The sequence below is a fragment of the Dryobates pubescens genome, chromosome 14 (genome assembly GCF_014839835.1).
Source record: "Dryobates pubescens isolate bDryPub1 chromosome 14, bDryPub1.pri, whole genome shotgun sequence".
Classification (NCBI taxonomy): domain Eukaryota; kingdom Metazoa; phylum Chordata; class Aves; order Piciformes; family Picidae; genus Dryobates; species Dryobates pubescens.
The window spans coordinates 16,618,370-16,906,727 of NC_071625.1; the positions used below are offsets into that span (position 1 = coordinate 16,618,370).

General features: G+C 39.9%; 3 protein-coding genes across 13 annotated transcripts; 2 read left to right on the forward strand and 1 right to left on the reverse strand.

The window, feature by feature from the left end:
- Positions 1–29,809: 29,809 nt before the first annotated feature.
- Positions 29,810–224,824, forward strand: PTK2 (protein tyrosine kinase 2). Of its 11 annotated transcripts, XM_054167180.1 has the most exons (36): positions 29,810–30,017; positions 44,269–44,325; positions 69,303–69,329; positions 108,940–109,166; positions 119,957–120,123; positions 127,748–127,835; positions 143,256–143,335; positions 144,832–144,894; positions 149,366–149,420; positions 152,277–152,417; positions 153,118–153,195; positions 154,178–154,285; positions 155,523–155,640; positions 162,241–162,271; positions 164,688–164,740; positions 173,497–173,580; positions 174,769–174,786; positions 178,574–178,630; positions 180,054–180,074; positions 181,127–181,224; positions 184,003–184,087; positions 186,424–186,524; positions 187,829–187,944; positions 189,858–189,958; positions 191,152–191,241; positions 192,568–192,772; positions 199,333–199,444; positions 201,357–201,443; positions 202,562–202,699; positions 204,282–204,413; positions 212,225–212,287; positions 217,250–217,289; positions 218,036–218,142; positions 221,917–222,072; positions 222,396–222,476; positions 223,376–224,824. In XM_054167180.1, the coding sequence occupies exons 4-36, from the start codon at positions 108,972–108,974 to the stop codon at positions 223,586–223,588; spliced, it is 3,282 nt and encodes a 1,093-aa protein (XP_054023155.1). In that variant the 5' UTR covers positions 29,810–30,017; positions 44,269–44,325; positions 69,303–69,329; positions 108,940–108,971; the 3' UTR covers positions 223,589–224,824. The 11 variants fall into 11 exon arrangements, with proteins under 11 accessions (XP_054023155.1, XP_054023156.1, XP_054023157.1 ...); XM_054167181.1 differs by lacking the exon at positions 69,303–69,329; XM_054167182.1 differs by lacking the exon at positions 44,269–44,325.
- A 978-nt stretch (positions 224,825–225,802) lies between these two features.
- On the reverse strand, positions 225,803–227,231 carry RPLP1 (ribosomal protein lateral stalk subunit P1). The gene is made up of 4 exons (XM_009901271.2): positions 227,055–227,231; positions 226,855–226,929; positions 226,399–226,516; positions 225,803–225,923 (listed from the first exon to the last, which is right to left on the reverse strand). Exons 1-4 carry the CDS (start codon positions 227,124–227,126, stop codon positions 225,844–225,846), a joined length of 345 nt encoding a protein of 114 aa, XP_009899573.2. The 5' UTR covers positions 227,127–227,231; the 3' UTR covers positions 225,803–225,843.
- Positions 227,232–252,161: 24,930 nt separating this feature from the next.
- AGO2 (argonaute RISC catalytic component 2) lies at positions 252,162–278,772 on the forward strand. The gene is made up of 18 exons (XM_054167372.1): positions 252,162–252,352; positions 255,417–255,537; positions 258,362–258,543; positions 259,680–259,816; positions 259,952–260,086; positions 261,750–261,837; positions 262,590–262,737; positions 262,933–263,052; positions 263,553–263,675; positions 265,334–265,467; positions 268,152–268,336; positions 270,630–270,789; positions 272,915–273,005; positions 274,239–274,433; positions 275,521–275,655; positions 276,950–277,051; positions 277,755–277,954; positions 278,310–278,772. Exons 1-18 carry the CDS (start codon positions 252,276–252,278, stop codon positions 278,416–278,418), a joined length of 2,442 nt encoding a protein of 813 aa, XP_054023347.1. The 5' UTR covers positions 252,162–252,275; the 3' UTR covers positions 278,419–278,772.
- The last annotated feature ends 9,586 nt before the right edge of the window (positions 278,773–288,358 follow it).

The following is a 288,358-nucleotide window of genomic DNA, read 5'->3' on the forward strand; positions in this document are numbered from 1 at the left end:
AGCAGCATGGCTGCTCTTGTGTCCAACTTTGCATCTGTCTGCTTTGAGGTAGATTTTATTTGTCCCAGTCAGTTTATTAGGTCATTTATGTCATCCTCTGTGATATTCTCCCTTTGTAGTGGGATGGGTTTTTAATCAAAATTGCCCTCTCACATCACTGTGAAATCCAGCTGGTTGGTCAGCTTGTAAAATCCTCTTATGGAAAGCCTAACTTTCATTCTTTCATATTCTGCTTCAGTACTGAGGAATTGTCCCTTCTGAACTACTCAATATATTCATTACTGTGTCAGTCCATCCCCTGCCCCTATTGAAACGAAGTCCCAGCCATATGCTCCTAAGATACTGTCAGCTTCCAACACACAGACCAATCTGTCAGAATGAAATCTGAAATACTGTTATCTCATGTTGGGTGTAATATCTTCTGGGCTAGAAAATGATCACACATCATTTGAGAACCTTCAAAGAGATTTATTTCTGGTTATATGAGACTTCCAGCATATATCTTTATGATTGAAATCTCTCATTACCCAGTATTTCTTTCCATTTATTACAGATAAAAGCTTCAGGAGCAGCTCACCTCTTAATGTGAACCCATGGTCTGTAATCCCCTTTACAGGCACACACACTCACCCCTCACTACACCCCCTAACTTTGTTAGAGATGTAATACCTGCATTTAAGAGCTAAATGGGTCATATTCTTTTCTGCACTCTGTCTTTTCTCTTGTGCACACACTACTGTCCATATACAGATCATAGTCAACAGCTGTAATGCTCCAGGCATGTATCAGCCTCCTCTTCATCCTGGCAACTACTTAGAATTTCTTTTAAATATCAGGCATTTGCAGTTCCTGTCATTGCCCACCTTCAGAAACATGAAGAATGAGGGAGGAAGGTGTTCATACAGCCAGCCACTTTCAAGCCCTGATAATAGAAATGAGACAATTTAGAATCATGGAATCATCTTGATTGGAAAAGATCTTCAGGATCACCAAGTCCAACCGTTGTGTAACTATCAAGTCTGGTGCTAAACCATGGGTCCTGGTGACTGAGGGCTGTGTGATGTCTATGTCCATCCCACTATTGCATGTGGGCTTGCTGCTTGGGCATGTGATCTGCCTTGATGGATAAACCAAATCTGCCAGTCACATTTAGGGAAATAACTGCCCCTGCCTGTCATCTGGGGGAAAAAAATACAATTCATAGAAGAAATAGGATAAAAGTAGAGAGCTGCAGGGGACTCTGTAGTATGTGCAGAAGACATTCAAAGTTAACCTTTCAGCATCCTGCTCGGAGGAAGGCCTTTGTTTGGACCTTTGCAGGAAAGGATGTTTATAGGTCATGTATTTGAAGTACACCATGACTGAGTCAGAGCATGTGTTTACATTTGGGTGTTGGGTAGTTTTAATATCAGCACAAAGTCCACAGAATAAATTACTCTAGCAGAAAATAAGATAATAGCACTTTTTACTGATGTGACAAATTTTAGTGCTACAAAGCTAATGAGTAACAGGGTAAGTCTATGTTGATATACATGGTGCAGTGGTATTTGCTCATAAAGCTGAGCAATGGCAAGTGCACAGGATTTACAGAGGAAAAGATACATGTGATAGTACAAAACACCACCTTACCAAGATCAGCTTTTTGGTCCAGGCATAAGTAAACAGGCCAGGGAGGAGATGTAGCAATAATTACTCCATGAGTAGGAGGCAACTGTTCCTGATATAATCAACACTTCCTCAAAGTCTCCAAAAACACTCTTCATAATCAGAGCAAGAAGAAAAAAAGACCAATTCAAACCAGCACTGCACACTGTGTACTGGGATTCCTGTCCCTGGTAGAGAGTGATTCTGCTTTGGCAGAGCAAAACTTCTTCAAGACGTTCAACCAGCCAGGAATAGTTAAAATCTAACTGCAGTTCATAGAATCGTCAAATGGCTTGGGTTGGATGGGACCTTTAAGGGTGATCTAGTGCAACCACCCTGCAGTGAGCAGGGACACAGAACACTCTACAACCATCACAACATGGTGTAATTCTAGAGTATGTTGTTCCAGGACCTTTTCAACTGTGGATTATCTCCCTAAAGTGAACTTCAACTCAAACAGCATGAATATCTCCATTTTCCCCAACCAGCTAAGAACCTGGGCCCAGGAAATTTAAAAAAAATGAATTAAAGAATAAAGATTGAGGGGCTTGGAACACAAGCCCTATGAGGAGAGGCTGAGGGAGCTGGGGTTGCTTAGCCTGGAGGAGACTCAGGGGTGACCTTATTGCTCTCTACAACTACCTGACAGGAGGTTGTGGACAGGCGGAGGTTGGTCTCTTCTCCCAGGCAACCAGCACCAGAACAAGAGGACACAGTCTCAAGCTGCACCAGAGGAGGTTTAGGCTGGAGGTTAGGAAGAAATTCTACACAGAGAGAGTGATTGCCCATTGGAATGCACTGCCCAGGGAGGTGGTGGAGTCACCATCATTGGAGGTGTTTAGGAGGAGGCTTGATGGGGTGCTTGGTTGCATGGTTTAGTTGATTAGGTGGTGTTGGATAATAGGTTGGACACAATGATCTTGAAGGTCTCTTCCAACCTGGTCTATTCTATTCTATTCTATTCTATTCTATTCTATTCTATTCTATTCTATTCTATTCTATTCTATTCTAAATTGATCTCAGCTTAGCAGAGAGGCTTGCAAATGTGTGAAACCTGAATTAATGGGCAGCAGAAACAGGTAAGAGGATTGGAGGTGAGATATTTAAACAAGCAGTCCCAGTGTGTTCATTGGGAGGGGATAGTGTTCTGTTCAAAATTATTTCCTTCTGTTACATTTGGTTTATTCTGTGTTTTTATACATTGCTGATACGGTGGAGTCCTGCCAAAACTGGACGTTAAAATGCCAAAAGGAAGAGAGGCTCTGTCAAAGCTTTTTTTGAGTCAGTAGGAGCCAGGAAGCAGGGAAGCCACAGGCACTTCTCCTGCACAAGTTCCAACCCCAAACTGTTGGCTCTGGAAGCTGGTTTTTAGCTAATCATTTGAATTAAACCCATAATGGTCCATCACAACTTGTAAGCAGGTGCACTTTTACCAGGGGCACTAATTGCTCTGGAAAGAACGCTGAGAGTGCCGCAGAACTTTTGTTCTGCCTGAGAGAGTCCAAATCCCTACGCAAGGCACTAACACTCAGTATTAATTTCACACAGAAGTCCTTTTTTTGTTTGTTTTTAACATGAATACTGTCTTTGGCATCCTATAAGACATGCTACATTCCTGTGGGGATAAATGGTGGTTTGTTGGAGCTTTGACTAGTCTCTTGTCAGACACACAACATCTAATTCACTATGGTATTTCTGCTCGTCCCACTCTGGCTGGACATATATACTCCCACCATTACACTACTGCTTTTAGCAAGGAGGCCTTCTGTCTTCACTGATTGCTTTATCTCCTGTAAAACAAAGGGAAAAGGAATGGTTTTGGAGATCTGTGTGTGGCTCAGCCCCAAGGTAGAGGCAACATATCTCAAGGGAGGTTTCGATTTCTACAGAACTATATAATGAGGTTTGCACACAAGTACCACCCAGTCTCTCTCTTCCTGCATGCTCCTCTCATCTCAACCTGCAATGGCCACATTCAACTCACCTTTAAGTGTCCACATTTGAATTTGTTTTATGATTTGCTCTTTCAGTCAGTGAAGAGAAGCAGTTTCACAAAGGATACAGTTCATCTCATCTGAAATTTGATGTCTGGACCAGCTCAGGTGAGCTGCCCCAGGATAGCTCTTTGCCTTCATCAGTGAAAAGGGGAGTCTGAATGCTCAGATGGGGCAGTTCTCATTGTAGGGGCTCACTTTTAGGTTAGGTCTGATGACAAATGTACAGACCTTCTGCCCTTCAATCATCCTTGCTGAGCTGCAAATGAATGAATCTCAGACAGAAACTATAAAACCTTTCCCTTCCCACAGCCTTCTCCTCTCTTGCCATTGAAAAGATGACATTTATATTCACACAGCATTTAGCATCGGGCCCTCCACTCTCATTTCATCCTTGGGTGCTGCTGTAGTAAAAGTAATAAACAGTTGAATGTGGAGAGGAGAGGGTTGGGAATGATGCCAGCTAGCATTTAAAGGACAGGTTCAGATATTTCTTGATGAATAACAGCATTTACAGAAGGCCTTTCATCCCAAGGTGCTTCACAAATGATAAACATCCATCACCACATCACAAAGCAGGCCAAACAGTCAACTTCAAAGTTTTGGCTGGGACAATCCTGCATGCAGCCCATTGCAGGGAGAGATTCGCCTGCCAGAAACCAAAAGGCAAGGCAGTTCTACACACACAGGAGGCTTTGCTATTATACTGAAGGCATATCCAAGCTGCAAAGCAGATCACAGGGTCATCTTTCTCCTCTCTGGAAATTATTTGGATGGTCTTTGAGTGTCTGAGTGTCTGCATTTACTCATTCACTGCCAACAGTTGAAACCATCCATGTTTTACTGTGTTTCAACATATTTGCAAGGTCCATGTGATTGTTTGCCTTTACTTCCTCTCCAAACAAGTGCTCCTCCCCACTTCCTCCCCACTTCCTTCACATGCACTGGTGCCAGCCGCCCCTTCCTCACAACCAGCTGTCCTACAACACCACACCAGTGCAAAGACCCAAAGGAGAAACTAAAAAGATGCCCTTCTGTATAAAAATGACAGCTGAAGAAGTCTTTAAAAAGATTATTCAGGATTTTTAGCTGACAGTGCTGAAAATGCAGCTGCTGGGGTTTGCTTTTACACCTTCTAAAGGCTTGGAGAGCCTGAAACTAAAGATGGAGGTGAGGAATGTGTTCTGAAGGTGGGTCTGGAAGGACTTCAAGTCACATGCCCTGAGTGTGGAGCAACCTTCCTTCTTAACAGCAGACGTGGGACCAAAACAAGACCATGCCATACACAAGCTGCATCGCAGACATTTTCCAGCACCACCGACCACCACGTTTTTTCCCCATCATTCTTCCAAGAGCATAGATAGGAATCAGCAAATCAAACCTCATGCTCCATTTAAGTGACACTTTTACAGAGTAACCACAGGGAACAAAGTACACCAAGTGTGTGAAAAGCCAGTGGTCCAGAGACAAGCCTCAACATCTATCTGACATCTTTTAATTTACACTCACCAGTCTACATTGGGACTTTCTGTTTTCTGCAGTGCTCCCTAACTGTCTCAGAGAAGTTCAAGAGTGTTTGGGTGTTTAAGACCAGGCTGGATGAGGCTCTGGCCAGCCTGATCTAGTGTGAGGTGACCCTGCCCATGGCAGGGGGGTTGGAACTAGATGATCCTTGTGGTCCTTTCCAACCCTGACTGATACTATGATATTAAGAGGCTTTGGTGCTTGTGGTAAGTGCAGGATTTTTGTCCTGTGATAGGTAGCATAATGCAGAGCCATTCGTCCTCAGCTGGAGCAGACTGAATCAACAGAAAAGACAGGACAGTAGAAGGACACCATTACAATCAGAAGTGAGTGCATGCAATTGTCCAAAGGAAAATGCAGATTGTGCAAAACCAAAAACTTCTCAACAGTGCAATGTATGAGACTACAAAATAATCATACAAGCAACATATAGGAAACCTCAAATTAGAGCATCTAGAAACCATATGAATACTTTCTTCCTTTCCCTAATTTCCCCAGTGCTCTGATTGCAGTTAGTTCTGCAAGGCCAGGTTTGTTTTCAGAGTGATTAACGATTAGCAGCAGCAAAATTTTTTTTCGATCTCTTCTGCAGATCGAGGGAGGAAAAAATGCAACTCAGACAGAATTTCTGCCTCATGCTTCCTGCTCTCCGCAGGGCCAAACTCTCCAAACAGCCAAGGCAGCTACAGGTGGTCCAGAAAGTATTACCACTATCTCACAGCTGACCCACCTACTCATACTTTCAGAGCTGGTGTTCCTTTTCTTTTATTTATATTAACAAACTCCACCCCAAATAGTTTTCTGCCTGATAAGAACTCAGATAATCTATTAACCATTTCGGGTGGCTGCCCCTGTTGAAATAAGATTTGCATGTGGTCAAGCACGCATTCCTGCAATACAGAGCCCCATCTAATTGCATTCTCGTGCATATTAGCATGAATTAAAGCCTGGTTGCAGCAATCTTGCCTTCTTACTTTGTTTCTGTAACGGTTTTTATCCTGGCTGTTGCTACTGAATAATCCCCACTTTGGCAATCAAACCGAACCTGAAAGTGTTATTGGACTTCACAACAAGCGAGTCCATTTTAGGCAGCAGATAAAGTTTCCAGTGGAATAGCATTGTCCTTGATGAGTTAACCTCCCTCTGCTCCAGTGTTTCCTGTTTTCTCATTGTCCTTTAAGTTTTATATTTAAGTGATTTATAGGCATTTATTTGGAATCTATGTACACTAAGAAACACTGAAATTAAAACTAATTTCATCCTAATAAACACACAGAAATAAATACATATGGAATACTGAAAAGGTATAATTAGAATTTGTCCTTTTTTAATAGACAGTATAGAAGACATAATTATGCATTCTTATGCCAAGAAGTGAGACCATGTCATGCCTAGACATTATCTCATTAACATCCTGTTCATTTACAAATCTAAATCCAGATTACAATAGTTTAATATTGTGTATATATAAAAATCTGTGGCTTGTCTACCTTTTGAAAAAGTCAAGACATCTGTGGCTACTGCAAATCCATGAATTCCCATTCCCACAGAAGACTAGCATATTCTTCAGGTCTCTTCTCAGAGTTCAAAAGGGTGTCTTTGAATTACCCCCTTTGCATCCACAGAAATGGCTACATTTGTACTGACTGCTAAAGATACGTACCATGGCCTAAACCCTGTTCCATTCATCTCTAGCAGGGCAAATACAGTAGGAGTATATCACATAAGATGCTGCTGTAGCTGGAAAAAAGGAAGACAGTTTGTTCAGCCTCATTTCCTGATAAAAATTACACCAAACACTCTGGAAGAAGAGGATAAGCCCCTGCCTCAAAGTTTCAGTCTGCCTGTGCTGCCCTCCAAGTGCTTGAGAAACCAAAGAGGTGCTGCAATTTGTTGGCAACCAAACAGAAGGCTGAGGTTACCTCCAACACACCGGACATTTTTAAAAGCACCTACAGCTTACAAATCCTTTATGGAATTATAAACAAGAGAGTGTCTGGTTACAAAGGGGTAGCATTAGTCCTGGGAAAGCAGACTTTCCTCCAGGACATCACTCAGTGGATTGTATAGCCAGCTTCCAAAGAGAGAGCCTGAAACATCACTACTGTCTGCAGCAGCTTTTCATCTTGCCAAGATGGCAAACAGCATTTGCACAGTGCCATACTGGTGTGCCCACCTTGCTACTGGTACCCAAACAAGGCACTTAACTCTGATATGGTTCTTCCTGCACTCCACTGCTGTGTCATGGGGCAGGTATCTGCCATGACCTCATTTATTAATGCAGCTCGGGGAAGTTTGCATTAGATTGCATGTTTGGCTGATTGAGGGAATTAGTGTTAAGCTTCTGTAAGAAATGTGCCTTGTTGAAGTACAGCAGGCTGATGAAGTAACTAAAACAATACAAACCCACTGTAAACCACATTAAATGGATTAAGAATTGGCTAACTTCAGGTCTTAAATATAATTATAAGCAAAGAAATTTTCTTTGAGTGGGTGTGTGTTTGGAGAGATCCCATAGGGACTGGTTCTTGGCTTTGTGCTATTGTATTTTATCAACAACTTAGGGGGAAAAAAAAAACCACCAAATAACTTTAAATCATTATCAACAATCTTTTCAGATGAAAAAGCTGGGAAAATGGCAAAAAGAAGAAACACAGGTCACTGATCCAAAGGGGTAGTTGGTAATCTGAAGTTAAGGAAGTACAACCAAGTTAACTCACAAGATCGAAGACAGAAGGTACTTCCCTGGTGGGGGCTGCAGCACTTCTACACTGGAAAGTCATGACCAAAAAAGGGGCTGCAAGTTATAGTGAGTAATCAACTGTCCACAAACTGACCCAATCTGTATATATATATAAGAACAGAAAATCCAGGGAGAAGAGGATTATGTTGTCTGAATATTCCTCTTCTTCCAAAACTGCTGCCAACGCATTGTGCCCTGCTTGTGTCCACAAAACAAGCAGGAGGTTGAAAAGCTGGAGACAATTCAAGAAAGAGACACAAGAATGCACACAAGTCTGAGAAAAATGACTCGCAGGGAGAGATTTAAGCGGCTTAGTCCATTTAGCTAGTCAAAAGAAAGCTAGGGAGTGCCTGGACACTTATCCAAGAACCTCCAGGGAGAAATCCAATATCAGAAGTTCTCTTCAGTCTAGCCAACAGAAATGTCCCATTCCAACAGACTTGGTCTAAGGTCCCATACCAGGTATATGTCTTGGCCATGTCCTGCCACCATGGGTGCAGAACATACTGACCTTTCTCTCAAACTGAAATCCAGGTGCCTGATTCAACCAAGAGCTGCAGCACACTTGGACGAGTCCTCCTATCTAGTGAAGTCAGGGGCTGGGAGCCTGTTGTGCACCAGATTTTGAGTGTGAATGTGAGTCCAGGATCCCCCAGCTCTGTTTTCATTCTGTGGTTTTTGTCTATGTTCTGATCCTGGTGCCAAAGAAATGTTTCATTGTTTGAGAGATTTGCATCTGGTAGCACAGCCTAGTCTCAGAACAAGCACTTTCAAAGCTCTCATCTAACCTCTCAAGAGAGAAGCTAAACCAGAGACAAAGATAGCTGGTCCAAGCAATAAAACTGCTGTGCTTTTCCCCACCAAGTGAAAGAAGGATTATGCATTGGCCAGTCTGAGCAAGAGAAAAATGGAAGGGCTGGAGAGCAGCAGCACTTTGGAATGCTGTACATGAGAAAAACATTAAATATAACAGTTACTTGCTGGGCCTGTATCTCAGCAGCACTTACTTCCATCGTCCTACCTGCCCTTTTTGGAGAGCTCTTATCCCATCATTTCAAAGGCCAGTAACCAAATGTGACAGTAGAACAAAGGTCAGAAAGAGAAGGCTGACATCAGACTGTCTCCATTTGGCTGCAGATACTGCCCTCAGTGAGTCCCTCCCTTTTCATGTGTGTGGGTTTTCTTCTTCAGCTCTACTGGGAGATGGCTGGAAGCATAAAGAGGGGAAAAATAACCGGTGAATATGTAACAGGAACAATTTGTTCTTGGATTTAGAGCTGTGTATGGATAATACACAAGCCAGTGTTTTGAGTGAAATACTTGACTAATGATCCCTTCAAGGAGTATGGAATAATTAATGCCTGGAAGCGAAATACAGGGATATGGAAAAGTTGGAAGTAGGTGTAACAGAATGGGATCACAGCAGTATTTGGGAAAAGCCCACACCATCAGAGGTAACTTTTCACAGGAGGACAAGCTGTGAAGAAAGCACTTGATAAAGAAAAAGCTGGATGCTTTAGCACACTTTTAAAGTGTCTTTAACACATTATAAGAATGTGTTAAAAGCCAAAATTCCTGTATTTTGCAAGCACTCACAATGCTAGCTGCATATTTTTAATTGCAGCGAATTACTGACTTTCACAAGCTTTGCAAAACATTGATGAAACTCAGGCCATTATACTTAAGAATAATTGCATGAACTACTTAAATATTCTAACACTGCTGAATAAACAAGTATTGTTCTCTATTAAGTTCAACAAATTGTTGCTGCTTCTGGTTGAACCTCGTGTTCACTGTAAAGACTACTTTCTTATGGCACTTCTAAAAGCTTCTGTGCAAGTGCAAGTGCAACATATAATTTGAGTTCCTTTCAGTTAATTGCCCACACAGCTGAATTCCACATAACTGCTAAATCCCAAAAAGGCAAAATCTGAGCTGTTTGTTTATTTTCTGTTCAGTGGGAACTCATCTTTCTACTAATCAGTGACTGCAGCTGAAATGAATTCATCATCACAATAGTAAAACAAGAAGTGCATTCATTTAACAGCACGTTAAACTGTGCATGCATTTTAGCCCCTTTGCAATGTGGTTGCTATGGCATTTGTGGGTGGTGGTGAAGACGACAGGAGATTCTCAACATAAATGCCAAACCACGCTCTAATATATGTCATACTGACCTGCTATTAATTCAGAGGATGCTCTTTTATCATAAGAAAGAAAGAAAGAAAGAAAGAAAGAAAGAAAGAAAGAAAGAAAGAAAGAAAGAAAGAAAGAAAGAAAGAAAGAGAGAAATAAAGAAAGAAAAAGAAAAAAAGGAAGAAAGGAAAAAAAAAGAAAGGAAGAAAGGAAGAAAGAAAGGAAGGAAGAAAGAAAGAAAGAAAGAAAGAGAAAGAAAGAAAGAAAAAGAAAGAAAGGAAAGAAAGAAAGAAAAAGAAAAAGAGAGCATCTCAACTTTCACTTTGAGAATGGATGTGAAATTCAAAACAGCAGTGGCTTCAAGAGTGTAAATCACATGACAGAAACTTTAAACGTTGGGGGTTGTGTTGCTGAGGCTTTCTGAAGCCATAGAAGGCTTATAAGAAAGTGGGAATAAGCTGACACTAAAAAGTTGATCTCTGCACCTGCCCATGCTCTAAAAGTTTTGTCTTGCCATAAAATGTAATGACAGTTTGGAACATGTATTAACTTAAATGTAAGGTTTTCATTTTCTGTGAGGTTTTGCTAGGTTGATTTGAACCCTCGAGAGCTGGGTATTTCTTTGGTCTTGTCCCCAGATTTCCAAAGAATTTGCAAGTTGGCTTTCTTCATCCTGGAAAGAATCAATGAAAAATCTCTTTTCATATTTCTTTTCTTTGGGTCAGTGCTTCTCATCTTTGTGCCAGGGTCTGGGGCTTCTTTTTCAGCTGTATGGAAGCCATTTTCCAACGATACGTTCTGCGCATGCCTTTGGGCAGGGACAGACACAGTTGTGTGTAACTGTCACTATTGTCTCAATTATCTGTGTCTTTAATGAAGATTACTGCCTGCTTACAGTTATATTAACTCTAACATGGCTCTAAGACATTCTCCTGAAATAAAACGTAATTATGTAGGAAGCAGAAGGTATGGGTTTGTGTTTTCTATTTGATTATCAATCCCATGAGCATCCTGTCTGGACCATACCAGTGGCTGGTGGCTTCTTGCTCATAGGAAGGTGACACCCTTCCTGCAGGCACACATTTCTGAAACTGCTCTGAAGGCTGAATATCAATAGGCAATTGGAGTATGCTGGCACTGGACTCTTCCCAGAAGAGCAGCCTGCCTTAAACCCAGGCTTCTCTGATGCTTGTGACAGGCTGCTGGACGATGAGAAAGGGTGTGATTATGACATTGCCTCCTGCTTGCTTTGACAAGTAAAATACTGCCAGAAATAAGTTCATCAGAGTATGTGAAAGCAGTTTGCAGGTGCCAAGGCTTGTTCTCTTGTCTTTCCCTGCATTGTTTTCTTCCCTGCAAAGCCTGACCAAGGTCACAGCCAGCGATGTGCCTATTTCCGTCAGCCCCCAAGCAGAGAGCAAGGACTGTTCATGAGAGCATGCAGGCTCTCTGCACAGAGAGAGACAGAGGTTCTCTGATTCTGTATGACCGTTTCAGCTCATCTGGCATTTTCATTCAGGAGCATTAACCTACAGCCCAATATAATTATGTACTATATGCTCTTAAATTTTTAATTAGTTACATGCACTGGAGAGCAAATGGTCTCTTTTGTCCCCTGACATTCACATATAACTCCTCTCAGCATTAATGGGATTTACATGGGTTTATCAAGTGATAGTAAAAGCCTAAACGTCAGCTTCTGCTAACATTTACTGTGTAATTTCCTGCTCTCTCAACACACAGGGAGTATAACTATGCACTATTAAGTGCAACTCAACAAGGAGAAAAAGCATTTAAGGTTAATGCTTGGCTTTACCCGTATCATTGTTGGAAATCTCTTCCATACGTGGTTCTTTCTGAGGTGTTATGACAAATCACACAGAACAAAGCAAATCAAAGGAAAAAGTATTTAAAAGTTACAGATGGGTCTTTTCTCCCCTGCAAAAGGGCATGTCTGTACTTTGAATAGCTGATGGAGCAGAAGTCTTTGTAGGAGTCTGCATGTTGGAGGTTGCAGCAGCAACAAAACAGAAGGGTCCATGCAGCACCTTGCTCGTGCTCTGAGAGTAATAGTTGAAGAAGATAACACCAGCTGGGCTGATTTAATCTACTCTTACGTGCCTCCGGTCTCCCGCTGGGCAGGCATGAAACAACAAGTCCTTCAGTGCTGCCTTGGCATTCCTTGGGGATGGAAACAAGGTTTAGTCCCAGAGGGTGGGACTCATCTCCCAACTTCAGCTGTCTGCAGCATACATGCCTCCCATAGCCGCCTTGAGTGTCAAGTCCCTACATCTTTCCCCCAAATAATAAGGAATAAAACTAGCATAGCTGAAGTTCAGTGATAGCAAGTCTACCTGAACTTTGTATGACTGGCTGGGACTTCTCCAAGATTTCTGGCTACAAAGTTGTGGCCTCTTAATTCACCTGGAAGTGCCATTGTCTTTAATGGTGAGAAGAAACTGCTATGGACAGGTATGCACTAGGCTTGTCTCACACCTGCTCCATCACAGCAACTTTAGGGTATCATTATAAACTGGACTATTGAGCCATTTAAAAATCCTTTTGTAATGCCAGTATTTTTTAATGCTTTAAGGGCTGACTTTTGTATTAAGAACTTCCATTCAATGAAGTCTTCTCAAGCAACATGCAGGAACACACAGCCTCAATACATTTTACGTGCAGTTTCAGTGTAGAGTCTCAGTATTATTCTTCCAGCTGTTTCTGAAAGAGTGGTAAGGCATTGGGATAGGTTGCCCAGGGAGGCAGTGGAGTCACCATCCCTGCAGGTGTTCAAGGCATGTGTAGACACGGCACTGCGGGACACTGTTTAATGGCCACGGTGGTGGTAGGGTGACAGTTGGGCTCAATGAGCTCAGAGGACTTTTCCAACCAAAAAAATTTCTATGATTCTCTGACTCTTACATGCCCTTGCAGAGGTGACTTGTGAAGAGGAATCTGAATGGGAAGGGTGTTCACAAACACAAGCAATTTTAGTGACCACTAATACAAATTCTAACCACATGGTTAACCACCTCCCAGAGAAAATCAGATTTGTGTTAGCAGTAACACCCTGCACATCTGTTGATTGGAAAATTTTGAAAGGAAAGCCTCTGCTGAGGATGACTGCCCCAGGCTGAACTTCTGCTGGACAGACACCGAAAACTGATCTTCCCTAGCACCCTATAGCCAGGACGAGTGACAGGCGTTTATTGTCCCGCTGTAACGCAGCCAGGTGATTTGTTGCCTTGTATCTGACAACTGATGTAAAATAGGAGAGGACTGTTTTTTCTAAAGTTTCATACTGGAAAACATATCTGCTGTAAGGAGAATGTTGTGCAGGCTCAGCTGCAGGCAAATAGCACCAGAGGCATCCCACACACATACCAACACATACATAGAGAGCCATACACAATATGCAAGCACCCTGAAATCCCAAATAAATATCTTGAAAATCAGTCATGCTGCAGGGGAAACAAGGAGCCTGCCCACACACAGAAGTAAGAAGTTAATTAGTGTTTCAGTATTTCCTTGTCAGCTTTGGCACTATTACTGCTTCAGTGAGTAGAAAACTAGCAAGAACAATATGGGAGAAGAATGAGTCTGGTTTTCAGTATGCCTAGATAAACAATAAGCAAAAATCATGCAGGTAAACTGTGCATGTTTTTTCATTACAGCTGTACTATGGCATGATTGGGAACTGAGGAGAATGCTTTTTTAAAAAAGCATATTCATCTTGATCTAGCAGTGACCTTTTAATCTCTTTAACTCCCTGCAGGGGAGATGAAGCTACTCATGGCCTCTGTAAGAAAGGATGGAGAAAAAAGGCACTTCAGGATCATGTAAAATCAAGGATCAGCCACAGGGAAACACATTTTTCAGCTTCCAAAGTATTTCACCAGACTTGATGATCTATTCATTTTGATACATTCCCCTGTATGACCTGAAGGTGGGATGAGTTTTGTTGGATCTGCCCAGGAGACTCATCTGTCACATACAGTTAGAGAAGAATGGGGTACCTCTACTATAGCTGGCATTGCACAGATGAAACACTGCTTACCCATTTCTGCAGTCATTTTTATATTTACACATCTGGGATGGAGGCTGTGATTTTGTTTTGCTACTAGCAGTGTTGGTGTTACCAGCAGATAATACAGTGCTGGGGGAATCAAAGACATCTAAGGTACCTTGGTGAAGTTTTTACTTTCCCTTTACTGTTGCAGTGCAACCATGGAAAAGAGTACAGATTTATACTTTCCACACTCTGGACTTTTGGATTTTCCTTTTTTAAGACTAGACTAGACTATTTTATTTGGATGGGACATCTAGTCCAACTGCCTTACCACTTCAGCACTGTCCAAAAGTTAAAGTATATATTAAGGGCATTGTCTGAAGTTTTTTAACTCATTGTTTTTTAATTTACCTATAGACCAAGTTTGCATTTTGCCTCTAATGGCACTGCAATTTCACTGCAGGCATTGAAGCTATACAGTTCTCCCTCCACATCACCACTTTAGTGCTTACTAATTGCTGCCTGCATTACAGTTGTGACAGCCTAACATTTTACAGTTCACCTGAGAGCTGATAAATTGTTTACTTTTTGATCTGATTCTTTGTCTAGAGAAAGAAACTTGTATCAACAAGATCAATGTTCCCTGAGCACAGCTGCAGCAAGGCAGCTGGCTGCTATAAGTATGTATTAAACTTACCTCTCTAAGTTCTCATTTTTCTGACCTTGAGCAGGATGTTTTAGCAGTTGAGGGACCACCTGGCATACCTGCAGATGGGAGTCCTTCTTACCTTTGAGAGACCTCTATCAGTTTAGCTAAACCTGTACCTGTAACATGCTTTGAGCTCTTTAGATGAAACATCACAAAAGTGCAGGTATTATTGAAACCCATAGGTAGAAGCTGTGGATGAAACTGTCTGGAAATGGATCTCATAATTTCAGTTGCCTGCATGGAGTATTTGTCCCAGGCGCATTCTAGACATGAAGATCTGAATGTGTTTTTAAACATGAAGAGGTAGATCAGCAATGAGAATAGTCTATATTATTCTAAAATTCTGCAGAACAAGAGGAAGAAGGATGAATAATTGCAAAGCTGGAAATATTTGGCCAGTTTAGCAGTAATAAAAGTCATTCTCCTATAGCAGTCTCTTCCACTGTGTGCTCACTTTGGTTTATTTTAGCTCGTGAATGAATGTATCAAGTATGTCTCTTGAAATTCAAGACAAATACTTTACTTTAGAGTAAAAAAGCAAAATTGTTCCAGGATTGTTAATGAAGGGATTCTACAGGTCCCTTCCAACCCCTACCACACTGTAATTCTGTGATTGTTGATCTCTGTAAGTAAAAATAAACATCACCAAGCCCGTATTTAAGGACACCAACTATTCCACAGGTGACTTTCCAGTAATTGTAATACTTTGCACTACAGCTGCAGTGTAAGAAAGACAACAGAAGCCTAATGGACTCTAAACCAGTCCTCATTCATTGTGCTCAATAGTCCAGTATTTGTATTATTTTTACTGAAGGGACATTGTTCAGCACAGTAGTTTTAAAACAACACTACTACAGCTGTTGAATTTGTTCTTTTCAATTTTTGCTTCCTGTGGAATACTTCTCAGGCTGACTGAAGCGGTGCAGTGGCTGGATCCATCCTCATAAAAACTAGAGCTGAGAACTTCCTCATAAGTTCTGTTAGATGTAAATAAAACTGCTCCAACACTTCCCCAGTCCTAGAGAAAGGCTGTTTGCTCCTCTGCAGGGAAATTACAGATGAACTTGAAATTCCAGAAGCTCTATTGCCAAGCTCTATGTAATATTTGATCTAAACTTAACATTTCCATTCTTTCCACATGCACAGAGACACTGCTTTCAAACAGCTCATCAGTGTTAAATCTCTCTGGTACCACATTAAAGCAAGCCTCCTAAGACAGTAACTCTGCACACAAAACACCAGAAGTTAGCTTTTTGTAATAGAGTAGATTTTGAAAAATTTAAACATTGTTTTCAAACTCTTCAACTCACAAAGAGAAAGGGCAACAAAGCTGTTGGAATGTCTAGAGAACAAGTCTTAAGAGGAATGGCTGAGGGAACTGAGGTAGTTTAGTCTGAAGAGGAGGCTGAGGGGAGACCTCATTGTTCTCTAGGACCCCCTGAGAGGAGATTGTAGTGAGGTGGGGATCTGTCTCTTCTCTCCAGTATCAGGTGATAGAATGAGACAAAGTGGTCTGAAATCATGTTAGGAGAGATTTAGATTGGATATTAGAAAAAAAAGTCTTTCCTGAAAGAGTGGTCAGGCATTGAAACAGGCTGCCCAGGGAGGTGGTAGAGTCACTGGCCCTGGAGGTGTTTGAGAAATGTGTGCACATGACACTTTGGGACATGTTTTAATGGACATGGTGGTGTTGACAGTTGGACCCAATGATCTTAGAGGTCTTTTTCAACTGAAACAGTTCTATGATTCTATGATTAATAACTAATCTTATTACAATTTGGTAAAAGCAGAGTACTAACTCATATCATGGTCCAGTTGTACTTGAGAAACTAGCATGTTGCACTGCATGATGATTAAAGGGAAAAAAAAAAGTTAAATTAGCTGCAATTTGTCTTCAAAAAACCCAAAAGCTTCAGAATTACTTTTAAAAATCTGTAAAGGCAGTCACAGCTTTTTAACATGGCTAAGTGAAGCTGTGCATGGCTGGGAAAACTGAAAATGGAACCAGAAGCCAGGTTTTCTGAAGGGATCTTCAGCTAGTAATTTTTCTTCTCCTATGTATAAATTTTGAAAGTCTTTCAAAATCTATTTAGTATATAACTAGTAATTCTAAAACATGCTAAATTCAGAATGTCTTTAAAACAGAGAGTTGTTTGCATTCATGCCTAGTAACACCACAATGAAATGCTACTTTCTGCACTACTTACAAATACTCTTTACATTCACTGTATGCATTTTTCCACTCTCTGGTGGCACACTAGAATCATGTCCAAATGCATGTAAGAACATGATTGCAAGGTGCAAATTCTATGTGTGCACAAACCAGACACCAAGCTGGGGGCAGGAGTTGATCTGCTGGAGGGTAGAGAGGCTCTGCAGAGGGACCTCGACAGGCTGGACAGATGGGCAGAGTCCAACAGCATGAAATTTAACACATCCAAGTACCGGGTTCTGCACATTGGCCACAACAACCCCATGCAGAGCTACAGGCTGGGGTCAGAGTGGCTGGAGAGTGGCCAAGCAGAGAGGGACCTGGGGGTGCTGGTCGATGGTAGGCTGAACATGAGCCTGCAGTGTGCCCAGGCAGCCAAGAGGGCCAATGGCATCCTGGCCTGCATCAGGAACAGTGTGGAGCAGAGAGGTCATTCTGCCCCTGTACACTGCACTGGTTAGGCCGCACCTCGAGTACTGTGTCCAGTTCTGGGCCCCTCAGTTTAGGAAAGATGTTGAGTTTCAGGAAAGTGTCCAGAGAAGGGCAAGGAAGTTGGTGAGGGGTTTGGAACACAAGCCCTACGAGAAGAGACTGAGGGAGCTGGGGTTGCTTAGCCTGGAGAAGAGGAGACTCAGGGGTGACCTTATTGCTCTCTACAACTACCTGAAGGGGGGTTGTAGTGAGGCGGAGGTTGGTCTCTTCTCCCAGGCAGCCAGTACCAGAACAAGAGGACACAGTCTCAGGCCGTGCCAGGGGAGGTTTAGGTTGCATGTTAGGAAGAAGTTCTATACAGAGTGATTGACCATTGGAATGGGCTGCCTGGGGAGGTGGTGGAGTCACCATCATTGGAGGTGTTCAGGAAGAGACTTGATGGGGTGCTTGGTGCCATGGTTTAGTTGTTTAGGTGGGTTGGATTGGTTGATGGGTTGGACGCGATGATCTTGAAGGTCTCTTCCAACCTGGTCTATTCTATTCTATTCTATTCTATTCTATTCTATTCTATTCTATTCTATTCTATATTAGGGCAGTTGGTATAATCTGGTCCTTAACAAAAACAATTTGCTTCTAATTATTCTCAAATTCTTACTTTTGAAAACTTACAAAGAGACTGACACACTTGAACATATACAGACAACCATGTAAAATCAAACTAAAGCCTGCAAATGGTCTCTTGCTATAGGAAGGGTAGGACAGGTTACATGTGCCAAGTAGCCCAGATGCTCATACCTTAAAGAAACACTGCAAACACCGTTTGCTCTTTGTTTACCTACCCAGGTATTTCAACTGCTGGTTCTGCAGCTGCTTCTGAGTTTTTGAGTTAGTCACTGGAATACCCTAATCCTCCAGGAGGTTTGTTTTCCTTACTAAATCATGATAAAATATAGAAATATTCCCCAAGTATCATATGTTTCCCAGAATACTGACATATGATTTCAATGTGAACTTAAGAAAAACAATATTCTCTGCAGGTATTAAGATTTTTCTGGGCATCTGGTTAGAAGTGATGGACTTTATTTCTATTCTTGACATCGACATCTGAGTTTCTGTTTTCAGACAATTTTCAAGGCTCCTTTCCTTACAGCACAGGGAACCGATGTGCACTGCTACAGACAGGAATTTGCATTTTAAGTATGAAATCTCTCAAATGTCCTAAGGGTCTTTTTTATTACATATTTATCACATATTATGTTGCATATTTATTACTTACTTTTATTGCACTTAGGTTGCATTGGTCTGATTTACATGATAGTGCAAGGCAGCATTGCGATAACTACCGGGAACTTGAAAAATCTCTACACTTGTTGCACCTGCTTGGTAAATAAACAAAGCAGCTTAGACTGTAACTAGCTTAAAATAAACAGAGTCTGGCAGGAGCTGATCTAGCAACACCAAAACAAAACAGTAAGGAAATCTTTGCTTCTCTGTTACACATAACTCCAGTCCTTCACTGGAACTGTAGGACTTTTTTTCCCCCAAGATACAGGTAAGAGGGTTGAGAACACAATAACTATATGAAAAAAGAGAAAAGAGCCCTCTGGTTTATGTACTTTGTCTTCAATACTTGGGCAGCTTCAACCTCTTTTCTGAACCTCTCCTAACTGTAACTCCCAGTATCTTCCCATAGCTATCAAATTACTATGCCTGTTTCACAGACTAGAATTGGAGGAATCAAAACACTAAGTGACATTAAACCCCACATGAAGTTCATGGCACAATAAAAGACCTGACACTTCACTGCTGCTTCTAACTTGTGAACTCTTTGGCAGTTAAATACCGTGTGTTATACCTATCACGCCAATAGGTAATATTCTTTAAAAGTTAATATTATGCTGTGTAAAAAAATAATTCACACCTGATTTAGAAGGCTCTTTCCCATCCTGCATTCCAAAGCAGGCAGATAACTTTCTAGAGAGGCAGAAATCCCTAAGAAAGAAATGTTTGAGTCTTTCTAAAAGAGAGATCCATAATTTGATACACTACTCCCTGGCTGTTTCCGAAGCAGCCTTTATTCAATGCAATAATTCCATTACAAAGCTAAACAGTCATAGTTTAAAAACCAGTTCACTAAAAATTAAAACTATAACAGCTTTTTATTTTGGGGGGCAGCAACATTTTCAAGAGCAAATTTGATTACAAACTGTGTCATAGATGATTCAGCTGCTGTCAATTCAGTTTTCTATAGCTCATAGTGGGTTTGATGCAAAGAATTTTGGATTGCCACAAAGAACAGAAGTCTTTGTGTGCACTGAAATGCATCTGGCCGCAATCTTTCTGTTCTAGCAATTGTCTTCAAAATAAAGGAACTCCACAGAAATGTTTGGTCTGAGTGCTTGCTATATCAAACTAAAATGGCAGGCAACATGAAGATACATAAGAATACAATTGTTCAGAAATGTGGTCTATTCTTCAGAGGTTATTGTGAAGTATGAACTTGCTCATACATGTACTGCGGTCAACTCATTTAGTCCTCCAAAGCAAAACACACCGATTTAAGTCACAGGTCTTCTCTCTTACCTTTGTGTGTGTGTGTGTGCAATATTATGCCTACAAAGTACATAAACTCAAGCATGGCATTGAGGTAGATACAAAGGCATAGGCACATCACAGAATGCCTCTGAAAGATGCAAATTTGTTGTGGCTGTACTGTGAAAACCAGTAGGCAGAACTGTGTGTATAATGTAGAGAAGACAATACAGAACATCTTTTTCTATATGCAAATGCAACCACAGTGATGTCAGCCAGTGTACTGAAGGGATAAAGAGGAGGATATTCATGAGTTTGACAGTCCTGCATAGACAGTATTTTCCAGTGCATCACTGTCTTCTAAACACATCTGCTATGATAATTGGCTCCATATTTTATCTATTGCAGAGGCTGTCCTCAAAAACTTTGTGTAAGAGAATATCCTTTCTCTGCAGACTTCTAAATGCGAATAAATGATGAATTTTTAATTAGGCAACTGAAGACCAAGGACCTGAAATCAAGAAAATGACAATCCTCTTTTATTCCATTTTCATTCCAGTTTTCAAAGCAGCACAGGATCAAGAAATTAGAGGAATGACAGAAGCCTACCTCCTGGCTGACTTAAATTTATGAGGTCACTCGTTTAGTGGTGCCCAAATAATGACTTAATGTAGTCAGCAAGGAACTCTCTATGCAGCCATCATAAACTGAATTCATACAGGTCAGCAGTATCTTGCCTATAACTTTATGGAACTTTTTAACAAAAGGAAAATGCACTGAAAGGGATTGTCTCTAAACCAGGATACAGGATAGGAGGATTCACCCCACTACAGAAGTTAAGGGCTAGAACATATCCTCTTCACCATGTCCAACAGTGCAACACAGCTACCAAAGCAAATGACACCTGATCCAATGGAGCTGCTCTGTCCCACTCTTTTGTTAGAGAGGAGACAAAGAGTACATTCCCAGGGTCACAACTTTAGGGAAGATGAGAAGAACCCTACAATTCAGAGGAAAGGCATATGGAACAGGTACTGGTCCGGTATCCAAATCAAAACAGTATCAAAGTCCTGATGATTCTGGGACAGATTCCAAGATGACTGGTCACATTGTGTGGTTGAACTCTTTCTATTTAGAAGTAAAAATTAGGTTGGTAACAAATTTGTAGATACTACAGTTGAATAACTAGGCACTGGAAAATAAAGAGGGGAGGAGGTGTTGCTCCCTATGTCAGTGACCAGCTGGAATCAGGGGAGCTCCACCTGGGGCGGGACGATGAACTGCTTGAGAGCATATGGGTGAAGATGGGAAGGAGATGTTATTGTAGAGGTCTGCTATAGGCCACCTGACCAGCAGAACCTAGCAGATGAGGCACTCCACAGGCAAATAGAAGTGGCTTCATGTTCACAAGTCCTGGTCCTCATGGGGGATTTCAACCACCCTGACATCTGCTGGAGGGACAACACAGCTAGGTACCATAGATGACAACTTCCTCCTCCAAACAGTAGAGGAATCATTGGGAAAAGGTGCTATGCTGGACCTTGTTCTCACCAACAGGGAAGGGCTGATGACAAATGTGAGGCTCAGGCATAATATTAGCTGCAGGGACCATGAAGCAATAGAATTTAAGATCCTCAGGGCAACTAGGAGGACATATCCCAAGCTCGCAACCCTGAACTTCAGGCACACAGACTTTGATCACTTCAGGTATCTGCTGGCCAAAGTATTGTGGGACAAACCCCTAGAGGGAAGAGGGGCCCAGGACAGCTGATCAGTGCTCAAGGATCACCTTCTCTGTGCCCAGGAGCAAAGTATATCCACAAAGAAGAAAGCAGGAAAGAATGTGAGGATACCTGCCTGGATGAGCAAGGAGCTCCTGGAACTCTGTCACACAAACAGAAACTCTACAAGGAGTGGAAGAAAGGGCAGCTGGAATGGGAAGAATATAAAGAAGCTGCCTGAGCAGCAAGAGACCTGGTTAGAAAAGCTAAAGCTCAGTTAGAATTAAATCTAGCCAGGAAACAGGTGAACTGGTGACAAGTGACATGGAGAAGGCTGAGGCTCTCAATGACTTCTTTACCTCAGTCTTCACTGGCAAGGGCTCCAGCTGCACTCCCAGAATAATGGAAGATAATGGCAGGGACTGGAAGAAGGAACTGCCCATTCTGAGTGAGGATCAGGTTTGTGACCATCTGGGACCTGATAGGATACACCCACGGCTGCTGAGGGAACTGGGGATGAGGTTGCTAAACTGCTCTCTATCATATTCCAAAAGCCATGGCAGTCCAGGGAGGTCCCCACTGACTGGAAAAGGGGAAACATAATCCCCATTTTCAAGAAGGGAAAGAAGGATGACCAGGGAACTATAGGCCAGTCAGTCTGACCTCTGTGCCCAGTCAGATCATGGAGCAGATCCTCCTGAAGGAACTGCTGAGGCAGAAGGATAATGAAGAGGTGATTGGGTACAATCAGCGCAGCTTCACCAAGGGCAAATCCTGCCTGACAAACCTGGTGGCCTTCTGTGACAAGGTCACAACATTAATAGATGAAGGCCAAGCAACTGACATCATTTACCTGGACCTGAGCAAAGCCTTTGACACTGTCCCACATGACATCCTGGTCTCCGAGCTGGTGCAGTATGGGTTTGATGGATGGACCACTCAGTGGATAAAGAACTGGCTTGATGGCTGCGCCCAAAGGGTGGCTGTCAATGGGTCCATGCCCAAGTGGAGGACAGTGACAAGTGGAGTCCCTCAGGGATCAGTCCTGGGACCAGTCTTGTTCAACATCTTTGTCAGTGACATGGACAGTGGCATTGAGTGCACCCTCAGCAAGTTTGCTGATGACACCAAGCTGTGTGGTGCAGCAGATATGCTGGAGGGAAGGGATGCCATCCAGAGGGACCTTGACAGGCTGAAGAGGTGGCCCCATGACAACCTCATGAGGTTCAACATGACCAAGTGCAAGGTCCTGCATCTGGGTCAGGGCAATCCGAAGCACTGATACGGGCTGGGCACCAACTGGCTTGAGAGCAGCCCTGAAGAAAAGGATGAGAAGATGGTGGATGAGAAGCTCAACATGAGCCACCAGTGTGCACTTGCAGCCCAGAAAGCCAATCACATCCATGGTTGCATCAAGAGAAGCACAGCCAGCAGGTCAAGGGAGGTAATTCTCCCCCTCTACTCCACTCTGATGAGACCCCACCTGGAGTACTGTGTCCAGTTCTGGAACCACTATTATAGGAAGGAGCTGGACATGCTGGAACATATCCAGAGAAGGGCCACAATGATGATCAGAGGGCTGGAGCAGCTCTCCTATGAGGACAGACTGAAAGAGTTGGGGCTATTCAGTCCGGAAAAGAGAAGGCTCTGAGGACCTTATTGTGGCCTTCCAGTATCTTAAGGGGGCTACAAGAAAGCTGGTGAGGGACTTTTTAGGGTGTCAGGTAATGATAGGACTAGGGCGAATGGAACAAAAATAGAAATGGGTAGATTCCAATTGGATGTTAGGGAGAAGTTTTTCACCATGAGGGTGGTGAGATGCTGGAACAGGTTGCCCAAGGAGGTGGTAGAAGCCTCATCCCTGGAGGGTTTTAAGGCCAGGCTGGATGTGGATCTGAGCAACCTGATATAGTGTGAGGTGTCCCTGCCCATGGCAGGGGGGTTGGAACTAGATGATCCTTGAGGTCCCTTCCAACTCTAACAATTCTAGGATTCTATAATAAAACATTAGAAGAATCAATATTCACATACATTTGAAATCATTCACTGAGTATGAGACTGGTCAGCAATGACTATTAATGTCCACAGAAAATAGTCTCCCTTCTTAATATGTTTGGTTCTTTGTTTGAAAGTAAATCTACAGAAAGTTGTCCTGGGATGTCTAAAATGTCATTTACAGTGGTTGAAAGGATTGCAGAAAGGAGATTGTTTTGTTTCTGTTTGATCAGATGTTGAAAAAAAAGTGAAAGGAAGTAAGTTTTTCCCCAATGTGGTCAGGCATTCAGAACATTAGCTAATCTTACAATAATGGCTAAAGCTTAACACAGTCTTAAAAGAAAGAAGTTTAAATATTCCTCACCAATCATCCCTGCCCTTCTTGCTAGTTGGACTGATGTCCCATGGGCCCAGTGGAGATCAGGAGGATTAGATCTATACATCCACACCAGACTGCTATAAGTGTGTTGAAATTTGCATTAAGTACAAGAACTCCTTTGATCAAAACATGGCATACATTTTACACATCAGGGGACTCCACAGAGAACTGTAAGCTTACCAAAGCAGCTGAAGGGATACGGGGAGGCATTTGACAGGGAACAGAATGACGATGCTACTGTCACAGTTCCTGCAAGAAGCTGACTTGATCTGATTAAGAACCAGAACTGCCTAAGGACACCATTCTTTAAAAGAGGTTTTTTGGTACCAGTTTGACTAAATCAAAATGTAAGAATTGTGGCTTGGCTCAGAACTGGAAGAGACAAAAGGCTACATCTATACTGGGATACATGTGCACCCCTGGAACATAAAGGGAAAGGAGGCTGAAGGGAGACCTTATTGCTCTCTCTGACTGCCTGAAAGGAGGTTGTAGAGAGGTGGGTGTTGGTCTCTTCTAACAGGTCACAATAGATATAGGACAAGGGGAAACAGCCTCAAGTTCAACCAGGGGACGTTTAGGTTCGACATTAGGAAAAACTTGTATACTACAATGGGCTGCCCAGGGAAGTGGTTTTATTGCCATCCCTGGATGGCTGTCCAGATATGGTGCTCAGTGATATGGTGTAGTAATGGCCCTGGTAGAGTTAGATAATGATTAGACTTGATAACCTTAAAGGTCTTTTCCAAGCATGGTGATTCCAGGATTCTGTAAGCACTGCAGCTGCAACCCTGGCTGTGACACAGGCTAGCCCCACTGACAGTGTGCACTCCTGAACACCCTCCTTCTCTCCTGAGCCTTTCTGAGAAAAGTGTCTGACACAATTCAGGTCATCACAATGGTAGAAAACTGCAGAAGAGAAGTCAAAGAAGTGTTTGCAGATGCTCATAAGAATTCCATCCCTTTATGCTGCTTGGTCTCAACAGAATGCAATTTTAAAATATATCATTTGATTGGGTCAGATATAAGTTTGCCTGAGGTTTGGTTGGGAAAAAAAAAGGTTTGATTTTTATCATGAAAACCAAAATAAAATGAGAAGAAAATAATCTGTCATGGGAAGTACAGCTATTTAGGACAGACCATGAATTTTACTTTCCATGCCAACACACTGGGCTCTTTGAGAGCCTCCTCTCCTGTGCTTTTGTAGTGACAAGACAGAGAATTTAATCTCCACTTCTTGCTTGGAACCAGCCCAATTAAAGCTTCCAATCAGAACAGAGATTTTTCCAGATAAGTAAACTTCTGGATCCCGTAAGTCCAGCTAGTCACAAAAGGCCAGGTAAGGTCACCTACATTACCATTAGAGGAGCAACACTGGAAACACACGTCAGAAAATGAAGCAGCAGTGTTGGGAGGGTTCCTTTGCTGCCATGTTTGGTTTTAGCTGGTTATAAAAGAAAAAAAAAAAACACTCTTGTTTTTGTTTTGTTTCCCACTGGGAAATCTAGGAGTTTATTACCCTGCTTCTAATTAACACATTAACATTTGCTTTGGAGGTCTTAGTTAATAGCAGCAACTCATCAGGTGGGTCCTCCAGCTGCTAATTAGCTTTTTCCACACCAAATTTTCTATCTGAATTTTCCTTCCCAATCCTGTGTACTTCTGCTGATTTGTCTTGGATCTTTTCTTAGGAATTTCTTTGTGTTTTGTTTTGGGGTTTAAAAACCAAACTAGATAAACTTATGCAGGTGATTTTCTATTCAGCTTCTATTCTAGAAGCTGCTCAGAAATGCTAATGTAATGTTTTGCCTTTCTTTTGAAAGCCAGACAGAAGCAGAGATGTACATATTATCATTATTTACATTTTGGTGCATGTAATTGCTCAAGTTTGCACCTTCTAACCATGAGGCTGCACACAGCAGCATGCCTCCAACACTCATCCATTCTCTGTGTGGCATTATTCACTGTTACAGGCAAGAGCTGGTCCCACAGGCTGATCCATGCCACTGACCCTACTGATTAAACACGAAACTCTCACACCAGGCAAACTTGCAACATCAGGTTTGCTGCAGATTGTAATGCTGAGAGGATGGGCATTGTCATTTTATTTCTATCTACTTCTACACCAGGTATTTACTAACTGTTTTTTCCCTTCTCCACTGTCACAGTACTATGCAGACTCCTTACGCATGCAATTGAAGACTACTTCATCTCAGGCTGATTCAGATGGTTCTAAAATAATTTATTTCCTTTTATAATGAAGAATTTTACTGTGTATTTTGTAAAAATATTTAACATTCTGCCATTTTCTCCCCTTTTCCCAAATCCCCCTGCATTTCATTGTCACAGCCTAAACTAGCCCAGCATTTCAGTGCTACCTGTCTCTCAGAAGCCTGATTGCTCCGGCTGCTGTAATGAATATTTAGCATCCTGCAGGAAAAAATGGAGATGCCTGACTGCAGCTGTGCTCTAGAACACCAGGAAGAAATAGTTCTCTTTAGAGCCATTACCCTCAGCTCCATCACTTAATATATGGAAGGACAATACATGCTAGACTATAATGAAGTTTCCTACCATTTTGTTTACACCAGTGCAGCACATGTTTAATAATGACTGTAAAGTAAATGAGATAATGACATGGACTGGACAAATAATACCATTAGTATTATGCTTACCTCAATATTAATCATTAGACAATAAATTACAAGGGATAGTATTTTTTCCCACCACCAACGGGCAAGAAAATGATCTACTTTTCTGTGCAAGTTCTTGAGAATCAGAAGACAATAATAATCTTAGAAGACAAAGGTACAAGTCACAACTTGTAAAAGTTTACGTATGTAAAGATTTAGGCTGATGACCTAGGCTTTCCCTAGTCAATTGAGAAAAATAGGAGTAATCAGACAGCAATTAATTGTATTCTAAATAGGTAGGGTGGATGAGCTTCTGAAAGTGTGTTTCTCATAGGCAATTGATCTGGATGAGACCCTGAAGTTGGAGGAGAAAAAAACAAAAGGGCAGAGTTTTGAATATGGATGCCCTCTAGAAGCCATGATTGTCATCCTCCTTGTGTCTCGTGAGCTTCTGCTGAAACTATCATTTGTGAGCACCATGGAACTTTTCATTGGATATTAGTTCAGCTCCACTCTCCCAGCTGAGAACTGGAATTACCAGCTTTCATGAAACTTTACATTTGACTAAAATGTATTTTGTGTAGTGTGAGAAAGATTTTCCAGCAAGTGTTCTATCAGAATCAGGATGTTGCTGCAAGCATTTTCCTGCTGAAAGCAAGCAAGAAGAAAACAACAAAAAAATTCTCAACAGGACTGGAAACAGAGACTTTTCTACAGAGAAATTGCTACAAACCATGATTTTTATATAATATTTTGGGCTTGTCTTTATCCCTTTAAACCAATGGGAAAGCTCCCCAGGACTTCAGACAGTATGCCTCTTCTCCCTATGAAAAAGTGCAACTATTAAAAGACTGAGTAAAAATATACAGATCAGACTCACAGTTCCACCATTGCTCCAGCTTTACTCAGCCTCCCCCATACATCACTCATGTCTCTCTCAATGGCTTTTCCACCAGGAAATGCAGAGAATTGGTACATTAATGTTGCCCAGAGTGCCTGCAGAGGATCAAGCTATAAAAACACAGGAATAACAATTATGCATTAAAGCAAGGGCATTTGAAAAGATATCTAAATAAAGAATGTTTATGAAAACCTGTATATAAAATCAATAGGATATACTGTGCATGACAGAAAGTAGCTATTGCTACTATCTTCTGTGCATAGGATATAGCCCTGGAGAAGAACTATTTGCTTTCAGGCCTGTTCATCCAGTGAATAATGTGTGAATTTGGCAACTCAAATACTGCCTCAGCTTTCCAGTGTAAAAAACAGGGATAACTATCTTTTTCAGAAGTTTGCTCAGAGGCTAGAGCACTTTGACATCTTTGGATGAAGGCTGAGGCAAATGAGAAATAATTCATATTTGGGAATCAAATGCTTGGAAGGGTCATTTAGTGCAACTCTGTTATTGCTAACAGCCACATCATAACCATTTCTGAAGCTCCATTTTCATTTTCTCTTTCCAGTATTTATAATACACCTTATTCTGATACCAATCAGAAAACACACTCTGTTTTAGTTATGCATTTCCTTCCTTTTGCACTATCCCAGTCCTAAAGAGCATTAATTTTATCCTGTGTGCTGCTGTGAACATCCTCTTCATTGATGTCTCCCAACTTTCTGTCATCAGTAATCTTAATTAGCGTATTTCTACCTTTTTCTGGCATAAGCATCAATAGTGATCCCAAGACCAATCATTTTAAAATAACTGAAATCATTCTTCCTTCCTTCCTTCATTTCTGTATAGTACTCTGGCTTCAGTAGAAAGGGCAGAGTGCATTTACTATCCTGTCTAGCCTAGAGCGGGCTGATCAAAGGACTCCCCTCTAATGGCCAAGCATTTCTGCAAAAGACAGATAGGAATACTGTACTGCTGTCCAAAAGGAAGTTTCTAGGGCTTACTTTTATGTGGTGTTCAATGCATTTGTGTTATGTTTGGAGCTTACCTGATGGATTGCTCCCCCTATAGGGGCTTGGGGCATTTTTAGGTAAGAGTCACCTAAAAACTATTTACAATCTAGGTGCCTACTTGTTCCGCATGTCTCCCTTGAGTTTCACTACAGAGCCTGGAAAATTAAAGCTAACAAACATAGGGAAGTGGGACTTGTCTTAGTCTAAAGTAAACTACCCACGTTTGATCAGATGAATCACCCCCCAAATGCCATTGACTAATGACTGGTACTCCATCAACTATAAAGACAGCCCCTCCAGTCAGCTCAGCTGCAGATACACTTAAACCAAAGTGACATGCATGCATCCTACCTACCTCCAGTTTCCAGGCACACTGGCAACTTCCAGAGGTGGGGAGGTTTTGGATCTGCTTTACACTTTGACTCAGTGATCTTTGAGGTCTCGTGTGACCTAAACTATGATTTTCTGCTCAAGCTCAGGCTGCCTGGGGCATGCAGAAGAGCAAAAGCTGAGTTCAACTGCCACTGGAGGCAAGTGATGGATTAATAGGGACTTTAAAACTGACTGTTTCAACCTTAGGTTATGAAATAGATGCAACGACTGTCAAGCATGCAAACTATGATCATGTATAAGTAAATATGCAAGGATTTCCTTGAAAAGAGAATATCCCAGCTTGAAACAAGAGAACAATTGTGCCAGCCGGTGCCACCGTGGAAACGAAGCAAGGCCAGAGGTCCCAGAAAAGGCCACAGAGCCAGTTTGTTCCCGGGCAGCTGGGACGGCAGCTCAGAGATGAACACAGAGATACCGAGGACAAGGGATTAAACTCTTCCCGAACTACCCCATCCTTTCCACTGGCCCTTCAGGATCTGCGTTGCCTAGGGAAAGGAATGGAGGGAAAAGGGAGGAACGGAAGGGAAAAGGAGGAATGGAAAAGCCCCTGAGCCCAGCAAAGGGCCGGGATGGGCTCAGCCGCCATCGCCTCGGCCACCGCTGACGAGATTCGAGGAGGCAGCGGCGGCTACGAACAGCTCCGTCACCTGAACCTCGCCAGCCGCGCCTGCGCAGGCGGGGCGGGGCGGCTCCCGCCTCTCCTCTCCTCGGTTGGAGGGGCGGCTGCCTGACCCCCCCGTTCCATCCCCCGCAGCCATGTTAGTGTGGGAGCGAGCCGGGCGGGGAGGGAGGGAGAGAGGGCAGTCGCACATCCCATGGTGCAGCGCGCCGGGAGGGCGGGGGGGGCGGCCTGGAGTGGCCGGGGCGGGCAGGGAGGCAGGCGGCAGCTGCCCGCACCGACACAGCGAGAGTGGGGCGGCAGCCGGGCGGCCGCGGAAACCAGCGCTGGCGGGACAACTCCGCTGCTCCTTCTTCTCTTCTTCTCGCCCTAGCTCGCCACGATCCCTCCGCTCGTCGGGGGTCAGCCAGCCGGAGGCGGCTGCCCGCAGCGCGGTGAGTGCTGGCGGCAGGGGCTTTGCAGAGGAGGGAACGTAAAGGGGCGAGGGGCACAGACGGAGTGAGGCGCATCGGCCCCAATGGCCCGAACTTACATAACGGGGGGTGGAGAAGGGTGGGGGACAGCGGCGTCTCCTTCCGTGTCTCCCCTTGGTTCGGAGTGCGACGGCGGCCCCGTCTCCAGGGGAAGAGCTGCCCATTTCTTCTGTATCCTTCGGGAGGGGCTGCCTTGGGAGCCCCTGTATCCCTGGGGAGGGGGCACAGGAGGCACGCACACGGGGTACGGTTCTGTGCACACCCGTCCGTACACACACTAACCGCACGCCGTGGGTGCCCGCGGTGGGGAAACCTTCCGCAGCAGAGGGCACCCTGCGGCCGGGGTGCGAGCGAACGGATCCGGATAGACGACGGAGAAGGCGACTACGGGGTGACGGGAGGTGGACTGGGGGTCTGAGCAGAGCCGCTTTCCTCCCCAGCGCCGCCTACGAGGGACCGTTGTTGGGCGGTGTTGAGAAGACGGGCGGGATGAGAAGGGAATGGGAAAAGAGGAGGCTGCGGGGAGAGGTCATCTGGTGCACCGCTTGTCCCTTCCTCCCCGGGGCGAAGCCGGCTGTTCTCTCCGCCCGGGAGGCACAGCCCGTGGCCGGCCCTCCCTGTTCCCTCCGGGGCGGCCGCGCCGGTCGGTCCCACCGGATGTGGCGGGAGGCGGCGAGGTGCTGACGGCTCGGCGAGGCGGAGCGGAGCGGGACGGTCCGTAAAGTAAACAAAGGGAAAGGGAAGGGAGGAGGAGATGTCCCCTCGCTGCCGGAGTCCGGCTGCCTGGTTTTGCCCCTTTCCTTCTCCAGACGTGCTGGTAAATCCGTAGCTGCCTCTTAGAGCCCGGGCGGGAGCTCAGGGGAAGTGGTTGAGGTGGTTTCTTCTTGTGCGTGTTGGGGGTTTTGGGGTTTGTGTGGGTTCTTGTTTGGGTTTCTGGGTTTTCTTCTTTTGATTCTATTACTGCACTAGCTGGAGCGTGGGATTGTGTGATCCGGAGTATCAAGGGCAGCCCTTCCCACACAGGCTTTAACCCGGGGATAGCCTCCGAAATCTGCAGCGGGGCAGGGGGAGCAAGTGTTCTTCAGCGTGGCTTTGGACTGATTCGGCTGGTGCCACCAAGTTGGATTAGATAGCGGAGCCTTTGCACTTCGTGAAGAAACGTGATACTTGCTTTTTTTCTTTTCGGTTTTAAACCTGATTTTGGAGTGTAGTGAGACTTGCACTTCTGCAGCTGTAACAGACTTTCTCAAATCCCTGGGATGAATTTTGAAGCACGTGCTGTATATTGCCAATTTTCATATCCATTATTTTTCCAAACCTCCTTTTCTTGGATGATGCTTTTTTGGAACAAGGGCTAGTATTTCTTTTCGGTTTCACAATTTTTAATTTTTTTTTTTTTTAAATAGCACCCCCACCCTGTTCTCGTCTAGCTGAAAGACTGTTCACTGTATTGTTTCTGTGTTAGCTGACTTGCACTCAGTCTTACTGGAGTGCTCTGAAAGCAGAGTGTATCCTGTAGGCCCTAACACTCCAGCAGCGTCAGCCTGCGGCTCAGATTTTGGCAGTTTGACTGGGGTCATAGCAGCACTGTAGTAAATGTGCTGAACAGAAAGTTCACTTGAAAGGAGAAACACTTGAGGATTCATATTGAAGTATTTAATGGAAATGTTAGTTGAAAAGTGAAATGGTATTGCAGTATCCCTTTGTTGTTCAATAGTTTGTTTTTTCTCTCCTGTGGTAATTGGAAAAGTACCACATTCCTTAAAGGTAATCTGCCTTTATGATCTCCAATTCTATTAGACCTGGGTAAGGTCAAGAGCATAACTGGATTTGGGCCAGAAAATATGAAATGTTACGTAGTTATTTGGAACAGCTTGTTGTCTTACTGGTGTTGTCCATGTGTAAAATTCCACCACTTCCTTTCTCCACCCGGCTCCTTGTTTGTTACCTCTGAAATGGAGATATTATCCTACCCTCTATCTTTGTTGGAACACCTTTGGCCCTTATGGTGTAATTTCTGGATTGGGGGGGAGGGATGTGTGTCACAGCCTTAGAATTTCTTAGAGCAAGGTTTATGGCTGAGGCTCTGTAAAGAATGTGAATGTGTACCTTTGTGATTGGAGCCCATGTAGTAAATTTCGTGGCCCTATGGTATGGGGTTCTCTTAACAAGAAAACCCCAAAACCCAAAGGAAGGAGCAGACACTAGTTGATGAGAAACATTTTCTCTCACAGGACTGGAAAATCTACAGACTATTCAACAAGAGAAAAACAGTTCTGAAATCAATTTCTTTTTTGTGCTGTTATGTCTCAAATCCAGTTTTTGTAGACCATGGTTTGGATTGATGTTGGAGTTGGTTGACCTTTTATTTTGCAGGAAGGTTAAGATGTACATGTTAAAGGAAGATGGCATGGTACTTCTCTGTCAAAAGCTCTAAGCTTTATTCAGCCTCAGGTATTACTAAAAGTACTAAGCATGTGTAGTTGACATAACAATCGACTAGCAGTGCACTGGTATACTTAATCCAGAAATGAATATTCTTAGAATAGCACTCTGGTGTCTTGAATATGTAATTTGCTGAAATAGCTTTAAAAATGGTTTCAACTTCTAGATAGCATGTGATGTAACTTTGCTTCTAAGTATATTACATGTTGAAAGGACTTCTTTTTGAAGAAATAAAATGGTTTACCACATGATGACTAACAGCTGAATGGGGGAATCTGTGCTTTTTAAGTTTCACCAAACTAAAAGATATCTGGGGAGATGACAGGAGGAGAGAAAAGCAGGAGCACTTTTTGGAGATTAAGTAGTAAACCAGGTGGCTTTAATGGTTATGGGGATTGTTTTCCATTTTTTAATGGATCTATAAATGTGGTGGGATTGTGTTCAGTAAGAGGGTAACCTGAGAAACAAGAAGTCATTTCTTGCCATTTGTATTAAAGATGTTTTTTTCTTCCCCGCTCGTGGGCATTGCTGTGCGTAGCAGTATGGTCTTCCATAGGATGGAACATTCATAGTGAAAATACAGGCTATTCCCAGTTCTTTTATATCTCTTAGCATGTGAAAAAGCCTTTTTCACTGGGGCAGAGAGGTTTGTGGTCTCATGGTACAGTTTTTAAGTACACGGTGTTGCTGGTTGTTCTTAAATGCATGTAGATTTATTCACCCACAGGTTTTTCATGGCTGCCTGTACTGGTGTTTAGACAATAATCACGTTTTGCAGAATATTGGTAACTATAAGTAGGTTGTGATTTTTCTGTAAAATCTGTGTGCTCAAATCTTGTATGTGTTTGTAGTCTTAAATGAACATTCGTAGCTTGGTATCTAATCTGGATTATTGCATGAAGTGTCTCTGTATTCTCAGGTTCTGGACAAATTTGAGTAACTTAGTAGAAGGTACTTAAAAAACACATTCTTGTGTAGAATTCATATTCCAGCTCTTTAGTTTTGTGTTACAACCACCACTCTGGGATGCTAGCAGTGAAAACATGGTAGTTTATTTACTTCTTACCACTAATCTTTTGAGTTGTCCTTCCAGACAGCTGTCAGAGAAAACTCAAGCGTGCAGGTATTTGGTATTTACCTCTATCAGCTGTGATTTTCAGACTAAATCTGTTTTTCCTCTCATCTTGTGTTAGTGTAATTCTAAACTTTCAGGTACCATTGAGTAACATGAAAGCATGGACATACTGACTTGATTCCTTGAAAAGGTTTTAATTAGAGGTCAGGATTTTAAAAGCTGCAACAAACAAATCCTTACTGTGTCACTTGAAGTTCTTGTATGGAATCGTAGCAGAAATTATTTAGGAACACTCCGAAACACTAATTTTGGTAGTACTTGTTTAACACCTGAACTACAATTACTAATTGTCTCTGAGTGGTAACTTGTACATTATAGTTAATTTGTACTAAAAGCTGCTTTTAAAACTGAAGTCTTTGGAAAAAAAAAAAAAGATAACTTAATGCAGATTAATGCAAGTGTAGAGTTTGTAAATTACTAGCAGTTTCAAATGAGTCTCTTGGTTTTTATGACTGCCACTTAGGAACATCAGAAGTCCAGTATGTTCTAACACAGTATTCAATGAATGTGATTTATTTGTGTTTTAGAAAGACATTAAGTTAAAAGAGTGGGAAATTAAATGGAAAATGTGAAAACCAGATAGATAACTGGTTTTAAATAGTCTTTTTAGTGTAGGAGAGGAAGAACTTCTGTGAACATCAAGTAAAGCTTTCTAAAAGCTTTGATTGTTGGTTTTTTCTTTCTTATTTTTGTGTGTGTGACCTGCTGTCTGTATTCAGGCAGTGGTTGATGGCCAATCAGATAAACAGTTGAAGAAAGTGGCTCTTTAGGGACTAAACAGCTTAAAAACCTGTAGGTTTTGTGTTGTAAACTTATTTTTTTGTTTGTTTTCCTTATCCCACTTCTTTGTAACTAGATGGGGTTTTTCCTACCATGCAAGCTTCCTAAGGTGGAAGTTTGTTGCTTGCTCTGTGTTTGATGTTCTTGACTCTAGGATGCAAGTCTTGCAGCTGGGGGGACTTCTGAGTTCTGGCTTTATGAGCAGAAAGATTTCTGAAAGTCCACTCCCAAAGTGTGCACATGCTCACACACAAAAAAAAGTCCAAAACACCAGGAACTTCAGATGGTGTGGTCTGGTTTTTCTCTATTTGTATTAAAAGAGATACAGGAGAGACAGCGATGACCTGGGTTTGTTGTGCTGAAAGATGTATGAACTACTACAATTTGTAAGGGGATGTTTTGAGAGCTGTGTTGGAGGGATGTGTTGTTGGAGGGGGCTGATGCAGAGCATCATGTATCTGGAAGAAGTATTTTGATAGATGGTAGGAGAACTACAGAAACTCTTCTCTGGTTCTGACAACACTTGAAATCTGGAGGTGCAGATTGCTGGTAGTATCAGTGGTTTGTAGGTTAAGAGGAAATTGGAGAACAGTTTCTGAAATAACTGTTTACAGGGTTTAAATGTAATTTCTGTCAAGTCAAAATCAGAAGAGGCAGATAACCAAAGTTTGAAGGGAGCAGGCTTTATTAGCAAACATCTGATGATCCACTTGCATCTGTGTTAATTGTGTGTACATCTGAGTTTTCTTTGGACCTGCAGCAGTCCACAGCTGAACTGATGAATCTTCTGTATTGCATTTCCATTGACCCCTATAATGTCATGACTTTTTTTCCACCTTCTAATTCTCTGCATTTTTCCTGTCTTTTTTTATTCAACTGAAGAAAGGGCACATTAAAAAAAGGTCTTAGGAGTTTCATTTTGCTTCAGGGTTCCAACTTTGTAGAGTGTACTACAGGTCAGTTTTGAGCTTAATCCTTATGATTAATGTTGACCCTTTCTCTGTCCACGGAACTGTAATTTAATGCATTTTAAGACACTGGGCTAATTCCCTTCCTTTTGACTATAAGCAAAATGTTTCCATCAGTTGTCCTGGAGACAGCAATGGAAGACTCCATATTCTTTGTCACTGCTGTCATTCTAGGTATGTTGCTGAACAATAAATTTAGAAACATTTAGACAGTGTCTACATCGAGAGTCCTCAAATGAAGCACTTACCTTTGCTTTTGCAGAGATTTCAATGATGGAGCTGAAGCTGTTCCTGCTCTTCAGATAGAAAGAAAGAGGTCAGAGGGCTCTAGCAACTGCTGACTATTCCTGCTTCCTACTGCCATGCTTGGGGGGTTTTCATTGTTTACCCACACATGAAAATGTGTAATTCCTGCTTTTGTTTTACTTAGCTCAGGGGGAGGGGAGAGTGAACAGACGATCTGAGGCGATGAAGTATCTTTAGAAGGCAGAGGTTTTTCCTTTAGTCCCACTGAATTTCCTGGGCAGGATTTGAATCAGCAGCAGATTTATTTATTTATTTTCTAATATGTGAAGGAGGAGCTGCTGCTATTCTTTCCTGTTTCCTTTCTGTCGGGCTAGCAAATGATTTGGTTGCAAGGGGGTGGCAGAAGTCTAATTTTGCAGAAACTCAAAATTAGCTGAACGGTGTATTTTGTAGATTTGAACATACCTCTTTAACCAGGTACCTTGCTTTTTTGCAAAGCCTTAACGCTGCAAGGAGTGCTTACTGATAGGATCCATGGGGTGTACAATAGCCAGTAAGATATCCGGTCCATCAGCATTTGATACTTCCTTTCCAGCATTGCCTTCAAGATTACTGCTGCTGAAGGTGCTAGTAAGAGATTTATAAATCACCACTGGGTATAACTCCAGACGTTGGTATTTATATCAGTCAATACCTGTTTCATCATGTCTCTTGCAGGCTTTATGTTCAGTGTGAATGAGAGAGAATGTCTGAATCTCCGTATTACTGAGGACAAACTTATATGATCTTTAAAGAGAATATCCTCTTACTGAGTTTAGGTGATCTTTTAAATTATCTTTTCACGGAAACCGGTGTGAAAGCATGAAATCTACTGCCATCCTGCATTCCTGATTGGTGTCTTGTGAGGGGAAAAATGTTCTATGTTCTGATTTAATATAGTGGAATTTTTACTGCCCACACCTTTCAAGTAAAGGTTAGTACAGAACAGAGAAAAATAAAGTTAGTGTTGAAGAGTACAGTTCCTTTTTATTTTTGGTTAATTAACCAAGCTGTTTACTATTTTTTTTTACCCCTGTTAACGCACTTCGAGCAGAAGTGTCGAGCTGGTGTCTGAACACTTTTATGATTCTTTTCTTTGCTTATAACTCAGTTTTTAGCAAGTCTCCTTCATCCCCTTTGCTTCTCTGCTGATGCTCTTCTGTAGTGGAAGCTATTTAAAGGCAGAGCAACTGCCTAATAGATATTAAGTGTAGGCAGTAACATAGACAAGTAACGTGTAACAGGTACCTTCACACTTCTTCAGCTCCTTTACTTCTCCCTTCCCCCAGCAAGTTCCAGAAGGCAAAGGAAGTGTTCTTGTATTTTTGCTGATATGTATGACCTCTCATGCCACTACTCTTGTTAACCCATCTCTTTTGTTAAAGGGATAAGGAACACTGTTGTAAGTCAAGAGGCAAGAATTTTCCTTCTGATTCTTCTGTGGCTTGCTTATTTTCCTTTTGGTTATGGCTGTTCCTTATTCCCCTTTAAAATAAGAACAGTGCTTTGCACAGGGTTTGTCCACTGGCCCATAAAGACATGGCAAGTCTTATGTGCCTTCTGTAGAGGAGTTTGAAGTACCCATCAAAGAAAAGCTAGAAACCGTGATGTTGGATCAAAACTGTCTATTTAAGGTGCAGTCTTACATCTGGGAATGAACCTTGGTGTGACCATCACAGTTAATTTGCATTTGTCAGTGTTTGTGCTAACCTTTCATGATGCCTGACTCAGAACTGCTTGTATTTACTATGTAAAATGCACTTACCTTTTATGAGTGTGTGTGTGTGGGGGGAAGGCCACAGGTTGTATTGAAGACTGTTTAATTCTGTTACATTTTAAATAGTTTTCCATTGCCAGCTGGCACTCAATAAACCTTTGCACCCTGCTGCCGTGTAAGGGTCTCTTGCTTCCAGTGAAGCTCTGCAAATGTTACAAATTACAGATTCTGTGTTCTCTTAACACAGTTACTCTTGTGTTAACAGCACCATTATGGGAATGCTGTTAATTAAGGGCTGAAGAAGTAATTCTGAATTTTTATCAGCTCTCATTTTCTATTTGAGGCTTAAGCACTATATCCTAGAGGCTTTTAGATTCCAGTTGGTTTATTAATTATCTTGTCATTTTCACTTCAGTGTGTATAAATCACAATGCTGGCTGTTTTCTTTACTTGTTCTGGTGCCTGTCAACTCTGCGGCCCCTCTTCCTACTCTGTGTTTAGTGCATTTTGAATTTTGTTGTTCAAATGTCTGCTCAAAATGGAATTTTCAGGTTTTGAAAGTGCTGAGTAAAATGGGATGTGTAGGTTATTGATTAAGTGGCGCTCATTTTGATTAATCTTGTTCTTGTGGTGCAGAAAAAGAAATGAATTACTGTGGTGTAGGAAGGGGATAAATACTTGGAGTAATTGTTCTTCTGAATTCAGTACTCGTAGGATTTAATTAGTATCTGGAGTTCAGTTGTGAGCACTGTCCACCAAGAAAGGATTTTCCTCTCCTTTTGGCTACTTTCAGTATCAGAAGATACATGAAGACTATGACAAAGGAATTGAACAAATAAAGACATTAACAACTTCTTGTAGTCTTAAGTTATTCACATGCATTAGGCTACAGCAAGGATGAAGAAGATAAAAGTTTCTGGTGGCTAAAACATATAGTTGACTTTAATGATAAGGCTGAAGACTTGAATTACTTAGGGAGGAAGACTTCTCATTCAAAGGATAGCAATTGGAATAGATTTGAGAGAGGACTCTTGTCAGTCTTAAGTTACAGATTATATGAGGTTGGAAGGGACCATCAAAGATCATCTTGTCCAACCCCCCTGCAGTGAGCAGGGACGCTTCCAACTAGATCAGGCTGCCCATCAAGTCTGATCCTGAATGTTTCTAGGGACAGGGCCTCAACCACATCCCTGAGCAACATTTTCAAGTATTTTACCACTCTCTTTGTAAAGAAATTCTTCCTTATGTCCAACCTAAATCTACTCTGCTCCAGTTTAAAACCATTGCCTCTTGTCCTATTGCTACATGCCCTTCTAAACAGTCACTCCCCAGCATTTCTTGAAATGTAGCTATAAGGTCTCCTCAGAGCCTTCTCTTCTCCAGGTGGAACAGCCCCTGTTCTTTCAGCCTGTCTTTGAGGAAGAGGTGCTCCATCTATCAGGAAAGAAATGGTGTTTATCCCTATCTGAGAAGTGACAGATTGACAAGATGACCTCTTGAGTCCTATTCAGCACTGATTTTAGTGATGCTAGCAGGTAAAGAACATGAGGTTGTTACAGGTTTATGCTATTAGTCAGAAGGCAGTTGACAGAAACCCCAGCAACTGATAGTTTTCTCCAGCTCTTGTAAGCAAGTTCTCTGTTATCTTGTTAGCTGTTGCCTGAGACTGTGCTGCTTAGACGTGAATCTGTTGCAGGAAGGCATCTTGTATTTTCTTTGTTGAATGCTGTTCTCAGTTATGGCTGTAAAAGTCATGGAGAGAAGATCTTTTCCATAAAGGAAATGATCATGCTCTTCTGTAGAGGCATAGGCTACCTAGATAGGGCTTGAAAAAAGGAATTGCAAACTGCTACTAGAACAATTAGCTTAGTTGCCACTGTGTTTTACTGTTACAGACTTCATGAAAGAAAACATGAAAGACATTAACTTCCTTGCATAGCTTCAAAGAGACCTTAAAGGATGACTTTCTTCTTCCTTTTGGTATTGGCCTTTAATGTCTATATTTTATGACACATTAATAAGCTGAGCTTTGAGAATAACAGGAACTTCTGGTGACTCTGTGTGTTCTATTTTTCACTAGTTAATATGATGGCTCATAGTTCGATGTTGCACTAGTAGCCTTCCTATAATCATAACTCAAATTGATCTGTTTTAAAGAAAGTCAAAATGTTTCTCAGCATTTTTGTCATGGGAGGAGTAATTCCCTCCTGAGATTGGGAAAAAGAATTAAGTAAACATTAGTGAGAATGGCTGGGTGTATGCAGTACAAGCCACTGCTGCAAACTGGCGTTAATGGTGCACTCTCTTTGAAATATTTATTTTGAAAGTAAAGAGTAAACTCACTGCTAGCTTTCTAAACACTGTTAATATTTAGAGGCAGAAGCTGCTGAAATTAACCCTTCAGTGCTACATCTTAGTTGTCAGGGAGTCTTTCAGGTGAAAAGTGGAGCTAAGAGTGTACATCTGTGCAATGTGTAAGCTGTTTGCTGTCCTCTGGAGAACGAAGTAATTTTAAACACCCCCTATGTGGTGTGGAGGCAAGGGGAAGCCTCTTGCTTATCATTTGTATTGAATTCTGTTTGATCAGTTATAAAAGCATGTAGCCAGAGTAGATACTAAGTTTTCGTTTTCAGGATAAGATATTAATGTTGGAATTACATGAATTTCTTGTTCAGCATTGTTGTAGTAACTGGCATGATTCTGGCTAGCAGAAGATCTCTGTGGAAGAGGATATCATTAGTATTACATACCTTAGTGCTTATGTATATAAATTGTTCTGGAAATCTTAATTATCAGGAAAAATCAATCAATTCCCAGAAATGAATAATATTCCTTTTATTTTGCCCATGTGTTTCGATGGTACAGTTTGAAGTTCGTAAGAGAAGTGGTGGTGGGGGGGAGAGTATATGGCGTGTGCATCTTTTGTGAGAATATTCTGACTATCTCTTCCTCAATGCTTTGTGAATATTACATTGAATTTATTACTAGTATTTTTGGGGGTTGTGAATGGAAACAAAAGTAACAGCCCCCTGTAAAGCTTAGTTGAAGAATGTAATCAAAGGAAGGAGCAGAAAAACTTCTGTTCTGTCTTCTGCCTGCAGTTCCTGTCAGTATTTCACTTTTATAAGAAATTGAGCTGTAGTACCCTATATTTCATTCTGTTGTCGATGGAAACGTGTTACCTACATAAAATTAATAAACAACAAAGTGGATTTATTTAGGAGATTAGGCAGCTTCAGAAGAAGCTAGTGTGCGGCACAGATGATTAATTCTTAGAGATTTAAATGAAGTGAAAGTTCTGTTGTGTTACTAGACTACAAGCCCCTGCTTATTCAACCCCAGTAGAAGGGGGAGAATTTCTTTGTGTGATGGCAGTAGTGCTTGCCTCATGCTGTTTCAGTGCTTTCAACAGCCGGTGTTATGCCTTGCTCTCTTTTCATCAAAAGAAGAGAGTGAATCTGTAAAGACAGGAGTGTGTATCATTGGCTTAATTTTTCAACTGAATCAGCTTTTTCCTCTCTTAAAGGCAAATAAAACCTTTAAACTGAGAAAAATATTGAACACAGGACCTATTCTTCTTAAGAAACAAATTTTGGGGGTCTGTAATGTATTTATCTATGTGACTTTTCGGCAATAAATAGGGATTGCATTGAAGTTCTCTAATTCAAAACTCTTTGTTACTTCTGTTTAAACAGATCTTGAACTACAGTATCCTCAAGTGGGAGTAGAAGCATTGATCATATACCAAGCAAGAGATCATAGACTGGAAGTACAGGAAGGGTGAGGACTTGCAGCAAGTTGTGAAAATAAATGTACATAAAACACACTTGCTTTGATGCTCTACTTTTCAAGTAGATAGAAGTAGTAAAATAAAACCTTGAGGGTTACTGAGTTGAGATCAGTTCTGGAAAGACAAGATCAAAGCTGTGAGCCCTAAGAAAGGTTTTGAAGCACAGACAAAACTAAATGGGGAGGGGAAAACTGATGCCCATGTGCATATAATGTGAGTACTTAATGCACAGCTGTCACTTGAAATATGATAGCAGTTTTGGCCTGAACCTGTGCTAGCAGTTTTAAATGTTATGCTGAACTTGTGTCCTTTGTTGTTAAATCTTTGTTTTTAGAGTTGATTGTGTAACAGCTCTTAGGAATAGGAGGTGATAGTAAGTGTAGGCTCCTTTGATATTTTTTTGGGTGTTTTTAATATGATGCAAAGTCGAGATTACTGAAGTTTGCCTTTTTTCACCCAACTAAGTTACAAAACACTGGTTAAGTTTCTGTAGAATTACTGATGCTGAGGCTGATGGTGGCCATATGGGAATGGTTTGTGGGGACGTGCTTAGGATCTGTGTTTAGGTCCAATGAATCTGTTCCAAATTCTGCTTTATGGACTACATTCTTCTGTTGTCCAAGCCATTAAGCAATGTTAAGATCAAGTTATTGCTTGTACACCAATTATCCTGAAACACTAAGGGTTTCAAGACTGCTAAATCCTCACGGTGCCATGCCCCTGCAGTTAGTGCCTTTGGGTTGGTGTAGAATGCAGGAAGGTAAGCCAGCACGAGAGGGAAAACTCTGTTTAAAAAAAATAATAAAAAAGATACAAGTGAGACTGGACCAAATGAGTGACTTGAAAAAAGTCTAAAATGAGTTAGTTCTCAACCACCAAAGGTGTATTAACCTTTACATTTAGATATTGTCATTTTACTGAAAACCTTTACTTTGTGGAGAAAGGCAGAGAAATATCAAAAGCTAGGCTTGACATTTTATTGATTTGCTTTCAGAGCATTAGTTAATTAAATTACAAGAAGTTGAAATAAAAGCACAATACTTTGCTTAACCCAAACCACTTTCTAGTTTATTGCCTTTTTGGCCATTTTAGAGGCTTTCGGCATTTATCCCTACTAGAGTGAGACTGTTTCAAGAAGTGTTACAACTGGTCAAACTTGAGTGTAGGAGAGTGCTCGCTGCCGCTTTCTTCCTAGGTAATTGATGAATGAAGTAAATCAAGTAACCTGCGGAAACAAATCTTGGGAAGGTGTGCCTGGAAACAGAAGGGGAGATGAAATGCTGTGTTGTATCAGCTATGACTGTGCTACTTTTCATAGCTCATGACCAAAGGAGAGTCCTTTTGTCTGTGCTCTGGGGTTGCCATCTGACATCAAATCACGGTAGCGTGCTTTTGCACACTGAATTTAATACATGTGGATACTTTCTGAAAATCAGTGGGATAATTTGTGTGGAAAATCTAATCTACTTGTAGGTGGTGGCATTATTGATGCCTGAGCAATTAAAATAATAGTTTTGAGGTGGGTGTTTTGGTGCATTTTTGATGCTGCATGCAAGTAGGTCCCGTGGGGTTACACACAATGACTTCAACAAATGCTTTGAGGATGCTATTGAAGTAGCTTCCCAGAATGGGAAAAGGTCATTACTGTTGGCCTTGGAAATTAAAAATAGCTTTTGCCATATCAGAAAACTTTGTTAATTAAATCAATAACTGTATGGATCTCTCCGTTTGAGAAACAGTTTTGTGAGAAATGTATCTTTTCATAAAGGACTTGTTTTGATGTCATTCCCAGTCCGTTAATTCTGTTGTTTTTGTGAATTGTCCCAAATCATGACTAATTCCATAAAAATACTCAGAGCAGATGTAATTCTGGGGAAAGCTATCATTTGCCACTCAGTCTGGTAGAGCTGATAGGACAGCTGACTCAACAGACTCTGTGTGAACTTCAAAATTAGTGTTTCAAGGCAGTGCCATTCCTCTTACAGGCCACCATAAAAGCAGATCAAGTTCTTGGTGGTATTTTTCCCAATGGTATGGATGTGCATTCTGGGGCTCATTTCTGTGGCTTTCATATAGAAATAAAAGTGTGTGGGGGTGGCGGTTAGGTCATTATAGCTTAGACGAACACCTGAAATTTCAGTGCCGTTCCTTTAAACTTTGTGTTGTGTTGCTTTATCATCATACTCTGTTATTGTGGAAAACTTCTGCTGGCCTATGTGTGTGTGTAAAACTTAAGTAGCTGAAGTGAAAAAGGATTCAGAAAGAGTTACTAAAAATTGACTTAAGTTAATAATGTGTAAGCCTAACCTTTCTACTGGTACAGCCTTTGTCTCTGTAATATGTATGTGTTTGAGGAGTGGAAGAGCAAAGCCAACTCTGTCGATCACTCAGCTCTGGAGTACTTTTGGATCGATAATTTCCTCTGAGAACAAAAACCTAGAACTTGTTCTGGACAGTGTATTACATGTGTGTGTTGAACTACATCTGTATGTATTTATTACTTCAGCTGAAAACTGGCTTGGCTATCCTATGATGCACATACCCTAAGGAAGCAAATGCTTTCCCCTAGTTCCTCCCACATGCTTGTTTTTTCCCTTCAGGCAAAGCACTCTTTCTAATAGGAAATCTGGATGCTGCTAACATTTCGAATCAATCATCTAGGGTTTCATTACTTGCAAATTGTTGTTGCCATTAAATATATGCTATCTGTATTAAAGATTTACTTCAGAATCCTTTAGCTTTCCTCCTTCAAAATAGCAAGCCCATATGATCCGTGAAATTGCTAGTTTACTTTCATGGAACCTACAGGATTTCTAGCAAATTGCTTTGTTCAGTATCTGAGTTCAAATGTAAGCCCCTGGCTTCTACTTAAACTTTTTGTGGTGTTTTTGATGTGTAGCTTTTTTCCTAAGGACTTCCAGCTAAATTTGCACTTGTAAAGCAGGGTAAGTACTGCAGCTCATGCCTTTAAAAGGCTGTCTTGTACTCATATCAGCAAATAGCAGTTACTTGCTTTTAAGTTTGTTGGGTATTTTACTACTAAGACATTAGGTCAAGAAAATATCCTAATCAATTCTAAATGTTCATTTCAGATTTCATGTTTCATTGCATTGAACACCTGCTCCTGAGAGCTGGAAAGGCTACATAAGGTATGTGGAATACCTAATGATTTCACTTCAGCATGGGGTTTTTATTCTGGGTACAGCTATTCAAGCTCATGTTGTTTCCCTGTAATTGTTGAAAATGATGATTTTTAAACAGTGGATATTAAACCAGAATTTCTTGGTGTGTCTTTGTCCTTGCACCTTCTACAATGGGCCTTTCTCTGACCATCCCATTTATGGCCCTTCCATTCAGCCTGAGGCATACAGAGGTGTGTAGATGTGTACAGCAAGCGTGCATGGGAGAAATCTACAAGGTTCTTTCTCACCTACCATAACTGCTTACCTGAAAATTCTGTGTGCTGTCATTGGAGCAAAATGCTGATGAACTCTCTTCTCACCTTCTGCACTTCTCTGGTACATAAAAATTTGTTTCAAGCAAAATTTTTACTGTAGGGGGATTTTGGCCTAATTTATTTCTGGTCTGCTATATTTTTGGTTCCTTGTGACCCTCCTTTCTCCCAGGGTAAAGGGTTATATTTGCGTTCTTCAGTTTTATTCCTTAGTGTACTGACTTCTGCTTCTATTGCTGCTAACGTATAGAGATGTTGGGAATATTCTTGCATTTGAGTGTGGTTAGAGTAACCTGTTAGATCCTTACTTTTGCTTCTAACTTGCTGATGTGGAGAGCTTCATTTAAAACTCCTGTCACCTGGTTTGGATGACACAGATGTTTCCCTTGCCTGGGCTTTAATGCACTTGAGAACAAAGGAGATGTGAGTGCTGGCATTTCATGTGGACTAGGTCTCTCATGGGACTTCAGACTGTTGCTTTGCAGTTCAGCTTCAGAGTATCAACTCTCCAGGATCTCTCTGCATTTTCACTTTCAGGAGGTAGCAGAGGGTCACGTAGTGACTCCTGACCATCTGAATTTCCAGGAGTAGATGTCTTTATTTTCTTTACTTCATGAGTGGTCTGGGTGTTAGCCTTTATTAAGCTTCTGTTTTCAAGTTTATGAAACCTCTTTGTGATTTCTCCTTCCACTTTTCTGCTATGGGATGACGATGTTAGCTTGTATGATGCTATTAGCTTTTTCCAATGAATTCAATTTACTTCCTTCACTTCAAGGAATAATCTGTGTGGTTTTTAAAAAACAGTAGTTTTGAGTTTTGTCAATTAAACTGGACCACCTCCACCCCCCAAATACTACACTAGTAGTAGCACTAGTACTGGACTTTTATAAGTGAAGATCAAAATTTTTTTTCTTAAGTATTAGGTTAATTCTGAATTATGTTTCAGATGGAAACCCAAACATTTAAAAAGTATTTTCTAAACATGGAAAACTTAATAGTGCAGGAAATCCAGAAAGCAGAGTGGGGGTCAAAACAGGGCCCCCTTCCTTCACAGTTTATAATTTATAAAGGCCTACAAATCAGACCTGTGTGTTTTAAGGGGGTTTTATGCTTCCTTTCATTTTATTTGACCTTTTAAAAGGAATAGCAGTGCCTGTTGTGATGTCATAGGCAAAAAAGCACACTTGTGTGTTTTGTGAACTGAAGCCATTTGTTCATGGTCTGTACAAGGCTGAAGTGAGTCATATCCTGGTCAAACCATGACAACTAATAAATACTTAGTTTGTTAGGTAAATATCTTGCAGTACCTTCTTAGATAAGACTTACAGAAAACCAGCACTGTGAACAACTAGGCTGTAAAATACAATTGCAAGAAAGAAACAGTGAAAAATATGAAATGTAAATACTTCTGACTTGCCAGGTTTACATTGGAGTATCTGTATTTTTTCTGGCTGGGGTTTTGGTGGGAGGAAGAGATTAATGCTAGCTTTTGAAATGGGTATTATATATGCAAATACTAGAAGGACAGTTCTAGTGGAAATGACAGTAAAGTGTACTGAAGCTCTTGCTTACCCAGCTGCTTTATGAACTCTAAGTCTAGTATTTGTACTGCAAAAACTTAAGCTCTTATGTGAGTGATGATAGTCTTTTCATTATGGGATGGCATACTTTATTCCATGGAACTACTGTCTTGTTGGGTACCAAAGCTGTACTTGTCTGTTTGTTGTACTCTTCAAGCCTCCCTCTTGCAGGATGGATTTTTGCAGTTAAGTTTGCCATGGTAGTGCTGACTGGTGGCATTAAATGGTGGTGTTAAATTTTGCTTTGGATGGAGCCACAGAACTGAGGGTCAGAGATTTCAATTTTAGCTCCCTGCTCAGACATGCTATTTTATTGTTGCAACACTTAAAATGTGCACTCAAAGCAGGTCTCTTACCATTTGGATAGCACTTGGCTGTTCTGTATTTAACCCTCCGAGTACCATGGTATAGGTCCGTGACAGAGAAAAGCGCGGGGATTGTGGATGACACTCTGGCTTCAGTTCAGCCTATTCTTTGTCTTCTTCCTGATGCTGATTATTTACTCTGAGTAGTTATTAGTAAATGCAGGAGATGTCTCAGTAGGGAAGGATTGTGAGCAGCAGTTCTGTTTAACTTTGATTCTGACTTGCTCCTCAGGCCAGACTTTATGCACTGAATGGTGCAGGGGTTCTGTAGGCAAAGGTATGAGTATCTATTGTGCTTTCAAAGATGTCGGGCAGCTGTTGACAGTAGGTGGTGCTAGCACGTCCACCTCAGAAACAGCTTCCAGAAGATGTTCACTACAAGTGACATCAGATGCTTTCCAGCGGTAGGGGCTTATTTCACTTGAAATTAAAGTAGTATTTGAGCAACCTTGCTGTACCCAGCATGTAACTCATTGAAGAACAGAATGGCAGATCAATGAATTGATGTGCCTTTCTATCTATGACAGAAGGAAACATTCCTAATGAGATCTTTGCAGGTCTGTGGTTTTTGTGTTTTTTGGCTCTTATGCTTGTAGTCTCATTTCAATGCCTCTGGGGCCTTTTCCTTCTTGATACAAAACTTTGTTCAAAAGACTCAGTTTGCATGTAAAGCTGTACAGAATAACCGCTCTGTTCTCAAGGGTGAGGAGAACTAATGTATGTTGCTACTTGTGAATAACACCTATGTGCTAATAGCTCCTCCTGGCTTCTGAAAGGGGAATTTTGCTGGACTTGCTCTCTGGTTTGTTATCCTTGACTTTTGAGTCATTGGAGATGATTTACTTGTTCACCAAGCGTACGGTAAACTTCAACTTCCTCCAAGCAGGCTGGGTTCACAAATGTGTGAGTTAACCAGTGGTTCAGTGCAGAACATGCTCATCTCTGTCCCTGGGTCCTTGCTGTAAAAGGCTCTGTGTTCCAGCAGTATTGGCAGGTACCACTGGAGTTTACAAAGCAGTGAACTTGAGCATAACAAAGACAAACTCTGCCATGTGTTGCCTAATGTCTTTCTGAACTCTGTCCTGGCCTTTGCTCAGCATAGCTCTTGTTCCTCAGCCTGTCCCCAGAGCAACTGCTGTTTTATGCACAGAAATAAGTGGGCTGGGGGAAATAAATCTCAGTGCTTGTGATATTTTCCTTCATTGTCTTATCCCTCAGAGTTTAATAAAACCTCGGCCTGCCTGGATTATCTTGGAATATGTTACTGAGGTAGAATGAAGTAGTGATTTAGTCTTCTCTCTGGAGGTGCCAAAGATTTTCAGTATACCAAAACAAATTATTTATTTTGGTTGCTAGCCCTTCTGGTAGATGTGAATAGGGAAATATAAAGCTGAAAACAATGTCTGACTCTGTAAATAGTAATCCTTTGTAATATGGCTTGGATGGGTCTGTAGCAGTGCATTCTGATGATGCCAGAAATAGTCATGTAATGCTGCTGCTGCCTTCCAGACTGTTTAAATTGCAGATTTCTGAACGATTGACTTGGTTAAATATCCATGAAGCTTTCCCCCATGCTTCAGGGCATTAGACTGTGTTGCAGCATTGCTTCCTCTTGGAAATATTGAGTCCTTTTCACAGAATATATTCTTCTTCTTGTCATGGGGCAGCTAATCTCTTTTTCATCCCAGCCCTGCAAGCACATACCTGTTCTGATTTGTGCAACTATGTTCAGCAGGAATATGGTTTTTTAAAATCTGAAGTCAAGCATGCCTATACTTGGATTTATTAATTTTTTAGCTCTTATGAAGGTAATACTTATAGTTGTAATGAAGGTGGATGCAACTAATTTTTTTGGTCTAAGAAGTAAAACTGTTTCACTACAGCTAATGTGTTCCGTCCTGCTAATGTTGTCAACACTGCTTTCAGAGTTGGGAGTGCTCTCGCTGTTGGGAATGCAGGGCTGTATTTGCAGTAAAGTTCACTGTAGCTTTATTTCTATGAGAAACTTACTTGCTCCCTGGTAATGTGAACCTGTATTTTGGTTAATGGGTTAAGATCTGTACTGCTTGTTGTTTGATGCAGGAAGTGCACAAGACTGCTTAACACTGACCTAGGAAGGGTTTGAAAGGCAGCAAGATAATCTGGATCATTTACTAAGACCATTCTTATACAGCATAATAAATAACTGCAGGGTGTCCAGATTTTAGAGACACTGCAGTGCCACAGCCTTACACCTTAAGAAGTTACCTTCATACTGGTGAAAAAAAAAATGAAGACAATTTTCTGAGAGCAACAGAGCAAAATTCTAACCACACTAGGTCTTTCCAAGGCTTGAAAAGTTGAATTTTTGTCTGTAAACTCAGTTAGGCTTGCCAGGGTTCTTGTTATCCTTTGTGATGATGTTTGGTATGACACCTTGAATTACAGCTGTAGATGAGGTTGTAATGACTGTCCTTGTAAGAAGAGGAAAATGAGTGGATACAAAGGCACTGACAAGTCGTGAAATACTGCAGCAAAAACATTGGCCAGCTTGATAGGCAGCAGGATGAGCAAGTGACAATGCAGAGGTTGCCAAGATGGATTTGTGTGTGTTGTAGTAAAGGAAAAATCTGGGTTATTTCCTGCAGACGCTCATGGAGAACTTCCTCTGAAGAGAAGCAGTCTGAAGTGCACTTCCTGAAATGTGTTTTAATTAGCAGGGCCTGAGATGCAGGGAATTTCACATCAGGAAGTTCAGGGCTTACAAATATTGTGCTGTGCTCAGAACAGGACCTGATATTATTCTAGCTTAACTCTTGCTGTATAAATGAAAAGATTGCTTGTCTCCCTTATGTTTGGGATCCCATGTTCATAAGTGCCAATATAATACTATATTTTTAATTTATTTTTCCCTTTCTAACGGTAGTCTCAATAGTTCTTGTTCACTTTTGACTCCCTGAACCCCTCCAGGTTCTCTGTGGTATTGCTGCCTTGCTAGTAAAATCATTTTGTATATGCAAGGTTGCTTATTCTTACCTAGTTGTAAAGGTGGTGGAAAATCATGTGAGATAGTGTTAGGAGCCTCTGATGGGATGTCTTTCTTTCTCATCATCACCAGTTTTATGTCAGCAGCCAGTATAAATCATTTCAAATTGGCCCAACTTCCCTTCATGTCTAGATGGGTGTGGATAATTTGTCTGTCTTATTCTCTTAAGGTGTGGGGCTTTTCTTGTCATTATCTTTTTGGATCTTGGCTTACATGTACCTTCCTACTCAATAGTAACTCTTTAGGTGCAAATTTATTATGAAACTTAATTTCTGGAAATGTTATTTTCATGTGCTTGAATGTCATTAAATCAATTTGCAGTAGCAGGAATTGGCAGAAAGAGTGGTTCATTTTTCATTCTATCATGTATTGTCCGCACACTGCTGGCACGGGTATAGAGTCGATGACTTCCAGAAATGATGGGATTTCTGTTGTTTCTTACTGGTAGCTGAGAATCAGAACTTTTGTTTTTCTTTGTCAAGAAGTAAAGCAGGCACTTGGAATTCCCTGCTCAAAATTCTGGATGTGGCCATGCTTCATTATTAAAGAGGACATGAGAAGGCAATGTGAGTCTCAAACTGTACCCTTAAACCATAGATTGATAGAACTCTTTTGGTTAGAAAAGATCTCTGAGATCATGGAGTCCAACTGTCAACCTAACTTCACTGTGGCCATTAAACCATGTCCCAGATGCAGTAAATAAGATATGATGCTCTGTACTAAGAGGGAGCTTGATAATCTATCAGAATTTATTAATAACTGTTCCAGGTACCACTGAAATAGTGCCCTTCAACAGCACGTGGAAGGTATGTGGTAACACAGTCCATTCAAGCTGTACTGTAGAAGGTGCAGTCTTTGAATTGCTAACCAAGATTTCCATTAAAGAAAGAAAAATGAAGTAATTTCTTATTTTAGTAAAATAGTATTTAGAATGTGAAAAGCAAAAGGGCACTTAAAGTCATGGTTGTCAACAGGACTCCAAATTTGACATGCTAGGTTATATTTGTATGTACTGTAAGCAGCTGGTTGCGTTGTCAATTCTGTCTTTCAGGATCACTCTGCTCAGTTTGACTTCCAGCATGGCAGAATCCCAGTAAGTGTTAAGGTCCAAAGGAGTTGAGGCAGCTGTGATCATGGAATTCTTCCTTTCAGCCTATTCCCTTATTCTAAATGGTCTCTACAAGAGCGATATCCAAAAGGAATGGTAGGCATTTTCTCATAGGATTGTACTCAGTGTATTTTAACTCTTTCCTCTTTCTGGAAGTCGTCTTGTGGTGGTTTGCTTGCAGGCTCCTGGAAGTCTGAACCATATTGCATCAGTTACTTTAAGCAGAATAATTCAGGCTGTACTCCTCTGCCTTACATGTAAGTTTGAATTGAACTCTTACTATAGTGAATAATTTACCTTAGATTCTGCAAATTTTGTGTTTTGGAAAAAAAACAAGCTCAAAACCTACCAGACAAGCAAACAAGATTCTTGCAAACTTGTATGTCCTTTTTGCATGGTATCCTTCTTTGATGCCTTAATGCCTGAGCACAGGATATTTATATCCAGCCTATGCCTTGTGCTTCTAGCTCTATGCTAAATCCTACATGAAGGTGGTCATTTCACAAAGACATCTTAATCTTTCAGGTTGGGGATTGCCTTTTTGCTTTTTAAAGAGGCTCACTTTGTCCAGCATATCTAGGTAGCCAATGAAGAACAGGATATCTGGTGGTGGTAAAGTCTGGGCTTCAGTTTGGAGGTTTCCTGTTCATGAGGTTTGAAGAGAAGCCATGCCAAAGCGACCTGGAAGATTTGCTTTGAGGATGCGTAAGCATTTGTATAGCGTAAGGTTTGTACCAGATGTACTCTTCTACTTCCTAAAGGAATAGGGTAAGAGTTGGAGCTCTGCTCTAAATGCGTAGTTCCAGTGACCTGTGAGTTACTGAATCCTGATGCTAATACAAGTAATTAGTATTTATGTTGCTTTTGGTAAAAATCACTTTGGAGACATGACCTAAATGCAGCATCATGGGCTGAATTTAAATTTGCTGTTGGTATTCAAAACTGCCCTGCCTCATGCCAGCTTCAAAATGAAAGTGCTGTCTGGAGCGAAGTATCGGGGGCTTGAAGTTCAGATTGTAACATGGTAGGCTTCCTGTTCTGGTTGCTTCTTTTGGGTTCCAAGTTTTGGGTGTTGGCTTCCTTCCACTTGGGTGGCAGCGATACAGGTGGGAGTATAGTAGGACACTGGTTCAGGTTTTGTGTTTTATGCTGGTTTTTTGTTTGGTGTGGGTTTATTTTTGTTTTCCTTTCCTGCATTTCACTGCTTTTTCTGTAAGTAGGCTGAGCCTAAGGTAACTGTGCATTACATTATTAGCCAAGGTGGTTGTGCATTGTATTGGTATGTTTTGCTCAGTGAAACTTTTAATCTCAACTCTTTTTGTCTCAACCTGGAGACTTTTTTTTGTGTTACTTTTCCCTCAGTTCTACATTGGGGGGAAGAGACAGGTTAATCTATTCCCAGGGTTTAACCTGTTACATGCAGCTCTTCTGGAAAGGATTAAAGATTGACATAGGAAAGCAGTAAGTTACATTGCTTCATGTACTGCTGGCCTCTGTATCCATAGTGATGACAGCAGAAAAACCTGCACAGGGTACTGCAAGAACTGTATACAATTAGTATGAATAATGGGGGTCAGAAGGTGCTGGTTTGGCTTTTCCTACTAAAACTCCCATTTGAAGGTATCCTCATGCAGAGAAAATCAGTGATGGGCATATTCAGGGGAGCATCACAGATGAAAAATTCAGCTGAAACACACAAATACAAAGTTAATTATTCTTTTAGTGTCTAATATTTTTCTAACACAAGCAGTATATTCTTGGTGGGGAAAGAGAATTGTGATCAATCAGAAGGCTGATCTTTTTTTAAGTGTGTGACTACATAATCCCTCCTTCATTTAAAATCCTCTTTGGGTTTATATTTTTAAAGAAAATTTTTAATCCTTAAATTTTACATCTCAACTGTGAAACGTTTTTCAGAAACAAATGACGTCTCTGTTATTTGGATGAGTTTGGTGGAGTTGACTTTAAATTTGTTACTTTACCATAAACTTCTTTTCTCCTCTTTCTTGAAAATGTTTTTCCAAGGGAAATAAGGAACATTTGAAAAGCAGTGTGTAGGGAAGCCCCAAAGATGGCCTCAGGTCTAGAATTTTTCTTCTTGTAGAAACTATGGATAATTATAGATTATAGAAACTGAACAAAAGACTTGTTGTGTTTCAGGATGGTAGAACTACTATTTTTCTCAGTCCCCTTAAGTGGCAGCAATGTAGAATTTCTGTGGAATGTCACATTTCAGTCAATACTGGTTTTCATCTCTGTAGCATCTGTATTTCTGTATGGCTGGCCTGATGGCTAATTGAGGTCATATGCATTTTGGTCAGTTCAATTTCCCTAAACCCCAAAAGTCAGACCTGAGTTTCTGGAGCTTTCAGGCACAAGTACCAGTATTTAGCCAGTAATCAGGGCTGTAATCCAGTCCATGATGTTCCCAGCAGAGGTTTCTGCTATCTTATTTGTACAGCTTATATATGTGGATTAAATAAATTTCATAATCTGTTACCATTTTCTTGAACGAAAGGATTTTATACCTAAAAATATTCTTTTGTGGCTGTTGCATGAGGTCATAGGAGTTACTTTAAATATTTTTCTGATGCTTGAAAGCACTTGAATGCATGTTCATTTGATGCTTAATCAATGTTACAGTTGATGGCCTTTCATTTGAATAACGTAACTCTCTTTAAATGGTGTTGGAGTGGAGATTCACCAGGTCTCTAGTCTTAGTTGTAATATAAAATTTAAAAGCTTCTTAAAATTTAGAAGCTGTCTCTTGGAGGACAGCTGTTGAGTGCTTGAAAAGAGTTGCTTACTTCTTGGAAGTCATTTCTAATGATGGTGAGTTGATAAAAGCTAACACAGTGAGCTTGTCTTAACTCTTCAGCAGGTGGAGTGGGAATTCCTTGTTTCTTCTTTTGTCTTTGAAATGTCATTGAAAAAATTGATGTTGGGAGGGAGAGCCGTGTTGGCCTTAGGACATCAGATGTGAGTAAGATGGCTGTATTAAGTATCAGTTCAAGGAGGCAAGGTGTCTATTAATGATCTGCACAGGAGGGAACACAAGTAATTGAAATAATTTTGTTGCCAAACTACTGTGTTGCTTACCTCAACTGCAAAAGCGTCGTGTTTGCGTTCTGAAGGACTTCGGTTTTAGTGTTTGGGATAGAGGCTTAGACGTCAATGGGGAGTTAAGTCCTGTGGAGACTAAATCTTGGAAGTCTAAGTAGAGATAAAGGCTTTAGTCTCTCAGTCTAGCTTGGGTTTTTTGTATTTTAGGGAAGAGATGGAGAAGATGGAACTTCATATTCTCTTAGTTATAACTTCTTATATTCTCTTAGTTATAACTTCTTAAAAAGCCAGGCAAGATAGTATTTTTCTTCAGTCATCTTAGAAACAGAAGTTTGAATGTAGGACAGGTCAGAAGGGGGAAAAGATAGATGTTCTTGCATTCATATGTGTACTGTAACGAGAGGCCTCAGGATGAGTTATGACCAGTTGCTGCCCTCTGCCCAACCTCAAAACTTCTCTTCATGATTCATGGAACAGTGTCTAAATCGTAGACTTCAAATTTTAGAGCTGTATGTAATGGCCAAACCTGCCTGCATATTATGATGTCTACAGATAGATGTAAAGATGCCTTCATTAGAAAGGTCTGTGTGGGACAAACCTTTCCAACCCAAACTATTCTTGTATTCACTGATCCCAGCCTTGCTGGGTTATTGGGGAATGCTTTAGGCCACTGACAGACCTAATCCACCCAGATCTGCTACAGTGACATGAGAAGTTACTTCTTTGCTTTTCTGTAAGGCAAAGTTGCCCATTTTACCCCAAGTTCTTCTAGAGGATTTCTTTGGTGTGTTGTTTGTTTCTCTTAGATATAGAAATATACAGATGCCTTAGATTTCCTTCTGGTCTGGTGACTTTTGTTAATGTTCTAATTCAGCAATTGTGAGAAAGGAGATAAATGGACTGACTTACATGCTGTTCATGTGGCAGCACTGTTAACATCCCTGTCATTTAGGCTGAAATTAATTTTTCCATTATTTGACTTCCTCTGGTTTGCTCTAAGCTTTCAGTATCCTGTTAAGAACTTGTACATTTCTTATGTGGGGCTGGAGTGGACAAATACAGAGTAGAAATAATTTCAGCTCCAATTCTGTGATACGTTGTTAGCATATGTGGCCTGAAATTCTTTTGTACTGTCACAAATGCTTAGTTTGCAGATAGATGAAATACATATTAACTGTACCAGAGCTGACTCTGAGGTACATACATACCACAGTTCTTTAATTTGATCTTTCTGCATATCAGCAAAGATGTTCCAAAGTTTGTGAAACACTGACATCCTTGTGCAGTAGCTGGATGATTTTGTGCCAGAATTAGTTTAAGGCTTTTGAGCAAATGGAACTTAACATCCACTCTGAACCTAATTAGATCTTGAGCAGCTTGCACTGACAATGAGTCTCTTTGTAATAATTATTGGAAAGTTGAATAAGGTTTTTAATTTGGACCTTAAACCAGTTCTTTATTTGTGCTTTTTGAGGGTGAGTTTTGGGGTACCTTCACCAGCAATTCAGAGAGTGAAGACTGGGGAAGAAACACCTTGATGACCTCAATGTTGTTTCACTATTCTGACTAATTTAATTTTTTTATGAAGTATTGCATATGTATTTTGCACATTATGGGGAGATTAGAATAAACTGTAATACTATCTTCTAATAACTCAATGTGCTAGGGGTTCCTGACATACCACATGTGATAAATTGAAAATCAGATCATAGTGTAATGAAAAAATGTTCACCACATTCATGTTACTGAGCTTGAAAGTGCATGAAACAACTGTCAGTTCAGTTCTAGGTAATCACCATGGCTGAATGGCTTTGTTCTTATTCTGTGGGATTTGGTGGCATCTGACTTTGTCCTGTTAGATCAGGAGCAGAAAAGGCTGTGTGGCTTTTTTTTGCTTGTCTTTTCTTCTTCCGTGCCAAATGAATAATCAGAAAAGGAAAAGCATTTAGAGAATAGTCCTCAAATAATTTTATCCTTGTTTGAGATAACAAAGGAAGTGATCAGGCATTGGTTTTTCAGGCACGTGGAATAATGAATCCACTATGATACCCATGAAGAATTTGTAAAGCTTCAATGCTGCTTCTTGGTTGAGGCTTCTTTTTTGTTCTAATTTCCTACAGATTATGTTGTGGTACAAAAATTTTGTTTTTATTGCTTCTGAAGCAAAGCACAGATTTCTTCTCTACACTTCTTTGTGGTCTTTGTGCAGAAAATATTTGTTCAGTGACTCCAACCTACACAGGGCTGTACCAAATACAATTGAGTCTCTAACGCTTCTGTTTATTCTTGAAGGACTACATCATACTTTTCTTCATTTCCACCAGTTTGTTACAGCTCACTTGGTTTGCTGGTGAGGAATCGTTGTACATCAGCAGTGTCTCTCGTCATCATTAGTACTGTTTTATATATCAACAAAGCAAGTTCAAGCAAGATGTAATTGTATAAGTGTATACAAATACTATACATTCCCTTTGCATAAATGGAAAAGGCTTTTACTGAAGTATTTGACACAGCAGTTTCTTAACACCAGCAAAAGTAGCAGTTCACACTTCTTTTCTGATAGCAGATGCGTTTTGTGTTGAAAAACTTGAGTCACATCTAGCAGCAAAATCACAATAGACTTAAAGTCCTGTTCTAATAGACCTGCAACACTCTGCAGTACATAAGTACTTATTTATAAGGTAAGTCAGAGTTACTAAGGGACTTTGTGATTTTTGGCTAGTAGTGAGCATGTTTCATGAAGAGCGCTCTGTCAGGATTCCTTTCCCTGCTGCTGGCCGTAGAATTGGCTTGTTCCTTATTTGTGAGGAAAATTGGTCTGACAGCCCTGAAGGCAGAAGTGTTCATTTCACAGTACAAATAGTGCTGTCATGCCATGGCTTTGGCACTGGGATGACAAGAGCTGCTTCTTAGAGAACCTCCAGCTCTGAGACTGCCAGACAGGGCTGACGAGTAGATGTGTCTACTGTAACATGTGTTGTTATCCTCTAGCTTCAGATTGTTGTGTGTACCTCCAAACGGTCCTCTGTGGCACCTCTCTGTCATTCTTTCAGTACTTCTGTGGATAGTTTAAGTCAAACCTTGGTAAACGTAGGTAGGATTGTAAGGTGTTTATCTCATCTGAGACAGCTGGGACCCACTTCTGTGTTCTGTTCTGACCTGCGTTTATCCAGCTTGGGTTTGGCTAGGAACCTGCACAGAGACGTAAAGTGTATATAAACTGGGAGTTGTCTTTGTCCTTGTTCTGTGTTCCCTAGTGTCTGTGGAGTCTGTTGTTACTGTATGAAATAATGTTTGGTGAGAGTGGACTTGAAAGAAATCACAGTACTGGCTTGTGTAGGAGGCACAACTTGGGTTAGCTGCTGGGGAGGTAATTGTAGCATTAACTGAAAACTCACAGCTCTTAGACACAGTATTGAGTCTATAGAGTTCATAGTATATCTAATATTTATCTGCCACCTAAGATGTAATGAATCTTAAATCTTTCTGCAAGTATTTTCTGGTGGTATTAATCTGTTTCATGCCGGCGGCAGAGAGAAATAACGCTTTCAATTTTGTCAAATTAAGCTTTTACTGTGCATTAAATTGATTAAATAGAGCAAAATACTTTCTTAAATTGCAATTCAGGACTGATAGAATCTTAATGATGCCAAGCTGACATTTTTCAGAGGGTTTGTGAATATGAGAATCCATTAATCATCCATGCTAGGCTTCCCTTGTTGCTGTTGGAGACAAACTCTGACTTGCTCACTTGGCTGAAAGGGAGTAATGGCCGTGTTTGGAAGTCGCAGCAAAGGGAATATGGAAGTTGCACACGTGTTGTGTTCTGTCAAGCCAACTGGGTCTCTTGTTTGATCATCTTGCTGAGAACAGACGTGTTGGGGGTTTTCCTTTTACATGAACGGTACTCTTTTGAGAGTTGCTCTCAGATGGCTACATGACAGAACCAATTAAGAGAAGAAAGCCTGTCTCTTGTTGTGTACTGAAACTCTTCTGTCTGCAGTCTTGTTCCCCCACTACGCTCTTTTTTTTCCCTTGGTAAGCTAGTTTTCGTCAGTTATCTCTTTTGGTTTCTTTGTCCTGGTGTGTGCGGTTTTTCTTTTGCTATTTAGTTGGCTTTTTCCTGCTTGTGGTTTCTCCCTACCTTACTTGTCATCTTTTGTGCTGTCTTAATTTGCCCTCCTTCTTTTCCATCTGAAAAATATGAAAAGAGACAGAGAAGCAGAAAAGCCAGGAGAATGATTTTTATGTATTTCTGCTGGTGCATTTGATCTGTGTGGTGTGGGGAGGAGGCAACCAGCCTAATACAAATACTGCTGTTGTGAAACATAGCAAGAAAAATTATTTATGCCAGTTTAGATGAATGCATAATATATAGCTCCATAATGACTCTTTTGCCATTTCCTGATGATTTGTCTGTCTTTCTGTTGCCCCTAAATTCCTATTTAAGACCTTGAGGTAGGCTCTCTGCCTTTTTTGCTTAAAAATATTTGCATGTGCTTGTGCAACTAAAGAAATGATGTTTGGTTTAATCTCTTTCCTAGTTCTCACTGCCATCTGTCTACTCTGTTCTTTGACAAATAGTTTAGTCGTTCTAGGTTATTAAAATGATACTCCTTTGTGGCTTAAGATCTGAAAACCTTTCTTGACTGTTTCTTTGAAAATTACCCAACACCCCACCAGAATTACACTCTGCATCTTGTTGTGTCTCCACATAGTGTAGTAGTTAGAAGTGGTGTAGTCTATGTCCCTAGTAAGACGTGTAAGACTTGCTGCAATAAGATTACATTAAAGGAATTATCCCTCTGCCTGTGGTGGTAAACTTGAAGTTTATCACTCTGAGCATGTTCTATTATGTCTAAGATTAAGATACAAAACTCTCATGTGACATTGGAGAACTGATTTCAGGCTCTCTATCTCTGGCTGTAAATGCCCTAATACTTGTGGAAATGCCTGTTTGTTGTACAGGGATGTCACGCTTCACTTTGAGAAGAATCTCGAACTGCAGCAAAAGTTAGTGATGGGTGGTTGTTCTTTTTTTTCCCCCCAATCTGTAGTATCACTGTTGGAGTAAGGAAAAACCAGGTTCTCCTTAAAAATGCATTTAATCTTGTTTACTGGGGGTAGGTTTCTGTAAAGAACAAAACTTCTGTTGCTGCTGTCAATCTCGCTTTGAATGCCTGGCAGTAATGCCGTTGAGGTCAATACAATGTTTTATTTTTCAGGCACTAAGGCTTTTTATACATGCAAGTGTTAACTAGTAACAGCTCTTTCTTTTTTTTTTTTTGTAAGTACAATGTATATGTAAGGTGATAATCTTAGGTTAAACTTTTGACAAACTGCTTTGTGCGTGTTCTTTACTGGAAAGCTGTCCTTTACATTTTTCCCTCTCTCCTTGTGGGCTGCTCTGATTATCTTCAGCCTTCTTTCACTTGTCTTGAATGTTCTGTAACTTCAGTTGAAAAAAAAAAACAACATTAAAACTTTAATTCTAGCTTCTGAAAAACTGCTGCAACAATGGAATCCATGTGTGGGCCATAACCATGGAAACAGCATAATTTTGCAGCGGTGGAACATGAAGTGAAATGTCTCTCCCAGCTTTCTAAGGATTTGGCTTCAAAAAGCACCAAAACCCAGAACTTGCAAAATGCTGTTTGAGTATTCCAAAATGAACCTTTGGGTGCCTTTTTTTGTTATGTTTTCAGTCTGATATTCTGAATCTTCTGAATTAGTTTTTCTTACAAAAAAAAAATAAAATCCCACCCCTCAAAAAAATGCTTGAGGAAAGCTGCTTTCTCCTTCATTGTGGTCAGGTACATGTATCTCCATTTGAATTGTATTTTAATTACTTCCTCTTAATTCTCTCCTGTTCTTGGTTGTGTCCTTGATGTTAATTTCTGCACCAGGAAAAACATTCCCGTTACATTCAGAAGCATCTAGGTGTGCTTGTGAGTTTGTCATACCTAGTGTGGAAGGCAGCTTTCCTGCCATGCAGTGCTCATTTGTATTTGAGCAGAGGAACTGTAAAATCCTGTCATCTCTTGAAAACGTGGGTGACTTGTGGTGGCACACGGCATGTCATGAGCGCATCGTGGAAAATGACAAGGCAAATTCAACGATGGCAAGCAATGTCAAGACAATGTTGGGGTTTTTTGTGGGGGTGTTTGGTGGTTGGATTTTGTTGGGTTTTTGGTGGTGTGTTGTTTTTTTTTTTAAATCCACTTAAGCTATCACTTCTAAGATCAAGTGCTCTGTAGTACAAATGAGGGACTAGCTAGACACGGATAGAGTGTGTGTCTACAGCTTTCCCTAAGCTTGCCTGAGGGCCTGAATTGTTAGGTTGATAAAATGTCACAGTATTTCCATCAAGATTACATGATCACAGGTCACAGTGCTGGAGATATTCCTGCTAGATCTGAGGCATTGATAAGTGTGCACACACATCTCTCCTGAGGCATCTTAAGCAGTTTAAGCTTTTAGGGCTTGTTAAGAGTTAAATGTATCTTTTGCTGTAAACCATGAAAGGCTAAGAACATTTCTATAATGCAGATGTCATTCTTACAACAGCACTTCTGACTGAGTAGGTATTCTTCTAGGTTATGTCTAAAGCTTGTGACTGTCCTACACCTTCACAGAGCCATAATGCCGATTTTAAGAACACAAGAAGCATAGAATCATTTAGGTTGGAAAGAACCTTTAAGATCATTGAGTCAGCTGTAGACGTGACACTGCCAAGTCCACCGCTAAACCATGCCAGGAAGAACCATGTCTCTTAAATCCTTCCTATGGTGACCACCAGTTCCCTCATCAACCTGTTCCAGACAACCCTTTTGGGAAAGAAATATTTCTTAACATACAGCCTCAACCTCCCCTGGCACACCTTGAAGCCATTTCCTCTTGTTACTTGGGAGAAGAAACCAGCATCCACCCTACTAGGATTACTACAGTCTCCTTTTCAAGCAGTTGTAGAGTGTGAGAAGGTCTCCCCTGAGCTTCCTCTTCTCCAAACTAAACAACCCCAATCCCCTCAGCTATTCCTCACAAGACTTGATCTCCAGACTCTTCACTGGCTTTGTTGCTCTTGTTTGAACGCACCCTAGCACCTCAATGTCCTTGCTGTAGTTAGAGGACCAAAACTGAACCTGCTGCTTGAGGTGCAGCCTCAACAGTGTGAGCACAGGGGTACGATTGCTTTTGCAGTCTTGTTGGCCAAACTGTTTCTGGTACTAGAGATGCTGCTGGAGGAGACCACTCATCTTCCAGGCCAGCAGTATGCCTCAGTGGCAGCAGAAGGCGTTGACACAGTTTGTGCACCTGGCCTGTATTTATTCTGCATCCTCACTATGTCAGGGATGCCAGATGGTACCTTCCTTACTAGTTCTTGTCCCCTTCTCTTGTGAACCCACTGTGAATCTGCTATTGAACTTGGTGACAGTATATGCCTCCACCCCCTGCTCTAGCAGGAAGTTCAGGAAGCTCACTGCCAGCTGCAAAGAGAGGCAGTCTTATACTGGTTTGAAGTTAACCTCCAGTAGTCCCCTCAAATGCCTGCTACTGCTTATATTGTCAGGGTTTAATGAACAGTGACAATGCATTGATTTTTTTTTTTCCCACCACCCCATGTTTTGGTGTATGGGGTTTTTTCCCCTTTTATTTTCTCCCTTTTTTCCTTCCCCCATCCCCCTTTTTTTACTTTCCTTTTTCTCCTTCCTTTTGCTCCCTCACCCTTTTCTCCTGGTTGTTGGTGTTGGGGATTTTTGTTGTTGTTTTTCCACCCCTCCCCGCTAGTAAGTTGTGGTTGTTTTCACTGGGCCTCATGTCCTTCCAGCTTGAGGGGTTCCAGGTTCTGTAGCCTGACTTTAGGTGCTGCTCCATCCTTTGATCACTTCAGCTGCCCTGCTCTGCATGTCCTCTAACTGCACTTTGTGTTCCTTCTGAAGCAGAGACCAGAACTGAGCACAAGATGTGGATGCTTTATTGTTTTGTACAGTGATATGTTTAAGTACCATGTTTACAATATCCTTCCTAATGATACACAATGTTTTACTGCTGGTTTTGGGTCAGCTCCTACACTGAGTTGATTTCAGAGGAAACAGTGATTCAGCCTTTGTCCTGCAGTTGGAACTGGAGAAAGTGCAAGTGTTAAGTGGTTAAGGAGATACTGCTTAGAATCTGTTTTTTTCCCCTGGATGCATTACATCACATCTGTGTGTTGAAGACTATTTGCTGCCTTTCAGCAATTTGCTTCAGTTTGTGAGATACTTCTGGTTTATTTTTTTTTGTGCCCCATTGGCATGGTTTTTGCCAACCCATCAGAGCTTGATATCTCCTGCACACTTGAGGATTTCATTTACCCTTTTTTGTGATGCTGAATAAAACCAATTCTTATGAACCCTGCTCCAGTCTCTTCTTTATCCATACTGCTCTTTCCCATAGGCAAAAGCTTTATATGCTAGTTGTGTAGATACTGAGAATAAATTGACTTCCTCAGATGCTGCATGCTCTGTAACTGAGTAATGAGACTGCTCCCACCTGCCCTGAATAATGATTGAGTAATTTCTCTTGTTCCTCTTAACCTCCTTGCATGTAGCTCCCACCAGAACATTTTCATGTACTATCTTACTGTTTGGTATGCCTGGTCTAAAATTTGGCTACTCGTGGCTGGATAGATAGGTTTGTGGACATGCTCAATGATGTGGTGTAAATGAATCTGAGGTTGCAGGTGCATGCCCTTTGAGTTCAAGATAGAGTTTGGCTGAGATGAAGGCAAATGCATCTTAATTCCTCTTGGCATCTTAAATGATAATTTGGGCGTTGTCAGTTTCAAACACTAACATGTAAGAACCAAAAGCAGAGTGATTTAGGAGGTATTTCTCTCAGTGGGAGAGGAAATTGATGGGAAACTGTTGAAAGATACTATTTGTTTTTGTAGATCCTATAAATGAGACTAAATGTTGCTTCTGTTTTTAAATCCTGGTGGGTGGGGAGCAGAAGACATAGAATACATAGAATACATAGAATAAACCAGGTTGGAAGAGACCTTCAAGATCATCGCGTCCAACCCATCACCAATCCAACACCGCCCAAGCAACTAACCCACAGCACCAAGCACCCTGTCAAGTCTTCTCCTAAAAACCTCCAGTGATGGCGACTCCACCACCTCCCCAGGCAGCCCATTCCAATGTGCAATCACTCTTTCTGTATAGAACTTTTTTCTAACATCCAGCCTGAACCTCCCCTGGCGCAGCCTGAGACTGTGTCCTCTTGTTCTGGTACTGCTTGCCTGGGAGAAGAGACCAACATCTGTCTGTCTACAACCTCCCTTCAGGTAGTTGTAGAGAGTAATAAGGTCACCCCTGAGTCTCCTCTTCTCCAGGCTAAGCAACCCCAGCTCCCTCAGCCTCTCCTCATAGGGCTTATGTTCCAAACCCCTCCCCAACTTTGTTGCTCTTCTCTGGACTCGTTCCAGCAAGTCAACATCCTTCCTAAACTGAGGGGAAAATACAAGTATAAACAGAAGGTCTGGGACAGTGAGAAAGTTGCAGGGGTTAATAATCTGTCAGTTCGTTGTCAGTAATGGAAGCAAATATGAGCTGGACCTGTTCCTGAGGTACAGCACAAGTTAGCCGATGCTGATACTTGTAATGCTGTAGTAGCTTTAAACACCCATGAGCATAACTTTATGTGAGGTTATGTCAGAGATGGTGCTGATCACATGGTAAATGTGCCTAACACTAATTTTTTTTTTTTTAAATTAAACACAATCTGAAAAAACCCTTAGTGCTCTGTGTAACACTTCAGCTGCTCCCCTAGTTTTTACTTGCCTTTGTGTTGGTTTTGTGTTTCAGGGGCAGCAGCTTGCATTAGAACTAATAACTGGTTAAACAGAACAACTCAAAAGTATAATGTAGGCTGTGCACGTTTTCCAGTGAGGGTCTCATAACAGTTCATTCTTAGCTGCTTGCTAGTTAACCTTTTCAGCAGACATAAATGAAAGCATTAATTCATTACTGTTGATATTTGCAGTTGAAGCAGAGATTTAAACAAAGATAATAAAGGGCTCTGGTGCAACGCGGTTCTCCTGTGAAGTAGGGTTGTAAAGAAAATGTGTGTGCTTTTGTACACTATTTCTTCTGATCTAGCCAAAGCACAAAGGAGTGCTGGCAAGTTTTGTGGGTAGAGGTGTCTGGCCTGTAATTGTCCTGCTGCATCTCTCCCCAGGGTAACAGATAATGTGCAGTTAACGCTGGATATTTAGTGGCTGCTGTGCTTGAGGCAAATGCAATAGGTGTGCCAATAGGGGAAAAAACTTGAAGCAAAAGATATTTTTGGTGCTGTTATGATTAACCCATGAATATTGCGTTCCATGTTGGTGTTTGCAAAATGGTGAAGCTACTGAAAGGCAAAATTAGTATTTAAAAAAAAAAATTGTAAGATAATCAAAGGTTTAGAAAAATGGACCTTTATAGTGAGCTGCTTCTGCCTCTCATGCTACGCAGCTAATACAAGAAAATATTTTGAGTTGCTCTTCACAATTGCCCTAAAATTGCCTTAATGGGAAATTATAAAATAAAGGACTGTTAACATTGATCTCTGCAGATTGCTAAATCAGAAGGAGGTTAGGCTTAGGTTAAAAATAAGGGATGCACTTTTAATTATGAAAGAAAAAAATACATATGTGTAACAGTAACTGGTGATTTATGCAATCTTTTAATCATGTAATAAAACTTTTAAACAGCTTTTTCTCAGTGGGTGTGCTGTCAGAAGGAATTGATTGTGTCTTCAAGGTCTTTACTCAGTAGGTCAGGTAATAATGGATATATCCTGGAGTTTCAAGGAACATAATTTTACAAAGTAGTGTTTGTGAAAGGTGACTTGTGTCTTTTACTTACTTGTTTGCTCTTTAAACAAAGAAAAATAGTTTGACATGGATGAGATCTCAAAGATGAGAAGAAAATCCAGGCTGCCTTTTTACCCTGCTGAAGAATAATAGGAAGGGAGACCTTCAAGCTGTTGAGTCCAGCATCCTTCAGCATGAGTCATGCAAAGACTAAAAGCTGAGTACACATCTGTTCCTAAGTGATAAATAGAAAAACTGCATCTTATGTTGAGCCTGTGATATTCCTCATTCACTCAGAAAGATTGTTTTCAAATGTGTTGTTCAGCTTTCTGGAGACTGTGGTCTGTGGTTCCTTGTGTGCTGTGAGCCTTTACTCTTGAATGAGAGGCTGGTTCATGAATTGACTTTCTGAATTCATTTCAAGGGAATAGTCTTAGGTTAGAGTCAGTCAGTTACTGCTGCAGGAGAACAGGATTAAATTTCTTGCGGTCTGCTGCTTACCACGAGTCTGGAAAGAGATCAATGCTGTACATGGGGTGAGAGTCTGAGCCTTTGTAGTTGTCCATGGAACTATATTCTCATTTTACCTTGAGGTAGGAACACGAAGCTCACAAAATACTCCTGTTTTTGATGATTAGATGTTACTCTTGGAAAGAGAATTTAAAGTTGCAGCTCCATTTCTAAGAAAATATTTGAGGAAACTCTGTAATGCAAAATTCATAGCTTCATAAAAACAAAAACAGTGTTAGAGGTAGCTGGTACTCAAGGCATCCATAGATCATGTTAAAAACTATTCCTGATGGGGTCCACAAAGTCTATTTGAAGATTCTACTGCCCCAAACCGTCTCAAGTAATAGTAACAATAGTTATTTTAAAATGTGGTGCAGTTTTTCTGTTCCTCAATGAATTCATGTAGATGATTGGTTTACTTGGCAAGCTTTCGTTGGCTGAGGAACCCTCGTATTTTGTAGCACCTCTAATGTTGTTGCAGCTTCTTTCCTGCTCTGTTATTGTCATCAGATGTATTGTACTACAGAAACCTGGGTTGGAAGGGATGTCTTGAGGCCATCTGCTCCTTTTTCCCAGTATCTATTTGTGATAAAAAAGTTTTCCTTGAACTACTTAACCTTTACAAGATAAAAGTTTATAAAGAATATGATCAAACCTTCCCCCACAACTTGTTCAAACTAACGCTTTGCTCCCTTCCTGGTAATTCTTAGATCTGCAGAACGTGACTGATCCCTTGAAGTTACCAGTAGGGGTAGAACTGTGTGACATATGATGATTTTTTTTTTCTTTAATTTCACTTTAAATTACTTTAGAGCAAATAGGAAACATGAGGTTAGTCCATGTTGTACAGCTGTAAATGTGGGGCTGTGTGACAGTGTTCACGTGCGGTCAGGAAATGAGCTGCAGGAGAAATATCAGCCCACTTATATTGTGTGAGGGAATCCTTACCAACAGGATAGTTCCTCCAGATGCTCTCGAGTCACTCCTTTAAGTCAGAAACCAGATTAGGTGCCGAATTTTGGGGGCCTTTTTCTCTTCAGATCTCAGCATTGAGTTCCTTTCTGCTGTATAGAGATCCAAACACTATAATGCACTTAGAAAAAGGAAAGGTTGTGCACATCAAAGAATGCATGCTTGTAAACGTGATCTGAAATGAGTAGCTACTGAAATGTGTAGTCTCAGTTTACTTCTCAGTGAATGAAGTTTTTAAAATGCTGCCAGAATCCACTAAGCTCTTTTCAGTGTTAGCTGTTAAATGAAAAAATGTATTTGAGAGTAAAGCTAAGAAGCTTCAAGCCAGAAACCATGGGAGTGAGCTGTGGAGATAGGATAGGAAATACCAAAGTTTCTGATGTGACTCTACAGCTAATAGGAGCACGTGAATGTAATAAACATTTTGCTTACTACTGTGGTGTCTGAATATACAAACACACAAGAAAGTGGAATTGTTACTTTCTCTTTGGAGCTGTGACAGCACTTGCTTCATTTATGCTGTTGTGACTTGGTATTTCTGTAGTGGCTGATTGCTAGAATTAAGATGCATTAGCCTGTAAGAGAACTGTATGCTTAATGGAAACCTTTGAATAATATGATACCATTAACATGCTAAGTGCATTTACACAATTTTGAGTACACTGATGTGACCTTCAGGCTTCAATTTTTTTCTATCCTACTTGTTTTTTAAATCTAGAATGTCAGTTGTAGAAAAGAGTCTCTGACACTGAATTGTATTAGAACAATGTGTACTTGCAGAAACTATTCAGTATAATTCTCCCAGAGGTGTAGCATCTCTTCCGTTAATGCCCTTAATGGAACATGGACATAAGAAATCGTTACAGGGTTTGACTTAATACAGTAACAGTGCTGGTCCCCTAGGTACCCCATTTGTGTAGGCCCCAGTGCAGTGATGTGAATGCTGGTGGAGATCCCAGAGGAAACAGTTGCTCAGGAGTTAGGGACAAGCGCTAGAATATGATCAAGTCTCTGAGTTAAAACGGTGCCTTAGGTGCCCAGCTTTTCCTGGAGGTGTTTGAAATTGCATGGCCAAATTCCTGGAATGTAAATTGATGTTTTCTGTCTCTGTGTGTGTGAATGATAATATATTTTCCCCTGGTTTAGTTTACTGTTGTTCTCTTGAAATCTGTCGTATAGGCACACTTACTCTTGCAGTAAACCACTTCGGTAAGAAATGCTGTAATAAACCAACTTTTGTACATCAAGAATTAGAGGAAAATTTTAATGCAACTTGCAATTTTTTTTGTAGTGACTTGACTTTTTTTTTCCCCAATGTTCTTTGATTTTTATTTTTTTAATATAAATGGAATTTAGAGATCAGTTTCTATCACTTCAGAAAAAACAGGATATTTTCTACTCTGCAATTTTAGTTCTACTCAAGTGGTTACAGCTCTTAATATAGTATATCCTAGGATATACAACTGTGTATAGGATATTTGTGTATCCCAGGATATAAATTCCTAGCAGTAATTGTTTTGTGACTTCCTAAAAGTTCGGGGAAAGTATTAAAGATAAATAAACAGACAAAAAGGTGTGACAGTTCTCTTAATTTAACTTTACAAATTAATTGTCACTGCAGCATCATTTTCTGCCAGAAGAAAGCTCCATTCCATACACAGTGATCTGGCTTCATTACAGAAGATAACTTGAGGGTTTTCTTCCATGTAGTTTGTGTTCTTCCTCTCTGGGTTACTCCCATCTCAAGGCATTTCTTATGAACGAAGCCATCTCATATAATAAGCAGACAGCATGATGAGAATCTTTTAAATGTACCTTACTATCTTCTTAAACTTTATATCTTCTGCCAGGAAAAAAAAGCATGCAATTTTTTTTTTCTTATTTTTTTTTATGGTGTCCTGTTGCTATTTTCATTGTGTTTTAAGTATGTTTCACCTTTGTGTGTTGCCATTTCATTGTCTCCTCCAAGTACTATGTCTCATTTCTGAATCTTTTAGTAATTTTTTGGTGTACAAGTTTCATCATGTTCTGCAACCACAAACCTGGATTGTAAATGATGTTAAGAGTCTGTTGGTGAAAATGGGGCTAATAAATATATTAAGCCATGTTACTTCCTGTAATGGGTAGAAAAGCAGTGACCATATGCCCTGATAACCTCTGAATCTGTTGCAATTGTTGCACCTATGGTTAAAGTTCAGTTTGTGCATGGATTTTGTACCCAATACAATCATTTTATTACTTAAGATTGCTGTCTGCTTTTAACCAAATAACTCTGCAGATCTTTTTCTTATATTGAGTTCATTTTTTACAGGTTTTATCAGCTCTCAATTCTCATCAAGCCCCACGCCCCCCAACCCCCCTGCTCTGCCCCGATTTATTTGAGCTTCCATTAACTCTCTGTTGTGTGTCCCCTGTCCTTGTCCCTACACACTTTGAGTAATTCTTGCTTTCTAGATGTTGATGTGTTGTAGTTTCTGTTCTGAACTATGATTGGTACCACAAGTCCCAGTTACAGTCAGGTGTACTGAGATGACACAAATGTATGAAAAGCAAGCAGAAGGCATAATAACTTACAGCTTCTACAAGTGTCTTTAGGAAAGTTGAATATGCATGCATTTACACCCTTCTTTCCTCAGGGTATAAGTTTCAATACAGTCTATTTAAACTCAAGACAGTAATTATTGCAAAGGTGATTTGAGCTCAAGAGAGCCTTGGCATTTACTGTGAAAATGTTCAGCAACTGTCTCACGTGCCTGAGTGATAAAAATCAGTCTTCTTTCTTAAAATATTTCTTGTGTTCCATATTTATTCATCTGTAAGGTTGCTACCTTTTTCTCTAAGGGTTTAAGGATAAAGAAACATACAATACTGACACTTGGAGCTCTGAAATTACATAGGTAATAATAGCAAAATTGTATGTGACACTTGATTTGTGTGTAGTGACCTGTATTCTGCTGTAGTGGTGACACTCATTGCCCAGCAGTATAATCTTTGTCCTTCAGTTAGGTGAGCAACACATAATCTTGTTAATGAATAGGGTGAGACAAGGCAAATGCATTTGATTTGCATGTGGCATGGCTAGCAGCTAGCAAATGGCTTCAGATAATGTGCTTTATTAAACAAGTACAGCCTTGCAGAAACTAATTAGGCAAATGCAATTTTAGAGCTATTTTTCCTTCTATTTCTAAATGTATTTTTTATTGTTACAGATATTTCAAGACTTCCCTTGCCAGCAGGTAAGTTCTCTTCTTTCATTTATGTCTTGATGTGACAGCAGGCAGCTTTTAAGGGCTTGCTTGCAATATAATGATGCTTTTACATAACCAGAATATTAGTTCATACTGGCACTGTCATGGTACTTAGTTATGTGGGTATGTAAGGGCAAAACAAAAGCTGTTGAGGTATGGATTTTTTAAAATTTTTTTTTTTCTACATTTAAACAGTGTATTTTGACAAGGAGGGGAGGTAACAGAGGTATTTATATGCAGTTGTTAAGTATGCATGTGATATAGTTAATGCTTAAGGACTCAGTACAGCGTGTGATACAAGCTGTCATCAGAACGGATTAGGAGCCACAAATAGTATTAGCAGTGAATCAAAGGGACAGTGTGCAGGGAAATGTGCTTTATGAGTAAGGGAGGCTCCCCAGGTAGTAGCAGGAAAGGTGAAGGACGTGTTCTCTCAGCTGGGGTCACAGGTGACTTGTGCTGGAATTGGAAATGCCCCTCTACAGTGGTGGTTAAAAATAAAAGAAAAAGCATTCCAAAACAGCAGTGAAGAGTCCCACTGAAAAAAACCCAAGCCAAAACCACCCCAACAATAAAAACCAACCCCCAATATGTGATTGAGAGAGCATTTTTTGTTTATCATTTGACAGATCAAGTCTTTAACCAAGTCTTAAGCTTTATAATTTACTTGCACTGGGGGCTCAAAGTGTGATGGAGAGCTCAGAATGTCTTCTGTTGTCTTGCATTTCGTCCATCTATTCACCATTTATAATGTATCCTAACTGTAGTGCACTTGTGGTTGAACGGGGGGATGGATGGATGTCATCAGGTCAACTTCCTGTTATCCTTACTCTGCATTGGTGGTTTTGCTTATGTATCCATTATTTTATTTCTCCTTACGGGGATGTGTTTCACATCTTAAAAAAATCACTTTTGTTCCAGTAAGTATCTAAAAGGGTTTAATATGAATCTATTTTGGAGGTATTTGGGCATTCCTATCTGAATCAAATGGCAATTGCAGTTAAAAGCTTGATAGCTGATACGTTCTTTTTCCAAAAGAATTTTAGAGTGACTGTTCTGGAAATAAAAGATTTGCTTGAAGCAGTAAAGAGAACGTTAAACGTGAAAGAAGCTTTGTTGTAAGGAAGACATCTTTAGGAAGATTTTGAATGTTGAGCTTGATTGTCAGGAAGGCAAGCGCTTGCCTGGTGTTCAGGTCAGGCTGTTTATTTTTCTGGAGCTTCTGAATCAAGGGTATGTGATGAAACTTCTTCTGAGGTTCCATTTGGGACATAGAAGAGTTTGTCTGATGCTGTGTATCTGAGTCACTGTGAGGTTATTTTCTATTTGGATATGCGTCTGGGAGTCTGCTTAATTGTACTTTCTAGCTGTTTAGTTGGAAGTACTGATAAAGGGCAAACATTTGCCCAGGATTTTAAATGGTAACCTTTTTCCTCAGTATGGTAAGAGGCCTTTATAAAGGGTAGAAAACTATACAGCATGGCTTGACTATAGTAGGGGTTGGACAGTATCCACTCAGAACTAAGGAAAGCTGTAATAAAGATAATGCTTAAAATGCTGTCAGAAGTGAACAACGAGTCAAACGGAGCCTCACCAAGTGCTGCTTGAGTCTATCTGTGAAGTTATCTTGGAACGTGAGCATGTTCGTGATATTTCTGAAGGAATGAAAGGCTATCTTCCTTCAGTAAACACTGTCAAACGTTGTCTGTCGACACTGCTGGGATTAAAACCAATCCCTCCTAGATACTGTCCTCCTCTGAAGTTAAAACCCATATAGCATCTGTGTGATGTAGATGACTTTTCTTTAGACTTAGTCCTTTGTTTTTGATCCTGTAGTGCAAATGCTTATTAATTACCAGAATGAAGGAATACTAAGTAAGCAAAACGGCAATACCAAAGAACTATACCAGAGAAGTAGAAGAGAATAAAGACAAATGTAATAAATGAGCATATACTGGGCTTTTGGTTAAAAAGGGAACAAAACCTTCTTCCAGAATGGAATCTTGTGTAAAGATGTTTGTTGATTACTCTTTCTTTCAGAGAACATCTGATAAGTTAAGTGAAATCTTCCTGTCTCTTAGCATAAGGTATCAAAAGATTAATAGGAAATTAGTATCCTTTGTGTAGTTTGATTCTAGACATGCTGCATATTTGATGTCTCATTTTATTTGTTTTTTTTTGATGGATAGCATACAGTTAATGTCAGCACCATCCATACATATGTACTGTTTTCTTGAAATATTAAAGTAGTTTTGATTCCAAGTGCTCATTTAGGGCACCCCCACACCCCTAAAAAAGAAGAGAAAAAAAAAGTTTAACACTTTGAGTGCAGCTTAAGTTGATCTTTCTGAATTAAAAACACATCCTCATTCAGTCTTTGGTTAGTGTGTATGGCCTTCCTAATGTAAGGCCTGCTAATGATCCATTTAATTAAACCTGGTTTATCTCCTGGCCCCTTCCACAGAGGCAAACTGCCTGAAAAAAACCTGGGGTGTGTAATGCTGTGCTGTGTAATTAGATCTTCCTTACCCTAAATCTGCACCTGCCTGTGTGGTGCACTTAAATACAGGAACCTGCAATGCAACATAGCTTTTCAGACTAGAGTAAGGAAAAAAAACCAACACAAGGGCATGGATTCTTTCTATGATGTTAAAACCCAGAAAACTAAAAATCAATTGAGGAATTGCCAAATGAAGTTAAGGTAGCAAGAACCTGGCAGAAGTGAGGATATGAAGAACTCTTAAAATAAATGTTCACATGTATTACAGGGGTAATAAATTATGCAGTGATTATTCATGCAGCTGTGGATGAACTCAACAACATGAGCAGAGAACTGTTGTTAATGTCCCTGCTTAAAGGGGAAAAAAATAACCAACTGCATAGTCAAAAATCAAGTACAAAATAACAGCTTTTTGATTTGTCACTTGAATTTTAAATAAGAACTAAATACAAGCTGCATTAAGACAATAAACAATTCCTGTCACGTCAGTGCCTGGTGTGGCGCTTAATGGATCACACAAGGAAACCTGTGCTGTCTTTTTCACTAAAAGCATTTTCAGTAATCCCTTTGAAAATCAGGAATTTTCTTTCTTCTGGGATTTTTTGGTTTTTTTACAGCTTTTATTAAGATTTCTGATTTTATCCAACACTAAACTTCATTTCCATATGTTTTGTAATGGTTTTTGTTGTATTTTTTCACTTATGCTTAAATTGAGATACTCCTACAAATAAAATAGTATGGAAGTGGAAGCTTCTCAATTTAATAGATGTTAGTGCTATCAAGTTAGAATAGCTATCTGCATGCCCTTCTGAACCTTAGGGTTCACATTTTTTCAGTGAGCTATATAATATTGTTCAGATGAGACATATTAAATACCTTTCCAAAATTTAGGTACTTGAGAGTTTCTTCTTTTTCCTTCAGAAGTTGGTATTCTTCTTAACCTTCTATTTATTCTGAACCTTAGGGTTCAGAAGGTGTGAGAAGGGTTTTCTTTTTATGCAAATATGCCTTACAGTTTCAATTCTTTTCACTACCAGCAACCTAAGTTCTGTGTCTAGGTTTCAAAGTACTGTATCACAAGACTTCTATTACTGTTGCTGACAAAAGCTAATCATTGTTTTGAGGAAGCTACTCTTGCTGTGTGTGTTAATTCTTCCTATTTTAATATCTAGTTGGCCATTTTTAATAATCACCTACATCTCAATGTGTTTTACCATTGTATTCTGATAGTCAGAAAAGTGATATATTTATACTTTGTAAGCTTTTGTTAGGTATTTGTGGAGGGGGTGGGTTAGTGTTGTGTGTTGGATTCTCTGGGGACATGACAACTAAGATCTTGACATGAAATCTGGCTGCAATCCTTTTCTAGTAAAACCTTCTGTGCTTACATTGGCTGCACTTTTAACACTACCCTTTTCCCTGCTCTCGAATTTGCATTTTGTAGTTCGTGTTCACACAGATCAATAGCAGCAGCATTGTTTGTTAAGAAAAAGGTTCACATTTTTTCAGTGAGCTCTGTAATATTGTTGAGATGAGACATATTAAACACCTCTCCAAAATTTAGAGTATCTTCTTTTTCCTTTAGAAGTTGGTATTCTTGCTAATCTTTTATTTGTTCTGTGAGATTTGGATTGGGAGTGGCTTGGGATCTTCTCCCAAAATACACAACAGCTTGTTTGAAGAGGAACATCATGAGCTACAGTGAACCAAGATGAAAAACATTGTATGACTGAACTTTGTCAACTATTTTAAGTTATTCCTAAAATGACCATAAGTAAAGGGTTATATGAGCTTTCCTTTAGGATATTTTTACACTCATAGCTCTTAATCTCTAGCTCTACTGCTCTGCCTGTGTAATTACTAACTAATTTCTTACTTGTGTAAAGTTTTAATGCTCAGCAGAAGACTGGAAAAAGAAGTAGTAAGAAAAACTGTAGATATTGTACTTGTAACTCCTTCCCCATCTTCCCTTTTTTATTTTCAGAAGGTGAAGAACATAATTGGATATTTTCTTAAACAGTTTGATAGCTGTGATGTTTCCTGCAGACCTTTTCCATGGAGGTCAATAATTTGAACAAATGCAGAAGTTTCGTAAGCCGTAAGCTGATGTTCTTCAGGATTTCATATAGAAGGGTTGAAGTTTTAAAACAAAACCAAACAACACCCAAACAAACAACATACACATAAAAATCCAGAACAACAAAAAATGGTCACCCACCCACAACACAACAACAAAATGTTCTTGTAGTGATCTTGTAGCAAGCATATTTTTCCTCAAGACTTTATTCTAACATGGGGTCAGAATGACACAAGTGGGATGTTAAATGCCTGTGCTTCCATTTGTGGGATGGAATTATGCTTGAGATGCATGCAAAGAAACTCTTTGACACAAAAACTTTTTCACATTCATTCAATAATGACCACTTAAATACCTGTAAAACTGTTAAGTTTCTGGTTAGTCTCTATTCATGTTACTTGCTGGAATAGTGTCACATGGTTTGATTTATTTAGTTTTCTTTTTTTCACATCAGTGGGTAATAACTCTGAAAAGCTTAATGTGGAATATCTCCAGGATTTGTTGACTTTGTTGTGATTCAGATTTACCTGCTCTTAAACTAAATCTGTGAAGGCTGGCTGGGCCACGGTGTAAGAACATGGTCATGGTAGACACTTTACAAGCAGCTCTGGCAAAATGGTCTTAGTAGAGCAAACTTCCATGGGCTCAAAGAGTGGCTGAATTGCTAATGGAAACTTGGAACGTATCTAAGGCTTCTAGTCCCAGTAACACACAATGATTCCAAGAGGAAGAATAAAAGATATTATTTAAACTTGAGGCCTTGTGATACAAAAGGGTGGGGGAGACAAATGATAGAGTGAGATGTTAGAGATAGTTATAATTGTTTAGGTTCTGGAAACATTAACTGAATTACTGAGTTTCTTACATGGAATGTTTTGAAGAAGGGTTTTAAGTAGTGTTATGGACAGTGATCAGGCTTTGTTTAATTACTGGTGCCTTTCAAAACTTGAGGGGAGAAAAGGAAATCTGTTGTTCTATCCCAAGTGAGAATTGACTGCAAACTGAAAGTATTCCCTGAAGATACTTAATCTGCTAAGATGGCAGTTTCACAGCTCCTTCTGCAGTTAAAGATTCTTACTGTGCTTTCAGGGTACTTGAACTTTACTGGACTTTGTCTTCTGTGTCTTGGTGTCAGGATGAGGCTTACACTCTTCCTGTGCATTCACTGATTTTTAACTTTTTTTTTTTCTTTTTTGTACTTGGTGCCAGTTTCTTGGTCCTTCAAAAGCTTATGTCTTAATTGAAATGCTTCAAATGGAGTTGTGGAGACCAATACCATAGGTTTTTTTGGAAGTAGTGCTCAAAAAGCTTGGTACTACCCAAGTACAGCCATCAGCTGGGTTTTGTTGATGTTTTATCTACCCTGTGAAGACATACAATGCTTACTTAATATCCCTCCTCCTAGATGTGAAGAAGGGCTATGCCCATAAAGTTACCTCTTCTCCAGTTGTATCAGTTGGTCTTGTAGATCTTGGTGTCCTACCTAGTTCATTTTCAATAATAACATTCTTGAATGTGTTTTCCACTTTATCAAAACACTACTGAAGCTGTTCTCAAGTCAACAGATGAAGTTTAGTGTAGTTCAGTTGAATATAGAGCTAGAGAAAAGAGGTCATAATGGTGTGCTCATGAATTTGTTTTATAAAAAGACACAGAGTGGGGCTATTTGCTGTCTTTGAAATACTGAGTTTCATCTAGTTCCATAGTTGGTTAGCTAAACTAACTTGAGCTTTATTTGGTGGTGAGCTCCTGGAAGCCTTTTTAAAACTAGGTAGCATGTTCTTGTGTTTTCTGAGTGCTTTGATAGCACTCTGCAGGCATTGCTGTAGGTAAACATAACTTGTTCCACAGGACTGTGCTGACGACAGCTGTCTTCTGTAATTGGAGGAACAAATGAAGCTGTTTAAGGTGGTGCATTGGATTTTTGCATTGAATAAGAGGCTTTGTGTTCACTAAAGATGACCTTTGATTGTCCACAGCAGAGCATAAAATAACTGCCTGAAGAACTGCTCCTTGAAAGTTTATTGCTGTTCTCATGAAGCAGGATATAGGCGAAAGCTCTTTTCAGGTGAATGGCCTTTCCTGGTATAAAATTAGGAGAGGGATTGATTAAAGTGAATAGACAAAACATCAAACTCTATTTGCTGATACCTCTCACGCAATAGTTTGGAATCCAAATTACATTATTTGGAGAAAGGGGAATTTGTGAATATTAAACACTCTTCTTGGGTTTTAAATACTCTAATCTTTGCTTGATAGGCTAGGCAGAGAATTTGCTTGGTTAATAAATTAACCTTAATATTTGTTATAAAACTTCAAAAAGATACTGTGTAAAAGTTAATTTTCTGTTTCCTTAGATTTGAAGGTTGTCAACACCAGCTTGCTGCTCTGTTCTGTAACACTGAAACTTCAAATGTAGGTAGCTATTTGTCTTAGCCTATGTTTGTTTATACATAGGGGATTTATGCTGTGCTCATGATCCACTAAGATATATGATATTAACTGTTCCACCAGTGTGTGTTTAAATATAAACATAGTATCATTGCTTTATTGAGAGCTCATGGATTGTTTTTTACTCAGTTTGTAATTGCATGTCATAGTTTGGAAGCCTGAGGAATTGCTAATGTTATGTTTGTGTTTTTCTGTGACACTCTTGAGTCTCTGTGAATTACATACTTCCTTTTCAAGTACAGCCCTTACTTGCAAACACTGTTCTAGCACAAACTTTTTTATATGCTGTTGTTCTGACTTTGTATTTAGCATATGGGGGAGAAGCAGGACAAGGGAGTCCATACTGTGCCGTTTCTGATACATTAATTGGACCCTCAGTGGCAGCACAACTTTTATTACTTTCTTTTGTGTAATTGGTTATTAGATGAGAGGGAAAGCAGCCTCAATATTAACAGGCACTGAACAGACTTGCTGACTCATAAGCAACTTCATTTTCCTATGTCTCTCTTAGAAGATGTGACTATTATTTCTAGGTTACCCTGGAATTAATGAAGAGGGGTTTTAAGAGTTGTCTGTAATGTCAACTCATCCACGCATGGATCCCTTTCACCGAACAAAAGTAATCCTCACAGAATGAGTTTTCCTTCTAACAGCATCAAAGAGGTGGGGTCCTCCCCCTTCAGATACTTACTGTGTTTACCTCATAAATAGAAGGCTTTTGCCGTAAACAGAGCAACTTTTATAAAGGCGAGAAAGGCTCTGGAGACCATTCTGGATAGCTTTGGCTTATTTTTCTTTCTCCCCACCTGAAAAGGTCGAAGAGAATCAATGCAAATTGGTAAGCAGTGAGCTTGTCTCAGAGCAAAATCATCAAGACTATTTTATGGTAAAATGAGGAGCAGGAAGAAGAGCATTTACAGTAAAATGAGGAGCAGGATGTGTCGAGTTCGCTTTTGTCTTAGTTTTCCAGGGTTCCGTGATGCAGATGTTTCTTTTAAATACTGGAGTTGTGAAGGAACTTCTCAAAGATGTCTTGGGGATAGAAGTAGTTTTGTTGTTTGGGTTTTTTTTCCCTAATAGCCTAGAACATGAAGAGGCAGAGGAATCAGTGCCCTGGGAAGGAGTAATTTAAAACCATTCTTAGCTTTCATGATGCTGACTTTATAGTTCTCTGCAGTAAGCAATCAAAAAGTAAATGCAAGTAGGAGAATGAGTGGGTTAGTCCACCCACAAGAAAATCTGCTACAACTTTCATGCCTGAAAATTGATACAACCCATATGGGTTTAAAAAATGGCTAGTCTTTATTAAATAATAACAAAGATTTATTTAGTGATCCTAATAACATTTGTTGTCTTAACAGCATGGGCTGGAGGGTTGTGTGCTGTCTCCTTTGCTGCTTAACATCAGAGGATCCTTCCTTTCATTAATACTACATTTCCTGCTTAGTTTCTTTTCCCCACCTCAAAACCAGTTGAGGTTTAAAAATAAAAGCAGTGAATTCTGTCAACTACTGGGGAGGACAGTGAAGCTAATAAGGTGACCATGGCCCAGAAGTGATAGTGTTGCTTTAAGATTGCACTTCTCAGGAAGTACCTTAGATGTGTTCTACTATAAAGCTCACCCAATAGAGGAAGATAACAATAAATTCAGTGTTGGATTGCATTTATGCCAGAATAATGTCTTGGGTGGTGATGAGAAGCAGTTTATATTCTAGAATGAGTTTGTTGGGATACCAGCATCATCTTCTGGTCAGTTTATGCACTGTAGTGTAGCTCTTGCAGTGCATTTTCTTTTCTTCCTGGCTATTGACTGCCCCAGATTGAAGCTAGGAAGTTTGAGCTTCACTCTGTCATACTCATTCAAATGTCAAGCATTCTCTGAGCAAGAAACATTCATGCATATGCCATGAGGAGTTCAAATGAAAACTAAATTCACAAATCAAAATGTTTAACTTGATGGGAACCTCACAAAAGAGTTCTTAGCTTCAGAGGCAATGGATGTTAGTTGTTTGCTTTGCTTTGTCTTCTAAAATTTATTCTTATTTTTATTCTGTAGGACTTACTTTTAAAGTATTCTTTACCTTTCTCCTTCAGGACAAAATGGCCCAATCTAATCTGAGCATGGAATTAGTTTGTCCATATTGCAAAGTCAAATTTGTGGAGATGATGTTGCATCTCAGTTGTGCTGAATTCTGTCTGTTGGAAGACTGGTCTTGGATTTTGACACTCAAAGTAAAATGTCATTTGTTATTCAGTTTTATCTGTCAGAATCTCATAGTTAAACAAGAAAGAACATCTCTGGTGGCCATATAATCACTGAGCTTCTTAGTCTTCAGAGTTTCTGAGAGTCCATGGAAACCTGTTATCCTTGTTGGCTGCTGAGCCCTTTGGCAAAGGGTGTTCAAGAGAAGACTGTGTGCTGGAGAAGATGTGGCTGGGGTGGAGGAGCAGGGGGGTGCAGTGGGTAAAGAATGATATATTTAAAGACCAGGTAATCCAAGACTGCCTTCTAAGACAGCCTTAGCAAGCTTGAGCTTAGTGTAAGGTAAATGTCAGCAGTCACAATTCCAGATTCGGTGTCATGGTGATGCACTCTTTTCAGTAATTCCTGTGAACAAATATAAAGATGTTTGTTTGGCTAAAGGGAAACTTAGGGCAAGTAATCTTTTCAACTCTTAAATATTACACACATGCACACAAAATAATTATAGTAATTAAAAAACCAATCAAAATAGAACAAAAAACAAATTACAAAAAACAAACCTCCACACAAAAAACCCCAAACAACAACAACCCTCCCCAAAACCAACATAATGAACAAGCTTGAGAGAAGAGTTACAGTGCAGATTCAGTATTTGGAGAGCAGAATTCTGGAAACAAACATGTAAAAGCAAGCAAACTGGGATGCAGAAGATTGATGTGCGCAGTAAACATGTTTTACTTTAGAACAGCTATCAGGCACTCTGAGCTTTACAGGCTGTTCTGCAGTTCTCTCAGTAAAAAGCATTTGTGGTCTTACAAAAAAAATCCTCAACCTATCCTAAGGGCAAACTTTGTTTAGGAGCTCTTATTCTTTGTTAGCAAAATGAATGCAATTTTTTAATAGCGAGCTTAGTTTGGTGTCTCAGGGCAGTGAAACTTAGGCAAGTGTTCTCTGTTTGGCTCTGTTCTGTTTCCCTTTCCAACAGTGCTTGAACTTACCAGCCAGTTTGATCTAAATTCAATGAATAGAGATATTAACTGATGTGAAAATAATTGGTTGAATAGTGGAAAGATCCTAATGATGCCATTAGACGAAGAAGAAACTTTAGTCAGCTCTCTGCTGATTAGACATCCAAGACACCCCACAGGAGCTCAGTGTCTAGAAGTAGCCCTAGAGGAAGCCAAGCTTTGCCAGTTCATCTGACAGGCATTTTAGATCTTTTTATGTGTTTGGATAAGCTTAAGTGGAAAAAATTATACAACCTCTTATGCATCTTCCAGTTGTACAAAACTCTTGTTTAACCCTGTGTTTCATAAAGCTTTGTGATGTTTGCAGTTGACTTCACTAGGAGACAGGATCAGCCCTGCAGGCAAAATTAAACAGAAGTTAAATGCCTTGATACAGTTCAAAAGCTTCTGACTTGTTTTTGTTTCCCCCCTTGCTTTCAAAAAGCTGATGCTGATATTCAGTAATCTTCAAAACCAGGCTGAAATTGAGCAACCAAATTCATAGTCACAGTAGAATAGCCTTGATTTGAATTTCCTTGGAGGCAAAATGCCATTTCTTCACCAAGAGCCTTGGCCTGTCTGTTATTGGGGTAGTCTGAGGGTTGTTGGTTTGGTTTTTGCATTAGAATGTGTATTTTGGGGAAATGGCCAGTGCTGCTACATTTTCTTAGTGTTGACTGATGCATTAATTTTTCAATACCTGCTTTTTGAGAATTGTCACTGGTAGTAGCATTGCTTGCACAGTGAGTACTATGCAGATACTATCTGTGTATGTCAGCGTATGCGACCTGGACAACAAGAATGAACGTTCCTGTTCCGCAGTCCTAATTTCTGACAGATGTTTCTTACCTCAGTAAATGTTATAATCTGATTGGCATTACTTAAAACATGTTATTTTAGATGAATGAAATGGTACTCAGGATACCTACTTGATGAGCAGTATTTACAAAATTTTGCAGATAGTTGGTATTAAGTACACCAGAGACATAATGTCTTCCAGCTTGTGGCGTGTGGAGGTTTTAGTTGATGGGGTTTTGTTTGTTTGGGGTTACTTTGGTTTTTTTGCCCCCTCTTCCCCTCCTCCCCCCCGGTTTGTTGAAGTTGTTTTTTGTTTTGTCTGGTTTTGGTTGGGCTTTTTGTTTGTTTGTTTTTCCTGTTTGCTTTGTGCCTTGTTTCTGCTCTGTCCTTGTTCCCCTTCCAACCCAAAGTTTGGGGTTTCTGTCTCCAGAACACAAATTTCATGATTTGGCTTTTTTGTGCAGAGAACCTGACCATGTTATTTGAAAGAAGAGCACGAGCATCTGTATACTGATAACATCTTGTAATAACAAATAAGAATTAATTTAAAAAAATCTCACAGTCACAAGGAAGCACTTGGCTTATTTTGAAAATCAGATACTCGGTGTCAAATAATGGATAACTTAAAAAATGGAGTAAAAATTCTCATGCTGTATATTACTTTGTATTCAACTTCACTTTGTACTCTAATATTAAAAGAAAGTGTCCTTGAGGAGAGTGATTATAATACTGTGTCATCTGTAAGGCTAGCTGTAACGAGCAGAAAGTACCTCTTGGATTGATAATCTGTATTAGTCTTGTGTTAAAAGCGTAAAGAAAAATGCAAGACCACACATCCTGCTTAGTAAAATTCTCCTTGGTAATGCACTTAACCGTTGATATTTCAAGGGGTTTGTTTTCATGATGAAAACTTAATTTGGGCCCTACCACTTTTACCTCTAATTATTTTTATTATTTTTTGCTAGCTAATTTTCTGCAAAGTGCTATTTTTTTTTTATGGAAGAAATGCAGGCTTTTTCTATTTTACACCCTAAAGCACAGAGTAAACCAGTTTTGGGAGAATGAAAAAAAGTTATCTGCTGCTTTCTGTTTTGAGACTTGATTTGTTCAAGGTCACCAAGGAAGCCCGTGGCAGAGCTGGGTGTGTGGAAAAAAAAAAACCACAAACAAACCAGTTTTCTTGTTCTCTGAGCTGCAGCTTGAACTGGAAGGGCACCTATCTTGTGTCCGTGTCTTTTGTAGACACAAATCTGGTAATCTGTGTTCGGAATATCACTATAACATGTTTTGCTTCATTGTTGAAGGCAAATATAATTGACTGCATTTCTGGAAATTTTTGGCTGTCTTCAAAACCCCTAAAATGCTGCACAAACTTTGTGGTGGGGGGAGGAAGGCATCCAGGCATGTCTTCAGTTCTCTTTGGCTTTCTTCATCCCCAGAAAGAGCTTTGTGCCTGAGCAGTGATGCAGAACATCTGATGGGCCTGCTTGTGGCCTAATCTCTCTTTTTCTTTTTCTTTTTTTTTTTTTCCCCCAATGAATATTTTTTTCTCATTTAAATAGAAAAGAAAGCAACATTTAAATAGCAGCAACTGAATTCCTCCAGAGTTTTGACATACACTACTGCAGTTCTGCATAGCCAGTGTTATTGAGAAATGAAGGTGGCAGTGTTATAGGTAAAGAATGGTAATTAAACATATGCTGTAGATGAGAATATGCTGCTCCAAGTAGGCAGGTTAAGTTGAAGGCTGTTAGCTTTAGATTAATTCCCTTTTGGTTATAGTCTTGGATAAGCCTTACGCCTTATGCTGAGGGCTGGGAGTGAGAAAAGATTACCATGGAATATGTAAAGAGCTTAACAATCAGTATGAGCCTTGTTCCTGTTGATTTTATTTTTTCAATACATATTTTAGCTGAATCAGTTGAATTTATTTATTTTTTTAATGAAATCCTTTGCAAGGAGTAAAAAAGGGGTGTTTTCTTCTTTTACGTGTACATATGCTGCCTGAGTGTGTGTTTATAAATTTGGGCTTTTGCAATGTTTATACTCGGTTTTAAAAGATGAGAAAAAAATTATTGTAATCAGTTTTGATACCTGCTGAGTATAGAAACAAGTGCCATGCTGCGTGTTTTGGACCGTTGTAGTGTGGACCCTTGCCTTCTGATTAGAAGTACGTAAAGAGTCCCTGGTTTGAGAGGCGGAATAGATGTGATACTGAATAATTACTGCGGTGGGCTGTGATATTTGCTCGTTAATTTAAAGGCTGCGGAAATTCTACCAAGGTAAGAACCTTAATCTTGTAGTTGTGGAGTCATGCAGGTCGTGATGCCAGCCAAGATTCTTGATGGAGTTCATGGAAGTTCTGGTGGACTCCAGGCGTGTGTGGCCTTTATTTCAGTACGTAGAAAATCTGTCGAAGTGAGGCGAAAGTTTGAGTGCTTGGTGGGAAGGAGGTGTGATTTGGTGGATCTCGGGGCTTTGTGCGGGAGCTCCATTGTGCGGGGCTGGGTAGGCGCTGGGCGCTCGGGGCCGGGGGCGATGCCGGGGGCGATGCCGGGGGCGGGTGGCTGGAACAACAGCCAGGGAAAATGGTCAGCGGGGAGCACATCTCCTGGCACGACCCGGGTCAGGTTTGATTTGCAGCTCGGGCGCTTTCAGGAGCGGCTGTCAGTTTGGTAAACAGGAGGCTGCCGGGTGAATGGAACAGAAGGGGCGATTAGCATATTAATGCGGCGCTCGCTAATCGCCTCCCTCCCGCCTCCCCGCCTCCCTCCTTCCCTCCCTCCCGGCGGCAGCGGTACGGGCAGCCACGCTCACTCCGCCGCCTGCCTTCGCCCCGCTCGCCCCCGGGAGAGGATGCTCCGGGCTTTCCATCGTCCAGGCGGCAGAAGATGAAGCCGCGGCGCGGCCTCCCCTCGCCGTCACCGCCGGAGCGCGCTGCCCGGGGCGCGCTCCCGCCGCCAGGTGAAGGCAGCTGAGCCGCCCGTCAGGGTCATCCCTTCTCTGCTTCCCTGTGGATCGAAGGCGGGTAGGCGGCCCCCCGCCAGCCCCCTCCCGCCCCAGGACCACGAACGTCTGGAGCGGAGCCTCCTTGCATGCGGCGCTTGCTGGAGTCTCCACCCGGAGCTGTGCATGTGGCTGCTGGAGGGGGCTGGCCAGGCCCCGCAGCCAGCAGGTGCTTTCTATATGGAGAAAAGCGGCTGTAGCCCATTCCCCATGTGCTGGGCTAAAGGTACACAGTTTATACACTCTTGTGTATTTTCCCCCTACCTCTCCCTCTTAATTTGTCTTACCACCTGTGGGTCTGCAGGTTGTTTGTGTTTTGGTGTGTGTTTGTTTTCCTATGGAAGTAAAAAAGCAAAGCTAGGGAACTAAATATTTTATTCTGGTCATGCTCCTGTGAGGCGAAGCAGTCCGCAGGATCTCCTGCCACCTGACAGCTCTGATGCTTTTATTTTTTTTCCTGGCTTTTCAGAACGATTTGAAACGAAAGAGGGCTTGAGCTCTGGTTTTTACTTCCACTGATGTGAGGATCTGACAGCTTTATTTTTGATCTTTGTGCACTTGAAACCACTGTAAATGTAATTCTGTTTTCACTTACCTTGTGCCAGTAGTTTTTAAGTGCCTGATTGTAGGTAACGTTTCGAGTGAAAGACTAATGTCTTTTTACTTCATGGCTTAGAAGTTGCCACCCCTGTTGTTCACACACACACCCACTTTCCTCCCCACCTCCAAGAAACCATAATATCCATTTATTAGCATGAGGGGGGTTGACTTGAAATGGAGGCTTTACTGTAATTAGATGGACATGAGAAACTCATTCATTTGATGATCTTAACTTGCATTCCAAGACATAAGTATTTTCCCTATTATTATGTACAAGATATTTGTGTGCTGATGTTGTGGGTGGCAGTGTGTATATGGTATGGGAATAAAGCTCAAAATTTTTAATAGTCAAAGAATCAAATCTTCCTTAGATGGAAGACAGCTCTAAAAGGTTGAGTGTTGCTGATGATAAGCATAACTTTCCTTGTGTTCACTTTCATTTCAATGTACTTTCTTTTTTGGAAGAGAACTGGCAGAGAAGTATTGCGTCGTCGTAAACTTGGATTACAGACAGAGGCAGTTGCTTCAGAGGTTCAGGGGAAACGAATCTGAACTCAGCATTTAGTAGGCGTAGCTGGTGATTAGTTGAAAAATGTAACGGTAAATCTGTTTAGTCTTTTTATTGTCTCTTTGGAGGACACTGGAAGAAGCATTTAATGTGGTCTTTGTCTTGCATGGTTTCAGTACTTAGCTGAAGTGTTCAGGCTAAACTAGCATTTAGGCTAAACACATTGATGTGCGAGTAGCACAAGTAGTAGAAATAACTTTAAGAAGCAGAAATTGCAGGCTTGAACACCACATCCTGGTAATGTCTTCTGAAGTACAGAAATCTGTCAGCTCACTGGAGAATACCCCAGTAGAGTTATAAACCAGCAAGTAACAGTAGCTGGAAACAAAGCTAAAACAGAGCTGTGCTTTGCCTTCAGTAAAACTCGTTTGTCAGGAAGGAGTAAGAGTGATGCCTACCTACTCCTGTGTGTTGTATATTGAATATCAAAAGTATTAGATGAAGGTAGATTTAATCTCCTTGGACTGTTGTGAGGGTCAGAATAAAGGTACTTCTCAGAGAGTAACTTTCAGAAGTAGAGAAGAAAATTCTTTTCAAAGAAGCAGTAAGTTGTTCCCATCTGTTGTCAGGGCTGGTTAGGATTTGGGATATCAGTTTTCTCTCTCCTCCTCCAGTACTAGAGGATGATTGCAGCAGGGCTAGCTGCTTCTTGCAGACGATGGCTGCATTGGGCCATGATAAAAGGTATTGATTCCCCCACTACCCACTCCCAACAACTAAAATGAATGAAGCCCCATCCTTCTTTCTTCCCCTGGTTGCCTGTGAAGTGTTTTCAGAACATAACTTAAGGGAAGATTGCTTATCCAGTCTCTTCTGCCCTGAAATGGAGAGATGTCATGTAATCGCTTTTTATTCCTGTTGGGGGGAGAAGGGGGAACACCAGCAGTTGCATAAGAGGACAAAGGCAGCAGCATTTTTTGAGGCTGCCAATTGTGGTGATTTCTAGAAGAAGCTATATCTCAGCTTAAAAAAAAAAAAATAAATTAGGACAGATGAGAAATAGCTTGTGCTATATTTGTCATTGAATGGTGGCCATTCCTTAGCTGATGAATACTCTCTATACTGTTCACCAGCTTAACCTTAGGGAAATGAAACGGATCTGGCCTACTTTGATAAGGGCTGTGAGATATCTACAGTCAAAGAAAGGTAATATATTAATGAGAGAAACGTGTAGTTTGGATAGCTTTATTCTGACTGTTTGGTTTTTCTAGTAAAGCTTCACCTTACCTGCGGCAAAAATGGGTAAAACTTTTTGAAGTATTTTTAAATCTCTTGGTGTATATATTGTCTGTAACTGCTTTCTGACTGTTCTTGATTGTGACAGATGAAGATTTCAGTGTATTAGGTGTGATCTCATAGCAAATGCTTGCTCTTCGAAAGTGCTTTGAAATGTTTGAGGCTGTGTTTGTATGGAGTGTGCTTCTGCCTTATTTTTAGTGTTCTTAAATCTGAAATCTTCAATCTTCTTAACGATACTGCGTGATGACCTAATTGCAGCCAATTCTGTGTGCTCTGTGTAGTACTACATCAAGGAATAAGATCATTGCTTGCTTTATAAAGTATTTGTGTAATCTGTGTTGCCAGATTTTGCCTCCTCTTTACACTGAAGCCCAGTCTAAGTAGTGTCACTGAATTCAGTAATCAGGATCTGTGTACTCCAGATTCAAGAATGTTGATTGGCAAATGATGGGAACTTGTATCTTTTGTTTACTGGTATATTTCTTGTCAGCAAGAAAGTCTGTCTGTCTTTAGTAGTGATAGGAGTTAGTAACTTTTGGCTGCTTGGCTCATCTCCTTGCTTTATTAAGTAATTTGAAACTCGAAATCTCTGGTCTTGTGGAATAAACAGACTCAAGGTCGGATACAACTTTGGGGGAAGCTGAAATCAGTGTCTGAGTCCCTGAGAAGGCAGCGCTTGTTCTGCAGCTAAATACTGAACATTTGTGCCAGCATCATACAGGGGTGTTTTCTTTCTGACTGTAACAGTAGACTAGAAACTAGTCACGGATCATTAAAAACTTTTCACTAACATCTCTAATCTTGGCTAAGGTTATTAGTGGTATAATATATTGTACTTCGGTTTAGATACTTAGCTAGTGACTTTTTTCCGGAGTTCCATGTCATTTTAAGCTTACAAAGTAACTCGGTGAAAGAAATGTAAATGTGACAGTTGATGATAGTTGGATAGCTCTGCTGTGTACCTGTAAATTACCCACCCCAAGGAGGAGTAAGTTTCCTCAATAGCTTCTATGTGAAGTGCTCTGTTCGATAATTTGTGAACAACGTTGTATTATTTAGTATATGTCAGGGGAGTAGTTAGTGAGGAGTTGTCACAGTTCTTGAATTCAACTGTCCAGACTAATGTTAAAAGGTCAATACTGGCTTAAGATAATCAAGTCCTATCCAGTCAAAAACCTTATCTTGGTTTAAAAAATAATAATTACCTTTTAAGCTATGTTGTGAAATGTACTTAATCAGCTGGCAAGGAGTTATACCCTATTTATTGCAACCTATTAATGTTGCAATCCTTTTTTAAAGTGATAAACAATTCAAAGTTAAATGCTACTTTTTTTCTGATGGACCTGGCTGTTTCAGAAGCTGTTCAGATGGAACCTGCTGGTGATCTGCTAAATATAAGCAAGATAGTTGCATACATCAGAGAAGTTCAATGCTGTTTTTCCTTGGTCTCAAGCCTGTGATGGTTTTCACTACAACAGACCCTTAGATTTTTTTTTCAAGCCATGAGGAATCACTCAAAGGGACGTGGCTGTAGAAATTAAGTAAGGAAGGTTGCTGGTTCTATGACTGCAGGCAGGTGACTGGTTTCCAAAACAAGTTTTCTTCCTGTTTTTCGATAGAGACACCATATATATATAGTGTAGAAGTGGTTGTGTATTAGGAAACAAACAAAAAAAAGCCTTTTTTTGGTTTGTTTGTTTAATTGTGAGTGTTCTGTTGCATCTTAGTTGTGAGTTTCAGTAGAGGTAGCTGGAGGGAAGCACCCACTCTTGGACTTTTGGAGATCTGTAGAGGCAATTCTGAAATACGTGAAGAGCTTTCCCCTTGGTTTCTGAGGGTATAATAATTTGGAGAGGTCACGACTGTCACTTGACTTAACACATTGGCTACCTCAGCCATTTCCTTCCAAACTATAAATATGCTTAAACATTGGTTAAAATTCATTAATGTCTTGGCTTCTTAAGGTGTGAGATATGCAAACTGTTAAGGCATCTCTTATTTCAGTTCATATGTGCTTGATGTTTGGGGCATTTTGGGTGTCGTTTGTTGGGATTTTAATTTGTTGTTGAGTTCTTAAATCTTTGTAGAAAAAAGAAAAATGTTAATCTCATTAAACTGCTAATTTCCAAAGGCAGTTTAAAAACAACTACTGAAATACCTGTGTATATTTAAAAGTGGAAAATAGTCTGGAAAAACAGGGGGATTTGTTACAGTACAGTGTGTGGTAGTGCTGGTATTCTTCAAAATGCGTAGGGAGTATGCAGCTATGAGAGTCCTGGTGCATTTCCATTACGGTGATTTGTTTCGTATTCAGAGACTACTGGAATAGAAGACAGAGCTCAAGATACTTTTGCAAGAAAGAGAAGTGATTGTTTTAAGCACTTGGGAAGCAGTTGGTGTTCCCCATGTAATGGAGATCTATGATCTTATCAATTGTAGCACCTGGTAATGAACCAGCAAGCCAGTGCTGGAATTAAATTCTGAGCTGCCTGGGAATAACTGAAACTTAAGCAAGGGAAATGAAATGTTTTAAATAGCCTTTCAAAGATAAGTTAGAGACTGAAGAGCGAAGTCTGGAATTCAGCATTTTAGAAAATGGTGCATTGAGTAAAACAGAGCATTTTTGCTGAGAAGTTAAACAGGTGTTTGTGGCCTTAATAGCTTTCTTATTCAGATTATATTTGACATCTTTTTATCACAAGTCACACTGTGTGTATGTTTTTTTCATATATGATATATATATGTTGGGGGCTGTGCACACAGGCTCAGCATCTTCTTTTCTTAGCCAGTCAACATGACAACAGTTGCAGTACTTTGAGATTGGCATCCTTAGATGCTGAAGATGATCTCTTAGCTCATTTTGTGTTTTTAGTGAACACAAGCCATCGGGCACAATTCACTTTCCTGCACAGCTTTTATTGGGGAGGCTACTGTAGTGAAATGAGCTTTTCTGACTGGTGTTAGATTTGTTAGAAATAAATCAGCTTCTGTCAGTCCTTTCACTTGCTGAAGTGTTGCCCCTTAATTTACAACTATTGCATTTAATTTATCTTACCAAAAAAAACCCCAACAACATGTTATTAAAGCGTATAGAATTTTCACTAATTATTAAAAAAAAACATCATGAATATTCTGAAATTCATGACCTGACAAGGATTTGTTAAAAATGGAGAGATCTGAAATTAATACACTGTCACATTGCAGTAGACAAGCCTGTACAGGCTCCTCCTGATTTTTATAAACTAGCACAGCAAACAAAAGGCAGAAGGGAAAATGTCTTTGTAAATGTTATGTTAAAACAGGCTTATGTACAGCACATCATAAATGTACTTGATTGTAGCAGTAACAAAAATATTGTACCATTCTTGAAGATTTCATTGTCTTGCAAAACAAATGAGGTTACTGCAATATCCACTCTAGAATCCATGCTGAGAATCAACATTGCCATTTTTTTCCTGACAGGCTGTAAAGGACAGTGATTGAGGTTATGGAGTTAACTGGTAGTTGCTCCGCACTTCTGTGATACTTTATTTACTGATACTCAGGAAGGGGGTTGGATTTTTCCCCTCTTCTGATATTGAATGTAGTTTAGCAAAAAAGTATTTCTGGGTAGACTTCAATCCTGCTGAGTCATTTTATTGAAAAAAAAATAAATGTATAAACAATCACTTTTCTTTTCCATTTGATAACAAAGGTTTCTTTCTGTGCCAGAAGAGAGTGCTTATTACTCCTCCCAAGCACCATCACTGCTTTCCGAAATAATGTTTTCCCTGCCAGTGTTTTCAGATCCATAAAACTCAGAGCTAGGGGTTTGGTTTCTCTCTCTCTCTTTTCTTTGTCTTTTTTAATTAGACTCTGAAAATTAAGTATTGTCCTTTGCTTTATTGAGGAAGTTTCAAGGTAAAACAGATTTTTCCATGGTCTCAGTCTCCTTATCCTAAGTACAGGAAGAAAATCATCATGTGACCTTCAGTTCTGCCATTGCTTGGTAGAACTGCTTACAGCGCTGAAAACACTAAAATGAAGAGCTGCAGAGGGTGTCATATCAACAGATGACAAGCATAATAAACCGAAGTATGGCATTTCGAAGCTGAAAGCTAAACTTTGATTTCAGTTTGAGGTGAACCTAAAGTCTTCTTTTGTCAGAGGAAATTGAATAATCTTACCTTCTGCACCCAGTGTTTAACGGTGCTTCTTATGTTAGCTGAATATGCCCTCGGGGATGTGGCAGTTGACTTTCAGAACTGGAAGAGGTACAGAAACAGTAATTTTAAACGCATAGAAAACAGTGTGAAACTTTTGCTTCTCAGCCTTAGTGAGGGTGATCTGCATCCTCTACATTATGGAAGAGGAAGAGAATGGGAAGGAACTGGAGGTATCCCTGAAGCTTCTCAGCTGATGTCTGAAGATAAGGGGCAGTAAGATTTAAGCTGCTTCTATAGGCGTTCTGCTGTTACAGCTGCAACTCAGCAATGATCTGTCATCCTCACTGTTATGAGGAGATCTAGTGGGAATTGTATTCCTGAAATTCTAGTTTGTTCAACTCAAAGGGGGTTTTGTCTAGTCTGTGACATGATGGTTGGTCAAGATAAACTGAAGAATTGCAACAAAGATACTTCAGAGTAGGGCAGCCTTTTCAGTGTGGTCCTAACATCTGATTCCCATATGACAACCTGCATTGCCAGCTGACTTGAACAGCAGCATTTTGTTCATTCAGGTGTTTGATTGCAGCAGTGTTGAATCATACTGTCAGAATTAAAGGGCTAAATTAAAAGGTCCCTGATTCGTGGTTGTCTATAGCTGTACCTATTAAAAGCGAAGCCTATGTATGCAGCAGGTGTGTCCTAACCCTTTATCAGAGGGTAAAGGTACTACTCAGGTGGCAGGGAGTCCTGCTTCAACCATCCCTATTTGTAGTGCACTGTAGTGGTATCCTGCTTTTATCATGCAAATGGTGAAGAAATGGATAATTTGTGCCCTAACCTGTTGAGCTGTGGAGCACAGTGTCCTCTGGCACAGAGGTGCAGTGGGCAGGCAGCGGTGCCTCTCAGCTCGATTTGTTAATGTTCCAGCAACTAGCTGTAGGTTGCTGCAGAAGGTAGGCTTTTTTCCTCTGTGTGTTTCTAAATCTGTGCTTCCTAATGTTAAGGGGTTTTTTTACTGTAGTTGTATCAGGAGGACTTAATGTTGGGTGTTTTCTTGTGGAGTGGTAGGAAAATGTCATTGCACTGCTCCTATTCTATCCTTGAAATGAGGAATTTGCAGCTTCATACTTCTGCAACTAAGTTCTTTTGAAAACACTGCTTTTACTTTTTATATAGATATACTATTCTATAAAGTATAAAATGTAAATTATAAATTAAATGGATGTGAAGCATAGTGAGTGATTGGATAGGAACATGTCTGTTGCTTGTTCTTTCTTCCAGAGTAATTTTGGGAGTTAGGTAGGATTGATGTGATGCTGAACAGATTTATTACAGGTTTTGGATGCAGTGATCCAGTTCTACTGAAACAAAGTGTGGCCTGCACTGGCCAGTAATGTTGGGTGTGATGCTTAAAGCACTGAGTTTGCACATCTAAACATAATTTAAATATGTTTTGTCAATCTGAAGGTGCAGTAAGAATTCTTTGGGAGTACTGCTCTCGTCTGTCACATCTTGCTGCTTTTGAAGGCTCTATATGTGGTTTGCGCAGTTTAAGTGTGGTATACCTTGGTGATGAGACATAAGGCATTACTGTAGGCACAGTACCACTTGTTGTGGTTGTGTGTGTCTAATAGTTTCTGTGATTAAACCTTCCCTCAGGTAACTTTCTGAACTCAAAATTTTCAAAGTTCTTACTGTTCATGCAAAATTAAATTCTGGAGTTTCTGCTCCAAAACTGCTGACTACTTAAAAGTCAAAGTGGTTAATGCAGTTTCTGTTCCAGTCTGTCTGCAAGGCACCTGTGTCTGTCACAGTGAGTGGGAAAGAGCTGGTAATGAGAATTACCTGATACCAGAAACAAGCGCACCCTGTACACACCTGGATACACAGAAAGGTCATGTTCATTATTCCCATGTCATACTGCAGGAAGAGTAGAGCAAATTACTTGGTTTAGCCAGCGATGTGGCTAAACTGCCCAGCACCTTATGTCTTCTGGTAAGCATTGGGCCAGACTGTGCATCAGTTGATCAGTGGTGCTGTTCCTTCTTCTGAGCAGTGTTAGGTTGAGCCTTTTCTAGCAAAATTTTCTAGGAGAGAGGAAAAGGAGGAGGGAGAGCATAATGCTTATTTAGTATTTCTGTGAATATAGTGCAGACACATGAAATGTTTTACCCTTTCAATTTAATACTACTTTTGTATTTTGCTATCTGTGACTTGTTTTTTTACTCCAAGATTTTTTAAACTGCATTTCTGTTGTTGTATCTTGACTCACATGAAAGTGGTTTTTACTTGTCTGCTAATTGTGCTTGCCTGTGGTATGTGTTTGTGGGTCTGTACAGGCTGTTGATAAGAATGATTTATTTTCGTGCTTTTATTTAAAGAATCAGTCAGTGATGCCTAAGTCGATCAACATTTTCCTTCTCAGTCATAGGAGCATAAACAAGAAGCTGAGTAAACTTCAGTTCTTCTGAATAACACCGCATTTGAGGGAACAGGAGCCATTTGTTACCTTTTGCTAGTGTGGTACTACTTGGACAGAGAATGTGACTGTTACTGTGAATGTTAGTGTTTCTATCTCTGTGGTACATGTGATGCTTCTGCCCTGGGATGATCATGAAACAGGAGTTAATCTGTAACTCTTTGTATTTTACTACCATAAATGTTTGGGTTTTTGTGAGGAAATATTTTTTTATTCTTTTTATTAGACTTTTCTTGCTCTTTATATCCAATTTACACTCAGCTCATTAAGTTTTTTCCAGTTCTCTTGGAAATGGAATATCAAAACTCTCTTGTTCCTTTCCTCCAATGGGAAAAATATTTCTCAGAGCTGGCAGTAGGTAGGATGTAAACTATTACCCCTCTGTCCTCGCAAGGACAGTCAGCAACAGAGTTGCTCATAAAATGTGTCCATTGTGACTGCAGGTTTTTACAGGTTTGTAGGCCCAAGTATTTTCAGGTGATGAACATTTCCTCCTTTCTTAGCATGATGCATGTATGTGCTTATTGACTGACCATAAATACACTTGAAGATTCAAATCTGCTGTTCCCCTGGAAATCCATAGGTGTGGTCACTGCTTTGTGAAATTAAGGTTTATACTGAAGAAGGGTCAGTCTTGTTGATCTGTTAATTATAGCATGTTTTCTTTGACATTGGTAGTGTGGTGTAATTTGGCACTGAATTTATACATGAACTATTATTTTTGGCTTTAATTACTACTTCTTTGTGTTCTTTTCCCTTCCTTCTCACTCCTTTCAAGTCACAGAGATGTTTGTTTTATCGCTCTGACCTGTTTTGTTTAGCATGTAAGAGTAGATTAAATAAATGTTAGAATAACATGATTTATAAGTTCAGAGCTTTCTGTCAAAACAACATGTTCTTAAGACTATTTCTAACATAATTTGTTCTCTCTCCTTTAATCTTAATTTTGTTGCATTAAAACAAAGCAGGAGCCTTTCTTGGAAGAATTGACAAACCCTATCCAAGAGAATTTAAGTACCTTACCCATGTATACCTTCACTAAATGCCTCATAAAACAAAGCATCAAGCTAAATCTGTATATTTAAAATGGAATATATGCTGCACAGAGATATATTCTTTTTTATGTTGTGCACCTGGAAAATGAATAAACTATTTGGTCATTCTCCTCCCTTTGTCATTTAATTTATAAAAGCAACAACTCTAATTTCAGGTTTGTGTGTCCTTTTTTAATATATGAAGTATTTTACAGGGGACAGAAGAAAAATTGAAGGCTGACATAGCAGTGAAATAATTTTTAAAAAAATCTATATTCCTCTCCATTTTAAATATTGTCCAAATGACTGAATGTGTAAGGGAAAATGGCTAAGAGGTAACACATAATCTAGCAGATCGTATGTGTGAATTAAATAGGAACCATATCAAGTTTTTATTTAGTTTTGTTGTTTTCCTCTCTGAAACCTTTGAATTTCTTCTGCTTGCTTAAAATGAAGAATCTTCAGTTGTCTAGTTTAAAAAATAATACTGAGCATAGACTGGGAGTGAGGGAAGTCTTCCACATTTCGAGTTGGCCATAGTAACTCTGAAGAAATCTCGATAGCAATGCATCTTTATGACCTTCAGCAAGAGCATGGTATGGGAAGAAGTCAAAATCTGTGAGTCAGTGGGATCAGGCTGTGCTTGCAGAGAAGAAACATGCCAACATCTGTTCCTGAAGGGCTGATTTTCCTGACAGCAACACCCTTTTTGTATGCATCTCCTCTTTCCTATGAAGTACAGTGCTAAAAGAACCTGTGCAGCTCAAGTTCTTGCTGTTAGAAATGTGTTTTTCAGAGGAAGAGAAGAGCAGGGTTGTTTTCAGTCTGACATCTCAAATGAGAAATTAGTGTTACATGTTAATGAATCAGAGTTTGCTGCTCTTAAAACGTTATAAATACACAGCCTTACGCTAAGTGGAAGATGGTGCATTGGGGGTGTCTGTTTAGGGGGTTGATCTTTTCTTTACTTGAAAGGGTAAACCACAATGTCTCATCAAGTATGCTGCTCTGTGCTCCTGGTTATATCAGCGAAGTATTCTCTTCACTCAAAGTGGGAAAACTCATTTCCTTCTGGAGTGTGAAAATAATCTGCAGCTTATTTCTTCAGAGCAAATCTTATTAACTCTTAAATGTCTCAAATTTCACATTTGTGCAGATGGAAACCTTGACTAGTGACATCTGCCAGACCCCAGCAGCAGAGCTGCATGTGCACTGTGTCCCAGAGGACACTTCTTCATTGTCCAGGTGGAACAAAAATGTTCTTGAAGCCTATCAAGCTCTGTTTTTGGCTTTTTGCCTCTCTAATCACCTCTCTTTGGTGTCCATCATTCCTTTGAGTAGTGTTGTCTTTGACAGAAGAATATAGCTGCATTTTAAGTGAGCTTTTCTCTTTGAATGCCTGTCATCTGTGAAACTCACTTCTTGCTGAGTGAAATATTCTGCAGCTGATTAAAATGTAATGGAATCATGTTTCAGACAAATGCTGAACATCTTTAAAAAACATCCTTTGACATTTACAAAATACTGGGAAGTAATTAGAGGTTAGGTGTGCTCCTGCTGCCATTCACATTGCCAGGCAAATTATAAATTAACCTTTTTCCTTTACCATTCATTGTAGTTACTTGGTTTATTGTGTTTAAATGGTCTCTGGCCAAAAGCTTATTTCTAACCGGTAATATGGTGCTTCTACCAGCTCTTTAAATACTGGTCCCTGGGTGAAGATCTGTAGATCGTGCCATGATAGTTAACTATCAGATGCTTTGTTGATTTTGGTGCAAATTACAGGTACTCGTCACCATCTGCCTTGTATGGGCTACAAACCAGCCTTACTTGTCTGTCCTGTTCCCAGGAATGTCATTAACTTCTACCCCCTACCCATATTATTGCAATTAAGAATTTTGTTGGTAAGAATTTATGAAATGATAAAACCTGTCCTAGTACCAGAACTACTGTCTAATCTGCTGGTAAACACTCTGCTCCTAAACAAAGGGAAACTAATGGTTTTGAGTTACATAGGCAATTAGACTTCTTTCTTCCTTTGCCTCTAAGGCCTTCAGCTCATGTATTGGCATCAGAAACCAGTCAGAAGCCTCACCTTCAGTGAAAGTTGCTAGACAAGTGAAGTTGTGATACATTTCTGTGAACGTGTTCAGGATTCATAAATACACTTTCCATGAAGTTCATAACACCCTCAAGGTGCATGCTGCAAATCATACCATCGAACTCATTTGTTATTTGGTTTTGGAAGCTAGCTGTATGTCAGAAGAGCACTGAATACTAAAGCAGCCATAATTGTCCACTTTATAAACACTTCAAACTGGGAAAACGGTGCAAGATAAATGTGTGTTGCTCCACTTTTAGGAAATCTGAGAAAAATGCTAAATTAGTTAAAAGTACATTTAGTCCAAGATACACAATCTTTTTGCATCTGTTAGAAACAAAACTTGATAGTTCAACAAAACTATTGTAAGAACTTTATTTTTCATAATTGATATGTAAGAAATTTTCCACAGTTTCCATTCTTTTTGTGTAGTGTGTACAGTAAAGAATAGATACTGTAGTCCATCAGTAACCTAAAGGAAGTGTGCACAGCTTTGTAGATCATCAGGATCCTTTGCGATGAATTAGGTGACACACTGGTGGTGGACGGTGAATGTTATTTCAGCCAGGAAGCTGGGCTTCAGTTTTTGAACCTGTTGCTGAACATACGTTAGGCCTTGAAGGTATTGCTTGTTCTCAACAGCTCCTCCCTTACTCTTTTTTTTATATTTGTTCATTCTGACACTTGATACTTCTGTGTGGTTTCAATACATTACAGTTAAAGAGTCTTTGTCACTTTCAGGTCTGCCCGTTCAGTTGGTCAAAGTTCTCTGGGTACCAGCTAGTCACTGATAAACGTCTTTAAAGGAGGAGGGGAAAAAATAAGGCTGACATTTACAATGACACTTGAATTTTAAATTTGAGTGCAGAGAAATGCGGTTGCAACCTCCTGTTGATGTGTTTATTTCCTTCTCCCAAGATGTATCCAGGAGCAGTGAGTTGACATATAGTACCTTGCAGCTGCCAAAAACCGAGAAGCATCCTCCTTCCTACTATTAGCCACGTGCTTCTGCTGTTTACTTTGTGCTGGCTCCAGAGGTTTTTAGAACTCTTCTGGAGCCACTTCATTTAAATGGAGCTCTTCTCCAAAAGATGACCAGGAACAACCAACCAAACTAAACCCCCCCCAACACCCAGGGAAAAAGAAGCCTGGGTTAATTTCTTTTGTCTTAAGCAAAAGCAGCTAAAAAACCTGTTTAAGAAGCAGCAGGAGGATACAGAAGGGAAATAAGGGCTGTATAGTCAGGAGGAGTGATGAGGAAATGCTTGGCAGAGAGAAGAGGGGAAGCAAGCTCCACAGCTTCGGCAGCAGCAAGGATGAATTGATCAGATTAAGCTGGTTCAGTCTGGTGACGACTTACTTGTCGTTGAACAGTTACCTCAAGCCTCCGTAAAAATGTGTTAAGACAAAATCATACATTAGTTGTTTAGTGTCTTACAGAGGCAGACCTGAGAAACAATACTTACATTCCTTTAGTGGTATTTGAACATACATGAAACAGGGAACCTTGAACTGTGTGCAGGAAAACAGTTGACTTTTCCTTTTACAAACACTGAAAATACTGCTTTAGACAACCTTTATGACTTTGATACGTGCTTGCATGAGCCCTTAAAGGGATCAGAGTACGCAGCGTAGGCTTTTCTGCTGCATTCATTGATACACTTTTTTTCTAGTATTCTTTCATTTTCTCAGGTGTTCTATTCAAGAAAATTATCAAAATGTTGACTTCTTACTTGCTTTCTGACTTGATATCAGTGTTTTCCAAGCCTGGAAATCCTTGTCCTGCACTGGCAGCTACTGACTTGATAATATATAAAGACATAAGGCATGAGGAGGCTCACAAAGCTGAGCACATCTGTGTTTTCATCTGATCTTCCTGGAAGCACCCAGAGTCATATTTCAGTGTCGACTATAGAAGCAAAAGATTAAGCTTTTATGGACATTCTTAATGTAAAACTGTATCAAACCAGTGGTGCACTTGCTTTGACAGCATCTCCTGTTTCTGACTCTTTCAGGAGACCATGTGAGCATGACTGTTGTCTGCAGCCCATCCTTGTGTTTCTTGTACTGCATTAGAGATTTTCAGAGTGTTTTAATATCCGTTCATATGCCTGTTATCCATACTTTCTGAATTTGCTGCTACTCTCTACCTCCACAGGCTGTTGTCCTGTTCTTTTGATTGAAACTGATCAGGAGATTAGTTTAGGGTTCAGTTTATCTGTTATAATGGATTCTGCAAATATTGATCAAGTTCTTTGCTGGAGTTTTAGCTTTTTTTTAGGTTCCACTCACATGGCTGCTGCTTTGCTCCTTAATCATTTTAGCTGCACTTCTCTGGACAGTACTCAAGATGTGTTGGAAATTCTGTTGACTTTTCTGCTCTGATGCACCTTGTAGCTAAAATAGAATAAATGTAATCCATAGTGTTCTGCTGGTAAGAGATTGTGTGATACTGATACTAGACACCCACCCTTTGCCTTTAAACACTGACAGAGCTTCCAAGTTTCAAGGCTAAAATTAACAATGCAATGAAATACTGTATCCTTAGTTTGGAATACTTAATATTTTATCCCTTTGTCAGTTTCCCTTTTGTGTCCGTCTGCATAGGGGTTTGAGTTGACAGTAAGTGCCTCTGACCTGTGAAATACAGAAAAATAGTGTGGAGAGTGTGTTTTCAGTATTCTGGTTTTGTGTGGAAATGCATGCATGTTCATATATATTAAAGCACATGTGCTTCTTGCTGAAGGAGACTTTTTGGGCTGTTTTTTCTCTAGCTACCATAAAGTGCTTATTTTAAAATGTGTGCAAGCACATTAAGCACACAGATGGCAAATACCTAAAACTACTTCCTGAAGGTCATGTGCAAAGGTTTTTTAATTAACAGATCCTCTTGTAAGAGATTGTATATTCAGGCTTTAAAAATTTGCATATGTTTAAGTAGCTCCCTCACATAATACTTGTGTCTAATAGAGTTTGAAGGAAGGCCGGATTGATAGCTCTGTGCATTGCTGGCTTACGAAGGTGTCCTGTTTGTGCAACATCAGCTTAATTTATTACCACCTGCTGTTTCTGCAAATGGTCAGATTGTTGTACACCAATGACATGTTTCATGCTGTGATGTGGTAGGGAATTGATTTGTTATTTCCAGAGAAATAATTGAATAGTATGAAAATGCCCTCTAAAGAAACAGCTTCATATTTATGATCAAATATGTAGAAAAGGATTAAATTTATGTGGAGTTAGGGAAGCTGGCTTACCTGATTTCTGCAGGTTTGCCCAAGTTTGTTGACCATGAAGTTGTTTCACCAGCGATCCCTTGTGTCCTTTGATATCTTTTCATGATGAGGTACAGCAGACACTGACAATTTTGGACCTGAGTGCAGGTAGATCTGTCATTGTTTGTGCTCATTACCTTGCTTATGGGCAGAATGTGCAAAGACTGAATTTCACAACTGATTTCCTCCCTGCCCCATGGACCACCTCCTCCCCCCTGCCCCCCCAAAAAAAGCAGCCATTTAATTATCTGCTCTTTTTGGCCTCACTTCAAGTTGTTTGAAATTAGCTAAATGTCAGTAACTAATAAATACCTGGGTTTGTTCAGGTGATATGAGGCAGACTGGATGAGACAACCAGAATAGTTGCTTCAGTGGAACAGGCTTGCCCACTTGTTGAGGCGAAGCATGGTGTGGCTTTAACCCAGAATAACCCCTGTTGTGGGAGGAGAGAGTGAAGAGGACATGGCCAGGCTTACTCTGGTCAAGTATTTGCAAGATGCTCTGCGTGATTTCTCCCACAATTCGAAGAGATGGAAATGATGCAGTTTAATTGTAAGGGAACTTGTCTTGCTGTAGGGGATTGAACCCAGCTCTTTGGGTTGCAATTAATTTTTCATGCTTTGAAGTGCTGTGTCTTTCTTTCAGAGAACTTTGAAAGAAGCCCTAAAGTAAATGTATTTCAACTGATTAATACCTAGTTTAGGATTATTCTTATAATAAAAAAACTAAGGCAGTAGTGACTCAGGTGGAAATAGAATTCTCTGCAGCTGTTAGTTTTGGGCTTCAGTTTTAACCTTTCTGAGGTTACATTGATTATATGGTTTATTTTATGCAAAGCTGAAACTATGGCTGAGCCAACATACTCATTGGAGGTGGTTATAGGGGAAAAAACCCTGCAGTTCTTCTAAAATTAGTTGTGCTGTAAACAGTTGTCTGTCTTCTGTCCCCATTTCTGCATGTTGAGGAAAGCCCTATTCTAAACCCATTTTATATCCTAGTCAAGTTAATGACAGCTTTTCCTTAAAATTAGGATTTCTTTATTTTTCAGTACCATGCAAATGTTGAACCTCAGGATCTGTAGTACATTAACTAAGTTTCTTTCAGCCCAAGGGAAGCTCAGTAGCCCTGAGGTGGTAGACTGACAGTAAGACTGAAAAATACCTTTGGTATGGGCCAACTTCCTAGTAGATCTGGAGCACACAGTGCAGAGTCCTTAGTTTTGTGGGGAGGCTGTGGGGACAGAGACTATATCCAAGGGAGGATAGAATGAAAGCACTGGTAAAGAGTCTGTAAATGCTCTTCTCTAACAAATTGATACAGAATCATTGGTATTGTCTCCAGAAATCTGGAGAGGACACTTGTGTACTGTTTTGAGCAGAGGAAGTGTTTTAAATTGTCTTTTCAAGGCTTGATCAGGTTTTGGGGTTTTAAAATAAAAATCTTGAAATGGGCCATACAGTGAATCTCTGTCCTCTTATAGCTTGACTTGACCAGAGTACTGAGGCTTATTAGTCATTGTAGTAGAGGCTTGAACTTCTGCCTGTTTTCCTGATCATGTTAGTGCATGAATCCTGGAGGCCACCATCTGGTTTCTTACCAGGCATTATGCCTCTGACTTGACTGTTAAATCAAATGCCACATTTAGAAGGCTTTGATTAATTAAGCTAATTCTGCTTACCCTTCTGTATTTGGGTGCAGAAAGTAGAGGCTTGGAGAGGAATGAATGTGTAGCTAAAGAATGACTGGTGCTTAGGTCCTCAAACACAGCACAGAGTCTTGAAGAGCCAATAGCTTTGATTCCTAAGGGAATCCAGGAGTATCACAACTACTCTCTATTAGAGACCTTATGTGAAGATGGAAGGAGAAATACAATACAGTTTCAACTACACCTGTGAAAATCACTGCTTTTTTTTTCCTCCATGCATGAAGATACACAGAAGCATCATCTCAAGTATTGTGATTAGGAGAATTAGTATGGTCAGCCTACACTGAACTTCAATCAGTTGAATGACTTTATTCTTAAATTTTGTTTGTACACCAGAGGCTGTAGTTACTGGCTTTGGAAAACACTTGAACCAAAATAGGCTTAAGTAAAACTGTTTACAAGTCACTGAATGTTGTAATAGGCTGTTGTTAATGCATTTAAGTGACTTTTGTCTTGTGTGCTTCTGGTTAAAACTTCATTAATGAAGATTAAAAATCAAAAGCCTATATCAATATTTTGAAATCTAGGGCTGGGATGATATAACTCGGCATGTAAGACAGGGAAAGGCAGTTTTAAAGCCAAATGGTAGCCAAACCCAAATGTGTAAAGCTCTGATGGTGCATAGCCAGAATACCTTGCTCAACTAACCTTATCTGCCTCTACTTCTGTGCACTTCTAGTTTGTTATTTCTGAGAACCATGCTTGCATTACCACTAATTCTAGTTAATTTTTACTGTTCTAGGAAGACAGTACATTTTTACTGCTTCTCTTGACTTTTAAAGATATTCAGAAGAAGAGCTTGTACTATGGAGGGCCTCAGTAGAGCCGTATTTCAGTATGTAGTGGAGAAAAGACTACTTGAACTTGTATAGCATACTTCAGTTTTCTCGATGGTCGTAGGAAGAGCTTCTGCTAACCAACAATGTAACTTCAAAACAGATTTTTATTTTAACTTTTGTTTTAAAAATAGAGTTCTTACTTGCTCATTACTGTGCTGCCTTTTAAAAGAAAAATGCACCGCTGTAACTCTCTACAGCTTACCAGAGAAACTAAAAAGATCAGCAACAGAAAATGCAGTGGGCGGTTAGTGTGTTTACTTGGCTTTCAGTGGTGGCAAGGGACCACAGTGAAGGTTCAGAGTGCTATTGAGAAATTAGGCAAGTATCTAGCTGGATACCCTGTTCTAATTAAAGCACATGCAGACACTGACTTTTTTTGTATTCCCAATGCAATTGATGTTTCATCACTATGGAACTTTTTTATATTAAAAATAGAAATTGGTGCCATCTCCAAAGGGGATTGCTGGTAGCACAGATTATGCAATGTTGCAATAAAATTGGGGTTAAACTGAGTGTTTAAGGTATGTCAGGACTTAATCCTGTGGGATTGTTAGTGAGAAGGATGATTTGAATGTCGTGGGATAGACAGACATCTTTGTAAATTTGAGTTGTTTCTTGACAGTACAAATAGCTCAGCCATCTCTTTCTGTGCATCTTATGGTGTGGTGCTACCCAACTAAGAGGCTGCTGCTTCTGCAACACGTAGCAAAAGTGACTGACCAGTCCTTAAGACAGCCTGCATCAGTAGCAACTATACATGGAATATGTCCCTTTTCAATTGATCTGATACAATTGAAATTTTTCTGGTGTTGGCAACTTTTGCTGCTAAACTTATTTTGACATTGGTTGGTATTACCTTTTTAATGGCAGTTTTCCTAGTGTGTTTCTAAAATACTTAACTCTGCAAAGAAACAAAAACTTTACAGTTCTGCTTTGAACTGTACTGAGACATAGAAGTAGTAACCAGGCAGTATTCTCCAGGGGGAAAAAAGACAACTATTCAGAAGAATTTCCAGTGCCAAGCTGTTCTTCTGTTTCACACGGATATAATGAAGTAATTGATGTGTCCCTTTAAACTAAAATAGGTACTAGAAACTCAAGTTTTAAATTGTTTTAATGTGCCTAGCTAGGCTGCTTTATACTTTGACCTGGAGGCCTTGATAAATGTTTTTGACTGCAAATAAAATGATTAAAAATACGGATATGCCTGGAGCAGGATGGGGGAGACAGCAGTGACCAAGAGGGGCTCAGAGAAGAGGCAGCAAGACTAATAAATGCACTTAGATATAGTCAGCAAATATGCCCTCAAAAAGTAAATATAGCTAAAAGATGTCTAAGATGGAACAAAGGATTACTGCTTTTTTTTTCTTTTCCTTTGAATATCATTATGAGCAGTAAGAAAGAGGAGTGAAAAAATAAGCTTACTAGGAAGCAAGCAGAGACTTGCCAATGTGACTTAAAAAATCAGCTGCAGTTACTATTTCTGAAGGCAAAAGTGAGAATAGAAAAAAATACCCTTTCCCACCTCTGTTTGTTTGTCTCTAACTTGAAATCACAAATGTAGTGGCTTCCTCAAAGTTTCATCTTGAAATGTGTAACAAGATGCTAACACCAGGCAAATGCAAAAAACCTTGCTGCAGCAAACATGCTAAGTGAGCTTCTTTCCTGTGGCTTGTGTTTGTTCTGGGGGTGCTGTCTTGACCACTTCACTTTTTCAGTGTTCCATTCTGTCTCATGTTCTGGGAGTGGGGCTATTGCTGTAACCAGGCACTCCAGGTATATCAACAAGGTGTCAGACACTTTGTTGTCTTAGAAGGAAATGTGTCTTTTAAGTGCTACTGAGGCTTTTTGCAAGTCCCACAGCAAGAATTGAGACCAGGTCTTTTAATAAATAGACGTATATCAAGAGATGGTGTACCAGAAGTCAGCAATGTGCTGACTCTCAACAGAGGCTCCTGAAAATACAAGCTTTGTCATGGGGAGCATAGTTAAAGTTGTGCTTAACATCCTTACTTTCTGTGAGGTTGAGATAGTCAAGTTAATATTCGCAAGGAGAGCGACAGCAGGATTTAATACAAGCTGTGAAAATGGATTGAGCTTGAAATTCATGAGATGCTTCCTGTCTCTTGTGAGATGTGTTTTGTATAATTCTAAGGAATTTAGAGTGTGAAATAAATTCTTAATTTAGTCTTAATCACAAAATCACGGAATTGCTGAGGTTGGAAGGGACCTGTGAAGATGGTTTGGTGCAACACTCCTGCTCAGAGCAGGGTCAGCTACACCAGTTTGGCCAGGGTTGTGTCCATTTGTAATTTGATTATCTCCATGGCTGGAGACTCCTTAGTGTCTCTGGGCAAGGTGATGCAGTGTTCGCTCACCTGTGCCGTACAAAAGTTTCCTTCATTTAAAAAGTTTGTCAGCTTATGCCTATTGCTTCATGGCAGCACTGGAAACAATCTGGCTGTGTCTTCACTGGTATTTATATGTATTGGTAAGATCCTTCTGAGTCTGCTCTAAGCTGAACCATCCCTGCTCTCTTAGCCTTTCATGTAGGTCAGATGCTCAAATCCCTTACTCTTTATGATCCTTCATTGGACTCTCCTCATTATGTTCATGTCTCTTGGATTGGGGAGCACAGCACTGGGCTCTTGATGTCCCTCACCAGTGCTAAACAAAAGGAGGGATCACTTCTCTTGAGCCTGCTATCAGTGCTCTGCCTAACAGCCCGGGAGGCTGATAAACTTCTTTGCAAGGGTGCGTTGCTGGCTTGTTTGGCATGTCCCCCAAGACCTCCAGGTCCTTCTCCACAAAGCTGCGTTCCAGTCAGTCTGGTAAAGCAGCATCATAGATCAAGGATGGAAGTAACCTAAAATGCTTTTATTTCTTTTAAAAAGTTTAACAATTCAGAATATTTTCAAGTCTTGCAAAATCATTGTACCAGGATCAGAGAAAGGAATTGAACTCTGATTTTTTGATTGTTGACCATAGATTCTTAAATTTTTAAACAGATTTTACAGATTCTTAGAGATTTTTGTAGTTTTTAATTGAGATGTATCAAGGTATTTTGTAGAATTGTTACCTGGAAGGAGTTTTGGCTTCAGTTGATACCTTGGAGCCTGAGATGAGGATCAGAATACGGAGGTTGAGTAACACTATAAAAATGTGATATCTACGAAGGACAACTTGAAGTCACAGTATGAACAATTACAGCTTGGTTCTTTGTAACATGAACTTGTTACACTGTGATTAGCCTTCTGCCAACACCAGGATGAGGAATGGTTTTGTTGATTTATTTTTTTTTTTCTTTTAAAATTCTTATGTAATGCATTATCAAACTACTAATGCTGAATAACATTGACATTGAAACAATATCCCTCGTGAGACTACTTTAACTTCTCTAGTAATAAATTTCTAGTGAATTTAGTTTTTAAATTATTTTTTTACTATGCCATTAGTTGAAATGTTTGAGTCTCTATGAGGAGTTTGTAGTGAAACATGACTGTGCTACTCAAGTCATAATACTGATTGATGTTAGTAGATACATGGAATATGTAGTGACTTCTAGAAGGATTCAGTTAGTGATCTCATCATTGTGTGGGGTTTGTTGTTTGGGTGGTCTTGGTTTTTAAATAAACCAACTTTTACTATATTTTCCTAATGTAACTGCTAGCTGAATAATTTAAATGGTAGGTATTCAAAACTGAATTGTATAAAAGCAGAACGTAGCAGGAAAAAAGGTAAATAGTGCCTTTCTTAGAATTGATTTGAGAAGCTGTGAAATGTAACATTGTTGGCTTTGTTTGGCTGTTGGTTTTTTAGTGTTTCTGAAAAGCTTTTCATCTAATCTCATTTAACTGTCTCCCATACACACTCCTAAACCTCAGGTGTGTTACCCCAGTGAATCAATCTGGTACCAGCTGCAGCATCTTAACAGACTCGCTAAATACCAGCAGACCAGGATTGGTTTACTTGAATCCTCCCCCAAGCCTGGAAGAAGTCTTCACAGTATAGAGAAATAAGGAACATTTTTCTTGAGTGGGAGCATTGGGAGAGCAATATTCCTTACTCTTGGAAGCTGAAAGGGCTAGCTGGCACCCAAGTTCACGTGCAAAAATGTCTGATCACACTTCAATTTTAGACCATTGTTCTGGGCTTTCCCCAGCTCTTTTTTCACTACAATATCCAATAAACTCCAGCAGAATTGGGTCTCCATGCACAATGTTGAGTCGTACGATGCGTGGGTTGCTCCAGTCCAACCCTGCTGCCACAGTCAGGGACACAGTTCACTAAGTCAGGTTCCTCAGGTTACACATCAGATGTTTTCAGTGGTGGGGCATCCATAGATGCAACCTGTTGTTCCAGTATCTCACCACCCTCATAAATAAATAAACATCCGAGGTTCATAATCTTAGCTTCTTTTTTTGCATTGTAAAACAATCAAACAGCTTGTTTAAAAAAAAACCAAAAAAAAGCAAAGCTGTTGGACTACCCTTGCATGAGTAGCTGTGTTTTACAAAGTTGTGGCCTGGGGCAAAGACTTAGTCACATTACAAACTCAAACCCAAGGGCTGGGTTTGAGGGGAATGGTAATAGGTCCATACTAAGAGAGATGCTATGTTTTTCTGTACTTTGAGCTAACAAAATTATTGTTCTTTTGGTACTTCCTAAAGTAAACTTTGGGATTTTTTTAAAAGCAGTTGTAGGGAACCCAGTGATCAAATTTTAAAGGGAAACTGCTTTCCAGTTCTGTGCAGGAGGTTGTTTTACCTTTAAGAACCTGTCTTCATAAAACCTTGTGAAAACTGACAGTACCTTGTACCCAGCACAATCACTCTGTTTGATTCCATTTTTTTTCTCGTTGAATATGGGAAAACCCAATTTCAGTAGTTTGCTTGTCTGTTGAAATTATGCCATCTAAGAGCATGTCTGTGTGTAGAAAACTGATGAGTTTCATCACTTTTCTGTCTGCTGCTCCCAAAGGATGTAGATAGTCCATGTTAGGAGTCTGTGGTCAAACATATTCTGAATGCTCATATCAGTGTTTTACTGCAGCTTTTCTCCCTGTTCTTTCTCTACTAAAGCAAGCCTGATGAATGTGTATATTGTGGAGATGGAATACAGCAACTTAATATTAAAGCAGGATTTCTTTTAGTTCTCCTTTAAAAGAAAACAACAACTTATCTCACTTTGTTTTGTAGCAAGTTTTCCTTCTGCTTATTTACATAAGCTTGAAATAAAACTTAATATTTTTAGTAGTGACTCTGAGATAGGGTGGGTTGATCTGAAAGAGGCAGAACATCATGTGCAGAAGTTGTGCCCCGTGTTTGAGCCTGAAAACTGCTATTTCATTTTTTAGCAATTGCCCCGTTGAAGGGCTTTGTCTGCACAAATTTGTTCTGATGAAACTCCCCACACTGCAGACCTTTGGAGTTTTACAAAGGCTATTTTAACCTTGCAGGAGAGGAGCTCAGCAGTTAGGAGCCTGTATGGTCTTGTTGTCTTGCCATTAGTCTGCCACGAGAGATTTCTGTACCTGCTTCAGCTTTTAAGTCAAGGTTTATATGAAAACAGCTCAGGTGTGGGATAAGTAAAAGAGTACTGTTGCTGAGGGATAAGTGGCATTCTTGGATCTCTTGGTGTAGGGTAAATGGGAGGGAAGGTTTTAACAGGGCCATAAGTTTGGCTTAATGCGTTTGTATTGATTACCAGAAAAGTGAACAATAATCCAGGTACAAAAGCTACAATGGTTTCTTCAGTTTCCAGACTGAGGCAACAGGGATATGAAACTAAGCTAGCACTTGCTTAGGTGGGGGAAATCCCTCAAGAGTCAGGAACTGGAGGAATGTTTGGTTGAAGTGCCTCCTTGGTCTGCTTTTACCAACTTCCCTGCCTGAGGGCAGGACATTAGAGGCTTTTTGTCTGACCCACTACAGCCAGTTTTAAGTTCTTACAGTTCTTTTGCATGAATGCAATTCAACCCCTTATTCAAGAGGTAAAGACATGCTGTGTGGATGGACTGTTTCCTCTTTATCTCGTGGGTATGAATTAACTAGTTTTAAGATCATTGTGTTAGACTTCAAGTCGTCTTTTAGCTTCCAGCCAATGCTCTCTACAGTCTGAAGATTTCAAGCATTGATACTGCTGGTGCTGGATTCCTGTTAGCTGAGCTCATGGTATGGTTTGACATTACTTGTGAACTGGTCTGATGGCTAGTTGCTGGAGGAGGAGAGACTGTCTCACCTCTTGCCCCTGCCCCACCAGCTGCTTTTGCTTCTCTTCCTCTGTGCTTGTCTGATGTTTTCGGGAACTTCAGGCAGCTGTGGTGTGAAACCGCCAGCCCTGAAAAACCTAATCACCTTCTCCCCCCACCTTCCCGTAGTTTCCTGAACCAGTTCTTGGGGAGGTCAGCAGAGCACTGTGGTGGGTGGTAGGCCGGTGGCTGAAGGTCTGCTGAGGCATTACAGGAACTGAGCTGGAGGCATGGGTTTCTCTTCTGTCTTGCAGTAAAGTAAACCAAGGCTGAGGTGCTCAGTAGCGATACTGAAGCAGCTTCACTCTCCTCCAGCCGCTTCTGCAGGCCAGCTTTACTAGTAGAAAGGCGTTCAGAGTACTGTGCCAGAAAGAACAAGTTTATTTTATTTTTAACATCACATTTCCAAAACTGCCTCCCCACTGGCAACTTGCTGTGAGGAGGAGGTACAGAAAGCTTGGTGCACTTGTCCAAGGCCTGGAGCAAAGCCTTGCAGTTTTTTGCTCTTTCCAGCCAGCAGACTGGAATGATGCTTGAGACTGTCAGGCGAGGGAGGAGGTATTGTTTGCTCTTTTTCTCTTTACTGCATTGATTCCTCAGACACCATCTGCCTGTGGCTGACTAATTTGCAGCAGTAGCCAAGAGGCAGGTTTTTTTCTTTTTTTCCTTTGAGATGCAGAGTCATACCATGGTCCGTGCCTTTTGCCATCAGACTTACAAATAATTTGGAAGCATGCCTACTTGATGATAAAACTCAGTTTAATAGCTGATGAGTAGAGGTGCAGTAGTGTTCTTAATGGTTCCGCAGTGGATAATGATTTTAGCTGTGGATGGTTTTGAGTTGCACTGGTTTCCAAAAAAACATGGAGAGAGTGATGTGACAGTGTCTTAGCCTTAAGCAGGAGAGCCTGGTGTTGGTATGCAGCTTCTTAGTGTGGTGACTGGGCTCTCAGTATTTTCTTATGCTGATCTGTAGAGGCTTTTTGCGAGACCAGACTGGGCAGAATTCAGGCATGGGCACTGTTTGGTCTTGCAGGGGCCCAGGTGAACTTCCTGAGAAACTGAAGAGTTCTTGCTAAACATATGATTGTGGTATTCAGATTCAGATCTCTCGCTCCAAGGGGCTTGCGGTTTCTCTGATATTCATCGTGTGAGTTGTGTTCGTGGCTGTGTAACTTTTTTAAGGGGGAGTCCAAAAAAAAAAGGCAACTAAATGTTCTTGAAAAATGAGTCTTTATGGATTTCCAATAAATGCTGTGTATGAATTGGTGAAAGATTGGGGTGTAATTGCAATTAATTTATTTTTGTTTTATTTTCCTAGAATATGACAGATACCTAGCATCTAGCAAAACCATGGCAGCAGCTTACCTTGACCCAAACTTGAATCATACGCCAAGTTCAAGTGCAAAGACACACCTTAGTACTGGGATGGAGCGTTCCCCAGGGACCATGGAACGAGTCTTAAAGGTTTTCCACTACTTTGAAAACAGCAGTGAGCCAACAACGTGGGCCAGCATCATCCGGCATGGCGATGCTACTGATGTCCGTGTAAGTCTGGGTTTAGAATTCCTGCGTCATTTTTAGCTTGTCTTAACTTTGTGCTTAAAAAATCAAGAGTAGAAGTGTGAAAACAAACACACAGAGAAGTTCTGCAGTTTACATTAAAGAATTTTTGGTAATATATTGCAACTTCAGCAACAGCTTTGAGAGCAATGGTTATCAATGTAGATATTGCTACTGTGCACAGCAGTTGACTTCTACCACTTTGTACTCCCCAGAAGCCTTCATGACAGGTATGAAGGTGACAATAGATTGCACTTCTAATGCTTTTAAAAGTAATAATAATAGTTTTTGTTTAAATGTGAGATGCATATAATTACTTATTTAAAAGTATTGTTTGGGAACTGAGGGTAGAGTCCTTTCTCCCCTAGTAAGCCCCTTTGTTCCTCTTCCTCATGGTATTCACTTGCTGCTTGTGTTTGTACAGTGTTGTGTCTCAGGCTATGCAGAAACAATAAAAGAAGGTTGGGATTATATTAAGAATAACTTTTGAACAACTTTACTCTTAGAGGTATGTGGAAATGTTATGTATGCTGAAAAATCAATGCTTATTCTGAAACAGGCATTCTCTCTGGTCCGGGACATTTTTTTGAGGTCTTGCAGTATTGAAACTGAAACGAAGCTCAGTTGAACACCTGAAATGTTTTTAAAGCTTTGTTTTAGTTGAGTTTTAATTCTCTTTTGAGAGCAGAATTTTCATGATGGTAGGTGGTGTGTGGGGTGGTTTTCTTCTGAGAGGTTGTTAGTGGAAGCGGGTTCCCATCTGCTCATTCCTTCCAGCATTTGTATTCTCTACATGCTACATCGGATTCCACTACAGAGACATGATTCCAGTCCGCTGAAGGAAGAGAGTTGTCACAGTTAAGGAGACCTGTTGTCTCCTTCTTCCCGCTATTAATTTCCTTTGGTGCAAGAGAAACCAAAGTAAAAAACAAAACAAAACCCACAAAACAGACAGACTAAAGATTCTGAATAGTCTCTTTTCCTTTCATACTGTTTATTCTAGCATGGCTATGTGTGAAAAGACCTAGGGGTGTTCTGACAGTGACCACAGACTGTGTGAAATCCATTGGTGATCTGTCTCTTGTTAATTTAGAAAGCTTCTATCTGTGTTTGGGGATGACTTGGATAGAGGTACAGCAACAGGAATTCTTATCAATAGAACTACAGAATCATAGAACAGAATCTGTACTGAATCTATACAGTGGGTATTCTTGTTTTACACAGGAAAGAGGTTTTTTCCTGTGCCACTTGAAACATCCTTGCACTCTGGCTGAAGTGTAGTGTTCTGATGCATTTGATGCAATTGATTCATTTAGTAGTTAGTCTTTTTTTGCACAAGGGATGAAAAGCTGTGCCTTGATGTGCTTTTAACCTTGCAAGCCTCTACTACAGACCAGGGTCCAAGGTTCTTTATACAGTATTTGAAGTCAAATTATCTTTCAAAAGAAGTATGCAGAAACTTGAGAAACAAAAGCAGAGATTACATCTCTGGTTTCTCCAGCTCAGAAATACCTGTGGTTATAAGCTTTAAGGATCCAAAGCTTACACTCCCTGTAAGAAATTCAGTACTGAGACCAATTTGTGTTATCACTGTTTTAAGCATAAATGTGACATTTTTTATGGAAGCAGGATGAAAAGAACAGGCAAGTAGCAGTTTCTTGAGACTTGCCTACATTTTTAGTTTTCTTATATGTACATTTAATTGGATTTTTTTTCCCCAAGAAAACAACTAATGGGATTTTTATATTGTTCTCCTTTCCTGTAAAAGAAGGATGAGATGGGTTTCTCTTCAACTTCCTTCTTTTGGACAAATGTGGTTCTTTAATTTTGTTGAACTGGGACAATGATTGTTAAATGTGCAGGTACTGAGTAGTAAAGGTCTAGCACTGATGTATTGCCATGTCCTGACATTTATTTTAGAAATAGTAAACCCTTGTTGGAGCACAAGCCTACATTCCTTTGGCATGACTGCTGCTCGACCAAGCTGAATAATTTAAGATTAAAATAGCCTTTAAGGGTTTTATGCCTTAATTTTACCACCCCACACACCGCCCCCTTCCTTTTGTGGAGGAGATGGTCTGCAATAGAACTTCCATTTCTTCTGAATTACAGACTGAGGAGGCTGGTGCTGGGTTTGGCCTCTGGGCTTATTTCCAATAAGCTCTGTAAGAATATTCAGAGGTGAATGTCTTTGAGACAGCTCTGCAATTAAAAGGGGGGGGAAAAAAAGGGTTTTTCAGGACTACTCCTTGGTTAGCACAGCTTCTGGGATGATCGCCGAGGAACCTTTCCAGCATTCAAAGAAAGTCAGACTTCGTCTGAAGTCTTCATAAGAGCCAAATAAAGGTTTTTCTACTGGTAAAGCAGAGGAGTGTGCTAATACCAAGGGAAAGTAAGAGTAGAATTTTCTTTCCTGATCTGTGATTTCTAACATCTTTCATTTCTAACAATTCATTTGCCTTGGTCAATTGAAAGTATGTGCTTGACAGTCAAAGAAGTGAGGAAAAGCCCTTTTCCCTTTAAAACCAAGCAAACCAAAGACTTCTGAAGGGTAGAGACTGTGTTTTAGCTGTGTACTTCATAGACAAATCCTTGATCATAAGGGGAAGCCCTTTTCAATAAAAAACTCATTGTTGAACTCCAGTGAGAAATTCACTGATTTAAGAGACTAAAGGTACTGTTTCCTTGCTCTTTGGCTAGAAATATCTTCAACCAAGACACTGGTGTGGCTGTACATAGGCTAGGCTTTGGGGAGAACCTCTGCCGCTGGACCTTGGCTTATTCTGAAAGGATTTAGTCTCTCAAAGAGCTGTGTACTCTGAGGGACGAGTCTGTACTCTGCAATGGATTCAAGGGCAGGTTTTCAGCTCTTGGGAATTCTTTCTTGGATTTCAAAGAACTGGCATGCTCCCTTTTACCCCTTTTTTTCTGTGATGATATGCTAAAGACATGCTTCATTTAAAAAAAAAAATGGAGGGGGGAGCTTTTATGAATGATTGTGCAAACAGTAGTCTGCTACTGAACATGTATAGATAGTCATGTATTTGCCAGAGGAAGAAAGGTTGTTTATCTTCCCTATTTATCTTGGTATGACTTAGTTTGGAAATGTTGTCTACGTGCATGTTCACAAAGAGGGATTTCCAGGCTTTGGGGTTGGAGAGGATGCAGGGCATGCTCTGCCTTGTTCACAGCCTCAGGTGTGGCACACAAGTAGGTGGGTGTTGCTGAGGTGGAATTTCTTTTGGTCTCAAGTGCCCTTTGTGTCCTGGTTTTGCAAATGCTGCCATTGCATCTTCAGCAGTTACAAGTAAATCAACTTTCTATTTTCAGAAGATGTGATTGATAATTGAAGTCAAGGGGCGTGTCTTGGCTATCCTAATCCTGCATCATAGAAAAAGACCAGATGAATTCATTAACTTCTTTATGCCCTGCAGTTTCTTATTTTTCACAGGTAGGAGATATGGGTGCAGAGTTGGAAGATGGTGTATTCCAGTCAGTTCCCTAATTTGAATTTCGGAGGAGGAGGGGGCTGAAGTGTGTTCAGCTGACATGTCACTAGAGCAGTTTATTAAACTGCATTACTGTGTTACTATTTGTTGCTGCCTTCTTCCTGTTTGCCTCTTCCATTCAATCCATCTCGTGTTGCTGTACTTACACCCAGTAGTACAGGAGTATTTGATTGGAGTTCCATTTTGTGGTGGCAAAATGGCAAGAACTGTAATGCAAAGCTCTACAGTTCAGATGATAGATATAAGTCAGACAAGTGTTTCTTCTGTGAGTCATGACAACTTCCTTATTGCTGTTTAGTTTTTTGCATGCAACCATCTTAGCTGTGCTGGCTTAGGTGTTGAGTGTTTGGCAGACTCAGTCCAAGTTAAAAGGAATGGTTGTTCTAGTGCTGCTTTTAATCCAGGTCAATTTTGCAATCTTGTTAGAGCTGCATCATCTTGCAGATTGACACAATTGAGAAAACTGGGGGAAGAAAAGTCTGTTTATGCTGGTACTGCAGTGCTACTGCACCAACAGAGAATGGGATGTTAGAGCCTTATTTATGAGTCTCCTTCATCATCCACTGCAGCATTCCTGCTTTCCAAACACTTCTCAAGAAGGCTATTGCTTGCCTTATTTATTATACAGGAAATGTTGTGGTGTGTGGATTTTATTAATTTATTTTTTTTAATCTAGTGGGTTTCTCTTTTAAAATGAATTCCTATGAAAACATAGTACAGGAGTATCAGGTTGATCAGAGAGACTCCTGTGGAAAGAGTCTGTGAGCACTTGCAGGAATCCAAACCAAGCCAGGTAAATATTTCAGGGATTATACAAGACTTCTTGGAAGTCTACAGCAATGGTTACATACCCTAATGTGACTTCTACACATATACAGTAATACATGCTTTGAGGCAGTGAAACCTGGATATATAGGAGGAGCTGAGTGAACTGATTTCTAGCATCAGCTGGGTGCATATAGAAATGTATAAAATCACTCCTGATCTAATACAAAACAAAGAAAATAGGTACCATATACCTTTTTCCCCCCCCTTCCTTTTATTCACTGCATGCTTGTATACATTGCAGCAGGTGATAATGCATAGTTGTGTTGTAAGTTACTGTGTGCCTCTCTTACGAGAACATGCAAAAAAAACTCAAAAATTGGAGTGCTGCAACTGTAAGCAGGGGGGGAAAAAAGGTGTAGAGGACTGTGATAATCAGACAAAAAAAAAGGTGACAAAAATACCCTTGGGCTTCAGCATGCCAGCTTTACTTATGCAAAATACTCTTGGATGAGGCACTCATACAAAATAACATTTTAATAACAGTTTAAATAGCCCTTGGACCTTTTCCTGAAAACATCTAGATCTGCAAATGGCTTCGAGCCATGGAATCCTAGAATACCTAAAGATGGAAGGGACCCATAAGGATCATCAGATCCAACTCCCCATTCCTCCTGGAACTAAACTATATAATTAAGAGCATAATCCAGATGCTCAGGTGTGGTGCTACGACCACTTCTGTGGGGAGCCTGTTCCAGTCACTGACTACCCTCTCAGTGAAGAATCTTTTCCTAATGTTTGAGCTGAACTTCCCAGAGCACAGCTTTCTTCTATCTTCTTGTGTCCTATTGCTGGTCACAAGGCAGAGATCAGCACCACCACTTCAAGTTAGGAATGCATCCCCCATGAGAGTTTAGCTATAGAGAGCCTGATCCAAGGAAGTTCCTAAACTCTGCCAGTGCAGCTGAGGATAGGGGACTGTGCTTTCTGTATGTTAAGCTTCTGGAAAACTAAACTTGTTGTCAGCATTTAAAATACTGTTAGGTTTATTTAGGAAGCTCAAGCAGTGTGCAGTAGGACCATAAGAGTGCTGATTCAGCCGAGACAGGAAAGCGCAGCTGTCCTGGCTCTTTGTCAGCACTGTCAGTGTGTGCTTTGGAGGTTCCCTGTGGAATTAGGCGTGGGTGTGGAGAGGTACTTTGGATGAAGTGCGAAAGATGCTGAGGCACTTACGTGGATGTGTTGCTTGAGTTGATGTTGTCTCTAGTCCTGATGGCGAAATTGTAGGCACCAGAATAAAGTGTTTTCAGGCTACAGTTTCCAGTACATACCTGTTACTGGGCTACAGTGGCAGAGTTTTTCTTCAGCTGGACCAGTTCCCCAGATGAGTTCATTATGTGATGTACAAATGTGTTTGCTGGATCGGTGCAGGAGAGACGAGGGAGCACAATAATGTGAAAGAGGGGTGTGAGGCTTTTCTCTGTGAATGTCAGACATAGTGTCATCAGAGGGCAAACTTACATTGGTTTTGTGGGGACATAGAGTTTTCTTTTATAGCTTGCTTTTGTCCAACTCTTCATTTAAGACCTTTATATAACTATCTCATCAAGAGTTACCATATTTGATATATAAATAGCATTTGGTGTATTTGGAATACTTGTAAAACATGAACACCATGTCCCAATGTCAGAGGTGCTACTTAACGGCTTCCTCTAGTGCAAGATATTTTCTCCTTCCTACTAAATAGGGAAATTAGGTTTGTAGTCACCCTGGGAGTACATTATTCCAACTTCAATTTATTCATACTGGAACATCAGCTTTCTTAATTTGCAAGTAAGCAATTAATTTTCACTCATTTGCAGAAACACCAAGTATTATTGATACAGACTGTGAGAGCCTACAGTATCCTGTGTCTGTTAGGTCTGTCTTGAGTTTTCAACAACCTCCTAAATATACTGTGCTGTAAAACCTATTTTTGGACATACTCTGCTAATTTAGGACAAAATTAATCTGTTTTTCAAATTAGCTGTGTTGAATATCTGTGGGCTCTTTAGGAAGTGAGAGAAAATTAATGTATCCAGTTCTCTAGCTATTGAAAAGGCTTTTTAAAGCCTTCCTTATGGGTTAAAAGGAGAGAAATCAAGGTGACCTCTTACCTGTTGTTGACAGGAAATTCTTCTAAGGCAGCCATTCTGTTTAGTTCAACTGTACTAGCCTGTTTTATGTTAGCAGTGTAGATGTTAGCTCTGGAAACCAAATTAAGGTCAACAAGATTACAGCAAGCAGCATTCAACTGTCAGATGATTGTGTGAGTTCCTTAAGAGTTACAGGGTGTTTATAAGAGTGACAACAGACAGGGGAAAGCTCCTCACAGAAATTATATTCATGCAGATAGCCTGTGTGCCCACAAAGTGAAGGCTCCTTCTGGAGCAGGTTTCTGTTGGAGTCCAGTTTTCTTTTGGGCATTTCTGGCTGCGATTAACTTGAGGTCATAAACCTGTAATTCAGATTGAAGCTTGCTTTGTTCCTTACCTGCTGTGTTGGTTGTTTTTTGTGTTTTTTTTCAACTCAAGCATGCATCTCAGGAGCTTCCTGAGTTAAAGGTTGGTTGTAGTAGAGTCTAGAGAGATTTCAGATTTCTTTGGCTGTGTTTCTGGTTAAGACACAGGATGTTTTAGTTGCTGCTGTGCAGTCGTTAAGCAGTTAAATTGTTTGTCTGTAAACTTCTGATTAAGCATTCTGAACATTACCATTAGGGACATCAGGCATGCTTCTGACCAGGCTCCTGAAATTGTTACCATAGCAGACAAAGAAGCCATCACACATCCTGTAGTGATGATGGTGGTGGTGTTTGATGCATCTCCACTTGGTCTGTGGAAGCTGTCCAGAACCCAACAAGACTCCACATGTTGTTTACTACCCACTCAGAGTTAAATACACTGACCTGATTATGGTTGCGGTGCCAGTGCAGGTCTCGGAGATAAATCTTGTCCTGGTTGGAAATAGCAGCCAGATAAAACAAAGCCTGTCTTGCTGCGTGGGAGCCTACTCCAGTGTTTATGTGCTGTGCTTCCCCAGCAGCAGCTGGTGCTGCTGTATGAACCACACTGGCATGGTGCTGGTTTATCTTGATTGCAGATGTGGCTCTAAATGTTTTCAATTCCAGCTTCTCTGGTTTATTAATGAAAAAAAGTAAACAAGCAAATAGATGTTTTACTTGAGAGGCTTCCCCTGCAGGCCAACCATTTTGAGTGTCTTAATGATCACATTTCCTTCTCTCTTTTTTTCCTTTGATTCTGGCTGTGGTTTGTTAGCATCTGGAATATGAGGTCTGGGGTATTCCTAAACAAGAAAGAGAAGCCGCTAGACCTGTTCCTTTCACACATACCACTTTTTCCTTTCTGGGCATACACAAGTGTTTAGAATGTATTTTCAAACACCTGCACTTGACCTCCTTTGCACCAGTGCTGCCATCTCCTTAATGTTTGCTTTTGACTGGAGTTGACTTTCTCAAGTTGCATTGCATACTAATTGTTGTTAATTATTTTCTTGGGGTGATAGTAACTCCCTGGCCAGAAAGGATGGGGTATGTTTCTCAGGTAGTTTAGAAAATACATTTACTTTCAAAATTATAATAATGGTAATAAAGTTGTTATTGCTTATTGTTAATTATGATTTACTTTTAGTTCTGTGATATGCTCATAATCGATTGATGTAAAACAAAAGGGGGGGGGGGATGGAAGCTTAAAAATGTAACTTGCTAAAACAGCTGACTTCTTCAGTCTTCTTGAAATCTCATACTGAAAGTCTGAGTTCTGAGATGTCCAGCTTGATTCTTTCCTGAGTAAATACTGATGGTTTCAGCTGAGCCTTAGGCATCAGTGTTTCTGTTGGGTCATTGTCATAAACAATTATGACTGGATTTTTATTTTTTCTTATCAAAGCCCTTTCTTACCACAGCAGGCATAACTATTGTTAAAAAACATGTACATCCTTATTTCTTTTATCAACTGACAGCATCAGAGATGGGGGAAGGGGTGAGTTTCCAAAATCAAACTCTGTTATGCGCAGATGGAAATGAATGAACCTTTTCTGCTTGCATGCATATAGAAAAGCTGGCACTGTTCCCTACAGAGGAGACCATTCCTGCCAAAGTCTCAGGCTTCAATGACTAAGCAGAGCTTGTCTTTTGGGTGAAGAGGAGGTTAAATGTGCCTCAGTCAATGGTGAGAGTACTTGGTGGTTGTGAAGTGTTTCCTGGGATACAGACAACTGTTCTCCTTGACAGTATTTGATACAAAGACCCTTTAAATATAGGCAAGAAACAAACTTAACCAATTTTTGTATGCTCTGGTCAATTCAGATTTAAAACAGCTCACTGACCTGGTAATAGCTCTTTGGAACTTGCTGGGGGAGGGTTGCAAGAAGTTAACTGCTTTAAAAGGAGACAGGATGAGTAACTGGAACAGCTACCCTGAAGGTTGATGAATGGCAGAAACAATGCTTGGCTCAGGAAATCCACTCGGATAAAAATAGAGGCTGGGAGCCCGCCGAAGGGAAGTGTCATATGTGCTTCCCTGGTGTCATTTCTTTGTTTGGTGTTGCCTCTGCCTGGCATCCATCTGTGACCACTATTGTTGCTTCTTTATTTTTTTTTAACCTATGTACCTACAAAGGAAGTTACTTTCACTGGCATCAGACATTTGTCCCAGCATCTTGGGCACCTTCTGGCTGCTAGGACTTAGCTGTTGCTAGCTAGTCTGTGTAGTGCTGCCAGCTCGTAGTGCACTTGAAAACTTAATTTCACCTAGGTGTTTTGAAGTCTCTTTCCTACATTATATAGTCCTCTGCAAGCATCCTGCGTGTTTAGCCGTTTGCATCCATCTTCCTTCAAGTGCAAGGCTTGTCATCCACTTGTCAGTGGACATCCAGCTTCTGGGCATGAAAAAGTACATGGATGTTGGGAGGCATTACTGGTACTGGAAAGAATGATGTTTCTGAAGATGCTCCTACTGCTGCTGTTGGAGACAGGGTGTTGGGCTTGATCAAACATCTTCTGATTCAGACTTCATGAACTTACTGAACACAGCCTGTTCTTTCTTGTAGACTTGAAAAAATATTTTGTATTTCACCGTATGTTTTGTGCTTCTGGAGGATTATTTAAAGGTTGCCATTTGGGAAGATGTGTGAGCTGATCTAACAGTTCACCATCACCTCACCAAAAGCATGATTCCACTCCTACATCTGTCATCTTCCCCCTCTGTTCAGATTTAGTACTTCCTTAGTTCTACTTTTACAGTTAGCTTTTTGCTTGCTTAATTTGCAGAACTGGGATCTTAAAACAATTTCTTTGTGTTATAAGTAGTTTTGGGAAACAATGTCATCCCATGTAAAAGCTTGCCTAACTTGGTCCAGAAACCCATCTCTGTCTGCTGTAGTACTTAGCACTGGCTATGTGTAGATGTTTCATGAAATTCTGAGCAAGAATCAGCAGCTTGTGCAGCTGTGTGTGTAGGTGTACACACACCAGCATTGTCAGTGGGAAGTGGCATCGTCAGAAGCAAAGGGATAGGAATTCATGAAAGAAGTATCTGGGAGCAGTGATAGTCAGTGCTTCTGCTGAGCTCTCAACTCTGTGCCAGCAGGGATCTGCTGCCTTGCTGAGAGACAAGCCTTGCCTTCTACCAGGTTGTGAGGGAGCAGCTTTGATCTCCTGTTGACTTTCTAATCTGGATAAGAGCAGGACAGCCTGGCACACCGCACCTGAAAGGTTGCTAATCCATGGTCTACTAACACATTTGAAATGTAGTTACCGTGTTAGACCTTTCTAATGGCTAATGCAGGAGGGAAGTGACAATCTGTTCAGATCTGTTTAAAGGTTTCTTTCATGGGCAAGACTCTGAAATTTACCTCAGGACAAACAAGTAGAAATTTGTTTTGATGGAGAATCTTCCCAAATAATTCTTTTGCTCATTTTGCAATATGTCTGTGCTTGGTCTCAGGAGAAAATGAGTTGGAGGAAGAGGGGGAAGGAAGCCAAGGGCCTGTGACATGACCTACCATATCCTGGCTGCTGAGCCACTAAACGAGATGAAAGGCTAAGACGATTTTCTGACAGTAGATTAAGAGTGACTTTTAAAGGCTGGGTTTTTTTGAACAACTACTTTTTTTGATCCACAAATAAGATTGATTTTTTTTAATTTTAGCATTTGTTACTCTTTTTGCATAGAGGAACTAGTGGCTCACGATAAGATGCATGGACGCATTTATGGATGTTTTGTGAAGTCATGACGAGATTGTAATTACAGAAACTGTGAATGGTTGTCTGAAAAAAGTAGCTTCAATTCAAATGTGTTTGGTATTTTTAATAAAGATGGTGTCTGTTGCTTAGAATTTTTAATGTGGTATGACATGGTTATGTGTTAAAGCCTTACTGTAGGACTGAAAACACGTGTATGTTGCATTTCCGGCTTGTAAGGCGTCTGTGTTTCTCTGTTTTAGGGCATAATTCAGAAGATTGTGGACAGTCACAAAGTGAAAAATGTGGCCTGCTATGGGTTACGGCTCAGTCATCTGCAGTCTGAGGAAGTTCACTGGCTACACCTGGACATGGGGGTGTCCAATGTGAGAGAGAAATTTGAACTAGCCCACCCTCCAGAAGAATGGAAGTAAGAGTATAAATCTGTTCGGTGTCAAAATTAAGTCATATGAAGTCTTCTTGCCTTGTCTTAAAATACTACTCTATAATGTGCTTTACTGAGGAGAGATCCTCTTGTAGTAGAATTGAGGCACTGAAGCAAGGGCCAGGGGGGGGGGGTGCGGGGAAACAACCAGTAAGCTTTTTACAAAGAGCTTTGAACAGGGTTTTGTTTGCTTTAAGAGTTTTTTGTTGTTCTAAGAGATTTCCTGCAAATTATGGGGAACAGATAAGTGTAACCTGGCATTTAGAGGAGGCATAAAGTAGGAACAGAAATAGCATAGTCACTTGTGCTAAAACTCTGCAAAACCTGTAATATACTCAGTGAATCAGCCCCATCTCAGGTTTTGTTGTCCTTAAAAGTTCTAGGACAGGAATGCTATTCTTGATTGTGATTAGTTATAAGTGCACCATTGCCAGTTTAAAAGGATAAATCTTGTTATTTAATTAAAAACAAAAGGATACTTCTATGTTGTGGTTGAATTCATATAGAGAGAGTTAAGTGGGAGAAACATGTTTTGAAAAGTGCAATGCAGTGAATAGATCAGTTTATCTGGGTTTTGCTAATGAATGGAAGCCCAGTGACATCTGCCTTTCTTCTCATTAGGATCTTCTTAGATATATCTAGAGCAGTAAACAACAGAAAGGTAGTGGCAGACCTTGAGTTTTTTCACAGTCTAGGTTAGATTAGCAGATGTTTTCATGAAACCAGTTAGAAAAAGTGCTATGACCTTAGCTCTATTGAAAGTTGAGTTTTCTTCAGCTTTTTAGCAGAGTAAGCTGATGGTTCATTCTCTGGAAAGGAAGAAGGGAAAGATTGTTCACTTCCCTGGCAGAAGGGCAAGAGGAAACTTAAATTTATTTGCTGAAAGACATAGTAGTGCAGTACAGAAGATGGGGAGCCCCACTCTTGAATACCATTAAACTAGGCATGACACTAAACCCATGAGGGAGCACCAAAAATAGATGACTATAGTTGGTAGCTCATTAGGGAGGGTTTGTGCTGCCTTTTTCTTGTGGTTTACATTCATAACCACAATTTGTGCAAAAATTGCTACTTACTTTAAAGGTGACACACCTGCAAAACTTTTGGGTACTTAAAAAAATTTTTCTATACTTAATTGCTTGCAAATGGAGTTACTTTATACTAGTAGATGTCAAAGGTATTGGTCTTCAGTTTATAAATTGTATTTAGGGGCCCAGTGTTAAGAAATGCAAAAAATTCAAACAAGTTAAGGTTCAAAACTTGGATTTTAGAGATGTTGCACGTTCTCTTCTTTGCATGCTACATGTTACTGGGTTTGGGAGGTGCATCAATTATTTCTCTCCAGAAATTTTTCTTTGGTAATACTGTGAAAACAGAGCTTAGGAAGTAGGGGATTCCCGAATCCTGTTCGTGACAGTATTGTTGCGTATGAGATGTGAATAATTTGTGCTGTGGGAGTTTGCTACATAGTGTACAAGTGTCAGTTCCCATTTTATTATGCGGTGCAGCTCGCATTGTACACATTGGAGAGCAAAGTTAATTGGTTTTAAAAGCAAACTTGGATGATTGTTTTGAAGTTTGTGGGAAGGAGTTGTATAAAATACTCATGAAATCTATGATCAGATGTAAATTATTCAATACCTTTTCAGAGTGTCATTTATGTTTTATTGAATACATGCAGCCTGACATACCTCTTAAACCCACAGATGTTTGCTGTGCATAATCAAACAACTGCTGTCTTGTTTGTAATCTCATAGCAGAGAGTTTAATGTCATATGACAGTACTTGTAAAAATACTTAGGATGGTAAAGGGGGTGAAATCTTGGAATGGTTCTTAAATTAAAAAGCTTCCTATAGTGTTAATAAATCAGCAACTGCCTCTGTGTGATTGTTTTATTATTTTTTTTCCCTTGGTAACCTAATTTAAGGGTTGTATATTCACAGTGTTCAGAAATGAGATCTCTGCTCTTCTGGACTAACCCAGATATTAGAAATTACACTGATGGACACAAGTTAACTAGGATAAAATCCATCTCCCATATACATGCAGCTTTTGTTTGGTGCTGTACTGTTAATCATGCAGAGAATGAGCTAGTGAAGGAGAGAAACAGGGACATCACTCTGCTTTAAATGACGTAGCCGCAGTTAGAGCTTAGGAAAAGTAAACAGTGGACTTCAGGGCAACAAGGTCACCAAAATTTCCACCACATTTTCTTCCCTCTTCTGATGTTGTTCAGTTGCAGGAGCACAGACAATTTAGCTTTGTCAGACTGCTAATAGTCTGACTTGTGTCACAAAAGATGAACAGGAAATCATTGCTTACCTGGAAGTCTTTTTTCCCATTCTCACCTTCGGTTTTATATAGTACTCTGACCTTCTTCCTGCTATAAAAAGACTTGTATTTTGCATGAGATAGCAAAGGTTTGAACTGCCTGGTGGTAGGCTTTGTTTGTTTGAAATAAAAGTCAGTAAAGACCCAATACATTGTTTTATAACTAGGAAGAGGAGAGATTGTCACTGAAGGTCATCCCAGAAGCCTTTCATTGACTGTGCCTTCATCTTCACTGTACCTTCACTTCCAGAGTGTTTGCTAGTGAACCGTATCAAACCAAACAGCTGTTTTCCATTTTATTTTGTTGTCTGACAATGAAGATAATTCCATCCAGCATCAGAAAAGTCCAAATGTATCTAAATCATGATGCCAAAAATGATCAGTTAGTCATTGGATGTGCTTGCTTATTTATTTGTAGTAGTTTAAGAAAATAAGCATTCTGGAGTCTGCTGTTTTATGTCGTCTTGGATAATACTGTCTTAAGAGCTATGCAAGATTAGTACTAGAGAAGTGCTGCATAATTTGAGTGTAATTCCATGCAATTGCTTTAGAATAACTACAGTGTAGTCTTTTAAATGCAGTCTGAGAGCTTTATTTGTTACTGGATTTCAGTAATGCTGCTGCTGGTTGATATATTTTTGCAGTAGCATAAATTGTTAATTGTTCCTGAAGCATTTGCTTGTATGAAGTCCTGTATACCTGTGGATGTGAGATGATCTCAAGCAACAAGTGAAATACAAACAAAATCCCTGGACTTGTTAATGGGAAGGCAGGAGAGACTGGAGTGGATTTGTTTGCCTTGGGTTTCCTTTCAGTACTTATGCTAGCAAGGCCTGTGTCAACAAAGAAATTCCTTTGCACTTGTAGTATTATTATTATTTTAATGATGGGTTGTTTCCAAGGGCATGAGGGAGAAAGGTGAAAGAGCCTTCCTCCCTTAACCTTCATCTTCACCTCTGTACAGCTAGGTGAACTAGGGTTAGCAGGATGTGGGACTCTTAAATTGCAGCTTCAACTCTCATAATTGCTTATAATACTGAGCCTTAAACAGCAGTCTAAAAACAGTGCGCACCAAACCATTGTTTTATTTGTTAGTCCTCTTTGGCCCACGAGGGAAATCTCAAGAGGTTCAGGTAATGTTATGTCTTGGAACACACTTTGTTCCAGTTCTGTAGTTAAGGTTTGCAGGTGTAAAGCAGGTCCTTGTTTGTAAGTGATATTTATGCATTGGCCCTAACAGGTGGAAGATGCCCCAAAGCTTAGCAGTCGTCTTCTATAAGTTTTGATAGCTGCAGTACAAATGTCTTGGCTCTGACATAAAGGCCAGACCACCTGTGGAATGATTTAATGACTACATTGATCTAACTGCTCTGTATTTCTTTTCAATGCAGTCTGCTTTCTTACTCCTCTTGCTTCCAGTTATCCACACCTTTTTCTTTACTTCTATGATCCTTAGTGCTTGTCTGATCCTTTAGAGAGCTGTTTCAATTCATTGAATTCACCCAAGGCTCCTTCTTTGTCTGCCATTTTTTTTCCCACCTTCTCCTTTCTGGTCACTGCATTAGAACCTGCTGGAAGCAGCCTATATGGTTAGTTATGGTGAGGTTATCTCCATCCGTGCCACAAGATACTATGAATTGATGTTGTTTTTTAGCTCCAACTGCCCAGGTAGTGCTTTTTACTCCAAGGGAAGCTCCTAGCACTGCTTAGTAGTGCATGTTATGCTGTGGACAGGTTACTTCACCATAAGCCTGTTAACTATTGATGCCCACCTTTCTGCAGGACCTGTAGTGTGTGTCAATGTGTCCATAGAAGCATTTATACTGCAGTACAGATGCAGAGCAACAAGTAGTCCTCTAGTTTTATCAAATATAGGGGAGGTATTGCTGGTATACTTGCTTAAAAAGCAGACCAGATTAGTGAAAGACTTTTTTCATCCTCATCTAATGGCTGCATTTCAAAGACAGTAGATTTAGAGGATATTGAAAAATCAAGTCCATCCTTGAGTGGGCCCTTGGGAATCAGATTTTTTGTTCCCATGGGCATAGTCAGAGATTACATTATAAACAGGTAATAAAAATCACTCTCAGTCACTGTCCCAGTCGAGCTGTTTTGCCCTACACAATTTTCACATGAGATGCTTCTCTGCTCCCTGCAGGGGGGCTGGACTAGATGACCTTTAAAGGTCCTTCTCACCCCCAAAGCATTTTATGAGCCTGTTACAAAAAGCAGTACTTGTTATGGCTCCTCACTTAAGGCAGCAAGTCTGTAGAAGGAAGGCATTTGCTCTATGTGCTAATTTTTTGTTAATTCTAGAGAGTAAGGATGTTCTACAGCCTAGTCCAGATCAGGGCGATTGAGACAGTATGTAAGATACCAAAGGTCTGAGATCAGTTCCACAAGCATTTTTTTCTGGTCTGAATAGTTTCTTATTTCTGGCTTGTGGGATGGCTCAAAAATAGGAAAAGAGGTGGTGTGGAGTTATCTACCAGCCAATATTTGTTCTTGGTACACTGGGAAACCAAATAAAGGATTCTTTTCATTTGTATAATGTGAACATTCTAGCTCATCTTCAGTGTCTACTGTTAAATAAGATATCTGAAACACTTGCATTGAAAAGGTCCCCTTGGTCAGGCACTTGATACCCCAGTGGTGAGATGACAGTGGCTCACTGCCAGACCTGCACCCAGCACTCTTCTCAATGCAGCAGAGGAGAAAAATAGGATCAGAAAATGTGTGCATTAAAAATAAAGAGAGGTCACTTACCCAGGGTGGTCACAGGCAAAAGTTACTCAAATTCAAGAGAATTCATTTATTGCAAATTGAAATAGATTTGAGTAGCAAGAAACAAAGAGGCATTTAAAAGAAATTTTTCTCCTCATTCCCTTTTTCTCAGCCCCACCTTCACTGCTGACACCTCCCTGGAAGAGCACAGAGGTGGGCATGGGGGTTTTGGGCAGTTGTTCACAGCCCCTCTGGGCTGCTCCTCTCTCCTCACACCTCTCCCTGCTGGCTCTTCCCCTGACTGCAGCCCTTCAGGGACCATATGTTTCTGCCTGGCCACGGCTCCTGTAGGAAGCATTCCCCTCCTGCAGCCTGGGGGCTCTCCCTGAGCTGCAGGGGGCATTTCTAGTCCAGTGTGGTCCAAAGCTGCAGGGGACCCCTGCTCCATGCCTGCAGCAGCTCCTGTCCTCCTGCTGCTCCATACCTTTGCTGCTGCTTCCTCCTTCTCTGCCTGTGCCACTTTTGGCCCTTTCTGAAACCTGTTTTTCCCACAGTGCCCCCAGCTTAGCTGAGGGACTCATCTGTGTCCCATTGTGGGGCCAGTGGAGTTGGCTAGGATCAGTCTCTTGTCACAGAGCCCTGCCCCTGGAGCGCCTGCTTGCCAGTACCTGTGTACCCAGCGCAGGTCCCTCAAGTGTACAGTAGGTACACTTATTAACTTACTCTTTGCTTTGAAGTAGTTGAAAATACCTTTTCTTTCATCTGCCCCTGCAGTGCTGTGTGCTGGCATTCTGTCTTGTGCACGCATGAAGTATGTAGAAATGCATCCAGGTAAAGCCATAGATTTGTGCTCAGAACAAGTGGCCAGTGTTAGTACGTAGAATACTGGATATCTGCTATGTATCATGAAATGTAAACACTGATCTGCAAAGGGAAGTGGTTCTGTGGGCCTTCTCCACTAGCATAATTTCTGAATTTGTCTTAACTGGGACCTTTTGTTTAAATATGTCTCATTCATTGTATCCTGGAATGGTTTGAGTTTGAAAGGACCTTTAAGGATCATCTCGTACATCTGCCCTGCCTTGGTTGCTCAAGTTTGACCCCATTCAACCTGACCTTGAATTCTTCCAGGGGTAGGGCATCCACAGGTTGTCTAGGTAACCTGTTCCAGTGTCTTGCCACTCTGATTATAACATTTCTTCTTTATGCCCAGTCTAGATCTGTGACTAGCACGTGTTCTCTGCTTGTCATGTCTATCCTACAGTAAGAAGGCTCTTCAGTTTAAGGGCATGTTTTCTGCACACAGGAAGACTGTATACGCTTTCCTTCATTTCATAAACTCATCATACTATGAAAAACCATCATTCTACATATTCCTAGTTTGTGTACAGTGTGTGTGCATGTTTACAGTTTCTAAGTGGTTTTCTTATTTTATTGAGAAAATGCATTTTCATTCAAAGCAAAGAAGGATCCTGCAGCCTCTGTTTGCAGTGGAATCCTAAGGAGCAGTAATTCCTAGTAATTTTTATCAAATCCCCATCAATTCTTGATTACAGGCAGCCAAATCACTTCTCAGGAAGTTCTTGTCCTGCTGAAAGCAACGTTGAAACAATGCAGTATTTGGTCTTACCGTCATGAGTAGATGGTTAAATGTACTTATTTTGGGGGAGGGCTGTCAAGAGTTTTGTACTTGGGGATGTGTATTGACATACCCAAATGGATGATGATAGGAGAATTTCATTGCAGAAATGTGTTAGAAGTGGAAGCATGCAGTGTGTCAAACATTGGGCTGTTGCTGCAGGACAACCCATAATACGAATTTAGTGTTGGTCATGGATCAAGGATAGTTCTGTATCTCCCTCTGTGATGAGCTGTTAACTTGAAAAATGTGACTGTCATGTTGAAAACTGATTCGTTTAGCTTTTGTGTGCATCTTGACAATGAATGAGGAAGTAGGAAACCTTTCACAGAGAGATGTTTTCAAAACCTCCAAAACAATTCTGGGTTGACTGTTACAGCCCTAGATCAGGGGAGCAGAATCATGTTCTTGAGTTAAGCTTTTATTTTATCTGCATACTGGTGGTTCCCTGGTGAGTACCACTGCTTGTAACATTATTGGGAGAAGGGGAACCTGTGTTTTACGTACCATACATGTGATAACCAAAGCTAAAAGCTTCTGCCAGAGGGACATATCAGTAGTCATGGTTGATCATCTGCTGTCCTCATCTCATTGGAGGCCTCTCTCCCTGTGGATATGGACCTGATAGCTTACCTGCTCGAAGTCTTGATGCTTCAGTCTTCACTGCAGCTTTGAGAAGGCAGCAGGAGTTTATGTTGCATTCTATTACAAAGGTCCTTCATAAATACCTTTATGAAATGTTAGACGCTACATTCCAGTTTAGTTCTTTGAGTAGTCAAAACAGGGAGTGCTCCTTAGTTTGCTGAGTTTGTTTTTATCTTTTTTCAAGTATGTTTGAAGACATCTTGTATTTGTAAGGAAAACTCTATTCTTGTTTTTCTCACTGGTTTAATTTTCTTTTGTGTGCTTTTCAGATATGAATTGAGAATTCGGTATCTGCCCAAAGGATTTCTGAACCAGTTTACTGAGGACAAACCAACTCTAAATTTTTTCTATCAGCAGGTATGTTCAGTTCTACTCCTTTGGGTGCATTTACTGAGTTAGAATTCGGAAAATTCTGGATTTATTTATGCAGATAACATATTACTGCAGAAACATAAACTGGCAGAACTTAAGATTGTGTATATAAAGCAGAAAGGGTATGAAGCCCATAACAGTCCCCTCCTTGAGAAGTGGTGAAGAATATTTTCCAAAGATAAGGTGATTCTGCAGTTATTTTAACTCAGATAAAATTTACTGTTGTCAGATGGCTTCTTATACTTATTTCACACATTATTAAATTGCTGAGTTGATTTTTTTGCAAGTGCAAATAAGTAAGCAATTTCACTACAACCATGGAATGCTTTTCTAGTCATTTTATGGAGTGTTGTCATAACAGAGGTGGAATAAGGTAGGAGAGGTGGGGGGGAGAGTACTTGTGAAATCAGCTCAAATGGAAGAGCTCAGGAACTATACCATGAAGGCTCTGGAATTTGGGTTTTAAATGAGATTTTATTTTATTTTTTTATCTCATGGCTAATGTTAGCTGGTGTTCTATTGTAAACTGAAAATCAGAGCTTCTTGTCTCCTTGCTCTGCCTGCTATATGATTTTATTTTTTTTCCCCCTCTCCTTCCTTCTTTTCCACCTTATCATGAGGTATTTCTAAATCCTCTTCTTTAAAAGTCACTATTTTTTGTTCTGGGGTATTGTAAGGTATTTGGGTCTCCATTATCATGGGAATGAGGTGCATAATTTGCCAGTACTGTCACTCTTCATGATTCTGGTTTGCTCCAACTCATCCTCTTGAAAATTAGGACAGTTACTTTTATGTGGTAAAGTGTTAAGGCAACCCAACTGATGTATTAAAAGAAGGGAGGAAACGGGTTTGAACAGTAACACTGCTTATAAACCACACCTGCAACAGAGGGAGATGTAGAAAACAAGGGAAGCCAAATTTTCACCTTTTGTTCCTCTCCGATTGTCATTCCCACAACACTTCAACATCCTCTTTTGCTGACCACAATTCTGAATCAGACACCATGTGGCATGTAGGCAAGAAGAACTGAAGGCACATAAGTCATATATGCATTTGAGCTTTCTGCACAGAAATAACTGATACAGATGAAGGACATAGGACCCAGATAAAGGATTTTTTAAAAATCCAACAGAATAACACTTTTGTAATCAAATTTGCTTTGACTTTCCTGTATACCAAAGATACTGCTGCCCTGTGCATTATAAATGAGTAAAAGAGGTTTTGAGGGCCAAATGCTGCCTGTGACTAAATCATTGTTTTTGAAAGTGAGGCTGAGAACCTATTACTAACTTGGTAACATCTAAACACGTTGTCTGACTTACTAAAAACATACAACATCAAATAAAAAAGTTCATGGAGAAGTAAAAGGAATATGATGACCTCTGCTGCTCCTGAATGTCATCATTTTCTTGAATTAGTATTGCGAGCAGCTGCATTGTTGAAAAAGCTCAAAGTTGAAGAAAGAGACTGAATCCTCACGTGTTCTTCATCTTCCAGAAAAGCACAGAACATTTGTAAAGATAACAAGATGTTGCTGTAATCACTGAAAACAGACATAGCTTATTCACACAGTTAAATGAAAACACAATTAAGAGGCTGTTAAACTGCAAACTGGCAGGCATTGGGACTGTCACAGGCATGACTACTCCCATTCACCTCAGTGAGTGCATTGCCCTGTGTGAATTAGCGCAAGCAGTTAAGTCTTGTCAGCTTGGACTTAATATGCAAATTTTTGGGGGCCTTAATTGTGACTGAGGATGCTGTGACCTTTCTTAGTTTTGGATATTCTTTGTTTTGAGGGTCTTGGACACATCAAGAACCTGTGACTGGAAATGTTTGTAGCTTGCTGTCCAGCCGTTTGTAACTGGTGGCCTTCCTACCATCTGCAGTGGGTGTAAACTGTGCTAATTGAAAGTATAAAAGCCAGACACTTAACGAGACTTTTCATCAGAGTGCTTCTGGTTTGCAATCTGTACAGCAAAGGATTAAAATTAGTCTGTGTAAGGGGGGACCAGGGATCTTGTTTGTGATGTCAGAATTAGTTGTACTGACACCATGCAGTTAGTCAAAGCATCTGTGTTTCAGGCCGTGCTGTAGCTTTGAGACTTGAGATGGAGTAGGCACAGATGCTTAGGCCATTCTTCTTGACTGGAGTTGTGTGTTCACATCACAGCTGAGAGCTCTAAGCAGCAGTCTAATGCTAAAATGTCTTTTTAACTTGTCTTTTTGGGAGGTGTCAAAGGGTAGTGGATGACAATTCATTCTTCAGAGGGGTCTTCTTTTTTTCTCCTTTTTTTTTTTTCCCCCATTAAGTGGAGCATTTAGGTAGTGATACTGCATTGACTGCACTATTCCCCTGGGCCCAGCTGTTTACAATTTCAGCCAAATTAGGCAGACTGGATCCCACCCAGTGCTGTTTGAATTGTGAGCATAAGTATTTTAAAGAAAAAAAATCAATGCCAGATTTATGGTTGTCTGCACAGTTGGCAGATGCTTGCTGCTAGGTTTTATGTCCCAGGCTTCAGTTGTGTCCTGCTGTACTGTATACAGATCTGATCCATAGTGAACTCTAATCCCACCCCCAAACCTTACACATGAAATGCTCTGGATTGCTGAGTAGAAATACTGTAAGTTACATTTTTTCAGTAAATAACCTTTTTTTTTGTTCGGTCGACTGTTCTGTAAAACTCAAAAGAATAAAGATGTGTCTTATGTCAAATGTTACATTTTCCAAGAAAACTTCAGAGGAAATAAGTATTAAGGTCCAAAAGGAGAACTAAAAATCAGGAGGTTTCCAAGTAATGAGTATTAGAGAATTAAATTGCTTAGTTGCTTTAAATAAGTTTGGGTGAGATTCATTGCAAGTGTCTTCCTTTCTTCTGTTCCAGTGAGATGGCTGTTGGGAGGTGGAAATAAATGGGGTAGGATTTGCTCTTTTTGCCTTAATAGCTGGGTGAGGAAGGAAAGCCATATCTCGCATCAGGACAGAATGCAGCTTTAAAAATGTTCATATAATGAGAATCAGACGTAAGCTATTTGAATTGCCTTCCTCTTATTGTGGGACAAGAGCCTGCACACATTTATCCTTGAATAACATGCTAGCCTCCAGTAATTGGAGATGGTTTATCCCCTGATGAAAAGGGAGTAAGCATCTGTATGAGGGTGGAGGGGAAGCCAGCTCTTAAGTATCAGCTGTTCCATTGTTGTTGTCCCTGTGCTTCAAGCAGACTTAAGGTAACTTTTGGGGTGTTTTTTTAGATCCCGAACAACCAGAAAAGGTGTGTGGGGGTTCATGTGGTTGTTGGCTTTGTTGCTGGGGTTTTTTTGGGGGGGTTTATCAGTCTAGAATCTTCTCTGTGCTGCCTTATTGTGGTGGGTTGAAATTAACCCCCAACTAATTTGGAGAAACTACCCCCCAAAATAAATTGACAAACTATCTGAGTTTGGGATGGAAGCGAATGAAGTTGTATTTACAAGCAAACTGCAATCTAGAGATATGAAATGCAATGGATATGTACAAAACATACAATGTGTGTACTCTACATATAGTTACAGTTTATAAACAACACAGAAAAGCCCCTGCATGGCTCCAGGGGACCCATTCACATCCTCCCCCACTCCCTCCCTCCTTCCCATTACCTCACACAGTAGTCAAAACAGAGATACCCCTGGCAAGGCCACAGGAGAGAGAGAGAGGAAAGTTGCAAGCAGAAGTGACAGAAGAAGAAAAGAGAGAAATAATTGTTTATGCCTCTGCTCTATATACTGTTAGCAATCCAATGAATTTTATAGACCTCATCATTATTTTTCCTTTTGCATCCAGTGGTAATTTATTTTATTTTCAGTCTTTGCAGTCAGGTTCTAGGTTAAAGTTCCCCCTTCAAACTGTAACACTTATTTAGCCTGCAATGTGGAGCTGCCCTGGATGTGGATGTAGATACAATAAAGGAGACCATAGGACTGGACTGTGTTTTGGATTTCTTTTTAAAACAAGCCAGTTTGTGTAATGCAGAAAAGGAGGAATTGCAAGCAGAGAGAGGATGATCTCAAAAGTTAGGGCACGTAAGTGATGTTCTGTGAAATACTGAGCTAAATTTTGTGCCACAGGGCTTCTGTGTTTCACCAGATGAGTAGAATGCAGATTCGTTTTCATAAGAAAACTTTTTATTTTTAAAGAGAGAAATGATGCTTGTTTCCTTCTTAAAAAAAAAAAGTAACTCTAAAGAAAGAGGGTGCAAAGTTTATTTTGGGTAAATGGCACTTTCCCTTCCTCTGTAGTGTCTGTAAAGCTAAAACTAGTACTTTCCTCTATATTGTGGCAGATAAATGCATCATGCAAAATAAATTATCTTCGTGTAGGAGATTTTAACAACATGTAGGAGATGTTAAATCCAGGCAATTACTGTAATAACTTAAAGTTTTATAAGACTTAGTTGCATGAGATATAATTTGAAGTGCAGGCTGGGAATTGGACTCTTTAACCTAATTAAATAACAGCGTCTCTTATACCCTAATAAAAATAGGAGACCTAAAGCAAATGACTTTGACAGCAAAAGCTTTGAAGAAAATCAAGGACAGAGAGAGAAGAGCTGGCATTGTTCCTGATACTGTCAGCCTATTTAAATCAAAAGAAACAAACAAAACCAAACCAAACCCCACAGATCTTTCAGTAAGAATTCATGGTTGACATACAAGCCGTGCCCTACGGAAAAGTGGTAATAAATGTAAGAATTGCAGCTGCTTAAAGTATTTTCTAATATATACATACTTTAAACTACTATAAATTAAACTGAACATCACCTGCTTGCTCCTTACAGCTTCCAAAAGTAGTTACAAGTGAGATATTCTTCAACAGGGTTTGGTTTCTTGAGATTGCTGAAATTTACTATTTCTCAGAAAGTACTCACTTTTTAACTACAATAGCTGATTTGCACTCTCAAAACTATGCAAATGTTCTGGTTGTAGATCTTGCTGTTTATATTGTTGTGGAGCTAATTCAGTCTCTTCCAAATTTTCTGTGAGATGCCTGCTTACTGTTAGCAGTGCCGAATAATAGGAATGTAAAACACACTTATATTCCTCAATTCCTCTTGCATAGTCAAGCTCAGTCTGTAGAAAAATGGCTGCTTTGATTTAAAATGTCCATCTGTCAGCTAGAGTGGTGAAAGTAGTGCTTGTGGACTTTCCTGAAGTTGTGTAAATTGCTCTTAATTCAAGAAAACAGATTTAAAATGCTTAGGACAAATTTCTGTGTACTGATGTATGGATATGTAATCTTGCAAAAATATTACTCCAATTAGTGGACTAGGCTGTACACAATGCACATGAGAGGCACAAGAAAAGCTGACTCCTGATGATGTTTGGACTCATTTGTTCTGGAAAAGGAATATTCTGTGTTGGAAAGAAGTATAAAATCAGGTGCTAGCAATGTGTGTGTAGTACGTTGAGTGCTCTATGGCTCCCCAGAGTATAGTCCTACTTTATGCAAGATCTGGGAGGCAGCAGTGTGTGTTGCAGTGACATCTGGAGATAAGCCCACTCGGACAGAAGGGATCATTCCTAACTTATGTCCCTAACAATGCCTCATCAGAAGTTGATTTTCCCCCTTACCCCATCTCTCTAATGCCCTTATTATTAACAGAGGAGCTTCTAAAATTAGTTAGAGATGTCAGAGATCACCTCTAGATAATATAGAGACTGTGACCTTGGAAGACGAAGAGGAGGAGCAGCTGGGGCAGATGGCAAATGAATGTTAACCTGATACCGAATCTGTGCTTTTAAAACTCCACTAGAAGAGTCCAAAGCTTTAATTTTCCCTAATGTAGAGTTCTCTTTTGTAATAAGTCTGGTATTATTAAATGAGCAAGTAGGGGTGGAAATGCATATATGTTTCCTTCCTGTGCATGTTTTAAAAACTACTGTTACAATCATTAAGGTGGCTCCTGAAAATACTGCTGATATTAAAAGCATGCTTTGGGCTTTCTGTGCTTGTGGTACTCAATTCAAAGCAGGTGAGGCATGAATCTTTGAGATTTCTGTGACTGTAGTAAATGTGGGTTGGAATCCCAGTTTTTTCAAGCTGGTTGTTCTGATTCTGTATTGAAGAAAATTCAGTGTCCTGCCAGAACCCACTGTTGGTAAATGGGGGGATGTCTCTTCTGCAAGAAGATGGAGGAGTGTTTTCCTTCTACAGTTTGGTGATTACAAGCAAGAGCATTGGGTGATTGTTTAAGCTTACCTAACTGTGTTTCTGTCCCAGACTACACCATGGCATTTCTGTGGTGCATTTAATGCTGCAAGAAAGATTACAGTGGAAAATACACTTGAGATAATTATGTCTGATAGGGTACCATGGAAGAGGTATGTTGTGCATTATGGTGAACTTGCATATGGTAACATGCTGAAAGTGTGGAACAAAATGCAGTCTGCGCAGGAGTACTCTGGACACAGCAACATCGTTCACTTTGAGTGTGAAATTGTGGGGAAAACAAATGTGTGGTACATGCATCAATCATTGTCAGAGTCACGTAAGTAGTTGCTGAAGGTCAGGTTTTCTGTTGGTATCATCTTACAGAAGGTGGAATTTAAAGAGTGGTAAATTGCAGAAAAAAAATATCACTGGGCTTCCATGGGACCAACATCACCAGAAGTAGTGTGTGGTGGTGTAAAAAGAAGAACCTGATGAGCAGTGTGTGGTGGCTGAAAGTGAGCTATTACATACACCAAACACCAACGCTTTCAGGAATTAGAATCCTGAATGTTTAAAAGCAGGTGCTAGAATACACCTTCTCTGTTAAAAAGGAGAACAAATAATTATTGCAGATACAGGAGGGCTGTATTTGTTAATATAAAACTAAGCAAAATTACATAATACTCTAATATTAAAAAATAAATCTAAAAACTTGGATGTAAGACAAATGGATGGGGAGAAAATGATGTAATGTGTGACTCTTGTTCTCCATGCTTCATTAAATTATAATTATGATTGTTACACTACTTAATAACTAGAATACAGAAGACATTTTGCTTCTTTGTTTGCTTATCTAAATATCTTTCCTAGTGGTGGTGGTTTTTGTTATGCATGTAACTCTTTAGGGGGGGTATTTAATCACTGAAGTGCTCTTATAATGCAGTTTTCAAAGCAGTGCCTCTTGGAAAAAAAAAAAATTAATGAAAGTTAAGTTGTGTAAGTAGGTCATAGACATTGAAAGTAAAGCAAGAGAACTGGATTGCTTATTTTTAAACTGTCCTCCTGAAAAACTGGATATTATCCTGTGGGGAAATTTCTTGGTAACGCTAAATGAGCTGCAAAAGCCAGGTCTAGTGGCTAATAGTTATTTGTCTGTTTTGAGACTCCATTTGCTAGTACTGCTGATAAAGAATTTTCACAGTAGTTACACTTGAAAAGAAAACCCAACAGAAAGTTCAATCTCTTTACTTGATTTTTGAGGATATAAACAAATCTAAACCTAAAACACGTTTAAGACACAGCAAGAAGTATATTTTAAATCCCTGGAAAGCATTTGTTACTAAGTTCTCAATGATTTTTCTCTTGTCCTTAATAAAGAAATGTAAATCTGGTGTGGTGTTTCTATGACGTGCACTGGCAAGATGGCTTGTCAGCCTGAGTGAATGTTTTGCTAAAATACTGCAGCTGCATAAAAAAATGGTGTGCAGAAAAATGAAGCAGATGGCTTTTGAAAGTAGCAGCTGGTATATAAAATACGGGGCCTGTGATAGATTTCTTCTTAAACCATGTGCACTAGCATAGGGCTATTCTCTAATTTCTCCATCTTCACAGACATGGGCTTTCCTGTCTGCAATTTTGATTTTAAATTATACCAGCTGGAATTTGTTAGCCATTTATAGGAAAGTGCCCATTAATTCCTAGTAAATGTTGAGAAGTTAGAAGTTCCACCATCAGTAATTTGTCCATTCAAGTAAAAGAACAAGTATTTTAGAAGTCTGACATCAGAAATGAAAGTGGGCTTTTGTTTACATGTCTGTCCTTGTGCAAAAAGCTTATTGGTTCACAGTTCAGTGTTCATCTCCTTTCTTTTTTTTTCATTATGATCTAAGAGGATCTTTGAACTTTTAATGCTAGAAAGACTAGAGACAGAGATTTTTGTTCTGGGTAGCCAGTGAAGAATAGTGACAAAAAATATTTTAAAATATTGGTGCTGATAGATGGTAAATGAAGTCAGTTCTCACCATTAATATGTCAGGAAATACATTATGGCACAGAATTATGTTGGTCTTACAGTTCTTGTTTGCTTTAAATACTACTGTTCGTCCTAAGCGTGTATTCATTGAACACAAGTAGTGTGTGTTAGAGAGGGAGTGACAGTTTTGTTTCACTTTTTATTTTCTCAGGACATGTAAAAGATTTTTTTCCTGCCTCTGAGAGGTGTATTTGTGCTTGACATGCACGTTTTTCACACAGCGTGTCCTGTTCTTGTACTACACTGTAACTGTTGTAACCCCGGAGTTAACTACAGTTGTGAAGCAGAGGTCACACTAATTCTTATTCATCAGCCTGTGAACAAGAAAATGCAAGTACAGTTAGTACTTCCAGCGCTGACATTGTAGCAGTATTTCTCTAGAAGCCTGAAGTAGTTTGGATTTCCATTATACCATGTTTAATGGAACTTCAACAGACTTATCCTTTCTCTTCCAAAGCATACACCTGCTTGACTGTCAGTGTAATTTAAACTTGTTGGAACATTTAAAAATCTTAGGGAAAAGGTGCTTGAAATCTGTTGCAGTTTGAGCTGGGTGTCCCCTGATGTGTTCACTTCCTGTGTCCAGAAGTCCAGCCCAGAGGGATGGACGCAGGAAATTGTGTGTATTTCCTACTGTAATTCTTTGCACCATTATAAGATCCAGTGCGGGGTCTAGCACTTTCTCTTTTCTTCCTCCTCCTTCAGACGGTAACTGGGGGAGATGTCTGCTGGCTTTGGGCCTGCTAGGCCCAAGGCCACAGGGGGATGGACAGTCTCAGACCTGGCCAGCTGAGACTAGCCCAGCAGAGGGAGGGGGAAGAAGGAGCCCTGGGGGTCTTGGGTGTACCCTCAGGTGGGGATGGGATGTCTCTGGGTTTATTTTGGGATCTTTCTTTGTCACTGCGCTTTGGGTTTTCTGTAAACATTCACTGCTTGCTACTTAAACTTTCATCACTTTTGCAATCCGTTTGTCTGAGTGTTTTATTCCTGCCCGTGGTGGGGAGAGGGGGGCTGCCTCAACCCAGCACAAAATCAATACCGTAGTTTGTGTCAAGAAAGTATTTTTGTCTTCCAATATACTTTTTTGTCCTCTGGGAGTTCAGATGAGCACATTCAGCTAGAATGCAGAGTAGTTAAGTAAGTAGAAGCAGGTGTGTTGCAAGGAACATAAACCAGTGATTCACTTAGGATGTACTATTTTGAGATTTTGACTGTTACCAAGTTAAAAGTATGTAGGTGTTTAGCAATATAACATACAAATTCATGATCCTAATAAGTGTTGGCCTTGTTAATCTTTATGCATTTTATTGCTAGAACATTGTGACCATGGACTATTTGAGATGGTTGAAGGCTTCACAAAGTCTTGCCACTGCCAGAGCAGGTGGTCTCTAGTATGTGGTGTAACTGCAGTAAAGCCACAAAAGTTTAGCAGCAGGTTTCATTGAGTTGGTGGAAATTGGTGTGAGTGGGTGCTCTGGTGTGTCTTGTTTGGCCAGTTGAGGAGGTTTTTTTGGGGTGGCTTTTTCAAAACCAGGGTTGTGTGACAAATTTTGTATAAGTTAGGATTCTCTTACAGACCAGGTAAAATTAAGGTACATTAAATAGCATCCTACTGATTTATTTTTGTGGTTTAGGCATTGGAGAGATCCCATTCTGAACAACTGGTATAGGAGCAGAACAGCAGCAGTAGTAGCTGGTCTGCTTGAAGAGTATTTATGAGTTGATGCGTTCTTCACCCTTACTCCAGGCGTTGCATACTGTTAACTGAACTTCCCGGCCTTAAGTCAAGGTCTGCACATACCACCAAGGAGAGCAGTTCTGTGGGGATAACATGAGGTCACAGATAAGAGCATCTCCAAAACCCACAGATCAGGATTCATCCTCTCAGTATACTATTTCTGACTTTGTAGTAAATAGGAAAAAATGGTATGATTCTTTAGGTTCTCTCAGACTTCAGTTTTTGTTTCTTTGTATGTGTATCGGCTTTATGCTTTTATAGACAGAGCCTGTTTTGTCTTCAACAAAAAAAATTCTTATTTCTCTCATTTAACTATATTAGTGACAATAATAAAAGTAATAATTGAACAAACACAAAAGACTTCTAGGAAAACTATTCAATTGCCTTGTGGCAGTGCACTTAATTACCATTAAATTATCTCTTGCATTTAATATTTGTTCAGGCATTTTCCTTAGGAGGTTACAGAGCTCATGCTGAACCTCCTGCAAAATTCTTATCTAATCTTTGCACGAGCTTTAGCACTTACATTGATCTAATGCCATCTCAAAGAGAATACTCAAGAAAAATTAAAGGCGATAAAAGAAGTTCTCATTAGTATTCTGGGAGTAGAAATTGAATCTGCCTTTTATTTCGTTGCTTTGTACTTACTGAAATTTAAAGAATGTCTGGAAACAGGTTTTGGGAGGGAGGGGGTGGGAACAAAAAAAGAAAAACCAAGATAAAATTAATTTCTTCTATCAATTTATTACTTTTGCTATCTCTAGTAGGACACTGCTCAATCCAGTTGGACCCAAGATTATGGCCATAGGCTTCCTGAAGTTTACAAGCGCCTTCCAAAGTTGAAGCGCCACAAAAATGGGATGTATATCATGTACATGCAAGTGGTTCATGATAATCAAGTGCTGCTATTAATTTTGATAAGAGGATGTTATGACTGATTTTGTCAACACTGCTATTAGTCACTTATGCACACTCTACAAGAGTGTTTTATGTTTTCATCTCTTTCCTCATGTGGATAAAGGTATTCTTACCCCATTCTTCAAGTTCAGTAATGTAGTGAATTTGGAAGACTTGAAACTCCATGTTACTGTACCCTGGAGCTTTAGAAACAACACGCACCCCACACAGTAAATCAGCAAGGGAGAGTTTATGTTGGCTGAAATGTGAGGTGGAAGGAGTATATGAATTTACTCTACCTTTGTGAGGTATCTCTGTACATGTTTTCTGGCCTGGTGTGTGCAAACAAAACCAACCCTTTTTTCTGCTCATCATCTTAAGAAACCTATGCACTCAACTAGGCAATTGTCTTCTTGCAGCATTTTGGTGAAAATGTCTGACTTGTATCTTGCAAATAAGCTGAGAATTGCAACATGCTACTTCTCCTCCCTCCCCCCCCCCCCCGAACTGGTGGATTTGGGACAGCTTTTAACATCATTTTTTGGCATGTTCTGTGCCTGTAGTTGCAGAGTCAAATTGGGAAAACATGACTGGAATTAGTGAAAGCTCACAAGCCAGAAGGCAAGATGAAAAAAACCCCAAACTTTAAATACTTGAGTAATGTTGCTTAGTTATTTATGGGATAGTAGTTATTTGGGGATAGCAGCATTTTAAAATATGTTTGCATGAAACTGAAGATATTCTTAAGCTGTTTAGTTTAACAAATGAATTACTTCAGTACTGGGATCTACAAGGCAATGAGCTGTGAAGATAAATGAATACATATTGGATTGTGGTATATGAGCACCCTCAAATTAGCATAGATTCTGCAAAGGAAAATACATACATTAGGGTAGGAAAAAAATACTTCACTGTGGACAGTTCTTTCAGGTGTCTGAATACCTCAAGGAATAGGTGGATAACAGCTCTGTGATTTTTGTGGTTATACAAACTTTTGAAATGACTCAGAAAAAGACATATGTAGTTCAAAGGAAAAAGCCAATGGCTGTTGTAATTTGGGTGGATGTATGGCAGGCCCAGCTATTGGATTTTGTGAACAGGTGTGTTAGCTTTTTAGATGCAATGACTTGGTCTATACATGCAGGTGAATTCTCAGGAAAAGGAGAGTGAAATGAGTACAACTGAAGCTCATTAAGCCTCCGTATGGTTATTGAAAACAACAAATAAATTGTAGTTTCTTTTAATCTGATGCATTTCTGGAATTCAGGCATCCATATAAAAACTGAGCTTATGTAGAATCTGGATCTTAATTTGTTTCTTACTTTTCAAGTATCCCATGTATATGTACAAACAAGGAATACTGTTCTGTCTGCCACCTGTGCATACAGCAGAACTCACTTATGGTTATAACATAGGAGTCTGAAAACTACATTTTTGATTTAAGTGATCTGTGCCTGGGTCTGACAGTTTGCATATCCTTAATGATGAACAGAAGTTCTCATTTAATTTTCTGTTTAAATTACTACACTGTGCCATTTGGTAGTTCTAATTTAAAGTTAAAAAGTCCCTGCTTATAGATTTTCTCTTGGAGAAATAATATGCCATTACCAACAGGTGCAGTTCTGCAGTAGAATGAAGAGTAATTGTAAATGGCTGCTAGCCGAGATTAAATACTATGCCAAAGCTGTGCGTTTTTGTCTTGTTGGCAGAAGTGGCCTTTCCTGGGAACCTTTATTCCCATGTTGGCACTTGATGATACCAAGCAGTACAGGCTTGACAGAAGTGCTCAAGCTTCTGGACTGCCAAATTTCTTGAAAATGCTTCCAGGTGTTGTAATGATTTTGAGTACAAGAGAGATCAAGCTTCTGCAGAAAGCCCAGTGGAGGACCACAAAGGTGAAGGTTTACAGTGTCTCCCCTATGAAGAAAAGCTGAGAGAGTTGGGACTGTTCAGCCTGAAGAACAGAAGGCTCAGTGAGAGTCTTATCAATATCTATAAATACCTGAAGGGAGGTTGCAAAAAGGAGAGAGTTAGCTTCTTTTCAATGGTACCCGGGACCAGAGGTTCCTTCTGAATATCAGGAAACTTTTTTACTGTGAGGATGACTGAGCATCACCACAAGGTACCCAGGGAGATTGTAGTGTCTCTATCCTTGGAGATACTCAAAAAAGCATCTGGATACAGTTCTTGGCAAGTGGCCAACCTAACATGGCTAAGTACCCCACTAAACCATATCCCCAAGCATGTCTACACATCTTTTAAGTATCTCCAGGGCTGGTGACACTTCCCTGGGCAGCCTCTTCCAGTGCTTGAAAACTCTTTCAGTGAAGAAACTTTTCCTAATATCCAACCTAAACCTCACCTTTTGCAGCTTGAGGTAATTTCCTCTTTCCTATCCCTTGTTATCTGGGAGAAGAGATCAACCTCCACCTTGCTACAGTCTGCTTTCAAATGGTTGTAGAGAGCGAGGTCTCACCTCTGCCTCCTTTTCTTCAGACTAAATAACTCCAGTTCCCTCAGCTGCTCCTCATAAGATGTGTTTTCCAGTCCCTTCACCACCTTCATTGCCCCTTTCTGGACATGCTTCAGCACCTCAATCTCTGCCTTGTAGGGAGAGGCCCAAAGTTGAATCCAGTATTCAAGGTGCAGCCTCACCAGTGCTGAATGCAAGGGGGAAAGGTCACTGCCATAGTCCTGCATCCAGAAGTTGAGGCCGACACTCTGGTTTTGTGTCGTGGTTGTTTAATGTGCTGTTTATGCTTAGTCAGGTTTGGTGGCACAGCAGCTACACTGAAGGCAATCCTGGATTACTGGGCCTTGCCTGGTGTGGCTGAGCAGGAAGCCCTTGGCACTGCACTTGGCCTGCAGCTGCCTGGGGAGCTGAGAGCCTGAGGTGGTCACCCACCCACCCAGGCTGTACAGGAGCCCCTGCACGTCAGCTTGGGAGAGGCCAAGCTGCTGGCCTGGAAGGTGCTGGTCCCTATGTTGTAGGGAAAGCAGCCCAGCTTCCACCCCCACCCCATGGCATGGCCTGGTGCACTGGCTTGCAGAACCCCCTGCCTGGTTTACTGCTGGAGGGGGCAGCTGCTGCCACTCTGGCTCCCTGTTGATGCTTGTAATGCTGAGTACCTGTATGAGTTCAAATATAAAAAGCTTTACTTTATGTTGTAGCTGTTGTAGTAATTTCTTTTTGCACTCTCAGTTTATCATACTTCTTTTTCATGTCTTTCAATAATGAATTTTTTTTGCATTTCATAACTAGAAAGGTCTTAAGTGTTTGTTGCTTTGTAGTCTAGGGCTGGATCCAGCTGTCACGCTGGTGATGGGGGAGTGCTGTTAACTGGAGGATGGTGACTGGAGAGGACCTCCAGCTGTTGAATCTGCTGCTGCACTTCCTTTTAAATTACCAATTTCATAGTGGTAGCAGTTTGAAATAGCTGTTCCTGCAGCTTGTCATCGCTCAAAAAAACCATTTTGTGAAGTTTTTTGCTTTCAAAACATGTCATCTCCTCTGCTCTGCAAGTCAGTTGTAGATCTTTGTTGTGTTTCAGGATGTCCTGCAACTTCAGGATCTTAGGCTTTAGAATCTCAATAGCAAGTTTATTATTTCGTTAGGCAGAGGATAACATGAGCCATTAAAGAAAAGTTCTGCTTCTGCAGAAAATTTCTGTTGCGTAGAAGACAGGATTTGCAGAATCAGGTTCTTAGCAGTAGTTGTGTTCTCTCTTGCTGTCCTTTTTTGTTGTTAGTAACTTTATAAATTAATGTGGTGAAAATATTACCTAAAGTAGGCTTTCTGCCTACCTCAGTCTGAGCAAATAAAACAAGTTCAGAACACTTGATGAAGCTTTGACCCACCACAGTCCATCTTCTTGAATACTCGGCATGCTCTGTGGGACAGCTTTTTCAGAACCTCAGCACAGTGCCTGCCAGCAGTGATCCAAATACCCTGTTTTGGCCTTTTTAGGAGGGATGACCATTTGGCTATAGCGTTTGGCCACCTCCAGGTCAGAGCACACTCCTTGGCTTGTTTTATTTCCTACTTTGGGTTGTAACCACTTCATTTGACTGTTTCTTCTTTGCTAGTTCAAACATTATTTTAAGTCAATATGTAGTATGATATTTACATATTACTGTTTATTTACTACTGGTTTTGTTTTCACAATAATGCATGAACATTTGTCTGATTTATATATACAAAATTAAAAGCAGTTGACCAGGATGGTTCAAGAACAAAGTGCACATTCACATATCTTGAATGCAGGTGCAACCATCTGCTCAGCCTCCTGTGAAGATTGATTATATTTAATGTAACATAAGTAATACTGATTTAGATAAGGAGATTTAATTACAATTAATGGGTTTCTTAGAAAAGTGCAGCTCATTTGTGGGCAATGTGAATATAACTTCATTTTCTCTCCATGCACTGTAAGTAGTTACTCCAAAAAATTAAGATGTATTTATTTTAAGCTTGTTTGGGCAGCATTTTAGTCTGTATTGGCACTGAACTGATCTCTCTGTGATGCATACCTACTTCTTTTGCTGTAGGTGAAAAATGACTATATGTTAGAAATAGCAGATCAAGTGGACCAGGAAATTGCTTTGAAACTAGGTTGCCTTGAAATCCGGTAAGCTGATAATTTCATTTATTATTGACCAAGTTTCTGACAGAATATGTACGTTAATTTTGAAACTGCTTATAGTCCATCAATTTCTGACCAGTGTAGTTGAATAAAACATAATACTGCACAAAATAGTTTGAAGAAAAAAAAAATGAGTAGATTGTGTTGTAACCAGTTTCTAGTGATTTTTAAATTAATATTTATTTTAATATTTTAATTAATTACATCTTGATACTGCCTTTTGGGTGATTTCCTTATCTGAATAATTCAAAGTATACTTAAAAAACTTTGCATCTGTGGTGTTAGTTAGCAAATAGATGTGTTTTTGTGCATATATAAATCCTACAGCTAAAGAATGTAATTAAAGCTAAATGCTGCTACCTTTCCTCTTTTCATTTATTCAGTTTTTTGGGTGCTATTTTCAAATTATTAAATCTTATGGATTCTTTTGGATGGTTTTGGTGTTCTTCTCAACTGTATAAACAGCTGGAGAATATAGATAAATTTATCAGATTAACAGATCCTTGAGAGAGTTCCCAGCACAGCTTTTGAAATGCATGTTTTGTTTTTTGCTAATTTATGGAGATTTTCCAGCATGAAACAGCAGCTTCAGTTCTGCTGTTGTCTCACACAGGGAGATTAGGGATGAAGTAAAACTGATAAGAAATTAATGGCAAATGAAAACTTGTTAGCTGAGAATGAAAGTGTACTTTGAACAGTACTCTCCCAAATGAAGCAGAATTTAGGCTGATGAAATTTCTTACATAATGCAGGGGAGCCTGGTATCCTTTCTATAAGTTTTGCAGAGAAAACAAGTTCTTTGTATAACTGTGAACTCGCTAGACAATTGCAGACTTGTTGTTATCTTATTTCAAAACCTGTAATGAGTATAATAATCCATGACTGTTTTGGTAGCCAAGTCCTCCTGACTTCCGTGCTTCTCATGTTTGTGGCTCTTCAGAGCCTTTTCATGGAGATACTTCTAGTAGACTACAGATCTGTCTTTCCATAAGGATTACTGGTCTACTTTCTCAGTGAAAAGAATGATCCCAGCCTTCTTCCAACAACAGCTACTTATTTTTTATTTTTTTTTTTTTAATCTATTATTTTTTATGTGAACACGTCTGGACTGAAACTATTAGTTTTCATCACTCCTGCTTCCTCTGACTGTGCCTGTTACATGCACAGACATAAGTGCTGTTACAAAGCGTGGGGATGCTGTGGTAGTATAAGGGAGCTGCTGAAGAGCAGATTAGAGCACTGCTTTCAGTAGCAGTGTAGTTAACATGGTTTAAAGTAGCTCTGAATATGTAGTCTTGGGTATTTTATAAAATATAAATCTGGCCTGTTGCATGTTAGTAAATTATTCTTTGACCTTGTGTTTGAATTAATTCTGCCAATGCTTTCCAATGGTAAGTCTCTGAAAGATTTGACTGCATTGATGTGGTTTTAGGCTGGATCATCCAATAATTGTCACTTTCAAATATTTTTCCTGACTTCAGGAGATCCTACGGAGAGATGAGAGGCAATGCATTAGAAAAGAAGTCCAACTATGAAGTGTTAGAGTAAGTATTGTGTGCTAGACTGAGGTGTGAACATTTTCCTAACCAGGCACATAAAATTCAGTTCAGTAACTGAACATTTCTGTTGTAACTTTTTATTCTGTGAAGCCTGTTGAGATCTTTGAGTACTTCAGTAAAAGATGATGATGAAACCTGTCAAGGTATAGCGGTAGGAAGAGCACCTTTAACTGAGGTCCAGGAAAACAGGGTTGGAGATGTTTAAAGTTCTTTAATCAAGAGGCTTATTATTACTTTTTGCTATTTTGCTGATATTTATGGATTCATAAGTCTAGTTCTAAAGTGAACTTATTTCTAAATGTTTTCCTGGGCCTAGTTGCATTCTTCAGTTGCAATTCATCTGCAGTAATGTTTGAGTTACTTAAAAGTATTTGTGGTATGTTTTTTTTCTTCTGTTTGCTCAGTATGTGGATTTCCTGGATTGTGACCTTGTGATTGGCAAGCATATTATTGATCTGCGTATCACATATTTTAAGAGGACCAAGAAGCTTCCTTATACTGAAAGTGTTCTGGTTACCCAATCACGTTGTGTGGTAGATTGCTTCAGTCCAAACACGTCTGTTGGAAGCTTCAGGGCTTGAAAAATAGGTTTTGTGTATTAATTTATTGGAACAAATTTCATACACCAATGATCTGCTCTTTACCTCTAGTTATCTTTGTGAAAAGATGGTGTACGGTTTAATGTAAATTTGAGATAAAATTTGGTCTGTCAGTGAAGTATCTGTTTTTATTTTTAATGAAATGTGGGGTAAATTTTAGAGAGGTGAAATGAGAGAATTTGGAGGTGGAGGAAACTGTATGATCTTGATAGGTAAAGATAACTTTAATGAATTGCCTGCTTATTTATATAGGGCCTGGTGTTTGTGTACTGCTTCTCTACCTACCTGAAGGGAAGTTGTAGTAAGGTGGGGGTCAGGCTCTTCTCCCAGGCAACTTGTGACAAGATGAGAGGGCACAGCCTGAAGCTGCACCACGGGAGGTTTAGGTTGGATGTTACAAGCACTTCCTCATGGAAAGGGTGGTTAGACACTGGAATGAACTGCCCAAGAAGGTGGTGGAGTCTCCATCCCTGGAGGTGTTTAAGGAAAGACTGGATGTGGCACTTATTGGCATAGTCTCGTCTATGTGGTGGTGTTAGGTCATAGGCTGGACTTGATGATCTTGGAGGTCTATTCCAGTCTCAATGATTCTGGGATTCTGTGATCTATGTAGCATGTTTAAGTTTTGTATTTTGTTTCAAGTAGAGGGTTTTTAGAAGGACTTTAATTTTTTCTTGGTAGCCACTAGTAGAAATAATCCAGGCAGAGGAAACACTTAACAAAATGAAAAAGTACTAATAAAGACGAACAGGATGAGAATAGCAGAGAGGCTATATAAAGGTGACACACAGATTTGAAAATCTTGACTTACAGTCATTGGAGTTCACATATGTTCCAGTAAGAACTTGAGAAAGGTACTTTCAAGTGAACTATTTGGCAGCTCATATGCTACAGACATTAGTAATTAGGTTAAAGACTTCAGAAACAATGAGACAAAGGAAAAAACTCATAACAGATGACATGAAGTATTAATTAATAATTGTAACAGGTGAGAGTTCCTGGAGAACTCAGCATGTGGCTGCTTCCAGTTTAACAGTGCTTTGTTTTCTTTAAGTCCATGTGATTTCCAAGCTGTTCTGTGAAAGACAAAGTGAAGCAAACCCCTGATACAGAAAAATCTGGTACCTTAGTGTCATGCAAAATTGGAATTGGCAAATTGTGCACTTCAAAATTATTCTTTTGTTTGTGTGGGTTTTGGATAGGTTTTGTGTTTTGGTGGGGTGTGTTTGTGTGGTTGGTTTTTTTGGGGTGGGGTGTGTAGGTGTGTGGGGGTTTTTTGGGTTGTTTTATGTAAGAGATTTAGCTGGAAAAGATGCAGGATAAAGACTCCATAAACTGGCTATAGATTAAAATAAGCTACGAAGAGTCTGCCGAAAGTGCCAAAATGCACTAATTCGATCTTGCCACCAAGATAGCCTGCAGAGGTTTATCTATACAAGTACAATTTATTTCCTGAGGGAGGCTTTTTGTTCGGTTTTTGGTGGTTTTGCTAGTTCTAGTACACTGTAAGGCACTTAACCAGCTGAGTGCAATTTCTAAATGGCACTTTTCAGCATTTGGTGTGATTGCTTCTTGCCTGTACTTGTCAGATGTGTAGTTGATGTATATTCATCTTTGATCAGGTTTTCATACAAGACCAAATCTGGATGGGAAGTGGTAGATAGAATCGAACTGTTAAGTAGCCTTTAATAGTTGGGCTTCATGTAATGAAAGAAGAATTTTTTCATAATAAATATGAAGCCTGTTAGTGTAAAACAGAGATAATTGCAAGTACAAAAATGGGAGCTATATGAAGGAACAGCTGCAGCCACAATTTGTGAAGAGCACGTTAAAGTCTATTATGTTAATCTAACATTACTTTTTTGTTGTAACTTCAGTCAAGATGAAAAATAAAGATATATGTTGCCTAAAGGTGCTTGTTATATGACAAGTAGTATCATCTATCTGTAGTTGGTAGTTTAATAATCCTATTGAAGTTTATCCATAAGGAAAAAAAAATTAGATTGAAGCCCACAAGTAGGATGGAGTAGATGGTTAAACACAAAATGTAGAACTGTATGAACCAGGATCTGACTGCTAATTATCTTCTGGTGGTAATCAGAAAACAGATGTCTGGGTCCTTAATCTGCAGGACTGAGTTGGTGTGTATCCTGAGTTGGCCATTTTGTCCCCACACAGTTCAGCTGAGGAGGGAAGAGAAGGAGATGAGGAAGGAAGGGAAGGAGATCTTAGGGTTGTGTGTTTAAAGCTGTTTGTGTGTTCCATTGCCAATGCTTGTTATTCTCTTATTTGTAGGTGCTCACAGTTTGGTTTTGACCATGAAATTTAATCTTTATGCTAACATTAAATGCTTTGCCAATAAATAAATTTGCCATCTCAATTAAACACAAAATATATTGTACTAATAAATTTTATTGAGTTGTTTTGTTGTACTCTGCCTAAGAATCTCTGCTGTGTATTTGTTACATGCAGATCTGTACAAAAGGCTGTTCTACAACTGTTAATAACAAATTGAATTAGATTGTCTCAGCCATGTGCTGCAGTACTGTTAAGATGAGTAATACTGGAGTGATTGGGGTGTGCTTCAGTTTTTAAAACAGTTTCTCTCTTATCCCTAATGTTAAACTAATATATTCCCTGTCAAAATGTCTGCATGTTATTTAGATGGTAATAGTGTGTTAGATGTATTTAACTGTGTGGGATGATAAACTGCATATAATTTGCATTTGAGAAGAAATGCATCAAAGGAATTAACATTTATGAAAGTTTTATAATCTTTCAGCTTACTGTCACTGCGCAGATGCCAGTGTTCTGCTCCTCTTAGCTGAGGATGTTTTTAGTATATTTTGTGAAATTATATACTATTTGTCTTTAGAGAGTTTTAAAAATACCCTGCTTTGAGTAAGGGGTTTTTTATTCATTTTAATGTTGTTTTTCTTCCTTGCCTGTTAGGTAGCAGTGAATGTATACTGTATATTTCAGGCTTACTAATGGCTTCTTCTTGCCCACCATAAGAATTCCAGAAGTGTTCAAATGATGCAGTCATGGCAAGCTTGCTTTCATAGTAATTTCAGAAGCGGATAAGGGTGTTTGTTTGAAACAAATTGTGAACATTTAAATTTCAAAGATAAAAGTCACTAACACCTTCGAGAGGCAAGGGGTCCTTTTCCTATTTACTTTTTTCTTTCAGTTTTTTCTCTTACACCTAATTTATGGTTGTCCAATGATCTTCTGAACTAGTATCTCTGGCAGCTTCTCAGGCACTATTCTTGAAGTTAATATTTAGTTACAGTGATATATAAACGTGCCAGACGTGAGCTAGGTGCAGCACATCACAGCCACTGAAATATTAAATCCTTATGGCACTAGCTTTCAAATCATGGCTGCAACTCTGTTCATAAGTGTGGAAGTGAGTTTGGTGTAATTCAGTTTGCAAAATCAGAGCTCACTGACAAAATTAGGATCCTGACTTAAAGAAGCAAAAAGTGAGATTACTTGCAAGAAATAGCAGATTTTATACTCAAAACATGTGAGCGTGTGTCCATGTGAGCATTTCAAATAATACCCTTGGCACTCCAGGTACCTGTTGTAAGTGTGTTATCCTTTTGAGTTTCAACTAGAAGGTAGAGCTATCCTGCATTTGCTGTGGAGTGGCTGTGGTTAGGATTTTAATGGTACTGTGTTTACTTGTGAGATTGGAGGGGCCTTGCTGTGGCAATCAGCTATTACATTGTCTGTGCGAGTTAAAAATAAGCAAGTGGCAAAGCTGAACAAATCCAAAACACCATTCTGAGAGCACAGTGTAATACTGCACACTGGTTTTTGTTGTAATGCTGTCTGTGTTGGTTTTTTTCCAGGAAGGACGTTGGTTTAAGACGTTTTTTCCCGAAGAGTTTGCTAGATTCAGTAAAGGTAATTACTGTTCCAGTCAGTTGTGTACTACTTTAAGAAAGTAAGTGTGAGAAGTTGAAAAATGGCATTATCTTTTCTACTCTACAGTCATAAGGGAATTGCTGTGCAGTTGTGCTGTCTTGGTGACAAAATATCCAAGCTGTCTCTCAGACTGGTACAATATAAATCCCTTTAGTACAGGTGTGTAACTTGCAGAACTAAGATGATAGTGATTTATGTGGCCTTGCTGAGCTAGCTCTCAAATCTTAAGCACAAAAGTTTAGAACAAATTCTCAGATCCTCTAGTATCAAATAACTTTTTTTTTCTTCCATTTTTTTCTTCCTTTTTTTTTTTTTTCCCCTTCTCCTTTCCTATAAAAGACAAATGAGACTTCTGGAGAAAATGGAACGGGAGATGTAAGGAAGCAGCATATTTTTAGTGGCAACTTGATAAATCACATTCTGTCTTCCTTGCTCAAGAGCGTATCAGACTCATTCAAGGAAGCTTTCCAGTAATTTCCACTTATGTTAATCGTAGTTAAGGCTACAATCTCCCTTCCATTGAATTCCATATGCTCCCAGAGTTACAAATGCAAATTTTTCTCAGAGTGCTTTGCAAGGGAAGATTTAAAACGGTCACCAAGTATTTTTGCAGCTATAGCCATCTTGATAAGAATGTCTTGGTAAAATATCTCTTACCCTTTATATGGGAAAGTATAAATCATACATTTGTATTTTAGAACTGGTTTTGGTAAGAAGTGAGGGTTTATAGAAGTAATAGAATTCCACTTCAGAGTAAGTTTCTATGTTTTGATTTAAATGGACAAACAGAAAAGGTCTGTCATGAAGGGGTTTTGTTTCAAAAGACTTTAGAAAATCAGAAGCTAATGAAGTCAAGTGGATTTAAGTAATCCTTCTGCATTTTAATGTAAGCAATTATCTGAAACTGCTAACAGGAGAAATTGTGGGGAAAGACTCCAGATATAAAAGAATTAATAACTGTATCCAAAATTGTATTACGGAGCCAGAAAAGTGACCAACAAAGAAAACTGCTCTCTAGAAACAAAGAAATGGAGAGAACAGCAGAAAGGTGTAACAAGAATTACTAGAAGGTAAAGCTGAGTAGAATCTTGCAAAGCATATTGGTCATATGAAGAGAAGGAAAAAAGGGATGGAAAAATGGGCCTGCTTTTTAATGAAAATTAAATCCCTATTACAAATAACCTAAAATTGTTTCAAATTATTAAATTACTCTCACTTTGTGAAAACCAGGGATTTTTGAACTGGCAGACAAAGCCCCTGATGGATATAAAATACAAAATTAGTTGTTTCTCTCTAGTAGTGAGGAAAAGCTTGGAGTGTAGTACACTGATAATTGAAATCTATTGGTGTTACACATTCAGGATATGCTGGCTGTGCACAGGATATCACTCTTTGTGGAGGAAGACCAGGAGCTGGAAAAATTACATCAACATGTTTAACAGTGCTAAGTTTGAGATGTTATACAGGGCCTTTAAACCAGAAAGTTCTAGTTCTTCTAGAGAAGAATAAGAAACCTTCCTGTGTTCAGTGTAGTAAATGATACCTTGAAGGGGACGTGACTGTTAAGCTGTGCTCTCCATATGTAGCTATATCAAGTATGGAAACACTGCGTAGAGGAAAATAAAAAATAATCTATTTGTACTAAACCAAGAATTGAGGGGCAGAGGGGGTGTGAAGAAATGCATGTAAGCCAGATTGTGTTTAGTTTGCAAATTAGGAGTCTTCCTTGTTGCTCTAGAGCATGCCTTGAGCAAAACAAGAGAAAAAAAATTGCTCTTAGGAGATACTTTAAGACCAAATTTTCAGTGCATTTCAGTTGGAACTGTCATTTGCAGATAATTCTTATGAATGACTCTCTTCTGTTATGGAAGAAGTGTTGGGGTGTTTTCCTAACTGAATGTGTTTATGTTTACGCTTTGCTAATGATCGCAAAGTTTAAGTGAAGAGTAAATCATTTGGTGGACTTAAAAGGGCCAAATCATATGCCATTATGCATAGAAGTCAAGACTGCTGCAACTGTCCAGAACAACCCATGGGCAGAGTAAAGTATCTTCCAACAACTGAGTGTCTGAAGTACCTGGAGCAACTTCAGCTAGCAGATTTGTTTAATTTTCGTAGTGTCTCACTCCCGGTTTTTGCCAAGTGTTGAGTTAGGGGTAAGGTCTCTAGTTCCCTCAATGCTTGTTCTTTCTTTAAAAAGGAGGATAACAGCAAGGTCCAGTCTGAGGGAGATCTGTGTGCAGTATGTATCAGAAAGCAATATTTATGAAGGTTTTTCTAAACCCATTCAGTCACTTCAGGCAGGGGTCAAGTTTTGGTGAAGGGAAAAAGAATGGGTGTGTTTGTGAGTTTATCACTTTAGCACTAAGTGATGTAACCAGTGGGTCACCTGGCCCTACACTACTTACAGACCATACCTGCACTTTTAGGTTTTTTCACGTTACGTGACTCTGTGATTCTTAGGATAGATGAGGAGGAGGCGCAGCACTTTTGTCTAGATGAATTCCAGTCTTTAGTAACGGATGTTATGTGTTTTTTGCTGTGGGTTTGTATTGGTGCACAGTTAAGAAGTTGGGAGAAAGGAGGAATCTAGGGCAAATAGTTCCTGCAAAGGATATCATCTTGGTTTGTATTGTAATTTATTGAGGGAGGTATCCCCTCTGTAATGCTTAGCAGAAGCAATTCTGTTTCTAAGCAGAAATTAGAAGGCAGTTCCTTACATGTTGAAGCTTTCTGCTTGAGAGTTCTCTGCATCTCATTGGTAAAGAAACTGTAAGTGGTACTGTGTGACTGAAGCTCTTGGAATAATCACTCTCTAAACATTTTGATACGCAGGCCAAAACACTACGGAAATTAATCCAACAAACATTTCGACAATTTGCCAACCTCAATAGAGAAGAAAGTATTTTGAAATTCTTTGAGATCCTCTCTCCAGTGTACAGATTTGACAAAGAATGCTTCAAGTGTGCTCTTGGTGTAAGTAGAGGAATGTGACAGTCACCAGAATATATGCTAGTGGTTTTGATTTGTGCTGCAATTATTGCTTGTTTAGCTCCTGTTTTGATGTAGAGATGAGTCCTTAGATTTCATTAATAACAAAATATAATGACTGATTTTATTTAGAACTTTCTCAGTTGGCTGTTAAAAATGCACCATTCCTTAGTTGGGTAAGAATTGCACATTAGTAAATATTTTTAATGGTGATGTTCGTGAAAATCAGGCGGGGTTTTTTAAGTTGGTTTCATGTGTAATTGAGCTTTTTATCAGCTGCTTCTGTTTGCAGATTTTGCTCTAAATCTTTTTAAAATCTGCCAATCTGAAACAAATTTTAAGAATGTTAAGTCTGCAAACCTTGTGAAAATGGAAGTTGAAGTAGAAATTAGAATGGGAACCTCAATGTCCACGAGAAGAGGAAATACATAGTTCTCATGTTGACCTAAGATAAAACACATGGAAGTGCATGTTGAGTAGCATGAAACCCCATGAAATCTATCATGAGGAGTTCTGCTACTTACAGAAAGACTTGATTTTAATATATTTTTTAATTGTTTGAAGAGTTTAAAAGCTTCTAGAGATTAATTAATAAACCCTGTAATTACAACAGTAGAGGCTAGTGTTCCATAGCAAGGTCTTGTCTTACTATTGAAAATTTGCCTTTTCTTCTTTGATTGTGAAGTCAAGCTGGATTATTTCAGTGGAACTGGCAATTGGCCCAGAAGAAGGAATCAGTTACCTTACAGACAAGGGTGCGAATGTAAGTCTACTTCTGTTTTCTTCTCTCAGTTACTGTCTTAGCAACCATGACCTGTTGTGAGTTGAACTTCAGACAAAGGGGAATGACAAATCCCGTCTTAGAGTTAAACCCAGTAGAGCTGGGGAATTCAGCATATACAACTGCTATTCAGATATTAACCTGTGATTTGGGATCAGAGAAATTGCAGTTGGGTTAAGTAGAGAGACTAGCATTGAATTTGTTGGCTTTTGCACTCAATTATTAAGTCATCACTTGCAGAATTTGAAGCACTAGTGGTGACTTTTTAACAATGAAATGTGCAGATGATTATAAATTATTCCCCCCTTTCTTCAGAGGACTGCGTAAATGAAGAGCTGGTGTAATCGACGTTTGGCATTTGTGCAGTAGTTTCTGGCTTATTTGCCTTATTTCATACCCATAATAGCCTTTTCATTAGCTGATGTTGATTCTTACCTGTACCTGTCCTTGGTGCAAAGGATTTCTGTTCAGACACGTTCTTCCGGCAAAATGTTTGGGATCTTTACAGTCATGAATTGGAATGAGCCCCTGTGAACTTCTGTTGAAATAAATTCAGTGGTAGTGAAAAGTTTGGGGGATTTGGAAGATGTTGCCAGCCAAGAATGAACCTTTTAGAGCAGTCTGGACATATATTAAGTGTGTTAGCAGAGTAGGTTCCACGAGGTTAAGCTGTTGAGTTTTCTATCTTGATCTATCTCCCAAGAGGAGGTTTCCTCTACGTACTTCAGTATGTGCCTGGAGTTACTCGACAGTGACCTCTGTAGGCAAACTTGATGCTGGGCCTCATTTTGCAAGTGCGATCTGTTGTTATGGAAGCCTAATGAAACTGAAGAAACAGACAGATTTCTACAGGTGCAATGTGGAGATTGAAGTCTGCATGTGCTTTTGCAACATCAGGGATAAAGGCAAATTATTTTTCTGTAATTTTGATGTTTTCCCCTCTTTTTCCATTGCTGTTCTGCAGCCAACTCATCTAGCAGATTTTAATCAAGTGCAAACTATTCAGTATTCAAACAGTGAAGACAAGGACAGAAAAGGGATGTTGCAACTCAAGATAGCAGGTGCTCCTGAGGTATGATACTGAGAGTTGTGATAAACTTACTAGCTTTGGTTTTCCTGGGAAGGGGTGGAGATTAGTTAACTGTTACTGACACTGTCTTCAGTATTTTGCTTTTGTCTGGTCTGTTACTTCATTCTGGATTTTTCTACTGCCAGTGTAATTGCGATGCTCATTTCTGTATGTGCATGGTTAAACTGGGGACTGCCTGTTTGTGTGTGTGCACGAAGAATTCAGTTACTGTTAAACACTCTTGCTCCTCCTGTAGTTACAGCCAATGCTTTTCATTCTAACATTCTGCATTCCAGGCATATTCTGCAAGTGTTTGATTTTTCTTGTTCTTTAAGGAGAAAGGGAAGTTGAGTGTGAGCTATTGTTGTTATATACTAGTCAGGTGCTTTTGGTTTTTAAATAGATTTAGTGCTCATTACATTTTTTTCTTTCTTTTGCATTTGGTGCTTATAGACGTTGTTGTTTTAAAAGCAGCTTAATTTAAAAACACCAGGCCTTAAATGCAATTTAATAGCAGCTTGCATATGTATATGATGCTACATTGTAAAGAGGAAACTGAGCAATTTCAATTTTACTGAAAAGGGGAAATTTGTTCCCTCATATTACATGAGAGCAGAGCTGGAAGTGAAATCAGAGCTTTTATTTGGTCCAGTGCACTGGAAAACAATCATTGGAGTAGAGGAGGACAAATCTCTGCAGAGGGTGATAAATGTTGGCAGTATTAAAATTAATAGCTTGTCTTTACATATCTCATCTTTTTCACTGACCATCTTTTTAAAATATTTTTTTCTTTTTTTTTTTTTTTTAATTGGAAAGGTTACTTTTTAGGGCAAAGTATAAATTAACACAAATGGTTGGAAAAAAGATACCGTCTATAAGAGCTTTTAAAGAAAAGGAGCTTCTTCAGAGTTGTAATAATTAGAGCCATAGAAGTCATAGCAGTTGTGATGGACAGTGTCAAGTGGAAGTTTAGCTAGCAAACTACTTAATGAGCCTAGATAAATCTTACATGAGCTTTGCTTTCTGTGCTTTCTATGAGCTGTTTTCTAAACTGTGTGTTTTAGATTTGCTACCTAGAAGGTAAAGCAAGAATCTGGTCGCTCTTTGCTCACCCACATTTTCATGTTTACTGTTTGCGAGTGCATGTAGAGTTCTGATGCAATGACACAGCTGTTCTACTCAGTGTTTGCAACTACAATAATTCCTCTTTGTTGGTGCCTTGGTTTTTTTCCTCCTTTAGCCTCTGACAGTGACAGCACCATCCTTAACCATTGCAGAGAATATGGCTGACTTGATAGATGGATATTGCCGGCTGGTGAATGGAGCTACGCAATCTTTTATTATCAGGCCACAGAAAGGTAAGGAGATGTTTCATTTGGGTAGTTGCTATGCCCAAATCTATGGGTAGCTTCCTTTGCACTTGAACAGAAGACACAAGGTAGCAGTAAAACCCTCACTTGGAGGCTCTTGTCTTCAAGGGAACTGCATTAGAAATTATGTAAAGGCTTACAATTTAGACTGGTTTTCATTAATCACTGCTTTATGTTACTCTAAACATAACTACTAGTAGTAAATTGTAATTAAAGGCACTTCTAACAAGGATGGGTAATCTTGAAATGAGATTCCCTAATACATGCAAGTGGAAATTCAGAGAGGTTGGTCAGAATTTATTTGGATAAGTGTTTTTTTTTTCTTCAATTTCTATTTTCTAGATACTCAAAATGTCTCTCTTCAAAACCACAGGAACTCTGAGAGAAGTCTTAATAGCTTTTCTCATAAAGCAGAGGTGCATTTTGTAGTGTTGGTCAGCTGCTTTTATAGCAGCCCACACACTGGAAGCAGTGAGACAAGGAGTCAGGCACACTGAGCTTTCAAGAGAGAATTGTATATTTCATTAAATTTGTTTCTTATTTCAGACAGGTTTTATTATTGAAAAACATTCAAGCAAAGCTGCTTAATGGGAATTTCTGTTCTTCTGTACTAATCTTTACTTGTGGAAATTCATCTGACTTTATTGCTTTCCAAAATGATGAGTTGCCTTCCTATCTGTAATCCAAGAAAGTGCACAGTGTCCCAAAAGATCTCCAATCTGATGCTGAGTTCCTTTTTGTCTGTGTTTTTAATTTTTTGTGCTACTGATTTCTCCTGGTCTGTAGTTACTCAAATGGAGTCATGTTATTAACAGAGTTCAGGTCTTTGCACAGGTCTATCCTCCCTATGCAGCAATAGAGAAAAGTGATCGCAGTGTTGGATGTTTTGACTGCACTTAGTAATTGTTCGTATTATGCTTACATTTGCGTGTTTGGTTGTTATGTGTGTGTCTGGCCTTTAGCTCTGACAGAAGCAGCTTTGTTAGAATTTGTAGCCTTACAAAGACAAGTTTTCTCTCAACACAAACTCAGCTCTTCTAGCCAACCTGGTGTGCAGCTCAGTGGTGATGGACCATTTACACTAAGATGATAAGCTAGCAAAAGTCATAAAGCTAGCTTTTTTTTTCCTAGAAGTAAAACAGGCATCACAAACCAAGACTAGTCTGGACCTGCAAGTGATTGTCTTTGGTACCCTTTGTCTTTTGAAGAATCATGGTTTGGATGTTGCTACGGTCACTATTTACTCCTAAAACTTTCCTTCTAAATTGCCAGTGGATTGGCTGCTCTTCAGCCTGAACTATAGTAGCCAAAGTTGAGCTTTGAAAACTTTTCCATATCTCAAAACATCACTCCTCCCCACCTCTCAGTCATGCTAAGTTAGTGGATAGCTCTGACTGTCTTCTGCTTTGTCCTTTAGATGCACACATACAGAGTATGTCAAATTCTTCCCACTTCTGCACTGGTGGTATTTCAGAAATTTGGTCCAGTCAGTCTGCATTACCAGTGCCATTATTGACTTGTTCCTCTGCTATTAGAATGGCTTTGCTTTTCTTGCCTGTACATAAATGCTCTTAAGTCTACAAAATATCAGTGCATGATGACTTCAAATTTTCCCATTCACACCAGCAACTGAAAGCAGTCAAGGACTTGGTCATCGAGTCCATCCCATGTGCAAGCTTTCAGTGCAGTGTTTGTGCGTCAGTCATATGTTTCTGTTTCTCAGCCAAATCCTCCTCTGCTGTTCTTGCCCAGTCGAGGGAACAGCTCCCAGTCAAAATCTCTACAGCAACTACTGTATCCTCTTCTGTACTTATTTCATGATGCATACATCACCTGCCATCTCAGATAAGCAGGGCTATTGGATCCTGACTGACTGCCACTGTAGGTGGCAATAAAAAATGGCCCACTCTATTTGCACTTTTTCTTTCTAATTCTTGTCATCCTCTGATCTGACTTGTTTAGCGTTCAGATGTTCCATCTTGCAGACTTGCTAAGCTCTGTGAAGTGCAAGGTCTCTGATTTTTCTGTGTTGCGTAACTGCCTTGCACTGTGGTTTGTTTGCTGGTAGGCACGAATGCAAACTAAATCAATGCATTTAATGGAGTGTGTTTATTTGTGTTATATTATTATTGATGTATGTGAACATAGAGCAAATGAGCAGTGACTGAGTTTAAGGAAGGTTATATGCCACTTTGGGAACTCTGCTCTTTATGCAAACATGAAGAGAAACCCTCCGGTTAAAAAAACAACAGTGGGGTTCTTTTGTCTGAGCTTCTGAGCTTTGCTTTTTTTGAAGTTCACAACAGTACTCAACATAATAATTAAACATTTCGTAGGAGAGCTGACCCCACCATGATCTGTATTCCCAGATCGCTCCTGCAGTGAGCTTTGATTATATAAGGCACATCAGAAACAAATCGTGTAGCAATTCTCAATCCAGCAGATGTGTTTTCTCCTCTTTGAGCTTTCCCGTCCCCTTTGTTGTAAATTTACATGTTTATTGCGAGTCTCCTCATAAATTAGCCTTCTTGATTACTAAAGGAGCCCATGGTTTTGAGATATTGTCTGTCTTGCTATCCATTAATGATCCAGCTTCCCTTAATTTGGTGAGAGCAGTTGGTAATGTTTAAGACCTGGACAGTATTTGGCATATTTCCATTCAGTTTGTTTGATTTTTCATAAATATTTTGATATACAGGCCCCCTTAGACCTGTGCAGAGACTTTAAATTTTGTTTCCATTATCATGTTTAACTCTTGTAGGCAAAAGTGCATATAAAGCAACTGCCAAACTGATAGTAAGTGGCTATTCACTGATTGAACTGTGCACTACATAGCTTTCCTGTGCTCTTAAGTTAAGTAGCTAAATTTTGTATCTATTAATGATTTCAGACAAGTCTTATAGGTAATGCAAAATTGTCAGTAGTTATAAAAAAATAAAAAGACTCTGGACAGAAAAAGCATCTCAGCAACTGAAATAGTTACCTAATTGTCATTTCTTTACACCACAACTAACCTTTACATTGAAATACTCTGTTTGAATCTAAAAGGATTACAGCTAATTGGAAACTCAGAATTTTTACTTTAAAAATACTAAAAATTAAATAATCCTTGAAGTTCTCTAAGTCAGTGGTTTGTTTGGTTTTTTCACACACATTAACTAGGAACACCATTTTCATTTTAATGAATAGCAGTATGTATTCTAAGTCTTTATGATACTTTTATCGATTTGACTACTTTGGTAGCTCACTGATTTTTCTTTAATAAAACCCCTGCAAGGGACACAGAGATGGGGATGGGGGTTGTGGTCAGTCCATCACAGCCCACCTGGGATATTGCTCCTTCTTTACGTGTCTCCCTGGCTACAGCACTTCAGGGACAATCTGCTCCCACCTGGACTCTCCAGGGCTGCAGCTCCTGCAGGAAATGTCCTGCTGCTGCAACGTGGGTCTCTGCTCCAGATGGGTCTCTCCAGGGCTGCAGCACCTCCTGCCCTCCTCCTCCTCTGGTCTCAGGGTCTGGGACCCTGTGCTGCTGCTCTCTCCTTGGCTTCTTTCTCCTCTGCCTGTGCTGCTTTTGGCCCTTTCTGAAACCTGTTTTTCCCCAAGTGTCCCCAGCTTGACTGAGGGGTTCAGCTGTGTCCTGTGGTGGGGACAGTGGCACCTGCTGGGACAGAATCATGGGGCAGCCCTGGCCTCTCACAGAGGAGGGGTGTGCACAGTCCAATCATTCATATCCCATTTTAAAAACTGAATGTGGAGTTGGGCAAAATGCTGTTGGTTTCAATTTGTGAAAAGCAACATATGCTTTTACTGTGATGGTGTTAGTAACGAATTTTGACTTCAGACCTACAGGGGTACTAATGAATATTTTGTATTTAACTTGGATATAAGCTGTGATCAGATGAGCACCAACTTGGGAAACACTGCCTGAAGTGAGCAGTTTGTATCCAGATAGCATGTAGGCGTCTGGAAGTTCAGCTCTGATAGGCCATTTCCACAGTAGTTCCATGAAGATGGATCTTCCCTGAATTTTCTCCAGCGAAAGGGGAGGCATCTCTAATACCACTTAATAGTAGGGGTTTCTTTCTGACTGCTTTTTTAAATATGTATTTATTGTTCTGGTTTCCCCTGTCTTACCTGGCCCTTCGCTTGACGTGCATCTCCAGCAACCAAAAGGGGAATGTTGTCTACGTAGCATGCACGTCCATGCATGCATCAGATTGTGGCTTAAGAACAGCGTTGTGAGCTCTTCCTTGTCCTCAGGGCTGAACATGCATTGTCCATCTCTCTCCATCAACCCAGTTCTGTTCAGCACATGACAGTGTGTTGCTCTGCTACTAATGAGAGCAAAATAACTCATGTCATATGGAGTTTGGCAAAGATGAGTCAAAAGGAAGATGACCATATATAATAATGGGGTGTTAGTTATGTTGCACCCATTCATGCTGTCTAGTTTTCTAACCCAATCTGAAAACAAAATTCATTTAACTTTATTTGGAGTCTCTGCTTTTCTCTGTCTATTCCCATTATTTCCTCTTGCAGTTTTCTGGACATTTTCAATTACTTTCACCTCTGTCACACTCATTAGCTACATCATACTAATGCTCCTTAACTACGTAATGCCACGACTATTCACATTCTCCTTACCTCACAAAATGCATATAATGGGCTTACCATTTACTTGGAATCGGGATTTTCATATGAAAGAGATGTTTCCTTATGGTTCTTGCTTTATATTTTACACTGATATGAAGCTGTTCATTAAGTGAAGACTTGAAAGAACAGAACAGGATTCTCCTTGTTGAGGAAATTTAGTAGTCCACTGAAAAGTTAGGATCCAAGAGAGTTAAAGATAGAATCTTTCTTTCTCATGGGTAGTAGCTGACTTCAGCATACTCTGGCAGTTGCCACCTGTGATATTTCTCACTTTCTCAGGAGGTTGGTGTCTACATTTGCAGGAAAGAGAAACAACCTGATCTGTAGCTGAGACCAGTACTTTGAACATAAGAAGCACTGTGGCCCTGCAAGTGTTAGGAAGTCATTCAGTGATACTTCCAAAGTCCCCAGATACATGCTGTTGTGCTCCATACACAAATAAAACAGTAGAAGAAATTAAAATTCCATCTGAAGAACAGAGTTTTAATAGCATGGAGGACTCTTGTGCCTGTTTACCCAAGCTTGATGTCTTTTACCTAGTTCAATCCAGAGTGAATCATCCAGTGCCAATTATGGTCTCTTCTTTTAGGTACCTACCCCACAATCTTTTATTGTCATGTCATCACCTTCATGCCTTTGATCTCATACTTTTCACACTTCCTCACTAAGGATCTTTACATTTTATTTCCTTTCTCAAAAACTGTAATTTACTGTAACGTATCATGATACCTCTATCTCCCACTTCATCTGCCTGAGAATCTTGCTGTCCTTCCTTTACCCTGAAGTTTCAGGTGCTTGCTCTAGTCCCTGTAGTGGCTACTCTAGGTCATCTTCCAAAACACAGCTTTTTGTTTCCCTTCTTTCCTGCATCTTCCTTTTCAACAGCCCCTATCGAGACAGATCAGAATACTTTTAGGCTGGTAAGCCAGATGGTGGTGTTCTACCTTTAGATAGCAAAACAGTTGCAACAAAATACTGCAGTTTGCCGTGTTGAGTGTGGCTTAGGGGTATATCAGGCATTTCTCCACTCATCCCATAATATGCAAAAGTGAGACTGTAGTTAACTTCTATGCTGTCTGGAAATGTCAGAAATTTTGACGTGGGTTAAAACCAAACTAGGGTTTGCATGATTTTGTGTAAACGATGTTACCATCTTCTAAAACTTGGCTATTCCTTGTTCTCTCCCATCAGTTTTATCAGTGCCACAGTGATTTAGATAGTGGAACCCATTTTAATTGCTCACCTTTTTTGCTTTCCTGTATACTTTAATCTACTGTAAATCATGGATATTTTAGTAAAGAAGTAGTGACTTCCACATCATCCTTCCCCACGTGGGTACCAAGTGTCTCATCAAATCCAGTGGGGAAAAATGTCTTGAATATGTACATCCAAACTTACACGTGTAGTTCCATTACCAAAGAAAGATTTGGAAACTGCTTACAAAAAACCTAGCTTCATCTCTGGCTACTAAGCATTACTAGCACATAATCTGAATGAGATATTAACATCAGTTTGATAAGTTATGTGCTTTAATGATTTATTTCAGTTGCCTTACTTGGAAGTCCAAGTTTGCTGCAGTTATTTTCTTTCTATGTTAGCGCTTAGCACAACTAGGGAGATAAAAGCAAAGCATTTCTTGCAGAGAGATGAGATAGTGTCATACCTTCTGCAGGTGATTTATTGGAGTTATTTGTTAAAGAATAAAGAAGGACTTGGATATTCTGTATACGTTGTTCTCCCAGATAAGAGTTTGCCAAAAGGTCTGTATCGTTGGTTAGAAGGAGTTGTGTTGATAAGCTGCTTTTGATTCAACATGAGCTTCCCTGAGAGATTGCAATGTTTATTGTTTCAGGCATGTATATATTGCATGTTGAGAGAGATGATTTAGAAACCTGAAAAATATGTAATCCTTTTTTCTTCTTGTTTACACAGAAGGTGAAAGAGCTTTACCATCAATACCAAAGTAAGTTTTATGCTTTCTTATCTTATTCATAAGCAAGTGTTCTGAAAAATAGTTTTCATGCTTTGGGATTTGTTACATGTGTTTAATATTTTTTTGTTGTTGTTGTTGCTTTTGGATTCTGGGACAAACAGCAGGGGGTGACTTGAGACCATGGGGCATAAATGACTGACAGCAGTATTAAACTGTAAAGATACCAGAAATCAGATCTGAGGGGAAAAGTGCATAATGCATCGATCATATTTGACAGTAACAAAAAGAGGATGTTTTGGAAAGGACTTGACTGAGATTCAGGCTATTTACTTTGAGTCCATGAATACTTTAATTACACAAGTGATGCTAAACAGTTTTTGAATTGTGGCTTCAATCTGCAAGTCACTCTGTGCTCTTGGTTTTCCTATTTGTCCCCTTTTTTTGCTTGTGTAACTACAGAAAATAGATGTTTGTTTTTTTCTCCTTTCATGTCATCTTTGTTAATAAAATTTCCTTAATGGGGCCCATCCGAGTTGGACTGTCTGTGTTCAGTGTAATAAACACCAGCATTTACAGAGCAAATACTTGCCAATCTATTTTATTAAAAATATGGTAATGTTGTAATTATGGATTTGAAGGAAATGCTTATCCATGTCAGGCAACTAGAGTTGCTTTTTTCTTTTTAGTTTTTATGGTCATACTGTATCCAAGGTATGCTAAGATGTGCTATCTGCATCTAATAATTCCTACATAAAGTATGCTAAGAAGCCTCTGCATTTTTCTTTCTCAAGCTATTGAGTAAATAAGAAATGATTTCTAATTTATCTCTGTGTGGACTAAGAATACTTCTTGGGCTGTTGATGTTGGTACTCCATAATTCAGTGGGAGACAAGCCTATTCATTCCTCCTGCTGATTCTGTGCACTCCTGGTGTAAGTGGATTAGGTCTCCACCCTGTCTGTCAAGTTGTGGTGGTTGTCTCTCCTTTCCATGCACAGTTTATTATTGTGACCTCTTAAACTTCAGTCCTTGAACTGAGACTTTTTTTTTTTGTTTCCTTCAATCTGATTGCTTTTTCTACAGCCACATTTGGACCTAGTTTAAAGCTTTGTCTCATCATATTATTTTCCTTGTGAACCTCATGGGGCAGTGTCACCAGGATCCAGTAGCAGCAGATAACTGTTGGAAGACAAATGAATTTTAGTTTATGGTGTCTCATTTCTTCAGTTTGGAACACAGGGACAGTGCCTACTTTGACCCAACCACCTCAGTCAGTTTCTTCTTTGATTCCTGGAGGGAGTCCAGAACGATTCTTACTTTTCCAGCTACTGCGTGGAGTATGAAACATAATTTAATGCTGACTCTGCAAGAAGCAAGCTACTTAGGTACTAGTGGTTGCTTTTCATCCACAGGTCCTGATGCAGCCCTCACTAGCCAGGTAGCTTTCTCATGATGCAGAAAGAGGAGTTAAAATTCAGAGAGAAAAAAAGACATTAAAATTGAGGCCAGAAACGGTGAAATTGGTAACCTTAGCGTGCACTTATATAGAAGAGGAAAATGTTGTTTCACTGAAATATGTACAACCAAGAAACACAAAGTCAGCTTTCAAATTACATAGGTTTTTTCTTTCTTTTGTTTGTCGGCGTTCCAGGATAAAATAAGCTTTGGAGGAAAAGTTTCTTCCCATTTTTTGGGACAGCTTACAAAAACTGAATTTGTGCACTTCAGTGGGTTTAAACAAAGGCACCACATACAGTCTTAGGCTAGCAGCAGTGAAATGGACTTCTGTCAAATATATAAAACTACCAGACAGCACTGTCTTGCATCTGGAAAGTTTTGCCTTTGCCAGATGAAGTTCCAGATTTCTGAAATCATGAAGTGCAGTACTCTTGCTGTCTTACCATGAAATTTATGTATGTGCAAGAAAAAAATTTTTACCAGAATTCCTTGGAATTTCTGTTACTAATGAATGTTTTCTGGCTAACTACATTTTAATTTAATTGTTTCTTCATTTTCTTGACATGTGAATGAATTTAAAATTGCTGTGCAGAAGCATCTTACAGAGAAAACTTCAGTTCATGCTTTCAGAAAGAATACAGAAAGTATAGAAGTAGCTTCAAATTATGCACATGGACAAAGTTTAGACATGGATGGACTGATCTGATGAGTTTTTAAAACTTAGGCTTTGTTTTTTTTCTTTTAAATTTGCTCTGTCATTGTGAATCAATATGCTAGTTAAAATGCTAACACATTCTTTCCACTCTTACACCCCCAGATGGGTTTGAAATGGTAGATTCCTTTCTGACTTCTCTCCCCCTCAAAATCTGTCACTGTGGGAAATGGATTGGCCCTGCTAATTACAGTAGGTGCCCTGTTAGGATGAATTCCCAGTGTATGTGACCGTGAAGAATGTACAGCATTCAGCGATTCCAACCTCTGTTTTACAGGCTGGCCAACAATGAGAAGCAAGGAGTAAGGTCACACACAGTCTCTGTGTCAGGTAAGACTCGTTAATAAAATTAAAAAAAAAGGGGAGGGGGGCAAGTTTGTTTATAAAGCTAGTAGATATTTAGACAGATTTTTCACTCACAGTTAGCTCACTTCTTGCTGCATGGCTGTTGACTTTCCCAAGACTGTAGCTCTGCTGCCTTTGTAGTGCAGTTTCTAAAGAAACTTGTTGCAGCAGTTCTGCCTAGCGTGGCTTGTGAGAACAGCCATATCTGTGTGTAATGCAGGGCCAGAATACTTCAAAGCAAGGCTGCTTGTCAATATTTTTGCTTAGCTTTGTAATGAAGTAGACTGTCATGGGCTAGAACTTAAATTACCTGATTGTGTTAATTATGAAGGAGCAGCGTTCAAGAGTGAAAATAGGCAATTAAATATTAATCGTCGCTTTTCAGAAAGAAGAAACTTAATAGCTGTTTTTTGGTAGCTGCTCTTTAGATCAAAGCACTTAATTTCTGCTATTGAACATGACAAGTTAATTGAAGGATGAGCACATAAGGTAATAGATGTTGTTTCTATATCTTATAGGCATCTAAGATGTTTGTTACTGTAAGGTTTTTAAAGTTTTTATACTTGAGAGAAGATTTTTTACAGACTCTTAAATCCTTTTGCGTGACTGATTCAGTGTCATAGCAGAAAATACATTTCCAAGTCCTTATACATGATGCTCATTAAGAAGATTTTTAATGCAGTAGTGTATTCATGTGATATATTCCCATAGATTTCTAGTATTTGGCCATGAACTTCACAAGCTAGTGCTGTGAATGTGTCCACTCCTGTCTTACAGGGAGGCTACGACCCCACTTCAACATCTATGTGAGTGCTTAGTGGCACACGTTCAAAAAAACTGGCATATTTCATACAAGGAGGAAGGAGGATATGTAGATGTTTGATATCATTTCTGCTTTTCAGATTCCTTTCCCCACCCTTGACCTTTTTTTTTTTAAAGATGTTTCAGATTTACCCTTTGGCATAGGAAGCCCAAATACAGACCTTGTACTAGAAAAGAGATAAGAGGATCTGGAATTAAAACCTGGATCAAGCTGTAGAGGTGTAACAGTTTCATCAGTTACTGTTACTTCTCAAATAGCAGCAGCTTTTCTTCCTTCAGTACCTATCAAGCAGGCATGGTAGATAAGGTAGATGCATGATCAGTATGTTCCCTCTCAAATTTTAGCTGTGTGGCTCATTTTAGCTGTTGGATAAAGTTGACATATCTGAAGTGATTAGTGCTGTGCTTTTTAATCACTCCCTTCATGCAGAAAAAGCTAATCCTTAGGACAAAAAAGCCATATTCCTCTGTCACCTTCAACTTCTTCCCCTTCCATTTTTCTAAGAATGCTGATAGACTTGCTGTTAAAGCAGTTAAAAATTTTTACTTCATGATCTGTTATTGGTGTCACTCCTTCCAAATCTAAGTGTCTTTTGCTTGATATCTGAAACACTTTTGTGTCTCAGAGCATAAACTTGCTGCTTCTCCTTTGTAGTAGTGTTTTGATTCTAATGCAGGGAAGTTACATGTCGTGCCACACAACTGGCATTTAGGTAATCTCATAAAGAGTAATGATGCAAGCTTTGCTGTAGGACCATGGAGGAAAGAGATGTAGCAGGGCTGGAGATGAGCTGGTTGTTCAAGTGAATATCAAGAAAGCTGGAAAGAGCAAAGCTGGCTCCTGATGCCATAAGCAAAATAACATTAAACCAGAAAATGTTCTTCTCGTTTCTTTCCAGTATCAAAATCAAAACCAGTTAGGTATTTTTCTTGTGTTATAGTAAGGTTTCATATCTTTCCACAAAGAAATTAATGTGCTTGATGCTTTTTTTTGTACTGTGTTGCAAACCACTGGAAACACTGACATAGTAGTGGAATGATTCAAACCATTCTATGCATTACCCAGTCTCAAGGGTTTGTTCTTTGAATATGGGTACACAGAACACAGACACACTTTTTTGAGTTGGGATTTATTTTCTTCCCAAATTATTTGAAAAGCATCAAGCATGGCATGGATGTCGGTATATTGAATGTGAACTACTGACAGATTGTTGAGATGAAGTTGCATGATAAGGGTTTTTGCTTGGGAGGTGCTCTCTGTAAGAATCTGAGTCCCCAAAGGAATCAGCTTGTTCTACATGAAGTATTACTTTATGTAGATGTGAACAAGTGTCACTTCTGTTGTCAGCGTGCAACTGATCCATCAGTGTGGAAGAAGGGAAGCAACAGATGTTTGTAATGTTCAGTTAACCCAAAGAGTTACAGGTCAGCAGAGGTTGACAGCTGACAGCATCCAGCGCAAAGCCAGCTGTGGGTGATGCTGTCTTGGTTTGCAGAACAAGTGCTTTTCTCTCGTGACATTCAAATGATTGGGAACTAGGAGCTTCAAATAAGACAAGCTTTTATAACTTATTGACAGTTGTGGCATCCTTCATGCCTTTGATAGTTTAGAACATAGATTAACTCTGTTTTCATTTGTTTTCAGTGTTTCCCTTTTGTTTAGACCTATCCTAATGCTAAAGCCAAATAGCAAAAATCTGAGACAGATACTCAGCAGGAAAATAAGAGAGTGAGACGTATTTATAGTATTAACACCCCATAGTTCTAAAGGAAGGCTTCACAGTATGATCCCCAGAACAATCCTGGGGAAACCACCAACAGTCAAAATCCAGTGTGGAACATTACTTAGTGGTCTAAAAGTTCATATGTTTGAAGTTTTGTAGGTTTGAAAATTAGCCTGTTAGTGAAAGGCACTTTGTCTTTTTGAAATATTTATTAGTGCCCTTTAGATGTATCTGGTCTAATGAAAAGAATATTTGTTCTTTCCAAGTGCTTCAGTATTCCACAGCATACAAAGTTAGAAACATTTAAAATACTTCTAAATATTTTTTTTTCCCCTCTAAATAAAGGCCTTTTCAAAGTAGTGAAAGGTAAAGTTGGTTTCAGGAATCCAAAGCAGCAGGTTGCTGGTCCGGAGAGCCAAGAAGTGTTCTCTTAGAGCTGTGTGTCACTGAACCACGTTTCACCACACACCTCTGTTTCTTCTAGTATTATTTGTCTGCTTTGAGTCTTTAAATTTTAAGTTCCATTCAATGGGGGGCATTGTCTTTCCTTGTGTGCAGTAAGATGCCTTGCAGATTTCCCCCATTTTATAAAGCATAGTAACAATATTGCCCCTCAAATGTTACATTTTTGTGTCTGTAGGATAATAAATAAAAATGAGAACAATTAAATGAGTTGGATTTTAGATTGGTGTACATCTGATAATGTTACTGTGATGCACCAGAAGCAGTGAGTGTTACAGCTAATACAGAGTTCCAGCTTTTATCTCCTTCTTCCTCTACTCCTTTCTTTAGGTTAAAAAATATTTTTTTTTACTTAGCCAAGAGGATACACTCAGGAAACAGTAAGACTGAACTGTTTGCTCTGTGGAAATATTATATCAACTTTATAAGAAGCAGCATACCAGTTGACTCTAATTTTACTGAGTAGATTTCCTGCTGTTTTGCTTGGAGTCACCTTCGTAAAGTGCTCTACTGTATTCTACAGGAGCTTATTTTGGCCAGGGATTTGTTTTGCAATAGCAAAACATTAGCCTTAGTAAGGTGATATATTTCCTGATACGCATATTTCCAAAAAATAATCATTTTCCCAGTCAATATATTATAGAGAGTTCTTCATTAAATGTAATCAATAAAGCCAGAGCAGTTTTGTTTCTTTTTACATAATTTTTTTTCTGACACAGACTTCTTTGGTTTATTTTGCCCTATCCTCACTTGTATAAACATGGCCAGGAGGAATAAATACACTTTCACATCCCTTGGCACAGTGATTGCACTGTACCTCCTTTGCACTAGTGAATTCTGTGGTTCAAACATTACTTTACATGCAGTGCCACAGAATAGGACATTTCAGGCCTACTTCTTTTGAGTATTGAACAAGGCTTGGCAGTGTAAGGTTTACAGTTGGACTCAAAAGATCTTAAGGGTCATTTCCAACTTAAATTGTTCCATGAGTCTAAGCCATGACTCTTGACATTCAGGTACTACTGAATAAAGTAGCAAGCTTGGAGGGAGGGAGCTATACCTGCAAAGAGGACAGGAGGGAAGAAGATGAGCTGTTCTGTAGGAGCCAGCTCAAGACATGCCTGAAGGGGGTTTTTAGGGCCTGCTTGTATCCAAGTAGATTCTGGGTTTGCAGCTTTAGTATGTGCTTGTTTGGTGAAGGAGATTGAAAAACATGGTCACTGTTTCAAATGTTAAGACAGACCGTTTAAGTCATCTGAGTAGTAAACCCAAGGACACGTGCCTTTAATAGGGTAATGGGTATCTTGGTATTTTAAAGAGAAATTTGTGCCATCTTGTTAACAGCTGCCAGAGCTAGGAACTACTAGCTCAAATGTAGTATTTTAACATCAAAAGGCATGTAGTTGTAAGTGTGTGGTAATAGGATGTCTCGAATAATACTGTGTTCATTGCCTCTCTGTAGAGGCAAAAAGAAAATCTGTTTCATTACAGATGTGACTCTGAATGCCCTGGTTTAGATACATCCAGTAACATGCCCTGCAAAGGAGAACTTTGGTCTCTTGGAGGGAGATTTCTTACAGGAACTGAAAGATTTTAGTATCCTGAAAGAGATAAGTCATGGCAAGTTCCTAGGTTCTGCCTTAGAAGCACAGATTTATAGATATTATTACACTTCAATCACTTTCTGTTGTTAACTCCTGATCGTGGCATGAAGTAGCATCAGAGTTCCTTTTTTAAGGTGCTACTGATGAGAGCAGATCCTGAATTTGACATAGTTGTCAGTTTAGTCATACCATTTAATTGGAATGAAAAAAAGTATCTTTTGAATGAGATAGTCATGAATTAAGTGACATTTTAACATGCAGGGGGGAAATTTTTAAATTAATTATTATTTTGATTATTTTAATTACTATTTTTATTTTAATAAGTGAAGGCTATGAAAGTTTCAGTAGGTCAAATAGAGCAGGAGCCAAATACCAAAATGCCCAAACTGGAAAGACAAAAAAAGCACTAAATATGCTCACCTGATTGCAGCATTACAACAATTTAAAATGTTCTTAATGAAGGAGTTGCAAACATACAAAAAGCCCTAAATGTTTCTGTGAGCAAGGGTGGAAAGGCAAATAAGATTTTATTGACCCATTTCTTCTGGCAAAGCACAGTGCGTGCTCTGTTTCATGATCCTGTGCTCAAAATGAAGGTCTTCCCTGTGCTCAGCTCTGAAAGAGTTTCTTGTGTAGGACTCGTATTTCCTACTTACGTTTGCATTTTGGTAGGGGAAAAAGGTGTTCTTTGCTCAAGAGTGTAAAGTTGTGGTTTTTTCATGTTTGTTTTATCAAATCACTCCAAAAAGTGTTGAAAAGTGTTTCTTGAGGGCTTATGACTGTGTCTCCTATCTCAGTTATGTTGTACTCTATGTCTCGCTGCTGAAAAGACAAACTAATACCAACAAAGCATGAAGTCTTAGCACAAATTATGTAGTAATCATATACATGTAATTACATACGTAACTAGAGGAATTAAAAGCCCCTGTACAGTTGTAGCTCTGACTTATGGTTAGAGGAGTGGGAAGTGTTCAAGCCTAAGGTTTGGAGTGGATGAATTTTCAAACCTTGAGCAAGTTAGTCTTTAAGTTCACAAAGGGAGTTAACATGCTTTTAAGTCACCCAGCTATTCTGCTGATTTATAAGAAAATGAAGTTTAACCTATCCTTAGTATTTCAGATTCTCCTCACAGCTGAATAGACTGCTGTTCTCCTTTTGTATTTTAGACTGACTAAAATGCTTCTTTTCATGCACAAAAAGACCAGAATTAACTGTGGAGACCGTTTAAACATATTTCCTCCACATCAGTGCCTAGGAAGTCACTGTCTTGATTTCTTCAGCCTATGCTGTTGGTTAAAGACAGTCTCACCTACCTTCTTCCTTTGTGAGCCATTCATTGGTTTGGGCAGACACTTCCTATTGATACAAATGGCACTGCAGTATGACTAAATAAATGTACCTTGCAGAATTAGTTTTGGTGTTTTGTTATTTATGTATAAACAGCTTGATAGTGCTCTTGATTTGTTTTCAAGGTTTTGAAGCACAGATTTATTCTTTATACAGATTTTTTTTCAGGATTTTTTTCTCAAAATGGTTGAGGAATGTACAGCTAAACTAGAATAGGACATTATCAATTTCAGCCTTCTAGTGTTGCTTATCTACTCACACAGTCCTAACGATGAGCTCCAGCAGCAAGTGTGGTCTAACGTTGGTGCTTCCTTTCTAACATAATCTGTTGCATAGCAAGCTGTTACTTCTTTTTATACACAACAATTTTAGTGAGCATTTAGTTTTGAGAAGAACTGAATTAAAAAAGAAGTCTGCTGAAGTCTTCAGCAGCATTTCTGAGCTTTGTGGGCATTTTAATACAGACCAGTGGTATCTCAACTAGAAGCTTATGTGGAGTGGTGGAAATCTTTGTAAGCAGTATTCATTTCAAGCAGGTATTCTCTAAGCTCATTAAGCTCTTGAAAAACAGTTGGAATATCTTTTCCTTTCAGTATTTTTCTCTTCTGTTATTTTTCAAATTTGGAATCAACTATTTACCTATTTTGTAGCAAGACTTTAAGATGTGGTACGTTTAAGACAAGACTGCTAGTCTTCCATTTAGTCTGGCAGAATAGTGGAACAAACTTTAGGCAACAAATCACAAAGGCGAAGTCTGAAATGCAGAAAGTGAGTTGGAGGTGTGTATTAGAGAGCATCAGGACATGTTCATGATGAATCGAATCCACCTTTGTCATTTAGATGTGCTCTTTGTATGAAATGGTCTAGCCAAGCTTCAGACAGCTTCTGCTACCTGTGTATCACTTTAGGGGAGGGAACATCACTTTGAGCTTAAATTAGCTTTGTAGCCTGAGCAGGCAGGTCAAGAGTTGAAACATCTCTTCCATTGCTTCCAGTGACTCTATACCTGTTCTTCTGTTTCAGTATTGGATTCCTTTATTCCCTTTTTAGTACCTTAAATAGTTACTTAAAATAGCTGGAGTATTTTTTTCCTTTTCTTTCATAATACATCTAAAGCTTTATATGAATGTTACCTCAGGTTTGTGTCAGAGAAATAGCACTGAAAAGCATGCTATGTGGTGTTAGGAAGGTAAGTCCCTGAGACTGCAGTGAATGTGGTATACCCAAGTATTGCTACACCAGCTTAGTCATTTTTCCCTCTCTTTGCACTTCTTTTAGATTTTAGCATTGAATCTGATTAATGTCCTGTCATTTTCAATGGCATGCACATTTCCACAATTGATGAATGAGTTCTATTCAATCACCCCAGCAGTTTTTGTAAAGGTACTTTTTGGTTGTTTAGGATATAGTGATAAATCACCCACTTGTTTGGACAGAAATTTGCGTTGTAGCAAAGAATGAGTTGTACACAACAGTGCGTAACCAGTACATTTGCATGCGTGAAGCTCCACATGCAGCCTCTAGATTGGGCAGCAATTGAACACACTTAATACACCCTTAAAAAATTCTGCACATTCTTTCTCAAACTCTGGCCACTAAAAACTTCACACCTACGTGTAAGATGGTGTTTTTGTAAGTATAGCTGCTTTAGATGGTCCTTATGTTTCCATAATCTATGAAAAATGTGAAGATATTTTTATTAAAAGATAATTCTCCTTTTCCACCCTTCCTTCATTCCACCTACCACTCTTGGCATGCTGTGCTTCTGTGGTAGTGGGCTTCTCTACTAGCACCTGTACCTCTAGCTTGTGTAACTCAGGGTGTCTGGACTAACTCACTCTTGAGTTTGGACTGTGAAGGACTACCAGAAACAAGATGCATGTTTTCAGTTGATTGTTTTTTTTTTTTAAAACTGCCTCTCACATTTCCTGAGATAGAGGAGAGAGAGGAAAGTAGAAAGCAGAGAGGAGCAAACAGATAAGAGAAAGAAAAGGAGCAGCTATCCCTCATGTTTGCAGTGTATCAAGTCTTCCTTTCTCACCTTGTGAAATCGGTTGTGGGTTCATTGTATTTTCTCCCCCTCAAAAATCTACTTCTGATAAATACTTTGCTAATTAGATGCAGTAGTGTGGCTAGGAAAGGGGACACTGAGGGACAGTGCCATGGGTCATTCACTCAGAGTTCCTTGAAGTGCTAGAATGCCATTGGGCAAGAGCAGTATTCACTGGGGATTAAACTCCAGTGGTAGATTTTGGGTCATAAAATATGTCAATATTTGATTTCAGTGGATAGAGAAACTGTGTTTTCCCGTGTTCTATGTACCTTGCTATGTGAAATACTTGTTTTCTGTTAAGCAAGCTCTTTTAAGGATCTGGAAAGTCAGTATGTCCGTGATTAATTCCGGGACTGCCACTTAAATCAGAATCCAGCTGTAGCACAGTCTAGTAGAACTTAGGGAGCTCTCAAAAGCAGGTTACACCTCTGTAATAGACAATGTTCTTTGTGTTGTCAATGGATAGTGTGTCTATAGTTGGCAAAAGATGACCTTTCACTTTTAGAAACTGAAATAAGAATAACTTTGTAGAAGGCAATTTGAAGGAAAAGACCAAATATGCTTTAGAGTTTCCACAACATTCATATGTTCATTTGCATATACAGAATTGTAACGTAAACCTTTACTTTTATGTTCATTCATTGTAGATGTTCTCTCCAGTCTCTCTTCTTTTATTTCCAAATAATTTGTTTCTGTTTTTCTCTTTCTTTTTCTTGCCTCTTTGTAAAGGAGTCAATCACTGTCAGCATAAAGTAAAGAAAGCTAGACGCTTTCTCCCTTTCGTCTTCTGTTCCCATGAGCCGCCGCCTAAGGGTACTGCACTGCTCTTTGTATAGGGCTGCCTTATTAACTCAAAAGCTGAATATACTAATGCAGATACTGGGGTTTTACTATTTTAGCCTTAGGTGAACAGAGTTCCAAGAATAATTTCACTAAATTTCTGCTACCCCTTTCCTCCTGTTGAATTGGATTTTCAAGCAGTGTCACATACTTGCTGGTCCCCATTTTTGTGGGGGACTTAGTTTTAAGCATCATATTCTACACTGAAAAACACAAATATCATTTGTATAGCTCTGCAGCCCCTGTATACCTGTGGGGGTTTTTGTTAATGTATTTTAACTTCATTCTTGGACCCCTGATACAGCATGCTTATGAATGTAATCAAATAGCAACCATAAGCATCAGCTAAGATCACTTTGAATTAAACATTGAATACAGTGATGCTTTTGGCTGCATACTGGTTCAGCATTTGGTCTTGACCAGTTTGGCTTTGTTAGGGGTAAGAAGAATTGGAGTAATAGTTGCATTACTTTTACAACATTAATGGCCATAACGTCTCAAGTGCATCAGCTTGTGCTGTGGGTATTGGTGTGAAGTAGGGCTGCTACCATGAATGTGGAATATGGTGCTCATTTAAGTAGCTTCCCAGTAGAGTTGCTCCGTGTGCCACGTGTTTAAATTTCAGCTTTGTGTAACTGCAGTATGCTTTGTACAAGTAATACTTAGATGGTTCCATTTCCTACCCTTGTCTTGGTGATAGCACAGGACTGCATTTGCTTTGAAAAGGTGAACATCAACTTCAGTTATCCAGAGTCATAAGCGTGTGTGAAAAGACAAAATTGAACTGACTCATCTGGCTATAGGAGATCTATTTTGTAGTGAAATACTGACTTAAACTAGAAATTGGCATTTCTTTACAATGCGTTAATATAGTTTGCTTCCAAATTTAGTTTTTATATAAATTTATGTTTTTAAGTCATTAACTCTTGTTTCATTATACAAGCTTCTTAGAACGTATCTTTGTCCCTTGGGTTTTAGGTGAGAAATCTTAAATTCTGCTACTTTTCTGGTTTCTCTTGAGTCAGGTATATAATATAACTGCAGTCTGAATACTTGTGGATTACTTATGAATTTAATAGTATATTTTCCCCTCCCCCTTCTCTGTCCCTTCTCTCTCCCCCTCTGTTTTTCTCTTTCCTTGCATGCCACCTGGATCTGCAGATGAAATTAGTGGGGACGGTAATATGTTTTCTAGTCTGTGTTACTAACGTGCAATATGCAACTCTTATATCCGTATGCCACTTAATGCATTTTTTCACTCATAAATTATATACAGATTTCAGTATTTAAAAGCAGGCTTTGGACTGTAACCAACAAATATTGTACTTCACAGGCTGTGCAACTAACACTTTCTGCTAAACTGGAATGGAAAAATCAAATACTATTCCAAACGCACAGGGACACGATATTGCATGTGTTTGCAATGAGACTTCTGGCATGACGCAAAGGTTTATAGGTTTGCAGGAGTGTACATTCAGTTTGATTCAAATGGTTGTGTCACAGAATTTTTTTTCTCAGTGGATGAAATCAATGGATGTAATATGAGAAAAGTCTACTAAGTGATGCTTTAAAGGCATGGAAGCTTTGAAGTGCTGTGTAGTCCTCTACTACTGCTTGCGTAACGAGAGCTGTGCAAGATAAATTAATGTTGGTTGAATACATCGGATATTAATCAGGCCTCAGCTGCTTAAAATACTGATTTTACAGACAGATTTTAATGCTTTTCTTCAACACTTTGAAACTTACTACAAAACACTTTGTAAGTTGGTTTGGGTTTTTTTTGTTTGGTTTTGGTGGGGTATTTTTTAGAAAATACTGACTTGGTATCCTCTGCAAAGAAGAAGGGGCTTGTGTTTTGGTTTGGGTTTTATAAAGATATTTTCAGCTATTTTTCTAAAGGATTTGGTACTAGAAGAATCAAACTGGTACTACTGATAGTGTATGGGGGTTTTTTTGTTCATATTAGTAGGAGGTACTAAAAGGGCATAAAAAGAATTATGCAGAGGAAGGTGATAAGAAATAGGTTGGTAATGTCTTATGGCCTCCCTCTCAGTAAAAATGTAAAGGGAATGTGTAACTTTTCATCTCCTTTCTATCCTTCAGATAAAAGTGAAAGATAATATACCAATTTTCTTTTTTCAACATCAAAACTCAGAGGATGTATTTTTCTGTCTTAAATTCAGAAATTGTGTTTCAGATGATAACCCTATGTAGTTTTTTTGGTTTTAATTGGTACTTACCTTCTTTTATAAATTAATGGGCTCTGATAAGTGGGACAAAACAAAATGAAAATAGACATTTCAAACCGGTTGTTAAGATCATATATTAGCTATTATAGCTGTAATATCGTAGGATGTGTTTTCTGCTGTAACAAATGCATTCAGATTTGGTAAAACACTGGTTAATTCACCTGTACAGCCAACACCATCTGTCCAAAACCAACCTTTTTGAATTTGGTTTTGTAAAAATCTTTTTTCCCCCCGTTGACCAACAGGTGAAAAAGCTCAGTGATGGTTTTAAAATGTGTGAGAGAGCAGCAGTAGTGAGCCTCAAAGACAGAATATCTCCTGGAATCTCTGCTTTGTTGGAATGTTTGGCTCTTGAGACTGCTGTAACACGTTCTTCTTTGTAAAGCAGCCTGGAGAGCCTTGCCTGTCTGAGTTTTGCTTTAGATTCCATGTAAGTTCTGGAACATCTCTTAGCAGCTGAAGCTACAGGTTTAGCAGACTCAGTAATAATCTCATAATACATGACTCTAATCATGGGGTAAAAGTTGCATGTTAGGGAGGTCACTTACCTTTGTTACAAAACACTTGGAGCACTTAAGTAATTGATTAAGTTTTCATCTAATTCTTAGAAACAATGCCAGACATGTATAAGAATTATTTTCTGAATTCTCATTATGTGTTCCTCTCCAGAGTGTTAAATATTTAATTGCATACATTTAATTTACTTGGTTTGGCTACTGAACACCCTTTTAGGGTCTTTCAGGACAGTTTTGGCAATGGATCAAAACCATGGAAAGTGCTCTGTGGTGTTCTGATAATGCTTTTGTTAAGAATAAACTTGATTAAGTTAGAGTGATGGCCAAGCCAAACCATTAATCGCATTTCCATTCTCTATTTTAACAGATTTAGTGTTGGTTTTTTTTAAAGACCAATGTGACACCTTTTCTGGTTTCCAAATTTCTTAAATTCTTCCTGAATATATTTATCTTTTATTCAGTCCCATTTTTTACGGAGATAAAAACTTTCTGGTGTCCTCAAATACTACTTTGTAAACTTCTTGCCACAATATTGCAAGGAAACAGAGTGATCTATACCCATAACGTTGATGTCATACTACTTATTTCTTTTGAATGGATGCTTATTTTTTAGATCAAACTGGGGGGTATTTTCTACAAAAATGTTAGTTTATAATGTCAGGAGTCAAAAACATACCATGAAAGAGGTTAGTGCCTCTAGTATGCTGCCTGGTTAGAATCCTGCACTATCTTTAATTGAATTATCATTAGGTGACTGTTTTGCTGTGTCCTGGATAGAAATTACCTAGCAAAAATTTAAATGTCATAAATTTCCTTATCTGTTTTTACAGTCCTACAGCAGTTAGAAAGAAAAATAGGTTTAATGTTATTTAATTAGTAGGAAGTTAGGTTCATAAAAAACTGCATTTGCTCACTGAAATGTGTTGAACTTCAAAGGTTATAGGCACTCTGTGATTTCCTAATTGCCGACTATTCAGTTTGTAAATGTAAGTCTCTAGTTTATGTATGTGTATAACATTTAGGAGCCTCGCTTTGGTTTCAGAATTGGCTTAAAGTGGTTGGACTGAGGGCTGCTGCCAAAAGGGATCATCCCATCCTTCTTTCCACACACTGTTGCTTTGTTGCAGTCACCACTCAGAAACCACACCTCTAGAAATGATGCCAGGGAGGTGTAGAGAGCTGTACATAGGCTCCAGGGCAGATGCTTTTCAGAGGTGGCTCATTATGTGATCACCTGAAACCAACCATGAAAACTGCATACTGGATTTGGACTTACTCAGTTTTGAGAACCCCTCTATGCATTTGAAATTAGTGATAAGAATTTAACATATGCCTTGAAGTGAAAAATTATCTCCCTGTTGTGGACTCACTTTGTAACCCTTGGAGGACCTTTACCTGACTGTTAGGAAACATTCTACTTATAGAGGAAGTTGTAGAGCAAGAAAAGGACCTTCTCCACATTAACCTGACAGCATTTAAACCATTTTGAGGACAGATGATGTAAAGGGTGCAAATTTTAAACAGAGGAAGAAAGATAATTCTGTCATGTTTCTGAAAATTTAGAGAACTGGCAGTTGTCAAACACTATTCATCAAATGTTGATTCTTGACATCAAAACTGGTGGTGAATTTCCACTAAAGGAAAATTGAGACTGATGGAAAAGAATGGCTGTGAGGTGGGAATGTGACTTAAAAGATCTTTATGCTACAGAAGGCTATGGAAAATAACTTACCTTGCCACACTGGCAGTAGGTAAATGCTGCCCTGGAACACCTTTACTGTCCGTGCTGCCTGTTTGGCATAAAAAAACCTAACAAACTTGTTCACATTTTATTGAAGGTAAAGCAGTTTAATCTGCTAATAATATTTTCTCCTTACTGCAATGGAATTTGATGTTTAAAAGATTTTCTTTTTAGTCAACAATTTAGATGGTTTCAGTTACAGAACTTGAACTTCTTTGAGTACAAATGAATCTTTCTGTTATTCCTTGTTGAATGCATTTATCTGATGTAGTATAATTGGCACTGAGGTCATTATCATGCCATAAATTATGCATGAGCAAGTTTTATTCATGCTATTGTAAATGAGTCCCTGCAATGTTGAGGTTGGGGGTTGTGACATAGCCTGGATAAATTGGAGATACTGTGCTCAAGAATTGTTTTCATCTACTTTTCCCGAAACTTTTCAATTCCTCCCTTTACAGAGACAGATGACTATGCAGAGATCATAGATGAGGAAGATACTTATACAATGCCATCAAGTAAGTATGGTAGTTAACTTGGGAACTTTTTTAAAAGCTTCTTTGGTTTAGCAGGGACTGAATCTTATATTTCAGCCTTAAATAATCTCTGTGCGAAGAAAGTATTCTTTATGATGTTGTGAAAACTCACAGATTCAGTGTTTTTCAAGTTCCAAGTTTTGAAGCAAGTAAAACCAAATTGTTTTGTTGCAGTTAGTGACTTCACAGGAAATTCTTTCCATGTCTTAAAATGTAGATTTATTAATTTTTTTAATTGTATTGCTGAACACAATACTTGAAGAAAGAATGGATAAGATTTCTGTGATAAGAGCAAACAATTCAGAAAGCTTCTTTATACTGCTGCCTCTGTCTGACCCTTGCTCTATGACAGAGCTTGCTGCTCTTAAATTCCAGCATCAAATAATCTGCACCACATGCAATTTTGTTAAAGATGAAAGACTTTGAGAACAAAAGCAATTCAGAGTTCTTCTGTGTCTTCATCTTTGGAGTAGGGAAAAAAAAAAGGCATTAGCCACCACCAGGATTTTGTCTTGTGGCCTCTTTGAATTATAATATAATCCTAGACTGTCATGGCTATCAAATCTAACTTGAGTGTCTACTATTTTGACTTTAAAAGTTGTCTGCAAAATTCTGGTTGCATTTTGGCAACCACAAATTTCTCTAGAAGTGGACAACCTGCAAAAACATGGGTTTTGGTTAATATGATAGAGGGGGAGGATGGTCCTAAGCTGGTACCATGTTCTGCTAAGAGCCAAGAATCTCCATAAAGATTTCTAGGGTTACCATGTGACAGGAATGTTTCATGATCACTTCAGTGTTTACAACATAGTTTCCACTGCTGTGGAAAATGTTTGAAAAGCAAGAATATATGTTTTGAAAAACATATATATGTGAATATCAGTATTGGAAAAGCAAGAATATATGTTTTCCAGAAATAAACACTGTGTTTTGAATGTCTTGCAGTAAGTCACTACTTGATTCTACTAAAGTAATTGCAGGATCAAAAAGTGCTGTGATAAATTATATCCTGGTTATTTTTTGTATTTTTTAAAATATAATAACTCTGTAATTTCCCTCCCTAATCTTCGTTGAAATTATCACAGAAGTACTTACTTGTGGCCCCAGCCCTGAATGGTGCTGAACACTTAAGTATGCCTTCATTTCCAAGCCCATGAGATGGGCTGTTGAAGTGAAGTCATTAAGTGCTTTGGTGGATTGAAGTGGACTTAAGTGTTCAGCTCTCAAAGGGCTGAATCAGTAAAGCTCACAAGAACAGACCTGTGACTTCTGCTGCTGTAAACTTAAAATTGCATCAGTGTTATTTTCTCTTTTAAAAAAAATGTTTGAAAATGTGTGTCCATGTCTTGATTTTAAGAAGCTATATCTAAGTAAGCATTTGATTTTTCTCTTAATTGCACTGCAGAAAGCTATGGAATAGATGAAGGTAACAGGAGACCCTTTACCCATCCCTGTGTGCTTGCAATTTGGAATGATGTGGAATTTTTAAGTTTACTATTCACTTTCATTTAATAAACATTATTTATTTATAGTTAAACCAGTTAGCTATGGGATTTTAAAGAGGAAAATGCAGTACTTGAAGAAGTGAAAAAAAGGCATTTATCACTTCGTTATCCAGCTCCAGATGACATATTTTCTGTAGTATTAATGAAGTCGAAATCTTCAGTTATGAAGTCCTAAGCTGGTTGGTTATTATATTTTTCTCTCTGAATAATCCAAGTAGAGGTGAAAACATATACTGTACATGCTTTTCTGCTATTCCTGATTTTTTTGTCCATGTCTGCTAGAAATTAAATTGCAAATGAAGTAATTCAATTGCAATTGGTCAAATGTTTTGCTGAAGTACTGAGCCATTTTTTCAGTAATATTCTCAGTCCATTAAACCATGAAGTTAACAAAATTGCATAACTCCACAAAACATACCAATTTTACTTCAATTACACACTGGTAAGAAGTGTAGTGCACTCAAAATTTTGCTCTTTCATTTTATCTCTATTTGTCATGCTCTTGTTTCTGTATTTTTTTCTTGCAGTTACCTCTTTAAAAATTCTCTAGGCTCATTTGATGGTTCCAAGATCTAAAATACCACATAGTGGAGTTCTCTTAAACATCTAAAGGGGATGTGTGCTAAGGGATACGTGCATTTACTAACAATGGTATTGCAAAGGCTATTTGTGTTGTCTTTTGCTAGCTATAATTAAGAAGGATTGAATTATGTTGATTGCATTGAAATAAGTAATGAACAGTTGTTAATTAGCAAATTAGATTTCACAATTCCTTTTCCATTGCTTTGGTTTCAATGTTTGTTTAAGAGGTTTCCACTGTGTGCACAGCATCTGTCTAGGTTGGTGTGCAGCAAATGTTAAACTTAGTTATTCACATGTGAGACATTTGAATGACTTTGGTTGTGTATCTTGTGGATTATTTCTCTGCCCTTCATCAGAAATGTAATATTTTAAGTACGTTATATTCTTATAGCCAGAGATTATGAAATTCAAAGGGAGAGAATTGAGCTGGGGCGCTGCATTGGTGAAGGACAGTTTGGAGATGTACACCAAGGCGTTTACGTGAGTCCGGTAAGGCTCAGTTCTGAAATGAAAGCAAGCAAACCTTTCTCCCTAAAAAATGAAATAAATATGTATTCATTAGCTGTCTTCTTGCTCTGAGTCTTCCAGAGGAAATAAAATTTGAATTTGTGGTTTAGTTTTTGGAATAGTCAGCCTGTAGAGTTATTTCCCATGTTTCAGATAAGTACCATGCTCAACATGCTAGCACCAGAGTAGTTTTTATCCATCTCTCTCTCTCTTTCTTTTTTCTTTTCTTTTTTTTTTTTTTTTTGGTAGCTCAGAAAAGGAATCAAAAGAGCTAAGTAAATTCAGGGCTGTGCCAAAGCCACTAGCTGAGATGGAATTAGAAGTAATTGCTTTTAAACCCAGCCATTCAGTCTGCTCTTTATTTTGAGTGTCTGAACGTGGTAAGTACACGTCCCTTTGGCCACACTTCCCTGTTGAGTTTTCAGTGCTTTAGCACCTTTTCCATATCTAGGGACACACAGTCTGACTTTAGGTTCAGCATTCAGTGCAGAAGCTGCCAAATATGTCAGGATAAGCTAATCTAACTTTTATACTGAAACACAGAGAAGACATTTTAGTTTGTTTTGCTGGCAAGGCAGTAGCCCACAACATAAGGATGATAATGTTAAACAAATGTGTCTGGTTCTCAAGTGACCATCTCACTGTATCTCCCACAAAGGAGCTTGTATGTTAGTAAAGTAGCTACTTTTTCTTGAAAGAAAAGATACAAAATGCTTGGACACTGATCCAGCAAAACCCCAATGGACAAAAATCACCTCAGTGAAATTGGTGAGGTTGGCAGGACTTGTGTAATTTAAGATGATGCTTCTGTGTTTTTCTAGACTGCAGCCACAAAGATTAAGATTGTGGTTTAAGTGGCTGAAAAATGAAGTTTGTGGGGGAAAGCAAAAGAAAGCTGGAAAATTACTTAATTTCATCAATTTCAAGTTTATAACAAGCTGATTCTTCACATGTAACATTAATATTTATTTCTCATTTGAAGAAATTGCCTCAGTTTTCACCATAATCCATGTGGACAACAATTCTAACTTCAGAAAAAATATTTCACAGAAAGAGCTGGGTAGTGTCCTGGGCACTGTCAGTGGGTTAAATAAAATCATCTTCAGTGCAGTATTTAAGTAAATAAATAAGGATAAACGTTATCTATTTCAGACACCTTTGATGTCTGTTCTGATACCTTCATTAGAAAAGTATTAAGAGAGATTCTTCACTTAGTCCTAAATTAACAGGAGTACTTGAAGAGTAAAGTTTCACTAATCTTGAGGCATTGTGAATAAATGTAGTGCTCTGTAAAACTAATTAAACCCCCTTTTCTTAGGGACTATTGTTTTGAAAGTCCTGTCTCTCCCTGTTCTTTTTCTTGAATTGGAAAACAGAGTTTCTCATATAAGGGTTTTTTTAATGGCAGCCTGCTGTTTACTTTTATTAATAAAACACTCACTATGTTTAATACACTTGAATACATGAGGGAAAAACAGAAAGCTAATATATTTTTATGTACTTGTCACAGTGTATGCTAACCTTTTGGAAGAAATCAAATTGCATGAAAAAATATAGGGGAGATTTCTGGCCTCTTGTTCTGCTAGCTCAGATTTGACAAATCTCATTTATCTCTGTGCATTGCACTTGTGAAGTTTTTATTCTAGTGACTCTGCAGCATCCATCTCTACTTGGATGCTGCTTACTACTAGGTATTCCTGAAGTACTACAACCAGCCTGTATTTCTAGCATGTTGCTCTGATGTAAGCAGTTCAAATAATACTGTATTAAAAGGGTGATTAATGGTTGTATTCACCCAAAAGTGTTACTTAAAATAGTGTTTGCTGCTCAGTACACAAGCTGTTTCCAGTCCAATTGATCAGCACTGTTTTGTCTCCTTATCCAAACACAATGAAACCTTGATATCAGGCCTTTTCCTATTTTTATTTTGCAAAATGTCTGGAGTCTTTGTAGGTTGCAGACACTGAAACTCTTCATTTTGATCCTAGTGCTGGTTATGGGATGTTTAAAAAACTTTACCTGAAACAGCAGAAGAGGAATTCAGTGCTCACACCCTGTGTTGATTATTGAACATGGATTTTAGAAGAGAATAAAACAATCTTGGTTTGCTACCAGTTTCAGTCATTTATGATTATGTCTCTGCATGAAAATTATTTTAGTCAATATTTTTCTGCAAAGTCAAGTATAGGAGCTGTATTAACTTAGAAAATAGACATTTAAGCCTGCAAAATATAAATTCTGATGGTGTTTGTCTATAAAAATAGATAGAAAATAGAGGAAGATTGAGCAGACGTAGGACAGAACTCTGAATCTTCAGCTCTCAACTGGCATAAAAGCCAAACAGGTTCATATGTCAGCCTTGTAGCCTTTCGGGGAAGGTTCATTTGTAATATTCCCATTAACCTATGCACAATTCCCAGTTTCCCAGTTGAAAGGAAGACAAACCAGTCCTTAAGCAGGCCTATACATAATGTTGAAGCTTAATTTAAAAAAACACTTCATCTGCTTTCAGCCTATTAAGAAGTTGCATGAGTGAGATCGTTTGAGCACTGCATGGATTAAATAAGTCTTAGGTACATTAGATGTCAGTGTTGTACATCAGGTGTCTTGATTACAATCATATTCTCATGTTGAAGCTTTCAACATTTAATTTTTTATTTGGTTTTACTAGCAATTTTCCTCTAAAGCAGTTTTGCTGGAACTTTGGGGGGCAGAATTTTTGACAGGCTGTATTTCAGTTATTTCTTAATGTCTTTTCAGGAAAATCCAGCTATGGCTGTTGCAATCAAAACATGTAAAAACTGCACCTCAGACAGTGTTAGAGAAAAGTTCTTACAAGAAGCCTGTGAGTATTAAAATACTTATTTTGGTGTAGCTTCTGTAACTGATCCTTGCAAAGACTGCAGCCACCTGTGCTAGAAACTTCTGATACTAATGCAAATCTTTTCTTAACATGCAACATGACCTTTTCCTCTCCTGCAATATGTGCTGGGAACACATCCTTGCATTGCCAACGTGTATGATTGTGTGGGGGTGCTTTGGTTTTCTATATTGAACGGTGACATCTACATCCTGTCAGGCTTCAGAGCCACTTTCGGAATATTAGACATCTGATCCTCTATTTTTGTTCTCCTTAATGAATTAAAGAAGACATAGCACTTGTTTCAGTGTATTATTTTTGAAGGTCAGGTGGTTGGCTTTGTCAACAAAGGTGCTAAAAATGTGACATCTGAGAGAGATCTGTTCTGAAAATCCAAAATTAAAAATGATGATGGAACAAACCACTGCTATAAAAAATTGCCCACAGTACTTCATTTTCCAAGTGGTAATTTCCATTCCTAGAGGAAGGCTTTTTGCTGAGATGAATACTAGCTGATAACTTCTGTAAGAAGGTTGTAGTTATAATTTCTCTACTGCTGGGATTTCTAAGCAATTAAGATAGGAGACTTAGGTCTTGATTCTTCCCTATTATCTTCTGCTGTTGGATATTTATAAAGCTCATAAAGGTATCAGTAAGTTACGTGGTTATGGCCAGATGTTACAATATACTTTTATTAACTACTTTTTCGTACAAGGATTTTTTTTGATTGTTCAGAAAATTTGTGTTCGTAGTTAATGGTTTCTTATCCTTCTTAAATTGCTATAGTTTTTTCCATTACATTTCCAGCTGCTGTAAAAGTCAATACTATTGTTTATGGTGGTAACTTAGCAGTAGAAGTACGCTGCTGTCTCTTAACAGTGTAGAAAAGAATTACTCATTGAATGCTGCATGTTACGCTTTGAGCTTGACAGATGAGGAAATGCCAGCTTAGTAGATGGATAAATAATGCTTTTCAATTTTGATTTACAAGTTTTGCCATTTCTTCTTTTGTTTTTTCTTCTTTTTTTTTTTTTTTTTTTTTAATTCTGATTCCCATCTCTTTTCAGTTGTTTGCATTCAGATTGCAAACTCTCTCAGAACATTTTTGCCTCATAGTTTTTAACAGCAGTCTTTAAAAGGACTAAATCAAATATCTGGAGAGGCAGAGTTGGTTATATCAGTGAAATAAAAAATTTATTCCCTAATAGTTAAATATTAGGAATATTAAAATATTCGTGGGGATTAGGTGTTTGCTTGTGATGGAGTTTTCAATGCTGAAAAAATTTAGTGTTGATTCTTGCAAGGAGGATCACCTCAGAATAACAAGTAGGCGAAAGAAAATGTTTTCATGAGCATCACCTGTGTCTTCATTCACCTCAGAATAACAAGTAGGTGAAAGAAAATGTTTTCACAAGCATCACCTGTGTCTTCATTCCTGTCTACTTTTGCATACCAGTGTATTACATTAGTGCAGCTGTGTGTGCTACAATACAAACCACCTGCTTTGGGGAGATTTTCACTGATCCTCCACTAGGTTTTTTTGGTAAATTGCTCCTTTCTGCAAGTAGTTCATTCCTCTTGACTCTAGAATCTGGATGGTAAAATGATGTCACAATTCTGCTACCTTTCTAAATTTGTGAGTTTGTCAGCTAATGTTGAATTAATTTGTGGGAAGTACTTTTTGTTTAAAACTGGTAAGACTGTGATACAAAACTGTGTGTCTTAATAGCCCTTCCCTTGCTTTGGTAATTAAAACTGTGTGCTTGGTTCATTTTTACCTCAGTTGAAGCAACATGTCCACATTACAAAAACATAATAAATTGCATTGTTTGATACAGCACAAGAAAATCCTAAAGCTAAATAATTGGGGGCTGTTTGGAATACATACTTTGATTTACCAAGACTTTAGTACTAACATTGTGTTCAGATAAACTAGTTCAGCTATGTCAGAAATAGCTTCCCTCTCTGAAATTCCATTTACTTCAAAAGGAAAGAGGGAAATCAAATTAATTTGGAGTCTAGCTTCACTTCTGTGTAGCATTTTAGGAGTTAACATGGCCCATTTAACATTTCACCACATTATTTATTTCTTTTTATTAATGCATTAAGCTGTGTCATTGATAGGGATGTTTGTTTTGCTGATCTTTTTCTCTATTATTCATTAGACATTAATATTTTAAAGAACACATCATCTTAAGTTTGCCCATGTAAGTTTCTATGCAGGAAAATATGTTATTGAACTAATATAAGCAGCAGTCTTACGGATAACACTGTCCAAGGATTTTGGTTGTAAACCACCAACTCGTTTCTTTTACTTTTAGTAACGATGCGTCAGTTTGATCATCCTCACATCGTGAAGCTCATTGGAGTTATCACAGAAAACCCAGTTTGGATAATCATGGAACTCTGTACACTTGGAGAGGTATGAAAATTTCTTGTGCAGCTGTGGTCTTCTCTGTAAGTTCACAGATACCTTTAGAAAATACTGAGAATATCACTCCTCATTAGTAATGCAAAGCCACTCTCCTCAAAAGTGATATTATCCTCGTCTGTAGAATTACGGCCTCGGAAAGAGGAGTGGCAGTATTTGACCTGACTACTCCACTGAGGGAGCTGCATCAGCTCATACCGAAATGATTTAGTCATGGTTTTCAGAGAATCCAATTGCTGCTCCAGAGTGAGAGCATGACCTGTGTCAAGATAATGATAATGTGGTATCATTTATACAGCATTTGCAAACATTCCTTCTAAAAGTGAAATTATGTGGTACATTCTATATTCTTCTGCGTAATAACTGCTTTTTCCCTTGGAAAACTGAATTTCTCCTGGGCTTTGCAGCAGGACTCTGGATAAGGTGACTTTCCTCATTATTACATGTTTTGGGCACATGATTTAAACAAAAGTACACCTCTGTTTTTATGATAGATTTGTTTCCTTTGAGTCACATGTTTCTGAATGTGTGAGCTGAAGTGTTATTTCATACTGCACCCTGGATGGTCATTGTAATTACCAGACTGCAGCACGTTGTTCAAGTTAATTAACAAAAAAAAAAGGGGGGGGGGGGAGGGGGAACAGAAAAACCTGTGGTTGAAAATTCATTTATTCATTCTTTGTCAAAGAAACCCCACAGATTTCCTTTCCAGTGCCCAAATTACTTTTAAAACCTTGTTTTAATTTACAGGGAGAGCAGTGCTATCTTCCATTTTGAGGACCGGTTTAGGTCCTAACTGCTTTATACTGGGACTATAGTCAATACAAATAGCGCATTGATGCTGACTACCATGAGCTAAATACGGTTGTTTTAGCAAACATAGATTGAAATCAGTGCTTTCAAAGCAATACTGATGGGATTGGCCACATACTGTTGTGTTCTGAAATTTTGTGGGCTAAAAATGTGCATAGTTCTTGAAGGACGAACACATAAAAAGTCCTGGAATGCTTTTCTCTGGAACCTGAAAGCAGTGTGCAAATTGTTAGGTCTTTGTTTGGTCACCAGTTTTTATGTGGAAACAACTGCTTGAATTTAACTCAGAGTCAAATTTCTTGATGGACCCATAACACAAGTGTTGTTCTTTTCTCAACCAGTCTTAAATGAAGGTGCAGCCACTCATACTTGTGTAAACTTTGCTGTTTCAGATATGCTTTGTTCAAATATGTTTGTGGTTTGGTTTTGGGGTTGGTTTTTTTACTAATTTCTTCCCTTGTTTTCCTTCTTTGTGCAAAAAGTTGAGATCATTCTTGCAAGTAAGAAAATACAGCTTGGATCTGGCCTCTCTGATACTCTATGCTTACCAGCTTAGCACAGCACTTGCCTACTTGGAGAGCAAAAGATTTGTACATAGGTAAGATTTTATGCAGATGCATCTGTATGTCTATATTTTTATATGTAACTACTTTAAGTTTTAGAGAATGCGAGTTGTCCTGGGTTACTGGAAGTTGGCTGGCAGTATTCTGGCTGGTTGATATAGTTGCTCAAGTGAAGACAAAAACAACAGATAGTTGGACTCTTTCAAGCTCTCCTATTGTGTTTCTTGAGTTAGGATGAATGTGCAGCAGCAATACCTTGAAACTCCTAAACCCTGCTTACCTGGTTTGTGTCAGTCTCTATAATTAGAATTTCATTTTTTCGGAGGCTGCCACCAAAATTAAACCCTTTTCAAGAGTGACACCTGCTGGCCCACTCCTAGACTGACTTGGGGGATGGTGCTGGATTTTACTCAAGACATTTCAGCTGAATTGTTCCTTTCTGGCTAGAATAATTTTTAAAGCTGAGAGTCACCTGTAGTCTTCCAAGAGCAAAACAAGGGGCAGACAAGGAACAAGGAAAGCAAAGTATTTATAGAATACAGGTACTTGCTTCATCAGGGGGTGAACCTAAATATCTTCTAGGTGTGCTATGAATTTTATTCTCATTCAGTGGAAAACAATAGAATAGAATACATAGAATAAACCAGGTTGGAAGAGACCTTCAAGATCATCGCATCCAACCCACCAAACAATCCAACACCACCTAAACAACTAACCCATGGCACCAAGCACCCCATCAAGTCTCCTCCTGAAAACCTCCAATGAAGGCAACTCTACCACCTCCCCCGGTAGCCCATTCTCTCTGTAATCTCTGCAATCACTCTCTCTGTATAGAACTTTTTCCTAACATCCAACCTAAACCTCCCGTGGCGCAGCCTGAGACTGTGTCCTCTTGTTCTGGTACTGGCTGCCTGGGAGAAGAGACCAACATCCGCCTGTCTACAACCTCCCTTCAGGTAGTTGTAGAGAGTAATAAGGGCACCCTGAGTCTCCTCTTTCTAGGCTAAGCAACCCCAGCTCCCTCAGCCTCTCCTTATAGGGCTTGTGTTCCAAACCCCTCACCAACTTTAGCCTCTTATTGTATGCAATTTCAAGTCCACAGCAGTCCCTTTATCGTGTATTATTTCATTTTGAACTTGAGCATTTTATTAGCATTTAAATACTTAATGTTCAAATTGTGTGTGCTGCATCTGTTGTACATACAAACACTTCTATGGAAATGTGAGCTGTGTATAAATACATAGGTATGTATATGAAATGGTTTTTAAGAGCAGACCCGTATGCCTGCTGCAGATAGTTGAATTTTGGCCAAGTATCTATTTATTTTAACTCTAGCAATAAAATTTGAAAATACAAGTTATTCGTGCTGGAATGGGAGGCAGTAGCATTACTCCATTTGCTGTACGTCACTGCTCCAAGCTAAATCTGTCAATACTCAAGTCAGGCCTGCTGAAAGCCAGAATCATCAGACATGTAAGGAGAGTTGTCTCACCTGGGAAACTGCAAGAGAAAAACGCCATAATCCCAGGGGCATCACTGAAAAGCAAATTCCTTTTTAGGAAGCCTCTTACAGGTCTGACATATTAAACCAATTCCTTACTTTTGCAGGATCAGGAGGCAGATTCTTCTTCTTCCCATCAATTTTAATTGCCAAACTTTGTTAACCTGTGGTATTTAAATAGATTTGATGCTGACACTGATGCTCTTCTAGAAGACAGTCACTACTCATAAGGATCAAATGTACTTCAAAATTTTTGCAAGCTTCTTAGAGTCAGAAGAGAAATGTCATTTTCTTTTTCTGTACATGCACCCCCAAATCGTGACTAGTAGAACAATTCAGGCCTCCCAAAGGCATTTAGTACTTCTGGGTTTTAATAACTTTTTTCAAACTATATTTCATGGCTTGAAGTTTTAAAGGACTAGAAATGACATGTCTTCTCTTTGGCAGGGATATTGCTGCTAGAAATGTGCTGGTATCTGCCACTGACTGTGTGAAGTTAGGTGACTTTGGTTTATCCCGATATATGGAAGACAGTACTTACTATAAAGGTAAGTTAATACTCTGGTGCCTCCTTGCATGCCAGTCAGAACACAATTGCTTCCTTCAATATGGAGTTTGCTATCCAAAGGAATTAACCAGATATTCTTGGTTTAACTGTTGTAGCTGTGTAAAAAGGCAAACTATTCCACAATTTAATAGATGGCAGTGAATTCCTACACATGTGCTTAAGAAGAAGAATCATAAGGTCCAGTTTCAGTTGCAAAAAGTAGGAAGTTCTTATTCCCCTTTTATGAACAAGCTTACAGTGCTTTCTTCATCATTTTAAAACATTATCCACATTTGAAGCCTGTTTGAGATAATGCATAATAGAGATAGTATACCATGAGTTTGAGGTTACCTACAGGTGAATTTTGGGTCTGTGCTGTCACTGTGGTGCTGCATACTTCAGATGCCATTGGATTAGGGAGGTTTGGTACAAAAAAACTTGGAAGCCTATTTTTGTCCCCTGTTTTGTATGGAATATTGATATTTAGCTCTAGGAGCTGTGAGATGTTCTGCAGGGAAACAGTGCAGGAGAACAGAGGTTGTAGAGGTACCAAACAGTAAGATTTTAAATTGGGGTACTATTTGAAATCATGTATTTATAAATCTAATCCTCAATCTATTTCTAGTTTCAGTCATGTATTTTAAAATATTATTATTATTTGTCCCCTTATATACTCCCTTCTGTTTCCACATTTCATTTGTCCTGTATCACTTGGAGCCATCATTTTAATTGCTGGGAGGAGAGCAGTAATACTTTTGACACAATCATTTCTTCTTGTTCTTTTGGGGGGGTGGTTGTTGGCAGCTTTATTGGGAGATTTGGGCCATTATTTGGGGTTTTGTTGTCTCTTTTCTGTTTTATATAAGACCAAACTTTTTTTTTTTTTATGAATCATTTGAGAACACCTACTTCCTTGCTGAGATTTTGTGACAGTTTCGGGTTTGGTGCCAACACCTTAACTGCAGTAGCTGTGTCTTGAGATAATTACTGCAAAACTTGGAGCAACTCAATATTTAAGCAAAGAGAGGACTACCGGCAGAACTGCACAGATGGTGCAGAAATCTCTTGTACAGAATTTATCTGAAGGACTTCACCAGAGATGGATTTTGCTTATAAATTACTTCACTGAGACCAAAGTCTCTGAGCTCAGTGGTAGGAGTAACAACAGCCTGCCTTGTCTTGCCTTCCCTGCAGCTTCCAAAGGAAAATTACCCATCAAGTGGATGGCTCCAGAGTCAATCAACTTCCGACGGTTTACCTCAGCTAGTGATGTGTGGATGTTTGGTAAGTGAACACCAAGTGGTGGGGTTTCTTTAGTGTCCTGTTGGAAAAGTTTAATGTTTCATTTTAACTACTGGCAATTAGTGATTTCCAGGTATTTGACAATATTTTTGCTGTATTTTCTGAAAATCTTTATTCTGCCAACATATTTTCTGTCTCTTATTTTTCATTAAGCCTAAAATTTCATTTGCCTTTTTGCCTCCAATAAGATGCTGACAGAAATGAAAGAATAGGGAAATGAAGTCATAGTCATAATAGAGGTGTGGTTTTTTTTTTCCCTCTGGTTTTTCCTGTGATTTCTTTTCATTATAGTATTGTTATTTGCCATTTCAATTTTGCATTTTCACCTTCTTTTTATGGTCATATGTTTGCCTCCTTGCTTAATGCATAGATCAGCCTACATGATGTCCTGTTTGCTGATGTTTGTTGCTCAACTCCCAATTAATTTGTCTTTCATAGCTCCTGATAGTGTACAAAATATGACCAGAAGCTGAGTAAAAATACAGGAAAGTGGGAATATCCTGAAGCCTTCCTTTTGTTTTGTTGGGTTTTTTCCCCCTAAGTATGCAAGTTTTTGTATGAAACTGATCACCTGTGCTCAAACTATCCTGACTGGACAGACTGGTCTGGACAGACAGAACAGAAATAGGCTCTGTGAAGGAAGAAAGATGATGAGATTTGAAGTAAGACCAAGACAACCAAGTACAAATCCACCTGCTTTAAAAATACAATTTGCCTTTTTTTTTTTCCCAAGTGAAGGATATGTGACTTCTATCAGATTTGTAATAGTCTGAAGAAAACTCTAGTGCAGTTAGACAAGTGAAGTCTATGGAATCCTAAACTGACACACCATTTTTGCCTTGTAGTTTTAACACAGTTTCATCAGAAACTGGTTTATTGCATAGCTTCAGCACAAAAAATTTGGATCAGTGCCAGTGTTAAAACACCCTCAAAGTGAAAATGCACTTCACATGTTGAAACACGCCTAGGTGGAACTAGTCAAAGGGAAAAGCCAACACAGCTCATTCTACCTCATCCAAGAGTAGTTATGAGCAACCATTCTGATTTCTAGTGGGTAAAAAGGTAGATAAAGATGAAGCTGGGCTGCTGTCAGGCAGTTGTGGGTCATGCTTCCTCATAAATACTTCAGCTTGCTGCTGCGTGTATGATCCTGCTGCGCATCGCGCCTCTGCTGCCAGCTGGTAAGTGGGCGCTCCTTCCCTGGCTGCGTGCTTCAGAACTTGCATTCTTTTGCTGTACAAAACTGGGGTTTGTTTCTTTTGTTCTTTGCTCACAACTGAGGAGCATTCGGGTTTTTGTGTTTCTTAGGTGTGTGTATGTGGGAGATCCTAATGCATGGGGTAAAGCCCTTCCAGGGAGTGAAGAACAATGATGTGATTGGGCGAATTGAGAACGGTGAGCGGCTCCCAATGCCTCCAAACTGCCCTCCTACCCTCTACAGCCTTATGACCAAGTGCTGGGCATACGACCCTAGCAGACGACCCAGGTTTACTGAACTTAAAGCACAGCTCAGGTAGGGTTATACTTCTCAAAGGTCATTTCCTTGTTCAAAAATATTTTTTTTTGCTGTATCTTCTGTTACAGTATTTTCTTTCTGTGGAAAATGCAACATGTAGTGTGTTAAATTCTCTGAGGAGCAGGGTCTTCTGAAAATCTGGACCTTATCTGCCAGAGAAAATCAGACTAGCCAATAAGTTCCAACAACTGGAAGTATGAATCACGTTCTTTCTCTCCCAAGAAAAACTCCAGATTTTACTAGTCTTCTGGGTTTTTGCAATTTTAGCTATGTATGCTACAACCCCTGGAGAGGGGGATAGAAAGAGTTTAGAGTGATTACCTTGGCTAACATGCAGTGGGCAATTTTGGGGTAGAAATACCTGCTTTCTTGAATGAGCCATCAGGTGGGTACTGTTGAAAGTTATTTTCATATCATTTAGCACACCACTTGGCCTCTGGCAGCTGTGTCTGTGCAATTGCAGAGTCTGACAAATGTAGCATCATGAACTAGGAATTCTTTTGCTCTTTGTAAGGCAGGGTATCAACTACCTTATGTTTATCTTGGAAAAATGTGAGCACACGCTTTCAAGACCAATCTAAATTTACACCACAGTTTATTCTGTGACAGTTTATTCTAGTATCCATCTCTCTATGTCACCATCCATAAAGTAGGAGTTATATTTAAACTTTGAAGCATTACTGAAATATTGTGGAGACACACTTGATATTTGTGACTGCTTTGGGGATTTTATGAGTTCTCGGTATCTATTTTGCCGAAGTCAGTGTAAGCTTCAAACGATACGTAGGTGTTCGACGTTGTAAATCCACTCTTGGATTTGATGTTACTCATTGCCAAATTCTTCAGTTTTATCTTATGTCTTGTTTCAAAGTGGCATGTTTTATTTTCATAATATTTTGTGCTGGGTTGCTGAATGTTCATGGTATGAGATAAATTCACAGGTGGTTAAAATAAAGGACAGTTTTGATGTAATTACGATGCTGTTTCAGAGTTGCTGTATGGATAAGTTGGCTACCTTTAAGCTTTATCCTGTTTCTTAAAATTTCATATGGTTCCACCATCTGTTACTTGGGTGCTTCTGTGCAGGCTAATAATTGACAAAGCTAGAGGAAGACATAGCCCTTCTCATAAATAACTTATCTTCCTACTGACCATATGCAGTTAACCAGAAAGGAGGAAATGGTAGGGCTGGGTAGGGATTGCAGGGAAAAGATAGGACACATTTGTGCTGTTTGGGTTATAGGAGGAAATTGGCAATTGCCTTCCTTTTTCTTTCTTTTTCATTCTGCAATAATAGGATTTGTTCTCCTTAAATTTGCAGTCAGATTGTGTGGATAGCTTACAGCTGACTGACTTGGACAAGAATGAAGGAAGCCCTGAAAAATCTGACTAGGAGGATGGCTTTGGTTTGTAAACCCAGGCAGGAAGAGTATGTCACCAGCAAAGGAAGAGGATGAGTAAATCCAGATTAAAACAAAGCAATTGTGTGAAATAAATGTAGGTTGTACACAGAGTGAGTGATGGCAGCGTGAGTATGGAGAGGAGGCGATAGATAAGTGAAAGAGATGGAACCATGTTGCCAGACCAGTGCCCAAGAGCCTGGCTCTCCTCAGGAATGCACAGCCAGAGGGAGAGAACCAACACTCATAACATGCAGCAAGGCAAGTTATCAGTTAAAAATCAGAATGTTTCCCAGTGTGTGTTTGGATAAGCTCAGAAACAGGTCACCCAGAAAGGCTTTGGATTTTTTGCACTAGGAGACTTTTCAAACCTTGACTGGAAAAGACTGAATAACCTGGCCTTGGCATGTATGGAGCCCATATTTACCAGGAGGTTGGACTTAAGATAGCCACAAGACCCTTCCAGCCAGGATAAAGAGTACACCAACGGAAGTGTTTTTTATCACTCCTCTGGTCATTCTATGAGATTTGAAGCCTTGTTTTGTTGTGGTTGATCTTGGTTTTGTGTTGTTTTTTTTTTAAGAGGACAGCATCTGTCCCAGGGCCACAAAAATGCTAAAATCCATTTTTCACTCCTCTCAGCAAAGCAGGCCGCTTTCTGCTACTCCAGACTGCTAAGCTTTATCTCCTGAAGTTAGGCAGCATGGTTGTCCTTAGGGCTTCTTTGTACTGCTCACAGAGTCAAACTCTCATTGGAAAGGTTCCCAATTCCCTTATGATGAGGCAATCTCAGGCAGCTAGGAAAGACTGTGTTTCAAAACTCAAATTCCCATGAACTTGCAAAAACAAGCATTTCCCTGGTGGCCTTTTCTGTGTGGTGTTGCTGCTGCTCTATCTGGATCCTATCCAGGGTAGTCTTCTCAAGCTGAGAGCTTGTTGTTTGAAGTCAGTGATACAGAACCGCAACGTTCATCTGCTTTAATGAGAAAAGGTCCCTGGCTTTGGGAAAAAAACCTTCTTTTCTACATCTGAAATAGCACTGATGGCAGCAGGCTATGCATTTCATGTGTCCACTGTTTGTTATTCATTTCGTAGTCACACCTGCTTTGCACAAACTTCGTGCAGCTGCTTGTGCAACATTAAGATGCTGATTCTATAGAATTTATGTAGTGTTTTTAGGGTAGTAATAATGCTTGGTGTTTTATAGCATTTGAGCTGTCCAAAGTGGATAGGGGTGAGTTAGTCTTCACAGCAAACACGGGAACCAAATGGGTGAGTTGGAATTACATTTCCTAATGTAATTGCTCCTTGCATCCTAGCTCCCTTTTTCAGTTTGGACTGGGGTGGAGTGTAAAAGTTGGAAAACTGAGGTGCTGCTCCTGAGATTCTGTCACTGCCTGGGCCAGAATTAGAATCTGGGATATTTTAATCAGGGAGCATGTGTTGTTGCCTTGCTGATGTGTAGATCAGATCTTCAGTCTTGGACTACATGGTTAAGAATATAAAAGACCCTTTGCAAAGTGTCAGTGTACCCAGGTCACGCAGCATCATTTTTATAGTATTTCTCCCTATAATGATTCCTGGCCACTTACTAGAACCATATGCTCACTATACTGTATTTGTACACTCACTTTAACCACAGACTATCTCATACATGTGTGTATTATTAAATTTCATTTATTCTTTGCTATGTCCAACAAGCTTCAGGTGCGTATTGCTAAGGTAGCCCCCATATACCCTTGGGCTTTCTTACAAGTCAACTCCCAGGGTTGTGAGCTCTAATGCCCTGAGTGTCCCTTTAGTTGGTAATTCTGTTGAAACGTGGGGAGAGGGTTATGTTGGAGGTTAAGTTGGATTTTAATTTTGAGCTTTCACATTAATGCAATTGCATGAAATGGTCACCGTATCATGCAATGAATTTTGATAGAAGAACCTACCGCTGACTTTCTTCTGAGAATGGCAAAACAAACCTGCATTTGTATGATTCTTGTGTATGAGTGTCACTCTGGCCCTCTGTTGGTCACTGCTGAGGAAGCACTGGTTTTAACAGAGTGGGTGACCCCACCAGCATCCTAGGGCTGCAGGTCAATCTAAAAAGATTGGAAAAAGAAAAAAGGCTGATTCCTGGTTTTGAGGTCTTTTTCTATGACAAGCGAGGTAATGAATTGATGAGAACTGGACTTCAGCCTTTTTGTGACTGTATTTGGTGTAGGTGTTGAAATGTTGCTTCTAAATAAGGGAAATCAAGCTGGTAAGATTGAGGGCAATGTGAGTCTTCTCCTTTGGTGGCACCTCATCAGAAAATACTTGTACCAGATACTTGAAATGTATGGTGGAAGCTGCAAAATACATTGTTAGCCTTTTCCTCTTTGACAGTGAATAAGCTATAATCCATAGGGAAGTGCTTTTAAATTAGGACAATATGCTAGAACCATGTTCATCAGCATTCATGCATTTCTGGTGGCTGGAGACCACAGAAAACGCTCATTTGCTGTGCCTTTTGAAATGTAAGCATGTGTTTTAATATTCCAGATAATTCTACACTGAAGCTCCCAGAAAACATGCTTTTCAGCATCACACACCAATTTCAGTTAAAAGATTTTCTGTAAAGGAGTTAAGTTTATCAATTATGCAAACATTTAATGGTTAACGTTTCTTTTCCTCAGACTTAATCTGGTCAAGAGGAGTCAAATTTGTCTGTGCTACCTACCAAATGCTAGGAAAACCATATGAATAGAAATCCTTCTTTGCTTGCTCCCCTTTGCTGCTAAAAATATGTGCAGTTTGGGAAAATATGCCTAGATCTGACCTTCTTGACCCTTTGCAAATTTTAATAAACTGCTCAGAATACTTGAGCAGCTGCACTGAGAAAAGGTCAGAAATAACTCTTGGCATGCATCTACTCCTGCTATGGATTGGTTTTCCCTTTGTCAAAACAAAGACATTTCTGTGAGCCATTTATATTCTTTGGGGTTTTTTTCCTAGTAATGCTTCTCTGAGGCATTTCTATTTTATATTCTTGTCAGCAGTGTTCAAGGGCATCCAAGTACAAATTCTGCTGCAGCTGATCAGCCTTTGACCAAGCTAGTTACAGGGCTGCTGGGGAAAGGACTTACTGATGACATGGGTGATGAAAGAGCAGGGTGGGCTGAATTAGAGTTGTAAGGCAAAAAGCCGAGCCTGTGTTATGAAAACCTAAGTAATTTCAGTAGAAATTTGTCTTTTCCAGTGGTAGGATTGAAGTTACGGTATTGTATTGAATCCCATGACACCACAGATGAAATGGCTTTGATAGCAAGGCAGATAGGTTTTACTGTTTCCTTCCTTTTTATGGAAAAACAGGGCTGGGCTGTGACAAATTATGCTCGCTGTCAATAAGCCATCTCTAAATTTAGTCAGCTGTTTTCAGCAGACTCTAGTTCCGTTCTTGTGCTCAGATTAGAGCAACTGCTGTATCAACTTTGTTAAAAATCTGTGTTTTATTCATGCAATGCAATAGCTGAGGGGATTTTTTTGTGCGTGCTGTTTTGCTGTGTTTTTGTAGTTCTTGAGGTATTTCTTGAAAGATTATAATCATGGTTCATGGCTATGGATGCATGTTGGCTGATTTCTCATGCTACATCAAAGCGCATGCTGAATGTCTGAAGTCTGACCTAGCTTTAAAGCAGTGAGGTTTTCCTAGCTTTTCATGGGTTTGAGTAGGAGGTGTTGCATTTTCCTTATTGTGAGGGAAGGGAGAGAGAAAATGGAGAGTTTATCTTTTTAGCTCTCTCCATTGGGCTCTAGCTGTGTTTCTGCTGTGGTTACATTAGGATGACTTTTGCAAATAACTCGTCTGATTCTGTTTTTGTTCCACATTCTTGTGTTACTACAGCAATGATGGATTGAAATTGCAGCAACACTTTTGAACTTGGTTTAGCTGCAGCGAGACAAGATGACTTCTCTGCTTCTTAGAAGTGGCATAGATTTTTTTGTTTTGTTTGGGTGGGTTTTTTTGGTGCTTGGGTTTTGTTTTTTTTTTTGGCTGAGTAAGGAAAAGCAAAGTTCTTGTCTCCAACCAAGCAGGAATTTATTCTTGAAATAAGCAGAAATGTTCCAAGATTAGAATAGATTGCTGGAGTTGATCTCATCCCCTGCATGAGTAATTCTGGGTGGTTATTTAGCAGACTGAGCAGGAGACTATAAACTCAGAACCTAGCTTTGTTTCTGAAAACTCTGGAGTGATAAAGCCGCTGGAATAGCTCCTTTACAGGATTATCTTTACACCGGGGACGGCGATACGTAAATTATCTGCCCTACTCACATCTCCAGGCTATCCATGTAGCATGCAGCTCCAGCAAATTCGCAGCTCCTGATTTCAGAGCTTCATTCTGAGTATTTTTCAAATGGCAAATATCCAACATTAATAATCCACATAGCAGAACTGGGAGGAGGCTGCTGTGGGGCAGCAGTATCACATTGAACTTCAAACAGTCTTTTTAATAGTCAGAACGGTGGTAAGTAGCAAACTAGTTTTACTGCTGTCTTGTACTTTGCTAAAAATGTAGCCTTTTGACCTGAATGTTTAGGAGCTCAATCAATACTGTCAGATCTCTCTGCTTTGCTAAATTAGTTCGCTGAATGTCTTCCTGGTTAAACTAAAATGTGAGAGCTGAAGGCACAGTATTTAAAATGGGGTTTGACTGGCTTGTTTTAAAAAGAAGAAAACCCAACTATGCCAGTGATCTGAAGCTCTGTCGAGTTGCAGTAAAGAACATTTTCCATTTGTTTTGAACTTTTGCAGCCGTTCAGTAGAGTATTTTCTTGTGAAAAAGTAAGTTCTCACGCTAATAAGTGCTCAGTTTATTGTCTTGAGAGTTTCTCTTTGCAATTATATTACAAAAGAACTGTTAACTTGCAAAAAAAAAGGAAATATGCAAGGTCAACCACAGCTTTCTGAAAACCCGGTTCTGCTTCTGTTGTTAAAGCATGCTCGTAACCCTACAGAAGTATTTCTTCATGATACTGGTTTTCAGAGACCTAACCAATATGAATGAAATAAGTTTGTGCTTTGGTGCTACATCACTTTGTTCAGTAGTGTTTGTTAGTCTGAAAAATGTGAGACCTCTGGGGAGAGATTTGCTGCAGTTTTACTTAAATATGACATGTTTTTCTTAGTACAATACTGGAGGAAGAGAAGCTGCAGCAAGAAGAACGAATGAGAATGGAATCCAGGCGACAAGTCACAGTATCCTGGGACTCAGGAGGATCAGATGAAGCTCCTCCCAAGGTAGCTAAGACTGCAAATTGTGTGTGTTTAAGAAGCAAACAAAACCCACAATTTGTATTCCGATTATTTCTTCAAAGCCTCCTTTAATGGGTGGGTTCAAACAAGGCATTCCAGCTAATGTTGTCATCATCTGCTAGTACCTATGTCTACAACGACCCAGCTGTTCTTCAACTGTTACTAGAACAGATCCTTGCTGCAATATCACTGAAGATTTTCTGTTTCTTCTTGGTTTAACTTGTAAAAAACTACCATAGTTGCTGCAAAACTGCTTCCTGATCTTTTCTTTTTTCTTCTCTTTTGTAGCACCCCTGTGAAACGTTAGCTAGTGAGTTCTCAGGCCAGCAAGGAGTTTATTTATAACACATGAGTGAGAGGATAGGAATTGGCTAATTGCATTTTCCTTATTCTGGACAGAAAATTGGGGGTTTGCTTCCAAGGACCTTGTGTGTTTTAGTTTACACTTAATTTTGTTTCATGACATGTCTGTTCCGTTTGGTTGTCTCTGATGTGTTCTGCAGCTGCGATAGCCTAACCTCACCAGTTGCTGAGCATTCCTTCCTCTGAATAACTTGTCTGCTTCTCATTGGAGTTGTTTTGCACTTTGAAAGGATCAAGCCTGTGTTTTGAAGAACTTAATTTTGTGCAGTCACCACTGTATTATGGAATATTATCTGTATCTTAATCAGTTTGTGATTAGTTTCTGTAGATGTAAGCTGTGGTGCTGATAATGATTTCAGTAGCACTTGTGTGGCACCTACTGGAGCACGTATCCCCCCATAGTCATAGAAAGGCAATTAATTCTTTTTTCATTTTGTTTCCTCATACCTAGGTTGTTGCCTGATAGATTTCTGAGCTTGGTTCTGCATTTTGATAGCTTTATGGCAAGGAAGAAACATGGGCAGCGGAATGACTGCTTTGATTTCACAGTTAAAACCAGCAAACTGTCCATTAACAGATAGTTCATCTAAGATGAACTATCAGGATTTAGTGTATGTGTAAAAAGATGATGTTTTGAGTTACAGAGCAGATAAACTGCATAAACTGAAGCAATATGCTACTTCATTATTGCAAACTTGTTTGAAGAAATTTGTCTTAAAGCTTTAGGGCTAATCCAAATAGAATAAGCACATTTCACTAATTTAATTTATGAGTCTTAGAAAGGATCATCATTAGAGCTTTGTGTGTGTTGTATAAACTGAAACACTAGACAAACGATGTGTTCACATGGAAATTAATTCCATCACTGCATATCTTTTTTTGAGATGATCAGTATGCCCTCACAGTATATGTGATGCAGTTGTTGGTTAGGTTTTTTTATATGGTATTTTTGTGGCAAATATGGATGTGCATACTAATGACATCTGCACAAGTTTGTAGAAGGGAGTGTTTCTTAAGTTACCCAATTTTGTAGTGGTGACAACTGATTGTTTTCTTCCACCAATTTATTATAGAAGTTCCAGGTCTTATACTCCTTTTTATCTGTAGGCTTAAGCTCCTGCACATTCTCAGATACCACAGTTCTCAGTGATGGTCAATGATAGGACAAGGGGCAACAGGTACAAGCTGGAGCATGGGAGCTTGCCTTCATGTCAACATAAGGAAAACCCTTTTCACAGTGAGGGTGGCAGAGTCCTGGAATAGGCTGTCCAGAAAGGTTGTCAAGTCTCCTCTGGAGACATTGAAAACTCACCTCAATGTGTTCCTGTGTGACCTAGTCTAGGTGATCCTCTTCCAGCCAACTCAATTGTAGTTGTTTTAAAATGTTGGTCATTTTTGAATGTTTATTTCAGGGTCTGGGGGCATTGATCTTGCTTTGCAATGCTCTACTTGTAAATGTTTGTCTTTCTGAAGAGTAATTTTCTGGGTTTAATTTTCTGTTTCTAAAGAGTCTAAAAATGTTTTCTATTTACAGCCCAGTAGGCCTGGCTACCCCAGTCCAAGATCCAGTGAAGGGTTTTATCCAAGTCCACAGCACATGGTACAGCCAAATCATTACCAGGTACAATGTTTAACACCATCTGTGTATTTTTTCCACATGTAGGGTTTATTAACTTAGTTGCAGCTGGTGGGATTGATTCACCACTTCTGCAGTTTAGTTTCACTGAGTTCTGTTAAATGGATTTTGTTTCACATCAGAACAAACCCTGAACTGAACCTGGTAGGCTTACTCCAGATGGCAAATATTTCCATATCTGATACAGTGCTCAGATTCCTAAAAGTACAATGAAACACATCAGGCATTTTCCTATTTATTGAAGGAATGTGGTATTCATCTTACCATTTGTGCTAAGCTATAAAATAACTTGCCTTATAAAATGGCATTAAGTGGTGGGCTTCCCTTGAGCTTATTGATAATCTGCTCCTTGATGTTTCTCTGAAACATTTTTATTTTCTTGTGGGTGATAGCCCCTTCTAAGTTTACCACATGTACTCACAGCTTTTACTTTTTTCCCCCTAAACCTCCTGATTAAATTCAAACCAAAAGTTTGTCGTGAAAACAATTCAAGCACTCTTGGGTTTGTTCAAAGCTCAGGCTCCGTCGAGATGCTTTTCTTCCATGGAGAAACAGGGAGGTTTTCATTGTTTTAATGAGTATTTGAGACTCATTAGAAGTACTTTGATATTCCTGTGGAGAAGTTCCCAGGCCGTGCAGCTAAGCACACTAATTACATGCTGTCACTCAAGATTTAAGCTTGTAACATACAGTAGGGGGTCCATTTTTATGTGGCTCTGTAGGTCAGTGTTTGCAGGCTCCAATTAACTTGAATATGAGCTCTGCATGTGTAGCTCTCAGAATCAAGCAATAGGTTTATTTTCATTCATCAGAAGACTTTGATCTTCTTGGCTGCTGCGATTAAAATATACTTTGTAGTGCTGCTGTTTTGATAGGCACCCTCAAATAGTTACCCTCAAATGTTACTAACATTGTTCTCTTATTACAGGCATCCTCAAAGACTCTAAATTTTGTGCCGTGTTTTGGCTCTGTTCCTTCTCATGCCACTTCCCCTTCTTCATCCCAGTGACTGCTGTACTGTCATATTTGCATCCTTGTTGGAGGGAGCTATTAGTTATGGGCAAGAACAAGTCTTATTAATACAACTCTTTTTAATCTTAAAGGTGTCTGGATACCCTGGATCTCATGGGATACCAGCCATGGCAGGCAGCATTTATCCTGGGCAGGCTTCTCTCTTGGATCAAGCAGATTCCTGGAACCATCGATCTCAGGAAATACCAGTGTGGCAACCAAACATGGAGGTATCGTGGACTGACACATCTGTTACTGCACTCTGTACAGTTAATACACTTTTTGTTATCTAGATACATCTGGAGATTATTGTAGGAAAATGAAGTCTTTCTCTGGTATTTTTGAAACTTCTATACTGCAGTGGGTGGAAGTCATGACTGAGTTCTGGTTTTTTTGAAACAAATCTTCCAGTGGGAGGTTAGGCATAAAGCCTACTGTTGACACAAATTATTGTTGAAGTTATTAGTACTTATTATCTTAACTTGGTGATAGCAAATAGTTTGTGTTTGTTAAAAGAAGGCTTTACTGAAACTTACTGCTGTTAAAGGAGATGCGAGCATTCATGTAACTGTTCAAAAATACCTTTGGTGGGAGATACCCAGCGTTGATAAAGTATTTGAGCCTTCTCTGTGACATGCTCAGAACAGAAAATGAGAAGGTCTGCAAAATTATTCCTGAGCTGTATTCTTGTTAGGCACTTTTCAGACTGCTGTGATTGCACAGAGCTGCTGCAGGGAACATCGATTTAATTGCCCCTTTAACCTTCTGTCACTTTTTATCTCTTCTCCTCCAGTATTTTACACTTTCTTAATTCCATTTTATCCTTCCACAACGATTCACTTTGTACAGCTTCTGTCTTAAATGTGTTTCCTCTCTAACCAGTGCTTTATTCCCTATGCCTCAGATAAATATTTAAGTGATAACTGAGGCTTACCCCTCAGAGGAGCAGATAGGTATCCAAGTTTTCAGTTTGCCTCTGCTTACTCTTAGTTGATCTGACCATGTGTTCTGATGCTGCCAGTTGCTGGTGTTCTTCACACTGTTTGTAGGTGAGACTTACAGTTCCAAGTAGTTCAGTGTCACTGTAGATTGACTCTAGAAACAATTTAGTTTGTCATGCTTGAATAAAATGTTGGTGGAAAGATACAACTACTTTGCATGTGTTTGTAATATTAAGTTACAGACAAATTTTTCACAAAATCTCAGGCAGTTGGTTACCTAAAAACAATCTCAATGAAGATTGTTAACAAACTCCCCTTGGCTTTTTAAAAATACTAGTTCATACACTGCTTGCTAATGACTCCCAGGCAGCATTGAGATATGGCATATGGAGTCTTGTAAGCTGAATAAACACAGAAAACTTGATCAAAACCATTAAAATGTTTTCATGCTTTGCAAGAGTCAGCTAAATCTGAATAGTTTATCTGCTTTAGGTCAAAATGTATCTTGTCTCTTTCAGTAACTGGCCTGTTACATTATTGCTCATGACTCAGCAAACAAATGGGCAACCAAACCAGATTTATCAAACCTCAATGAAGTGCAATATATGAAGTTACAATGCTGCTGAAAAGCAAAACAATTTTTCAGCAATCTTTGATTCCACTGATTAGGAACAAGGAAGACAAAATATTTGTTGTTGGGAAGAGTTTCTTCTGATGATCTGCTCTAGTTTATAAGGAGTTGAAGAAACTCTGCTTGACTGCTGTTGTGTGTTTGGGCTTTAAAAAACACAGTCTTTTATAATCTGTAAGTTCTTGCAGCTGTTTATACAAATTTCAAGTTGCTGTGAGACTTACCAACTGTGTTTTGTAGGATTCAGGCACTTTGGACATAAGGGGAATGGGACAGGTTCTACCCACACATCTCATGGAGGAGAGATTGATACGACAGCAACAAGAGATGGAAGAAGACCAGCGTTGGCTTGAGAAGGAGGAAAGATTCCTGGTAATACTTCATTTCACAGTGCTTCTTAACTCATTCTCATTTCTCTTTTTTTAATGCTTCCTAAAACTTCTGTGAAATGTCAACACTTACTAAACACAGGAGTCACTGACAACATGTAGGTTTGGAAACAGTTTAAATGTCATGTTCAGCTGTATTTCAGATACCTTGTACAGCTGTGGGGTTCAGTGAATGTCATTTTATCCTGTTGAGTAAGTTATGTGTTAGAAGTTGTGGGACGGAGATTGCCAGCTCCTGCAACCCCTAACAAAAGGAGTGACCATCAGCCATATAAGAACCCTGACTTAGTAGCAGTTGTAAGCAATCTTGCACTAGAGGAGTAAGGAGTGGGAAGAATGGTCAGAGAGAGCTCTGTGAGGTGTGGAAAAAGCTTGGTGCCCCCAGCAGGAGCACTGGTAATGGGATCTTCGGTGGCTGTTTCTCTGCAGTTCCCTGTTTTCTTGTTGTCAGTGCCACTGGTGTTATGTTTCAGTTGAATTCTGGCTTTCCAGTTGTCAGTATTCAAGTTCTGTGTTAAGGTTCTCCAACTGGAGACTGATGGCTGCAGATGCAGCAGAAGGTGGTAGTAGCATGTTACACTGCACAGGCTTCTGCTGGGGAGCCTGTGGGTACATGAGCTTCAGCTGACATGGATAATTTACAACAGTGTGGTAAGGGGGTAAGGGTTGTGACAAACATCACTTACATATTTGGTCTTAAGCAGTGTACTTGAAGGAATGGTTTAGTTTGTAAGCTTTTGATGTACCTAGTTACAAAACATTAGTGTATAAATTTGGGTGCCATGAGTTTGTTAGAGGAGGCAAGTTTGAATAAACATGCTGTGTTTAAGGCAGATGCCGCTGCTGCTGCTCTCCAGTTTCTGTGAGTTCTCTGCACTCCCTAGAGCTGATCTCCAAGAAAATCTTAGTTGTACAGATGAATTATTTTTATTTTAGGACACTGAAGTCAGTGGTCATGGTTGTCTTGCAGAACTTGGAACAGTCTTTCTTTATAGGGATCTGGAAGCCAGGATATTGAGTTCCTTGAAGATAAGAATTTATGCTTTGCTCTACAGGAAGCCAGTGGGCAGGAATTAAAAGCAGCTCATGTAAATGATGTTACCAAGACCTTATTTCTTTCCCACTGAGTTGTCTTAGTCTCTCAGGGTTTTAGTTATGTATGTTATTCAGAACTGGTTAGAACAGCTTATGGTTCTGAGGACAACCAATGTAAGACAAATCTCTATTTGAAGTCTGGAGAGCTACTGCTGGATGCCACCATGTCCAGTACATGTTCTAGCCAAGTTCCAGATTGTGCCAGAGTTAAGATACTACTTTTGATTAAAGGATGTGGAAGCTTGGCTTTGGCTGCTTTCCTTGTAAGTGCACTTGGGAATTTGTGGTGTGCCTTTAGATGACCAGGAAGAAACCACTGTACCCAGAGTACTTAGTCCAATTTATTACAAGCTGAAGAGAGGGGAGGGGAAGGGAAAATTTCTTCCCTAATTTAGGCGTTAGCTATTCCAGTCTCAAGTGGCACCAGAGGCTTGTGAATTTCATAAGCTCAGGAGGATCCCATTGTTGGTTAAAACCTAAAAGATCCAATGAGAGTTAAAACTTTCGAGATGGTCAAGAACTTTTTGAGGAATTAAAATGTTTTCTGAGAATGAGGCATTGTGATTTCAGGTGGTGCCAGTAGATTGTGTGAGAACTTTCTGCAGAAAACTTCATCTTTTTCTGCCAGACAATCATTATACAAACTGTTTATTATAGTTATTTGTAGTGTTTGTTATTCTGTATTGATTCAGCCTCTGGAACATTAGGATGTTTACCATCTCCAGATCACTGCTTGAGGAGGGTCTTGCTGATTTTTTTTCTTTTGAGCTGTAGTACAGTCTTAGCATACGTTTGGGGAAAAATCCTGTGTTTGCATTATGTGTTAGTTTTTATTATGAGGAGACACCATCTCTATTGCCATCCCCTACTCAAAGGAGAGCTATTACTGATGAATTTGGGAGCAGCACTGTAGCTCTCCCAGAGCTATATTTGGTTATTGCAATGCCTTAGAGTGCTAAAACCGATAAAAAACAGAGAAAGTTTGAGTATAAATATGAACTTCAGTGGCCAAAATATGGAATGAGAATCCATTCTTTCTGCACTAATATTTTGACTCTATAGGCTTTGGGGGTTCTATTTGAATGTCTGTTGCAGATCTATACGCTGTGTCAGTAGCTAACCAAGCTAATAATAGCCGCAGGGGTTGCTTGAACCTGTCGCAAGATGTACATCAGAGGAATTTTCTGTTTATAGACAGGTTTTTCTTGGAAAAAGCTTGCAGCTTTCCAGGTTTATCCCCAAAGAAATCAAAATGTTAGAAAAGTAATTGTGGGGAGTCACTCTGGGAGGCCTTGCAGATCCCCAGAATAGATATCCATGGTTCATACGTGAGAGTCCAAACATGGGCCTGGTGTGGAAATAGTCCCTTTATTGTGCACACTCCTTGGCCCATGCCACTCTGCTGAGTGATGAGTGACATTTCTTCCCTTGGGAGAAGGACCTTGCCTAATTTCACTCCAGGTGATTTAGGGAGGAGAAGGAACTTAATTTCCCAAAAGTGATGCCATGTCTCTCACTTGCTTTGAGACCCCTTTCTGCACTAACTTTTAGATACTCCTAACATGTTTTGCTGAAGTCTCTCTCTTGCTTGCTATAAGCAAGTTTCAGAAGAATTTTTTTCCTTTTGAGCACAGAGAACAATAGAGAGACTAGAGCCAGATTTAAACTTTTAACTTATGTAACCCTATAGTGTGGTGTTCTCAGTTCAAACTGGCTGCTTTTGAAAGCAGCTCTATTTACCCAGTCTTCAGACTCCTGGAGTATTATCTCACTTCTGCTGTTGAGGATTGGACTCACAGGGGAGCAACTGCAAATCCATTTAATGGAAGACACAGCAAGGGGAAGAAAAGTCCTCAGTGGGGTTTCTGTTAGTACAATTTTTGTTTCCCCAGAGTTAGCACCAACTTGCTCATGACCTGAAATTTATTTCTGCTGCTACAGGGGAAAAATACAACTCAAAGCATGTTAGTACATGTATAAACAGCACTGATGGTGTGTGTGCTAGAAGAGACAACTCAGACAAAGAATTAAATCACAGTGCCATTGAAATGGAAATTTGCCAGTCTTCAGAGAGGTTGTTATCTGTGTAAGCAGTTTGCCTGAAACTGGTCCTTTGAGAACATGTGACTAGTCAGTACTTGAAAGGAGAGAGAAATTTTGCTTGCAAGCTGCAGCTTTAACAGAATCCAAAATTCTGAAATTGTGCTGTAGAAAGAGAAACAGATCTCTCTTCGTAGGAAGCTTCTGAATGGAAATAAACCCCTTGTGTAATAACTGAGGAGTAGGGAAGTGTTTATTTTTCAAATGTACCAGATAAATCTACGGGGAAGTGAGAAGAGAATGGGCAGGGGGGGAGTGGAGAGGGAGGTGTGGTAATGGAGGGGACTTTTTCCAGGACTGACACTTCCTCACACCCCCTGATTGAAGGGGGCTGTTCACCTGTCTGGTGGCTTTGGGCACTGATTAGACTTGTGGGCTTCTCTTGATTAAAGCAGTTTGAATATCAACATCTCCAGGGAGGAGCACAGAAGTTTCTGTATTGTTTTGGCAGAAGCCAAAGCAAAGGTAAAGATGGCTGCATTTTAGGCTTGATCCAGGTAACTGTGGAAGACAGTCTCTGTCCAGGGCATGTGTAGGTGGAGAGATGAGATGGCAGCAGTACAAACATGTTAGATCAAACAAGTGGAGAGCTGTCTGTTTGGCCTCCTGTGCAAGGAATCTTACTGTTAGGCATTTTTAGGTGCTGGAGTCCTGAAGTTTTTGCTTATCTTTTATATCCTGTGATATTTAGACCTCATCAGACAATCAGAATCACAAGAAACTAATGAAGTTCTCATTCTGTGTTTTCTCCTGAGTTGTTTTTCAATCCTATGGGTATTTCCACCCAACCAAACCGAAATTTACAAAGATGAATCAAGGTTCCTCTGCACTCTGGCATGCATGCTGTGATACTTGCATTTCTGTGCAATGTGCTGGCTTCCCTGTACAGTATTGGTGGACACAGAAAATAAGCACAGGAAGATCACATTACTCCATTAGGGCCACACTTCATTAGTGTATGGTTAATATTCCAGCCCTGAATTCTCATATGCAGAATTAGGTTCAAACCAGATCAGTTAATTCATGGAGTTACCATTTTTAAGGGCCTCCTGAGGATGCTTTTACTTCTGGGTTTTGACAGAAGTTTGGAACTCCCCAAAACTATCCTGATAAATTTTTTTTCTCAGTTGCTTCTAGGAGGGCATTTGCCTTCTGTGTTGTATGTATGGACTCTCCAAAAGGAGAGTCATCTGTAACCACAGACAGGAAGGCGGTGGTGGTGGGGATGCTGTGAGAGAGCCTGCTGAACTGGTAGCCAGTTTGCCTGCCTTGCAGAAGTTGTGGGAAAGCAGCTGTGTCATCCTGTTTCTCTTCAAGGTGACCTTTTAAGTTCAGCAGTGTACTGAAGTTAGTGATTTTTAAGCTGTAACTCTGGGCACCGTCTCTGAACATTGCAGAACTTCTGGGTCTGTTACATTATGTGCTTCCTCATTTATATTTAGGTTGCAGTTTGAGCCTTTCTCTTTTGGCTGTATTGATGGTATGTGGCATTGGGTTTAATTATATAAAATAACGAGCTATATGTGCATGCCTTTCAGTAACTCCTCAGCAGACAGAGCAGTGCTGTGCAAACAAATTTATAGTCCTTTCCTGCCATAGGCTATGAAGAAATAACTTGCATAGTTTCCTTATCAGGCTTGGGTTTTTTTCTGAAATTCCCACATAGTTGTGGTTTGGTCCTGTTTGACACTGAGAATTGCAATTCAGATAGCATTGATATGAACTGTTGCTAAAATAAGATCTTAATTTTTAGCCTGAGAAAATCCCACCAAGGCATTACAATCTGGTATGTCCTGAGAATGCCAAGACTTATATGTCCTTTTATTAATGAGTGACCAGAGATACTGGAAATAAAGTAGATTATGTTCCAGTGTGTCAACATATGATTCGCCTCCTGTCTGAGAAGTCCTTATGATGTTTGCAAAGATTTCAGATAGCAGACTGTTTCTTTAAAAAAAATAAATAGTACTTTTCAAGGGTCTTAATGTTCTTCAAGACAAATAGTTGATACAATAGATTTCCTCCCTGAAATATATAACTGTCATGGATGTAATGGCAAGTGGAAGAGACTTTGCTTAAACTTGCATTTTGGTTTAATACAATTGATGCTTCATAAAAAAGTTCAGAGCACTGCAGTTGGGTGCTTGAGAAGTCCCATCACATATGTGAAACACATTGAAAGATGATTTGTCATCACAGTCAGGAACTGTTTAGCTTCAGGACTTGAAAGCTATACTTGCAAGTGGGAACTTTTTCAGGTAAAGCTGACATCTCCAATTTCCTGAAGGTTTCATTTTCTGAAACAGACTTGCACTGCCCAAGTGCTAAGCCAGGCCTTTGTAGATAGGTACTTCACTAGCTGTGTTCAGCCTGGGGGCTTCACAACTAAGTCAATGTCTTGAGCATTTCCCCCCCCCATGCAACTCACCTTCTTGTATGTACACCCTCCGTACAGTTAGAATGGAATGGAATAGAAAGAATAGGTTGGAAGAGACCTTTGAGATCAAGTCCAACCTATCATCCAACACTATCTAATCAACTAAACCATGGCTGTGTAGCAACAAGTGCCAGAAAGCTTCTCTGTTCAGGTGTTCTTCTCAGGTGTTTGCTGCTAGTGTTGACTTGGGCAACGAAATAGCTGTGATGTGAGGTTGTAGAAGGCATTTAAGAGTTTAGATGCTGAAAGGGAGGACCTTGTTATTAAGACAAAGAGAGGAAGGAGATGTATATTGTGTCTGTTAATTTTTTTCTTACACTAGTAGTGTATTTTTGTGCTTCTGAATTGTTTTTAAATGCTCAATATTCCACCATCTCTGGAGTTTGGTTTAGGGGGAAATTCTGGACTGAGAAACTGTTAAAAGTGCAAAGAGCATTCAAGACCCTTGTAATAAAATTTTCCTTGACTATTTCCAAAGACTTTGAGTAATTCCCTGGCTAGAAGAAGATACAAAACAAAGACAAATTGTGAACATCAGTGTAACAGTAATATGGTTAGTTTTATGCTTTGATAAACGAGGCTTGTATTTGCTTTGGCTTAAAATATGAGAATCGTGACTTGAGCTATCTAATGAAGTATCTAACACCCATATCAAGTGAGACTTCAATCTGAAAAAATGCCTTCATAATAAGGGAAAGAAACTGAACATCTGTCAACGGTAGGTTTCATCATGAAATTTGTTACGAATTCTCAGAGCAACACTGGGAAATCTCTTGCTTGTGGCTGCTTCAGTTCCTTGTGTTTTAAGATGAGGTTAAATATTTCCCGTCTAGTATGATTTGTCTATTTTTAATCTCCGAGTTCTTTCAGACAGTGACTGTCTCTGGCTGTGCTTCAGTCTGCAGAAGACTGAATGAAAATCCAAAGTGTAAGCCCTTCCAACAGACTGACTACCAGCACAACTGGAGTGTATCTTTGGAAGTTCCGTCTGCCCTGCCGGCTCTTTAGGGTCATTTAGCAGGATAAGGGAGCTAGAATTGTTCTTTAGTGCTTTTAGAAAGAAAGAAGGAAATGCATCTGGAGTGGCTTTGAAGGGATATATTTGTCTACCGAAACTGACCCTGAAAGAACACGGGGTCACTTCAGTTACAGTCACTATTCACACGCCTACATTTCTCTAAATATAAGAGATTTTCATTCTCATGCTCTGTGTGTTCTTTTTATGTGCAGACATATGAAGGAAGTTGTATTTACACTGGTGTAGGTTTGCATTTTACCTGTTTTCATTAGCTCCTCATGCAGTGTTGTAGGAGAGTGAGTTGAAGAGTCAGATAAATCCTTTTTTTTTTTACATGCCGGAATTAGTGTGCTAGAAAAGCACTCTGCTTTTGTTAAACTTCAGTCTTTAGCTCAGTGCTAGCCTTTGTCTTTCCATGGAATTAACGTTTTCTTCAAAGATAAAAGAGAACTTACCTGGATGTGCTGGGGAGATGAGGAAAATGAACCATTTCTGTGGGGGGAAAAAATGGTGTGGTCTAGTTTTTGCTTATGAAAACAATTGAGCCATCGCTTCCTATGTCTCACTTAACATACGAAATCGAAATTCATTTGCTGCTTGTATCAGGAGAATAGGGCATCTGGATGTCTTTATTAGCTTTCTCAATCCAAATACAGTGCTTAAAGAGCTCCAGTAATTGGCCCCATTTGCAGGCTTGGAGAGGGAGCCAAGTACATATAAGCCATCCTCAGGCAGGAAGCGGGAATTAATGCACGGCATTTCTCATCCTGTGGTTGAAACTTTGCTGTTGGGAAGCAAACGATTTTTTTCTTCAAATAACTTTTGCTGCCTTTGAGAAAATTAAAATGCAGGTTTTCCAATGTTGTCTTAGGGAAATGGTACTATCAATATTCCTAACAAGAATTTTTACACGTGCCGAGAATGGGTGGTTGAGAAGCAGCCGAGAAGGCTGCCGGAGGTTCAGTAGCTGCAGTTGCAGCAGTGCATAGAGGCAGCAGCGGGGGTGTATAGACTGGAATGAAATGACAGCAGTATTCATCAAGGGACAGTTGTATTTTCCTGATTTTTGGTGGTTGTTTTTGAAGCTGAGGTGGTGTGAGTGGATAAGCAGAGTGCAGAATGAAATCGTTCATTTTTCTTTCAGAAACCTGATGTACGGCTCTCCAGAAGCAGCATTGACAGAGAGGATGGAGGTCTCCAGGGCCCAGTAAGTATTGTGTGGGATCTTTTCATCTCCCAACTCCTTTTCCAGTTTCCTAGCAGAACATGTACATTATGTTGGTAATGGGAGCTGATTTTAAGTTATTGCTGAATGTTTCCACTTTTATTACGTGGTTCTACAGCTTTACAAGAGGCTTAGCTTCTGTGGGAGCAGCTGCCATGGCAAATTTTTCATGCAGCAGTTTGGGGGATTTGGGGATTGTTTTTTTCCCCCTTGAAGTTGTTGTTGAAACAAATATTACAGTGCTTCTGTGCATATGTTGCAATGTTCTACATATTCATGTGCTGTATAACCAGGCCTTTTATTTTAAAATGTGGATAGTTTTCTGAAAGTTCTGTCAACAGGAAGCAGGATTAAAATAACTTTTGCAGTTGTTTAAATATCTGAAGGGTTTTCATACAAGGAATGTAAATGTTACTGTTGTATTACCCAGAAATGTGTTTGGGGTAAACGATCCACTGTGAAACAAATGGAGTAAACCCCACAGCCATTCCAGTACTGCCAGACAACAGCTGCAGCCCTGGTATTCTTTCTCACTGGTTGAACTCTGGTCTGTTTGACTCAAAATGCCTTTCCCATTGTTTAATTGCCATTGGAATTTCTGAATCATCCTGTTAGAAAGGAGGGGTTAACGATCGAAACCTGATGCTTCATCTCCCATTTGTCTCTAAGAATCGTCTCTAAAGTGTTTAATACTTTGGAGTCACTTTCCTCGTTCATTTGGATGTGATTCTAAACTCCTAGTTTGACTATAGGATTTCTTCACACCTAAGAATTTAGCGTAGATAAAACAAAATTTTCCTGTATTTGCAGCAAAAGTACAATCATGAACGAGTGTATTAATGGCATGCTACAGCAAGGTCTCTAGAGACATTTATGTCTGGAAGTTTCTGAATTCCTTCTCATGAAGTTGGAGACTATTAGTTATTATATCTTTGTTGTATCTTTGTATAAGAGCAAGTAAAATACTGCTGCATTTTGTGCCAATCACGAAGATACTTTGAGGTAACCTGGAGAGTTTTAAGTCATGTCAGAGGTTTGATTCAGGTGGCTGTTAGTGGGAGTGGGTTTCAAGTACAGTTTCTTGCAGGCAGCTGATTCCTTTGAGTGCTGCTTGATTTCAGATGACTGCCTGGGGTTAGAGTGAAAAGTACAACACCCAGATGCCAAACTGCTTATAGGGGAAGTGTTATCTTGCCAGATGAGGTAGTACAATTTCACACCCCATTTGAGGAAGTATGAAGAAAACACATAGGGATCATGGAAAATATGAGTTTTAAATGAGACTCTGATTCAAGGTAACTACATTTCTAGTTTCAGAATTTGATTTTGCATTTTTATAGTTCTTAATACATTCAGAAGATAACACTGACTTCATTTGTAGTAGGAATTGTCTGATGCTTCCATGAGTCAATCTCAATTTGTCATCAAGAGGATGAGAAATAGGCAGTGCTTCTAGGAGAACTAGGATTAGGTAATTGCCCAGCCTTACACAGAGATTTCAGTGACAATGGCAAGGACAGAATCCATTTCACAGAGGTCATTTACATCTTCTCCGCTCTTTGTTAGATTAGTCATTGTGGCACTTAGAAGGCTGTAGAGCAGAGAGCACAGCAGCTCTGATTCCTGCTCAGGGCAGCAGCATACATTTCAGTAGTTCCTAACTGGGTAACACATGGCTGCATAACTCTGTGCATGTTCTTTTAACATGCATTTCTAATATGCAATTTTCTGGAAGTACAAATGCAATAATTGTTCTAGTGGATCTTTACTTTCCTTCCTCTCTTCTTCCTCTCCCCCTCAAGGATTATCAGATTTGATATACTTAGGTTAACAACACAAATTAAAGTCAATGACATGACTGATGGTGCTGGCAGAAAGCAGATGGTTTTTATGACTGTAGAGGGCAGATGTACGACAGTGTGAGATCATCAGCCACTGGGTTGCAGAAGTTGGTGTTGACAGTGAAAGAGTTTCAGCACTTTGGATCTTCGATTTCTGAGCCCTGATTTCTGATTTCAGATTTCCCCCCTCTTTAGTTACAGAATTGGAGTATGAAGGATGCCCCTTTATTACTAGCTACCATGTTTTCACTCTAAAATATTGAGTTGATAGAATGTTGTCTGTGAAAGTTTAAAGAACTCCAGGTTTCTTCCTGTACAATATGTTTTTTATGGAACTTTACTGTCTGAAAAGTGTGATTCTTGTTACAGTTTTCCATAGTAAACGGATAGAAATTAGCTTGAAGTAGGGAATTCATGTGGGAATTTTCAGGTCATGCAGTTAAAATCTGGCAAAGTCCTGAGCAGCTGAAAGCAGCCCTTGGCAAGTTCTAGACACCCTCAGCTGCAGGAGCCATTGTCAGATCTGCCTGTAATTTTAAAACCACACATGCATTTCTTCAAATATCAGGATGAAACTCGGAGTAAACACTGAACTACAACTGTGAGTATCCCTCCAGTTTGTTAATGGAAAGAGAGTGAGTTTGCAAGGCATGAGCTTCTTGATAGTTTGGAGGATCTCCTACAGACTTTCTGCTCAGTTTCCCCACAGTCATCTAGCACTGAAACGAGGCGGCGGTGGAGTTCACACAGAGCAGCACATGGACTGCCGTTGTCCCTGTTACCTGGGTGTGCCTCTTGAAAAAGAGAGAGTGGGAGATCTCCAAAAATAGTTGCTGAAAAGTTTAGGAAGAAAAGGTAATGAAATAACATCCATAGGTGGTGCTTGACAATAGAGATGGAGATTGCAGTCCACAGCTGAGGGAGAATGGCAGGCAATGCTGTTTTCTTACTGCTGATAAGTGAGTCTGAAACATTCAGACTGAATGTCAACTTCCAGGTGTTCAAAAGGCAGCTTTCCTGGGTGCCTGACTTGGTAGAAAAAGGTCTTTATTTTATGCATAAATGTGGTTTGAAGGTGTTTCAGTGCTAGAACTGTTAAACACTGAAGGTAGGTAGAGTTGTATTTTGCAGTGGAAACTCCTCTAAACAGATCTGCTTGCATAAAATGTGATTCTGTGAGGGCTGTGATGCTTTCTGTGACTGGACAACTGCAAGTTCTGTGAAAAGTGGTCATCTGCTTGGGACCAAAAAGTTGTTCATGTTTTATAGAATCAGAGATTATCTCAAGATGGATGGTTTCAAGTTGGATTGGCCCCATAAGGTCCAGCTCCCTGCTCCTTGCAGGACTACCTAAAGCTAATCCACATGACTAAGAATATTGTCCTGGTGCTCCCTGAACTTGTGACAGGCTTGGTGCTGTGACTGCTTCCCTGGGGAGCTGATTCAGTGACTGGTCACCTTTTCAGTGAAGAACCTTTTCGTAATGTCCAATATTAACTTCATCTGGTGCTGCTTCACAACAACTCCACATGTCCTCTCATTGATCACCAGAGACACAAGAGCCCCTTTCCTCCCCTGACTGCCTTCAAGAAGGTGTAGACTGCAGTGTTTCCCCATCAGCCTTCTCCAAGCTGAACACATCAAGTGACCTCAGCAACCCCTCCTATATCTTGCCCTTACAGCCTTTCATCATCTTAGTCACCCTGCTCTGGACACACTCGAATGTCCTCCTTATACTGAAGTGCCCAAAACTGCACAGTGTAAATAAGATTGGGCCACCTGTGCCACGTAGAGGGAGACAATTATGTCCCTCAACTGGTTATGGTTGATGGACCTGACGACACAGTTGGCTGTTTTGGCTGCCAAGGCACATTGTTAATTGAGCTTTGGCCACACCAATTTTCTCCCTGTAGTGGCAAAATCTGTCTCTATAGTCCTCCATGTCACCTGTCCTTGCTTCCAATGTCCATATTCTTCCTTTTCCTGCTGAAGTTGTAGAAGATAATCCAATAGGTGTGCTAGAGTAGGAAGTTTCCTCGTCAGATCTTTAACCCAGACCCTCAAGGAAGCGGCAGACTTTGCTGAGAAGTGGGTCTGCTCAGTATATTTGGCCTTCTATTCCCTTCAGAATAGAGTCTCTTAAGACAATTGACCCATCATTATTTCTTTATTGAAGCAGTTTTGAGGCAGGTCATAGGCTGACTTAACTTTGGTAACACCTCCAACCTAGATAAACCATCGTCCTTGTCATTGGTTCCACTTGCAGAGCCTCGTACCTATTACACAGGGGCACCTGGGAAGATGGGGTAGTTACAGAGATGTCTGTCTACTGCACCAGGCAGGAGCTTGTCATCATTGCCTCCATCCCTGGAGTACCATGAGTGGGGAGAAGATAGGGAATCCTCCATATCATGTGTCTGGTCTGCCTGACAGGTCTGACCCAGGGAAGGTAGAGTAGACTGTGGTTGCAGACAACTATATCTCTCTCTCCGTGATGCTCCTTAAGCTTCTTCCAGAGCTCTGTCTCTAAGCAGAGGAGTTCCTCTCCCTGAATGTACCTCCCAGGAGAACCCCCTATGCACACAGCCCTTGGCTGCTGGTCGTGCTGGCACCAGAGCTGCTCACCTTGGTGACTGAGTTTGGCTTGAAAGTTTTGTAAGTGTAGTTAGTAAGGGAAGTCAATGCACTCTTAATCTGTACTTTCCAGATGAACAAGCAAACTGAGCTTCAGCTAGACCTTTGTAACAAGGCTGAAGTCTTGGTTTTGTAATTGTTGCACAGCCATTTCTTCTTCACCGCCGTGACTAGCACAGCTTGATCTCTGAATACAAGCTACAAATGTCTGTGAATGTAGCACCACATTGGATGAATAGTGAAGGATGAACTGTGACATAGAGGCCAGGGCTGTGGTGAACAATGCAAAATAAATGAAAGTTCCTTTCTGACTCTGTAAATCCCATACCTGTAGTTAGGGGTGGCAGATAGGGATGTGTTGGGACTGTTGGGAAATGGGCTGAGAACTGGCTGTCCTGTGTTTGAGATTGTGCTGATGAAAGTTGGGAGCACTGTAGTAACTGGTCTAAATGTGTGCTCTATTTTACAGGCTGGTAACCAGCACATATATCAGCCTGTGGGTAAACCAGGTAAGTAGTAAATTCATAGACTAACACCTTGAATCCTGTCTTCTACCATCAGTAGTGAACACAGATTTGCACCAGTATCTTCCAGCAAGGGATGAATTCAATTCCAGATGGAATGCATAGATGTTTCAGTGTACTACATGCTTGACATCCCCACGCAGCCTCCAGAGGTGTAGTCAGCAAAGCCGAGAAAGCATTTCATTGACAGGCAGGAAGTGTCTAGAGGAAGCTGAGTCACTGTGTGGGACTTCACTGTGTGTGCAGTTCAGACATGTAAAACAAAAGTAGACACCTACAATTAGGTTTCTCAGTCTCAAAGTGAATCACACCCAGGATTTCTGGCACAAAGATGTCCATTTTTCCCAGACACACACTGCACGTGTGACACTTGGCTGTGGTACAAAGGGGTGAGTACCTCTTGGGGTCTGAGGGAGGTGTATTGAGATGAGTAGCAGTTGCCCTGTGAAGGGATTTTCAAAGTATCTCACTGAAATGTCCATATTCTCACAAATGCAGGATAACTTGGTGAGTGCCACAGCCTTTTGTCTGCATTTTGTCAGCTGAAAGAAAGATTGAAGTGTAGCTCCTACAAACAAGAGTTTACTGTAAGACACATAGAGATGTAGAGCTCCTCTGCTAGCACAGCAGAGCCTCTGTAGCCTTTGCAGTGCTGACGGAGCAGGTTGCAGGTACCTCTGATGTGTTGATCCTCTACAGTGCTCTCTAATGCAAATTGTGTCGTTACCCAGATCACGCAGCTCCGCCAAAGAAGCCTCCCCGCCCAGGAGCCCCCAGCCATTTGGGCAGCCTTGCAAGCCTGAACAGCCCCGTGGACAGCTACAACGAAGGCGTGAAGGTACCTTGCTCAGCACCACATGAAACTAAACATTGCCACTCTCAGATAGTCTGCTGTTCTTCAAGTAGAGACCATGGAAAAGAAAAGCAACTAAACTTCAAGTAAATGTTGTCATGGGGCAAACATGCACTGGCAGTTCTCCGGGGATGTGGGGAGTTAACTGGTAGGCTCATATCCTCCTTTACTGTGATTCAGCATGTTCCTCACCTAGAATTTTCCCAGGTGAGTTTATTTCTAGTTTTAAGGGCATATGAGGTCTTTTGTATGGACTTGGCCTCCCTGCTCAGCAGCTTTGTAAAGCAGGAAGGAGCACACCAAGGGTTCCCAGTTACTTAGCTAGTACCAAACTCTGTTGTCCATGGTCACAGACAAGGGAGACGTGTCTGTACTGTGGTGCTCCGAAAAGCTCTTGCTGCAGCCCCAAAGATAAAACCCCTGCTAGTTCTGGGAAACAAGGGAAGAGGGGAAATGGGCTGTCTGACCTGTGAATGGGATACTTGCTGTCATGTTTCTTCTCCAGTAAATAATCAGTAAAGCCAAAAATGAAACTTCTGTTTCCTAGCAGAGATGCTGCAGGGGGCTATGAAACATCATCCAGCCCCCTGTTGGTGTCAGTAGAGCTGCTCCTTAGTATATCAGTCACTTTTAAAACCATGCCTCTGGGTACTGTTCCCTGCCTTTGGGACTCTGTTATCTTTCTAATCTTCAGGAAACAGAAACCCAAGTGACCTTGGGGTCTCTCAAGGGGATCCAGTGGAGCTATTCCTGGTACCAGCAGTTTCTAGCAGATTGATATAATAGTGGTTTGGGATTGTCTGTCAAGAGTACTCTGATCTGTACATGTGGCCATTTTATTCTTTCACAACCTTTTCAGCTAGACAGCCACACCTCCACAAGGACTGTTGGTCTGATGTCTTACTAACATAGAGTGTTACAGCAGGATCACTCCTGCTGTAATGGTCAGTTGATGCCACCCAGAGAGGTGATGTAGCATTGCTCCAACTGTTTCCAAAAAGGAGAAAGATAGGATCTGCACAGGTTCCCACTGGGGCAATCCCTGCTGTAATCCAACAGTTACTGCTACTAGTACAGCTCCTCATGGAAGCAGAACCTCTGGCTAATTGAAGCCCTGCCAAGCCTGTAGTAAAGAGGAATCCATGTTGTGGTAGATAAGCTACACTTAGTTTAGGTGGTTTAAGAAAATACAGAAAGTAATCCAGTTTATCTGGCCATGAACTGCAAAACTTGCCATCAAAGCAAGGTCTTCAGCATAGATCAGTCTCAGGCACTGCCACCTCTCACCCCTGTGCTTCTGTTCTGAAATGATGAGAATTTTTGAGACTTGGTGTGAGCAGGCTCAGTGGTGACTTTGAGCAGAAGTATTGTCTGTAAACTGACAGCAGTGCTTTCAAAGCTGTCAAGTGCAGAAAATACCAAAAAGTAGTAACAGATGTGTTGCTAAACTTGGCTTCTCTAAGATTTCTTTTCAAAATGCTGATACTGGAACATGTTTTCTAAAATGTGTCCTTTTAACAAGAAACCAACCTGAGCAGCCAGAGTCATCAGTAGTAACAAGTGAACAAGATTTGTGTGCTAAATACCTTCTTCAGTAGAAAAGAAGGGCTGTTTCTGTTGCTTTTTCAGTCGAGAGTTCATTGAAAATGGATTGGTTTATGCCTCTTAAAGAGAGCAGCCTGTTATTTTGTATAGTGTATAGCTTTGTTAAGTGTCTGCAGTCCTAAACTGTGAAGATGCTTCTGGGGTTTGTTTCTGACTGCCTTCTCCGTACACCCATTTCAGTCTCCCTTTTCTGCAGAAATTGCAATGAGAGGATTTGAGCTGTGCTTGCCCTCAGGAGCCTGTAGGACACGCACCAGGAAATAGAAGGGACTGCGTTACTTGCTGAGGCAAAGGCCGCACAGAGAAACTGGCTTCCTAGTCTGCAGAGCACGTATTGCTGTTAGGTACCCACCACAAAGGGAGTGCTCAGAAACACGGATGTCCCTGTCCGTGAGCTAAGGGCCTGGGAAGTGTCAGAAAGACGAATACTACATTTTCTTAAATCTCTTGACTGTACCAAAGGGCCTAGGGCTGCGCAGGACGTGTCGTTAACCACTGTGGCAGAGCCCCTCTACTCCAGTCCTCACTCTGCTGCTCCCCAAGACTGGCTTGCTCCTGTCAAGCTTTGCATGATCTCTTGCCCACGTGTTAGTACAACATAAGCATGGGTGCATGGCGAAGACTTCCACGTCCCAGGCGGGCGCGCAGCACAGGGTGCTGCCGTAACAAATGGGCAGGAGCTAACACAAATGACTGCTGGCGCTGCTGAAGATGTGTTTTTTGTTGCAGGCTTTTTAACTGGTCTGTTATTACTACACATATTTTGGGTTTGGTTTGGTTTTTTTCCTGCTGAGTTTTATTAATATTGTTTTTCTTTTTTTCCCTTCTTTTGGTAAATTTCTTTAACCTTCCCCCACATTCTGCTCAACCATAGCCATGGAGGGTAAGCAGTGTGTGTGTGTGTACGTGCCCTATTCCAAAATGTCTTTGCATGTGACTTTGCCAGATGCCCATTTAACTTCCTGATTGCTGAAACCGATTAGAATCACAGCCTTTCCCTGGTGATGGAGGCAATGACACTGTTCTTTTTCCTAAGGTATTTTCTGAGGAATGCACCAGATTGAATCTCTTTAATAGTTGTTGGTACCCACTTGTGAAATTCAACAAAATGGAATCACCTTGCACTAAATCCTGCACTCCTTCCTTAGACAAAGTTCCTTCCAAATATTTTATGCTATCATCAGGGTGGTGTCTCAAGTGCTTCCAGTGAAATGTCTAAAGCTAGGACCAGATGTAAGAACCAGTAGTAACCTGGAGTGGTGGGCTGAAATGCTGTGAACCGTCTCAGATCAACAGGGTGGATGACCACTGGGTGACCAGTATGAAATAAGCAATTTTTTTAGCCTTCTGCTCCCACTGAATGGTTGCTTGGGAATCTTGTAACAGCAAAGAGGTGCAGGGAACTGGGTGCTGGTAATTCTGCAGTTCAGGAGCAGAGATACTGAGGACCATATGGAGGAAGTTTTCAGGGTTCTTTTCTTACCCAGGATTGTTTGGGTCTTTCTTGGATTTAACTTCACACAGATCTGATTCAGTGGAGGTTTTGCATGAGTTAACAACTACAGGATTTTCAACGTATTGAGCTTTTTTCTGATCTATTGCAAACAACCTATGAGAACACCTGGTGTTTCCCACCTGTACCAGTGGCACCATTTTTGTTAACCTGCAGTGAATTTTCACTAACAAAACAGTAAGCTGTACTGCAGTGATCTCTTTACTACATCAATATGTTAGCAACGTACTCTGACATTGTTTTGGAGCACAGAACATCCTTCTGGAACAGGAACTTTCTGTTGCCTTGGCAGTGGAATTTGTCCATCAGTACTGAACCACACAGATGTGGCAAGCACTTCCTCATTCCTGAAAGTATTTTCCTTTCTGTTGTGGGAGTTACACTGGGACCTCTTCAGGGAAATCCTGCTAAAAATTTCCCAGCATCGTGTCACAGCTCAGGTTCGTTCAGAACTAAATGAAACTTCCTTCAGATCCGGGAGCGAGCAGTGAGCGTAGTGGGCTGAGCCAGGACAGGGGACCCAGCGGCACGGGGCGGGGGCTGTTGCGAATGAGACCTTCCCGGCAGTCTGGGGAGGTTGGGAAGTTGCTGAGCCCCATCTGCTGGGGACAGGTGGTGAAACAACTCCTTTCTGCTTCCAGATTCAGCCACAGGAAATCAGCCCCCCTCCTACAGCAAACCTGGACCGCTCCAATGACAAAGTCTACGAGAATGTCACTGGGCTGGTGAAAGCAGTCATAGAAATGTCCAGTAAGATACAGCCAGCTCCCCCAGAGGAGTATGTGCCGATGGTGAAGGTATGGAGGCGGTTCTTTCAGTAAGGGTGAACTTTAGTTCTGTGCTGAGTTGTGCACTGTCTTCTCTGCATTCCACCTTTTATTAAGAATGTTCGTTGGGTGGGTCGTTGTTTGGTTTTTTCCATTAACCCTTTGGCATCTTGTTTTGATGAAGAAACACAGAACTGCAGATGCGATTTTGCAAGTCTCTCAGCCATGTTCTGACTCCTTTCTTAGCCAGATGAGGAATTACCCTTCCTGCACTCTGCAGTTCTCTCATCCATTCAGTCCACATTTTTTTAAAGGTATTGGTTTTTTTTCTTTTTTTTTTTTTTTTTTCTTAGGAGGTTGGTTTGGCACTGAGAACCTTACTGGCAACAGTCGATGAGAGTCTCCCAGTGCTTCCTGCAAGCACTCACAGAGAGGTATGTACAGCTCCACTGACCTGATGCTGAGGCATTGTTTCCAGTAGGTTTATCTAGGACAACTCTCTGGACATGTTTTGGCTCTTCCTTCATTGCATATGTGTATTTTGGCTCACTGAGCAGAGCCTGAACTCTTGGTTTATCACTTGACATGAAATAAACTTTGCTGGAGTTGCTGCATGGACATTAGCTTGTAGTGACTTACATGAAGATGCTCAACACCCACCCATAGGAAGTTGACATAAAAACTGTTAGCAGTGTTCACACAAAACCAGTGGTCTAATGCAGAGAGACCATCTGGGAGTTAACTGTTAGTTCAAGTGTCATCTTTCATTAAGCTACAGCTTGCACACAGTAAACCGGTAATTGAGCATAGCTTGGTGCAGCAGGAAGGGTGTGCTGAGATAGTCTGGATGAGAAGTGACTGAGCTCTTCTAATGGAATTCATGAGTCAGGAATAAACCCACTTTTCTCCAAAACTGTGATTTGAGTGCAACACTGAGCAAGCCAGAGAATGGTTCTTGGAGTGCCATCATAAAGAATTGTCCTGGCTTAGCTGTGCAGCTTTGTTAAGTCACCTGGGTCTGGCTTCTTGACCTGCTTTATTTTTCAAGTTCCTTTAAATAGCAGTAATAAAGAGTGATGATAATAGGGCCTGGGAACCTGTAACAAGATGTTAACTCTAAAACAGGGGTTAAAATCCATCATCAGTGATCTGGGTCTCAGTGCTATTTAACAGTGCGTGGTTCAGCAACTGACAGGGATGCTCTTGACCTCCACACAGTTGCAGAATGTCTTGTGTTCCCCTTGGTGCCCACAGAAACATCAAGCAGGGGACGTTGAGGGAGGGACTAATGCCTCTTACAACTTGCACAGCTGACTGAGTTTTCTTGTTCCAGATTGAGATGGCACAGAAGCTGCTGAACTCGGACTTGGCTGAGCTCATTAACAAGATGAAACTGGCCCAGCAATATGTCATGACCAGCCTGCAGCAGGAGTACAAAAAGCAAATGCTGACGGCTGCTCACGCTCTGGCTGTGGATGCCAAAAATTTGCTGGATGTTATTGATCAGGCCAGACTGAAAATGATCAGTCAGTCCAGACCGCACTAAGTACTGAGGGAAGAGGTTCATCAGTCCAAGAATTCTGATGTTATTTCACCTTCCACCAGCAGTGAGGACTAAACCCAGTGTAGTCCTGGCTTTCCAGCACCTCTTACTTCAGCAGACCTGACTGACCACTGTTGGTTCTCTCTCATTGTGAAACTTTACCAGTTTTTGTCATAAAGCCAAGCTGGTCTGGGATTCAGAAAGTGGCATTATCACAAGGTGAAGTTTGTACAGAAGCCCTCACGATATCACACCCGTGGAGCACACTTCACTTTTGTACCGTCGGATGGGGCACGCTTAGCCCCGAGCTGCCACAGGGTTACGGTCTCAGAGCCCAACCCTATTGGAGCAGCGGCTTGGAGACAGATATTGTGAAGTGAAGAATTCGGGGAAACCTCAGGGCTGAGAATTCTTGCCCACAGTCTATGAACTATCCAGACTGGAATTTTTTTATTAGAACACTTACGTCGCAATATGCTAATCACACTTTACAGAGAAAGAATAAAAAGCTATATTTTCAAGACTTCAGTCATTTCCAGACAAACTAAAACCCTCTTCATCTTCCCGCCTTTTACTTTTATGTGAACGTGTGAAGCATTTGTTTGGAACTAGCTGTAGGACACAACTGAAAACTCATCTTTTTCACCAGAGTAACATGCCAGTTCTTTTGTAGCAATGTTGTTTTCCTTGGAAGCGAAAATGCTGCTTTGTACCAGAGCAATTCAGAGCTGCATTTGGAGGAGTTCTGTAACCATTCATGTCCCCCGTTTTTATATAATTTATAAAGACAGAGTAAAGCCATGTCAACTATTTTAAACCCACTGTAGCTAACTAACCCATCCTTTTTGTCTATCTTACCTGGGAGAATTACAGTAGAGCAGTGTAATTAGATTTTCCTTGGTTTTCCGGTTATGCCATCTGTTCTGTTAAAATAAAAACCACACTCCCTTTTTGCTGTTGAGGGATATAAATTATTCTCAGGAAGAATATAATGAACTGTACAGTTACTTTGACCTATTAAAAAGGTGTTACCAGTGACGCTCTGGCTGTCTTCTTTTTGTGTGTGCCCTCCAGAAGAAAGCACTCAAGGTTTGTCCTCTGCTTGGAATCCTTCCCCACACCCTAACCATAAGCATTTACCAATTCTGCAGGATTTGAGGAGCAGCAGTAAGCATTCAAAGAGAAAACCCAAGCTTAAGGTAGTCTTCAGGAGGCAGCATTTCCTCCAAAGGTGGGGCACAGGGAACAAGTCCATGTCACCTCTGGGAAGTGACTGACTTGTAGTTGGCATCCTATCGCTTTTTAAGACTTAGTACCAGTATCAGCTTTCCTAGGGGGCCTTTTTTAAAAAGGGCTGGAGGATGCAGCTGTTTGCAGATGTTTTGAGAGCTTGGTGGAGTTGGTGTATGGAATAAACTCTTCCACAGTGACCTGCATCTTTCAAAAAATGAAAGCAGCTTGTTTTGTGGGAAGACAGGACAGAGCAGAATGCTTCCCTTGTGGGTCTAGATGTGGCACGCATCCTCTATCCTTACACACTTGGAACATTGTGACAATACCTAATTTTCATTAATGCTTTGGAATGCACCTCTGAAACAGCTCTTACCTTGTTCAGCTGCTCTGCAAAAGCCCTATTCAAGTTACTTTAGAAATACCTAACTTTAGTTTCTCCTTTCACAGTGAAGTTAGTCTTCCACACCCATCCTTCAAAGCAGTTTTGAGAGTTGCTGTTTGACTTTCTGCAAGGGCAAAAGCAGGACACACCTTATACAGACTCAGCTTGCTTTTTAATTGTACCTGCTCATCAGCTCCACTAGTCTCCTCAGCTGAAATGCACATAATCCCTACTGTGCTATAGCCCTTACCTGCCCCTTGAACAGGCTAAATCACCTACTGCAAGAAACTGCCTGGTGGCAGCTGCACTGTTGCTACAGCAAGTTAATGGACATGTTGCAGCTTCACTGCAAGGCTACAGCACCAACCAAGTCATAGCACTTTTACTGAATAGGACCACAGCCTGTAGCTGCCAACCCATCAGCACATCTCATCCTCACTTTAATCACTTTTCCACCTTTGTCCATACACTATAAGTGATATTTGACGCTGTCTCACTATGTTATGCCTATATACAATGAGAAGAACCAGCAAGGACAGGTGCAAAATTTTACAATACCAGTTTCAAAACCTGCAGGTAACCATCCACACAAGAGACAGGAATACAATTAAATGGTCTTTATTACAGACAGGTACAAAACTAATTAGTCAAAAAGACCAAAGCCCATGTCATCATCAGATTCCTCTGACTCTTCTTTCTTTTCCTCTTCTTTCTTCTCCTCAGCTAGAAAAGGAGAGCAATCAGGATTTTTACATATTTGCAACTCATAAAAGTCTCATAGCACAACATCCTTTGCATACCACACTGTAACATCAAGAAACAAGACCCAAGCGATCCTAACAGGCTAAGGAGACCAGTATTTACAGTTCTAGCAAAGTCGGTTTGTGCCTTCAAAATTATTCCTATCAAATTTAAAGAGCCCTACAAAGTAGGTGCCATCTTTAGCCATCAGGATAAGACACATGACAGAAAAACAAGGATCAGCAATAATACTGAGGTAGTACGAATTGTGTACACCAACTCGGATGTGCAATGTCAGCCTTTCTGAAAAGTCTGTTTTACTCTGACACACATGTCTACACAACGCACAACCAACCACGTTAAAACTGCAACAGGAAAGGCCAGACTGACTCTCAAGATGGCAACAAATACGTTTTTAACTGTTTCTTCACTACACTGGATACAGAAGCCCACTTACCTGGGGCAGCACCGCCTGCAGGTGCAGCGCCACCGGCTGGAGCAGCTGCAGCTGGAGCCCCACCACCACCAGCTCCTACATTACAGATCAGGCTTCCGATGTCGATGTTAGCTAGAGCCTAGGGAGCACAAGCAGCATCGTCAGCACAGGATGTATGGGGCTGCCTTGCCTGCTAAGTCACACCCTAGTGCAGCGATGAGAGCAGGCGATGACAAACCAGCGGCCTGCTTCACTCAGCGCCAAAGCAACTCATGGCTTTTTACATCGGTTACGTAGTATCTCGAAACGACACATGTAGGGATCTATCGCCCAAGTCAGCACCGCCACGGAGTCGTTTCTTTTGTGATCTCTGCCCGACACTCCCCACACCACCACCCCGCGCTCGCCCCGAACTGCCCGAAACACGGCTGCTCCAGCCACCCCACGGCTCCCCCGCCGGCCCGGCCACTCGCCCACCTTCGCGAAGAGGCCCGGCCAGAAGGGTTCCACGTTCACTCCGGCCGCCTTGATGAGCGCGTTGATCTTGTCTTCCTGCAACGAGAGCGGTGCTCAGCAGTCAGGCTAGCCACAGCCCCAGCGCCTCCCGCCCGCCACGCCGCGGCTCGCCGCCATCTTGTGCCGGCGGGGCCGGGGCCCGGGGTCGGGCCCTTACTCACCGTCACTGTGACCTCGTCGTCGTGGAGGATGAGGGCGGAGTAGATACAGGCGAGCTCGGAGACGGAGGCCATGGTGGGGGCGCGGTGCCAGTCGCCGGATGGGACGGCCTTAGCTTCAGCTGAAGGACACAGCACCTTGGGCCGCCAGGGAGGAAAAGGAACGCGTGCTTCCAAGGGAGCTTTATAAGAGCGCCCAGAGCCAATTGCAGGCCCGGGGAACTGAGACGCAACAAACTCGTCAGCACCGCTGGCCAACCCCTAACGCGCAGTGCAGCTTTGGCCAATGCCGTTGGGAGGCGCTCCGCCAATCGCAGCGTAGCGAGGTATGATGGGAGCGTCAGCAGAGCTCTGGTGCGTGTGGTGCTGCCGCAGCTGTCATGGCGCGGCCGGGCCCAGGCAGCTTCGTATGGCCTCTGGGCGGCGCTGAGGCTTTCTGCCTGTCCGCTTCCCGCCCTCTTTCCCTTTACTTCTTTCTCTCCACTTGTTTCCCTCCTTCCTCTGTCCCTTTTTCCCTCGGTATCTCTGGAGCCACCGCGGGCGCGGAGCTGGGTCGGGGTCCTGCCTGTGCCCTAGCGTTGCGCGCCCCTGCCCGGCCCGAGGGAAAGGCGCTCTCCTTCCTGAGCGGGAGGGAACGCTGCCGGCCTCCCCGCGGTTGTATTGGCTCCACAGCAGCGCTGCAGGCGTGAGAACCATAAAGTGGTTTGGGTTGGAAAGGACCTTAGAAGATTCAACCTTCCTGCCACAGGCAGGGTCACTTTCTACTAAACCGGGTTGCTGAAAGCTCTATCCAGCCTATCTTAAAGACTCAGATGAATTCCTTTCTGCTTTCCACTGCCAGTCAACAGGAAGTTGCTGCTCTGGATAACAAGATTGATAAGACAATAGAGACAATTAGCCTTGAATACATCCAGGGATGAGGAATCCACAACTACTTTGTACAACCTGTTCTAGTGCCTCACTTCTGATAAGGTGAAAAATGTCTTGGGCCAGATTTGCTTCCCTAAGGGCAAGTCTTGCCTGACCAAACTAGTGGCCTTCTCTGATGTCTACATGTCTATGATGACTACATCAGTGGACAAAGGAAGAGCCGTAGGTGCCTGGGCTCACACAAAGCCTTTGGCATGGTCCCCCACAACATCCTTCTCTAAGCAGAGAGATGAATTTGATGCATGGATCCATTCAGTGGATAAGGAATTGGTTGGATGCCAATGATCCACAGACAGGATGCAAATCCAGAGCACGGTGGTGCTCAGTATCTGGATGACAAGTGGTGTCCCTTAGAGGTTTGTACAGTAGTGGTAAGTATCATTATCAACAACAGCAGTGGGATCCAGTACACCCTCAGCAAATTTGCACATGAATCCAGCTGAGTGGCGTGGTTGACACACCTGAGAGATAGGATGCCATCCAGAGGGATCTGGACATGCTTGAGAAGTGGGCCCATGTAAACTTCATGAAGTTCCACAAGGCCAATACTAGAAAGATCCTTCACCTGGGTTAAGGCAACCATAGTATCAATATAGGCTGGAGACTGATGCAATTTAAAGCATCTGTGGAGAAGGACTTGAGGGTACCAGTGAATTAAAAGCTGGACATGAGCTGGCAAGGTCTGCTTCCAGCTCAGAATTCTGGCCAGCCATATCTTCATCTGCATCAAAAAAAGCATAGGGAGGTGATTCTGCCCCTCTGCTCTGCTCTGCTCTGCTGAGATCCCAGCTGCAGTACTGCATCCAGCTCTGGGATCCTCATTACAGGAAAGATATGGACATAGCTATTGGGAAAGGTCCAGAGGAGTGTCTAAATAAAACTATTTAACTAATTTAACTGATTGTGCAAGTCTGTATACACAGTGATAAGCCCTTTAGCTTATGAAGTGTTAAATCCACAAAAATCAGCTTTAAATCAATATGAGTCTATTGTACTCTAGAATGTTCTGAAATTCTGCAATCAGTTGCTGAGTGGAGTCCAAAAGAAGAATGGGATATGTGTTTATTATTTTGTGAAATCTACCCTTATAGTTCACATGTCTTCTGTTGCTTGTTAGGTTGCTATTTTCAAGCTTCTAGCAGAGTAGCATAATCTGATTTTTGTTCTTTAGCAATTGTGTGAGGTACTGGATGAAATTCCATGTGGGTACATCCCTTCAGCATATAAGCTTCACTGGCTGTTGCTTTCAGGACACGATTTCACAAGAAGAATGATGTGGAAAGGTGAGACAGATATATCTGCGTTTGTGTCCAGTCAGTTTGGGTTTTGACCATTGATAGCACAGAGATGGCCAATTTCCTGGAAGTCTATATTGAGCTCATTTCTTATGTCTACAAACATAATCTGGCGGAGGTTAGCTTCAGTGCTGCGAGTCAGGGTGACCAGATTACTCAAGCAGACTTTTCTAGAAACCTAGTAGTATATTTTTATGGTCCTTTGTGTTTAAAGGCAGAAAGTCTAAGAGGCATGATAATGTGCATAATGTTAGAGGGAACTATCTTCCTAACAAAATTGGAAAGACTGGTTCAAATACAGTATAAAAAATAAAAGTAGATGTTGATACAGAGACTGCATGGTTTCCCTGTCACCTCAGCATTTAGTACTAATATAGCAGAAAGGCCAAATTTGTCTCGGATAACTTTCTTCTGGCTCTTAGTTTTGCAAATTTCTTTCCCTCCATATTCAGCTTCTAGTAAGGCTTTATAGCATGAACTGGAAATTGGTGGCTGTGTAAAAATGTTCCCCAACTCCTCACAGAGAGGAAAACAGCAACCTCTTCACCAGCTCCCTCATTTGCAATTTTGCTAGAGCTACTTGGTTTTACTCTAGAACTAAAGTTGCCCCATGATTGTGTCCTTTATTTGTTTATACTTACTTGAAAATCTTTTATTTTCCAGCAACCTGAGAAACTTGGAATGCAGACAAGTCCAAAATTGCCCCAGTGGAAGCTGTAGTGGTGACAATGGTTTCAGTAACAGTACACTTGAAGTGAAAGATGAGCTGTTAATAACAGCCCTAGAATATCAGCAAGTATGATCCAAAGGAAAGAATAAACATATAGTTGATGTAACTTTGGAACAGTGAGATGCTTTTATATCACTTCAAATGTGAGCTGATGAAGGAGGACATTAATTGGTTTGATGAACCATACGAGCTACGTGTTTGCCTCATCCTTTGGCAGATAGTATTTACCAAAGGAATTCAGCTGACTTTGAAGGGGCTTGACTGTTGTGGAATAAGAACTGCATTATTGCTCTGAAAGGCTTCCACATCAAATTTGAACAGGTGAATGAACATATGGATCATAGCTGCTATGCTGTAATTCTGAGTAACACTTTATGGCGGAAGCATCAGTAACTCAATTTTTGCCTCCTTAGCGGGTTTAAGATTTTTTTTTCCCCCTACCTTCTCACAGAATCACAGAAATCATCTGGTTGGCAGAGAGCTCAAAGATCACCCAGTCCAACCCTCAACTCAGCATTGGAGGGCTGACACTAAACCATGTCCCTAAGCACCAGGTCCACACACTGCTTAAGCACCTCCAGGGATGGTGACTCTACCACTGCCCTGGGCAGACTATTCCAGTGTTTGATAACCCCCCTCTGTGAAGAAGTATTTCCTAGCATCCAACCTAAACCTCTCCTGGCACAGCTTGAAACTATTTCCTCTAGTCCTGTTGCTTGCCACTAAGGAGAAAAGGCTAGCCCCCTCCTCACTCTAGCCTCCCTTCAGGTAGTTGCAGAGAATGATGAGGTCTCCCCTCAGCCTCCTCCAGACTGAACAACCCCAGCTCCCTCAGACAATCCTCGTAGGACATGTGCTCCAGGCCCTTCATGAGCCTTGTTGCCCTTCTCTGGACATGCTCTAGCACCTCAGTGTCCCTCTTGTAGTGAGGGGCCCAGAACTGAGCACAGTGCTTGAGATGTGGCCTCACCAGTGCTGAGCACCGGGGGATGATCACCTCCCTGTTCCCACTGGTCTCCGTTTTTCTGATACAAGCCAGGATGTCATTGGCTTTCTTGGCCACCTGAGCATGCTGCTGACCTATTCAGTCAACTGTCAACCAAATACCCCCAGGTCCCTCTCTGAGTTGCAGCTTTCCAACCACATATCCCCAAGCCTACCATAGGGTTGTTGTGACCTTTCCTGAATGGAAAGAGTACCAATGAGATGATTACAAAAGAATGACAATTCCTGCAGGAATCACTGTCACTTATATCTCAAGGGTCTGGTTTACAAGACAGGTATCACACCAAAGCAGGTTATCACAGCTACAACAAAAAGTGGGTTTAGGTGGAAGTGTAAGATCCATGAGGTGACTGATCTGACATTTTCTCTTAGGGTATTTGGGAGGAACAAAGGAAGTGAAACAATCAAATCCACTTTTCAAGTCAACAGGTCATTCAGGATGAAGCAGTATGTATAATACTGATGCCATTCCAGCATCCTTTTAAAACATGCATAACTAGGCAAACTGTCTCAAGGGTAGTAGAGAGCTAGAGGCACAGGGTTTTCCCAAGGTTTCAGTGAGGTAGAGCAACCCTCTTGCAGCATGCAGCAGTCCTAGCTGCAGCACTTTGGTTTAGTTTGACTGTTGATGTTGCACCTGCCTAAAGCAAAAGCTTGGTAAAAGGGAGCTATGGCTAGTCTTGGTGGGTGACTCCAGGCCCTAGAAAGGCTCCTGCTACAAATAGTTCCTGTCTGGTTAGCCACATTCTCAGGCTTTACGAAGAGCAAAGCACAACGCGCGTGGGTACTGGCGGCATGGCTAGAGAAGAGCTGTTCGGATCCAGCTGATGAAAGTCGAGCGGGGGTGAGGGAGACAGCAGGAAGGTGGTCGGCTCCAACTGCGTCACAGTGGGCGGTGGGTGCGCGGCCCGCCCGCAGAGAGCCTGACCCCTCGGGCGCACCACCCGCCCCACTTCCCGCCCGCCGCGGAGACGGCGGGGGCCGCGGGGGGAGGGCGGAGTGCCCCTTCCCCGTGACCTCGCGGCTCCGCCCTTCTCCCCACCCACCTCCCCGCTTCTCAGTGCCGCCGAGTAACCTGGTTTCCCGGCGTCGGGCGTCGGCCCGGCCCTCCTCCCTCTTTTTTTTTTTTTTTTTTTTTTTTTCCCCCTTTCCCCCCCTCTTCCCTCCCCCCCCCTTCTTTCCCCCCCCCTCCTCTTTCTCCTTTTCTTTTCCTTCCCCCCTCCCCTCCCCTTCCTCCTCCTCCCTCTTCTCCCGACGGCGTAGCCGGGGCTCGGGCTCGCTCCCTCCCTCCCCCCTCTTCCCTCCCTCGAGCCGCTGCTGCGGTAGGGACCTGGAGAGAGGCGCCGCCTCTGCCGCTGCACACGGAGACATGTACCCGGGAGCCACCTCCGCCGGACCCGGTGAGGCTTCGGCCGGTCTTGTTTCCTTTCCCTCTTCCGGGCCTTTCCTGAGCCGCCGGCGCGACTTTCCGTGTTCTCTCTGGGGTGGCGGGGCCGCAGCCCGGCTGTGTGTGCGTGAGGGGGTGACCGCTGGCACACGAGGCGCTGTGTCAGCGCGGGAGGCTGCACGAGCTCCCCCCCCTCCCCCCCCCGCCAAGCCGCGAGATGAGGGGCGCACGGCGCAAGTAGTCGTTATGAGGGAAGGGGGAACCCAGAGCGAGCGCGACCCCCCTTCTGCCGCCGTCGCTTCCTCCCGCTCGGGCCTGGCTGCCGCCGTTGAGGCCGCGGTCGGCCGCTCTCACCGGGGGAAGGAGGGGTCAGGCCGCAGTCGCCACCTCGGGAAGGGTGGTGAGCGAGCCTGCGTGTCCGGAGGCGCCTTTTAGGGGAGGGTCGCCTTCCCCTGTCCACCTCTCCCCATATTCTGCTGCGGCAGGAGTCTGGCCCCGGCCTGAAGAGCGGGGGAAGGCGAGACTCGAGGCGGCAAGGAAGAAGGGGCGCGTGAGGCGACTGCCCTCCCCTCCCGTCGAGAGGTTTCCTCACAGGACTCTCGTGGTTTCTGGAGTGGGGGGAGACGGCAGAGATCCCCCTCTCCTCTCCTTCCTCGGCCCGCCGCCGGTCCGTCCCCAGGGTGTCCCCTCAGCTGTGCGCTACGTGCTGCCTTCCCCAGGCCAGCGCTTGGCTGTACCTCCCAGCTCAGCCTCCTGCTGCCAGCGCGGTGTGGACTGGGGTCTCCATTTCCTCCCTCCCAGATCCCCGTAGCGACTGCATCCTCCTAGGCTAGCCTGGGATACCCGTCTCGCAGTGCACCGAAGATCAGGCCGCTGTGGCCGTGGTTCGCTAACGGCATATTTGTTAAACGAATGATCTGCGTTAGTTTGCGTAGTTTAGATGTAGGTCCTATCCAGATACCGGATAGGAGTGAAGAGGTTATCGGCTTCGTTAGATGTCTTCAGACTCCGTTGTGTAATGAAATCTGGGAGCAAAGGACGGATGAATGTGGAGAGCAGAAAGGTTACCAACTCATTCAAGGATGTTTAATATTATTTAGGGGAAGGGTAAATTAACACTGTGGGCATCTGTGCAATTAATACAGGACAGGCTTTTTTCTTTCTTCTATTGTGAGAATTCTTTTCTTGCATAAGTAGAGCTTTATTTTATATTGTTATCCTCAAAAGTTTTGCATAAAATCTTTTCCTTTGAAGGATAATGTAGCGAAGAATAGTGTAAGACCTGTAGCTGAGATGTCTTCTGCTTCTCCTGCAAATGCTTCTACTGTAAGAGCACTTGAATCATAGGATCCACAGTTAGGTACAGCTGCTTTTTTCCCCTCTGATTTGTATCTCTTTAAGGGACAAGAATCAAGAAAGACAATCAGGATTATTTTCATCTTACAGTACACCTCCTGTGGCTTTACTTTCTTGCTTTTTTCTTTCTACAGCATATGAAGACTTATTAGACACACTAGGAAGATGTGCATCCAGACTGACGTTCAAAGTTTTGTTTTCATGCATAACATCATTTGCACATTTCAGTGCCAGTAACTGTGTATAAATATTGGTGTAATAATTTGGTAGCTTCTACTGTCAAGTTCAGGTATACTTTCAGTTAACAGGTATTCATGGTGTTCAAATGTTGCTGTTGTTGGTAAGGGTTGTTTGCCTCTTACTGACATATATTTTTCAAAGTTATATGTGAGGAGTCAAATCATTGAAGATATTGCTGGTGTATGGGCAATGTTTTACATGTGGGAGTCTCTGTCTTCCTCTATTTGCTTGCTTTCTTTGATTCTGCTGTTTTCCTTCTCACCCAGAATGTTGTTACTTCCACAGTACCAGCATTGGTGGCTGCTGTTCACTGTCAGGATCAACACTGAGCGCGTAGGGGTAGTTTTCCCCTTGATAGAACATCCCTCTCTTCTCCTTGTGTGCTTGATAGAGCAAACACTGTTTTTACAGGGTACTGGATTGCTGTGCATTACTTTCGTGCGTCTCAGGCTCCTGCTGTTTTTACCCCTTCCAGCCAAGTTAATCTTCTTTCTTGTTTACTTCCTAGTTTATCTCTGAGGTTCAGCCCTTTCCCACTATGCAGATCTGGGCAGTGGCTATGTCTGTTTTGGGGTATGAGTTGTGAGTTGTTCTGCGTATTCTGAGGGGCTCTGTTACCTTCCTGTGAAATCATCCATGGAGAGATTTAGTAGTGCAGGGGCTTCAAGCAATTCAGTTTCCTGCTTCACACCGAATTGTAGGGCAGGACATTCTGATCAAGTGTGGCTGTGCTGTGAACCAGTCTGGAAATGGAGGCTGTCAGCAGGTTCCTTAGTTATCTTGTGAAAGGCTGTATGTGGCCTGCAAGCTGCCAGTGAAAGTTATGTTCCATACATTAATACCTATAAAATGAATGTATGCTTAAATCTTGTTCAGAGCAGTGATCAAAAAATGTGGTTTGCTGTGAACGCACAAGAGCTCCAGCCTCTACGTGTCTGTCAGCACATCCTTGACACTTCTTAAATGCTTCATTCATATCTCATGTAACTTAGATCTTGCTGCCGTTTACTTCTCCAAATGTGGCTGGTGCTTACAGGCTACTTTGCTCTTCCAGCTCCTGTCACTAAACTGGGAACCACAACCAGCCCTGTTCTGAAGGTGCCTGTGGTGCTGGCCTCTTGCCAGAGGAATCACTCAATTTGCCACAGGGTTTGCTATTTTGATCTTAATTCTTTTTCTGGAAACAGTATAAAGGAAGTTAGGAGGCTGTATCTGACTAATTTAAAAAAAATTGCTGCTGAATGTGGAAACTTTGTTCAAACATGCTGTTACATTGAGAGTAAGGGTGTTTTTTTATATATATATGTAAGAGAGAGACTTCATGAAATCACTGTCCTCATGATTAGGAAACCTCTGATCCCTGTTCTTTTTCCTGAATACTGTTTGAGTTCTTGACTTGGTGTAGCATTTGCTGAGACATTACAACCATCTATATTTTTTTTGCTTTCAAGAGACTGAAAAATAAAAACAACCTGAAAATACAGTTACTGTTTGGTTTTGGTTTTTTTTAATAGAAAAGTTTTATACTGCAAATGTCAAAGCAGTTTAAAGAACTGATTAAAACTCGAGTCAACTTCTGTAACTTGCACTGCTTGATATTCATGTATTTATAAAGTCTAGACTTTGCATGCTACATTTTGTCTTTATTCTTTGAAAGGATATTTGATTTTTGCCTGCTGCTCAAGGTCTTAACTTACTGTTGAAACTGCAGTTGTCTTTGTGAAGGAGGTTACAGTTTTGCATGTACAATAAAACCTTTTTCCTGGCAGAAGATACAACTTTGAGCTCTCTATCAAACTAGTCAAACCAAGGTTTTTCTCACTTGTTTAGTTGTAAGTTTCAGCAGCCTTAACAATTGTAAAAGGTAACTTAAGTCTTTCTTTTAGGTTTTCTGGTGTGTGTACTTGGGTTTAACTCCCATATGTTTTCTTGAAGATAGGTGTTGATTGGCTGTTACTTCTTTCAGGATTCTTACTTCTTTCAGGATTCTGTAATCCTCAAATGTGATGGTAGGGAAGGGTGTGCTTGTGCCTTACATGGGGTAGTAGAACAGCAACATCTTCATCTTGCGTAGATTTAACTCCACTAGCGTCCTCCTTAGCTCATGCACAGAAGCAGTAAGAACTCCCATCTACCTCCTGTCAAGGATATACCTTTCACTTCTTAGGCTTTTTGTATTTTGGGCATGGATCCAGACCTGGACCTGCTCTTGCTGTGCTCGCTCTGTCAGTACCACAGAGTTGCCCTGTTTCTTTGGCTTAATTTTAGTAAATTACCTTGAAATTCATTGTAAGCTGCCATACCTAGAAGAGGAAATGAGAACCTAATGTGCAGCTTCAGCTCTCTCCTTTTTTTGTGTGATAATTGCCTTTGACAAGGTTACAACCTACAAAATGCAGTGTAACTTTTTCAGGTATATTGTCAGGGCCAGTATATTTTCCTAAGAAAAAGACGGCATATTATTATATTGCTTCAGCTAGCTGTGTAGTCTTAGGGTGGCTTAAACATGAGGTAAGCATTTGATGAAAGATAATTAATGTTGTCATGCATGAAACAAACTTTCTCCTTTCCTAAGTGGGCTGAAGTGTTTGCTGTATGGAAAGTGGGATTCTGTACACTTCTCTTTCCTTTATATTGTTGTAGTGGTGTTGGTTTTTTTTGGTGGGATTTGTTCGGTTTTGTTTTGCAGAATGATTGTGTACTCCTCCACATGTAGTGGTGTAGTAAAGCACCACTTCTACAAATAGTATATCCTCACCTGTGGTGCTATCCACACCAGTCTTCCTCTGCTTTGCAGAAGGGTGGGAAAGGGACTTCAATGCTTTAATTCTGTAAGGGAAAATGCCATAGATATCCTATGTCGGTCTGTTCTTCTACCCATTTTGAACAGTTTGAAAGATTTTTCCATTTCAGAAGACAGCCCTGCTAAATACTTTTGGCCTTCCAGAAATTTCAGGGATCAGGTGAGAGAACGTGGCAAACTTCTAACTGAGAAATTGGCTTTGCTAACATGCACAGTTCTCACTAATTAGGAACTTTACATGCTTAATGAAAGTCTTGTTCATGTCAGCCCAGCATGTGCTGACAATAGCTTTATGAAACTTGTAAGACCTGTCAAAATTTTACTGTGTATTTACTATTTCATGTTTTAGAAGAATACTTGATGGTATTTTTGTTGATGGGATTTCTGATACTTTGACCACTAGAAAATATTCCTGCATTTGACTATTTAAACAAGTCCACCTCCAGTGTCTTATTTTTGGTAAGTTATGAACTGGGAAAAAATAGCTAATGGAAAATATTACATAGTTTTAACAGTAGTGGATGTGGGTAGGGATCTGTTCCATGCATTGTTCAATTAATTTGCTTTAGTGTCGTGCGTCCTTCCTGATGTACACGCAAAGCAGCCTACTAGAATGTAAAGTATCTATTATCCTATTGACTAGGAAAGTATTGCAATTTTTAACTGAGTGCAGGGGGATTTTGTTTTCTTTTTCCATTTGCTGCAATACCCAAAGTTGAGCTTAGACATTTCCTTATCCATTTTATGCCATCCAAAGTGTGAGAAATAAAAGACCTGAATAGCATCATCCCTGGATATGCTACCCAAGTCCAGTCTACTTTTTGTCTTACAACAGGGCTGTAATTGACTAGTACACTTTTCTTTGGTAGGTATTTTTGAGCAGCAGTGCTTTGAGACTTTTAAATACTGTCCACAAAGTGTTGTCAATGCTTTTTTAATGCTTAGACTGAGATGATGCTCATATGACTATTTTAATAGGTGATGTCTTTCAGTGTGTTTAGTGAGCACCATAGGTTAGTGCAATTCATATTAACTTCCCCATTTTAATTTGCTTTGTTTTTACAGTTTCAGTCCCAGAGTAAACTTTTAAAGAACAAGTTTTAGTATGAGCATTATTTAATTTGTTTTTGTAATCTCTCTTTGCAGAAAAATATAGCTGTGAAGCCATGTAATATCTGGTGACTAGGCTTTCTAGAAAGAAAAGTTACTCTTTTTTGGTTGGTTGGTTTGTTTGCTTGCTTGTTTTAAAACTTTGTGGCTTGATAAAACTGGATACAGCCAAGGTATAAGCAAAATACTGATTTAGAAAAGAAAGTACTGCTGATAATGATGTAGTAAGTCAGTCCACAGCTTGTTTTGATGTTTTTCTTTTTTTGCTGTTGTCAGTGTTTTCTTTTGAATTTGATTCTCATTGAGCTGTCCGCAGTGCTGCCAAATTTGTTTGTATTTAAGTTGGGAAATATTTTTTTATCACAGATGTGACTAGTTAATTCTCTTGTAATTTGTTTGTCCTCTGCTATTTTTTGCCAGTGCTGCTCAGTTGTATTTTGTCACTGTTGCAGGTTTTAGTCTCCATTCAACCTTCATTAGACAACTGAAAAATACTCTCTCCATTACAGAAAGCAGATTTAAAAGCTGTCTGTGTATCAGCCTGTACTTCTGCATTCATTTTAAACCAGCATAATGTAGCCCTGCTGCACACAAAAATGGTTGTGCAGGCGTTGTTGTGGAAGGCTGCCTTGTGCACTGTTGAGCAGACCAATCGTAACTAAAAATCTTTCATTCCTTGCCTTCATGCCCTCTTCTAGTTGGTTTTAGCAGCTTTGTCGCTCTGCAAGACTTAGGATAGCACAAGTTTTGGGATCGTGGGGCAGATTGAACAGCTGCATGAAGGCAGGATGTCTGTCTTTTGGTGCTAGTTCTGTCTTAATGCCAGTTTAAGTTGTATGAGCTTGTGTGATGAAGCAAAGTTGTTAAAGCCTGGGTGCCAGTGTTAATGTATGGCATGATAGCTCTGCAGTCATGAAAGTCTGTATCTTTGAGAGAAGTGTTAAAATACTTAACTTTTCAGGGATACAGAATAACTACATTGGTTTGGGTTCCAGGTGTCTTTCCTAACTGTTCTTCTGTAATGTTCACCTGTGTGAAGAATTAAATCACATGCAATTCCATAAAATGTGTAAGTCTGAAAACCATGTGTTTAAACAGTGCATACATTTTATGTCTCATTATGTCATTTACAACTTGTGTTGAGGAGTGACTGAAACAAGGGGGCTGCAGAGCCAAAATTAAGTCCTCAGTCTTTTGAGGACTGAACTAATCTCAAGATGTCATGTTTGGGAGCTTGATAATACGCTTTTGAAATTATGTGGGGTTTGAATGAGCATTTGTATATATAGGCAATCAAGTTGATGGCTTTGTATATAGTCTAGAAAAAAAACCCAGTAACTCTTTTCTGGCCAGCAGAGAAGTTAAGTTGACTTGGCAAGCAGTGTGAGATACCGTGGGTGGCTCTGTTCAAGCTGCTAATGTCACAGATTGGAGCTTTGGAACTTTTTGTCTTGGTGGTGCTTCTTTGGTGTTTCTAGTTCAGTCATGAAACTTACGTTAGAGCTTATTAATGTGAGGGAGGGGAAAAAGAAAATTAAAATTCTAATTCAGTAGTAGGAAGTGCATGCGGATATGATAATTTAGATTTTATTTTAAATAAACCAAATTTAGAAGAATTCCCAAGAGGGGAAGTTTCACTGTCTTAGTTAGATCAATCTAAAAATTGTTTGAAGTTAAACTTGTCCTGTAGATGAATACAGCTTTAAAGCATAATTATTACTGGGGCTTTGTTATATACCTTCTGAAACTTGTTTAGCAAGTGTTTATTATTGAAAGACAGGCATCTGTTCATACAGAGAGCAAATTCCTATCTAAATGTTGCTGTGTTGTTGACTTTGCTTATCCTTTGATAAAGAACTTACTTCATTGTCCTTTCACGCAACTTGTGGTTTGCAGTGAATGCTGCCTTTCTACTGGTTTTTGCCAGTCCCACTGTTGTACTTGCCCCATCATACTCCATCACTTCTGAAATCCTAATTTTTTTTTCCGTAGAGGATGAGACTTAGTGGAGAGCATGGGGTATTCTTGTTTCTGCTTTTTAACTGCAGGTGAAATACCAAGTTTCCCAAACAATAGTACCAGCCAACTTCAGGTCTTCTGACTTGAATATTTCTGTTGAGAAAGCTAATGAGCGACATAGGTTTAAAATGAAAATCTAAAAATCCACCAACCCTCCAAGCCACAAATGAACAAAAAGTAAAATAGTGAAGAAACCCAAGTTCAGGTAGACATGACAATACAGAAGAATGAATGTCTTGATTAACTTGTATGTTTCTTTTTGGGAAGAGCTTCAATGTTTAATGAAGCCATGGTCAGAAATCATTTGGATTCAGGATATTTGCGTAATGGTGTGTGTTTCAAAAATGAGAGCTTTGTTCAGAAGGAGGAAACTTCCTACCAAGGCACGGAAATGAAGCTTTACTGTTTGTCTTGTTATCTGATTAGAATACAGTAGTGGTTTGTTTGTTGTGTGCGTTTGATTTCTGTTGTTGTTGGGTTTGTTTTTGTGGTTGGTTTATGTTTTTTTTTCTGGTTGTTTTGTTTTTCTCATTGATTTGGACTTGCAGATTCCCTTAAAAAAACTTGTATGTGCCTTTTGTTTTCTAAACTTACCTTTCACAGAATCCTTAAAATAATACATAGAGAAAAAAAAATTACAGGACTATGTGCCACATGGAATAAGAATTTACTATTGATACTGCAGGAGAAAATTATTTCCAGAAGGGAAAAACCTTTGGAAATTTTGATCTCCTTGTAGCACGATGCCATTATTTGTGGTCCTCTCTCCTGTCGTTTTCGTGGGGTGACACAGTGCCACAGCTGAGTTTTGGCTAGTGTCAACTAATAAGAGAAATTTAAATTGCTTACAGGAAGCAGTTGGAGGAAAAAAGTCCCCAAAATGTAATAGGAAAAAAAATTGTTGTAGGGGAGTTCTGCTGAAAGCCTACACTCTTGTCATATCTTACTTATTCCGTTATTATGAACCTGCTGTTTACCCCTCTTTACAGTGATGCTGAAAACCACAGCCCTATCTCTTGAAACCGCAGTAGATACTGTTTAATGCCTTGCATGTTGAAGATGCAGCTTTCACTATTGAAAATGGTTAAATAAAGCATAACCTCAGCTCTTAACTGTGAATTTTTTGTTTTGAAACTGAGCCATGAGAGTGCTCATGTTTTTGTGGATTAATCCAGTGTGGGTATGGTTAAAGATTTCTTATTCAGGGAAAGCATGACCCCTGAGTTAATGCTCAACAGTTGAGTTTTGTAAAATTAAAAAAAACCAACAAACCACAAAACAAGCAAACACACACAAATAGGCACGAAGACAATTTCACTATTTTTTAGATTTTACACAAAAATACTGCTAGCCAAAGTCTACGGGAATATGAATGTGTTTGCAGAGGTGCAGTGCACAATACAGCTGCCCTTGCTTATGTCTTTATTAGGCTGGGAACAAATAATTTCTGTGTTTCATTAAATTGTATACAATGTGAATACCACAGGGAACATGGATATGGAGCCTCTGTGGCACCAATTTCCAGCTGGTGAGGGCACAGCACTCTAGAAAGATGTGCCTATGGCAGCAGAGCAAAGCCTGAGCCATTAGAGCTCATTAAACTTACTGGAGCTTGTGTTCATGTGGGCACTAATGTCTCTAAATAATATAGAAGGCTTGAGGATGGGCATGAGATAGATGCAATGGCAAGGGATCTGGAAGGAGAAGGAAGAAAGGGAAAATGTGTTGGTAGAAAGGTTGGGGGAGCAACATCATTCTGAGAACCTGTGGCTCTGATCAGGTGACTTAATCTATCCAGTATCTGCTCTTGAGCTACAATGCAGAAACCTGTTCTTGCTGTTTTGAAGGAAGAGGAAAAAAAGAATCTGAAATACTGAATCCTTGAGGTGTAGAGGTAATGAAGTGCCATAGTGAGGTGTATGGTACTAATGGTGTTATTTGATGGCAGTTTGTGTGTGCAAAAGGTGTTGGCATACCTAATAGGGAAGGGGGCTGGGACTGAGTCTGTCTTGCTGAGCTGACTTCTGCACCTGTCTGAAGTGACTCGTGATCCTTTGGACTGAATGCAAGTGCTTATTCATCTGATGCACCAAGTAGCTTGAGGGAAACTTCAGTCTGTGCATTGAAGTAAATATTATTGGAAAAATCAATACTGATTTATAAAGAGTCATGCTTTACCAGCCTTGTAGTGACTTTAAAAACAGGAAAAAAGAAGGGAGGGAAAAAAAATTAAAACATTGGTGGGTAGGTTATGTTGTTTCTTAGGTACCTATGCAGTTTCAGTTGTCAACTAAAGCAGAAGGAGGGGGAGCCATATTTCTTTGGTAACCTAAATGCAATGTTTCAGCAGACAAGGAGGGGAAAGGTAATGTGGCATGACCAATACAAAATTTCCGAAATTAACTTCTGTAGGGGAGAAGCAGCCTGAAGGGAGCAATAGGTGCTAGTGAATGGGGCTTTTTGCTTTGTTTTGTGGTTGCTTTTTTGTTGTGAATATCTATATATTCACTACATAGGTATTTTGGAGTGACAAAGAACAGATTATCTTGAATGGAGGAATTGTTCTTTACAAATGCAGAAAATAGTATGATATTCCTTACTTCAGATTGTTAGAAAAGGCGTCTGGAGTTAGTTCAACATTGTTATGTAAGGTATGGGAAAGTGAATGAATCATTATGGTGAAGTATGATAAATAGCACTTAGACTGTTATCTGTTTACCCCTTCATTTACAGGTTTGCCCAAAGGTGGAGTTACTTTATAGTTTGAATTCATATTTAGTTTTAAACTGGGTTACTGACTTGTGGGTAAGCCATAAGCATCCCCTACATTGTTTGGCTGAGGCTTGCTACTTGGATATTTCATTCAATGTTGCAGTTTGCAATTAAAAACATCTCTCTGTATCCCTTAAGAAGGATTTCAGTGGTACTTTGTACAGCTTTACATAAAAAGATCAGTTAATCCACCTGGCTTATTAACAGAAAGGATCTTCTATGCTTTCTATGCTCCGTATCTGCTCTGGCAGTGCTCTCTGCCCCTTGCCTCACCTGTGGGTGACCAGTAGAGTGGTGAGAATCAGGCTGTTAGTATTTTGAAAAATTGGAGGGTAACTTTGAAGGTCAAGGCTGCAAGGAAAATGTGGGAGGAAGAAGAAAGCCCTAATACTTGGTGGTGTTGGTTAGTTGTCCAGAAGGAGCTTGTGGGCCTGAAAAAAAATTTCTTAGTTTCTTGCCTGCTGCTTTTTTGCCAGAGCACTGATCTCTTCCTCAGGTTCTTGTAGTCTTTTATGTACTCTTATTTGAAACATAGTCATGATTTTAAAAGTAAGCAGTCTTCAACACACTCACTCATATAATCAGTGTGAGTGACATGGTCTCTGTGGATCATATACCTTCTGGCACTATGAAGAGGTCACATCCCTGTCTTGGACAGGTCCAAAAGTAATCAGGATAACCAAGGGACCTAAATATCTGTAACTGCTTGATTATTCCAGGTGCAATAATCACTGAATGATTTGGATTGGAAGGAACTTCTGAAGATTTTCTGGATCAACTCATCTGCCACAGGCAGACATGTCTTTAACTAGAGAAAAGGATTGACTTGAGAGTTAACAGGGCTTGAATTTTTTCAGAAAGTGTCAATTAGTCAATAAAAGTCATGCATAGATTGGGTCTACTGAACATGACAAGATTTGAAGACAACGTTCTTCACCTGATAGGGATTCACAGATGACATTGTGTTGGAAGGGACCCTGAAAGGTCATCTTGCCCTACACCCCTTCAGTGAACAGGGACACCTACAATTTGATCAGGGTGCCCAGAGCCACACTTTGACTCCTTGTTAAGGGTATTTGATTTCATATTACAATGCTAAGGAATTAGAAACAATCTGGAAGAGGAGGATCTCTCAATTCAAAAGGCATATATGGGTCTTAAAAGATGACCAAAGCTTCAGTTTTGTTCATCAGTACTGAAGCAGCCCTATCTTGGATATCCTCAGCATATACTATGTGCTGTGGCTAGAAAGCGTAGCTCATTGAGACCAGAATACCCTTTAGAGAGGGGATTTTTCACAAGTTAGTGAAATACCACATTTGAATCCCTGGCAGGATCTGGGCACAGTTTGCATATGGTCAGAGAGAGAAAAAAACAACTATGTAACACAGGCAGAAAAAAATGGGGGATGCAAAGCAATAGTTGAGCTAAGTGTCTTTAAGGGTTGGTTTTCACTTGTAGATGGAAATGTGTAGTGGACTTGAGCATGTGCTTGAGAGATGTACAGAAACAGACTGAGTGCAGTGGGGACTGGGGACTCCCTGTGCCTGAGTGATCTAACTCAGGACATCATTTCAGGGCCCATTCCAGGACGACAGCGTACCAACTGTGGGGCTAGGGAACTAATGGCAGATGTATGATGAATGTGTTGAGAGGGGGATGGCTCTCTGAAGCATGGTAAAGATTCAGCTTTCAAGTAAGTGAGCTTGAGCTTTAGAAAAGGAAATTGAGACCTTCAGATTCAGCGATTCCAAAAGATGGGAGACACTTAAATCGGTGTTCTGTAGTCACGCCTAAGTGTATGCAGCTAGACTTGCACCTGACTTCAAAGCAGAAATGTTACTCTGGACAAATAAAACCAAAGTTGTAAAGTATTTGTAGTAGTGCTACCTGTTTACTTTGCTACCAGCTAAAAGGACAAGAAACTTCAAAAGCTGCTTTTGTGTCTAGTGACAACTTTGCATGCTGTACAACTTAGTGGAATACAGGGAGTTCAGTAAGTGGTTAATGCAATTGTCCTAAGGAGTCTTGTATATACTTCATTTGCATAAAAAAAGTAAGACCATTTGAGTTACCCTTTGCTTTTGTCTATTTCCATTCCTTTCAGTTGCTTCTGTTATTTACTGGGCTCTTAACTAGTAGTGGTTTTCTAGAGGATGTGTTATTAGCTGAAAACCGTGAATCTGGCAGTCATATTTTGGTAAAGTTACTTCAGTACTTGATTCCTAAGATAAAGCTGTAATAGATACTAGAGTTAACTGAAGTTCAATTACATTTTTTTCTGCTTCCCTCCAGCCCTATCTTTGTGGTTTGTTGAATTCTTTGGGATAGAAGTCTGTTACCTGTATTTGTTGTGCATCCTCTAATCTAACAATGCTATAGCTTGGCTGAAGAACTCCAGTTTCCATAAAAAGATACTTAATGAGCAACAGTCAGATGTACAGGTTCCATATAGGTTCCTGTACTCCATAATATCAAGGGCCTGTGAGCTGCAGCTTTGAGTTTTCCTTATCTCAGAGAAAACACTGCCTGTCCTTCTCCTATCTTTCTCTAACCGTTCTTAACAGCCAGTGCAAAAGTTAGACTACTTCAGACTGGAAGAAAGCTTGAAGACAGCCTGAAGTTGTGTTTGTGTGGGTTTGTTTCGTTTTGTGGGTTGGTGTTGGTTTTTTTTTTTTGTTTGTTTGTTTGTTTGGCTTTTTGAGCCCTAAAAAGAAAAGGCTGAATCTCCCATATTCCTTTTCATGTTTTTGACTTATATATTTATATATATATCTGTGGAAATCCTGTCAGGTTTTCATATTGGCTGTTTTCTACATTCTTTCTGAATTCCTTCTATTACTGGTATGTGAATAAGTATTTGTGGAAATCTTGTTTCTTCTGCCATGGCATCACCTCTTCAAGTCTCCTGTTCTCCCACTTCAAACTGCACTTCGGGACGGGATGCTACCTGTTTGCAAGCCCAGTGACAGGCCACCAGAGTGGCTAGGGGAAGGAACACATAATATACCAGCAGAGGTTAAGAAAATCAAGGTTTGTTTAACCTTAAGAAGAGAAGGCTAAAGGGCGATCTTCTGGTTGTCTACAACTGCTTGAGGGGAGGCTATGGAGAAGAGCCAGCCTTGTGGCTGGTGCACCAGAACAAGGCTATGGAGAAGAGCCAGCCTTGTGGCTGGTGCACCAGAACAAGGCTATGGAGAAGAGCCAGCCTTGTGGCTGGTGCACCAGAACAAGGCAGTAGGCAATGGACATAAGCTGGAACACAGGAAACTCCAGTTTAGTATAAGGCAAGTTTATTTTACCATGGGGGTAATCAAATGTTGGAAGAGGTTGTAAGAGATGCTGTGGAAACTGTCCTTGAAGATACTCAAAACTTTACTGGATAAGTGAACCTGGTCCTTTCCAATCTGCTCTATTCTACATTCATGATACTCAGCACCTCTACAGCAGCTACTGGAGAGGATTTTCCAGGAGATGTGTCTGTTCCTTTGCCTGTTCTGGTTCTTTTAACCTGATCACGATGAACATGTTTGTCTTTTTTTGTTTCTTGCAGTTGTAGAGGCAAAGTAGCGGACTACTATTGGATGACAAGTTACTAAACCCCACTTTTTCCCCACTCTCTGTGTTGTGGAATCAGTAACTGACTTGGAGGCAGCAGTGAATATGTACAATGGTTGTGTAGTCCATGCTGTCTACAAGACTGGAATTGTCAAGCAAGGCAGATCAAATCAAGTGCTACAGAAAAGTGAATAACAAAGTGAACTAAAATTTGGTATATTAACAGGACATTTGACCTTCATTTATTAAATACTTGTGTACCAAGTAACAAGTATTCAAATATTTTGAAAAAAAGTGCATCTGTTGCTGTGCAGAGTTGTCCAAAAATCACCTGTAGGGATGAGCTGTTGTCTGCTACTAGAAACCTGAACTGAAAGTGAAGCTTCCAAATAAGGTTTCCTTCCTCCACCTTAGTTTCATTTATAGATTATAGTTTTACAAAAATTGTTTTAGAGAGACTTCCTATCAGCAAGTGAGAGTTGTGTTAGTTCGATTTTAAAACATGCTTTGAGTTGTGAAAACTTCACCTGATTATTAAATGTGTTAGGACTTGTCACATAAGGAAACTTACTGATACAATTATACTGGTATAATTATGCTTAGATGGTTTCCTGTGTCAACAAGCCCTTAGATGGAACTAGTTTTGGCCCCTTCTTATTTAGTAACTCATTAGGCTTTTGACTGCACGTTAAACTTGCATAACTCTTGGCTAGAAACCTTCAAGGTGCAAGATTAGTGCTGACTGGCAACACTTCCAGAGTGCTGTGAACACCAGCAGTTAAGCTTTAAAAAACGAAGAATGAAGTATTGAAGAAATGAATGCTCTAAATCTGGGAAATGGTTATAAATTAAATACTCCTGAATAATCATCATTACATAATTGCATGGGTTTTGGAGCAGACAAGCTGAGCCACACTCATTCAATCGTGTGGCTCATTCACACCTTTTTTTATACTAGGAGTGTCTTGGCAGCTTTGCATTTGCAATCATTTTCACTCTGCAGTGCTGTTTGTACTAAAGCACTGTTTCTGTTATTGTGCAGGGTTCCTCTACCACAACCTTTCCCCTGCAGCTCTTTAGACAGATCACTGTTGCTTGACTTAATTTTTTAGGAAACTGTCACAAGACTTACTGTTCTAATGTCTGTTTTTTTCCAGTTCTCTCTTTTTTGAGTAGAAAGTACAATTTTAAAGATTGGTAACTATGAATTACAATAGGAAATGTGATGGTTGGTTTGTTTGTATGTTTCATTATAAAAATAAGCCTAAGGACTGGCATCTCGTTATTCAATATCCAGTTCACCTTACTTCTCATCCTTTAGAGTGGGCCTCTGATGGTCTCAGTCATCATATCAGGGCTGAAATGTTATCATTATTCATATTGTCATCTAGCATATGAATGAGGAGCTTCTGAATACTTACCACATGGTGCTCCAGGTTTATTAGTATTTCATGTTGCTGCTAATTCATTCTTCCCTTGACAGTGCTTTAAAAATACGATCCAAATAGGCATGTAGATTTTTCTAACACTTCAAGTTACTGTCTCTCTGAAAGCATAATCTGTGCTTGTGAAGGAGTCTTTGAAAACCAGGAATGGAGTACATAATGTGTGTTGAGGTATGAATTTTGGCAGGTTTCCTTTGTGTGGGTGTTCTCTTGAGCTCTGGTATCTGGTGGTGTCCTTTGTAACACACCTCACCATACTGCAAAACCTGAGGAATGTTTGTGCTAAGAAAAGTGTTCTGGTATTGGTATGGCTTCTGTCACATTTAAAAGTGAGCTAGTGATGAGAATTTGAATTCAGAGTGCTTCAGCAAGGAGTTGGTGCAGCTGAATCAGTTTGATTGTAGCAGTTGTGGTTTATAATTGAGGCTTGGGGTTTTTTCTTTGATAAGAGAAAAATAATAAAGGTCTATCCTGTCATCACCAAATTCAGTGTTTTGTGACTGTACTCTTCACAACTGTTTGCTGTAATATGCTTTACACAAGATAGTTTGATTTTTTGTTCTTAATTTGAGGCAGTGCTCCAAAGAGTGAATCCAGATCAATAGTTGTTTATATATATTTTATTTTTTTCCCCTTGAAGTTCAGTTCACATCCCTTGGTTCTATAGTTAATACATATGTATTTGTTCTGTGTGGCAAAAATATAGGTTGACTGCTTATCAGGTTAGTGTTGCTGTTTATTAACAGTACTTATCTCCTTGAAGCAACACCCTGCCCTAAATAAATTTGCCTGGGGAGTTGATCCAGAAATAGCCTTTTTTTTTTGCCTTTTTTTCCCCCCTTTGATCAGACATCCAGGTTGTAAAGCTGTGTGATGGCATCTTTCCCCAGGAGTCTGTACTTCCCTCAGTGTTTCATATTATTCTCAAAACTGAACATATGCCCTCACTTTTATTTACTGTTTGTCATTAGAACTCCAGCGGAGTGATGTAATGTTGAACAATGTGTGATTGTGTTGATCCCTGACTTAAGGATATGGCTTTATTACACCCCTGTGAGAAGTAGTACATGATTCCATTTTAATGCAGCTGGAGGAAGATGTATTAATTACAAAATTAATTTTACCGCATAAATAGTCACTGGGGAGAGTCCTCTGTTCATGATGTTAGTCACTGTACTTCCAAATCTTGCAAGCCTTTTTGTTTGTTTGTTGTGTTTCTGAAAACAAATGTTGATGCATCAACAGAAACAGCCCAGAAAAAGGAAGGACAGGGGCATTAAGATGTGGCAGTGGATACAGAAATTTTGGAAGGCATAAACATAGCAGAGAGAAAAGAAATGCCTAATGTTAACAGTGGAGTGGTAAGGAAATACATAGCATAGCAGTGTGTGGATAATAAGAAACAGAAATTCTGTTAAAATGCAAATGGTAGGAGCCTCAGCATAAAATCAGAAGATTTTAAAATGAGTTGTGCTGTGGGGATCCTGGAACAACTCCAAAAAAATATGGAATAACCTTAATGACTAGGACATGGTTTTCCAATGAGAATGTTCTGTCACAGAAAGATGGAAGTAAAGGTATATGCAGTTGATGAGCTGTAAAGCATTAAACAACAGAATAGCTGAAGCCATCAACAGAAGCCAGATTTCTTTGGGAAAATGATGGTAAAGTATATTCTGGTGGGGCAGCAGTAGATGCACATCCTGATGTGATTTGAAGGCACAGAATAGAAACCTTTGTTGTCTTGCAATATAAATAGTTGTGGAAGTATTTTTTTTTTTTATATTGCTTTCCAGCTGCAGTGGGAATGCTATGAATAACTTCGTTAGTTGTCATATCCACAGCAGAGGGTTCTTTTCATTTAGTGACACAAACTTTGTGAATTTGTCACACCAAGTAAGATGGCTGCAGGGTCTATGAGGGAAAGTTGATAACTTCAGAAAAATGGCTGAAGTAAGGAAAGGCCCTGGGAGTGTTGAGAAAAGATGACAGATACATGACTTTGAGATCAAGATGTGCAGGATTTAAAAAAAACAAAGAAACCCAACAACCCCAAATCCACAACACCAAAAAAACCCAAAACAAACCAACAAAAAAAATAAATAATGCTGAAGCTTGAGTAGAACTAGTCAGCTAAGTATTTCAGCTTGCCTTCAGGGATATAAATAGGAAAGGTCAGGTGCAGAGGTAGATGGGCTACTTGTGGTGAGGATTGGGCTTTGTGAAAACTAAGGAGATACTTCATTTCCAAGTACAGATGCTGACACTACAAAGGCAAGAGGGATAAATAGCAAGAATATTCAAATGAAAATTGCTCTATTTCCATTGAAACCAAAACTGAAGGAGCTGATGTACTTTAATTAGGGAGACAGAATTATGTTGTCTTAGTTTTAGGTCATGGAGATGCAGGTTTTCAGCAACAAGCATCTTTAACATCACTATCACGATCAAGTTAGGGTTAGAAAGTCATAGGCTCACTAGGAGTGTTTACCAAAGGGGGGGGGGGGGGGGGGGGGAAGAAGAAATTGAACTTCTGTAGTGTAGGCCTCAGAATATATTTGGAAGACAAGATCTGAAACAAGGTTCCCAACTGTAAAACGAATGAGAAAACATACAATTTAAAAAATAAAATAAAATCTTCCTATCATATTTGCAATGTCAAACCAAGCTGTGTGGATTCTGATGAAATACCTGATCTGTGGGGAAATCAGTGTTGAAAAGTCAGATTAGTAGAATGGTAAAAATAAGTAAGAGGAGGAACATTGAAGTATAGAGTGGGGAAATGATACCTAAGTTGGAAATGGTCTTGTTTATTATTTCATTAATGATCTTTGCATAAATGTCAGGAATGAGTATATGAAACTTCATCATGGGGCATAGGAGGGATTGTCAGAAAAAGGAGGACCTGAGCATCATGCAGAAAGAAGCAAGGTTATGAAATATGACTTAAGGAAAAAAATAATCTATTAAAGGTCATGTAGCTAAGAGTTAATGGTGGACTGGGGGATGATGAGTCATAAACAACTGAGACTGGCATGTATGTACTGACTGGTCAGCTGCTGTTACAAGGAAGTGGTAGGATAGACAAATGCAGTTTAGGGCTCATTAACCTGGTGCTTCCAGTTGAGAAATGAAAGCATCAGTGTGGTTGTGCTGGACCCTGATGGGAGCTCATGTGGAACAACACTTGGTCTTCTTCAGGAAAGGTGAACTGAGAATGTATTGGCTTGAAAAATGACTTGACAAGATGAGTCTGAGGCCTACTTTGAGAAGAATCTAATAGAAATAGTATATCTGAGAATCAAATAGGAGTTTAAAAATGCAATGCAGAGCACTTAATCTGAAGATCATTGAGTATAACCTAGCAATGAATAAAAAAAATTAAAAAAAGAAGGAAGAATGTTTCTGAGCATTAGAGTATCACAGTTCTCAAACAGCTTTCCAGTAGGGAAAGAAGGGTGGGGAAGTGGTGACTGATCTCTTAATGAAAGGATGTGTATGGTTTCTGGTACTAGCAGAGGGCTGAATTTGATAATCCCAGGAAACCACACCTGGATTCTTACATAAGTTATGAGAAGTATCCTGAGTTATTTCACATGTGAAAACATCGCTGCAAGTTGTTACTGCTCCACATCATGGAAGATCTGAACACTGATGCTGCAGGAGTTTTGAATGCTTGAGGTGGTATCTTCACCCATTTCTCTGTGGATTTAAAATGGAATTTCCTAGATGCAGCTATTCTACATCTACTTCGTATTGTCTGACCTATGACTGGCATTTGAGCTCAAGAACACAATACAACAGCAGCAGGCTATTGTCTCTTTTTGCTTTCTGAATAAAAGAAGCAATAGTATATTTTAAAATTCTAATACGTAACATTTTCTAGAGAGCTGCAACATGTAGGTGTTGCTTCTGTGCTGTATTCCCCTCTTCTGTGGTCATTAGAAGCAAATGTATGCAACTGAAATGCATGTGTTTGCTCTGGATACATGCAACTCTTCCAAATATGATTGCTGAGTTCCAGTGATAGAAACTCAATTTTATAGATGTTTGCTGAAATGAAATGTGATCAGGTCATCTGCTTCAGTGTCTGTTTTGAAACAGATTTCTCCCTGCAACAAAGACCTAGTTCTCACTTTCCCATCAGCGTCTGCCTGGCCACCGAAATTCCCAACCAGCTGGTTTGTAGCATAGGAAAATGCGCCCCTCTTTAAGATTTTTGTTCAGTAATCAGGTGTGGGAAATACAGCAAATGGTGCACTATGATGAGAAGAGGACAGCCAGAATTCATGAACTGATAGCAGAGTTGAGTTTTGGTTTTTTTTTTTTTTTTCAGTTACTGGATTGTTTAAAAGAAATTAGGAGTCCGTCTGCTGTGCTTTTTGTGAGATAGCTGCTAAATTTAACTGCTAATTTGATCTAATTGATGGCTAATTTGTGCTTTTCTCTTTTCAGTGCTCGCACCTCCTCCACCGTTGCCACCACCAATCCAAGGATATGCCTTTAAACCCCCTCCTCGGCCAGATTTTGGCACTTCTGGGAGAACAATCAAACTGCAGGCCAACTTCTTTGAAATGGACATTCCTAAAATAGATATCTACCATTATGAGTTGGATATAAAGCCAGAAAAATGCCCTAGAAGAGTTAACAGGTAATAGTGTGCTTGGCTCTTACTCAAGTTTATTTGCATTCTTGTTTCCTTTTGGAAATGTTAGAGTTGTGTGAAGGGTTGGAAGGTATGTCCAATAGCTTCAGATTTTGCATGTCCATTAACAGGCGTGTTTTTTCCCTCCAAGTCTTTCTGTTCCAGTCGAGGATTTCACCCCTTATTTTGATTGTGCTTGTCAGTATCTTAAGATCTTGATGATCGAAGCTGCTGATGAGTAAACTGTATTAACTCTGGTGGAGCTAGGTCAGTGTAAGTCAACTTGATATTGCTTGGTTAAATATTGGAGTACAATTGGATGACAAGTCCTTCAGCAGAGAGTTGGTGGTACCAGCTTGTTTTCCCACCTTCCCCTTATGACAAGGGGAAGCAAAATCCATTTCTTTGTTCTGCTGCAAGAGGTTTGTAGAGGGACTAAATTAGGTTTGAAATTATCCTGCATCAGTAAATTCTATATAAGGGAAAGATACACTGCTAAAACAGATAGCAAGGTGAAAACATCGATCAGTTGGCCAAGGAAACAAGCTACTAGGTCTTGAATTTTGCATATGTGCCATATTAGTCAGTGTGGCAACCTCATTAACTTGAAAAAGGGTGGTGCTGCCAGAAGTGAAACTTGAGAATTCAAGACCCGGCTGTGACTGGAAACCACAAGTGTTATCATCGTAACTACCTACGTCTTGCCTGTAGAGGATTGGAATGGCATGTGTATATGTGTATATATTCAAATGCAATACCTTTTCTTATTAATAAAGGTTACATGGGTGGAATATGGAGTCATAAGTAAAGTGGAGTCCAAAAAGCCACCTGAAAGCTGAATTAATAAACCAGAGTGCATTATCCATTGTTGCACTAAAGAACAGGCGGTGATAACGATTTCATAGTGCAGCATTGCTGTGCTGTTTTTCTTCTGTGGTGATCTGTTATAAATTTAATTTCTTATCTAGTTGAGGATTTAATTTTCACTTAATGAAGTGTATGTTCTCTTTTTGAATGCTTCTTATTGTGTGTTGCCCTGTAGATGGACATGTGCTCACCTGCACCTGGGATTTTGTGAGCCCTGACCTTTCAGTCCTACCTGTGTACCTGTATATTTGTGTGTGCTTCTACATGTGTATAGGGTTATGCAGGATGCATGTGTAGTCCAATTCTAAATTATTTTTTCTCAGCTGGCTTATGTGTTTCTAGTATTTTGGTTATATAATTCAGTTGTATATTTATAGTAGTTTTTCTCATTACTTTATATGGTGTGCCCTCTACAAAGGCTCGAGGGAGATTTTGTTTTCATTTATACTACTCCCTCATCTGTCCCAGCTTGTTCTTTGTCTTTATTCTAGGACTTAATGCCGCTTGGACTTTAACCTTGCAGGCTCACTGCAGAGATGTGTACAGTGTATACATGAAATGCATACACAGTGGTCATATCATGCTGATGAGACGTGAGCCGGAACAGGACTGGGAAACACAGGGCTAAGGCAATGTGCTGCTGTGCCAAGTTAATGCAGCCTAGAATTCTTCACATGTTGCAGAAAGGCCAGATCTGTTTGGATACTTAATTCTCAAGGACAGCTAGGGAAGATCATTCTTTTAACTTCACATGGAAAAGATAACTTAATTTTCATTAAGATTTCTCTACCCACAGCTGAGAAGCACTGTTGCTAAATGTGGTTTGTAGCTTGAAAACCTTAGTTATATAAAAATGAACACTTTCATTTAAAGTAGCTCACAACTGGAAGAACTTCCTCAGTAAAAGGATGGGTTTTCCATTGTTTAGTCTTTAACTCAGGGTAGTAAGATGCTTCCTTCCTCCCACCCTCCACATTATGTACTTGTTCAATCAGACATTGCAAACACAAGGCAGAAATTACTGAGTCAAGTCTCATTCATATGTCTTAGGAGATCAGGCAAGTTTCTTTCGGTGGTTGTATCTTGCTTTAAAGCCTTGGCCTGCGGCAAAGAAATTGTCAAAATGGTCTTTATTCTTTTTTTGAATTAATTCATAGTTCCATATTGGCTTTTGCATCACCATAATATCTAACTGTATGCTGAGTTAATTGCCTTTCTGAGTCAAGGTGTATGACACAGACATCTGCAGCCTCTCTGAGGCTGACAACAGTGCTGGAGAAAAACAGAAATTACACCATTTCATGCTCTAACTTCTTAATGCCTTTTACCCCCAAGCTGTGTGTTAAGGATCTTGTAGGCAGTGTATTGAAGATTGCTGCTGATTTCAGATTTTACAGCCTTGTGATACAGATAGCCTGAAGGACATCTCACTGGGACATTTGGACCTAAGACTTTTGACATCACAGGGTCTTACTATTCCAACAGGTGCATCTCTCATCAGCTGGTGCACTGCTTTGCATGACCAGTGTGTAAACACTGTGGTTTAACAAGAACTTTGTGTGTGGTTACCTCATTCATACATATGTACAACCTAATTTCAGCTATACTTCTTATTAATGTGTACTTTTATTATGCATGGGTCCCAGTAAATGCACATATCCAGCTTTGCTGGATAGATGCTAGTGTTGCATACATGGAAAAAAATCACATTTAAAAGTAGTCTTTCTCAGTGCAATGCAAAAAGCTTGCACATCATGGTGATTGTAGAACTGTTGTCCTTACAGTAAGGCTGTAAGCTAGGATAGTGGTTGGGGTTTGTTGTGTTTTTTTCTTTTAAGGCTTTTCTGGCTTGCTGGAATTTGGGTCAGTGGTCATCTGCAGTAAAGGCTGTGGGATGGGAGAGCAGAAGCCCCAGGAGAATACCAAGCACCTCTCCATTTTGAGCTTGAGAAAGCACAGGCTTTCACTTTACCACTTTCACTATATCACAGAAAAGAGGAAGGAAAGTTTCAATCCGAAAAAGCTATAAGTAGCTGCTTGAAGAAAAGAGTCTGTGAGAAGGTTTAGTCAAACAAATCTTGTCTTTAATAACTAACTGTGGACAAGCCTTTCATTGACTGAGTAGCTTTATTGATAAATATTGGTGTTCATCTGCTGCTTAACATTAAAAAGTTGAATTAACATAATCTTTTTGTGTTTTCAGAGAAATAGTGGAGCATATGGTTCAGCACTTTAAAACCCAGATTTTTGGGGATCGCAAACCAGTGTTTGATGGAAGAAAAAACCTTTATACAGCAATGCCACTTCCCATTGGGAGAGATAAAGTAAGTTTTAAATAGAAAGGTTTCTAATGGGAGATTGTAATGTAGTATTTGTAGAGCCTTTCTGATAGCTGCTAGAAACTGATTCTATTTTTCTGGAGTAGATACCTCTTTCTGTTGCGACTTTTCTCAGGATGTGGTTTGCCAGGACAGAAATTTGAGCTTTTCATCAAAATGGTTACTCCTCTTGCCATATTCCTCTTTTCTCACTCATTCTCCTTTCTTGTGTGGTTTCTGCTGGTTTGGTGAGTTGGATCAACTGATAGAGTCAGTGGCCAAGCTCCATACTGGTACTGTGGGAAAAGTGAAAGCACAGCTGAGTTTGGGAGAGGGGAGTGGAAGCACCACTCTGGGCAGCAGCAGACTGGTGTCAGCTGGTTAATCTCACCAAAGGCCACTGAAAGATGATTCTTGCTACCCATTAGCTGGAAGAAACTTCTATGTCCTTTTGTTGTCTGCATGGAACCTCTTCCTTAACTCTTCAGGATGTGAGAACCAGATTAATTTAAATTGCACACGTTAAGATGTAGCAGTTTAGCCCTTGGGCAATTGAAGCACACTAGCTTGCCAGGTCTGTGTGCTGTGATGAGCTCCTTGGGTGCTCTGGTTATAGCTGCAAAGTGCACCCACATCTGTGCCCATCGACTGGTGAAGTAGTACTGGAACAAGCTAACACACAAATGTAGCCTCCTTATCTGTGGTATAGTGTCTGAATTTTCTGTGGCCATTTTTGTTTAGATAAACACTTGAGGATACAGACATTCTCACCATTTGTTTGTACTACATTAGTTACCTTTCTGCTGTGGCTACAAGGTGAGCCATACATGGTTACAGGGGAAGACTGTCCTGTCCCACAGAAGTTGATTGCAACCTAAGTAGACAAAAGTAAAATGTAATGGGGAGAGGGGAGTACAGAGAAATGTGGAAACTTGCTTAGGTCATAAAACGGGGAACAGCAGTCTTCAGTTAGCAAAATGGTAGTTACAGGTGAGCTGAGCTGCAGTTTGATACAGAAATCCTACTGTAGTTCACGGTTTAGGAAGTAGAGTGTTTATTCTGTGTGAGACCCCAACCTTACTCCTCTTGGTCTATTTGAAACACTGCCTGTACATGATAGAAGCAGACCTCTTTCTCACATCCGTATCTCGAGATTTCCAAACAAGTCCATTCCATCATGGTGAAAGAGCTTTGTAAATGGAAACCAGGAGAGAATTTTTTTTTTAGATTAAGGTTATAAAAGTTGTTAGTAGTCAGATTAGTTGCACATTAACAGTATCAGGAACAAGAGAAATCGTGAAACTTGATTTGGAGGGGGAGAGATGTTTAAAGGAAAATGTAGTTGTGAAGTGTGACATCTTCCATCTGCTGCGAATGAGATGCAAGCTGAAGAACTTTTGATGGTATGGTGGAAAAATTTCATAGAAATCTTCCAACCTGTGTCAGCTGAATACTTGCACCTTCATTTGCACAGCTTTTCAGCAGAGTTAAGCTGGATGAGATTCGGATCAGCAAAGCCACAATTATAGGCTCCAGTTCCTGTTGCTCTACTACAACAATACACGTCTTTCCTCTGCTCATCTCTCCTGGTGAATGAGATTTGTACTACAGGAGAGATGTGGCTGTAATGCTGATTTCAACTGCCTGCTATAAATTGTCAGCTTATTTTTTGGTGTATGAGAAGGCTTATTTGTGTTTTCCTTCCTTCCTATTTTTTTTTCTTTGACTGAAGAAGCTCTTGCAGAAGACCAGATGATTGCATGTATTAGCTCAGCATTACCAATGTATTATTTTCGCCCACTAATTGCATTTTGTCTGTTAAGTGGATGGATGCCTTTTATATTGTAAGCTCCCTAGAACAGGAAAATAGATTTTTTAAATTTTCTTTTTATCCATCATAAAGGATATTCTCATCTTGCTATTTCTTGCAGTAACTCCCAGAACTACTGATTGTTTCAGACAGGCTTTAATTTTAGTCACAGAATAACAGGATGGTATGATTTGGAAGGGACCTCTGGGGATCATCTAGTCAGTCTAAGAACTTCAGTGTTCAGGCTGCCTTTGTTTTAATAAGGAGAAGTCAGCACCACAAGTAACTAAAGTAATTTACCACAACATCTTCTGCCAGTGTATTTTACACAAAAATTTAAAAGGGCATAATGTGTCAAAGGAGTGGTCCTGTTTCCTGCCTGGTAACATCACCGGTGCTTGGGGACATAATTTAGTCTTTCTTTGGGTTTTGAAAATAAGAGGGGTTTGGAGATCTTTTTTGTTTTGTTGGGGTGGGGTTTTTTAAGTTGTTGTTTGTTTTTTTTTATGGGTTCTTTAGTCACTGTGATCACCACCACCCTCCACACACTCTGAAAGCTCCTTGTGGATTTTTTCTCATTTGAACTATGTCTGCACTAATAGTGTATAAAGCTGTCTAGTCCTCTAGAAAGTAAATACCAGAAATTCATGGTTCTTAGCAGGTAGCAACACACCATGTTTTATTTTAGGCCTGCAGGAGCTGACATGAGCAGTGATGCATTATTATGTGTTTGGTATCTGAAACCAAGTTGTCAGATCTTCACTGAGACCTCCCAGTTGATACATAAGCACATCCAAATTATATTGCTGCCTCAGAGAGAGAAAGATGCCAGGTGGGAAGTATGCCAGCACTCTGAAATACACCTTTGGAAAGATCTAGCTGTAAAAAGAGATTGTATCTGACGTATGTTGTTCTTCATTGTTGCTTTTTGTTTCCTCCCATGCTTTGTAGCACTGCTCCTTCCATCTTCCCCTTTAAATGGAAAGAATCATCTTGGTTTGTTGTTTGGCATTGTTGCAGGTGGAGCTGGAGGTCACGCTGCCTGGAGAAGGAAAGGACAGAATATTTAAGGTGGCTATAAAGTGGATGTCCTGTGTGAGTTTGCAGGCTTTACATGATGCTCTTTCTGGTCGGCTGCCAGGTGTCCCGTTTGAAACCATCCAGGCACTGGATGTAGTGATGAGGCACTTGCCTTCCATGAGGTGAGGGGAAGACCTTGATGTTGTTTAGGAGGTTGCATTGTTTGAATTGGCTTCAATAGCTTTTTAGATAGGATGTACTTTCGTAGCTTAACCAACACAATAACTGTCTAGCAGATGGCATACTCAAGCAGGAGGCAATACAGTGCTTTCCTGCTTATCAGGTGGCATCAGTAGCCTCTGGCCTGGACACAGGTCTTTCCCTACTGGCATTCAAACTCGCTCCATGTGCATGTGCTCTCAGGTCAGGGTTGCTGTGCCATCTCACTTGTACCCCTTTTCTAAGTAGGCCTCAGAGAAGGAAGCCCTCCCTGGGTGTGAAGTAGTTGGAGGGTGGTTGATGTGTAAGGGTGGTTTTAAAACTTGTAACTCTGTTCCTGTGTGTCCTTGGGCAGATATTTGCTGCCCAAATACCACCTAGTATTGCTATGGAAAAGAAGATTTTGAAAATGATACGGTATTTTTCCCAGCAAGTGGAATATATAGCATTTTCAGTCCACTCCAAGAGATGGTGGGTTTAATGCTGCCACTATAGAACATGTCACTGTCAGTTGGAACATAAAGAACAGAGCTTAGTAGGGCTGAACCATTTTGAAGGGCTAATCGGGGAGGTAAATTGATGTAAATGTCTTCAAATAGCCCTTATTGAATTAAAAAAAAAATTGAATTAAAAAATCATACTGGTGCTGGTTTTAGTTAGTTTGGTATTAAGTGTGCAGTAGTGAATTACCAAGATGAAAAATGCACGGAAAATGTATTTGTTAGATCAGTTCTTTACCTCCAGGGATTTCAGAGGAAGCTATGAACAAGTAAGAGGAGAAATACTTATTTTCTTATGGAAGTCTAGCTGTTTTTTAAGAGTACCAAAAAATTATGAATGCTCTCTGAATTAGTATGCATATTAAGGACTACATTGAAAATAAATTTAAAGGAACATGACTAGTAGCCAGTTTCTAAATGTAACTAGTTAGATTGAGAGGTGCAGCCTGCGTCCTGACAGTCTCAAGATGGTTGCTAAACTGAAACACTGACACTTCTGTGCTGTCATGAATAGAAGTTTGCATTAGTTGGTTCTTTCTTGCAATAGTATTTTTTTTTTCCTTTAGTTTTATGACATGAATTTATTTTCTTTATTGCAGATATACTCCTGTGGGGCGATCTTTTTTTACAGCATCGGAAGGGTGCTCAAATCCATTGGGTGGTGGCAGAGAAGTTTGGTTTGGCTTCCATCAATCAGTCAGACCTTCATTATGGAAAATGATGTTAAATATAGATGGTAGGTTCTAAACAAATGTTTTATTGCTCTTTCTTTTTCTGTCAATGGAAAGGCAAAAATTAGTTCCATTTGTTGAATTTCTTTAAAGTTTTCCTCACTATTGTTATAACACAACATTAACATTTTTGTCTACAGTATCTGCAACTGCATTTTACAAAGCACAGCCAGTTATTGAGTTTGTATGCGAAGTTTTGGACTTCAAAAGTATTGAAGAACAACAAAAACCTCTGACAGATTCCCAAAGGGTGAAGTTTACCAAAGAAATAAAAGGTAATTGCCTTATGATATGTTACCACTCCATGTTCAGAATACGTTCTCTAGCGTTTGCTTTGTTGGGAGTCAAGTTTTTTCACTTTCAAAAACATCTTAGTAGTGCTATTCCAATTCTAAGACAAAGTCTTTCTGGTTCCTAATCTGATGATTTCAAAAGATTTACAAAATTTGAGATTTAATTATTTGTTTGTGGTTGGGGTTTTTTTTGGTGGGTGGGTTGGTTGTTTGCTTGTTTAAATTACCTGATCTTAAGTTTTCCCAGTTACTGATACCCAGATTTTCATAGTCCAGATTTTACTAGTAACTTAGCCATATATTTTTGCATAGTTGGGTGTATTTCATACATTCACTGTCCTGGAAGTCAGTTAATTCTTCTAATATGTAATGACTGGTTCAAAGACTAGGAGGAAGGAGTCTTACTGATTCTGTTCACTGGAAGTTTCGTTTGTAAAACTGAGGTGCTTCCTTCATATTCTTGATAGAAAGAAAGCAAGAAAAACTCCACAGATCTGCTTCCTTGTTTCCACAAAATGACCACAAACTCATCTTTGACCAAATACAAATCAATAAGAAAAACAAAAATTAAATCCTAAATTTGTACTGATGGCAAATCCTTTGGAAAAGATAATCAGGCAGTCAGTTGCTGGCTGCTGTTGTTATTTTTTTCTCTGAGGATTTTCATTCTTCTGATAGAAGTTAGCAGTAGTACTAGTTATAAACTATTACCTCAATACCTCAATTTACCTTTTAATGAAAATACTGTGATACATATTTGGGAGGTACTCAAGAAAATGCGATATTTGTTGAAGGTTCCAGAATACATGGTACTTTGGATTCCAACAAACTATGTGGCAAGGTTAGTATGTTGGTTGGACAGTTTATTGGTGTCTGACAGATAGAGGAAATATGCACTGTTATTCAGCAGCACCCTGAGTTTATATACATATGCAGATAAAAGGAATTTCTGGTTTCCTGTTCCTACACCTGCAGCTTCCTATCTCTTAATAGTCCACATACATCTGTTTCTACCTGAAATATGAATGAAAGTGCTGCATTCAAGCTTATATTTATTGCAAGTGGTGAATTAGAAACACTTCTCTATGGGTAGCTTTGTTGTGCTGGTTTTGGGTGGATAATATATTCTTCTGGAAGTTGCTGACTTTAAGGTAGGCTTGACTTTTGTGCTGGTGGGATTTTCAACAGATGTTTGCCTTCACAAACGATGAAGCCCTGTGGGCTCATTCCCATAGGATCCCAGAGGCTATATGGGTGTTCCCTGCCATTTATTAATTCAGCCTTCATTACAGTTGTTGGAGGTCTCACACCTATATTTAGACACAAGGTATAAACAGGCTTTTTATTTCAAAGAGGTTATGTGCCCTTTTTATCCTTTCATCATCCTGGACTTCCTTAAAGGGTACAGAACTGGATTACACCAAATACTTTCAGTTCCAAACTGCAAACTCTTGGGGTTTTTAAATTTGGGGACTATCCATGATTTTTTAAATTATTTTTTTTTTCTGGGATACCCTGGAGTGACCCAAGAACGTGCTAAATAGTGAAGAGATTCACAACACTGTTTAAGTGGTCTTGCGCAGCAATTTAGTAGGTTGACACCTTGATTTTGAAGGGAAGGTAATAAATGTGTTCTGATTTTCAGGTCTAAAGGTGGAGATAACACACTGTGGACAAATGAAAAGGAAGTACAGAGTGTGCAATGTCACCAGGCGACCAGCAAGTCACCAAACGTAATGTATTCTTCAAGTGTCTGTTTAATCTCGGGCTGACAAAAGAGAGTTCTTGAAAAACTATACTGCCTTTGGTCAATACATTTAAAATATATTTTAGAGTATATTCCCAATTTTGCCTTTTTTTTTTTTTTAACCCCTGTCATTAACAGTGTTTGAGCTAAAACTGTGGTAACTTTTTGGTTTTCAATTTGTTGATGTCTTCAACACTGGAAGAGTTGAGTATTACATCCTCAGCATACTGTTACCCAGAACTGTTGACTAGAAAAGTAGCACAAATCAGGGTCAGCATTCTAGTCTTGCTTATTATCAGTCCATTTTTCCTCTAGAAAAAGTTGTTTATATTTGATCACTAACCAGAGATTTGCAGATAAGTTGAATATAGAGGTATTTATTCCCATTTTTAAAAGAAAATAGTACAAATAACCAGAACTGGTACGAGGTTCCTGTGGGAAGGTAACTGAACAGTGTCTAAATCTGGTATGCAGTTATTTGGACATTGTATCATGCCCTTTTCCTTAGCATAACACATCACTGAAAGACAATATTTGTGCCACTTTGATGTAAATATATGCAAATGCGTGTGCATATATGGAAGTGTATTTGTAATGTACAGAGAGAAATGTGGTTTTGAGGCAAAAATCTGCTTTGTGACTCTTGTAGGCTTGCTATTTTCTCTGCATGGCATAACATAACACGTGGTATTGTGAGACGTAAAATAACAGCTTATTTTCATATTTGGTTTCCAACAGATTCCCACTTCAGCAGGAGAATGGACAAACAGTTGAATGCACTGTAGCTCAGTATTTTAAGGACAGGCACAAATTAGTTTTACGCTATCCTCATCTTCCATGTTTACAAGTTGGACAGGAGCAGAAACACACATACCTTCCTCTTGAGGCAAGTAGACTTTTAGATAATACATTCTGGGAATGTGGGAAAAGGGTCAGATGGAAAAAGGCTGCAGTGTTGACAAACTGTTTTTGAGTAGTCAACTTCAGAAATTGTGTAGGGCAGCAGCTAGAAAAATCAAAACAGGAAACAAACACCAATTGCATTTTGTTTTTTATCTTCCTTTGTGTGGGGATATTTTAGGTGTGCAACATAGTGGCAGGACAAAGATGCATAAAGAAACTCACTGACAATCAAACTTCCACTATGATTCGAGCAACAGCCAGATCAGCACCTGACCGTCAAGAAGAGATTAGCAAATTGGTGAGTAGTCTGGCAAAGATGAGTTAAGTGTAGTAATAGGCTTAATTTTCCTCTTGCCATTAGCACATACTGAATAATTTGTGCATAACATGCAGATTATGAGCTTGTTTCTATAAACCTTTTCCATTAAGCGGGTTTCAAGTGGGTTTTTTTTTTTTTTGGTGCTTTATTTCATATTTGGAGGGATCCATGTATCAAGTGTGTGGTAGGTTGAAATTACCCCCCCCAAAATAAAACTGGCAGGGGTTCTGGATGTGTGGTATCACACATAATATAGAATAGAATAAACCAGGTTGGAAGAGACCTTCAAGAACATTGCGTCCAACCCATCATCCAACACCACCTAATCAACTAAACCATGCAATCAAGTACCCTATCAAGTCTCCTCCTAAACTCCTCCAATGAAGGCATGTGCCCAAATATAGCTTATCTCTGAATGTTTTAGGTATCAAAAAGAACTTATGTTCTGCAAGAAATACCTAATTCTCTCTTAATTGCAGATGCGGAGTGCAAGTTTTAACACTGACCCTTACGTTCGTGAGTTTGGAATCATGGTCAAAGATGAAATGACAGATGTGACCGGCAGAGTTCTACAGCCTCCTTCAATCCTCTACGGAGGCAGGGTATGTTGAACAGATACTGTACAATCTCTGATAGCTTCCACTATGTGCTGTGATATCTTCTGAAATACGCTTGTTTTAATTATGATGGATGCAATGGGATTAAGTCATTGCAGGTGTAATGTTTAGAACTTAAATACAAGTTTTGAAGTGCCTTAAATGAAACGGCTGTTTTGCATCTCTCTCAATTGCTGCTTTATTTCTGAAAGTAAAGCTGGGTTAAAAACATATTTATGGAAACTTAGATAAAAATGTGTGTGTATTCCTTCACACTGTTATATTCAGTGTTGCTCAAATCAATGTGTATAGAGAAGAGCAAAGACAATTTGAATTGTTGTTGTTTGTTTTCCTCCCTTAACTCTGAAATCTTCCTGACCTGCTTGGGTTTGAGTGTTCTGGGTGGAGCAGGATAACTATCTTAAGGTATAATCTTTATCAGCATGTTTTTCTCTAGAGCCATCTCATCCTGTTGGAGTATTTACTCACAGGTTTTTTCTCTACAATGACTTCTCAGATGGCTTTTCTGACATAATCTTCCTGAGGAAGTGTCTTCCAAAAAAAACACCTTGAGAAACAAGCTTTATTTGCTTGTTTGTATACAAGAAGAAAGCTTTGATAGCTGGGATAACTTAGTTTGTGAAGATTTCTGATGAGCAACTTCTAGATGATGCATTGCCAGCTGAAGGTAGCTCTGGCCCTATGCACAAATCAGATCAATACCTACATAAACTCTCAGTGGGTTAGGATCTTGCATCTTCTACCTAAAGGTCTTCAGCTGTCTTTGCCTGATCCTAAATAGGGACAGTGCTCTCGAACTATTGGCTTCAGGGGAACAAGAACCTAATGACAAGTGAATGATGGCATATCAGGAGTGGGGGGATGTGCTGCCTTCAGTAGACAAAACTTCACAAAATTAGTTAGCACATTTATCTGTATGTCTCCCCTGAAAAATACCCATGTATTTTAGCTGTTGTATCTAAATGAGAAGGCAGAGATGGTGATACCTTCTCTAAAATACCTAAGGGATACTAATACTAAGGTAATTAACATCACCAAAATTATTTTAGTCATTTTCTATCCCTTGTCCTCTAGATAAGCCATCACAATAATGTCTGCTTGGTGGGAAGAGTGTTGCAGAGGTCAGAGGTGAATAGCTGAGCATCTTCTGTCAGAGCAATTTTTTGAGAGCTCGGAGAGTGATGCTGGACCACTAGTTGCCTCTACGTAGTGATGTGTGAAATAATACTTCAATTGTCACTCTTGTAAAATTCACTTAGAAGTTGTAAAGTCACTGTAGCAATGTAGATTCTTGTTAACTGTGCACAACAAGCATTATTCTGACTTACTATCCAGGTGTATTTTCTGTCACCTGCTGATTTATATTACAAAAAGAAGCCATCAGCAATAAAGGAGGACAGTACGAGCTTTATTTTTATGAGCTTTCTTTTTCACCCAACACACAAGCTGTCTTGCTACAGTGATAAAATGGTCTTTGTAAGGCAGATGTTTGAACAGAAGAGAGAGTTGAGAATACAAATTGCCTGCTAGTTGGGAGTAGAAGCATAACTGATTTGTTTCTTTGTTTTTTTTATCATGAATCAGGTGGGGTTTTTTTTGCATTAGTGTGTGGTTTTATATTTTTTCTTTCTTTCCACTTTCAGAATAAAGCAATTGCTACACCAGTTCAAGGAGTCTGGGACATGAGGAATAAACAGTTTCACACTGGAATTGAAATAAAAGTTTGGGCAATTGCATGCTTTGCTCCCCAGCGCCAATGCACTGAGGTTCATCTTAAGTAAGTGTGCTTGATAAGATGGTGATTTTTGTTGTTTCTTATGTATGAAATTCAGGATATTTTGTTGAATTGTCTATTGTATGGCAGTGTATCATTCACAGTGCCTTTGATGTTTTGTTTCTTTGTGTTTTGAATGATGCCAGTATGATTTCAATGCTAGCCTCATAAAATCCTTGAAATTAAAGCAATTTATACTGTAAATCAGGTTTCTCACTGGTAAGGCTGTAGGGCAGAGTTTCAGAGGACAGAAATGATCACTAAGCATTTGTCAAGAGTGAAAGCTAAGACGTATGTCATCTCTTTTTTTCCTGGTTGTAGGGAATAACTTTATTCACACAGAATGTACTTTAAAGGAACATTTTAAAAAGCAATCCAACTTCTGTCTAAAACTTCCTACCCTCTAGAGTTACAGCAACTTGCACAGTGCGGTACATGTAGGATCAGTAGGACTAGTTGTTTTTGACTTGCAGCATTTGAATGAAACGTCCAGATTTGGTTTCTCTTACCTTTGCATGGGACATAATTGTTGAAAGACTGTTGTTAAAAGTGACGTGATTCTTAGATTAGCGAAAGTGTGCGTGCCTGTGTGGATGGCCTGTGTAATTTCTTCTTTAGTATGCAGTTGCTTTTCCTTCATGCACAGGCAAGTGCAGCTCTTAGAGCTGCCCTAGCAAGTGACTCAGCTGCTCTTTAAAGTGAATGCAAGGCGGTGATTGTTCATAACAATAGTATTGCCTTAACAGCGTTCCTTCAGATGATTTGCCAAATAGCTTGTGAATTTTTCCCTAACAAGTAGTAAGCAAACAGTGGGAATCATACCCACAAGGCTTTGGATTTTTCCTCTCTGGGTGCATGGTGGAAGCTGAGTTGTTGGAGAACTTTCTCTTCCACACTGTTCCTTCTAGTGGAAAGCTGCACAGGAGAGGTTAGTCAGTTTTGAGAGATAAGCCCAAAATAAAATTCTTTGACTTAAATAGAGATTATCCTTACCATGAAAGGACATTTCCTTTCCTTCCTACCATGAATATGGCTGTCTCCAGTTGTCTCTTGTTGAACAAGTTGGAACTTGACTGGAGTAGATCTGTCAGAGTAAATGCTTACAAAATCCCTGAAAGTCTTCAAAATCATCCTGCTTTACTTCTTGGGAACTGGGAAAGAACCTTTCCTGTAACATGCCATACATACAGATGGACTTCTAAAGGCTCAAAACCCGTGCAGTTTTTAGACTTGCATGTTCTGCCACTGATCTTTCTGCTTACAGTGGTGAGTGCCTGTTTTGCCAGGGAAGATATTTAATGCACCTGTTTTCTGCATGAAGCTGTAAGCTGTGAAGCCGAGGCTCAAAGGCCTTTTACAAGTTGTGAACATTAACAGTGGGTTTGGAAGAACTAAATCTCCACCCCATCTCGATGGATGAGACTTATCTGGCACCCTTTGGTGAAGAAAAGCAGTTTTGTAGACACCTATGGGGGCATCCACTCCAAACTAACAAAAGGGACTTTGTCATCATTTGTTGGTTAAGCCACCTGAGATCATGTTACTTTTCTGGTCATGTGTGCATGTTGTTCCCTCAGCACCAAGTACTCTGTTCTACAGCTCTGCAATGTGACACTTCTTGCCTTTGGGGTTTTTTTGGATGGGACTTGGCGACTACTCGTGCACCATTGACTTGCAGGCCTTTAATCTGAGAAACTATGACTTTGAAGATGCTTTCATCCAGCCCTAGTCTCCTACAGATTCACAGACTGCACTGAGTTGGAAAGGACCCTCTGAAGTCAACTTACCCAATCCCTCTGCACTGAGCAGTGACACCCCCACCTAGATCAGTCTGCCTAGGGCCACATCAAGTCTGATCTTGAATGTCTGCAGGAACAAGGCCTCAACCACATTCCTAGGCAGCCTGTTGGAATATTTTACCACTCTCGTTGTCAAAGAGAGGCACTGAAGTGCTTTTGGTGGTTTTGCTTACAACAGGTGCAGTGTCTGCTTGGTGTTCCTTTAAAAGGAAGGATAGCCAAATGGTACCATGTCAATAACAGTCAGGAGGAGGAGGCAGGCTGCAAGGTGCAAACCCTGTTAGCAGGGAGCCTGAAGCAGTCCTTACTGCTAAAAGCCTCTGACAAAATTAAGTTTTCCCTGTTTCCAACCAGTTCCATCAAAGGGTGACTTGGTGAAGGTTTGTCTCCACTTGCAGGATACTCCTTTTCTCTGATATCTAGAAAGGTTATTGTGTGTGTTAGTACTGATGATCAGATTGCTGAGACAGTTGCTGGTTATTTCTGTTGATTGTTTTCCTCACAAAAAAAGAAGGAACTTCAGCCATTTCTGTAGTGTTAGTACCACATGTGTGGTAGAGCAGGCTGTCCAAAATACTGTTTGTGTGAAAAAGGAGCTTATATCGTGTCTGGCATAGAAAGATCAAATAGGGTGGCATTTGCTTTGGAAATGAAGTTTTATTTATGCAGTGTATTTCTTTTCCCTTGTCTTCACTTCAACTAACAGGCACAGTCAATTAAAGAGGCAATTGGGGTAAATTCTCTGGGTTTTAAACTGTGCAAATCTGTGAGTTTATCAAGATTGTTCCATTAAAAGCAAGAATAAAATGACCATGGATTTTTCTACCTAAGAAGGCCATGTGTGTGTTTGTGTTTTTTTTTTTTTTTTGTTTTGTTTACCTCCTTAAGGTCCTTTACAGAACAACTGAGGAAGATTTCCAGAGATGCAGGAATGCCAATCCAGGGGCAGCCATGCTTCTGTAAATACGCGCAGGGAGCGGATAGTGTTGAACCCATGTTCAGACACCTCAAGAACACTTACACTGGGCTGCAGCTCGTTGTAGTCATTTTACCAGGAAAAACACCAGTCTATGGTCAGTAAGTGCCAATTGTGAGCATTTATTTTTCAGTCATATGTTCATGCATTTTTTTTTCGTGAAGTATCTGAATGAAAGAAGTTTGAAAGAATTCTCGTTTTACTATATAAATTCCATTTAGGGAATGGGCTGTCAACTCATTTTATTCTTCTTGTGCTGCCTGAAAGTTGATATTAAGACCTTCAATTATTTTCATCAGTGCTTTTACTTTGCTTTTCCACATTCTTCCTGTTGGTTGCATTTGAGATGTGATTAGAGTGAGAATGCTAAACTAGGGCTTTTGTGAAACTGATGAAATTGATATGCAGGGAATTACAATACATTGACTGTAATTCCTGTGCTAAAAATTCTGAGTGAGTGAGGAAGTAATGACCTCAAGAACTACGTAGCTTTTAGAATGTCTGTGCTTACTTTGCCATCATCACCCTTTGGCAAAAAACGTTGAGTGAAACAGAAGATTTCTGGCCCTTGATTTCTTTTTTTCCTATTCCTTCAGTTATTTAATTGTTGAGTTATGACAACACAGGACCATAGAAGGTGAAAACTCAGAAGCTTAAACTGTCTTTTGGAAACATTGCTAAGTTAGTGCATTTTACACAGCACACACACATACTTCCTAATGTTTTAGATAAACCAAGCATTTTGGTTTACATTAGGTCTTCTGTAGGCAAGACTGTTTGTTTCCCTCTCCTGCCTTCTTCCTTTTTTCCTGCTTACCTTGCTTACTGATACCATCCACTGTTTTCTCCCGTGTCTTCAGGGAGTCTTCTCTAATGACTTGTATCTATCAAGCAGCTTCAAATTTGTTTTATCCTATCCTTCACCAATTTGATATAGCAGAAAATAAATTCCTAACTTTCTTTTGCCAAGATTTTCAGATATAAGGTAAAAAGGGAGATTGGAAAAGAACTGTAATGAAATAGTGCTTTCCCCCTTCACCCCCCGCCTTGAATTCAGCTTTGCAAGGGAAGTAGCTTGTCTCTAATTTGTTCAACAGCTATTCAGTATAAAACAGCATTTTCACTTTTATTGCTTGGCATTAAAAGGAGACTCTTTACCACTGAGACGATGTGGTACTGCTCTCATCTGCGTTCCTTGTCATTATCTTCAATTATAGTTCTTTCTACCACCTCTAATCATGTCTCTCTGTTTTCTCCCTGCTCTGTTCCATACTCTTGTACTTCTATAATCAGTCTCTTCTCCTCACCCTGCTCCTCAAAAAGCCTCTTTCCCTCTCCTTTTGCAAAATAGGGGTGCTGTCGCTGTATAGGGATAGGGGTAGGGATAAGGTGTCGATCTGTGTGACAAGAATCAAACGCAAGCAGAGCATATAGAAGGCCAAAAGGCCCTGTTTATTCCACCATGCAACTCATATATTGTGTGTGTTGTTAGTGTGGCTGCCTGCAATTGGCTATCAAACTTGTCTCAAGATTCTTACGGGTTAGAGACAGCATTGCTATAGTTACTTGTTAAGCTAGTCCAGGTGGCCTCCTATCTTTTCTTGCGGTTTCTCATTCTCATTCAGTCCATCCAGGGAGTTTCCAGATTCTCATGGGAGCACAGTGATGTTTTCTCACCAGAACTCTTCCGAGGGTTCACAGATACATCACAGTCCCCCACAGGGTGCTGCATCTTCTCTGAGACTGTGGAAGAGTTTAAATTCCTCCTTTTCCTGAGTGAAAGAATATAGCTCCCTTAAAACCTTTCAAGTCTCAAATTTATTGTTAATGATAGGATTGGTTTTAGTAATTTGAGAAGTACAGTTCTTAGTGAGTTTCTTTTGGAATTTTGGCCACTTGCAAGTGAAAAATTTGCAGTGATGAAATGCTGAACATTACTCAGCACATGACAGTTAAGTTTGTGTTACTAGTCCAGTGCTCAATAATGAGACAAGTGCTCATTACCCTAGTATTATTCACATTACCTGCTTCATTAGCTGGGAAAATATAATCCCAAAGGCAGTGAAGAGGACAGCAGTAACAGCAAAAAAACCAAGTTTTCCATACTGGTGATAGACCACTAAAACTCTAAAATTACAATTTATGGAATTAAAAAAAATTAAAATATGCCAGCAGTGCCTTTACTTATATTTAGAACCCAGTTATGATGCTGTCAGAGCTGGAGCAGTACAGAACGGGGAGGAGGTTTATGGGAGGCAGGTGTTGGGTTTGGGGATTTTCTTCAAGCTTATTGTCCAGTTTGCTAAAAATCTAGGTGTAGTTACTTGTCATGAAATTAAAATCTTGTTTGAGTTAGAATGTGCAAATATTTTCTGTTGCTTGTTTTGCAGCGGAGGTGAAGCGCGTTGGAGACACTGTGCTGGGAATGGCTACACAATGTGTTCAGATGAAAAATGTGCAAAGAACAACACCCCAAACTCTGTCTAACCTTTGCTTAAAAATAAATGTCAAATTAGGAGGCGTAAATAATATTTTGCTGCCGCAGGGAAGGTAAGCTGTATTTCCAAGAGGAAGAGCGTATTGTATTGGAAAGAATGTGCATCACATTAAGATAACCGGGTGCTTTTATCTGTAGCCATAGTAGTGTCATTTCAGAGACTCTTTTAGATGAATTATTTTGGCTTAAAGATAACTTCAATTTGAACAAGAAAATTTGTTTTTTATGTGCCTTAAGTTTTCAGAAACAATTGGAGACCATCTTGAATAGCAGCATCTTTTCCTTTATAATGTAATAGTGGCCAAGGTTCTTCATTTTGTTGTACGTCTTAACTTAAGTAGACATTCATAAAACAACAGTTGGGAGCAGAAAACTCTTAATTGGTTTCCAGGTCTGATTTGGTTTGTAGTTTCTTAGTAGTATTACGTTGATGAGCTTTACTTACATTGTGACTGTATTTTGTGAAGTTGCTTTGATACTGTTGATTTCTGTATCTGATGTAAGTTCTGTGTTTGTAAGCTAATGGGGAATTAAAAAGTTATTTCTTATTTATAAATAAGGAATGACTCTGCTGTCAAAGACTAAATTTGGTTTGTGTATCATCCTAAAGCTGATGTTCCTAAATTGAAACTTCTTATCAGTGTTGATGAAAAGTCACTGATAAGATAATCTAATGGAAGAATGAACAAAATACAGCTTGTACTGTCTTACCTGTGCAGGATAGAGAAGGCTAGCATAAAGGTACATAAAGTCACTTTAATCAAAACTAGCATCTGGGCTTCTACATCAGTAAAATGATGGCGTTTTTACAACCATTGCATTTTGAGTTGTGGAAGGAGCTTAGGGAGTTACCTGCTGCATCATTCTGGGGAGCCTATTTCAAAGAAGTCAGTGTTCTGTTTTGCACAGATAAGCAAATTTTCACTTTGTCCTATTTAGTCAGAGGGCAACTGCTGAAAGTCCAACAAAAAAGTACTTGGGGAAAAAAGGAACATGTTATCAAAAGGGATATACAGTTTGTGTATCTTGTTAAATTCTGTTATTAATATATTCAGCCTGTTCAATGTGCTTGTTGGAGACACCTATTAAAGCAACTAAAATGGTATTGCAGAGCATGCATTTCAAAAAGGCACTGGGTTTTTTTGTTGCATTTATTTTGGTTTTCAAAAGGAGTTAAAGATACTGCTGAGGAAACAAAATAGAAACACACACGTATAAGTAGTTCTAGGCTGGTTTCATAAACATAAGGTCTCTGTTGTGGTGTGTCTTGACAACAGTAACAGTCTGAAAGTGAAATTTTGCTCATTACACCAACAAACTATGCATTCATGAAAATGGAATTGAGCAAGGGGAAAAAGAAAACGGAACAACTACATACAACACCTAGGCATTTTGGGAAGTGCAGGGTTTAGGTATTTAAAACAGAACCCTTTAATTATTATTTTCTCTTGGTTGAAAGGATGGAAATAGAATAGCTTTTTATTTATGTAATTACATTGTAAGTAACATTGCTGCAGTTACCTGCAAATCCTTTTTAGATGAGGCCTGAAAACTGCCGAGTATATCGACAGAACCATTCCCACACACCCCCATGTGAAAAAATCCTTGTGGCCTAAAATTTCCTGTTTAAAATTACTTTAGTGAAACTGCCCATGTAGTGCTTTGGTGTTCTAGTCTTAATGCAGTGGATTAATATCTTAGCATATAGGTTTGAAGATTCCAAAGCATAGTTTAAAAAAACCCAAATCTACTTTTAAAAATACCTGTGGTAGCTGCAGTTTTGGTACTTCCTTAACAGTGCTGGGTTTTTTGTTCAGAAGCATCTGGGTATATGCACAGTCCTTTAATTTTCTCAGATGCTATTTCATGCTGAGGAATCAACTTTAATTCTCTCTATGGTTATCTAAAGGCTACTTTTCTCCAAGTTTTAAAAAAAACCAACAAACTTTTCTTTGGTAATTCGTTTTTAATGAAAAGTAACAATAAGCTCTGCTTCACAAATATGCCAAAGTTTTTTACTATGAGAATCCTAATCAGGACTTCTCATTACTGTCACAGTGTAAGTAGCAAACCGATTAAGTTCAGGTTGTTGACAAATTCATTGTAAGAGTATAAAGTGCTATTTAGTTGACTTACAATGTATTTTATTAAGCGTAAGCCTTGTTTTCTCTTTATCAGACCACCGGTATTTCAACAGCCTGTCATATTCCTTGGAGCAGATGTAACTCATCCACCAGCTGGAGATGGAAAAAAGCCTTCCATTGCTGCAGTGAGTAAATTGTGTAATGATCTTTAGCCCCTGCTCTCTCCTGCTGCTCAGGTCTAATGCATTTTATTACTTTCAGCTCTTTTGTGGTCCATTTCCTCTGATTGCCTAATGACAGCATTAAAATGTGGTTTTTTTTCTACAGGAATCTAGTGAAATTTTGGATAACTTGCTCTGATACTAATTACTTAAATGTGTTATTAACTTGTAAAATGCCTGAGCTGCTAACGCACAGAGGAGCTTTTCTGTTAGCTGGTGTTTATCTACAACCTGTAATAAGCTGATGCACGTTTAAATCTGTTTTTTCAGCAATTAAAATTTATAAGAGTTTATCCATTGCTGGTAGGAAACTAGGCTGGCTATGTCATGATCTTTTTTGGGGGATTCAGGCTTGCTGACAACACCAAATGTGCAGTAATCTCCTGGATATGTACCCCTTAAATATGGGCAATGATCTTTGATTTGCATTATGTCAAACACCTGTAATGCTTGCTCTGGCTTATTTAATAATGGAGGTCTTCAGTGACAGTATGTGCAGTATCTTAGCTTGTGGTGATAAATACACAAACACCTGGGTTAGAAAATTACACATGTGTGTCCAGGGAAAATTAGGTTGGAGATGTGCATGGTTGTGATTTTTTTTTTAACATGAAATTTGGCTTTTTTGTTTGCTTCTTTATATTTAGGTCCCACATCACCACTTCTTCACTTTTTTTCCTGTTTCATAAACAGAAATATCCCTTCCCTTGACAGCAAGTGATGTCTGGTGTGGATATTTCTGTGACCTCCCACTGCTTCAGTTATTTTAATTCATCCACAACATCCCAGAAAGGGACTAAGTCTACAAGAGTTCTAATTCCTATGCTATGGTCCTAAGTAAATCAATGGTTTCATGGCATCAGTGTTCCAAATAATTTGGGGGGGGGGGGGGGGGGGGGGGGGCGGTTCTTTTGGTTGGTTTAAGTGTATGTAGGTGCAAATAGGAAATTAGTCTTTTTAGGTTTAAATTTCCAGTTGCAGCAGAGGTGTGTTACGATAGGTAGGCTAAACTCAAAGCTCTGTCCAAGCACATGGTGAACTGATTTTTTTAACCTTTTTTTTTTTTAACTACATCTTTGCTAGGTCAACCCTTTAGTTTACAAAATACTGTTTAAAGAAGTAGTGTAGGTATCTTTGTGAAATACCATTATTAAAGTGCTTCTAAGTTTGGTTGGATACTAAGCATTTTTTCAATAGGTTGTAGGAAGCATGGATGCTCATCCTAATCGTTACTGTGCCACTGTTCGGGTCCAGCAGCACCGCCAAGAAATCATCCAAGATTTAGCTGCCATGGTGAGGGAGTTGCTTATCCAGTTCTACAAATCAACAAGATTTAAGCCAACTCGTATAATCTTCTACAGAGATGGTGTTTCTGAGGGGCAGTTTCAACAGGTAAAATTTTTGAGATTTTGATTGTTTAGTTTTCTGGTAGTAATGTAGGTTTTGTGTAGTTGGAGTGATGGACTTACGAGAAGAAGTATATCCTCAGAAAACAGTCCCTCAACAAATCCGTTGGGTTCTTACCAGGCAGAACATGGAAAGTGTTTCCATATTTTTCAGTAGCTTTTCTTTAATACTTTCTCTTTAAAATACTTCCTAAATTAGTTTTAGCACTCAAGTTATGTCCAACATCCGCAACGTACTCAGGAAAGAGTAGACAAGTTCTATCCCCTAAAACTTGGACAGTAAAGAAAAACCGAGCTAGTTTTCCAGCCTTTTCTCTACCCAGAATTAGTAGATGCTGTATTTTCACACTATCACTTCTAAATAATTTCCAATAAAATTCCACAGGTACTTTCTTGTATTATTTTGTTTGCTTACAAGTACCATATTTTATGGAATATTTTCCTGTGTATTTTAAGTATATTTACACACTCTTCTGATATTTTTATATGTAAATTAAAAGAATTTAGTCAGCTTCTCAAAATCCAAGGGGAAGGGAGTGAAGATCACTTAGTACACTTAAACTAATAAAATAATCTTTGCATGAAAGTTTTATTTTTTCCCCCTATTATGTCACTGTTTTTCTGCATTTTTAGTTTATAGGTAACCTAAATCCCAAATCATTGCTTTTAATTTTATTGCATTTCTCTCTTTTGTTGATGCCTGTAGTCCTGCATGAGACTCAACAAAGCTGGTTGAGCAATTCCGGGGTTTATCCCTTGTATTAGTCTGAAATATAATTAGGCTGTTCTATATTCAACAACCTAATTAAATGTTCATTTGTATTTGGCAATTAAAAAGATTTTGACATGGAGTTTATTAGTCCAAGCCTCATGCTTGGAGATGAAAATAGGGAACTAGCTCTCACCTGGCTCGGGAAAGTGGTGATCTAATTTGTTCTCATTAAGTGATGAAATAAAGGTTTGATACTGCATGCTTTGACATCTCATTAGTGTGAGTGACAGTGACAAATTTAAGAGCAATCTGCAAGATAACTATCTTTTGTATTTCTCATGGTTTTTTGTTTATGATTCAGGTTCTTCATCATGAACTGCTGGCTATCAGAGAAGCATGCATTAAACTGGAGAAGGATTACCAGCCTGGAATCACATTTATAGTTGTGCAGAAAAGGCACCACACCCGACTCTTCTGTACAGATAAAAATGAACGGGTATGTTCTAATTGTGACTGGCAAGTATCCAGCAGGCAGCCAAGTTACCCATTATTTACTGCTCATTTAGGCAGTGAAAGATTTGTTTGGAGAACTACTTAACAATGAGTGAGACCTTTCTGCCTGGAAAGGAAGACTTTCCTTTTCAGTCCCATGTAATAAGCTGGCAAGAAACTTTTATGAAGCATCAACAGGCTGTGTCTTTCAACAAAATTTCAGGTTTCTTTTCAGGTTTTTTACTGTCTGAAGGTTCTCAGGGGTTGAGATTGGTTGGAGTAGTGTAGTGTTTATAATGTAGATGTTAACGTCTGAACAATTGCCTCAGGCACTCTTTGTTGTAAATGCAGATCTGCTATGTATTCCCAACATTTTTTAAGGTACATTGAAGCTAATTCTAGCATGAGTAAGTTCATTGGTTTGGTTGCCATTGGTTTAACTCTCAGTTTACCAGCAGAAACTTAGACACCTACCCAGTAGACACTGAAGTTGTTAAAGGTGAGCCTTACACTTTGAGCATACTTTCTTTTCCATTATCACTACCTTTAAGGTGTCTTAGATGTCTAATGTCTTAGCCATGTGGAATTTAGTCTGGGCATATCAAGTGTCACAAGACGTCACAACTCACATTGTTTTGTGAATGTTTCATAGTTGTTACTGTACCTTTGTGAACTATTTGGTTCCACTTTACTGGGTGGAAAGGAGACTCCCCTAGTCTAGGATGGAGTCATTACTGTAAATGAAGAATTCCTAATGGCAAACCTCTGTTCACAGATAAAGTTTTCCATGCTGACACGAAGGTGCATTTTATATTGGTAACTTGCTATGATTACCGTTATTAAATTGTGTTTAATGGAAAGAGTATTTTTAACTTCAGCTTTGAAGTGAAGCAATCTTGAGGGAAGAAGAGGCCTGTCTTAGAACTATGGATTCTTGTCTTTCGGGTGTAAACAAGAAAAGTTAGAGGAGTAACCAGTCGTGAATGGGAAGGGGAAAAGAATTTGACAAGTCAGTTGCAGGAAATTCTTTTTACATTAATCAGAAAAGCTAATCTTTGTAGGTAACTTCTAAGAAGATTTTGCAGTTTGGGGATGGAGGAGTGTGGTGGTGGTGGTGGGGTTTTCCCCCTTTGCCTTTGTAGTAGAGACAGCCCAGATTTTCTGTTGAATAGAATTCAAGTTTTGTTAATTCTTGACTTTTTGCTTTTTACAGATTTTTTTTTTTTTTCCTTAGCCATACTGGTGAAAAGAAAATAACATTGTGTGCCTTACTGTATTTGCATTTTCTGTTCACACAGGTTGGAAAAAGTGGTAACATTCCAGCTGGTACCACAGTGGACACAAAAATCACCCATCCATCAGAGTTTGACTTTTACCTGTGTAGTCATGCTGGTATTCAGGTACGGCACTTTGTGTGGGATGGTGACATTCACAGATAACACCAGCTGTGGATTCTTTGTGCTGGAGACAAAGTATATCATTCATCTGTATATTGCAGCTTTTCACCTGTGCCATCCAGGTGTCATTCTTCTTCTGTCATTCTTAAAATCTAAAAGAAATAATGAAACTAAACAGTTAGGAAGCACACTCTGTACAATGCCTCTTTCTACAAAACAGCTAATACATTTAGGTGGCACATTGTAGCTTTGTATTTTCTTGTGATTTCTTCTGTCAGAAATAGAAGCTATTGAACAACAGCAGTACTGAAAATTAAAATTTCCCCAAAAAAAGCATGTTCAACAGGGGCACAAGTTAGATTGCTGTGAAGTATTAATGTTTTGCCTAAAGCTACGCTATACAATGGCTTTTTGTCAGATCTAAGTTTCAGTAGAGGAAAGTGCTTTTCAGTAAGACTGTTTAATTTCATTCAGAGGAATGGAAGTCTAGAAAATGCAATCCTGTCTAAAATGCAAAGGCATTAGTTATATGGGGGCAAGGAGGGAGTCTGTTTGCGTTTTTAGAGGAAACATTTGCTGAAGTACATAGAACAGTTCACTGGTGGGTTTCGATGTAGGGGTCTGTTTATACTGCAGCTCAGCTTCAGAGGTAGAAATTTAAAGAGATCATTTTGAAATGTTGACGTCCTGTGTGATCTGCCTTCAGGGAACAAGCAGACCGTCTCATTACCATGTCCTCTGGGATGACAATCGTTTCTCTTCAGATGAGCTGCAGATTCTTACCTACCAGCTGTGTCACACGTATGTACGCTGTACACGTTCCGTTTCCATCCCCGCACCAGCATATTACGCGCACCTGGTTGCCTTCAGAGCCAGGTATCATCTGGTGGATAAAGAACACGATAGGTGAGTAGCATCATTTTGAATTATTACAGAATTGAAAGGAAGCAGAAAGGAAGTGGGTCTGTTTATTCTGGGGTTATTGTATCCTTGGGTAGCAGTTTGAGGGTAAATTTGAGCATACCACTGAATTGCATTGTGGAAGAAAGTAGATCTGCCTGTATGCTTCTGTGCTTTTTTCTGTTTCAGAACTTCAGTGGTGTTTTTAAGGGTCATTAACTTTTGACCATTCTGTTCAGAAGTGGTGAATGATATAAAAGTATTACAGGCAAGGAGAGTCAGATTAAATTAGCATTTCTTTCCTTCCCACCCCCAATCTTTGTCTTGTTTTTTTCCCTCCCCCATCTCCCTTCTCTTCCAGTGCTGAAGGAAGCCACACATCCGGTCAGAGTAATGGCAGAGATCATCAAGCACTTGCTAAAGCAGTTCAAGTTCATCAGGACACGTTGCGCACTATGTACTTTGCTTGACATGTTTTAATGTTTAGCAACTCAGTACAATACTGAGTTGGATTCACAACAGACCAGCTGCACTTAGACCAACAGTTGCCCAATCTACAGTGACAGCCAGCAATGAGTGATGCATCTTAATTTTTTTCTTTCCCGTTTGCAAAAACGCCTTCCGTCCAGAATTTCAGACTTGATTGTGCACTGCATTCTTGTACCAAACCCCACTATTGTTGGAAATGTGGTTTGCCAAAAATCTCTAAGCTGCTTTGTATAAAACAGACCCATATTTTATAATTAAATCAAGAGCTGTGATCTCAGGGCTTAGGGAAAAAAAAAAACAAAAACGAAAGAACAATCCAACTCACAAAACTCATTCAGTTTGCTATTCACTGAATCACTTTTAATAAGTTGGGAAGATCTAATTCATACTAAAATTTGATGGACTAAAATGCTGTGAATTAGCTTTTAATACAAAGGAAAGCAAAGCATTTTTTGACTCTTTATGAAGCCGTGATTATTCTAGATGCGTTTACAAAATGTTTTTTGACAGAGAAGTGACAAAATTCTGGTTTTCAGCTGTTTTAAAGTTTATTCTCTCTGTGTCCAAGGGCAAATGTATTTTTTAAAACTTGTTCTTGAATGTTTTTTATTGTGCTGCATTTGAAAATGTTTTCCATAAAGAAGAATTTTTAAAACTTGTATCTAAGCTTTTAATAGATCCAATTAGATTGGCAAAAAAAACCCAACAAACAACCACCAAACCCTGTGCCACTTAAAAAAAAAAAAGAGAATTAAAAAAAAAATCATACTGACAGCTAACTTTAGAATTTGTCATACAGGACTGTGACACTTACTTTCCAAAGTCTCTAAAGAATACGGGTCTGTGGTGATAAATACAGTACAATCCTTTTTCACTGTTGAGTTAATGTAAATTTTATATATGTTTCACAGTATTAATGTAATAGACTAGATGCTATTATTTATTTTTATTTACTAAGGAGTGCTCATTATGCTTCTGTTAACATATCAAGAATGCTTTGGATTTAGAAATTAAAACCTTACTGTGGGGACATTACTATTCAAATGCAAAAAATATGCAATTGACTTTTGTGAGCGTTCAAAGATACCTACAGTGCATATTGTATGGCTTGTCCTTTGTAGAAAGGCTCTTGACGCATGCACACAGCATCGCAGGTTTGATCTGTGCAGTTCAGACGCACACAAGACCAACATTCTACGTTCATTCAAGCACAAAACAATTGTATTTTATTTATATGTTGAATATTGATGAAGCAGGAGCTCTAATAGAGGAGAGTGGCTCGCTGTTTGTAACTTTGAGAAAAGTCAGAGAATCTATGCAGTAAAGATAAATCTTTAGGAAACTGAAGTTTACTTATGAAGGGAGGTGAAATTCTCTTCATTATGCATAAGGTCAATAGTAAATGTGAGAGTTTTGCCATTCTCTTAGGAGAAGCATTAATTAAAACTGATAATTATTAGACAAATGTTTCTGTTAGTTTGCACACTGGGTTCATAAAAACCATAATACATATGTAAACCATTGCACTAATTACAATGCCACAAGCAGGTTTAGAAGAAAATGGAAAAAACCCGGGAAACTTGTTTATGCTGACTTGATTTTATTTTTTTTGTAGGATAACTAAAATAACATGCTAAGAGGCAGGCTTTTAAAATGTCATTCTCTTCCACTGATGCATTTTGCTCCATCCTTTTCCTTTCCTTTTAGCAGATGCTCAGTCACTGTTTTGACTACATTTACCTCTAGCCACTGAGATGGGCACGTAGCTTTACCCAGTACAGAGGTTTGTGCCATACAACGGATAGACTATAGCCAGCTGCTGTTGAATAAGCTAGAAAATGCCCAACCTTTGCTGCATAAAGAGTTTTAGGTACATAAGTTTGTGCAAGTTCAGATCATCATCTTGTAGCAGTGTTGTTGATGTTGTTCAGGTGAAATAACAATGTAAAACCTATTAATAGAGTAATTGTATTCGTAGCATTCTAATTTGGCGATTAGGCTGTTGGGTCAGGTTTTCATGGTCATAGTTATGTAAATCCAGACTTTAAATGCTGCTGGTGTAGCAGAAAGCAAATTGCAAGTTGTATTTCTGTGTTCCAGCCAGGCCGTACATACCTCTCGTAACGTACTGCTAAACTGCAGAACCTTTCCATGGTGGGTATGTTGCACTTCTCTGTGCGTTTGCTTGAGAGATTACGTATTTCAGTGAAGATTTTAATTTGGCAGAGTTTTATATAAGAATTATTTTTTTATATGATGTAACAATTAGGGAAAAAAGCAACCATTTAAAGATGCCATTTAGTTTATTTTCTTTTTGTTACTCGGAGACCTCTTGGATGTGAAATCCATCCTCTGCTTTCCTCTTGGTGCAGATCTGGAATAAATGATTTAGGTGGTCACATAGGGTGAGGAGGGCAGAATCTATCTTGACCTCAAATCTTATTTCTGAAGCAGACTGGGACTTCATTGCATTCTTATTTAGGATGTGGTCTTTGGAGTGTAATAGTCATTGCAGCTCTGTTTTGTGAGAATAGGGAGTTGTTAGGCAGACTCTTAATCTGAGAGTAGCTATTGTCTGTATATCCTCTTGGGATGAACAGAAATTTCGTGTAGCTTTCTTTCCCTGACTATGAAGAACGTGGGATGGTTATATGCATTTCAGGCTAAGGGACACTTTCACCTTTTACACAGATCATTTTAAGCCTCTGATGCTGGTAAATCTTTGTCTTGATTTTTCTCCCTCCTTTCCCTTCCCCTTCCACCCCTGCAAGTGGTGAATTAGCGAATAATTTAAAGCATTTTTCCTAACAAATAAAAAAGCAGTGATTTAAGTGTATGCTTCGAAAAGTACAGTGTGCTGTAAGTGCAGCAGCTATTTTTCTGGGAATAGTTTAAGGTAAATTACATATTCCAATATGTCCCCCGTCAAGAAACAAAACCCAACATGAACACAGAAAACCTACTCTGAAGGGTTTTTTTCTTACCTCCCATGTGTCTTGTAAGAACAGCAATATCTCAGGTAAACACAAAGCTCAGTATGTCTCTATCTCACACACACATTCCTGCTGTTGAAGTCACAGTTGATGTAGACAGTTAAAACCACTAAATCACTATGCAGCTCAGGTCAGCAATAACCAAATGTGCGTTACCCTCTGACACTTGTTTGCTTTTTCAGCCCCTGCAAAGGAGTTGCGTGACTCCTGTTGCAAACCAGCTCAGGGCAGGGCTTCATTCCTGCCTTCCTCTTGCTCTCCGTTATGTATCTGGCAGTGACCTCTGTTTGAATTCAGCCATCTGTGCCAGTGGTCCTGGTGCTTAGCAGTCTCAAAACTGATAGTATTTGAAGCCTGGTGACAGAAATAGCTTACTCCTGTTCCAGGCATGAGTAGTGCAATGGACAAACTGACCACTGCCAGTGCTACAGTGTTAATTTTGCTTTAAAGGAGCATGGTTGAGAGAGAAACAGGTATTAATGAACTGGCTACTCTGGATTAGTTTTTTCTGGGTTTTTTGTGGGGGTTTGTTTGGGTTTGGTTTTTTAATGAAAATGGCAACACTAGTGAAACAAAAATATTCAAAAACTGAAGCAAATTTTAGAGTCTCTGTCTTCAGAGAGGGTCAAACTTGGCTGGACAGATGCCTGTGCAGTCTTGATTCACTGGGCCTGCTTTGGCCAGAGGACTGGACCAGACATCTCCAGCAAATCCTTCCAAAACTCATGGTTCTGTAGCAATCCCCCAGAAACTGGCAGCACCGAATGCAAAATGCTACTGCAGGGACATGAAAAGTAATATTGACAAATATAAAATGCTTCAAAGTGGTTTAGTTTTTTGTGGGTTTTTTTCCCCCCTTTTAATATACTGAATCTGATGCAATAATTGGGTTTGCTTGGTTTTGGAAATTTCTGCTCCAGTGGCTGAATAGAATAAAGCATCCACTCCACCTCTTCTAGCAACCAGGAAAGAGCTGACTTGATCTTAGGAGGGAGCATGTTGTTGGGAAATGTTGAAAGTAGGTGGATTTGTCTGCCTTACGTGAGTTTGGCATTCAGGATAGCCCTATGCAATCATAACACTTTCAGTTTGTATATATGCACTGATGTATGGAGAGAGATCACTTGTTTTCATTAGGACTCCTTCTTTTGGCTTGGTTTGGTTTAGAGTTTTTCAGCAACCGTATATGCCTTGCTGAATTACAATCAATGGTCTTCCAGAAGATTTGATATAAATTTCCTTGTTTCTAAGCTGTCAGGTTTGGGGCAAGTTTGCTGTTCAGCCCTGCTGTTAGGGAGCGGGGTTGTGTCTTAATCTGCTGGAGTCAGTGTGGAAAATTTACAGGACACTTATGCTTAAAACAGGAAATTCATAATAAATACTTCTGATCCTTATCAAGGCCCCCAGGCAGTGTTGTAAAGTTTTAGCTTTAATTATGACTCTTATCAGTAAGTCCTGCAGCCTTTGTCCATTTTTGACCCCAGTCTTGTTTGCATGTTAGTGGATCATTTTTATTACTAAGACAAGGGGGAAATTTATGTGAGGGTTTTGTTTAATCTTTCAAAGGATAGGTGTGGGTTTAGGTTATTGTGTGCCCAGATTACTTTCTGAAGAGATTGAAGTTTCTAATTGAGTTAATAGGCTTCTGAAATTTACCTAAATTCGTACACATGTGCGCACAAAAATTTCCTATGAAGTGGAAGATTGTGAGTTGGAGGGCTTTGCGTGTTGCTGCCAACATTGTCTGCCACAGCAGCAGATGCCTCGTATACAGTGGTCTGGTATATCTTGCCTGGAGAAATCCCAATCGTTCTCAGGCCAATGAATCTCTTAACAGAGAACAAGGATGGGAGGAACGTCTGCGTTAACACGCCCTCACCATCTCTAGTGCATTGTTCTGGCCTTTTTAGGGTACATGCAGATTGTTTCTTTCTGAGGAAGAATGTTGGTATTTTGAAGTCAGAAAAGGTTGGTTCTGCAGGTCAAGCTTATTCAAGACTTTTAAGTACTAGACCTGCAGGACTGAGACTTTGGCATTTTAGATGGACATCCTTGCATCTTGATGTAGTCCATTAAACATCTCTGGTGGCATCAATAACCCATAAGGGACTGGGTTTTGGGGTGTTTTGGTTTTCTTTTTTTTTTTTTGTGGTTGGTTGGTTTGTTGGTTTTTTTTTTTCCCCCTTCCCCTTTTTTATCTCCTAAGAGATCTTTTACTTGAATAAAGGAATATAAAAAAGTTGTCACTCACTATCTTTCACACTCAGTATCAGTGTAATCATTTTTTTCCCTGCTTTTTAATAGTTCTCTCCCACAGTAACATCTCTTTCTGTATTTGTCCTGCCAGTGTGGCTTTCTCCATTTCTAATGCACGACAGTACTTTTTTTGTTTGGTTTTTTTTTTTTTTACTTCTGTGTGACATTTAGCAACATGCTTCTTGATGCATACATGCAGTCTTCTCTAAGGAAAACTTCAAGTAGAAGGTAATTGCACTGATTTTCTTTTTCTTCTTTTAAATTCCCTTTTACTGTAAGACTTCTTTTTTGCATCTGCTGTAGGTGTTTAAAAATACTGTAAATAGTGCTATGTATAGCAAATACTGAAGTTCTGTGGATGCCATTCCTTGTTGTTCTTATATTTTTAGGAATACTGCCATATTTTACAGCATTGAGATACGAGCTTTGGTTTTAAACGTTGCTCCACTTTGTGATTGCATTGCGTTATGAATCCAAGGGCACGACTGCTTTATTACAGTGGAAATTTTGAGGGTTCATCTGTATTTATAAAATATTTCTTCTTTCCTCTATGCCCATTTCTTCCACATTGTAAAGACAGACAGTTCCTAAGATAGCAGTGTGCTTGTTGTCTGTGTAATGCTCAAATGCCAACCTTTGATATCAGTGTTAGATGACTAATAATATTAATGTAATATCTGGGCTATCAGCTGTCACACATTTTCCTTGCTTCTTCCAGCATCTGATGGAATCTGCAGGATTAGGGGAATAAGGGGGATTGGGGATCCAAGTTAAAATGACCTACTCTCTGTTCCTCCAGGGATGTGGGATTGTTGAGTGCAGTAGATGTTTTAGTGCTCTCAAGTAAGAAACATTCTGCCTACAGGAGAAAGGCATCAGTCTCCTGTCCATCAGTAACTGCCTTTTGCTTCTGTAACTCTCTGGGACAGGAGAGACCCAAACTCCAGTCCTGTTGTCTACCACTGGGACAGGAAACAGTAAGTTTTGCCTCATATTTCTGAGGGTTGCTGACTGGAAAGATGCATTACTCTGAGGTGGTTTTAATCCAAAGGATATGGGGCAGAGGAGTGTGTAGTTGAGTGTGTTTGGTGTGGCATATAATCCTTTGTATCTCATTTAGAGTTTTACTTGCCTGCTCTGTGTTGTTTCTTTGCCTGAAGTGTTAATATGAATGTAAAGGCTTGGCTAGATCACTACAAAAGGTGGTTTTGAAATACTCCTTAGTTACCAGGCAGATGCAGTTAAAAGCTACCTCCTGTATTCCTCCGCTGATGAATTAATTTTAACATGAGCTTACTACTAAGCAGCCAAAATGCTCCCAAACAAACAGTATTTTTACTGTTTTTTTCCTGCTGGAGAACTAGCAGTGCCATACTGTGATCTTGGATGGCTGCTTGTTGCTCCTGTCTTCCTAAGGCCTAGGCTTGTTGATGCAAGGTGTAAGAAGGTGTCTGAAATGGTGAGCCAAATTGCGTGGCTGACATGTTTGCTGTTGTGCAGGGCTACTTAATAGCAGCAGCTCCCTCTGTAACCTGTCCCTTCACTGAGTTTGTCTGCTGTTGTTTTCGAGCAAACAATGTTTTCCTACTTCAGCTATTGGCTGAGAAATGTCTTGCTTTCACTGAAAAATGACATGAAGGTGCTTGAAATATCTTTTGAATCTGAGGCAAAAAATAGGTATTGGAATATTTTTTTTTAGTCTATTTTTTAGATAAGTTGATATGAGACTGTAACAGTGAAAGTACTATATTCCCTGCTCAGATAATGATCAACTTTAATATGGGGGGAGAACACCCCAAACAAAACACCAAAAAGAACTCTAAACTTGAGTATGTTCATGGTGTGACTATTTAGTGTTAGTTATGCACAAAGACTTGGCCATGACTCAACCTTGAAATAAGTGCATGCAGACTAAAGGTGCTTTAAATGACCTGAAACAAAACTGTAGAAACTGTGTTGATGTATCATATTTTGTTTACAATGAATCTAAACAAGCTTCCTCATTTTACAGTTAACCACTCTGCTGACAAAAATACTACCTGTTTAAGCATAACATGCTGGTGTGGTTTCATGGCAGTATTACAGGAGGTTTTATCCAAAAGTAACTGAGCTTTACACAGAGGGGGTCGGCATCTCAGAAGCAGGTTTGCTGGGATTATATGCTACCTGTAGTTTCTTTCTCTCAATCTTTGGGTGTAGACACTAATGAAGCTTACTGATGGCAGGGATAATTGCTGGAGTTTTGACTTTCTGGAAGCCAATTCTTGTTGAGCAATTGTGAGTGAATAGCTAAGCTTACTAATAACAGGGTAAAACCTTGAGAGATTTCTTGAGTTCTCAGTTATATTGTAACAAAGCTCTCTCTAAAAGCCTGAAGTGCAGGGGTTTGCTCTAGAGTGAACAGCTGTTTTTCAGAAAGTATCTCACTACATCTTGTTTGATGGATCCATGTACACTAGGGATGTTGTGGCCTTGAAGGGTAGCAGTGTGTAGGTGTGCTGAATGTGCTTCTCTCTGAGTGTATCCTTGCAAAATGACAGGAATACTGTTGTGTGCTTTCTGCGCTGGGTCTGTAAACCCAAAGGAGCACTGGGAAGGTTGAACAAGGAGAAAACCCTGTACTGGATACTTGCCACAGACTACATGTTAGGCGCTAGGTGGAAGATAAATGCCATCTGTGTTATGCCAGCTACCCCATCTCTCCTGGAGATAAGGAGGCAGTGGGAAACATTTTCTTGCAAAATTGCTAATTAAGTACTTGCTAAGGTGACAAATAGTATTCCCTCTGTTTTCCTCTGCAAGAAGCCCCTGATCTCATAGATCCTCTGCCCTGCACATGTCTGTCAGCACCTGCCCCTAGAGGGATTATTGGTAGGCAATACTCTCAAGCTGATTTCTGGTTTCAGCTCTCCATACTGGAGAGCTTTGGACTTGATCAGAGCACGGACAGGGAATTTGCAGGTGTGAGAGTTTGGCTAGAACTAGTCTTGGAAGTTTTGCATGTGGCAGTGCTAAGAATGTGGACTCCCAACACAAGATGAGGGCTGGCTGCTTCCTCCCATCTAAATGTTCTCAGAAGAGTAATTGCTTTTATTTTGTCCATGTACTGCCTGTGGCACTTTTTGATGACTTGAAAAGTACCTCTGGCTACTCAAAACAACACAGATAGATTGGTTGGTTGAAGAAGAGCCTAGCATTTGTATTATAAATCTGTACTAAAGCACATACTCAGTTTTTTTTTTATATGTCTGTTGTGAGTACACAGATTTTTCTCCCCTGTCATGCACACACTGATTGTGCTGTTGTACTGGCCTGTTTTAAATTTGCTGGTTTTTTCCTCTCTGTCTCTAAGGATGACACTAAAAGACCTGTTGGAATAACTACTGACCATCAGCAGGGATGACAGATATTGACTAAACTGGGAGCAAGCCTTGGAATTGTCACTGAAATAGAAATTTAGACTTTTCTGGCCATTTTAGAGTTGTTTTGAGCGTCCTTGGCAAGTAGAAATTGTAAAAAGGTCAGCATGCAGGCTTGGGAGTTTCTAGTGGCCTGGCTGGTGCTCTTTGTATTTGCTTTGTTAGGTTAGATTTTCTGTCATGAAAAAGCCCACAGCATTAAAAATACATTTAATGTGGATTCTGTTCTGTGATTTTACAGCTTTTCCTGACTTTTTTAAAAAACCATGAGAAGAGGAAGCTTTACTCATGCCAGTATACATGACATTGCACATTTTTCCTTCTCGTGTACTTGTCTTGAAGCAGATCTGGTCTGTGCTGTGTTTGCATCCCAATATCTCAGTCATTCAGTGGACACTCGATTGTGTGCTGTGGGGTAGGATGGTGCCCATTGTGTGTCACCATAGCACAATCCATACAAAGAAGTTAATGTCTAGATTTCACCAAAGTTAATTCTGCATCATCTGGGAGATGCTGAGATCCCGTTGGTTCTGTGTTCTTTAAAAAAAGCAGGTGTCTTGACTGTAATTTTGTTGTTCCTGGTGTTTTCTCATGGAACTTAACAAGACTGAGCCCTTAAATTACTTATCTCCTTTATAAATGATAACTTTGTAATTTTATTTTAGTAAATAACGTGTCTCTGATTGCCTCACCAACTTGAATCTTTAATTCCTCTGAGTTATTTGTCAGTATTGAATCCCCAGAGTGTCTCCCACCAAGGGACTGCTGCATTTTTCCAATTCTTTATTACTTTGTTTTGGGCAGTAGAAATAATTTGAGTAGATGGTGTGGAAGGGTTAGATATTGTGTGGTTTTCTTTAATAAAGTTTCCTCAAGGAGTAATTACCTGTAGACCATTTGGGAAGACTTGGGCGGGGGTGGGGAGAGGGCAAGAAAAGAAGGAAAAGTGGGGAAAAGAAAAACAAAACCCACCCCAAAACAAACCTAAACAAAAAACAAGTGTCAAAATTAGGTATCTTGGAAGATCATTTTTTAAACTAGGTGCAATGAGGAAGTCTGGCAAAGTTCTGTGCTACCCTGAAGAGTGTTACCACTTGCTTTCTGTAAGGTGTTGATAAAGCTTAGTAGATCTTTTATATGTATGTGTGTGTGTGTGTCCGTGTGTGTATGGGAGTGCACACATCTGTTAGTGGAAGGAGAGAAGGACTGTTAATAAAAGATAAGGGCAGTATTTTGCTGGAAACAATTTCACT

Bases quoted from the DNA above. Each gene is read 5' to 3' on its own strand.
- PTK2 (XM_054167174.1), top strand. From the start codon at position 83,510: ATGTGGCTGCTGGAGGGGGCTGGCCAGGCCCCGCAGCCAGCAGGTGCT. The intron at 153,196-154,177 runs GTAAGTCTACTT...GCTGTTCTGCAG, and splicing joins TTACAGACAAGGGTGCGAAT to CCAACTCATCTAGCAGATTT. The intron at 217,290-218,035 runs GTAAGTAGTAAA...GTCGTTACCCAG, and splicing joins TCAGCCTGTGGGTAAACCAG to ATCACGCAGCTCCGCCAAAG.
- RPLP1 (XM_009901271.2), bottom strand. From the start codon at position 227,126: ATGGCCTCCGTCTCCGAGCTCGCCTGTATCTACTCCGCCCTCATCCTC. The intron at 226,930-227,054 runs GTGAGTAAGGGC...CTCTCGTTGCAG, and splicing joins ACGACGAGGTCACAGTGACG to GAAGACAAGATCAACGCGCT. The intron at 225,924-226,398 runs GTAAGTGGGCTT...CTCCTTTTCTAG, and splicing joins TGCAGGCGGTGCTGCCCCAG to CTGAGGAGAAGAAAGAAGAG.
- AGO2 (XM_054167372.1), top strand. From the start codon at position 252,276: ATGGACATTCCTAAAATAGATATCTACCATTATGAGTTGGATATAAAG. The intron at 258,544-259,679 runs GTGAGGGGAAGA...TCTTTATTGCAG, and splicing joins AGGCACTTGCCTTCCATGAG to ATATACTCCTGTGGGGCGAT. The intron at 261,838-262,589 runs GTAATGTATTCT...GGTTTCCAACAG, and splicing joins CGACCAGCAAGTCACCAAAC to ATTCCCACTTCAGCAGGAGA.